The following is a 202,586-nucleotide window of genomic DNA, read 5'->3' on the forward strand; positions in this document are numbered from 1 at the left end:
ATTCACGTCCTGACTAACCGGGGGTGGTGGCTTTTGACTACTTTGCGTTGCTTGTTTGTCAGGTACTGGATCTTGAGCACGCTGATCGTTAGATTGATTATTCAGAGAACCATCTTCCATTTCCACTTCAACTTCATTATCAACTGTTAACTGCGAATCTGTATACTATTCACCACAGCGAGCTACAGAATGTGGATTTACGACTTTATAATCGTTGTCCTTGGTTTGGGCCAAAGAGGTTTAGTCCATTCTCTTTGGTTTAATCAAGATGGTCGCCGAGCGTTAACTGTAGCTAAGCGCAGCTGCATGGCTCGTATTTTGGAAATGAGTTCCGAAGTGCGCAATACGAGTAAAAATATGGCAGCTGGTTATACTGATTTAAGGCAAAAGTTGCAGTTTAAACAAAAAAATGTTAAACCTCATCAGAAGGAAAAGAAGTTAGTGATTGTCTTAAATGAGTTGATTCCTGGTTTGAAATAAATAATTGTTATTTTGATAGTACGACATCATTTAATATTGTCTTGAGTGAACAAGTTTGAAAAACAATTTCTCCACACTTTTCCTCATGGTGTCAAAAATTTGAAGATTATTGAGTGTGATGTGATTTTTGAAGGAGTTGTGGGTTTTTCCCTAAGATATCTTTAATTTCTGCAACTAGTTAAATGTTTTACAAGTATAGCTTTGCATTGTACACAGCTCGTGAGTAACCTAACTTAGAAGATCAATTGGGGTGGTGGTTATTTGAGTTCAATAAAGTGATCAGTTGATAAGCAGTTTGTATGAACGATGAGCCGTAAAGCTGTTTAGCCCGAAGTGAATGAAAAAAAGAACAGTTTCAAATGCAGTAAGAAAGTGGTTACTCCATTTAAGTTTGTTTGGAACGAATTCAAAACTCACGTGTGAAGCGTTTATTGCTTTGTGAAGTGTTTGTTTACCCCTTTATTGTGACCCCTGCCTCCCTAATGGCTCTAACTTCGATCTTGTAATTTTATCAAAACGATAATTATCACGCCTGTTATTATTTACAGGTACTCCAATTCAACACATCAGTTTTCACCTCACCAGAGTGTGGATGATAATTTAGTCATATTGAAACAAATTCACACTGGAATTCAACAGCGCAGATTGTTTGACAGTGAACAGTGTAATGCCATTGAACAGAAAATAGATGAAGTTGTAGAATTAGCTGATAAAGGCAAATACAAGCCATGCACAGTAGACCGAGCTCCACTTAGGAACAAGTGAGTATTAGGTTCATTATATGTAATTGCTCATTTTGAGAATAGCCTAATTTACAGTATTGGTTGAAAGTTTTGCAGTGGTATTATGACCAACTTGTTTACTTATAAAGGCAGACTGTGCTTATTATGAAGGACTTGTGAAGTGTAAATTAAGTAGTGCCATAGCAGATTGGCGTGCTTATTTTGCTATATAGTCGGTATATATTTGTGCAATTTCTTTCTCTTCCCCCTGTTCATAACACCATGTTTACTAAGTAAGGCATTGTACATTGAAAATTAAAATTCATTAAAATGCATTGATGATTACATGTATTCATACATTATTACGTAACAAAATAATAATTTGCTATTTAAGTTATCTTCTTAGTTTGATTTTTTAGATTGTACAGTTGAACCTGACTTATATGTATATCAAGGGGAAGAGAAAAAAACTACTTGTAACTCAGAATTACTTAGAAATCAGACTTATGCAATACGCCACATATTTTCTGAAAAACCAATGAAATAGACGTACATGTGTAAATCCTTGCAAATAATAAGTACATTAAGACAGAAAAAATTATTTTGAACTTGGCCCAGCCTTAAAGAAATCAAATAGTTTGGCTTGTTTCACTTTTCTTGCATAAGAGTATAAACCTCCTTTAGCAAACTTAGTAATGAAACCGAAGCATTTTCACTACAGCTTTTCGCACTGATGTAACACCTACACACTTCGATTGCACTTAACACTTCAATCAGTTCAGGTGTCAAGATGCAGATCGTTATCTCCATCTCCAATGTTACTATCGCTTGTAGCTGGTCCATCACTGCCGCGTTGTTGGCATACATCAGCAATAATCTCTTCATCCGGTAGTTCTCCACATATAGCCAGATTGTCATCGAAATGCTCAAAAGTATCAAATTCTACACCCTCCGGTAGCGCTAGCTCATTGCCAGACAAAACTTTGTCCCCATAATCATCATTAGAGGTAGCCTCTTCTAGTAAGACACCAGCTTTGCGGAAACAGTTGCTGATTGTGGAGGATGACACCTGCTTCCAGGTAGCCGAAATAAAGTCTATGGCTTGTAGAAAATTAATGGAGAGAGGTTAAATTCCTGCATCACTCAGTGTTATTAAATGTTGAACCAGCATTTTTCTATAATGCACTTTGAAATTTGCAATGATGCTCAAATCAAGCGATTGTAGAACACGGGTACAGTTAGGAGGGAAAAATTCCATTTGGACATTCTCCAGAATGATTTGAGGTAGATGTGCTGCACGACGATCCATGTCCAGTTTTTTCAAGCACTATTCCATTAGATTCATATTCCTTAGGATTTTTTTTCGCACCTTGAAAACACCTCGGATTCTTCGATTTTCCTACCACAAGTGGAGGAAGTTTGTCAGATCCATCTGCAGTGGTGGCGAGAAGTACTGTTGCACGAATTTTACTTTTCTTCCCTCCATGGTATAAGTCACCTTTTTCAGCTAATGTTTTATTAGGAAGGAGATTGTAGAATACGCCGGTCTCATCACAGTTGTAGATGTTTGGAGGCTGATAATCGCTTACGATACCCGGCAAAACCTCTTCTTTCCAGTGTTGCACTGTAACGTCGTCTGCAGATTTTGAGTCACCGCAAATTGTTCTCCCTTTGATTCCATGACGATCTTGAAATTCTTGCAACTATCCTGATGAAGCCTTGAAAGCAGCAGTGATACTCATCATTTTAGCTAAATTTATCGCCTTTGCCTTCAGCATGTCTCTACTAATTGGTAGAGCTCCATCCTACTTTTGCTGGAACCGTGTGAAAAGTGCTTTCTCCAAATCTACGTACCTTCCTTCTTGCTGACGGCTGCACTTTGCTGATTTTGAACCCAGTTTTAAGAACTCATCCAAAATACTGATGACTGTACATAGCGTGGTATAAGCAATCCCAAGTCTGAAGCGATATCAGTTTTTGTTTGGTGTGGATTAGCATCCACTTTTCGTATAACTTTTCTTTTTTTTCTGTTCTCCATGGCGAATCAAAAGCAACTGAATGACAAAACTACTGTTCAACAGTAAATACCAGATACCGGCATCGTGGACATTTTACTTCTCCGTTGTTCCCACGAAAGAAATTCTCATATTCAAGCAAATTTAGTGTATTTTCTTTTGTTTCCGCACCGAAACAGCCCACATTGCTTATAATGTATCTTAATCATTGGCGGCATGTCAAAAACGATGAAGGTAGAGGAGGAGCGAAGGGGACTCGCTTTTGTTAAACCGCCAGTAAGTGTCAACAGTATCACTCGCCGAAACTCTGTGTTTTGTTTCAGCACCAAAACCCGATCACTCTACTTCTGCCTACGCCGACAAAGAGGAAACTTCGTAAATACAGTAGTTTCTTTTTAAAAAGCACATTCTCAGTACAATTACACAAAACTCAGTTATATTGCACTGGCACTTTATATGTGTAACAGCGAATTCCATATTAACGGATTACGTATAAATAAGGTTTAATTAACACGCTTTTAAATTATAATTTGCCAGGACCTAAAGGAAATTACGTACAGATACGAATTATGTAAAAAAGAGTTACGTACTCTATGCGCACTTTTTAGTGATAGATTTTTGTACTGGGTTGAGGAGTAAAGAGGGAACACTGCCGGTTCCGGTAATACTGCCAACTGAATGGAAATGAAATCTGAATTGAATCGATAATATGATCGATCGATATGAATTTTCTAAACCTTTATCATCTTGCGCCAACAACTGTCACACACATAATATATAATACTATAGTCCTGACGCTCAAAGCATACCCACGCGGTATCCTCTGATCTCAAAACTTGGCCCACCGTGGTAATAATGAGGGTTGCCATTCTGCCCGCCCTAGTGATAATGAGGGTTGTCAGTCGGTTTCTTTCCTCTGGACACAAGAGGCGCGTGTTGTTTAAAAGGCAAGTGAGCTCTGTCAAAAGCAAGGTTGTCATATTTTGCGTCGATTATTTAAACATGTTAACATTTAATTTATTCTAAAGTCAAAATATAAATATGAACCACAGCACACACCGATATTGCAGAATAATTTGTTTCGTGGTTAACACGTGCGGTGGTCGCAGATGTTGAAAGAAAGAAAGAAAGAAAAATCAGGAAGAAGGAATTGGCAAATAAACTCGACAAAGACTAAACTTAAATTGATACCAAAGTAGGCCTATTAAAATATTATACGTAATTTCATGCTGCTAATATCAGTGTCTCGCTTTCAGTAAAGAAAGGAAAAGTACAACAATTATTTACAATTTGTTTTATGTCGCACCATCACAGATAGGTGTTGTGGTGACGATGGGCTAGGAAAGGCCTAGGAGTGGGAAGGAAGTGCCCGTAGCTTTAATTAAGGTACTTCCCCAGCATTTTCCTGGTGTGAAAATGGGAAACCACGGAGAACCATCTTCAGAACTGCCGACAGTGGGGCTTGAACCCATTATCTCCCTGATGCAAGCTCACAGCGGCGCGCCTCTAACCACACGGCCAACTCGCCCAGCAAAGGAAAAGTAAAATCACGAACTAGGGACTGGGATAATAATAATATTAATTGTCCGCCTCTGTAGTGTAGGGGTTAGTGTGATTAGCTGCCACCCCCGGAGGCCCGCATTCGATTCCCAGCTCTGCCACAAAATTTGAAATTTGAAAAGTGGTATGAGGGCTGGAACGGGGTCCACTCAACCTCGGGAGGTCAACTGAGTAGAGGTGGGTTCGATTCCCACCTCAGCCATCCTGGAAGTGGTTTTCCGTGTTTTTCCCCTTCTCCTCCAGGCAAATGCCGGGATGGTACCTAACTTAGGGCCACGGCCGCTTCCTTCCCTCTTCCCTGCCTATCCCTTCCAATCTTCCAATCCCCCACCAAGGCCCCTGTTCAGCATAGCAGGTGAGGCCGCCTGGGCGAGGTACTGGTCATTCTCCCCGGTTGTATAATTTCCAGGTGTGATTCCCATGGTCTCCACATCACTGCATGAAGTGAAATGAAGAGCAACACACTTCACAAATATTAATTACCGTAACGAAGCAAAGAAATAATCCAAAACTTTCAAACAGCGAACAAAGCAAGTGTGAATTGTCTGAGCTGAAAAAAAGAGACTGACGTCTGTTTAACAAGAGGTGCATTGGCAACAGAGTTGTGAGGATTTCTGAAGGGGAATGCGAACTTCCGTTTTAAAGCCCACTGCCGTCATAAATCACCCCCTAGTAGGCAAGTGAGTGGCCAGGGAGATCAAACGTTTTGCCGAACTCTTTGAATGCCGCTGGGTACGCTTTGCCCGTCTCAGCTATATATAACATTTCTCGTTGCGAAACTTGTTCCTAGCATCAATTCTATCGTTTGGCTTTGCTGTGTAAACAACAACAGTACGAGTATGTAAAGTGTACGCCAGATGTCGCACAGCAATCGTAAGCGTATCTTAGTTTGTGTGTCAAAGGTTGCCAATACGGATCTCGAATATAACCGAAGTTGACCTATTCAGTACTAGGGTGTAAATCTATCGCTAAAAAGTGCGCAGATAATATAAAGCAGGTTGAGCTGTATTACACGTTTCCCAGTTTAAGATGCAGATCAGTTGGGATTTCATTAGGCCTAGGGTATTGGCAGTGAATACCAAAAATTTAAACATCCAGTGCTAGAAACATATTTACATTAAATTACTATATATATATATATATATAGGACTTTATTGCAGCCAATGGCCATATACAGGGTAAGAGGAAAAATAAATAAATAAAATACCAAATAAGAGGGGGGAAAAAAGTGTACAGTTTTTTTAAAGCTATATCATGTAAGGACTGTTTAGCAAGCTGACTCATTGTTTTTCTTTACTGTACTCACTAAGTGACTTGGATCTTTTTTCACATTTATCAAAGTGGTATCTTCCACAAATTTTCAGACACAGGACGCACACGCATTTCTCATTTGGTTGATGGCAGGAGGTATATTTGCAAAATTTATGGTGAAAACCGTGTACTGCTAGGAGTGTTACGGCATTTCGCAGTTTTTGATTTGGTCTCTTCTAGCTTCTGCCCAACATGGCGTCTGTCATGTAATAATCTTCGGAATAATCCATCAATAGAACAACATTTGGACTTCTTCCACTAGAGGCCAAGTTACCAGAGAAATATTCTTCCCTAAGGTTTTCAACCGCCTACAAAGTAACGTGTTGGTGCCAAGCTTTGAAATTACTCAATTTTTGACTGGTCATGGCAAATTTGGTTACTATATTCATCGATTCAGAATTAATCATCCTGATGGCTACATTTGTTGAATGTGCTGCATTTGAATGAAGGCATGACTTGAACTCTCATTTGAATTATTGCAACATTGCATTATCAAAACCCCTGTATCATTTGTTTAAGAAGCCGTGCTGTTACAAATATTTTATTAACTTCATCCACTTCATTTTCCGTCGATTAGATACATGAATTATTTTTCATTGTAAAACTGAATATGTATTTTAACTACAACCCTAGTATACTATGTAAAATAGGGGGGTTCCAAAGTGCTTTAGATATTCAATAATAATAATAATAATCTTTGGAAATTTAGTTCCTTTTCTCTTCTCTCCTCCTCAGGTGTTCTGTCACTTGTGGGTAGAAGGCAGAAGCATAGCAAACCTAACATCTTCAATAAAGAAGGTCTCTTTCGCCAGTTCATAAACCAGTCGATTAAGTGTTACCTTTGAGACACCAAGTGCTACTTTTAAAAATCTGGCTTTTACCGTTTCCAGTGCTGCGAGTTCTGATCCTCTTAGGTGGTCCCAGATCAGTTGTATGCCGTACGTAGCTGTTGGCATTATTATGGCTTGGAACAATTCTATAGCAGTTGCTATTGAAAGCCTGGTGAGTCCCTTTATTTCGTAAATTGCTTTAATCACTGTTGCAATCCTTTCCCTTTTGTGAATCCTGAAGGATGTTCCCGTAATTCCCAGATATCTGAAACTGTTCACCGTCTGTATTTCCTCCCCTTTGAAGGTTATCTTGTCTCCTGAGGCCCTCCTTTCGCCTTTCTTGAATATCATCATTACTGTCTTATTATTTATCTTAAGGTCATTTTCTGTAGCCCATATTTGTAATCTATCCATTGCTTTTTGTAGATCATCTCTTTTCCTTGAACCAATGACCATGGCATCCACATATACTAGTAGTGATACATTTCTTGGGAAATCTTGCTTATGTCTGATATTGCAACGTTGAATAGCGTCGCACTCATTGGATCGCCTTGTAACACGCTGACCGTTTGTGATGTGTGTTTTGAGACACCTATACCCATTCTTGATTATTACTTTGTTTTCCCTTAGTATCTTCCTGATGACTCTTGTCATTTCATTCTCTTCTCCAATCATGTCTTTTAACTTTTGCAGCAATTTCCCTCTGTTCACTGAGTCGAAGGCCTTTTCATAGTCAACAAATACAGCCACGTATTTTCCCTTGTCATTTCTGAGGGCTTCGTTGATATTTTCATTAAATTACTGTGTACTTAAATAAGTTGGAAAGTCATTTGAATCAAGATATTTAGGTAATTAAAAGGAACACTAGCTCATGAGTTGGCCGTGCGGTTAGGAGTGCGCAGCTGTGAGCTTGCATGTGGGAGATAGTGGGTTCGAGCCCCACTGTCGGCAGCCGTGAATATGGTTTTCCGTGGTTTTACATTTTCACAGCAGGCCAGGCAAATGTTGGGGCTGTAAGTTAATTAAGGCCACGGCCAATTCCTTCCCACCTCTAGGCCTTTCCTATCCTATCGCAGCCATAAGACCTATCTGTGTCGGTGCGACGTAAAGCAAGGTGTAAAAAACAACAAAACTCTGATTTATTTCAATCAAACTGAGTGAATTGGCTACCGGTATGTGGTACGGGCTGTGTTGCTGTAAGGTTGCATTCGGGGGATATTGTGGGTTCGGACCCCACCATCTGCAGCTCTGAAGATGGTTTTCTGTGGTTTCCTATTCTTACACCAGGAAAATGCTGGGTCTGTAGTTTAAGTAAGGCCATAGCTGCTACGTTTCTAGTCCTAGGTATTTTCTTACCCATCATTGCTGAAAACCTATCTGAGTTAGTGTAACTTTATATCATATATCATTCAACCTAACCATTTAGGGATTGGGTTAAAGTCGTCATCTTCTTCTTCCACTTTTCCCACATGTGGGGTTGTGGGTGCGAATTGTGTCGCACATGTGGATTTGGTCCTGTTTGATGACCGGATGCCCTTCTTGACGCCAAACCTGTGGAGGGATGTAATCACTATTGCGTGTTTCAGTGGTGGTTGGTAGTGTGTTGCATCATATGAATATGAAGAGAAAAGTGTTGGGACAAACACAAACACCCAGTCCCTGAGCCAGAAGAATTAATCAGATGCGATAAAAATCCCTGACCCGGCTGGGAATCAAATGCAGCACCCTCTGAACCGAAGGCCTCAACGCTAGCCATTCAGCCAATGAGTCAGACGGGTTGGAGTCTGTGTGATGATAATTTACTTACTAGTTTTCACTCATCACACGTCTGTTCATTTACATTTGTTTTAAATTTTGTGTTCACGTGAAAGTTGTCACATCAGTGACCATGCCTCCAAAACAAAACCTAGTCATGGCCACAGCCATCTGATAGTTCATGCATAGGCAGTGTTTAGTACAAAGAACTATAAAATGTAGATTAAAGAATGCCATGGCATATTGCCTTGCTTATATTGCTCCAATACTGCCATCGATTTAAGGAGATAATCATGACATATTGTCTATAAAGCACTATGAAACCATAATTTTAACTGGACCAAGCAAGTTGGCAGCACGGTTTTAGTCGCGTAGCTCTGAGTTTACATTTGGGAGTTATTGTGTTCTGACGCCTGTCTGTTGCACTGTAGATGTTTTTCTGTAGTTATCCATTTTCATACCAAGCAAATGCTGGGGCTTTGTCTTAATTAAGGCCAAGGCCACGTCTTTCCTAGTCCTGGATTTCCTAGTCCTACCGAGCTCGATAGTTGCAGTCGCTTAATATCCAGTATCCAGTAATCGGGAGATAGTGGGTTCGAATCCCACTGTCGGCAGCCCTGAAGATGGTTTTCCATGGTTTCCCATTTTCACACCAGGCAAATGCTGAGGCTGTACCTTAACTAAGGCCACGGCCGCTTCCTTCCCATTCCTAGGCCTTTCCTATCCCATCGTCGCCATAAGACCTATTTGTATCGGTGCGACGTAAAGCAAAAAAAAAAAATTCGTAGTCCTATCCCATTGTTGCCATAAGACCCATACTGGTGTAATGTAAAACAAATAGAAAAAAATTCAACTGGTAGATACAAAATATCTTTAGCTCTGTTAGCAACCTTTACCTTCTCCATGTCAGGCATAATACCTGCCCAGATTTCAGCCTAGATATCGTATTTATAGGACCGGTTGATGATGTATCATCAGTGAATTTATTATTTGAACAATTAAGGTTTATTTTTGGTCTGTATTGACCTTTATCTAATAATCACAATACTGAAAAATCACTGGTAATGTTACCATGCACCTTGTCAGTACTAATACAAAACTATTTAATCAATATTAATTAATCTGTCGTATGTGTTTCGAGAACCACATTCATTCTCTTCATAGCGACCAAAAGGTTACTGAATAATCTGTTAACTTGGTACAGTTACATACTAACATTAAATATGTTATAAATAAAATACAAGAATTGTCAATAAAATCTTTGAAATTATATTTTTTTAAATCTCTTCTTCTTAAAATATTCTGTCTCTGTAAGTTATGTCTCTAAGAAGCATGTACCGGGCGAGTTGACCATGTGGTTAGGGGCGCGCAGCTGTGAGCTTGCATTTGGGAGATAATGGGTTCGAGCCCCAATGTCGGCAGCCCTGAAGATGGTTTTCGTGGTTTCCCATTTTTACACCAGGCAAATGCTGGGGCTGTACTTTAATTAAGGCCACTGCCGCTTCCTTCCCCCTCCTAGGCCTTTCCAAATGCAGTAGAGCCAATACGCGACACTCTGCGAGATATCAACGGACAGCGATTAGAACTCTATCTTGCGGAGTGACCTGACAGTTAAGGATTCTGTTATAAGAGCACGTGTATTTGTTTGTGAAGTTTTTGGGGTTATTTATGCATTTGCATTAAGTTGACATAAGTAAATAGTAGTGTGTGTCATTCCTTTATATCTCCTGTCAATATGAGTGGAAAGATATGTGCTGCGTTTGGCTGCAATAACTGTGAAGTGCAGAAGGATTCGCGGTCTTTCTTCCGTTTCCCTCGTGACAAGAAAATGTAAGTAAATACTGTGTTTGCATATATATATTCTTCCAGGTACAAAGATAATTTTATAGAAGGCCTACTTCCTAAACTTCTTACCTACGTGACCCATATTTTAACTGGCTTAAAATATAATAAGCTTATTTTATTGTATTAGAAGTGTGGTTGTAGGTGTGATCTGTGGGTTTTGATTTAATTCATGAAAATGTATATGCATACGTGTGTGGCTGGTAGTGTTCCAAGTTTCCCCATTTGGAATGCCGTAATCCATTGTCGAGCACTGAAGAAAATATGGGTGATTTAAGAAATGTGATCATGATGCAAATTTGCTTTACCCTAATCTAATGGCAAGTATTGCTTATAGGGAAATTTTGAATTTTTTTGCGGCTAAATTTATAGATTTTCTTTTTGTTAGTAGGCTTCAAGTTAAAAGGAAAATTGTCCAGCTCTTTAATGTAAATTCATTGAATCATGTGTGTAAGGAATGTTTTCATTTATTTTTATTGACAAGTGTGCTAATGTGATGTACAATGCTATTAAATGAGAAAAAAAAAGACAAATCTAGCCGTGAAAGTTCAGGCAGGTATGCTAAAGCTAAAAAAGGAATGCATAAATGCCCTTTCACAGCAGTCCATTCCACATCTTGATTATATGTCTAATTTCAGTCTTTAAATAATAACCTGTTAAATAATTCATTCATGTATCCAGAATTGCTTTAGCAACTTTGAAGTTAATATTTTAGCAACACTTTCTTTCTAGATGTAATTTATTTATCCATCTGCGTATATACATTGCCATTGATATTTGAATTTAGCGCAAATTTTCAGGTCACGCCACTAGGAGCGCCACTTGCGAATTGTCTCCCATTTTAACAAGGCTAAATCCGGAAGTGTCGCGTATTGTCTCTACTGTATTTCGCCTTTCCTATCCCATCACCACCATAAGACCTAGCTGCGTCGGTGCGACATAAAACAAATTGTAAAAAGACAAATATGTATGCATTGAAAAATTAAAATTTATATTACAGCTCTTTCTGTATTCCTTGACTGTTGAAATACTCCCAAAATAGTAGAATTCAGAGTAAATGCCAGAACAGTTAAAAATTAATAAAGGCCCAGTAAACTCATAAAAATAGTTTTTGTTTTTAATTCACTTAGATTTTGTGTAGAAAAGTGGAATTAGAAATTGGAACTTTAAAAAATATACACTAGCTAGCGAGATATGAAGATCCTAATTTTTAGGTAGGGGTCAGCATGACGTCACTGTTGCCTTATGACAAGATATCGCGAGCTACTTCCGTCTGTCTGCGAGTGTTCCTCAGTATCAGCGCATTGTTTGGAATTAATCAGATCCAGAAAAGTTAAGCCTTATCAGTTTGAACCAACATGCACAATGTCTCAACTAGAAAATGAACCACTGGCATCTGTTATTTTGGAAAGACAGGAAAACACCGACTAATGTAAGTATGAACATTGTGAAGCGATGTCCACTGCTGCTGAAAGTTTCTGCTGTAAAGAGAGTGAAACAATAAATGAAGTGCGACGAAGTGTAACATGTATTGTTTGGCACGAGGACTGTTCAAATATTGTGTTAAATAACAGGCATTGTCTTCATATGGGTAAAATGAATATCCCCTATGTGAGGGAAAGACTGGCTTTAAAAACTGATGCTAACTAGGGGTCTGTAGCCTTTCACCAGCTGGGCAACAACCGGGATACTTCTATTAATAAATTTCAAAATATATTTAGAATATTTCAAATTACTTCATAATATATGTAGATGCATGCTTTGAAACAGGAACAGATTTCATTCCCTCATATTTAGCGTGGGCACATAACTTTTTTGAACACGTTTTCTGTTTTTTCTCAGGAGTTCGACTGTATATTTATTCAATAGTTCATAGTCCTGCTCTGAAATGTGTAGAGCATACAAAACTTTTTGGGTTTGTGAGAAATGAGTGCAACTAATTTTTATAGGCAAGGTATCTCTCTGGAGATTTCTCTCGATTGGGGAAGTTGCGAAAACCTACACATTCTTCCTTCAATGTTTTTGAAATGGTTGTATGGTTGCAACCATGCAGGACACAGAAAACCATGTTTACATTCATGTATTGTTTACAGCAGTTAAATATGCAGAACCAACAGTTGCACTGTCCAATTCTGCTACACCTACTAATAGCGTGCAGGAGGCGGGTTGTCAACAGTGATGTCACTCGCTCAGGTGCTGTGGCCGTTTTTCACATCTCCTGAAATTTATAAAATAATTCTATAGGGTTTTCAGCACGTTGATTGAAATGTAATTTTGCATTCAATGAGTTCGCAGATGACCCCTTGTGGATGGGGGCGGTACAATATCACCCACGGCAACCCCTGCGTGTTGTAAGAGGTGAGTAAAAGGGGCCCCGAGGGTTCTCGACTTGTGAGCGTGGGTTGCAACCACGGGGCCTTTTTGCTGAGTCGTGGCATTGCTTCCACTTACGTGTGCCAGGGTCCTCACGTTCATCTATCCTATCCGATCTCCCGCGGTCAACTCTTGTTCTTTTCCGATCCCGATGCTATTAGAACATTCGAGAGCTAGGGTGTCTTTCATTTCCACACCCTTGTGTTTCTTTGGCCGATATCTTCATTTTTCAAAGTGTTGGATCCCTTCCATTGTTTCTCTCTGAGTAGTGTTATATAGATGATGGTTGCCTATAGTAAGGCCCACGAGAGTTGAAGTCTGACAGGTGAGCGGCGAAAGCTGTAACTACGAAGTACGCTGCGTTGTCATAGTTACCTCAATTCGCGGTCTACCACCTTTCAGACAGGCTGAGTGTTTAATAAAACATGTAGGCCTAGGCCTAATGCAATTCATTTACCCTTGACCGGTTCCTAAGCTCGTGTTAATAATTCCAGCATTTAAGACAGAACACATTATCGATATATATAAGAAATTTCATAATCACTAACAAAAACATCAGTTTCTGACAATAACCTCAACAAATGTACATGTTAATTACAGTATACAACAACACTACCCACATTGATAGTTTTTATTATTTAACGCCGATTGTTAACGGTACCTGTACAATTCGGGAATAAACTACGGTATAATAAACACATTAGGAAGACGGTAATTCATCGAGAAAAGAAATCAGTCAGAATATGAATGACAATGATGGAATTAAGGAGACATTTGGACTTTCCCCCGTAATTGCTCAGAAAATAGCAATAAAATGTACAGACATGCAATGTACACAAAGCACTGAACCGAGATATTTGTAAAAAATAAAAAGTACTCACTGCTCTGCCGACAGCAATCAGTCATCTAGAAGGGGCTCTATCCCATCCATATCATCTCCTGTACTATCCTGCTCGTTGTCACTGACACAATCATTTCTCTTCCCTGGCTTCGAACAGTCACACCTCGGCCAGTTGTATTTTTTGGCGTTTCTTTTGACTTGGAAGTCATTGTTAAACACTCAAAAGAACCGATCAAATAAAACTACACGGATTCTTAACGAATAATGGAGTACTTCACACTAACACTATAGTCACACTACAAGATCGCTAACATCTACAGACGAACAAAACTAGGAACAACTAGCCACCGATAAACTTAAAGAAATAAACTAACACCTAACATAATATTCTGAAAACATACACATTAAGCAGCAACGACTAGCACAGCTAACGCAGTACCATTCGGAATACTATCACAAAAGCGACTGAGAGCAAGCCAACCCACGTGGTGATAGTGTCCTAAAATGTTGCAACTCTGTTATCGTTGCCATAGCAACAGGCCATTTTCGAACAGCGTTAGTCAACTTTTTCTCGCCGGTGGCGCTAAACGTCAGACTTCAACTCTCGTGGGCCCTACTGTAGTTGTACTTCCTCTTAAAACAATGATCACCACCATCATTCGCAGATGATCTCGTGATCCTGTCTAGTAACACTGACACAGCTACAAAGCTGATACATATACTAAATCAGGGAGCAGCTAAAGCATGACTTCAAATTTCATTTGAAAAAAAAATTATTAACATCAATACAGCCCCCAATCACTTGAAGACAGAGCGTGGTAAGATATAAAGAGTTGACAGCTTCAAGTACCTTGGGGAAATTGTACAGCAGAAAATTAGCGAGAGAACTACACCAGGCGAGAGAAGAAGGCTGCTGCTTTTTGCAGGACACATGCTTTATACAAGAGAAAGGCCATCTCGAGGCTGCTAAATTAAGACACTACAACGCAGTGATTAAAATAGTGTGTCTGTATGCTAGTGAATGCTTCTGAATGACAGGAATGTCGGAAATAAGCGAAGCCGAGAGATTTGAGAGAAAGATCCTCCAAAAGATAATGGGTACAGAAATTTTGGATGGCTGGTATAGGTTATGAGGACGGGGAGAACTGTACCAGAAAAGTGAAAGAATGATTGAGCCAGTGAGAAAAAGACTTAAATTTTATGGTTTTATGGACATTGTTTAGAATGGGTGAGAAGAGGCTGACAAAACAGTTTTTTTAAAAACACTTGACAGTAGACCTAAAGTTTCCAACAATTGTTCTGGGAGGTAAGAAAGGACCTTGAGCAGTCTGTATTAAATCTGGAAGACATCCTAAACTGAACCAAGTGTAGATTAGTCATCGAAAACTTCAGAGGCATCCATGACGAACAGAAACTGAATAAGGGATCGATACAGGAAAGAAAACAGGCCATCAGAGAAAGAATGCTAAGATTTTGGGCTGCAAAGATGATTTCCAGTAATGTGTCATTATTGCTTAACGTGATCTCAAATGGCTGTAAATGAATATAATATAACAATTAACCCATTAGTTAGCCCGGATACTCCCTCAAATCAAATGTCTGGTCATTTTTATCAACAAAAATTCCATGTCATGGTTTTAATGAGATGCTGTCCTTAATATAGCATATTACCAATGAAGTTAACACCCCTGTTTACTAATATTGTGCTGGTATCATGCAAATACTTCAGCAACATTACATGTTGTTTGAATCATCAATCCACAGACTCCATGCCACCCTATCCTTTGCCAACCTTTTCATTTCTATATAACTGCTGCGTCCGACTTCATTCCTGTTGGTGTGTTTTGGTTATTTTAAAAGACTGCCTTTAAGTGTCTGAGGCGTTCTTTCACAATCAAGAAGCAACTAAGAAGCAGCCTAAATTGTACTCTTCACAATACATTGTCAGCACATACGACAAGAAACCAAGACGCTTATATTTTTATTTCACAACAAAACTTAATGAAGTTTTAAACAGTCTTATCCAGTCTATATCAAAAAACAATCGGTTTCAAAACCTTCATTTGTGATAGACAACACATTCAATGTCGGTTCGTCAAACGATATATGTGGGTCAAATAACTCCTTAGGATAAATATACTATTTACCCAAGACCATTGTCATCCTAATGGTCCTCAGATGAGATGGAGATCCATTTTAGTTTTGGACATTTTTTAAGAAGTCAGATAAAATAGAACTGACAAGTTTTAATTGTGTTAAAATACCATAAATTTTATATTACTCACATTTATGTATTGTTCACACTAAAAAAAGAGATATCATTGTGGCATGTTAATTTTTAAGGGATTACTGTGTAACATTAATGTTCATAATTTATATTACATAAGGGTTAAATAAGGTCCCAGACCTTGACCTTAAAGTTGTCTACAGGCTGAAGATGCCCAAAGTAGGGTGAAACATATACCTGGTAAATCCATATACATTCACGTAGATCCAAACTACATTAAATGTGGTATGTATTGAACAGATGGTTTTATTAAATTATCCTGGAGATATTTATGCATAACATCATTTTCAATATCGAACAAGAATGAGAATTGTAACTTGTTGCCTCTTTTCGAAAGTCCTCGATCCTTATCACTGCAGACTGATTTTTATACAGATTGTAGATCATTCTTCATTCTTGGTACCTGATTCCGATCACCTTCAGAATCTCAAACAGCTTGGTCCAATCAACATTATCAAATGCCTTTTCAAGATCTACGAACGCCATGTAGGTTGTCTTGTTCTTCTTAATTCAATCCTCTAAGATCAGACGTAAAGTCAGAATTGCTTCACGTGTTTCAACATTTCTTCTGAAGCTAAATTGATCTCCCAACTCAGTTTCAACTTGTCTTTCCATTCTTCTGTAAATAATGTGTTAAAATTTTGCAGGCATGAGATACTAAACTAAAGATGCGGTAGTTTTCCCACTTGTTAGCACCGGCTTTCTTGGGAATAGCATAACATCTGCCGAAAATCTGATGGCACTTCTCCTGTCACATACATCGTACACACTAGATGGAATAACCTCGTCATGCTCTATTCTCCTAATGCAGTCAGTAATTCAGAGGGAATGTCATCAATTTCAGGTGCCTTGTTCCTATTTAGGTCTATCAAAGCTCTTGTCAAATTCTGACCTCAACACTTGGTTCCCATTTCATCAGCATCAACGGCCTCTTCTTGTTTTTACTTTGATGCCACTGTTGGAATAAGTTCCTGCCATCTTTCTGCCTTGTCTTCTTTCCCTAGAAGTGGTTTTCCCTCTGAGCTCTTAATATTCATACACCTAGTTTTCCTTTCTCCAAAGGTTTCCTTGATTTTCCTGTATGCAGCATCTACCTTTCCAAGGACCATACAACCTTCGACATCCTTGCACTTTTCCTTCAGCCATTCTTCTTTAGCTGTCCTGCACTTTCTGTCAACATTCTTTATTCGCCTGTATTCCTTTATGGCCTCTTCATTTTTGTGCATTCTTGTACATTCGTCGTTCATCAATCAGGTCCAGTATCTCCTGAGTTATCCATTGATTCTTAGGTGATCTTTCCTTTCTTCCTAACATTTCTTCAGCAGCTCTAGAGACCTCATTCTTCACGACTATCCATTCTTCCTCTATTGTGTTTCCTTCAGCCTTTTCGATTTAGTCCTTGTGCAATATGTTCCTTGAAAATGTCCCTCACACTCTTTTCTTTCAACTTGTCTAGATCCCATCTCATTGTATTCCTTCCTTTCTTCAAGTTTTTCAACTTCAGACGGCATTTCATGACCAAGTTGTGGCCAGAGTCCACGTCTGCTCCTTTGCAATTCTTCTCTTACATTCTCTTCCTTGGCCTACCACTGCTTTCCAATCTCCCATCACAATTAAATTCTCGTCTCCTTTTACATATTGTATTAAATCTTTTATCTTTTCATATATTCTTTCGATTTCATCATCATCTGCTGAACGAGTAGGCATATAGACCTCCACTATTGTGGTGGGCATTGGTTTGGTGTCAATCTTGACAACAATAATCCTTTCACTATTCTGGTCGTAGTAGCTTTCCTGCTGCCATATTTTCTTATTTATTATTAAACCAACTCGTGCATTTCCCCTGTTTGATTTTGTCTTGATAATTCTGTAGTCGCCTGGCCAAAAATCCTGCTCTTCCTCCCAACGTACTTCACTTATATCAGCTACATCTAACGTTAGTCTATCCATCTCCCTTTTCAGATTCTTTAACCTACCACGATTCAAACTTCTAGCATTTCATTCTCCGATTCGCAGAATGTCGGTATCCATCTTCCTGATGATTGGCCCCTCTTGTGTAGTTCCCACCCAGAGATCCGAATGGGGGACTATTTTACCTCCAAAATATTTTCTCCGTAGGAAGCCATCAGTATATCATTCATACAGAGAGAGCTGCATGTCCTCGGGAGTTAGTTAAGGCTGAGGTTTTCCGGTGCTTTCAGCCGCGTAGCAGTATCAACACAGCTAAGCCATGTTGAGTATTATTACAAGGCCATATCAGTCAGTCAGCCAGACAGCCGCCATTGCAACTTCCGGAGGGCTGCTGCTCCCGTTTCGATGAACCATTTGTTAGTCTGGTCTCTCGACAGATACCAATCCGATATGGTTGCAACTGCGGCTTGGCTATCTGCTTCATTGGGACACGTAAGCCTCCCCATTATGGCAAGGTCTCATGGTTTGCAGGGGACGCGATATTACATAGCTTCAATATACCAACATGGGCAGTGCTTACTTTCTGGGCTCCATGCATGGTGGCTAGGGTAACCATACATAATTTTTTCCCTGGACATGTACTCTTATAACTGGCAAAAGAGAAAGTTTGGTATTTAGTACACTAATGTAATAATATGATATGTGTCCTGAAAATAGATATCCATCACATATGGATTGAAGGGTAAATTTGTAATGCGTACCTTGGATACACTGGCTCTGATTGCTGTCCTTTCACTTTCCTCTCAGGTTCATCTGACGGTGTTATGCCAAGCCTTGTTTGAGTATGATTTGTTGAAAATGGCTGCACTGACCCAGAATCCGCCAAATGATAAGCTCCATCATACTTTTTTTTAAACTAGAGTAACTTGAACAACCAGTGGAAATTCATTGGTGGATTGTGGGTGCTTATGGTAACATTATGAATAGACAAAGTGGCATCAAGAATTCCCAGGAAGCAGGACTGATATTCTTGATGAACGCATGAGAAGTAGGCTGACAATGATATGTTACAAGAATAAGTCAAGACATGATTGGTGAAGGGGCAGGGGGTAGACTTTTTTGACTGGGATACAGAAGCTTACTAAATAAATGTTTGTGTTACAGCGACGACAAAGTTAGAAAGTCTTGTATTTAGCCTACCTTAAATTGTGCACAATGGAAGTTTTATCGATGAAATGTTATATGAATTCATATTGGCCTTTGTATCTTTACTTGACGAGCTGAGTTGCTCAGGCAGTTAAGGCGCTGGCCTTCTGACCCTAACTGGCAGGTTCAATCCTTAAAATAATAACTTATGTTGTAATGGTCCACCTTTTTAGTAATATATTATGCAATGTTTAGGTTAAATTTTTAATCTAGGAACGTACCTGCCAACTTTCCTGATTTAGGCGGGAGACTCCCGATTTTCGACAGTTTTTCCCGCCTCCCAATTATTCTATTATTTCTCCTGATTTTAGCTTATTTTTTGATGAACTTCAAACATTTGTTTTCAGATCTTGCTATTTCAGCTTTGTACGCTAGTGACCGGAAGTCCTTCGATCATTAGCCACTTTCATATGAAATATCGACGTTAATTATACGAGAAATGCGCGCGAATGTGTGATGTTTATTGAAACCTGTACATTGCGATGTGCATATCGATTGTCAATCTGTCATTCTCGGTGCTATGTTCATGTTCGTTCACATGCAGTCTATTGTATTCTACAGACTAGTTGCTAGTTTGGAGTCTTATTTTAGTAATTTAGTGACAGAATTTCAAAGATAGCGACTAGTGACTTTTCTAGAGATTTTAGGAGCCGGTTGGAGACAATTCTGGCAAATTTTAATTTATTACTTGTTAAAAAAGGCATTGCACTTCACATAAGTGTGCGGGCGCATGATGCAACATATTAATATATGCATTTGCTAAGTAATGGCATCTAATTGCTTGAATATGCATTTGCTAAGTAATGGCATCTAATTGCTGGACTGATTCACACATGTGGAGCATGAGTTTTCCGAAGGCTTATCAGAGGCCGATCATCTCACTCACTTACTTCCCGTGTGGGAATAGAGATATGTAATTTTTAGCCTTGTAGCCTCATATAGCAAAGGTTGGGTTTTGAGACAATAAGCAGTTTTGACCAATTTGATTTATCCTGATTTTTCCTGATTTTCATATAAAAATTTCCTGATATTTGGTTTTGTAAAGTTGGCAGGTATGTAGGAACTAGTTTTGGCTGTGGCAGGCCATCATCATCCTTAATGCAAAACTGTACAAACACATCCAATAACCAAAACAAATTTATAAACATACACAAATGACATTAAAAGGTGTTGAAAGCATCTGGGATGAACTATGTGCACAACACGTAAAATATGATGAAATTAAAATCAAGCTCTAAAATTCCTAGATGCATTGCATTATGTTAAAATGTTCTATTAGTGCTTCTTGTTAAAATATCATAAAAATGCTGAAAAGTTTCTCTGTTAGAAATTGTCAGTGGTTGAATCAAGGACGGCACACGCAGATAGCTGGCACGTTCTTAGATTGCAGCTGGTAGAAATTTACAATTCATTGTGGTTTCCATTAATTTAATCTGAATAAATTATGGTCAAAAGTTAATAAACTAAAAGGAGAGAGAGTGCTAATCAAATGGCACAGGTTATATGAGACTTACCTTTCGTTGCACCATGTGGTGCATGGCCTAATATTGTGTGCCTCATACTAACGGAGAGGAGTTGAGATTGTGAGATTCAAAGAAAAGGGGAGGGCGGAGAACAGAAAGGGGAGGGAGAGGAAGGGGGATTAAGGCGGGGCCGAAGGATGTGAGAAAACAGATGGCTGCTGAGGAAAGGTGCTGTGAATAGTATGAAAAATTGAATTACGACTTTTTGGTTTGACGTTTCTAAAAATGAGAATTAGAAGATCAAACAGGATATTTGGCTTTTCTGAAATGTCGTTAAGATTATAATTTGGGTTAAAATATTGATCTATATATATGAAGCAGCTTTCTATAATGTTAAGGAGGGGTCCTTTGTTGATGATTTTGAGAATTTCCATATTTTGTTTGGTGCCTATGAATTTGTGATTATAGTCATGCATATGCTGTCCCACAGCCAAAAATTTATAGTACTTCAGGGCATTAACGTGTTCCGAGTACCTTATATTAAAGTTCTTCCCAGTCTGTCCAACGTAAGAATTTTTGAGGTCTCTTTTTGACACTGGAACATTGAAGGCTTGGTACACCATGCTGTTGTACGCTGCTCGTTGCAAATAATCCTGTACACTCCTGCTTTTGAAAAACTATTGAACTTGTGTATGCATGTGGCATTATGTAAGATTTCTGCATTCCTATTATTGGTTTTGAAAACTACTTTTACATCGTGCTTTTTAAAGATGTAGGTGACTTTGTAAATTTGTTCGTCGAACGTAAAGGTAGAAAAAGAGTTGTTTTGTTTATCTTTTTTCAAAGTGGTTGAGGGGTGATATTTATATTTATTGATTATTCTTTCAATAAAGAAACGGTTGTATCCATTAGATTTAGCACTATTACGAATAGTGTTCAACTCATTTTTGAGGTCGCTTTTTGACATTGGAACATTGAAGGCTCAGTACACCATGCTGTTGTACGCTGCTCGTTTGTGAATTTGAGAGTGTGAAGAATCTTGACGGATTGTAGTGACTGTTTTGGATAGGATTTCTGAAAATCTTAAAGGAGCCTGGGTGCCTGATAATAGTAAAGTCTAAAAAATTAATTGTCTGTCCAGTTTCTGATTAATGCGGATCAATGTTATTTAAATGAGAGTGGTAGCAGTGTCTGTTATGATTTCATTCATAATTACTATGGTGTCATCTACGTGTCTTGTCCAGAAAAGGATGTCAAAGTTATTATTATTATCAATTTTGGTGTGTTCCAAAAAACCCAAGTAAATTTCGGCCAAGATACCAGAGGCCGGCGATCCCATAGCCAGTCCTTCTTGTTGATAAATAACGTTACCAAAAGTGAAATAATTTATTGTTTATAACTAATTTCTAATATACTTAGGCCGCTGTATTTCCTTAAATTGTTTTGAATGGTGGGGTATACAGACTTGCTCCCACCTAGTGGAATCAAATCAAACCTGTCCTTGCAGACAAAATTGATTTTAAATAATAAGAGGCATACCGAAAGAGATGGGGTTTAAGTGGAAACGAAGAAGAAAATTATTGCTGGAAAGGAATTCATAATAGTAAACCAGCAGGGTTCCTATCCTCAGGAAGAAAAAAAAATTAAGCAGGAATGTAAATCAATATTTTATTTGACAAGAGCTGGGGAGGTGGTATTCTTATAATGATTCCTCAGGCGTCTTAATAAATGTACTGTAAATTTATTATTAATAAGAAAAGCGCATAAACGTGCAGAGAATTAAGGTTCATTGTTCTTAGGCTATATTCCATTAGTGATTTAGTGCGTTTTTGGCACTCGCTGAAGTGGTAGCGCTTACAGGCCTTCCCGCAGAGGCTGCATACACACTCTGGTGAGGGTTCGTGGAAACTGTTTCTTGTGCATAGCTTGTGGTGGAAACTGCACCGCGAGCCTAGTTACGGCGCTTCGTAAATTCATGTTTGGTCCCGTCCAGTTCCGATCTAGCATCGCATCTGTTGCGTAGAATTCGGGTCAGACGTCCGCTCTCGTGTTTCGTCTGTCTCGAAGTAGGTCCGACTCTTGTTTCGTCGCTGGCAGTGTTGTCTGAACCTCAAGTCTTCTATGAGGAAGCACGTTTTTGGGAGTTCGTAGGCCAGTCTCGAGGGGGCGTATTTTGATATTCCCAAAGTTCTCTTTAGGTATTTTGATTTCACACACTCAAGGGTTGAGAGGTCTCTAGTTGTCAGGTTGTTCCATAAGAGCTCAATGCCATAGGTCAGAATAGGCATTATCTTTGCATCGAAAAGTGTTAATGCGGTGTCTAGTGCTAGTCTTGTCAGATTTTTAATATCATAAATGGCTTTTATGGCGGCGGTTGCCCTCTCCCGTATGTGAATTTTGTAGGATGATCCCGATGGTTGTAGGGTGATTCCTAGGTACTTGAAGGAGTTTACAATCTTTAACTCTTCTGCTTCGTAGTATATTTTGTCTTGTGCAGAGATTCTTCCTCCCCTCCTGAAGATCATTTGCACGGTCTTGTTGGTATTCAGCTGGAGTCGGTTGTTTTCGACCCATTCCTGGAGCCGGTCTTACAGTGTCTTGCAGGGCCTCCCTGTCGTGCCAGCCTAATACGATGTCATCTGTGTAGAGGTACATTTTCACTGAGTCCTTTTGTAGGATGTCTGTGACTTCTGAAATGACGATGTTGAATAGGATTGGGCTAATCGGGTCTCCTTGTAAAACGCCGTTGGTCTGTACTATGTTTTCTGAGGTCGTCACGCCATCTTTGATTATGATTTTGTTGTAGGTGAGCAGGGTGTTGATAGCAGCTGTTGTTGGGTTATCCTTTCCTGTCATACTTTCAAGTTTCTTCATGAGTATTTGTCTGTTCAGCAGGTCAAAGGCTTTTGTGAAATCTACGAAGACTGTGTAGAATTTCTTCGACGGGGTCTTAGTGCGTCATGTATATCTTCCAGGAGGTTAGCAACTCCGTGAAGGGTTCCTCTTCCCTCCCCGAATCCGAACTGTTTCCGGCATTAAGGCGTCTGTTAGGGAGTAGAGTCTGTTCGTCAGGATTTTGGAGAATATCTCGAAGATGTTGTTCTCAAGTACAATTCCTCTGTATGCGTCGAGGTCCTCTATGCCTTTGCCCTTGTATAACAAGATGATGTTCGACTTCCTCCAATCTTCTGGTTATTTTTCCTGATGTGAGGCATTTGTTAAACATCATCATCCACAACTGGGCGAGTTGTTCAAGAGTTTCTATGAGGTTTTTGTTGAACACTTCGTCTGGTCCTGCTGCTTTTCCTTTTTTAGATTCTAGGATGGCTTGTCTTACTTCGTCCTCGGTTATTGGTTCAGATTCTACGGTGTATGTCTCTTCCGTTTCGTATGCTTGTTCTAAGTTCTTGTTGTAAAGCTGAATGAAGTGCTGTTCCCAAACATTCATCAGGATTCCTGCCACTCCTGCTCTGCTTTTCTTCTTGATCGCTATAAAGGGGTCCTTTAGGGCTTCTTCTGCTTGTCTTTGTGTATATGCTTTTGTGTGATTTGCTATTTTGAGCAGGTTTAGCTTCTTGTATTCTTTTCTCTTTTGTGCATATGCTTTCAGGTTGTCTGATGTATTTGTGTGTTTCGCTCTGTGGAGGAGGTGTAGGGCTTCTTTTCTGGTGTGGTAGCATTCTGCGTCAAACCAGGGCTGTGCTATTCTTGTTTTCTTCAGCAATGGAGTCCAGTGCAGATTGGAGCAGTCCTTCTTCTATTAGGCTTGGAACATTTTGTAGGAGTTCCTTTCTCTTTTCTAATGCGTCATTGTTCAGTTTCCTTGAGATCTTCTGTGTATGGGAGGTTTTCGTCAATACAGACGCTCCTGATATGGCAAATATGGTGCAGACTGGTAGGTGTTTTTTCAGTGGGGCGACTGTTGATCGTTCCAGCACTTCTTGTGATTTTATTTTAATGTGTTTTCCTCTGTAGAAAACCAGGTCTACTGTACTGGATCCATTAGGCGCAAGGTATGTCTTTTCTTCCTTTTTATTGACCAGTGTGAACGCTTCTTCCTGTAGTAATTCCAAAACCAGAGCTGTTGTTTGGTCAGACTTGTCCAGTCTGCAGTTTAGGTCTCCTCCCAGAATCACATTTTCTTCTTCCCTTGTCATTGAGATTGCATTAATTATCTGTTCTACTGTATCGTCGACTGTTTGCGCTGGACTTGTGTAGAGTCCTATGATAGTTAGTCTGTCAGCTTTCATGATGACTGTGTTTTGCTTTGAGTTTTCCTATGGTGGTGTTATACATGACGGTTACGCCTCCTTCTGGTCTACCGGGTTCTTTTGTTTTTGCCAGTGCATGTGTACTGTAGAAGAGGGGTTCGTCGATGTGCTCTGAGAGGAAAGTTTCAGTGGCTATTACTGCGTCGAAATTGTTCCAAAAGTAGGTAGGGGTTGCTGCTTTTAGATTCTTTAGGCCTTCTACGTTCCATAGGAGTAGTTTTGTGTGTTTTTGTCTTCTTGGTTCGTTTGGGTTGGGGGTCTTTCTAGTCAAGTCTTCCTCCTGTGGACCGACGAAAACGTCTGACCATAACTCCTCTTCGCCAGAAGTTTGCGTCGGTCGCCTTTTCTAGATCTTCTATTGGTATTCCTACGCGAAAGGCCTTTAGAAGGCCAACTGTTGACAGCTCCACGCACTCTTTCATTTCGGTAACGCCTTGTTTTTGTAATTTTTTCTTTTGAGACTTCATGGTGTAGTTTCCCAATGTACAGCCATGCATATCGAGGGCCTGCTTGAAGTTCTCCTTCTATTGGTTCCTGTATTCCTACTGTTTTGTGGGGTTCTCTAGGTTTTTGTGGCCTTCTGGCTGCGCCTGGGTATGTCCCGTTTCTGCTTTCCGGCTCGGGTTCTTGCTCTGGGCGAGATTCTGGTATTTCGTTGTCACCTATTTCTTGTGATTCTTCCTGTTGTGATGTTTCAGAGGTTTACGTCTGTTGGGGTACTGTAAATGTAAATGCCTCCAATAAAATTGTACACCTTGAGGGTGAGCCTGTAGGGTTCATTCAAGGCTTCCAGCTTATTTATAAGGCGGCAACGGCTATTTGTAGTATGGACAGATGATAATGAATATTACTGAGACCGACAGATGACAGGAGAAATGATTGGGTGCATTCCTTGACTGACAAGTGTGTCTCAGTTACTGTTTTCTTGTACTGTGCAATTATGGCTGCTTAATAAATAAACTGTGGATATTGCCTGTAAGAGACAAGGATAATATTGTGCGTGAGTTGAATGAAGAAACTTGGGCATTCGTGTACAGCATTATCTCTGTCTCAGTCTATAATAATATCCCCCACTGTCGGCAGCACTGAAGATGGTTTTCCGTGGTTTCCCATTTTCACGCCAGGCAAATACTGGGGCTGTACCGTAATTAAGGCCACGGCCACGTCCTTCCCATTCCTAGGCCTTTCCTGTCCCATCGTTGCCATAAGACCTATCTGTGTGGGTGCGACATAAAGCAACTAGCAAAAAAAATCAGTCTATAATACACCCCACTACACCTCCCTTCCCTGAAGAACAGTAGTGGGCAGCAATTTGTGCTCTGTCATAGCAAATACGGAAAATTCATCAATTTGAATTGCGCACCCGGAAGTAACAAAGTACTGTAACCCCATTTTCTCGAAAAGAAAAATTTTCTTCGCCAATCCGATTACGCTATTGCTCTTTATATACCACAAAGAGCATCTCTCATTTTTTGTTGGCATAATTTAGATACATCCTGTATAGTAACGAGCATGGTCTTGCTGCTTTTAAATGACTACAAAAAATGCTCTTGAGGGTTGGCTTGATGTTGTTTCAGGTATTTCTTTGGTGAAGGCTACACATATGGATCACAACTCTCCAAGAGAGGGCCTGGGATGGAACGGCTTTATCCACCTGGTGAAGTGGATCCCATTCCGGACTGGGTTCATAAACTAGTAATTAAGCCTCTGGTGAAGGCAGGCATGGTTCCTGAAGGATTTATTAACTCTGCCGTGATCAACGACTATCAGCCTGGTGGATGTATTGTCTCTCACATCGACCCAATACATATATTTGACAGGTAGGAAGTTACTATAGTGATTATTAAATACGTGATATAACTTTACTTTTTTTTATGAAGATGTGCTTGTTTGAATAATGTATATTCCAATAAGAATGTCAACTTGCTTCATTATGCTATATAATATTGAATATCATGATATATAATTGGTATGCATGTAACAGCCCATAATTCCTGGGATTTTTAAATTTAGTTTTGTCTTGATTTCTTTCCAGTTAGTTGGGTAGAATGTCTTTAAAAGTTGTGCCTCTATTTGTTTTTGCTTTGGTATATTCAATTTCTTTTCATAACACTCACTGACCATACTCTTAAACGAAAGCACACATTGCTCAGATTTTGTCTTTATTTGCTTGTTCTGTTGAATATTTTGGTGTTGCAGGCCCATCATCTCGGCATCATTTATGAGTGATAGTGCTCTTAGCTTCGGTTGCAAGTTCACTTTTAAGCCAATCCGTGTCTCGAAGCCCATCCTGTGCCTACCTCTTTCAAGGGGCTGCGTGACTGTGCTCAGGTGAGTTGGCTATTGTGAACAGAAATCAGGTTAATAAAAAATAAGTGTTTGACACGTCAAATGATAGTTTTAGTGAGTAAGTACTTGTGAATTGGTAAGATTCCATTAGAGGGTCGTTACCTAGGGCATAGTATTGCTCCACAGACAGCTGTTTGGCATATATGAGCATGAGCTGTCCTTGATCAATTGATTAACTGATCTGCAGAGAAATAGGAGCAAGAAAAGGAACACGTAGTAGGACAAACATAATGGCAGGTCAGTTTGGGAAGAGGGAGTGACAGAAAATGGACACAAGGACAAACAGAAAACACAAAAGGACAAGTACAATCTCCACATCTTCATGCACTGCCGTCTTGAAATAGATCCAACTCTCCTCAGTCCCCAACAAACTTGTTTCTGCTTCCCAGCTTCATTAGGAGGGTGGGCACCAACACCCAAGGGGCCACCAACACCCAAGGGGCCATCTTGACAGATTTTCATCCTTGATGTGGAAATGTAGGATAAGAAGAAAAGCTGGATAAGTACAGGAAAAGGGAAGAAACATGAATAAGATAAATACAGGTGGTAAAAGATTAGGAACATACGACAAACACAAAGGAGTAATGGATCCCAATGGGATAATACTAGTATTGGAAAGGAACGTGCTTGTTTGTTCCTTTTGTGGTATTAATCTGGAGAGGAGAGAGAGATGCATGTGGGCAGAGACAGTTTTTAACTCTGAAGTAAATGCTTCTATATCTGTGGTTGTAAATTACATACAGTTTTATAGGAATAAATTCGTATGGTCATTTGAATCTCCAATAATTAATGTTTGCTAGTGATCTGATCATTCTTTACCTTACAAATTAACCCAGGAAATTGGTGTTGAATCAGTACTGGCATTAGATATTACTAATCTAACTTCTCATTTTTCATGAACTCTATTCATTATTTTTCAGATCCCACAGTTAAACAATTACATTTTCATGACGGCATTATACTCTTAAGGGGAAAAAAAAAGACTTTTGTGAAATAATGTCTATTGGTTATGGTACTCTTTGTCCTTGTGGCAACCTGCAAATGATGTAGGAAGGTATCGTCACTGCCGAGACAAAACCTCCTATGTGAAATATTTTAGCTTAGAACTGTAGCCGGTAAGGTTCTGTCATCTAAGGTGCAATATTGTGTGAATATTGTCAAGGCATTCTCGCTCTTCATAATGTATGTGCTGCGGGCCAGTATATCTCCAGAAATATTATCATATAGGAGGTTTTATCCCGGCAACGACGATACCCAGTATAGTATAGTATTCATAGTATTTGGTCGTGTTTGGTACTCGTAGAGCTTATCGAAGAGATGTAAAGTACAGAACAAAAATGGCTGATAAGAAGAACTTCCAATGCAAATTCGGAAGGTAAATTCAGGGGTATTTTTGTTCTGCACTAAATATCTTTCTAATATGTACTGTATGCATTGAACATGACCTTATACATTCAAAGTTTATTTCAAAAGAAGTTAACCCTGGAATAAAATGTATTCAGTTCTCTACTACAGAAACTGACCCTCAGTAACTTTGCTGTAAGATAGACTGTAGTTAAACAAATGTATTACTCCACACATAAGGATGGTTTCTCAGGAGGAGGACTGACCTTATTGCTGTCTTAGGAATAGTTGGTTGGAAGCTCTCCTGTAATTGAAATTTCCTCCCAATATCATTCATCAATGTTGATGCATTTTGATATGTTCATGTTTGATTTGATGTACATTTGCAATATTACTTGATTTTTAATAGACCTTCACCAATTTTTTTTACTATCAAGTCCTTTTAATTGAAGCAGTGAATTGGCTGGCCAATTGGCCTTTCTGTTGTGCCTGGTGATTTATGAAACTTCAAGATTGCTTCTTCTTCTTATCTGGATGCTGTCTCCCTTCGAAGAAAAATCTGTCTTAGAAATATAGATATTAATAGAATCCTATTGGTATAATTAGAATCGGATTGATTGCAGTTTAGAATTGTAGCTTAACTATTCTTATTCTTTCTGTTTGCAAATAGTAATATAATAATAATAATAATAATAATAATAATAATTTATTTACCGGTTACCTCCATTGGGCGCATCTCATTGGAATTGAGGAATCTCGCTGGCTCTGCCGCCAGCAGAGTCAGAGGATAGTAGGGAAATAAAATACCACCGTGAAAAAAAAAACTGGTCCCTTGCCAGGGTTACGGCGAAGACTGGTAAATGACCAGAAGCCAGAAAACATCTTGAGGCAACCTCTAGGGCTAACAACCCTAGTTGTAAAAGGATGGGTACCCGTCCAAAGCAAAGTCAAGTCAAAAAGCATGATGGCACAACATTTCAAGAAACATACCCCAGGGGTTAAATCTTCGGATAAATCCCTCGTCGTGAATGCCACGGCGCATGAGTCTCATTTGGATTCTGGGGGAGACTCGATATCATGCAAGAGACGAGTCGGAGCATCTCGGTGTACCCCGAAGAGTCAAAAACTCAGGCCAAAATCTAAAACCTTTCTAGCAACTTTCAACATAAATTCACTTACACAAACTGGCAAGCTGAAAACCCTCACCAAAGCTCTTCACGAAAATCAGATATCCATAATGGCCCTACAGGAAACAAGGTACCCAGATGAAGAGATTTTTGAATCCGAAGGCTACCGATTTTTCAAGAGCAAAGCGCAAAGAGGAATCCTCAATGGAGCTGTGATGCTTGGAACCGCGTTTGCTGTTAGAACCAAGATCCTTAAATCGGTTGCAAATTTCGAACCTGTGAATGACAGATTGTCTATACTCACAATTAAATGCGCGAACAAAACATACGCCCTAGTTAACGCACATGCTCCTACAAACGATAAGAACAAGTCTGATCCAGACGAAGTTGATAATTTCTGGGACCTACTGGATTAAAAAATTAAATAAAATCCCCAAACACCATGTCAAGCTTCTTTTGGGTGACTTCAATGCCCAACTAGGTCATGAACAGAAGTACAAGAAAGTTATAGGAAATTACCCTGCTCACAAAAGAACCAATCCCAACGGCAAAAGACTAGTGTCCATTTGCGAAAATCACAACCGGCAGGTCATGTCGACCCACTTTCGCCATCTACCCAGAAAGCAAATGACTTGGCGTTCTCCCGTCCAAGCTCTTGGAGAGTTCCAAATTGATCACGTTGCAATCTCCAGGAGAAACAGCCCTGAGATTATGAATGTGAAGGTAAAGAAAGGCATCAATGTGGCCTCAGATCATTATATGTCTCTTATCAAATTCAAACCAATTCCCGCAAACACAAGGAAGACAACTAAACAGATCACACGCTTCGACAATGATAAACTTCGGCAAGGGGTCGAGGAGTTCCAGGAGAAGGCTAGACCAAATGACTGTGACTTTAATAACGTCAAAAGTCTCCTTGTTGAGGTCGCCAAAGACGTTGCAGAAATCAAGAGAAGCAAAAACCATGCCTGGTGGAATAGTACCTACTAATCAGTCCTCCAAGAAAGACTCAATTCGTGGAAACAGTACTACTCTACGAAATCAGAAAATGATTGGGAAACCTACAAAACCCAATGTGCCCAAGCAGCTAGGGTGTTCAGAACTGAGAAATGTAAATACAAAAAATCTCTCATTGAAAAAATAGAACAAAACTTTAGGAAGAATTAAAGCAGAGAGTACTATAGAGCCTTCAAACGCAAACTCACTGGCTATAAACCACCATCTCTATGCTTTGAGCAAAAGGACGGCACACTGGCGACATCAAATGAAGAAAATTGCAGCATTCTGGCAGATTACTTCAAGAATTTACTTAATTGCTCTAAACTGCTAAGCGCCATTGAGACCAAGGAACCCTTACTCAGGTACCCAGATTCCAGACCACCCGACAGAGATGAAATCAAGCACCACATTGCCCGTCTCAAAAATAACAAAGCGCCGGGGGAAGACTCAGTAGTAGCAGAACTATGGAAGTATGAGCCAGAGGGATCACTTGATATCTTGCAAAAGCAAATAGAAGAAATTTGGAACAAGGAGACCGTACCCGAAGATTGGAAAATAGCTTTGATCCATCCATTACACAAAAAAGGCAGCATGAAGAACATCGACAACTACAGAGGAATATCTTTGCTACCCGTGACTTACAAAATTCTATCACTTGCCATCCTGGAGCGTTTGGAAGCACAAGTCGAACATCAAATAGGTGAATACCAAGGAGGGTTCAGAAAAGGTCGCTCAACAGCTGAACAGATCCAAAATCTGAAAACGATCATCAGATATTGTACACTAAGGTCCAAGCAGTATGTGTCTGTCTTTGTGGACTTCAAGAAAGCGTACGACTCCATTGACCGGGAAGTCCTGCTAAACATCTTAAATGAATTTGGAGTTGATTTGAAACTGCTGGCATTAATTAGAGCCACCCTGACCGATACAAAATCCAAGGTGATGTTCCACAGATGTCTCTCGCATTCCTTTGACATCAAAACAGGAGTCCGACAAGGTGATGGGCTATCCCCGATACTCTTCAACTGTGTTCTTGAAAAGATCACCAGAACCTGGCGGGTGAGATTACAGGAAACCAACTACAGTCCATTGAGAATAGGAACGAAATCCAAGGGGATCGCAACAGACTGCTTAGCATTTGCCGATGATATTGCTGTTCTCTCAAACGACATACAAACCGCTAGAGCTCAAGTTGAAATTTTAAAGGAAATTGCCGAACAAACTGGTTTGCAGATATTGTTTGAGAAAACAGAAGTAATGACTAACATCAAAGAGGCTCCACCAAAACTCCATACAAAATACGGGGACATCGCCCGAGTAGACAAATTCAAATTCCTGGGTGAGATCATCATGAAAAATGGACTGGACAAAGAAGCACTTCAGGAGTGAGTACGCAAATTGGAAATAGCCTACCAAACATCCCGCACAATCTACAACAAAAAATGCCTTTCCCAAAACACCAAGATACGTCACTATGAAACAGTTCTGAAGCCAGTAGTTCTATATGCAGCCAAAACCCTGTCTCTAAATGCGAACAAAGGACTCCTTGAAGAACTGGAGAAAAGAGAACACGAAATTGTGGGATCAAAGTACAGAAATAGAATCCATCAAAAGAGATCCAACAAGGAAGTCTACAGCAAAATAGAGAAAATTACCGACACAATCAGAAAAAGACGGGCACGATTTTACGGTCATCTGAGAAGAATGGACGGAAGAAAGTTTACTAGAGAAATCTTTCACTTTTTTTATTCAAACCCCAAAACCACAATTCCCTGGTTTAGAAATACCAAAGAAGACCTGAAAATTCTACATATCTCAGCTGAAGACGCCCTTAACAGAGATCTCTTCCGCAAGAAAATATTGACGAACGGGCTAAACCAAGACGAGCAACCGAAGAGAAGACACGGTGCCCCTTGGACAGAGGAGCGTAAGCAGGCCCACTCACAAAGAATGAGGGAAATTTGGGCTCTACAGAAGACCAAGTTCAGTGTCAAATGCAACAAGACTTAACGTGGTCCTTGATGGCCCCAGCGAATTATATATAATAATAATAATAATAATAATAATAATAATAATAATAATAATAGTCATCATCATCATGATCATCTGTCTATACTTACACATATATAGTGTAGCTACACATTTCTATAGTTGGCCTTTTATTCCAAGTATTTTATAATTAGGATGTGTAAGTAGAATAATTCTAGTGTAGTTACTTTATCAGCTGGTTTCTTATTTGCATTACACATTATTTCCTTCATCTGAGATACAGTATATACTTTTGTTCATAGAATAAGCTGTTTTAGTTCTGTTGATATTTACATATTATTTCACATTTCTTTGATTACATAAAAGAATGTCTGAGGGATGAAGGTGTAAGGACTGTGGGTGTGAGTGGGAACTAAGTGAGATGAGGGAAGAGATAGTGAGTTTGAGGAAGATAATTAGACTTGTAATGCAGGACAGGAATGAAGATAGTTCTTCCTCAATCAATGTACAGGACATTGTAGGTAGGCAGGAGAGAGGGGAAGGAAGGAGAGAAATAATGGTAGACAGGTGGTGATGCAAGTGTGCAATAGACTAGTATAACAGTTCTCTAAACCCATGGGTAAATAGTGAAAATATCAAGCTTGATTAGTAGGTGTTGTTGTTGTTGTTGTTATTATTATTATTATTATTATTATTATTATTATTATTATTATTATTATTATTATTATTATTATTATTATTCAGGTCTTAAAACGTGTTGCGTATACATTTAGCACATTGAACACATTAAACACATTAAAATACATGGAACATAGTATAATACACTTGATAAGTTTAAACATAGTACATAGTATTATGTAAATTTCACCCACATAGCACGTGGCTTGTATTGAATAGGTGGTACAATAGAATAAATTATTTTGTGATAATTTGCTTATAGTCTGCTTCAATATGAACCAACCATGAAAATTGTCTCTTGCAATGTGAGTTTATATCACAATACTTCTGCTGTATATTTATTAAAACAAATTTATTTAATGTAAGAGCACATAATTAGTAGTATATAATTTATAATTACCTGTAAATCATCATCATAATCTGAAGTTTCCAGCTGTTGGCTGGGTCTGCTTAATTACCTGTAAATATAATGTATAAATACGATTTAATGTTGTGCAACACAGGGTAATAGTCTAGAACAACGCACCTTTGTCACTCGAGTTTTACAGAATGTTCTATTCACTTGTACATAGGTTATTGGAGACTCGAGAAGATACGAGAAAGCATGTTGTGTCATTCTTTTCTGGAAGCCTGGCCAAGCAAGGTATATAAAAAGACGGTCTTGGGTAGTTGAGTTGTTAGTGAGAGACGTTGGTCGAGTTAAGTGTGTGAACTCATGTTGTGGTTTTGCTGTTCAAGTGGTTATGTTGTGTTGGTACAACATTTGATGTCTTGTCAAGTGTTCCATAGTTGGTTGACATACTAATGTGGCAGTCGATTAGTTCAAGATGGTGGTTCATTAATGTGTGTATATAATTTGTAAATAAAACAGTACACAGTTGACAGCATCTTGTGTGTGCGTCTTTGTGAATATGATAGTGGGCAGGCCAAGGAAAATGAAGGATGCTGGTTTTCCTCTGGAAGTGGACCTAGGAGAGGTATTGGTGAGGAATCGGTATGATTCACTGCAGGTAGATTAGCAGTGGGAAGATGGAGATCAGGGAAGTGTTACAGAGGAGGTGCGAGGCAAGAGGAAAGGGAAACAAACTGTAGAGGATAGGAAGAGGGAGGTGGATCAGGGTAGTGAGAGGGAGAAAAGGGAGGAAATAGGTTCTCTGGGAGCCTTGGAAGTTCGGGAGACCAGGAGTGGAGGCGATCTAATAAGGTGAGTGGGATTGAGACTGTGGTCGTGGATTATCCAATTCTTAGGCTTGTGGAGAACGTGTGTGGAGGAAAGGGATCCAGGGTAGAGTGTTATCCAGGAATTTGGTTAAGGGAAATGTTGGGGAAAATAGAAGGAATGGAGGAGGGTAAGGAGAAGGTGGTAATTTTTTTCCACATTGTATCAACAACTCAAGGCAAGCAGTAGTAGTACTAACATTGTTGGGGATGTGTGGGTCCTGGTTATGGCAGCACAGAACAAGTTTAAGGAAGCAGAGATTGTTATCAGTGGTATATTGGATGATTGGGGACTTAAATGACTGTGGAATGGATACCTGGGAAATTGGGAGTGAGATTTGTAGATCCTTATGGGTGGGTAGGATGTATGAATCTACATTCAGATGGCCTGCACTTGTACTGCAATGGTGCATATAAGTTAAGGGGTTTGTTTAGAAGAGTTATAGAGACATACATTCGGGGAAACAGGATGGACTAGGGAGTGGTGGTGATAGTATAGGAAGCTGGAGGTCAAGTAAGGATGACATAAAATTGTCAGTGTTAATCTGCAGAAATATCATACAATAGAAGGAAATGTGATTGATCCACCTTTTTTCAATACATAATATGTTGTTAATATGATCACAACATTTTTATTCAGTACCGGTTTCGGCGTCTATGGACACCATCAGCAGCTTTAATAGGTCGTATGAACAAAGATACACAAGTATGTAGAACATATAATAGACCCTTAGTAAATGGCATTAATAGGATGAAGTAAAAATACAATGCTTAAAAGAATATAAACAAGTTATGTGCTTGCTGGTCAATGTATGAAATGAAAGTGAAGATATTAACAAATGTTTGAAGATATGATCACTTTGAAATAGTTAAAAAGTCTCAAGCGTAGCACTGCTAAACACTAGCTTAAAATAAAACATGGACATCCAAAAACTGTCGTAGTATGCAGTCTTTCCACAGAGTATTGAATATAAAGTAACATAAGTAAGTTTGATGGTGGCTTGTAACACTAACTCATAAAAAGAAGCTGTCTTTTATGAGGTACTCAAAGAAGTGGATCATATAGCAGGCAAAGAGAAAGTAGATATATGGCCAGAAAGTTCTCACATATTAAAAATAACCTTAACCACACATCTTGTAGTGCGAAAATATTCGTCTTGAATGATTCCTGAATACAAAACACACGTGCACACATTTCTGAAGAGCCAGCAGGCAGGAAAAAGTAAAGTGAAACCTTAAGAGTTCTTCTGAGAAGAGTTCATCATTTTTTCTATGTTCTGACTAACTAATGAAGTCTCCCTTGAGTTCCTGATAACCATACACAACAGGAAATTCTCCTTCACTCTCAACAATAGCTATAAAGACCAACGGTAAATTTCATTTTTAATATTGTGCAGAGACGTGAAAGCATGATCTTGAATATAATATAACTCCTTCATATAACCCGATTTTTTACACAAGGTGTTACATTAAACAATACACATCTTACGAGGAGATAAAAACAGGGACGAATGTAGAAACAAATGCATCGTTGAGAAAGCAAAAATTATACATATTAAAAATAAGCTTAATCACACAACTTGCAGTGCGAAAATATTTGCCTTGAGAGATTCCTGAATACAAGATGCACGCGCACACATTTCTAAAGAGCCAGCAGGCAGGAAAAAGTAAGGTGAAACCTTAGGAGTTCTTCTTAGAAGAGTTCATCATTCTTTCTATGTTCCGACTAACTAGTGAAGTCTCCCTTGAGTTCCTGATAAACGTACACAACAGGAAATTCTCCTTAACTCTCAACAATAGCTATAAAAGACCAACGGTAAATTGTATTTTAAATACTGTGCAGAGATGTGAAAGTATGATCTTGAACATGATATAACTTCTTCATTTAACCACCTTTGAAAGTCTCTCTCTCTATATTACATAGCTTCATTAACACACCATTCTGTAGATGCACAAAATAATCTTGTAATCTTCAAAGGTCCGGTATTCAGCTCGACAAGAATATAAAATACCGTATTTACTCGCGTATTAGACCCCTTTTTTTCCCACTTTTCCAGTCAAAAAATGCGAAGGGGGGTCCAATATGCGATAACGTCAAATTTCGTGCAGTGAACACATGACTTCTAGGCTATAAATTGTACACGTAAACATTCTACACTATTCTTTAATAAACTTATGAATGTATTCTGCGTTTTACTGGCTATTTTCGTTCGAAAATTTATAAATTTAAAAAGACAATGGTGAACATGACTTTTAGGCCTACATATATTTTAAATATAATCAATCACTTTTATTTACCGTATTAAGCAATATTAACACAAAATAATGAAAAAGAACTTAATGGCCAGTCATTTGTCACTGTCAGTTGTATTTGATAGTTCGGGAAACACGGGAGCATCGTCGTACCTACGTTACCAACGCTCAGCTGATGCAATACGACCGCGGCGCACAGCCCGCATAAAATGTAATACTGTACTCCAAAAGATAATTATTCATGAGGTAAAATAAATTCACAAAATATACACTTACTAACAACATCCGGCACTAAAATGAGAATACAAGAATAAAAGAGAGTGAGGAAATAACAAATTACGGTACTTACAGTTAAGGGAGGTTATGGTGTACAAAAGAAACACTCCACTGATCCGAGACTCGAGTAACTTTCTTGCCACGTGTATTTCCCGGAATAAACGAGACATGGTACACACAGAACTAGATACACTAACCAACACACAAATATCAATAAAACTACAGCTACAATAAACTATTAAACGCATAAAAAACTACGTTATTGCACTAATGCTGTGAACTACGCTATCCTAGAGAGATGAAGACTAGAAGTAATATAACAATTTAAAAAACACAAATTACTGATGAAAATGTTCAAGATCGCAAACCGTATCGGCAGCTAATAGTGCTAAAGCTACGGAAATAGACATCTCTTAACTATAAGACAGACGTATCACACGATTTTGGTGTGAGCTTGAATCGGGCGGGTCGGACGGACGAACCTTGAGCTCTCTCAGTGTAGAAAGCTGCGGTGAGTGGAGAGTTTCACTTCCGCCTCTCTTCCTGCAGGGAGGCCAACCAGCCGGCAATGGAACCAACAGTAACAAAGTTCGTCATATTGACATATATAAGGTTAAGAATTCAAAGCATATTTTCATAAACCGCCATTATCGTCACAAGTACTGATTATATCAGCTTTTACGGGACATTTTAAGTCTCAATTCATTCACTGATGGCCGATTGCAAGTCTACGGAGGAATACTCGCCACCGTATTTTCTGACATGTTGGCAATTTTCCAAGACACAGACACACGTACTGTGATAGTCTGTAGTTGGAAAGTCGAGAATAAAAAAGTAGTAGGCCTATTTCTCCGTTTACGCTAATCCACCTACGAACTCGGACAGTATTCTGTGATGCTTGTACCGTACTGCTGTAGTGGCTGTCGCAGATAAAGCTGTCAGCTCCGATTGTGCCGATCTGGCAAAAGGCAGCTGAGGGCTCAAGAAAATGTGCGCAAACTTGTACACACATTTGTACGACGTCATCAGAGCTGCAGTACAGCTTGTAGTACCCGCTACGAAGTGGAATCGTTTATTGGTCTCAGCCGAATTTCGTTACGGGGTCTAATATGCGAGATTTATTTTTTTCCATTCTCTTGGTCTCAAAAAGCCGGGGGGGTCTAATAGGCGAGGGGGTCTAATACACGAGTAAATACGGTAGGTAGTAAGGAATACGTTGTTGAGAGTTTGGAGGATGACTGTGCCAGTATTTGTGGTGTATTGTTGCAGCGTTACGTGTGGGGTGGGGGCAGGTTTCTATGATGTTTATTGCGGGACATGAGGCGGTAAAGCTATGGCGCGAGATGAAGAGGAACAGAGCGTGTTGGATAGTTTAGGTCTGGGGAGCGGCCGTTGTTGGATTAGGAGAGGGGAGGAGGAGTGGAAGGAGGGGAAGTATGGAGGGTGATGTGGTGAAAGTGTGTGGCGTGACAAAGTATTATGCATAATCTGAAAGACAGATCTGTTTTTCGGGATATTCATGTTTTTGAAAAATTCAATGAGAAAGTCGAATAGGATCTTTGGTTTCTCTGAGATATCATTTAAGTTTAGGTTGGGATTGAAATATTGGTCTAAATGAATATAGAGGTTTTCAGTGACGTCTAGGAAAGAACCTTTGTTTAGAATATCTAATAACTCAAGATCTTGATTTATTTCAGTAAAGTTGTGCTTAAATTCTTTTATATGTAGGCCGACCGCGGAAAAACGGTTGTGTTTTATGGCATTGACATGTTCTGCATATCTGATTTTAAAGCTGCGTCCTGTTTGCCCTAGGTAAGAACTTTTGCAGTCTTGGCAAGAAAACCTATATACACCTGTTTTAGAAAAAGGACTACTTTTATTTATTGATGAAGAGTTGTGTAGGATCTCTGTGCTTCTATTGTTAGTACAAAAGGCTATTTGAACGTTGTGACTCAAGGTGAGTCACATATTACATATTTTTTTTATAATTTTTTTTTCCATTACCATTTCACTAATTTGGCTTTTATTACTTTTTACAACTTCATTCATTTAATTTATTTCCGCATTGAACTGCGAATCTTCTCCACCATTTTTAAAGATTTAAATTTTTTTTAAACTTTCAAGGGCTACTTTCAGTTTTTTAAGGACTTCAACCTCTTTCAATGACTTCTATTTACCATCTTTTTACATTGTTCTCTGCGTGTGCATGGATTGTTTTCTCAGCACTACTACTACTACTACTGTTGATGATTTGCAGCTTTTAGAACTCCGTATCATGTAGTATGTAATTCTCAAGAATCTTCGTTATCCTTCAACGACAACTATATGCATTGATGTATGCATTTTTAAACATAATCTGAAACTTTGATCACCAATGAGACATTACCTGCAATACGTCCAACACATCGCAGCGCAACTATCAGAACTTCATAAGGAGTGATATATACAAACCTCAAGAATCTTCAATGCCCAAATTATTCTTCTTAAATTCTTCCTTCAACAGCTAAGTGCATTAATTTATGCATTTTATGCATTATCCAAAACTTTACAGCAATTTTGATTTTTTCGCATATATAGTGTCAAACCACTGTTTTCATGAATTTTTACAATTTCTACGAACTATCAGATACATTGTGCAACTCTCAACTTGGCTGATGGTGACCTTAAAAAATAGGCTGAAACTAGTTCCAATAAATGCTTCTTCTGAAATGTATTGAAAAGGTGGAAATAGTTTACAATTTTTATTTCAATTGATTTAATTTAAATTATAAGATGGGTTCTTAAATTGATCTATATCGATGTGGATGCTCTTGAGAATGTTGAGCAAGATGCAGGATTCTTCAGATCTTGATCAATTGTTGTGTATTTGTGACTAGATTCTTTATGATGCTCACTCATATCTGAAAAACGATTATATTTAAGAGCATTGCGATGTTCAGCGTACCTTATTACGTAGTTGCGGCCTGTTTGACTGATATAGCTGGGACTACAAGATTGGCATTCTAATTTGTAAACTCCGGAATTCAAGTATCTGATTATTATTATTATTATTATTATTATTATTATTATTATTATTATTATTATTATTATTATTATTCTTTCGAATGGGCCACCAGAGGACCACGTGCCAATTTCAATTCCTTCTTCTTTATTATTATTATTATTATTTATAGTGTGCAAATTGAAAATTAGTCTGGAGTTGTTATGGGAGGTTCTAAACGCTATTTTAATATTATGCTTTTTAAAAAAATTAGAAATTTGGTAAATGCTATTACTGTTGAAAGTGAAAGTAGAGAACTTCTCTTTCGGAGCAAATCTTTTGCTAGGGTGGTCTTAGGTCTGCTCTTGTATCTATTGATGATCTTGTTGACAAAGGTTCTACTGAAGCTGTTGTATTCTGCGATATTTTCAATGGTTTGTAATTTTTGCGAGATAAAGGAATAGTCGATGCTCTTGAGTACCATACTATTGTAAGCTGCTTTCTTATATATGTCTGGGTGCAGAGAAGTTTGTTGAATGGTATTTATGGTGTGGGTGAGTTTTCTGTATATATTAAAGGACAGAGTGTTACTGTAGTTGTGCATAATGGTTAAATCCAGGTAATTAAGGGCATTATTGTTTTCTGACTCTATGGTGAATTTTATATGTGGATCAGTGGAGTTGAGAAGTTCAAGTACTGTGTTGCTGTTGGTAATACGAGAGTCTAAAATAGCAAATGTGTCATTCACATAGCGTGTCCAATGTTGAATGCTGTTAATCTCCCCAGTAATGTGAGAATGTTCTAAATGATCGATGTAAATATCCGCAAGGATCCCTGAAGCCGGTGATCCCATGGGAAGACCTATTTGTTGATAAATGACGTTATTGAAAGTGAAGAAATTGGTATTCAATGTAAATTTCAGAATCTGAATAAATTCTTCTATTTCACCTATGCTTAATTTGCTGAACTTGGAAAGATTGTTCTTAATTAATTGTATGGTGTTGTTAACGGGCACATTTGCATACATATTAATAATATCAAACGAATGAAGTGTGTGGTGTTTAGATAAATTAATATCCTTAATTTTATTGCAAGTTCTGTGGAATTTTTCACTTACGTATTGGCTTGAAAATGGCAGTGTGATTTAAGGAATTTGTGAATGAACTGAGATAGTTTATAGGTCGGGCTATTTCTCAGATTTATAATGGGTCTTATGGGGATGTCGGCTTTGTGGATCTTGGGTAACGCTTTCGCTGTGGAAAGCTTCGGATTCATGACGATCATTTTGGATTTTTCAAGGTCATTAAGCAAAACCAAGATGTTCTTTATAATGGTTTTCAGGTCTCTTTGTATTTTATTTGTAGGATCTTTTTGGGTGTCGTGAAGTTATTTTTTGGAAAAAAAACACTTGTGCTTTGTTGATGTAGTCACTTTTATTCATGATTATGGTAGCGCTCCCTTTATCGGCTTTTGTTATAAGTAAGTCATTGTTTTTGACTTTTTTATTTAGTTTATGGACATTAGCTATGTGTTCAGTGTTGGGTTATTATTATTATTATTATTATTATTATTATTATTATTATTATTATTATTATTGAATGTACAAAGCAGTTTGGAACCCTATTTAACGTAGTGTAATAATATAATGCTATTTGCTTTATGTCCCACTAACTACTCTTTCACGGTTTTCGAAGACACCAAGGTGCCGGAATTTAGTCCTGCAGGAGTTCTTTCATGTGCCAAAAAATCTACTGACATGAGGCTGACGTATTTGAGCACCTTCAAATACCACCGGACTGAGCCAGGATCGAAACTGCCACGTTGGGATCAGAAGGCCAGCTCCTCAACCGTCTGAGCCACTTAGCCCGGCAAACATAGTATACTAGGGTTATAGTTAAAATACATATTCAGTTTTACAATGAAAATTAATTCATGTATCTAATTGGTGGAAAATGAAGTGGATGAAGTTAATAAAATATTTGTAACAGCATGGCTTCTGAAACAAATGATACAGGGGTTTTGATAATGCAATGTTGCAATAATTCAAGTGAGAGTTCAAGTCATGCCTTCTTCTTTCAAATGCAGCTCATTCAAACAGTAGGTGTTCCATTGTTTGTGAGGACCCACAGACATACATGTGGCCATCAGGACGATTGATTCCAAATCGATGAAAATAATAATCAAATTTGCCATGACCAGTCAAAAATTGAGTAATTTTAAAGCTTGGCACCAACACGTTACTTTGCATGCGGTTGAAAACCTCAGGGAAGAATATTTCTCTGGTGACTTGGCCTCTAGTGGAAGAAGTCCAAATGTTGTTCCATTGATGGATTACATGCTTCTTTATGATTTTTTTTAGCGTAGTTAGGTGACATTTTGTCATAAGAAATTTCCAAATTAGATGTAGCCGCTGCTTTTGCCAGAAAATCAGTTTTGTTAGTTCCAGATATTCCACAATGACCGTGAATCTAGTCAAAACAGATGTGCGAACTTTGTTGAGCTGTGGTTCTAATAGCTACAGCTATTGGATTCAGATTATATTTATTATTTATCGCATTCAACGCAGCTTGCGAATCACTTAATAACCAAGATTTCTTATTGTTATTGTGTTTGATGATTTGTTGTTGATTAAGGATAGAAGATAGTTTGCGTTTGACTTCATATTGGACTTCTTCTTGTATGTTTATGGGTAACTTATTAATGGCTAATTCTGATTCAGCTATGGTGAAGATTAAATTGTCATGGTTAGATGGATTACCCCAATTATGTTTGGGTCCCTTGCTCAGCACTGATTTTAATTATGTTCACAACCGGTTGGTGAAAATAATTTGGTTTTATGCTATTTGAGATATGTTTACTATGGGTTGTTTTTGAAAGAAAATTCCATTTTTTGTCAAGTGTGTTTTGTTTCTGTGACCAAATATTATCAAGTTTGTTAGTGACATGTAATTGAAAGGGTGTCCATTCGAGGGGGCAAAGAAGGGTAGAAACTTCTAAACGAGTTTCATATAGTTTGTAGTTCAAAAGGGATTTCTTTTTATGGAGGAATTTGATTTAGTCTTTTATTCTAATCTTATTGGTTTATAGTTGAATTGCACGAGTTTTTCCCGTATTCCTATGAGGCTTTGTAGTTAATTTTAGAAATTTGGGAGTTAAATTATAGATCAAGTATTTTTTCAAAAACTTAGTCTTTCCCTAATTAAAAACCTTTATTTTTAAGTTGCAATAAAGGTTAGCTTTCTTACCTGCCTGGATGGCATTTCCATTACAAGATATTAACATGTTTGATTAAAATTACTCCAGCTAAAGATGGATATATGTATTGAATAGGACGCAATAAATGCTTTCCTTAGTAAAGTGAAAACCGCTAATATGGAACGATTTTAATATCTGTTCCGGTATTGTGTACCCGTCATTTTGCCCTCTATGACGATGAGTGGCGCCCGACACCCATAGATAATGATAAAAATGTTGATTCCCATAGGTAACCTGAAATATTTGTTCCGAATGAGTAAATTTGTAATATCAATATAGTTGGTCCATTGTTGGACATTATAAATTTTCCAGCTAACTCGTTCCTGGTTGCCGTCATTTCGCCCCAGTGTGCTAAGTTGGGCTCATCAGTTGGTACATAGCACACCCACCAAGACGTATGGCTAGTGCATACCATAGAGGCCACTGCATAGGCTACTTGGAACCACCGGCAGTGCCAATGCACTATGAGAGACTTTGTCTTATTTTCAAAAATTTATGTCTGCCTGGCCATCAAATGATAAAGATGTTGATTCCCATAGGGAACCTGAAATATTTGTTCCGAATGAGTAAATTTATACTACCAGTGTAGTTGGTCCGTTATGGGACATTAGAAATTTTCCAGCTAACTCATTCCTGGTTGCGAGTACAGTTCTCTGCGAAACGTAAAGAATTTCACCTTATTTTCTTGACACGGCATAATCCCAAATGTCTATACAGTATCATGTCTGTAATGTAGTGCATTTTTGTTGGTTGTAGTGTTTCTTGCAGTGGCTGTGTGCGATGGGATTAATTAATAACCCATTTCATAGATTGGCACTTATGATACACAAAGTTCTTAAAGCCATTGTAAGTGTTTGTGCAAAATATGTTTCAAGTTGATGATTCCAGAGTATGATAAACAAGCTTGAGCGTCATTCTTATGTACCAAGTCCCACTAAATTAAATGCAGGGAAAACGGGAATATCCTAGAGAAAAAGAGAGAGAAAAAAACAAAAACAGCAAAGACAGATTTAGGATACTAGCGAGAACACTGAACAGTGAATTATTATGGGAAGGACAGCTGAATCAGTAAATGATGGAATCAACTACAGGGAAAAGTATTCTAGATGTGGTGCTGATGAAACCAGGTGGCCCCTATAGAAAAACTGAAGTGATAGATGGTATAAGTGATCATGAAGCTGTTTTAGTCTTAATTGAAAATAAATGTTAAAAAAAGGAATGTTGTAAAAGTAGAAATGTGGGTGGCTAAATTTCTAGAAAATAGAACTCTGAGAAGTGAAGTGTTATCTGACCCTGTAATGATCAAGAGGGGCGTCCCACAGGGCAGTATTATTGGACATTTGTGTTTTTTAAATATATTTAAGTGATATGAGTGAAGAACTGGAATCACAGATTAGGCTATTTGCAGATAATATTATACTGTGTTTGTTTGTCCAACCCTTGTCCCATTTCCCTATGGGGTCGGGTATGAGGTGAGATGAATCTGTCATGGCGGGTTTTTATGACCGGTTGCCCTTCCTGACGTCAACCTCATCAGAGGGGTTAATGAGATGAAATGAATGATGTGATATATGATACTAGGGAGAGGGTGAAACCCGGTGCTGGCACATAGCCTACTCCTGTCGAATAGCACCAAGGGGTCTGCTCAAGGCTTATCATCCCCATCTGACAGACGAATCACCATCAACAGCGTCATATGGCCTCACTCCATATGAGCACTGCGGAGAGGTTTGGAATTTAATCCAGGCTTTTGGCATACAATGTAATGATTAGAAATTGTATACCACCACCTCCCCTACGCTGCCGACCAACATTCTGATGGTAATTTTTTTTCGACCAACGGGACTGGAACCGGCTGTGTCAGACCATTTTAGACTTTTGCTCCTTAACGATCCTGGCCACCAGGCGGGCTTAGATGATATTATACTGTATAGAGTAGTAAATAAGTTACAGGTTTGTGGGTGACTACAAAAAAGATCTAGGTAGTGTTATGAGATGGACAGCAGACATTGGTATGATTATGAATGGGATGAAAAGTCAGGTTGTAAGTTTCACCAAGAGGAAAAGTCCTCTCATTTTTAATTACTGTTTTGATGTAGTGTCAGTACTTCATGGAGATCACTGTAAGTTTCTAGGTCGTAATATAAGGAATGATCTTCATGGGGGGTAATCACATTAACGGTGTAGTAAAGAAAGGTTACAGATCACTTCACATATTTTTGAGGGTATTTAGGGGTTGTATTAACCCGGGAATGCCTGTGTTTTCAGTTTTCAATTTTTTAAATTTTTATTTAATATTTCCACTATTTACATATTAGAGAACATTTAAAAGTCATTTTTCTTAAAATGGGATGGTTGGTTTCTAAATGGGGGCCTGGTACCGTACGGCGCTTGAGATAGCTTTTGAGTGAAACATACAAATTTGTACGTCATTAGAATACCATGGATTTTAATGCTTAATATTGTTACAGAATTCACTTACAAATTACTTAGCAATAAACAAAACAACAAACATAGGTTCATTTGTGACATCCCTTTAAGAATTCTAAAAAATAACATTAGCTCAGATGTGATATATTTTCAGGAATTAGGAATGATACTACTGTACTGTACTCCTCTACGAACCATGTGACCTTGCCGCGGTGGGGAGGCTTGCGTGTCCCAATGATGCAAATAGCCGAGCCGCAGGTGCAACCATATCGGATGGGTATCTGTTGAGAGACCAGACTAACGAATGGTTCATCGAAAGGGGGGTAGCAGCCTTTCGGTAGTTGCAAGGGCGGCAGTCTAGATGATTGACTGATACGGCCTTGTAATAATACTCAACATGGCTTAGCTGTGTTGATACTGCTACACGGCTGAAAGCAACGGGAAACTACAGCCGTAACCACCTCCCGAGGACATGCAGCTCTCTCTGTATGAATGATGTACTGATGATGGCTTCCTCCCGGGTAAAATATTCCGGAGGTAAACTAGTCCCCCATTCGGATCTCCGGGTGGGGACTACACGAGAGGGGGCGATCATCAGGAAGATGGATACTGACATTCTGCGAGTCGGAGCGTGGAATGTTAGAAGTTTGAATCGTTGTGGTAGGTTAGAGAATCTGAAAAGGGAGATGGATAGGCTAAAGTTAGATGTAGTTGGTATAAGTGAAGTACGTTGGCAGGAAGAACAGGATTTTTGGTCAGGCGACTACCGAATTATCAACACGAAATCAAACAGGGGTAATGCAGGAGTTGGTTTAATAATGAATAAGAAAATAGGGCAGCGGATAAGCTACTACGACCAGCATAGTGAAAGAATTATTGTCGCCAAGATAGACACCAAACCAATGCCCACCACAATAGTGCAGGGCTATATGCCTACTAGTTCAGCGGATGATGAAGAAATTGAAAGAATATATGAGGAGATAGAAGATTTAATACAATATGTCAAAGGTGACGAGAATCTAATTGTGATGGGAGACTGGAACGCAGTGGTAGGCCAAGGAAGAGAAGGTAGCACAGTAGGAGAATTTGGATTGGGACAAAGGAACGAAAGAGGAAGTCGGCTGGTTGAATTCTGCACTGACCATAATTTAGTCCTCGCCAATACTTGGTTCAAACACCACAAACGACGGCTGTATACGTGGACGAGACCTGGAGACACTGGAAGGTATCAAATAGACTTCATTATGATTAGGCAGAGATTCAGAAACCAGGTGTTGGATTGCAAAACTTTCCCAGGAGCAGACGTGGACTCTGACCACAACTTGTTGGTCATGAAATGCCATCTGAAGTTGAAGAAACTGAAGAAAGGAAAGAATGCAAAAAGATGGGATCTAGACAAGTTGAAAGAAAAGAGTGTGATGGATTGTTTCAAGGAACATGTTGCACAAGGACTAAATGAAAAGGCCGAAGGAAACACAGTAGAGGAAGAGTGGAGAGTCATGAAAAATGAAGTCAGTAGGGTTGCTGAAGAAATGTTAGGAAGGAAGAAAAGATCAACTAAGAATCAGTGGATAACTCAGGAGATACTAGACCTGATTGATGAACGACGAAAATACAAGAATGCTAGAAATGAAGAGGGCAGAAAAGAATACAGGCGATTAAAGAATGAAGTGGATAGAAAGTGCAAGGTAGCTAAGGAAGAATGGCTGAAGGAGAAGTGCAAGGATGTCGAAGGCTGTATGGTCCTGGGAAAGGTAGATGCTGCATACAGGAAAATCAAGGAAACCTTTGGAGAAAGGAAATCTAGGTGCATGAATATTAAGAGCTCAGATGGAAAGCCACTTCTAGGGAAAGAAGACAAAGCAGAAAGATGGCAGGAGCATATCCAACAGTTGTATCAAGGTAACGATGTAGATAATTTCGTTCTGGAACATGAAGGGGCTGTTGATGCTGATGAAATGGGAGACCGAATTTTGAGGTCAGAGTTTGACAGAGCTGTGAGTGACCTAAATAGGAACAAGGCACCTGGAATTGATGATATTCCCTCTGAATTACTGACTGCCTTAGGAGAAACCAGCATGGTAAGGTTATTTCATTTAGTGTGCAAGATGTATGAGACAGGAGAAGTCCCATCCGATTTTCGTCAGAATGTTGTTATACCTATTCCCAAGAAAGCCGGTGCTGACAGGTGTGAAAAGTACCGCACTATTAGTTTAGTATCTCATGCCTGCAAAATTTTAACACGTATTATTTACAGAAGAATGGAAAAACAAGTTGAAGCTGAGTTGGGGGAAGATCAATTTGGCTTCAGAAGAAATGTAGGAACACGTGAAGCAATCCTGACTTTACGTCTGATCTTAGAGGATCGAATCAAGAAGGACAAGCCCACGTACATGGCATTCGTAGATCTAGAAAAGGCATTCGATAATGTTGATTGGACCAGGCTATTTATGATTCTGAAGATGATAGGGATCAGATACCGAGAACGAAGAATTATCTACAACCTGTATAAAAATCAGTCTGCAGTGATAAGAATCGAGGGCTTTGAAAAAGAAGCAGCAATCCAGAAAGGAGTGAGGCAAGGCTGCAGTTTGTCCCCTCTCCTTTTCATTGTTTACATAGAACAGGCAGTAAAGGAAATCAAAGAGAAATTTGGAAAGGGAATCACAGTCCAAGGAGAGGAAATCAAAACCTTGAGATTTGCCGATGATATTGTTATTTTATCTGAGACTGCTGAAGATCTCGAGAAGTTGCTGAATGGTATGGATGAAGTCTTAGGTAAGGAGTACAAGATGAAAATAAATAAGTCCAAAACAAAAGTAATGGAGTGCAGTCGAACGAAGGCAGGTGATGTAGGAAATATTAGATTAGGAAACGAAGTCTTAAAGGAAGTAGATGAATATTGTTACTTGGGTAGTAAAATAACCGATGGCAGAAGTAAGGAGGACATAAAATGCAGACTAGCACAAGTAAGGAAGAGCTTTCTTAAGAAAAGAAATTTACTCACTTCGAACATTGATATCGGAATTAGAAAGATGTTTTTGAAGACTTTTGTGTGGAGCGTGGCATTGTATGGAAGTGAAACATGGACGATAACTAGCTCAGAAAGAAAGAGAATAGAAGCTTTTGAAATGTGGTGTTACAGAAGAATGCTGAAGGTGAGATGGATAGATCGAATCACGAATGAAGAGATACTGAATCAAATTGGTGAGAGGAGATCGATTTGGCTAAATTTGACGAGAAGAAGAGATAGAATGATAGGACACATCTTAAGACACCCAGGACTTGTTCAGTTGGTTTTTGAAGGAAGTGTAGGTGGCAAGAATGGTAGGGGTAGACCAAGGTATGAATATGACAAACAGATTAGAGCAGATGTAGGATGCAATAGTTACGTAGAAATGAAAAGGTTAGCACAGGATAGGTTGGCATGGAGAGCTGCATCAAACCAGTCTATGGACTGATGACTCAAACAACAACAACTACTGTAGACTTCAGTTTTTTATTTAGTCACCTATTTCCACTTTTCACCAGTTTGGAATGGCAAAAGGTAGTTTACACTAACGCCCATACTACTCTTGGTGCACTGCGGCGGTGTTGAAGCGATGTAGTGATGTAATTTAATTGACAAAGTTTTAATCCACCTACTCAATACTATACAATAATTGTAATGCCTATGTATACATTACAGTGTATTAGGGGACTAGTTTCGACCCTATGTGGGTCATCATCAGCCTAAATACGGTACACTTTTTATATGTTGATATCCAGGAACAATATTTTGTTGTAAATTGATAAAATTAATCAAATGATCAAAATGTGTAATGTGATAACTAGAGACGGGAATTTGCCTATTTGCCTACTTTATTCCTGTGTTCAGAAACGTAGGCTTTTGAGATATTAATCCATTTTACGGTCTTTTTAGCTATATTTTGTTGCTTTTATTGTGCCTATAAATGCCTATTTCAGGGGTTTGTTCCTATTTGGAGTATAATTGCCTATTTGATGCCTTTTTTTCTGCATTTTAAAAAGCCGATTTTCTTTCAGTGCGTTATATTGTAGCCAGTATGCTCGACAGAATTATCTTCTCTTTTCTCAATATCTGTTTACCCCATGAACAAAAAAGGGAATTCTGAGAAGTCACGAGAAATAGTTATGCGTAAATTTCCATTTGGAGAAACAAGGAACAATTTGACCTAGAAGCCTTCAACCCCTCCAACCTCCTAAGACATGTGCGAGAACCAGTCAACATCGAACTATGTTGCACAACCCATATGCCCTGTACCTCCCTTTCGATGTGAAGTGTTGTACGCGTATGCTTTATGTTCAGAACGGGTTGTGATTTATTGTGAAGTGGAAGAAGAAGTGTATTTGCAGCAAAGCCCAAAGAAAAAACGTCGAAGTCCTACTGGTTGAAGCAGTGGATCACAGGGGATCCCAATTTCACTACGGATGGAAGGGTAGTCTGTCAAGCTTGCTGTAAGGACGTAAGTTCGTTTGTTCTTTTTATCTTTTTTGTGATTGAGAGCTATGATCGCATTTCATTGTAGCATATATAGGCCTGTTCATTTATGTATTGCAGCAAATTGTTTTGTTGCAAGGCTGTATTAGTCGTAAACTTTCAACAATTTATATTACTAAAATGTAGGCTAAATAATAATTAAATTACTGAACAAGGAGTTAGAATGTCGGTGGTCTCTTGCCACAGAATGGATGAAAATTAAATCGGTATTTTGAACTGTGATTCATTTCCTGTGAAAATAGAGATTTACAACTGAAATGCAATTTTTAAAACTCCCTTCAAAAAATCGTGAATTCTAATACACTTCTGCTAAGCCTTCGCGAAACACAGGTTGCAGATCCAATGTAGCCCGGCTAGGATGATGCCACAGCGTGTTTTACAAGGTTGCCAAGACTATCTTTTCAAGACCAGGCCAGCGAAAAGACCGTTGGTCTGGATTGGTGAGGTCCGGTTAGTAACCGTTGTGCTGGGGGGGGTCGGTGGGGGTGGGGGGTGGAGCAAGAAGCAAAGCGAATCTGAGGGGCATAAGCTCCCAGCTTAACAAGTCTCTAGCATCCCCTCTAGAGTCATGCTAAATTGTGACAAAAATATGGTTTATTTTTTGCTAGTGGCTAAACAAAAAAAAATGTTCACAAATCTGAGATTTATAGTTTTCATTCTTCTCTATAAGTAATAATACTACTAGGACCAGCTTGGCAAGCATAAAGAACAGATCTCTCGTCTACGCTACTCCGGTATTGTTTCACGTCTTTTTTATTATATTTTTCACCTGGTGAACTCGACACGATACTGCCAAATTATAACTGAAAATCCTTGAGGACATATTTCCATATAAATTACTAATTCATTTGTTCCTACTTAAAGTTTTGTACTTCTAGAAACATAATCTCTAATAGTCTTTTTTTTTTTTTTTTTAATGAAACAAATGCATGATATTTACTAAGCATTATTGCCAATTAGCCCAACTGTAGAAATTTAATTTATGTCAATTTTATTATTTTTCAGATCAAATGTGAGAAAAATACCACATAGATCAACTTAGAAATACTGCGATGCATCTGATACGAATACAGAAATTGTATCAACGCAGCCTTTCTACCAGTCCACTTTGGGCAGCGACCAACAACCATTTTATTCAGACCTTTGCACTGCAATGTTGGGAGCTAATATGCCCCTGCATAAACCGGAGCATCTTCAAATTTCAACAAGCTGCCGGAAGCAATCACGAAGTTGGAGAAGAAGAGTAGCATGCCCCTGGTGGAGTCATTTAGGATTGTGGAAGAAGTCAGGGGAAGTTTTTACCGAACCTCTGGGAAGGCAGCCGTTGTCAGCGAAATAAAACCAGATGAAGTGACTTCATTGATGTTTTGTCCAATCACTTCATGTGATGTTAAGATATCTTCCTCTCAGTACAAAAGCATTATGCATGAGAGGAGAACAAGATTGTTAGCGGAAAACATTGAAACGTTGCTTGTAAATTCCTTTTATAGTAATTGAGTGTGTTATTAAATTATAAGTAATTTTTTTGTGCCTATTTTGTTGCCTATTTTACACGTTAGGGCCTATTTAAATGCCTATTTTGGCTAATTTAAGAGCCTATATGCCTGCCTATTTTAACTGTTTTTAGTGCGTATAATTCTCGTCTCTAGTGATAACGTATATAAAAGGGTGAAATGCATGAAATGTTATGTGAGATAAAATTATATCGTGGTAATGATCAATAGATAGTGAAATGTTTAAGTTTACATATTGCAGTGAGACTATAGATATAGTACCACATCGATTATTTACAATAATAGTTGAAATATTGCACTTTATATATACATTAAAATTGCCTAGTGAGAAGGTATAAAATGCTGATCTGAATATAAAGTCCAGATGCTTCTAGTGAATACTATCGTTCCATTACGTCTTCTGTCAAATATTGAATATATGTTATGTACAACATTGGTGCAGAGAGTATCTATCTTGCTTAATCCATGAACGCCTAGCGTTGCATATGTGCAACGCGTGCCGGTGCTCTTTTCTTTCAATGTATGAAGTTGTTCTCCAGTAAAAGAATGAAAATTGCACGCGTATTCGGTAAAGGGAAGTGTTGTGCTATGTTACGAGTCGGTTAATCAATAGTCACCGCTTGATTGTTGACGAGGTGTATGTCTGAAGTTCGCTGTGTGTTCCAGCTATCACAATGGCATACCGTAAGAGGTAAGATTCGCCATATAATTTTATGATTTAGAAATAATTAACCTCTTTTACGAAATCCAGGAAGTAAATTCATCAGAGTTTGAATGTAGCACTATTCCTTTTACAATTAATAACTCATGGGCGAGTGAGATCCACATATTCCCGGCGTTGCATATTCGCAGCGCTAGGCGGATCCGTTGTCAAATCACTTCCTTATGTACCAATTTGGTATTGAAGGGTTTGTTATTGACGTAACAACCCTTCGTTGCTGTGCATGCAATTCAAACTCATATACCAGTTTTGTGATGCATATTATTAGGCTATTATTGTTATTGTTATTATTATTGTTGTTGTTGTTGTTGTTATTATTATTATTATTATTATTATTATTATTAAATCATAGTTGAATAGCGCCATTTATTTGATTCCCATTTATTTCAGGGGCTTGACATTAGCAGAAATTCTCGAGGAGGTAGAGAAGCGAGATGAAGGAGTAGAGACTCTTTATATAGAATGTCCAGAGCCTACACCCCTTTCGGATGAAGACTCGGCAGATGAGGACGAGGGAGGACTTATTGACAACCTGAGTCATAGGCAGCTTGCTGCGCGAGCTGAAGTTGTTCTTTCCAACCAAGAAAGACTGGAGGAAGATTGCAATGATGAGTGTGATATTCTCCCGCTTAATGGTGGCGATTAGGAGCAAAAAATGGTGGTGGGCAATTTTTTCCTTGATTTTAGACGTCAGCCTGCAAAATGCTTGGTACCTCAGCAACATGTCACGGCCTAAAATGACGCAGCTCCAGTTCAAGTGGGAAGTGGCGTAATACTATGTCATGGAGCCCAGGGGAGCGGGGCGCCCATCGCTCTCATGCGCGGGGGAAGTTTGCATACATGAAGTTGTACGGTACGATGGGCAAGACCACATTGTGATGTATATCCCAGACAATAAAAGAAGATGGTCTGCATATGAGAAATACTCTAGCATAGTCCGTACAGCGTGTGTAAAGTGTGACGTTGGGCTCTGCATAAGTTGCTTCATTGCGTTCCACACAAACGGACATACAGATCACTGAGTCTTCAGAGAAACTCACAGCAAATGATCACACCAGTAAACTGAAGAACTCTTAATACCCTGTCAGTTTTCAATATAATTTTCCAATAAATATATTTATTTTGATTACCGTATATTATATATATATAAAATGGGTACTGTAAAATAATGTCTTATTGTATATAAACTATTTTATTTTGTCTCTTAGTAAATAATCAATTCAACAATAACTTATATCTTCCTTCTCCATGCTCCTTGTCCTCTTATTTTCATTATTTTCTCGAAGAAAACAACATATGTGTTGGTACCTTGCAGACTACTACTTAAGCGCCTAGCGTTGCGTATATGCAATACCCTATATTTCTAAAACTAAACATGTTTGCTTCAAAATAATGGATCTCCCTTGAATAATACCCTATCCTAAAAATGTTTATTAAGAAAAATTGAACATTTCAACAAATAACAAATTCGGACGTTCAAGGGTTAAAGTCCAGTACCGTATTTACTCGTGTATTAGACTCCCTCACATGAGACCCCCCCCTGGCTTTTCGAGACGAAGAAAATGAAAATAATAAATTTCGCCTATAAGACCCCCCAACGTAATTCGTCAGAGAACGACGACGATTCCGCTTCGACGCGGGTACAAGTCTTATTGCAGCTCTGATGACATCGCACAAATTTGTGAATAGTTTCGTCCGTATGACCTATGCAATGATAACGTGTCAAATCCATGCAGTACATCTGTGTTTCGTAGTTAAGAAATGTCCGCCTCTGTAGCATAGGTCTACTGCAGCTCTGATGACGTCGCACAAATAGATGAATAGGCCTAGCTTCGTGTCCAACTCGCGCATTGCAAGCATGCATCAGTCATGCTATATGTCTGTGTTTTGTAGTTAATAATGTCTGCCAGCGTTATGGTTAGCACAATTAGTTGCTGTTTTTGGGGGTCTGACTTCAATTCCCGGTACCGTACTGCCAGAGATTTACGAATGGCCGGAAGGTTGATATGCAGTAAAAGTGGTACATGTACCTCTCCTCCACTGGGGGTGTGTCTAAAAAGAGCTGTACCACCTCGGGATGAGGAAACGAGTTTACTTTAGTTGAGAAATATTCGCGGTTGTTCCTATTTATACAGCAGGCCAATATAGGTATATATATTTCGAGAGAAGTAAGTTTAAAATGTACCGAGCTCGATAGCTGCAGTCGCTTAAATGCAGCCAGTATCCAGTATTCGGGAGATAGTAGGTTCGAACTCCACTGTCGGCAGCCCTGAAAATGGTTTTCCGTGGTTTCCCATTTTCACACCAGGCAAATGCTGGGGCTGTACCTTAATTAAGGCCATGGCCGCTTCCTTCCACTTCCTAGGCCCTTCCTATCCTATCGTCGCCATAAGACCTACTGTGTCCATGCGACGTAAAACAAATAGCAAAAAAGTTTAAAATGTGATAAAAGCTATCCAATTAAAACGATTGTTTTACTCTCCAACGTGCCTAACAAATAATAATAATAATTTTATGTCCCCACGTACTTTTAAACGATTTTCAGAGAAGTCCAAACAAAACATACTAGGGTATGTGTTAATAAAAAGAGACAACGAACGTACGAAATTAAACATTATGATAATAAAACGCATTACCGCCACACCTGTAGATATCCATAAATGAGGTATAATTTCCTGTTATTTATTTTTATTTTTTCTGTCGAACTTTTGGCACTAACAGGGCGATGATATACCTAACATAAACAATGTGGTCTGCCTTATCTCATGGACAGATGTTTATGCAAATCCTGATGTGATAAATGTAGAGAACAAGCATGAAATGTTTCCAGTTACTATGTATTACATTCGGAAGTACAACTTGTAACATACGCTAGTTATCAGCTGATGGTTTGGCATGCCTTCTACAGCACGGCGTTATGCGGAAGGAGTGGCTTCTGCTACATATACACCAACTGGGAATATCAGAGACCATCTGGGAATAGATTTACACTGTTTAGACTCTATAGTCGGGAACAAAATTATTTTTAAAAGGTTCAAAACGACGGGACCTCGTATGCTCTTGATTGCAGTGCGTGGCTCAAAGAGAACGAAGCGTGGCTGACATGACTGGCGAGAGATAGCAGTGAAGATGACGTCACTTAGTATGCCGGCACACCCGTAGCAAGGCGATAATTCAAATGAATGCATTAGTCAGGTTTACTGTGTGCTAGGCCTACTGCTGAACTGACAGAAACAAATGACTGGCCATTAAGTTCTTATGTATCAATATTTAATTATATGTTAACACGATACCCTTATCCCTTTCTTCTACGGGATCGAGTATGAAGTGAGTTGAATCTTCGTAGCAAGTTTTTACGGCTGTATGCCCTTCCTGACTTCAGTCTCACCAGAGGAATTAAAGAGATGTAACAAATGACGTGATATGAGTATCTAAAACGGACTTTTATATTTACCGTAGGCCTTAAAGTCATGTTCACCATTTATTGTCTTTTTACGTTTAGAAATACTGCCTTCCGACGAAAATAGCCAGTATAATTCAAATACATTCTAAGTTCGTTAAATAATAGTACTATAGAATGTTTACACGTACAATTTAAAGCTCTTTATAACCTAGAAGTCATGTGTTCGCTGCACAAAATTTTGAGGTTATCGCATATTGGACCCCCCTTTACTATTTTTTGCTACAAAAGTGGGGGGAAAAAAAGGGGTCTAATACGCGAGTAAATACGGTATTTATGATTCAGAAAATGTATGCAGGCTGAATATAAGCAACTTCTTATCATACAAAGAGTTCTGCATATGGTGAGAGATGGTATTCCCAATCCAAGATGGAACCAGTGGAACCTGATGATGAGAATAGAAAATTAAACTTCCTTAAGAAAGGGAGGAAAACGAAGAAAAGGAAAAAGAGTACTCACCTTACGCGGCAATGTGATCGACCTGACCGGTAATATGCAACTGGGTGAAGACTGTGTTGAGAATGGCAAGGAAAGCAGGAGAGGAAGAGGTTGACAAGGGGAGGAGCTACTAGCCGGAGCAGGTAGTGTGGGGTAAGGTGTAAATGGAGAAACGGGGAGTAGGGGAGGAACTTAAGGCGGGGCCGAGGGATGCAGGAGTGATGGTAATTGTCTCGATGAAAGACCTTTAATTAACTTTAAGAATGAGTTCTGATCGGCTAAATTGTTTTTTTCCTGAGAAAAGTAATAAATAAATCAAATAAAATATTGGATTTTTCCGTGATTTCATTAAGGTTGTAGTTAGCATTGAAATACTGGTCCAGATGTATGTAGAATTTCAAGATTATATTAAGAAGAGGACCCTTGTTAGCTATTTCCAGAATGTCCATGTCTTGTTCGATATTTGTAAAATTGGATTGTAGTCGACCATGTGTTGGCCAATAGTCGAATATTTATTGTATTTAACTGCATTGATGTGTTTAGAATATCTTATATTAAAACTTCTCCCGGTTTGCTCTACATAAGAAATATTAGTACACGAGTTACATCTGAGCCTGTAAACACCTAATTTTGGGTAATTATTGATCTTGTTGATGTGTGACGTGTCATGTAGAATGTGCATACTGTTACTATTGGTTTTGATTGCTATTTTTACACCTTTCTTCTTAAAAATATCAGTAATCTTATGAATTTCATTGTTGACTTTTTTACAGATAGCTCCTTTCTTTCTGCTTACTGAACAAGAAAAAAAGTATGAACCCAGGTCTTCCCACTGCCAGAGCTCTCCCTAAAATACATAAAAGCGGTGTTCCCATTCGCCCAATCATTAATTACAGACCAAGTCCATTGTACAAAACATCACAATTTATCCAAAGGTTGTTAGGAATAGCTATCAATTTTTATCTAAGAAGTCCATTAAAAACACATACGAGCTAATAGATAAACTACATAAGTTTAGTATGCAACCCGATTATTCTATCCACTCTTTTGATATTGTAAACATGTACCCCAGAGTTAATTCCTATACTTGAAAGTAATTTGAATAAAAGCAGTCATTTAAGTTAATTAGAGATTTAAGACATCACTTTACTAAAATTAGTCATAAACAACAGTTTTTCATATTCAATGGTATCATCTACCAACAGAATGGTCTGGCAATGGGTTCACCGGCCTCAGGTATTTTAGCGAAAATATACCTCGATTTCCGTGAGCACACTAAAATTGACAACAAATTTGATAATATTCACTTCTGGGCCAGGTATGTTGATGATGTCTTCGCAATCATATGTGAAAAGTCAGTTGACGCTCCCACCACCCTTCTTGGGCTCAATAGTATCGATTCCCATATCAAATTTACGTTAGAATCAGAAATAGATCAAGAGATCAACTTCCTAGATCTAACCATCACAAGACATTCAGAAGCTTTAACTTATAAAATTTTTAGAAAACCCACCCAATTCGGTACTACTATTCGTCAAGATTCAACCCACCCCCAGTCCCATTAGTGAGCGACATATAATAGCTTAGTTCATCGAGTGTTCAACATACCTATGGCCAAGAAGGATCTCTCTATTGGACTGAATACTATCCACAGTATTGCAAAATTCAACGGCTTCGATAGTCTCTTCATAAAAAGTATGATCGATAAATATAAATTTCGTCCTAAAACAGCCCTCAAGAAAGAATTACCTAAGTATGAATCTTTCTCCACCTTCACTTTCTACAATGAAATTCATAAGATCACTGATATTTTTAAGAAGAAAGGTGTAAAAATAGCATTCAAAACCAATAATAACAGTATGCACATTCTACACAACACGTCACACATCAACAAGATCAATAATTACCCAAAATCAGGTGTTTACAGGCTCAGATGTAACTCGTGTACTAATATTTCTTATGTAGAGCAAACCGGGAGAAGTTTTAATATAAGATATTCTAAACACATCAATGCAGTTAAATACAATAAATATTCGGCTATTGGCCAACACATGGTCGACTACAATCCAATTTTACAAATATCGAACAAGACATGGACATTCTGGAAATAGCTAACAAGGGTCCTCTTCTTAATATAATCTTGAAATTCTACATACATCTGGACCAGTATTTCAATGCTAACTACAACCTTAATGAAATCACGGAAAAATCCAATATTTTATTTGATTTATTTATTACTTTTCTCAGGAAAAAAAACAATTTAGCCGATCAGAACTCATTCTTAAAGTTAATTAAAGGTCTTTCATCGAGACAATTACCATCACTCCTGCATCCCTCGGCCCCGCCTTAAGTTCCTCCCCTACTCCCCGTTCCTCCATTTACACCTTACCCCACGCTACCTGCTCCGCCTAGTAGCTCCTCCCCTTGTCAACCTCTTCCTCTCCTGCTTTCCTTGCCATTCTCAACACAGTCTTCACCCAGTTGCATATTACCGGTCAGGTCGATCACATTGCCGCGTAAGGTGAGTACTCTTTTTCCTTTTCTTCGTTTTCCTCCCTTTCTTAAGGAAGTTTAATTTTCTATTCTCATCATCAGGTTCCATTGGCTCCATCTTGGATTGGGAATACCACCTCCCATCATATGCAGAACTCTTTGTATGATAAGACGTTGCTTATATTCAGCCTGCATACATTTTCTGAATCATAAATACCGGACTTGAAGCAAGATAAATACCCTCTGCGCCAATATTGTACATAACTTATATTCAATATTTGACAGAAGACGTATTGGAACGATAGAATTCACTAGAAGCATCTGGACTTTATATTCAGACCGGCATTTTATACCTTCTCACTAGGCAGTTTTAATGTATACATAAAGTGCAATATTTCAACCATTGTTGTAAGTAATCGATGTGGTACTATGTCTGTAGTCTCACTGCAATATGAAATCTTGAACATTTCACTATCTGTTGATCATTACCACGATATAATTTTATCTCGCATAACATTTCATGCATTTCACTATTCTATATACATGTTATCACATTACACATTTTGCTCATTTGATTAATTTTATCAATTTACGTCAAAATATTGATCCTGTATATCAACATATAAAAAATGTACCTTATTTACGCCGATGATGACCTACACAGGGTCGAAACTAGTCCCCTAATTCACTGTAATGTATACATAGGCATTACAATTATTGTATAGTAGGGTAGGTGGATTAAAACTTTGTCAGTTAAATTATATGTATTCTTAATTCAATACGGAACCAATAATGAAATTCATAACCTTGTATAGTGATGTAAGCCATTGAATCTCAAGGTGTTGGGTACTCTAAAAGAAGGAAATAAGTGAGCACAACTTTATTTATTTCTCTTTAAAATATCATCCAAATACGTGTGTATATATCGTAATATTTTACACCTACCTTATTCTGTTGATGGCACTTGCACGTAGCCACTTAGAAGTAAAATGGTGACGAATATTCTCATTTCTTTGGAATTACTTTAGGACTTCAGTGAACTGCTGTGGATCATCTGCCACCCAGATAGCTGATAGGCGATGTGATGGTTTCGCTCTCTTCGCAGGCCGTGAATCATTATCGGACATGGATTCTCTACTCCTATGCATAATTTGATGTTTCAGCACTACTTCAGCTGGTGCTCGGAGTTGATGTCCCATAAGGTTATCTGCGAGACCCCCCTTCATCTTCATCTGATGATACATTAGATTCTGGTGGTTCAAAGTATATGGCTATATGGCTTCAGTATCAGTATCCTATTCTTCAGTAACATGTAGAACCTCTTCAACCATCAGTCCACTCAAGTGAAGTTCATATATCATTAGGCACAGTACATTGTACTCTCCGTGTGTGTTATAACATTTTTTTTTTTTTTTTAATAGTAAAATCTACAATTATACAATTGTATGACACACATAATTCATCATTTTCGACTACAGTATGAATTGTTTCTTTAGAATCACCGGGTTAAGGATGTAAAGGTGGGGGCGCATACTGTGTCTCTGGTAAGAGCCCAATTAATTTATGGTTCCGGTGTTTGGAAAGCACACCAGTACTACTTGATACGAGAACTGGAAAAGTTCCAAAGGAAAGCAGCACTATTTTTTGTTGGTTATTTTTGACACAGGAGTAGTGTTGTGAAAATGTAGCAAACTTTGCGCTGGAGAGGCTTGGGAGTAAGGAGACGAGATGCTCGACTAAGTTGTATGTTCTGAGCTATCAGCGGAGAGATGGCGTGGAATTACATTAGTAGACAAATAAGCTTGAGCTGAGCTTTAAAAGTAGGAAAGATCATGTTACGAAAATAAGGTAGGATTTCAAGAGGACAAATGGGTGCAAATATTCGTTTATAAGATGAGGAGTATCGTTGCCATAAGACGTATCTGACGTAAAGCCAAAAAAAAAAAAAGATGAGGAGTAAGAGATTGGAATGATTTATTAAGGAAAATATTTGATGAATTTCCAAGTTCTTTGAAAATATTTACAAAAAGGCTAGGTAAACAGTTGATAGGGAATCTGCTACATGGTGGAGAGCCCTGAATGCAGATCATAGATTGATTGATCGAATTGATTATGATTACTCACTCAAAACAGCAGCTCGAAAGATTTTAAAAGAAGTTTATCCACACCACTGGCGCTAATCTTTAAGCCAACAATTTCTCCATCACACCACAGATTGTTGTCCGTCAATTTTCCCTCGATGATGAGTTGGAGAAGTTCATATCGTTCACCTCTCATGATGTAGCCGATGTACCTGAACTTTCTCTCCTTGACACTTGTTTGAAGTATTTTTTTCTTATTTAATAAATCTTGGTCTTTCTTTCTACCCAAGATATTCGAAAATATTTTGGAAACCTCAATCAGCCTCTCCAGGAAAGGGCTCCAGCCTTCGAAACTGTACAGAAGGACTGACAAAACATTGCATCGCAACACCCAAACTCGGAGCTGAAGGTTAAGTTTTCTACTGGTGAATAGTGCCCTGATACTGTTGAACACATTCTTTGGCTTGCCCGATCCTGGATAAGATTTTACTCTTGGGATCAAAATGCTCATTCACTGTAGTCCCAGGATATTACAAGGATGACATTTGTTGAACAATTGTGTTGTTGATGTGCAGGGAGGCATATTTTGGTGTTTTTGAAAATATAATCAGCTTGGTCTTGCCAGTATTCATGAACAGACCAAATGCTTCACTGATCCTTACAATGTTATTTGGTAACTGATTTTCTTCTTTTCCTTAATGTTTTAAATTTCTTCCTTATACAAGTCAGTGAGGCTTCTGTTAACACAACCATAATCATTAGCAAAGCAGATGTTAATGACATAGTCATTGATCTTGATACCTAGGTTAACATCCTCATCATCTTTTCTGAACACAGCCCTTACAGGAGATATTATAAAGGAGAGGGGACAGGACACAGCTCTGTCACATGTGTCCCTGTATAGCTATGTCCTCAGTTGTGTATCCCTCTATTTTGACTTCTGCTGTTTGGTTCTTGTAGACCTGTGTGATGGTATGTATATCACCAGCATCAATACCAGTGAGGTTTTAAAATCTAAGCAAGTTTTTCATGAGCTACGCAATCAAAACTTTTCGATAGTCGATGAAGCTTGTGTACAGAGTACACATCGACATTCATATCCAGGAATCTGAGTTGAAACTTTCGAAGAGAAAGGAGCCTTGCAATTTCCAGCCTGTTTCAATTTGGCGTTAACATTTCACATAGATACGAGTGTGGATGATGCGTAGGAATATCTTTAAGTCGTGGGACATTAGGCTGATCATGCAATAATCATCACAGTGTGATACAGTGGATTTTTGTATTTATGGTAACAAAAGTTGATTTTAACCAGTCATGGAATTCTCTCAGCCTTACAGTATATACTGGGTTGAATAGTGCAGTTGGAAGGTCTATGTCTCTACCGTTGCCTTCATCGATGAGTTTGAGTGTTTCTGCGTGTATCTTGCCTGGACCCAAAGATTTACCTTTTTTCTGGAGATTGATTGTGTACAATACTTCATCTTTTGTTACATCGGGACTTGCTTCATTGTATTCATAAATATGGTGGTTTATCTGGCTGCACATTGTTAAATAGATTCTCAACATACTTCTTACAGCGCTTTAGATTTTCTTCAGCTCTTACCAAGGTAATGCTATTGGCATCCCTCAATGTACCATTTAAGTTGATTTCTTGATTGTCTTAGCCACGAGGCCCAGTAGGGCAGTGCGGCGGCATCTTATTGTTATTGCTCTATTAGCACCACCCAGAGGACAGTGTAGGGTATTTTAAGCTTTGGACGTTGTTAATGTGGATTTTATATATATAATTCGCTGGGGCCATCAAGGACCACGTTAAGTCTTGTTGCATTTGACACTGAACTTGGCCTTCTTTAGAGCCCAAATATCCCTTTCTTTGTGAGTGGGCCTGTTTACGCTCCTCTGTCCGAGGGGCACCGTGTCTTCTCTTCGGTTGCTCGTCTCGGTTTAGCCCGTTCGTCAATATTTTCTTGCGGAAGAGATCTCTGTTAGAGGCGTCTTCAGCTGAGATATGTAGCATTTGCAGGTCTTCTTTGGTATTTCTAAACCAGGGAATTGTGGTTTTGGGGTTTGAATCAAAAAAGTGAAAGATTTCTTTAGTTAACTTTCTTCCATCCATTCTTTTCAGATGACCGTAAAATCATGCCCGTCTTTTTCTGATTGTGTCGGTAATTTTCTCTATTTTGCTGTAGACTTCCTTGTTTATCTCTTTTGATGGATTCCATTTCTGTACTTTGATCCCAAGATTCCTCTCACAATTTTTCGTTCTCTTTTCTCCAGTTCTTCAAGGAGTCCTTTGTTGGCATTTAGAGACAGGGTTTCGGCTGCATATAGAACTACTGGCTTCAGAACTGTTTCATAGTGACGTATCTTGGTGTTTTGGGAAAGGCATTTTTTGTTGTAGATTGTGCGGGATGTTTGGTAGGCTATTTCCAGTTTGCGTACTCGCTCCTGAAGTGCTTCTTTGTCCAGTCCATTTTTCATGATGATCTCACCCAGGTATTTGAATTTGTCTACTCGGGTGATGTCCCCGTATTTTGTATGGAGTTTTGGTGGAGCCTCTTTGATGTTAGTCATTACTTCTGTTTTCTCAAACGATATCTGCAAACCAGTTTGTTCGGCAATTTCCTTTAAATTTCAACTTGAGCTCTAGCGGTTTCTATGACGGTTGAGAGAACAGCAATATCATCGGCAAATGCTAAGCAGTCTGTTGCGATCCCCTTGGATTTCGTTCCTATTCTCAATGGACTGTAGTTGGTTTGCTGTAATCTCACCCGCCAGGTTCTGATGATCTTTTCAAGAACACAGTTGAAGAGTATCGGGGATAGCCCATCACCTTGTCGGACTCCTGTTTTGATGTCAAAGGAATGCGAGAGACATCCGTGGAACTTCACCTTGGAATTTGTATCGGTCAGGGTGGCTCTAATTAATGCCAGCAGTTTCAAATCAACTCCAAATTCATTTAAGATGTTTAGCAGGACTTCCCGGTCAATGGAGTCATACGCTTTCTTAAAGTCCACAAAGACAGACACATACTGCTTGGACCTTAGTGTACAATATCTGATGATCGTTTTCAGATTTTGGATCTGTTCAGCTGTTGAGTGACCTTTCCTGAACCCTCCTTGGTATTCACCTATTTGATGTTCGACTTGTGCTTCCAAACGCTCCAGGATGGCAAGTGATAGAATTTTGTAAGTCACGGGTAGCAAAGATATTCCTCTGTAGTTGTTGATGTTCTTCATGCTGCCTTTTTTGTGTAATAGATGGATCAAAGCTATTTTCCAATCTTCGGGTACGGTCTCCTTGTTCCAAATTTCTTCTATTTGCTTTTGCAAGATATCAAGTGATTCCTCTGGGGCATACTTCCATAGTTCTGCTACTACTGAGTCTTCCCCCGGCGCTTTGTTATTTTTGAGACGGGCAATGTGGCGCTTGATTTCATCTCTGTCGGGTGGTCTGGAATCTGGGTACCTGAGTAAGGGTTCCTTGGTCTCAATGGGGCTTTGCGGTTTAGAGCAATTAAGTAAATTGCTGAAGTAATCTGCCAGAATGCTGCAATTTTCTTCATTGACGTCGCCAGTGTGCCGTCCTTTCGCTCAAAGCATAGAGATGGTGGTTTATAGCCAGTGAGTTTGCGTTTGAAGGCTCTGTAGTACTCTCTGCTTTCATTCCTCCTAAAGTTTTGTTCTATCTTTTCAATGAGAGATTTTTCGTATTTATGTTTCTCAGTTCTGAACACCCTAGCTGCTTGGGCACGTTGGGTTTTGTATGTTTCCCAATCATTTTCTGATTTCGTAGAGTAGTACTGTTTCCACGCATTGAGTCTTTCTTGGAGGACTGATTCGCAGGTGCTATTCCACCAGGCATGCTTTTTGCTTCTCTTGATTTCTGCAACGTCTTTGGCGGCCTCAACAAGGAGACTTTTGGCGTTGTTAAAGTCACAGTCATTTGGTCTAGCCTTCTCCTGGAACTCCTCGACCCTTTGCCGAAGTTTATCATTGTCGAAGCGTGTGATCTGTTTGGTTGTCTTCCTTGTGTTTGCGGGAATTGGTTTGAATTTGATAAGAGACATATAATGATCTGAGGCCACATTGATGCCTTTCTTTACCTTCACATTCATAGTCTCAGGGCTGTTTCTCCTGGAGATCGCAACATGATCAATTTGGAACTCTCCAAGAGCTTGGACGGGAGAACGCCAAGTCATTTGCTTTCTGGGTAGATGGCGAAAGTGGGTCGACATGACCTGCAGGTTGTGATTTTCGCAAATGGTCACCAGTGTTTTGCCGTTGGGATTGGTTCTTTTGTGAGCAGGGTAATTTCGTATAACTTTCTTGTACTTCTGCTCACGACCTAGTTGGGCATTGAAGTCACCCAAATGAAGCTTGACATGGTGTTTGGGGATTTTGTTCAATTTTTCATCCATTGGGTCCCAGAAATTATCAACTTCGTCTGGATGAGATTTGTTCTTATCGTTTGTAGGAGCATGTGCGTTAACTAGGGCATATGATTTGTTCGCGCATAATTGTGAGTATAGGCAATCTGTCATTCACAGGTTCGAAATTCGCAATACCTTGTTTCCTGTAGGGCCACTATGGATATCTGATTTTCGTGAAGAGCTTTGGTGAGGGTTTTCAGCTTGCCAGTTTGTGTAAGTGAATTTATGTTGAAAGTTGCTAGAAAGGTTTTAGATTTTGGCCTGAGTTTTTGACTCTTCGGGGTACACCGAGACGCTCCGACTCGTCTCTTGCACGATGTCGAGTCTCCCCCAGAATCCGAACGAGACTCGTGCGCTGTGGCGTTCACGACGAGGGATTTATCCAAAGATTCACCCCCTGGGGTATGTTTCTTGAAATGTTGTGCCATCATGCTTTTTGACTTGACTTTGCTTTGGACGGGTACCCATCCTTTTACAACTAGGGTTGTTAGCCCTAGAGGTTGCCTCAAGATGTTTTCTGGCTTCTGGTCATTTACCAGTCTTCGCCGTAACCCTGGCAAGGGACCCTCTGACTCTGCTGGCGGCAGAGCCAGCGAGCTTCCCCAATTCCAATGGACGCGCCCGATGGAGGTAACCGGTAAATTCCCACACGGGATATATGTATATATTTTTTTAAGGTGTATGTAGAGTAGATTGTATATCTTTTTTGTGTGTGTCAAGAACTGCAGCATCATACTTAAATAGGATGTACCATTAAACAGCTTGCAATATTTCCTCCTAGAAGTCATGTTTCTCCTGGAGATATTTCTTTGCATCTTTCCACCAGCCAAAGTTCTTTTGACTCCCTGCAGTTTCTCTGCACTGCCCTCTTCAACACCTTACTGATCTTTATCCCTGTGCTTCAGTTTCTGTTTCTCTTCCATAAGTTTATTATTTTATCTGTCATCATTTAGGAGGCTTTTCTGTGGAAGGAACTCCTTGATATCTGCGTTCTTTGATCTCAAAAATGTTTACTTGGCTACTTAGCAGTATGGGGTTTTCTCCACCCTTCACAGTTGGGGATTCTGGGGAAATATTCTGATGACTTTTATTGAGAACTTAACGTCTTTCTGGCTCTTTCTGGTCCAAGGAGGGACGGCATCTTCTCAATATTACATTTATGAAAATGAAGTATCACAGGGATCTGTATTGAGTGTCACACTGTTCATGAGGACTTTGAGCGGCATAGTTGATGCTGTATAGTTGTCAGTTGAAGGTTGCTGGCATGAAGAGGCTTAACATACTTAAGTTTCTCAGTGGCACTCCGTGGGGGCTGACTGTGTAGTGCTGCTATGTATTTACATAGCTACAGCTCTTTTCATATTGACTATGGTAGTGCGGTGTATGGTTCAGCAACAAGAAGTGCGCTGAGCCATTTTATACACCAAAGTGGAAATAGGCTTGTAACAGAAGTTTTCCATAGTGGCCCACAGTGAATCCATGAGTTCCACCTTTACAAAAAAAGACGACAGCAGATACTCCTCATGTAAGCTGTCCAAATTCATGAAATGTTGTAACATAGAAGCTATCAATGGGTTTTTAATGCTTAATACCACCAGACGTATAAAAACCTGCCAAATGCCTCACAGGCAGTTGGGATTTGCATTGATAGCTAGTATCAAGAATTGAGTGTGGCTGTTATCGGTAGTCTTGAGCAACCCATAGCAAAGTATATCTACGTGGCTAGTTCCGTGATTGGATATCAGGCTAGATATACTCCTTGGACCTAAGATGAACATTCTCATGTGCACGACTTGTTAAATTGTCTGGGGTCCATTGGTTCGTGTAACCCGCAACACCTGCTGGTTCAGCAGATTGCCGACAGCAAACTGGTGGATCAAGCTGTGAAAGAAGCGGTACTTTTAGCACCCAGGTGTAGGAACATATCGCCCAAGGATATTAGTTCTAAGCTATGCCGAACCATCTTGGTGTCTTGGGAGTTGGAATGGCTAGCTGTCAGAACTCCCAACAAGCTGAGGGTAATTAAGAACACAGTTGCTGTGTGAGGCCCCTCATTTTGGTCTTCATGGAGAGAGGCTGTAGTTTTGCATGGGCTGAGAATAGGTCATGAATGATACACACACTCTTATCTCCTACTAGGAGACGCACACACAGCCCCCCTGTGTGTTCTTGTGCAAATTCAGCGTTGCCTACATCTGCCTGAGTTTGATGATCTCTCTGGCCTAAGACAGAACCTTGGCCTGCAGGAACCACTGAAACTCATACTGCACTAGCAGATGTCGAGAATATTGCCGATCTCATCATTCGTTTTATGTGTAAGAGTGGATTAGTCAGGAACATATACATATATAGCGTTTTCTTACTCTGGGACCTTCCGCTCATCTTTGATGAGTTTGTGTCCATTTCGGTTTAGTAAATAATTTTTGTTTTATTTTTTACTTCATTTTCAAATTGGTTTTGTTGAATATATCGTTCATGATTTTTTCTTATTTTTGTTCAATGAGTTTGTTAAAAGAGGATAGTAGTCAAGTTGTGCTTCTTCTTAAGCAGTAATCACCACCATCGCCTTGGCTGAATGGTCAGCATAGAGGCCTTTGATTCAGAGGGCCGTGGATTTGATCCTGGTCTGGTCAGGAATATTGACTTTGTCTGGTTAATTCCTCTAGCTTAGGGACTGGGTGTTTGTGTATGTCTTGTTGTTGTTGTTGTTGTTGTTTGAGTCATCAGTCCATAGATTGGTTTGATGCAGCCCTCCATGCCACCCTATCCTATGCTAACCTTTTCATTTCTACGTAACTATTGCATCTTACATCTGCTCTAATCTGCTTGTCATATTCATACCTTGGTCTACCCCTACCGTTCTTACCACCTACACTTCCTTCAAAAACCAACTGAACAAGTCTTGGGTGTCTTCAGATATGTCCTATCATTCTATCTCTTCTTCTCGTCAAATTTAGCCAAATCGATCTCCTCTCACCAATTCGATTCAGTATCTCTTCATTCGTGATTTGATCTATCCATCTCACCTTCAGCATTCTTCTGTAACACAACATTTCAAAAGCTTCTATTCTCTTTCTTTCTGAGCTGGTTATCGTCCATGTTTCACTTCCATACAATGCCACGCTCCACACGAAAGTCTTCAAAAACATCTTTCTAATTCCGATATCAATGTTTGAAGTGAGCAAATTTCTTTTCTTAAGAAAGCTCTTCCTTGCTTGTGCTAGTCTGCATTTTATGTCCTCCTTACTTCTGCCATCGTTAGTTATTTTACTACCCAAGTAACAATATTCATCTACTTCCTTTAAGACTTCATTTCCTATTCTAATATTTTCTACATCACCTGCCTTCGTTCGACTGCACTCCATTACTTTTGTTTTGGACTTATTTATTTTCATCTTGTACTCCTTACCCAAGACTTCATCCATACCATTCAGCAGCTTCTCGAGATCTTCTGCAGTCTCAGATAAAATAACAATATCATCGGCAAATCTCAAGGTTTTGATTTCCTCTCCTTGGACTGTGATTCCCTTTCCAAATTTCTCTTTGATTTCCTGTACTGCCTGTTCTATGTAAACATTGAAAAGGAGGGGGGATAAACTGCAGCCTTGCCTCACTCCTTTCTGGATTGCTGCTTCTTTTTCAAAGCCCTCGATTCTTATCACTGCAGACTGATTTTTATACAGATTGTAGATAATTCTTCGTTCTCGGTATCTGATCCCTATCATCTTCAGAATCATAAATAGCTTGGTCCAATCAACATTATCGAATGCCTTTTCTAGATCTACGAATGCCATGTACCTGGGCTTGCCCTTCTTGATTCGATCCTCTAAGATCAGACGTAAAGTCAGGATTGCTTCACGTGTTCCTACATTTCTTCTGAAGCCAAATTGATCTTCTCCCAACTCAGCTTCAACTTGTTTTTCCATTCTTCTGTAAATAATACGTGTTCAAATTTTGCAGGCATGAGATACTAAACTAATGGTGTGGTAGTTTTCACACCTGTCAGTACCGGTTTTCTTGGGAATAGGTATAACAACTTTCTTCCGAAAATCGGATGGGACTTCTCCTGTCTCATACACCTTGCACACTAAATGGAATAACCTTGCCATGCTGGTTTCTTCTAAGGCAGCAGTCAGTAATTCAGAGGGAATGTCATCAATTCCAGGTGCCTTGTTCCTATTGAGGTCACTCACAGCTCTGTCAAACTCTGACCTCAAAATTGGGTCTCCCATTTCGTCAGCATCAACAGCCTCTTCATGTTCCAGAACCAAATTATCTATATCTTTACCTTGATACAACTGTTGGATATGCTCCTGCCATCTTTCTGCTTTGCCTTCTTTCCCTAGAAGTGACTTTCCATCTGAGCTCTTAATATTTATACACATAGATTTCCTTTCTCCAAAGGTTTCCTTGATTTTCCTGTATGCATCATCTACCTTTCCCAGGACCATACAGTCTTCGACATCCTTGCACTTTTCCTTCAGCCATTCTTCCTTAGCTACCTTGCACTTTCTATCCACTTGATTCTTTAATCGCCTGTATTCTTTTCTGCCCTCTTCATTTCTAGCATTCTTGTATTTTCGTCGTTCATCAATCAGGTCTAGTATCTCCTGAGTTATCCACTGATTCTTAGTTGATCTTTTCTTCCTTCCTAGGTAACATTTCTTCCTTCCTAACATTTCTTCAGCAGCCCTACTGACTTCATTTTTCATGACACTCCACTCTTCCTGTATAGTGTTTCCTTCCGCCTTTTCATTTAGTCCTTGTGCATTATGTTCCTTGAAACAATCCCTCACACTCTTTTCTTTTAACTTGTCTAGATCCCATCTTTTTGCATTCTTTCCTTTCTTCAATTTCTTCAACTTCAGATGGCATTTCATGACCAACAAGTTGTGGTCAGAGTCCACGTCTGCTCCTGGGAAAGTTTTGCAATTCAACACCTGGTTTGTGAATCTCTGCCTAATCATAATGAAGTCTATTTGTTTTGGACTTATTTATTTTCATCTTGTACTCCTTACCCAAGACTTCATCCATACCATTCAGCAGCTTCTCGAGATCTTCTGCAGTCTCAGATAAAATAACAATATCATCGGCAAATCTCAAGGTTTTGATTTCCTCTCCTTGGACTGTGATTCCCTTTCCAAATTTCTCTTTGATTTCCTGTACTGCCTGTTCTATGTAAACATTGAAAAGGAGGGGGGATAAACTGCAGCCTTGCCTCACTCCTTTCTGGATTGCTGCTTCTTTTTCAAAGCCCTCGATTCTTATCACTGCAGACTGATTTTTATACAGATTGTAGATAATTCTTCGTTCTCGGTATCTGATCCCTATCATCTTCAGAATCATAAATAGCTTGGTCCAATCAACATTATCGAATGCCTTTTCTAGATCTACGAATGCCATGTACCTGGGCTTGCCCTTCTTGATTCGATCCTCTAAGATCAGACGTAAAGTCAGGATTGCTTCACGTGTTCCTACATTTCTTCTGAAGCCAAATTGATCTTCTCCCAACTCAGCTTCAACTTGTTTTTCCATTCTTCTGTAAATAATACGTGTTCAAATTTTGCAGGCATGAGATACTAAACTAATGGTGTGGTAGTTTTCACACCTGTCAGTACCGGTTTTCTTGGGAATAGGTATAACAACTTTCTTCCGAAAATCGGATGGGACTTCTCCTGTCTCATACACCTTGCACACTAAATGGAATAACCTTGCCATGCTGGTTTCTTCTAAGGCAGCAGTCAGTAATTCAGAGGGAATGTCATCAATTCCAGGTGCCTTGTTCCTATTGAGGTCACTCACAGCTCTGTCAAACTCTGACCTCAAAATTGGGTCTCCCATTTCGTCAGCATCAACAGCCTCTTCATGTTCCAGAACCAAATTATCTATATCTTTACCTTGATACAACTGTTGGATATGCTCCTGCCATCTTTCTGCTTTGCCTTCTTTCCCTAGAAGTGACTTTCCATCTGAGCTCTTAATATTTATACACATAGATTTCCTTTCTCCAAAGGTTTCCTTGATTTTCCTGTATGCATCATCTACCTTTCCCAGGACCATACAGTCTTCGACATCCTTGCACTTTTCCTTCAGCCATTCTTCCTTAGCTACCTTGCACTTTCTATCCACTTGATTCTTTAATCGCCTGTATTCTTTTCTGCCCTCTTCATTTCTAGCATTCTTGTATTTTCGTCGTTCATCAATCAGGTCTAGTATCTCCTGAGTTATCCACTGATTCTTAGTTGATCTTTTCTTCCTTCCTAGGTAACATTTCTTCCTTCCTAACATTTCTTCAGCAGCCCTACTGACTTCATTTTTCATGACACTCCACTCTTCCTGTATAGTGTTTCCTTCCGCCTTTTCATTTAGTCCTTGTGCATTATGTTCCTTGAAACAATCCCTCACACTCTTTTCTTTTAACTTGTCTAGATCCCATCTTTTTGCATTCTTTCCTTTCTTCAATTTCTTCAACTTCAGATGGCATTTCATGACCAACAAGTTGTGGTCAGAGTCCACGTCTGCTCCTGGGAAAGTTTTGCAATTCAACACCTGGTTTGTGAATCTCTGCCTAATCATAATGAAGTCTATTTGATACCTTCCAGTGTCTGCAGGTCTCGTCCGCGTATACAGCCGTCGTTTGTGGTGTTTGAACCAAGTATTGGCAAGGACTAAATTATGATCAGTGCAAAATTCAGCCAGCCGACTTCCTCTTTCGTTCCTTTGTCCCAATCCAAATTCTCCTACTGTACTACCTTTTCTTCCTTGGCCTACCACTGCCTTCCAGTCTCCCATCACAATTAGATTCTCGTCACCTTTTACATATTGTATTAAATCTTCTATCTCCTCGTATATTCTTTCGATTTCTTCATAATCCCCTAAACTAGTAGGCATATAGAACTGCACTATTGTGGTGGGCATTCGTTTGGTGTCTATCTTGACGACAATAATTCTTTCACTATGCTGGTTGTAGTAGCTTACCCGCTGCCCTATTTTCTTATTCATTGTTAAACCAACTCCTGCATTTCCCCTGTTTGATTTTGTGTTGATAATTCGGTAGTCGCCTGACCAAAAATCTTGTTCTTCCTGCCAACGTACTTCACTTATACCAACTACATCTAACTTTAGCCTATCCATCTCCCTTTTCAGATTCTCTAAGCTACCACGATGATTCAAACTTCTAACATTCCACGCTCCGACTCGCAGAATGTCAGTATCCATCTTCCTGATGATCGCCCCCTCTCGTGTAGTCCCCACCCGGAGATCCGAATGGGGACCCCACAGAAATGCACCGTGGTGAATACATCCCTCCACATAGGGTTGACATCAGGAAGGGCATCTGGCCATAATACTAGGCCTACTGAGCAAGTTGGCTACATGGTTTTGGTCACGTAGTTGTGAGCTTGCACTCGGGAGATAGCGAGTTTGAACCTCACTTTCATCAATCCTGAGGCTGGTTTTCCATGGTTTCCCATTTTCACACCAGGCAAATGCTGCGTACGTTAATTAAAACCATGGTCACTTGCCCCATCGTTGACATAAGACTTCTGTGTCCATGCAACAAAAAAAGTGGCTAAATCCACCACAATGTGCCAACCCCGAGTGATTGGGGAAATGCCTGGAAGAAGATTTGACCTTACCATCATATGAGTAATTTTGACACTGACTGTTTGATAGTGCAACCTAACTGAGTATTGAAGCACTGTCACTAGCAGTGCTTTTTGGTAAACCACAATCTAGTCATGTGAATGATTTGTAGAGTCCCTCAGTACCTGTATTACTATTTCTTCTATTTCACAGAATAGTAGGAAGGTCGATGTCTGACTAGGGAGGGTGTTTCTTGTTTCGAATAGCAGGCCTCTGACAATCCACCGATCGATAGGTATTTTATACTTTGTTGACAGGTAAGGCATGCTCTTACATTACCAAACCAAACCCCATGGCATAAGAGTTTCGAAGGGCCTTGTCCTACTAAGCGACTGCTGCTCAGCCTGAAGCCCTGCATATTATGAGGTGTTGTGTGGTCAGCATGACGAATCCTGTTATTCTTGGCTCTCTAGACTGGGGCAGCTATCTCACTGTCAGATAGCTCTCAGTTGTAATCACTTAGGCTGAGTGGACCTCGAACCAGCCCTCAGATATAGGTAAAAATTCCGAACCTGGGGCCTCCAGTTACGAGGCAGGCATGCTATCCCTACACTGTGGGGCCAGCCCTTACATTATCAAATCATGAAAATACTTCTCCCATCTGTGAATTATTTCTGTTGATGTTGCCATTATTGCTCCAGCATTACATTTTCACATTGTCTTATGCAGTGTCTTATAATAGAATCTTCTCACTGTTTGTCATCCTCTGTTTCCTGGGTAAACATCTCCAAGCTTTTGTTCTGCTGCAACTTTCTTACATAACATTTTCCTTTTAGTGTATATCCTCCTTTCATCAGTGTTTTCTAATTTCTCCACAATCTTTCTTTTAATTCTCTTTCACTTGGTCATTCCACCATTGATGTCTTATTTGAATTTATATTCCCTGATGTTCTATTACAAAACCCTTTCGTGCTGCTCGTAAATGCACACATTCCTTCCTTTTAAACATACTTGGTATCAATTGTTTTAGTTCTCTTGCTAAATCTTTCTGTACCTGTTTATCTTTCAATTTTGACATTCCATTCATTTCTACTTTCCTTTCTTTCCTGCAAGTGTGTAATTGCTATACTGTACCTGTTCTGTGTTTACCACATAATGCTTCCTAACATATGGCAATAATATCCATTAGTTATTTACAATTTGCCTTTTCTGACAATATGTAGTCAGTTAGCATTTTTCTCCATTTTCTTATCGATACCTCATAATCTCTTTTCTACCTGAACCATGTTTTTCTCATTGTCAACTGGTTTCTCTAGGAAAATCACACAGCATATTCCCTGTTTGATTGTTACTGCTATAGCCAATTTCTAGAAAGATATCTTTTAATCTTCTTTTCTCTATCTATTTGTACATTCCTATCCCAGTGTTATTACAGTAACATTTATTTTGTATGTTTGTATGTTTCACATTTACATTTCATGGTTCCAGCAAAATACTTTTATTAATTTCTTTGGTAAATACAATTTATATATATATATAATCAAGAATCATATTTAAAAGTTGCTGGACATGCAACATATCAAATATCTTTAAATGTTGATTTTCATCTCAAAAATTTTCTATGCTCATTTATCCCAATACAGTGCACTCGTGATAATTCGCATGTGGATAATTCACTTTGCGGTTAATTCGCGGGTCTCGGAGAGTTATTTTAAAAAAGTATTAATTCTTACACCCACTAATCATCACGCCGAGTAAAATTATCTCTGCCTAGTTTAAAAGAATTTTAATGCGATGCATGGAGACAAAATCATTGATATTTGAGAAGACTGGACTTCGTTTCTCTATGATGTAGCAGAAGGCCTATATGCATATTGCTGCCAGAATGCTGCAAACTTGGAAACATTCGAGCATGTTGCTGCGCTTGGCACAGCACAGATTACCGTAATCTTGGAAGCAGAGACAATGAAAGAGGAATGCACTCAGAATTTACCCTCCCTTTCCCCACAGCCCAAGGTCGCTGAACTCTAAGCCAAGTGAAGTGTAGGTGTGCCGGCAGCTCCGAAAGTTTCCCACAGCCAAGTTAGTGTCTCTATAGACACACTTATCTCTTACATAGTAAATAGAGATGAATTTTCATTTTCAGATACTGTATTGTTTTCTTGAGAAATGTACGATCCAAAATTAGAAAAAATGAACAATCGTCTAAGAAACAAAAAGTGATGACCATTTTATCCTTTAGATACAAATGTTGGCATAATCCACATGGCATTTTGTAATTTCTCTCTAGTGTGCCTTGCAATACAATGTGAAGTGTTATAATTATTTTCTGCCTGTTCATAAAATACATTTCATTATTTTAACCTATGGTTTTGCTTTTACCAGGCTTAAAAGTGACTGCGGATAATTCGCGGTTTTCGATAATTTGCGGAAGTATTGCAAGCTTTTCACTTCATGGCCGTATCGATGAGTATAATCAAATTAATTTAAAAAGCCACCTAATCGATACTTTATTTTTTGCCCTAGGCAAAATTAAAAATATATTACACACAGAACATGTTTCGACCACTTAGTGGTCATCTTCAGCTGTATATAAATATCTTAGATGAAAACAGTTGTACAGTAATCACATTAAACCTTAAAACAAACTCTGTCCCATGGAATCCTAAAAACTATTGCTCTAGGTGCTTTTAATGGAAGGATGGGGGAAGGTTGGGGGCAAGGCAATATGTGTGAATGATACTTAAATTACAATTTGCGTCTACATTTGTGTTTAAAAAACTTATATACTAAAATACATATTTAAATTTTTTAAAAGCGTCTATAGTGAAACACTTTTGTAATAACACTAGGTGGCTTGAATAAAAAGTCAGTGTTTGTAACAATCTTCAGGCATTTGTGAGAAGTATACTTAATTAAAATTCGCATCTACAATGATGTTAAAAAAGCCTTGTTTACTAATAAACATATTTGAAAATATATCTTAAAGCGTCTATGGTGAGGCACTTTTTTTTTAAGAAACACTTGTACTTGAATAAGTCTATAATCAGTGTATACCAGTCTTCAGGTATTTGTTGTTTATAATTTGTGTTGAATATCTTCCTTAATTGTTGCTCTTTTGGTTATGGTAAAAGGCCGTGTTGACTATTTGACTTCCAAAAATTGTTCTTTAGATTGTGATAAAAGGATGTGTTGACCGTTTGACTTGCTAAAATCCTATGGTAGCTTCTTTGTTATATAAAATGGCGGTCTTCTGATTGGGGTAGCTTGCCTCACGATCTTATCTGGGAAAATGCGTGTAGACTACAAAGACGGATCTCCAAGGCAGCGCAGAATAAACATTTTCCCAGATAAGATCGTGAGGCAAGCTACCCCAATCAGAAGACCACCATTTTATATAACAAAGAAGCTACCATAGGATTTTAGCAAGTCAAACGGTCAACACATCCTTTTATCACAATCTAAAGAACAATTTTTGGAAATCAAACAGTCAACACGGCCTTTTACCATAACCAAAAGAGCAACAATTAGGGAAGATATTCAACACAAATTATAAACAACAAATACCTGAAGACTGGTATACACTGTATATAGACTTATTCAAGTACAAGTGTTTCTTAAAAAAAATGCCTCACCATAGACGCTTTAAGATATATTTTCAAATATGTTTATTAGTAAACAAGGCTTTTTTAACATCATTGTAGATGCGAATTTTAATTAAGTATACTTCTCACAAATGCCTGAAGATTGTTACAAACACTGACTTTTTATTCATGCCACCTAGTGTTGTTACAAAAGTGTTTCACTATAGACGCTTTTGAAAAATTTAAATAAGTATTTTAGTATATAAGTTTTTTAAACACAAATGTAGACGCAAATTGTAATTTAAGTATCATTCACACATATTGCCTTGCTCCCAACCTTCCCCCATCCCCCCTTCCCCCTCCCCCTTCCCCTCCCCCATCCTTCCATTAAAAGCACCTAGAGCAATAGTTTTTAGGATTCCATGGGACAGAGTTTGTTTTAAGGTTTAATGTGATTACTGTACAACTGTTTTCATCTAAGATATTTATATACAGCTGAAGATGACCACTAAGTGGTCAAAACATGTTCTGTGTGTAATGTATTTTTAATTTTGCCTAAGGCAAAAAATAAAGTATCGATTAGGTGGCTTTTTAAATTAATTTGAATTCGCGGAAGTGCGTGCATTAATTACCGCAAATTATCGGGAGTACACTGTAGAATTTCTTTCTTCAAAATTGCCTGTCAACAGCTAGCTAGAAGCTATTAAAGGCCGTGAAACATTTGTATGGTATTATTTGTTTTTTTGCTCTTTAAGCTTAGTAATTTACAGTTTCTGGTTATGGTAACATAAGAAGTGAACGTGAGGAAGAGTGTCTACTAAGGATATTAATTTTCTGTTGTGTAATACTGATATTCCAGAATCGTGCATGGAGTAATGAGTTATAAAGTAATGTGGAACTCCTTTTTTTGGTTTTCATGGACTTTAATGGTAACCTTAGATCATGGGGGCATTCTCCAATTGTTGTTCTTTTTGGACCATTGACCTCTTTCATCCTCTCCTTGTTCTGGTCCACTTTGATGCTTCACTTCATCATCATCATCGTCATTATCAATGTCACACTCCAGTCACCTGGGTATAGGCTATTATTATAATGGGCTTACCACACCCAAAGGCATTTTATACCAGACTGCCAGGTTTCAATGAGGTTGACCCTAACCTGGAGAGCAGAAGTTGCTTGCTGGATTCCAGTTGCATTTCCTCCACTCGGGGACCAGCATTCACCTAAAGGAGCTCCTCCTCTCGGATTGGTTGACCAATTTAGAGAGTCGATGTATTTACCTCCGCCCAGCACGTGGCATTGTTTTGCTGGCTGTACAGTGTATTCCATCCTGTAGCAAGTAAGCCTGACCAGACTAATTTGCAGATTCATTTAGTCTAAATAGAAGAAATAGAAAACCTAGTGAGTTGGCTACACAGTTTGGGTCGGTAGCTGTGAGCTTCCATTTGGGAGCTAGTGGGTTCAAACCCCACTATCAGCAACCCTGAAGATAGTTTTCCATGGTTTTCTATTTTCACACCAGAAAAATGTTGGGACTGTGTCTTTAACCCCACCATTGTTTCCTTCTCAGTCCTATCTCATCATTGCTGTAATTGGTCCAAAAACAGACCGATGTAAAGATAGTTTTGTCCAGGAGCTGACTTCTTTCCTACAGAATACTGTTGATCCCGATTGCGAGCTTACTGCATTAGCTTTACTGCACCTTGATTCAATCTCACTTACTATACTACCATCCTGGGAGAAAAAGCATCCTCCAGGCTGAGTGGCTCAGATGGTTGAGGTGCTAGCCTTCTGACCCCAACTTTGCAGGTTCGATCCTGGCTCAGTCCGGTGGTATTTGAAGGTGCTCAAATACGTCAGCCTCGTGTCGGGTAGATTTACTGGGATGCAAAAGAAACTCATGTGGGACTAAATTCCGGCACCTCGGTGTCTCCGAAAATTGTAGAAGTAGTTGGTGGGACGTAAAACAAATATTATTATTATTATTATTATTATTATTATTATTATTATTATTATTATTATTATTATTATTATTATTATTATTATAAAAAACATCCTAAATCCTTGAAATTATCTACCTGTTCCAGCTTTGTATTTCCAATCTGACATTCAATTCTCTTAGATTTCTTACCTACTGACCAGTTTAGTGTCAGAAAGGCTAATTTTTCATATGGTACTCATTGTACCTATTTTCAAGTCCCAAGATATTTGACTGCAGGCTTTCGGCACAGTCTGCCATTAAGACCCAGTCGTCAGCATAGGCCAGACTGCTTACTACATTTCCACCTAACTGAATGCCTCCCTGCCACTTAATTCTTTTCAGCAGATGATCCATGAAAATTATGAACAACAAAGGTGAAAGATTACAGCCTTGTCTAACCCCTGTAATTACCTTGAACTGAGGAATCATTCTGCTGTAAATTGTCAACATAAATGCCTTTGATTGATTTTAATAATATACTCTTAATCCCATAGTTACCCAGTACGGCGAACGTCTTTTCTCTCGGTACTCTGTCATATGCCTTCTCTAAATCTACAAAATATAAACATAACTGTCTATTCCTCTCGTAGCATTTTTCAATTACCTGTTGCATATTGAAAATTAATCCTGACAGCCCCTCTGTGGTCTGAAACCACACTGATTTTCATCCAACTTCTTCTCAAGCACTGAATGCACCCTCCCTTCCAAGATGCCAGTGAACACTTTGCCTGGTGTACAGGTTAATGAGATACCTCCATAGTTGTTGCAATCCTTCCTATTCCCTTGCTTATAGATAGGTGCAGTTACTACTTTTGTCCAATCTGAAGGTACCTTAACTAACACTCCATGCTAATCTTATTACTCTGTGAAGCCATTTTATCCCTGCCTTCCCTCTACACTTCCCATTTCAGGTCTAATTTCATCTATTGCTGCTGCTTTATGAGAAGGGAGTTTATTTACCATCCTTTCCTCTTCATCAAATGTGACTTCATAAACATCATTGTCCTCCTCCCCATGAGCTCGGTTGTTTGCTATATCACAAGGAAGATTCCATTTTAGAGAATATTTTCAAAATATCCTTTCACCTCTCCAGTGATTCCTTTGGGTCTATTATGAGTTCACCTGATTTACGCAAAACACCATTTCCTTTTACCCTCCCTTCCTAAAATTCTTTATTACTGTCCAGAAGGGTTTCCCTTCTCTTGATCTAGCCTTTCCAAGTTATTACCAAAATCTTTCCACGACTTCTTGGATTCAACAACTATTTGTTTCACCCCGTTTCTTTCCTCTACTTACAATTCCCTGTCTGCATTACTCCTTTTTTGGAACCATTTCTGATACACCATCTTTTTTACGTTTGCAAGCTGCTCTCACTTTATCATTCCATCAAGATGTTTGCCTTTTCCCATCCTTACACACAGTTTTTCCTAGACATTGCCTTGCTGTTTCTACTACAGCAGCCCTGTATGCCACCCATTCTCTTTCTATATGCTGAAGCTGCTTACTGTCCACTGTTTGGAACTTTTCACTGATCATGTCCATGTACTTCTGTCTTATTTGCTCATTCTGGATATCACATACATACTGCATATCAGATAGTGGTCTGTATCATCAAAATATCCCTGGAATACCCTCACATTCTTGACAGATTTCTTGAATTCAAAGTCGGTTATGATATAGTCTATTATGGATCTGGTGACCCTACCCTCCCATCTGTAGCGGTGGATAGCCTTATGCTTGAAGAATGTGTTTGTAACTCCTAATCCCATACCAGCACAGAAGTCCAGCAAACACCTCTCATTCCTATTAGCTTTCATATCTTCCCCAATCATCTTTTCGTATCCTTGAGTTTGATTTTCAACTCTTGCATTGAAATTGCTCATTAGCACTATTCTATCCTTGCTGTTGACCCTGACTACGATGTCATTCAGTGCTTCATAAAACTTGTCAACTTCATCCTCATCTGCATCCTCACAGGGAGAATTCACTGAAACAATTCTCGTTCTAATTCCTCCAACTGCCAAATCTACCCACATCATCTGCTCATTTACGTGCCTAATAGAAACTATCTTGTGTGCAGTAGTGTTCCTGATGAACAGTCCTACCCCCACACTCTCTGCCCTTCCCTTTTTAACACCCGTCAAGTACACTTTATAATCTCCTATATCTTCCTTGTTATCTCCCCTTACCTGAATATCAGTAACTCCTAACACATCCAGACACATCCTCTTTGCTGACTCAGCCAGTTCTACTTTCTTTCTTCCATAAGCTCTATTAATATTGATAGCTCCCCATCAAATACCATTTTGTTTGCCAAGTTGTTTCCAAGGAGTCCGTTGTCAGTCAAATGGGAGTGGGACTATAATAATAATAATAATAATAATAATAATAATAATAATAATAATAATAATAATAATAATAATCTTCTTATGGCTTCAGCTACCATATAAAGGGCATTCTAATTTTTTGGCATCTGGCTGCCTGCTCGTCTGTTTCGACATTCTATTTTACTGTGGGCTACTAGATGGTAGAGTAAACTGAAACTCTCTTGGACATATATGGTCGAGTATTTAAAGAATTTTGTTAGGTGAACACTAAATATTTCACCAGAGATCTTTAGAGATCTCTTACATCCCAACATCATAGAACATGGAGTGTCAAATGGACTTATTCCTACTCTTCAAAACTCTGACTGCCTCTGCCGGTTTAACCTGCTGTCTGGGGATCCAGGGGCAGACACACTGCGACAGATCCATAGAGGGAGCTATTGACAAATTGACCTTGACTGAAAGAAACAAGAGTAGGATTTGAGTAGTAGAAATGAAGTTCCTAAGAAGCATGTAAGGAAAGACTGGATGAGGCAATACAAGACAAGGATATACAGAAAAGAGTAGATGTATGCAAATTGCAATTTCCTCTACTTAAGAAGTGGTAATTTCTCTATGACTCAAATAATTCTGATCTGCCTGAAATGCTTAATTTCATAGTTATTGTTGATAAGAGTATTGCCAAACTTGTCGTTTACTTTCACTTTCCTCCATAAAATGACATCGCCATTTCTCTTTATGAGGAATTGTAGGATGATCCTTAATTTCTTAATTAATGAGGGTTTCTAACTTGGAGAGTGAGTAAAGTGTGTGTATTTTTTCCCCGTTTGTTATGGTTTTATCTGTAAAATAAGTTTGCCCCCACAGTTTGATGTAGCCTGATGTGTTTCATTGCTTTTTCCCCTTGTTTTTATAGTGGTTTTGCTGCTGATGAAATAACTCACTGTGTCCGGCCGGAAGATACTGTAGCACGCCGGGCTGTTATAGTACTGCGCAGGTAGGTTATGAATGATATCACTAAATTTGTTATTAAGTACTGAGATGGAAACCCATTTGCTAGCAACAACTGTTGTATATTGTTACATGTTTCAGGGTTTTTCCAGATGCCCCTCGACTCTCAGCACATGAGCTTTCTCCCACACCTAGGTATCACAGTATTAATGGTCTCTCTAGGTAAGTTGTTGTTATGTTAATTGGCTGATTCCCCATCCGCCTTCCTTTGCTATATTTCAAAGCAATTCAGAACTTTAATTTGTTTCATGTAGCATTCTTTTTTCTGCTTAGAGGTCTTTACTTTTAATTGTTAATACTTGTAGCAAAACGATTTGATACAGTTCAGAACCTTTCATATTCTGTGTGACGAATCTTGTACATTTTCCATCATAATGCACCTGGTTTGAAAATCATACTAGCTGAGAATCGTGTAGGTAAGGATGTTGTGGTTGGTAGTATAGAGTAATAAATACTGTACTTACTCGCGTATTGGACCTCCCCTTTTTTAATCACATTTACAGCCAAAAAAATGTAACGCGGAGTTCAATATGCGATAACCTCAAATATTGTGCAGTGAACACATGACTTCTAGGCTATAAAGAACTATAAATTATTGTATATGTGTATGTAAACATTCGATACTATTTTTTAACAAACATATGAATCTGTTCTGAGTTTTACTGACTGTTTTTGTTATAAAGCAGTTTTTTAAATTTGAAAAGAATAAATGGTGAACACATGACTTTTAGCTCTACATATAAAGTAAATATAGTTTGTTTTACTTATGGTACTCTTATATCACGTCATTAGTTTCATCTCATTAACTCCTCTCATGAGGTTGGCATTAGGAAGGGCATCAGTCGTAAAAAGTTGCTACGAAGATTCGTCCCACTTCATACTCGACACCCTAGAGAAAAGGGATAAGAGTATCGTATTATACAATATTAATACAAAAGAACGTAATGGCAGTCAGTTGTGTCTGTCAGTTAAGTAGTAGGCCTACCACACAGTAAACCTGACCACCGCTTTAATTTGAATTATAGTCATCTTATGCCTCCAGCTTCCCTGCTACCAGTGTGTCGTCATTCCAAATGATGTCATCTTCACGGCAATCGAGAGTATTAAAGATCCCGTCTTTTTGAAACTTAAAAAATAGTTCCGTTCCAAACAGTGAGAATGTATTCACAAATTGTTTCTGGAGATGGTCCCTGTTATTTCCAGTTGGTGTATATCAGAAGCTACCCCTTTTGAATAAAGCTGTGCTGTAAAAAACATACCAACCCATCAGCTGATAACTAGCGTATGTTATTGATTGTGCTTCCGAATGTAATACATAGTGATTGGAAGCATTCTTTGGATAACTGTGGCTATTGAAAGCCAGACGTTTACTTTTAAGTATATTTCATGCTTGTTATCTACATTTACCACTTCAGGAATTACCTAAACAGCTTCAGTTGAGGTAAGAGAGACCGCACTGTTTAGGTAAGGTATGGTACTAAGTACCCGGATAGTGTTGAAGTTCCATGACGGAAAGAATAAAAATAAACAACAGGAAAGCTGTCACATATATGGATATCTACAGGTGTGGCAGTAATGCGTATTATTATTATCAAAATATTTAATTTTGCACGTTCGTTGTCTCCATATTGCTTTTATTAATGCATAGTATGTTCTGTTTGGCATCTCCGAAAACCATAAAAATAGTTAGTGGGGACGTAAAATCAATATTATTATTATTACTATTATTATTATTATTATTATTATTATTATTATTTAGGTACGTTGGTGAATAAAACAGTCGTTATGATTGGATTGTTTTGATCGCGTTTCAAACCTACTTCCCTTAAAAAATTACCTAGACTATACTGGACCGAGATACGAGATATTAAACGATAATTTCGTTAATGATCTCGCCTGCCATATTAATAGCAACAATCGTGAATTAACTAAAGTAAACTTGTTTCCTCATTCCGAGGTGGTGTAGCCCCCAAAGGAGGGGAGTTGCATGTACCATTTTTAACTGCATACCAACCTTCCTACCATTCTTAAATCTCTGGCAGTATGGTACTGGGAATTGAACTCAAGCCCCCGAGAATGGCAGCTGATTATCGTAACCATTACGCTGGCAAGCATTCTTAACTACAAAAATCAGACATATAACATGACTGATGCGTGCTTTAATTGCGCAGATAGGACACGAAACTATTCATCTATTTGTATGGCGTCATCAGAGCTCCAGTAGGCCTACACTACGGAGGCGACATTTCTTAACAACAAAACACATGTATTGCATGACTTCGATGCGTTTTTTCATTGCGCGGGCTGTACGGACAAAAGTATTCACAAATTTGTTTGATGTCATCGAAGCGGAATCGTTGTTCTTCTGTGGTGAATTACTTTGGGGTTTCTTATATACAAGATTTATTTTTTCATTTTCCTTGCCTCAAAAAGACAGGAGGGGTGGGGTTCTGATACACAAGGGTGTCTAATACACAAGTAAATACGGTAAGTTACAAGATTGTGAGCAGCTGCAAAATGACCTCGATAATGTTGTGAGATGGACAGCAGGCAATGGTATGATGATAAACGGGGTTAAAAACCAGGTTGAGAGTTTCACTAATAGGAAAAGTCCTCGATTTTAATTACTGCGTTGATGGGGTGAAAGGTTGTTGTGTGGGTTATTTTAAGTACCTAGGTGTTAATATAAGGAAAGATCTTCATTGGGGTAATCACATAAATGGGATTGTAAATAAAGGGTACAGATCTCTGCACATGGTTATGAGGGTTTTTAGGGGTTGTAGTAAGGATGTAACGGAGAGGGCATATAAGTCTCTGGTAAGACCCCAACTACAGTATGGTTCCAGTGTATGGGACCCTCACCAGGATTACCTGATTCAAGAATTGGAAAAAATCCAAAGAAAAGCAGCTCAATTTGTTCTGGGTGATTTCCAACAAAAGAGTAGTGTTACAAAAAATGTTGCAAAGTTTGAGCTAGGAAGACTTGGGAGAAAGGAGACGAGCTGCTCGACTAAGTGGCATGTAAGTAAGTAAGTAAGTAAGTAAGTAAGTAAACACTTTCAAGATTAAAATTATTGTGTCCACATCCTTAAAAGTAGGAAAGATCACAATATGAAGATAAAGTTGGAATTCAAGAGGTCAAATTGGGGCAAATATTTGTTTTTAGGAATGGGAGTTAGGGATTGGAATAACTTACCAAAGGAGATGCTCAATAAATTTCCAATTTCTTTGCAATCATTTAAGAAACAGCTAGGAAAACAACTAATAGGGAATCTGCCACCTGGGCGACTGCCCTAAATGCAGATCAGTATTGATTGATTGATTGATTGATTGATTGATTGATTGATTGACTGGAGAAAAATATCAGACTGATTCATAACTGCCAGTAGCATGTCAGTACACAGCACTGTGGACAACGTTTCTTATTCCCTCCTCACACTCTTCTTCTTCTTCTTCATCTTTCTCTTATGTTTCTGCTTATGCAGGTCATTCATAGAGCCTGTTCCAATCTCTTTTTCCTCACATTCTATCGTTCATCACTGTCTGCCACTGTAGTCCTCTCTGATTTACGTTCATCCTGCACCTGATCCCTCCATCTTGTTCGTAGTCTTCCAGTTGTTCATCTTCCAGATTCTGTCCATTCCTGAGCTCTTCTTGGTAATCTTTCTTGTCCCATTCTTTTGACGTTGCCGAACCATTTCAGCCTATTTCTCTCCAAAGTTTCTTTTAGAGAGTTGCTCTGTAGCGTGTTTCGTATGGTTTCATTTCTTATCTTGCCCCTTCTTGTTTTACCCAAGATCCCTCGGGGACATTAAAATATAATGTACTTGCTTTCTTGTTTCTCTCTCTCTATATATATGCCATACGATAAATAAATAAATTAGAAACGGTCGTTCACAAGCAGATAACAAATTACCTTAACAAACACAATTTTCTCGACAAATACCAGTCGGGATTTAGACCTAACCACAGCACAACCATAGCACTACTAAAAAATGACATTCAAGCAGGCATGGACAACGGACAAATGACTATCCTTGTACTTTTAGACCTAAGTAAAGCATTTTACTGTGTGGGCAGGGAAATATTATTAGCTAAGCTACAAGCACAAAAATTTTCTTCAAGTGCACTGACGTGGCTGCACTCTTATTTAATTGGGCAGCAGCAGTGCATGTCAGCAGGTACAATAGTATCACACTGGCAAGAAACTGAAGTTGGCATTGTTCAGGGCAGTGTTCTAGCGCCACTGCTATTTTCACTACTTAAATGACCTACCAGAACATATAAAAACATGTAAATACCATTTCTACGCAGATGTCATTCAACTTTATATGCATACAAACCCGAAAAACATCCGACTAGACATTAACAAACTAAACGATGACCTGGAAAATATAAAAGACTGGACTATAAATAATTCTCTTAAAGTCAATCCATTCAAATTGCAAGCAATCATAATAGGATCCAAAAATAATCATACCAAACTGAAATGTGTTAAAATTCCCCCAATCCTATTCCACACAACACCAATACAAATAAACGAAACTGTAAAAAATCTTGGCCTCATTTATGATAAATACAGTACTTAAATGGGACAGAACACACGACAAAAATATGCCAACGAGTATTCTTTCCTTTGCACTCTCTTAAACGTTTACGGGATCTCCTTCCACTAAATACGAGAAAGTTACTTGGTCAAAGCTTGATTCTACCCATCTTCAATTATGGTGATGTAATATATAACAACCTAAACACCACACTTAACGTTGAACTTCAGCGGGCTTATAATACATGCATCCGTTTCATATTAAATATGCCCAGGTATTGTCATATATCACCTTGTCTTGAACAGCTGTCTTGGTTATATTTGGCAGAGAGAAGAAACCTTCACTCTGTTTCGCTTGTTCACAACATTCTCCGTACAGACACACCAAGTTATCTGAGAATGGATCTTAAATACTTGTCATCTCCAAACAGTATACCTACAAGGTCAGAAACCTCTTCCCTGCTGACCTTCCCAATTTACCGCACGACCGGTTACAGCAACTCATTCATACCTGCAACCATACGCTCTTGGAATTCCCTTCCAGCTGTAATTAGAGACATACATAGTAGAAATGTATTTAAAAAAATATGTTATAAATGGTACATAGACTTAAGAAATTAGTATTTAATGTTTTTTAATAGTGACTCTAATAAATTTACCTTTTGTTTATAACTATTATTTAAGTTTAATTTTGTAATTAATTATATGTAATTAGACATCTTAATACTCTGTAGTTTGTACAACGTAGCAGATATAAGATGGTTTGGCATAACAGCAGGCTTCATAGCCTGAGCCACGCCATGTATTACCCAGCCAGCGAATTGTTGCCAGTGGCGGAAATCGGAACTAATGCGCTCCGCCCAGCCACACGCCTGCGATAGAAGTGCAGTTGTTGCCAGCAAAACTTCATCGCATGTCGTGTGAGTGAATGATTCGTGCTGGGTTGTGCGTTGTAGATTAGTGAACCCGTGTACGTAAGTAAGTACGTACGTAAGTGAAAACAGTTAATAGACTATATTGTTCGTTGAGCAGTGGAGTAGATGTACTTTAACATAATAATAGTACATAATAATAATAATAATAATAATAATAATAATAATAATAATAATAATAATAATAATAATAATAATAATGGAAACGTCGAAACAGGAAAAGGGGGAAATGGACTCATTCCGCGGAGAAGAAAACTATGTACAATGTCGAGCAGTTTTGTAAGCAAGAGAAAAAAAGTAATTATACTCTTCAGAAAGCAATTTTAAGGGCGGCACATATGGTTGGTAGGTCCGGAAAAACTGTAAGAAATATTTTGAAAGACATTGAAAAGGCAGAGTAAACTGGCGAAAACGTTACACCACGAAAAAAAAAAAACCCACGGTCTGAAAGAAAAATGATTTCTATTGATGACTGATAAATGTCGTATTCGTAGAAAATTTCTAGAGTATTATGAACAAAAGAAATAAATTCCTACACTGTGGAAACTGCTTGTATTTGCGAAACATGAAACACAGTTTAAGGGAGGAAAGGAAACATTCCAGAAAACTGTAAAGGAAATGGGGTTTTATTTCCGGAAGTGTAAAAATATGTTGGCAACATGAAGATGTTGTAGGGGTTATGACGAATCACAGTCCAGGACAACGAGCTATTGTCGTCCATGCGGGAGGGAGCAGATTTAATTTATGACTCAAAATCCAAATCACAAGATTACCATAATGAAATGAATAGCTGCAATAATTATCAGAAATGGGTAGAAGATAAACTTATTCCAAATATTCCACCCGAGAACATAGTTGTTATCGATAATACGCCCTATCATACTGCGCAAGTCAATAAAGCCCCCACTAATGCATCTCGTAAGGCTGAAATGGTAGACTGGCTTACTCAGCATAACATATATTGTGATCCCACTTGGAGACGAGATGAACTTTTGAAACTTATAACACGTAAGAAGCCAAAACCGGCATATAGAGTGGATACAATGTTAGAACAAAAGGGTTTTACTGTCTTAAGGCTCCCTCCATACCATTGTGACCTTAATCCAATTGAACTTATTTGGAATTTGTTAAAACAAAAGATTGCTGCTAAAAATGTCTCTGCTATTAGCTTAAAAACCCTAAAGGAACTGACGAACACTTCTTTACATGAAATCACTCAACAGGACTGGGCAGAAGCTTGCGAAAAAGTACGAACAGTTGAGGAAAGTTATTGGTACAGGGATGGGTTAATGGAGGAAACCATAGAAAATTTCATCATGAATGTTGGCCTTGACAGTGACGATAGTGATGATGAAAATACAAATGAAAATGAGTGTCGTGACAACACTGAACAAAGTGATATGGATACTGATACTGAAAGTGAACCTGGTATGGACAATAGTGAGAATAGTGAGACCGACACAGCTGATGAAGAACCTGGTATCTATCCTTTGTGTGCAGGACCATCATCGTCTAGTACAATGTAACTTCAAGCAGGTTAGTGGTACTGTTCTCATTGTATGCCTGTACATGCGTTCCCCCTCTTGCCTCTCTCCCGTCTGCGGCAGCCATACCGTGGCGAGCTCACGTAATGTAAACACAACAGCAGCGCTCCATGTCTAGCAGTAACAATTTCCAGGTGGAGTAGTAAAACAAGTCAATAAATAAAATAAAATAAAAATAAATACTCAGATCTTTTTTTGTCAAACTCCAACATTCTGCTCCATAGGTCACTATTGGTAAATACAATTTATATATCGTGATTTTTGCTTTATATATAGATTTATTAAACACACTGTGTATTTTTAACAAAGAATGGTTAAGGCCTATAAGGTCCTTTGAAAGTTTTTATCGTTTGCATAGAAATTCAGGGAATTTATCCTCTCCTTACAATCAATCAAGTGGTACTGTGGACAATACAAGCCGCAGAGTGTACAACGAACACTGGGTTGAAGAATGATGGTAACCTCGTTTGTGACAAATTCTGTGGTGAAAGCCATGCGCTGCAGTCCGCGTGAAGGCATCTCGAAGTTCGAAGTTGGGCGCTTTCCATTCGTTTGTGTTCATTGCAGGAGTTTCGTAGAAGTCTGGATCTATTGCTGCAAGCTTTTGCTGTCTTTGTTCAATGTGGGCCTCATATGCTGGGGTGGATTCTAGATTATTACTTATCAGTATCTCCCTGATGAAAAAGTCCGTGTCTGCCAGTTTGTACACTAACTGTGTCCGAACTGTTCTGTGAAGCAGTAATGCTCTTTTCAAGTAGGTGGCTTTCACAGCTTCCAGTCTCCTCAGGTTGGTCATAGTGGAGGTGCGTCCATATTTTGCTGATAGCATAGCAGGCTATTGGTGCTATCTTAATGTTAAAGAGAATGAGGGCAGTTCTTAATGATAGTTTCTCAATGCTCTTTATTTCAAATATGGATTTGATCGCTGCAGTGCATCGTTCCTCTACTTGCAAGGTTAAACCTAAATAACGATACGAGTTTACCAGCTGTAGTTTGTTATTGCCGCACTCAAAGACATCTTCTGTGGAGATATTTCCTCCTTGCCTAAATTTCATAACTTTTGTTTTGCTGGTATTTATCTCTAGATCATTTCTCAGAGACCATTCGTTTAGCTTATTGAGTTCTTGCTGCAGGGATTTTCTTTTTTTGTGATAGCAATATCATGTCATCAGCATACAGGAACATTGCAATATCTTCCGGGGCCACCTCACTGATGACATTGTGAGTCAACAGATTAAAAAGCATTGGGCTGAGAGGGTCCCCTTGGAGTACGCCATTAATCTGGGTTATAAGTCCAGACCGGCCTACTTTATCACTAACCGTAAACCGGTTAGAACTTAGTATATCTTCCAATAATTGCAATAGTGGATTCCCTGGTCCTAAGATAAAAGAGTTTCCTAAATAGAATTTTTCTGTTAACTGCATCAAAAGCTTTAGTGTAATCCTTGAAGATAGCATAAATGAAGCCTCCAGTTATGCTTTTAACATCCCATATGATGCTAAGTATCTTCTCAATTGCTTGGATTGTTGATCTACCGGCTGTAAATCCATATTGTTGTTCTGGTATGTACATCATGGCTTGTGGTAGAATGCGATCTAATATTAACTTGGTAAATACTTTAAAAGGAGCACATTCGAGGGCTATCCCACGATAAGAATCTGGTGAGTCCTTTGGCCCTTTTCCTTTATATAGCACCTGGATAGCAGACTCCCTCCACCTCCTAGGGATTTTCCTTTGTACGATGCATTCATTGAATATTGCTGTCCATATAATTACAGTTAGAGAAATTGATTCTTTTAGAAGCTCGTTTGTGAGGTTGTTCGGACCTGGTGCTTTTCCTTGTTTACGTCTTTGAAATGCATTCCATACTTCTTCCACTGTGAATGGCACGATTGGATCCTGATGCGTGGTTCGAGTCTGTATGTCAGCCATTTGGGTCCTTTGATAAATACTTGAAAAATGCACCTCCCATATTTTCATCGGTATAGTGGGATTTACTTTCGTTCTGTGGGGTTCAAGTATTCTATACGGTTTTTGATTCTGCGACTGCTATTGTCTCCAGCTCTTGCTGTACAATGAAGTCTTGTCGCTTCTTTCTGATCAATTCCTTCTTTGGTAGGTACTTACCAATTATGTCTGATACACAGTAATAAAATTTTGAGCAATTTCCTATCCTCTCCGAAATTTCTTCCGTCATGTTTCCTTTCCCAGTTAGCTTACTTCCTAGATACTAGAAAGCATCTACTTCTTTAAGAATTTTTCCATTACACCTAATATTCTTCATTTTTTTTGTTTTCTCTACTGATTTCAATTACCTCACTTCCTCCTCCTACGGATGAAGTTTATACAGTGAAACTTGATCAGTGTAGAATTACAACGCATCAAAATATTTTTACATTACCACATTATACGAACATATATGAATTTTAAAAAAACGAGAACTCCCCTGTGTCGTGATAGTCAATCGGCTATTTCTGGAGGCTCTCCTATGTAAGTAATGCATTGGTTTCTAAAATTAATTTATTGCTGATTACATAAGTAATCTTTTTTACATTTAAAACACTAGGCTGATTTTGTTACTGCGAGTTTGAGAGAATGAATGAACCGATTGACACCGTAAAGCATTCTGACGAAAGCTCTTGGCCTGTAGATTTGCAGTGTCTGTAAAATTTCTTACTGTACATTTTTAAATTATTAAAGAAAAATGTAGCATTCTGATTAGCCAAAGTGCTCGCCAGTACTTCGAGGCTACATGCTGGTCCACTGCTGGTCATGTATGTGACAGGAATTCTAAAGGGCGTACATGCACGTCCACGCATGCGCATCTGTCATGGCGTCTACTCTCTGTAGTCTACATAACTGAATGGTTAATCGTAGAAGCTCCAGTTTCCTGGGTGTGGTGTAAAAGCACTCCCCCTTTCTTTCCGTGAGAGTAGAGTTTATTATTATTATCATCATCATTATTATTTTCTTATTCTTCTTCTTCCTCTTCTATACACACAACTCCTCACACTACTAACCACCACAGAAGCATGCAAAATACATCCCTCCATATGAGATTACACATGGGAATAGAAAATATATTGAAATATATTAATAATGTGTTATTAATAATTAATATCTGTACCAGTATAATTAAAAAGTTCACTAAAAACAGCTTTGTCCAGTCCATCTGGCTGTTATACTGGATCGGAATTTTCTCTGGGATTTCGCGTCCGTGAATCGTCAGGCGTTGATAGGTTTCTTATTTCAGTCAACTTTGAGTAATCTTATTATTATTATTATTTGTCATCATCCATTCCCTTTTCCAGATTCTATCTGGGTAGGGTAGTGTACCAAAGCCCTCCATCTTACTCGATCTTTCCACCATTCCTCCTCCAATACTTTATTGCTGTCGACTCCTCTATTTGCAATACAGTCCACAACAGAGCTCCTCCATCTCATTCTAGGCCATCCCTAGGCCTCTTTCCAGTCTCTGTATCCATGAATGTTCCTTTTTGGTATTCTCTCTCCAGGCATTTTCATCATGTGTCTAAACCATTTTAGCTTTGCTATTGAAACAGGAACGCCCGTACTTCAGTTTATCGGAGAGCATGAGGAACGACAAGGCGTGTACGGCCCATGCTAAGAGAGTGAGAGAAAGAGAGAAGGGTAGTGAAAAAAAAAAATTCATGATTAAGTGGATCCTTCAGTTTATTCAATAGATATGCAAAGAATTGTCACCTTTTACAGCTGAATTGTGGAGTTGTCCCTGAAGGCGTGAAGAGGACGTCGTCCTGTGGCGGCTGCGTCGTCTTGCGGTCAGCGTCGGCGTTGTCTTCCATCGTTGGTGTTTTCTCTGTATTAGTGTTGATGACTCGAACCTGAGGCAGGAACGGGGAAATGTGGAGCTTCCACATTGGACGTCATGGGACACTGGTGTGACACCTCTCTAAGGCGAAGCACGCCGAAATAGTTCCCACAGTTAATGATGTTGAACGCACTTTAGCAGCAAGGATAAAGTTAGAGTCACAGTTCCACGAGGATAAGATGGAAGGAATTATCGTATTTGGAATAATAAACAAACGAAAACAATCTAGGACCTTCCGAGGTGCAGTGATTAAGCACTTCATAAAGAAAATTAAATTCACCGGGTACAGTCTCTGCACTGTACTCCATGAGCATAATATTCACACACTTGTTGAAATAAACGACAGTCCAAGTTCTGTTACGTCGTAATTTTCAGAAGATTATCACTGGCACCTTAGATCATACGTGATTCTAAACAGGTTATGATGGGAATTGGCATGGTTCCTCGGAAAGAAATCACGATACTGTATTCCACAAGTTAATACTGTCTTTAAGAGGGAATGTTGGCACAGTTTATTACGAACACAGTTCAACGGATAGACACAGTCTTTAAATGAAATGAAGGTCGGCACAGTTTTATTACGAACACAGTTCTGAAAATGGATAAACACAGTCTTTAAATGAAATGCAGGCTGGCACAGTCTATGCTAGAAACACAGTCTTTAAATGAAGTCAAGGCTGGCACAGTTCATGCTAGAAACACAGTCTTTAAATGAAGTCAAGGCTGGCACAGTTTATGCGAGAAACACAGTCTTTAAATGAAATCAAGGCTGGCACAGTTTATGCTAGAAACACAGTCTTTAAATGAAATCAAGGTTGGCTAGAAACACTATCGCTGTTTTCACACAGTCTTTAAATGAAATCAAGGCTACGGAGAAAGCTTTTAACACTAACGTTTCTGAACTCAAGTATACAGCCGGACCGAGTGACGAATTATGTCGCGACGTGCTTACTTGCACACACACACTGAACTCACGGCTTATTGCCGACTCCCCTCACTCTCTGCCTACGGCACACTGCAGCTGCATACCGCACACTCTCTGCTTTACCCCAGGCTGGCGACTCGCTTATATTGCCGAAGGTTGGTGGGCATGGCTACACATGTGGGCCCCAAGAAAATTTTATATCTTGGCCATCTTTACACCGATTGACACGAAATTTCGGCTAGCAGCGTTCATTATTCCTGCCTGCAAGGTGATGTTATTGAAATATTGATATTACATTTCGTTCATGCAGCAATGCTATGGAACACGAAGGAACCTTCTGCGTGACGTCGCTTGTCCTTGGCCGGTGTTCTAGAACATCGCGAGCTTGCTTGCAGTTCCCACTATGCCTGTGCGCTCGGCGCAAGTTTTAAATGCTTACGGCCGGGTGTTAGCGAGCTCCTCTTAATAAGAGAATGATACGTGAATGCTCGTAGGGCGTTCCCGTTTCACTATATCAATCTCTTCTTCCCACACTTCTCCTTATTTCCTCATTTCGTATTCTATCTCGTCTTGTCTTTCCCTGTATGCTGCTCAAGAATCTCATTTCAGCTGCTTGTATCTTATTTTGGTTCCGCTTAGTCAACATCCAGGCTGCTGAAGCATATGTCAGTATAGGTTTATAATTGAACGAGTATAAAACATTCTTGCACTTCATTGGCACATCATTGTTCCATACAATGTCTCTCGCACAATGGTATAAACTTGTAGACTGCTGTATTCTTAAATCAATTTCTCCATCCAAATTTCCATCTTGTGACATTATGCTGCCCAAATATTTAAAATTTTTCACTACTTTTAGAGGTTCATTTCCTATTTTTATCACTCCCTTGGATTTTCTTTTACCTCTCGTCATGATCAGACCCTTGCTTTTCGCAGTGCTAATCTTCATTCCAAAATTTCTTATCTCCTCATTCCATAAATCAACTTGTGTCTGTACTTCCTCTTCATTATCTCCCCAAACTACAATGTCATCAGCAAAGAGTATAGACTTTACTTGCTTGCCCATCATTTTCCGCTTGATATTATGTAGAATTCTATCCACGATGATAATGAAGAGTAAGGGAGACAATACACTTCCCTGTCTTAAACCTGTCTCAACTCTAAACCATTGAGTTTGACCCACTTTGGTTCTAACACAGCTTTTGGAAGTTTGATACAATACTATTACCATCTGCATTGTTTCATTCCTCATCTGTGCCTCTGTCAATGTTTTCCATACCAAATTCCTTGGGACAATGTCATATGCCTTTTCAATATCTAGAAATGTTACTACCATGCCCTTTCCATATTCCCAATATCTTTCCATCATTTGACACAATGTAAATATTAGGTCAAATGTGGACCTGCCTCTTCTGAATCCATACTGGTGTTCTGCCAATTTTCCCTCTACTCTGTCTCTTATTCGTTTATCCAAGATTCTTTCAAGGATATTAGCTGTATAAGGTGTCGCTCGTCTGTAATTTTCACATTGCTTCTTGTCTTCTTTCTTGAAAATTGGTATAATGATCCTTTTTGTCCACTCTTTTGGAACAGTCTTTTCTCCCTATATCACTCTAAAGAGTCTATACAACCACTGTAGAACAATTGCTCCTGCTGCTATTACCATTTCTATGGTGACCTCGTCGCTTCCAGCTTCCTTGCCTCGTTTCATTCTTTTAGTGGCCCACTCAAGCTCTGCCATGGAGACCTTTTTTTCCTTATCTTCCATCTGCACTAAATCTGGTTCTTCAATTTCTCCTTGTACCGAGGTATTTTGCACGTTGTAATGCTGTTCAAAGTATTTTCCCCACTTTTGCAATGTATCCTGCTTCTGTGTCATCACTTCCTCCTGTTCATTATTAATGAATTTAGCACCTTCATCTGGATTTTTCTTCTTTTTTACCCACTGGAATAAGATCTTTTTGCTTCCGGTTGTATCTTCTTTACAGAGATTCAGTGCATTTTTGCCAGCATTTCTTTTTTTCTTCTTGAACCACCTTGGAGCACTCCTTGCAGTGCCTGTATTCTGTTTTGCAATGTGTTGTTCTGTTTCTCAGCCATCTTTTCCAAGCTTGTTTCTTCCATTTTTACTCTGTCATTCCACCAGGGCATTTCTTGATCTTTCTTCCTTCCTGATACTCTTCCACACATCTTTTCTGCAGACTCCACCATGACTGTTTTAAAGTATGCCCATTCTTCTTCGACCCTTCCGATATCTTCCTTAGGTATACATATTTTAATGTGCATCTAGAACTCTTCATTTACTTCTCCTGCTATTTCCACACCCTTAGCTTTCTCTGCCTAATCTCAGTCATCTTTTGTATCTTTCCCATCCAACTTAGCTATCACAACTCTGTGATCTCCTTTGAAAGATTCAATTGGGATGGCTGTTACATCTATCAACATTTTCCTGTTGCCTTTCTTGACCAAAATGTAATCCATCAGAGTTTTGGTTTTGTTATCTCAACTATATCATGTTATCTTCTGACTGTTTTTCTTTTGAAACCTTGTGTTACTAATGATCAACTCATTTTTTCTACAAAAGTCTACCAAAATATCTCCAGCCTTGTTTCTCTTCCCATATCCAAATGGACCTATAATCTCTTCATTTCCTTTTCTTTCCTGACCTACTTGGGCATTCAGAAGCGAGGTGATGCAGTTGCCCCCCCATTTTGTGGAGAATACATTACGTTTGAAATCCATTTCAGCTGGCTAAAATAATAATTATAGGAATTGTTAAAACAAGCAATTTGTGCAGGCCCTGTTGTCTCATTAGCTAATTATTTCCTTTATTTTCTTTAATCATTAACAAAATTATTAGCAGAAATAAGCAAAAATATGTCGTTCACACTGCTAACCTATTTGTATAGCGCCACAGCAAGTAGTGGGGACTTTGCATGTGCTGTGAGGAAGGGTAGCAGGGGTATATCTTTTGCCAAAATCGTGGACACTGAGGTATGATCAAATGATGATCCTATCCTCTTTGGGCCTGATTCACCCGCTTGCATTCGTTAGTTCTGCAGTCTCTTTAGTGTCCGTTAGTTTCTTTTAGTTTCTATGTATTTAGTCAAATACTAAATGATCTGATGGCCGGGCAGGCATCAATTTTTGGTAATGATACAAAGTCTCTTGTAGTGCATTGGCACTGCCGGTGGCTCCAAATAGCCTATGCGTGGCCTCCATTATATGCACTAGCCATGCTTTTTGGTAGGTGTGCTATTTACCAACTGATGAGCCCAACTTAGCACACTCGGGCAAAATGCTGGCAACCAGGAATGAGTTACCTGGAAAATTTATGATGTCCAGTAACGGACCATTTATATTGGTAAAATACTAATTGATTTTTAATTGGATAATCATGCTGTACTTCTATTTAATTGTAATACGTATGTAATTATTGTTCCTTTGGTGAAAGTTTTATTGTATAGTATTGAATCAAAATCTCAAATATTATCACCGCAGTTAAGTTGGTAGGCTGTCAACCTTTACCTGTCTGTCAAAATTCCATTTTGTAGCTTCTTTCTTTCAGTTTTTATGTGTATACACCACTCCGCTCCCCTATATCTGACAAACCCGGGTACTTTGTTGTCTTTAAATTTTTTTGCCCCACTGCTTCTAATTGCCAATTGCTGCTACTGTGGTCATTCATGTCTCCTATGATTACAGCTTGTTTGCCCTGTATATGGGCTTCCATATATTCAAGGTATTCCTCTAGATCTGTATCTGTATTTCCTGTTTGTGGAGCATACCCTTGAATTATATCTGTAACACCAGTTTCAAGTCTCAGTCATACCTTAATCAACCTGTCATTTACGGTTTCCACCAATTTGAGGTATTCCTTTAGGTCTTTTCTAATTACGAGACCTACACCATACTTGGCTTCTCTTCCTTCACTAGAGTATAAAGTGTATCCTTTCTTTAGTTTCCTCTCACCTTTTCCTTTCCGTTTCGTCTGACTGATTCCCAGCAATACTATATCTTTGTCAACCATAACATCTACAATTTCTTCCACTTTCCCTGTTAGTATCACTACATTGATGGTCGCTATCTTGATGTATTTGTATTTGGTTGCTGGTCGCCCATTTCTCACATTTCTCCCAGCATCCCAAGAATTGCACGTCCACTTGTGGAGAACGCCCTAGCCTTTTGCACATCACTTGTGGGGAACTTTGAGCAATCCAAAAATTAAATCACTAAATGACCACTTCAGTAATTGTTGGCGAAGGATTTCCCTAGCCTGCAATACATTCTGTACTTAGTGGATTCTAAAGGGCGCACATACTTGCGCATCTTCTATGATGTCTCCTTGCTGTTGTCTTTATAACTGAGTGGTCAATCATGGAAGCTCCAGTTTCCTGGGTGTGGTGTAAAAGCCCCTGCCATTTCTCTCTTGTCACAGTAGAGTTGCTGTTCCTCTACCTCTCCTCATTTCACATTTTGGGTATGAAAGTCTCATGCCTCTGGATGGTGAAGACACTGGTGGTGGTTGTTGTTGTTGTTATTATTATTATTATTATTATTATTATTATTATTATTATTATTATTAGATACACGCAACTCATCACACTGCTAACCACCACAGGAGCATGCAAAAGTAAATACATCCCTCCCCATGGGATTAGAAAATACAGTATATAGAAATATTTTAATAATATATTATTGATAGAGCCCATTTTTCCATGCAAATTAATGTTTTTAAATAAGCTGGTTACACTTCTCACCGGGCAAGTTGGTCGTGCGGTTGGAGGCGCAAAGCTGGCCGCTTGCATCCGGGAGATGGGTTCGAACCCCACTGTCAGCAGCCCTGAAGATGGTTTTCCATGGTTTCCCATTTTCACACTAGGCAAATGCTGGGGCTGTACCTTAGTGAAGGTCTCGGCCGCTTCCTTCCCATTCCTAGGCCTTTCCTATCCCACGTCACCATAAGACTTATCTGTGTTGGTGCGACGTAAAAAAAAGAGACACTTCGCAAACTTTGCAGATATTTGTTTTATGACTTAACGATTCCAAAAAAAAAAAATTCTTTTTCCATAAATGTTTGCATGTTTTGTCCTTTTCAGGAGAAAATTCATTCATAATGATCATTTTGAAGATGATGGATTTAATATCAAATATTTGGACATTTATATTGTATAATGTGACTTCTCTTCTGACTTTATAATTTTAAAGTTGCATGATAGTGTCTTTTATGAATGTTAGTTTGCAGAATTTGGGACTGTTTTTCCACATTATATGTTTATTATTGAGAGATGGAGAGAGAATGTATTCCTGACATCTTACCTGACAACTAAAGTTAGTACATATGGTATAGTGATGGGATATTCAATCACCTTACTGAATCGATTGATTCCATTCACGTTATCGAATTGATAGTGATCCGATACACAGCACATTGCAGTCATCATTCTTATCACATCTGTGTGCACTGATGGGTTACAGCAACAGCAACAGCATTTCATGTCCACTGCTCCCATCTGGTCTTCATTCTATGGATCGCTATCCTATACATGTTGTCCAACCTTCAGCTTTCTGCTGCAGCCACCTCATCGCATTAAGTTTTGATGTTACAAAGCCTTTGCCCCTCAGTGACAACTGCATTAGGTAAAGAATTTGATGTAAAAATATCTGTCTGCACAACTTATCACTTAATTGAATTATTTTTTCCGGTTTTAGGTCATAAATGGTTGTTTAGTATATGACAATGCTTGCATTAAAGATGTGCAAGTGGAATTCAGCAAAAAGAATATGCAGAAAGACTTAATTGATATAAAATCAAATTTTGGCAACTTGCCTGCTACGATACCAAAATTGGAAGCTACAGGTCTACCCCTTGTCAAATCATTAGCAGTTATTGAACACATTCAAATGTGTGTGCAATCATCGCACAGAAAGTAGCTGTGACAGCTAGAGATAAGCTGTACAAAATGATCCGTTCAAATCATGAGTTGCAATTCATCGAGCATAAAAAAGACGTATTGTGTGGTGAAAATGCAAAAGACGTACCATTTGATCACAAGAATTGCACGTCGCTTGTGGGGAACGCCCTAGCATTTTGCAAGTCGCTTGTGGGGAACTTTGAGTAATCCGAAAATCACTTCTTGTGATGTAGAAAGATAATTTTCTGTGTTTAGAATGTGCTGACAATCAACACAATTTAGAGAACTTTGTTGTGCAATGTTTCAAAAGAAGCTGAAAATGTAACTATGTTGAACTGAATTTTGATAGTGCGTATTTTCCAGTTTATTGTGCATGTTTTGCCTTTTGTTAGTGCATGAATGCATGCGTAATTTGAGATTTGATAGTGCATGGAAATCTGGACTCTAGTGATTAATAATTATTATCTGTACCAGTATTGTTTTTACATTATTTACTCCCCCATTGGAGCACCTTAATCAGTTGTATACATTAAAGCCCAGTAGTATTAAATAAGAGTCAGCTTTCCAGCTTCTTCCGCTCCCAAAGCTTCTTTGTCCTGTCTGACCTGGCTGCCCTTTGGTTGTTAGTAATGGTGTACTTCCTTCGTTCAAATGTTATGAGGTTGAATCGTAAGTGTTTATTCCTTATAGGTGGGCCGGCACTAGGTTGCACTTGACAGTTGTAAGTCATGTTGGCACCACTACAAAAATAAAATGAAGAATGTCACTCGTCAATCAGAATCACAATCTGCTACTTTTTATGTCAGATAGAGTTATGCATTTTATTCATGTTAATTCGTATTTAATTCCGTATAGTGCTTATAATCTTTTATTTGCTTACACAAATATGAGTGTTTAAAAAAATGTTATAAGGTTTAAGGGAGCCACAAAATAAGTACGAACTATTTTCAGTTGATTGTTATTGGCAATATGAGTAGTATGGTGGTGGCATCTATAACTAGCTTGACTACGGTATAGAAGTGTTGCCGTTTTGTCTGTCGTCGGTAGCATGTGGTCAGGTGTGATTCGCGCGTTTATGAAAGTTTTGTTTTCATTGTGAGATAATAAAATTGTGAAATTTTATTTTAACGAATGCGGTGCGATGTCTCAGAAATGGCAACATAGTCATGAAGCGTGAAGTGAGAATTCTTTGCGCCGCAGAGTGTCCCTTGATAGTCAGGCATTAGAATTAGTGTGGAGAAATCGCGAGTTTTACGGGAGAGAGAGGAAATTCGTACGCTTGTATAGCAGTCTCTCTGTTCCTGCAGATCATGTTGTGGAACGCATTATGTCAAACATTTGGGCTTTCAAAGCGTACTGTTATTCAAAGAGGTGTTCGCTTCCAAGAACAGAAGTAAAAAGGGACTGGGTACATAGCAGTAGCGGAAATGGGGCTGATAGTAGGGACTTGTTTCACAGCACTCCGGGAAAGAAACGAATGAAGCTATCTCCTGTAACAGGAATTGTTTCCAGGCTGATGCAATACAAAGACACGAGTACGATTATTACAGTTATTATAGACAATGCACCTACCACTCCATAATAATGGACAAGACCCCTATTTCGAGCGCCATGTTTTTAAAAACTCACGTGTTGTGCAGTCAGCTGTTTTTGCGGCGGCAACATCGCTTCCTGCACCATTGCAGTGTGACCAACATTGTGCTCAGCTGTCATGTGCAACCTTACGCCAGCCCACCTATAGAATCCTCTTCTCTTCTTTCTCTGCCTTCAATTTGGAGCATTGATAAATTTAATTCTTCTAAATCATTCATGATCCCTGTGAACCAAGTGTTATTTGTTTTATTTTTCCAGAAGTAACTAAATAACTGTTTCACTAGTCGGGTTTCCGGCAGTCTGAATACATGACGACGAAAAACAGGCAGTTCTCCTTTTCTGCATTGTATCTATTATTGATTCGCTTTCACGATATACCACTTCATTAGGTAATAATCTCCATTGGCCATCAACTTGGTGTTTCTTATTGATGATTGTCCTGATGACTCTTCTATCTACTTTCTGCAATTTATCGGTTGTTGATTTAGTGTTCAACTTGAAGAGTGTTTCACTAGCATACAGTAAGTTGCTTCGGGTTTTACAACTGTATTGTAATGACGAAATTTAGCATTCATGGAGAGAGATTTTTTAAATAAGTTGGACAGGTGATACGCTGTGCTGTTTTCAGTTTAGATGTTCTGTTGTCTATCGATGTTTTCTTTTTTGTGTTCCAGGTTATAATTTCCCCAAGATATTTGAACTTATTCACAATCTTCATTTGTTTGCCGTTGTCACGGTGAATGGCTGGTGTTTCAATTCTGAAGGTCGGCATCATTTCAATCTTTTCAGACGAGATGTCCGATCTTTGCTGAAATTTTCTCAAGTTCTTCAATTTGAAGCTTCCTCCACACTGATGATGATGATGTCATCCGTTCAGTCGAATCCGACCATCGGCGATTCTATGAATTAGCGCTCTCCAAGTTGTCCTGTTCCACACTGCCTCCTTTAGTTGTTCCAGGGTGAGGGTTGTGTCTGTTTTAATGGTGTCTAACCAACGAGTCCTCCGGCGACCTTGTCTTCTTGTACCACTGATCATTCCTAGCATGATTGTTTTTATAATATAATTTATTAGCTTCATAGTCCTTCTTGATAGTTCAAGCACACAAGTATGAAGGGTGAGTTCTCCATCTAATCAATACTTTATTTTACGTAAATAATATGGACACTGTTCTTTTCTGTAAATAATATTGACACTGTGTAAAATAAAGTATTGATTAGGTGGAAAACTCATCCTTCATACTTGTATGATTGTTTTTTCCATTGCACGTAATTGCATAACGTGGCCAAAGTAAGCTAGTCTCAGCTTCATAATTTTACCAACCAATGACATACAGGGCTTGATGCGCTCTAAAACTGCCTTATTATTGATTTTTGCAGTCCACGGTATTCGTAAGATTCTTCGCCAACACCAGAGCTCAAAAGCGTCGATCTTCCTATAGTCTGCCCGTTTCAGCATCCAGCTCTCACATCCATACATGAACAGTGGGAATATAGTTTTATTGAATAATATGTACTTGGTAGCCAAGCTGATATCTCTGCTCTTCCAGATCGGGGACATAGTCGTCACAGGGATACGTCCAAGCAAAATCCGTCTTTTGATATCAGGACGGCAATCTCCACTTTGACTGATTTTGACTCCTAAGAAGATGAAATCCTGCACACTCTCTATCTCTTCCCCCATTTAGCTTTAGACAAACTGTACCATGCTCATCCGTAGTCATAACTTTGGTCTTTTTAATATTGAGATAGAGGCGTATTTTTTCACTTTCATCATTGAGGCAGGAAATTAAAAGCTTTAGATTTTCTTCTGTTTCTGCCAGCAAGGTTGTATGATTAGCATATCTCAAATTGTTTATAGTTCTTCCTCCAATCTTCACACCAATGTCGAGTTCCTCTAAATTTAACTTCCGCATAATTATTTCTGCATACAGATTGAAAAGGAATGGTGAAAGAATGCAGCCCTGACGGACACCTCTTTCAATTTTAAACCATTCAGTGTCATCATATGGTGTGCGAACTGCTGCCTCTTGTTCTGTATAAAGCGAACATATTGAGTCAGATGTAAGGGTACCCTTGACTCCAGCATGGCTTCCCATAGTCTGTCATCCTCGACACAGTCAAAGGCTTTTCTGTAGTCAATAAAACATATGTAGACTGTTTTCTGGTATTCACGTGCTTTCTCCATGATCCACCACAGATTAGCAATATGATCGTCGGTGGTACGACCTCGACAGAAACCAGGTTGAACATCAGGTAACTGAGCTTCAAGGATGGGTGCAAGACGTTTCTGTATGATTTTTAGAAGAACTTTGCTGGCGTGTGTAATCAAAGTTACAGTATGATAATTAGAGCAGTCACTGACATCTCCTTTCTTAGGCAATGGGATAAAGATTGATCTTTTCCATCCCCTAGGCCAGGTGGTAGTTTGCCAGATCTTCTAGCACAAAGCAGTGATAGCTGCCAAAGGGACAGGATTTAAGCAGTTCTGCTGGGATACAATTGAAACCAGGACCTTTATTATCTGGTAACTGTTTCAGCGCCCATTCCACTTCTTCCTGTAGGATATCTGGTCCTAATTCATATGGTTCAACGCTACATTGTGGAACAGCTTTACCATTGTGGGAATATAGCTGTTCAGTATACTCACGCCATCTGTTCTTAATACTTTGTTGTGCAGTCAAGATCTTCCCATCCTTGCATCTTATTGCTCCTTTACAAGCACTAAAAGGAGTTTGAACTTTCTTTACCTACATGAAAAGGTTCCAGGTGTGACCCTTCTTGGAGTCCTCTTCTAATTGGTGGCACTGCTGACTCCAGTGTATTTCCTTGTCTTTCCTTGCAGCTCGTTGAAAATCTGCATTCAGCTGTCTAATGAGGTCTCTATTACCATTAGCCTTGGCTGATCTCCTTTGGTCTGTGATCTGTATGGTATGTGCAGAGAGCCATTTTTGATGCTTCTCTGGTTTCTTGTACGGTACGTGTTCTTGTGCTGTTGAAGTACTGATGGACTCGGTGTTGAGTCGCTGGCTGTACGGTCTACTTACCGTAGCAGGATGTCCTGGTCAGACACTATCCTCCACACTACTTGCTAGTAATGCAAGATCGTCTGCGAATGCTAGGATATTAAGTTCAATATTTCTGCTTATCTTGATGTTTGAGTGATATTTCTTTACCAATTCTCGCATGACTTTCTCCAGCGCACAGTAAAACAGTTATGACAAGAGTCCATCTTCCTGTCGAAGTCCAGTCCGTAGTTCGTCAATATGGATATGAAGATTATAGATTATGATTACGTCCAGTGTGGATTTCAGATCGCTCAGAGAATTCACCTCTAAACTTAACATTCAACTTAATATTCCTAAGAGTGAATCCAATAAGATTGATGAGTGTTTGGTGTAAACCAAATTGTTTAAGGACTTCCAGTAGTGAATCACGATGAATACTGTCAAACTTTTTTGCAATCAACAAAAGTGATGATTAATCTCTTGTTCCGAACTCCATGGTGTTTCATAATTCACTTAGGACTGATGATTTGATTGGGACAGCTTCGTCCTGGTCGAAATCCTCCCTGATATTCTCCCAGTTCCTGGTCAAGTTGTTCCTGAATTCTTGTATATATAATTTTAGACAAAATCTTATTAACATCAAGCAGATATACCCCGATATTTACTGGGATCCGATCTATCACCGTTTTTGTGCAGTGGCTGGATTATTGCTGTAGTCCATTCCTCAGGCATTTCTTCAGTATTCCAGATGTCTATGATATTTATGTAAATTTTGAAGTGTTTGTTTATTTGCATTCTTCTATTGTTCTGCTACCAATTGATTCTCTCCTGCTGCTTTGTAGTTTTTGGGGGAATTTATTGCTTTGATCACTTCATCATAAGTTGGTGGTATAACCTTTTCCAGTGGAGTTTTATGTTTCGGGGGAAGGATCAAAATCAGATTGTTCTTTTGGATCTTCACAGTTAAGCAATTCTCTAAAGTAGTTGGCCATAATTTTAGCATTATTCCTATTATTATGTGCCATTTCCCTCTTTTTATTTTTCATCGTAAGTGTATGTGGAGTGTACTTTGATATTGTTGGAATGTTTTGTAATAGTCTCTCTTGTTTTATTGTTGACTAAATGTTTCTTCTATGGTTTTCAGTGTTATGTTTGATAATTTCTTTTAATTCTTCTCATTTCTTGGCTGTTTGTCTTCTGGCATTGATGAGTTCTTCACAGTATTTTTCGGTTTTCCATTGTTGGCCAGATAACCATGCTTTATGCCTTTCTTGAATTGCACTCATTGCAATTCATCATTCCACCAGACATGTTTTTTTCTCCTTTTAATGGGAGCAATTTCCTCAGGTACAGTTTTCAGTTTGTTAATTATTGTCCCCAATTTGTCACTGAGGGGTGTTTTAGATCTCTCCGTATATATTCTATTATTTATTAAACAACGGATCATAATTTCTTCACCTAGTGGATATATTAAAAAAAGTTTACTGAAACAGCTTTGTCCATTCCATCCGGCTGTTACACTGGATCGGTATTCTTTCTGGAATATCTCGTCTGTGAATCATCAGGCATTGATAGGTTTCTTATTTCAGTCAACTTTGAGTAATCTGAAAATTAAATCACTAAATGACCACTCCAGTAATTACTGGCAAAGGATTGCCCTAGCCTGCAATACATTCTGTACTTAGTGAGTTTCACAGAGTTGAGGAGTAACATCTTTACATACAGATATCGGTGAAGCTAAACAATTAAAAACCGGGCGAGTTGGCCGTGTGCGTAGAGGCGCACGGCTGTGAGCTTGCATCCGGGAGATAGTAGGTTCGAATCCCACTGTCGGCAGCCCTGAAGATGGTTTTCTGTGGTTTCCCATTTTCACACCAGGCAAATGCTGGGGCTGTACCTTAATTAAGGCCACGGCCGCTTCCTTCCAACTCCTAGGCCTTTCCTATCCCATCGTCGCCATAAGACCTATCTGTGTCGGTGCGACGTAAAGCCCCTAGCAAAAAAAAAAAAAAAAACCACAATTAAAAATACAGTAAAACCTTGATGCGTCATTTTTAAAGAGGGAGGGGGAAAATGATGATGGATGCAAGAAAACTATAAATGCGAGTAACATAAAATAGGGGGAAAGTAAAAATAATAAAATATGGGCACTATATTTTTGCACTATTCGTCATGTAAATAATAATAATAATAATAATAATAATAATAAAAATGATGGCGTGTGGCCTCAGAAGACGGGTGCAGATCTTTTGAGTTGTTGCATGATACGCAGTTCACGCGCTTATGAAAATGCAGTTCTATCTAAGGTGAATCCTAATATATAAGTTGGCGCATACACACGGCCCCTAAACTGTCGGAATTAACCAACGAAAGTTAAAATCCGCAACCCGATCGTGACCTCTTGAACTGAAGGCCAACACATGCTAACCACTTGGCCATGGAGTCAGACATGCTCATAATATACGTAACGGTATCAAACTATTGCAATCATGATATACGCGATGAAAATAAAAAGCACGACTTTTATGCTGTTTGTTTCACTTTTGCTTACATCTCGTAATAATTGGAAAACCTTCAGGGTCGGTTCTCATATTTCACATTGATGATATACGTGGATATTCCGGCGATAACCTGTATTTTAGTAAAGATTCTCTACACCCTTCACGAACGATAGGTTAGAGATCCCACATGGTGCGGCTCGGACGATGTCACAGAGGTTAGAAATTCGACATGACGCGCCTCGGACGATGTCACAGTAGGCTAAGCAATGCTGCCAACTTAGGAATTAGTTACAAGACCAGGCTAGTGAAAAGATTATTCGTCTGCCTTGGTTAGGTCTGGCTTGTAACAAGACAACTGGGCAGAGGGCAACAAAGTTATCAACAGGCCTCTAGCATACCATACACATCACAGGGTATGATGCGATTAATAACCCTGTGACTACTAAAACGTACCCGACGCACGCCGTGACTATTCTAAACTGCGCTGTTTTTTAATGCATGGAACAATTTCATATCAAAACACGTTATTTCACCTATTCATAATAGCAGCACAGAAAATGGTGGCAAATTTGAATTTTACAGTGCCTCCTTTTTAATTCTTGTAAATAAGAATACTTCTAGGGGTTGGTTAATGGTTCGAGGAGAAGCGTTGGCGCCAGGAGGCTCGGAGTGAGGTTACGCGTGAACAACCTGCGGACAGCACTCCAGCCTACGAGATCCTTGCTCAAGACTAGCAACTTGTAATCGCTCGTACATTCTCGCGTAACAGGTTGCCGCTATTATATGCCAGAGTATTCAGCTGTCTCTTTAAATTAAAAAAACTTCTGCGTATTTTTTCTTACATGCGATCGATCCACGCAGGAAAACTGTGGCCGAGGAGAAATATTATGCGATAAAACGATAGTTCGAGGAAAGATAGATATGGGGAAACTTAACATTGGTTTATATGGAACATTTTTGGGACTGAATAAATTGAACAATGGATACGGGATAATGTCTGTTCCGGGAACGATGCATTGAGGTTCTACTGTTTAGGTAAACCTACAATTTCATCCAAACTTGGGACAGATATGACTTACTATCTAGAGAAAAATACTGTGGAGGTAAGACATCCCTAGCACGCCTATGATTGGGGGTTGGGAAGGAGTGTCTGGTAAAAATCATTGAAAAAATATTAGTATCGGGTCCCTACTTTTTAGGGGTTGTTGAGATGAATTGTGACACTCTGGATGCCATGTAAGTCCAAGTTCAGCCTCCATCAGCATGGGAGTCAGAAGGGTTGAAAAAGAAAATGTAAAAAATGACAGAGGTTAGTGTTCAATCCGTGCTTCTTGAGTTCGCTACACCATATCTATAGCGCAATGCGTAAGTACATACACTTACCACTTATTTTTATTAATTGTTTGAAGGGACTGGCTACTTCCCAGACTATATGGTCTTCAACAAGGACAAATTCCACGTGAAACAAAATAATCCAAAACTAAAATTTTTCATTAAACACACAATAATAATTCGGTAAAACGACAAAATAGTTTGTAAAATAACAAACAACATCACAATAAAGAAATGTACAAAATTTCACTTGAGACAAAATAACAGGTAATATAAATTCTAGAAATAAACATTCAAGAAAGTACCTGGGCAATGCATGGAGCAATTTCATATCAAAACATGTTATTTCACCTATTCATAATGAATTCTGCAGAGCAGCATGGGTCCTATAGTAGTAATAGTAGTTGTTGTTGCTGCTGCTGAGCATCAAGTCAGATCTCTGCAGGAAATAATAGCACAGAACATTGTTGTTTGAGTCATTAGTCCGTAGACTGGTTTGATGCAGCTCTCCACGCCACCCTATCCTGTGCTAACCTTTTCATTTCTACGTAACTATTGCATCCTACATCTGCTCTAATCTGCTTGTCATATTCATACCTTGGTCTACCCCTACCATTCTTACCACCTACACTTCCTTCAAAAACCAACTGAACAAGTCCTGGGTGTCTTAAGATGTGTCCTATCATTCTGTCTCTCGTTCTCGTCAAATTTAGCCAAATCGATCTCCTCACCAATTCGATTCAGTTTCTCTTCATTTGTGATTCGATCTATCCATCTCACCTTCAACATTCTTCTGTAACACCACATTACAAAAGCTTCTATTCTCTTTCTTTCTGAGCTAGTTATCATCCGTGTTTCACTTCCATACAATGCCACGCTCCATACGAAAGTCTTCAAAAACATCTTTCTATTTCCTATATCAATGTTTGAAGTGAGCAAATTTCTTTTCTTAAGTAAGCTATTCCTTGCTTGTGCTAGTCTGCATTTTATGTCCTCCTTACTTCTGCCATCGTTAGTTATTTTACTACCCAAGTAACAATATTCATCTACTTCCTTTAAGACTTCATTTCCTAATTTAATATTTCCTGCATGACCTGCCTTCGTTTGACTGCACTTCATTACTCCATTACTTTTGTTTTGGACTTACTTATTTTCATCTTGTACTCCTTACCCAAGACTTCATCCATACCATTCAGCAGCTTCTCGAGATCTTCTGCAGTCTCAGATAAAATAACAATATCATCGGCAAATCTCAAGGTTTTGATTTCCTCTCCTTGGACTGTGATTCCCTTTCCAAATTTCTCTTTGATTTCCTTTACTGCCTGTTCTATGTAAACACTGAAAAGAAGGGGGGACAAGCTGCAGCCTTGCCTCACTCCTTTCTGGATTGCTGCTTCTTTTTCAAAGCCCTCGATTCTTATCACTGCAGACTGATTCTTATACAGATTGTAGATAATTCTTCGTTCTCGGTATCTGATCCCAATCATCTTCAGAATCTTAAATAGCTTGGTCCAATCAGCATTATCGAATGCTTTTTCTAGATCTACGAATGCCATGTACGTGGGTTTGTCCTTCTTGATTCGATCCTCTAAAATCAGACGTAAAGTCAGGATTGCTTCACATGTTCCTACATTCCTTCTGAAGCCAAATTGATCTTCTCCCAACTCAGCTTCAACTTGTTTTTCCATTCTTCTGTAAATAATATGTGTTAAAATTTTGCAGGCAAGGGATATTAAACTAATGGTGCGGTAGTTTTCACACTTGTCAGCACCAGCTTTCTGCCGAAAATCAGATGGGACTTCTCCTGTCTCATACATCTTACACACTAAATGGAATAACCTTGCCATGCTGGTTTCTCCTAAGGCAGCAGTCAGTAATTCAGAGGGAATGTCATCAATTCCATGTGCCTTGTTCCTATCTAGGTCACTCACAGCTCTGTCAAATTCTGACCTCAAAATTAGGTCCCCCATTTCATCAGCATCACCAGCATCTTTATGTTCCAGAACCAAATTATATACACCTTTACCTTGATACAACTGTTGGATATGCTCCTGCCATCTTTCTGCTTTGTCTTTCCCTAGAAGTGGCTTTCCATCTGAGCTCTTAATATTCATAAAGGATAGTAAATAAACTCCATTGTCATAAGACAGCAGGAATAGATGAAATAAGACCTGAAATGGTAAAGTATAGTGGGAAGGCAGAGATGAAATGGCTTCATAGAGTAGTAAAATTAGCGTGGAGTGTTGGTAAGGTACCTTCAGATTGGACAAAAGCAGTAATTGCACCTATCTATAAGCAAGGGAACAGGAAGGATTGCAACAACTATCTAGGTATCTCATTGATTAGTATACCAGGCAAAGTATTCACTGGCATCTTGGAAGGGAGGGTGCGATCAATCGTTGAGAGGAAGTTGGATGAAAACCAGTGTGGTTTCAGACCACAGAGAGGCTGTCAGGATCAGATTTTCAGTATGCGGCAGGTAATTGAAAAATGCTACGAGAGGAATAGGCAGTTGTGTTTATGTTTCGTAGATCTAGAGATAGCATATGACAGGGTACCGAGGGAAAAGATGTTCGCCATACTGGGGGACTATGGAATTAAAGGTAGATAATTAAAATCAATCAAAGGCATTTATGTTGACAATTGGGCTTCAGTGAGAATTGATGGTAGAATGAGTTCTTGGTTCAGGGTACTTACAGGAGTTAGACAAGGCTGTAATCTTTCACCTTTGCTGTTCGTAGTTTACATGGATCATCTGCTGAAAGGTATAAAATGGCAGGGAGGGATTCAGTTAGGTGGAAATGTAGTAAGCAGTTTGGCCTATGCTGACGACTTGGTCTTAATGGCAGACTGTGCCGAAAGCCTGCAGTGTAATATCTTGGAACTTGAAAATAGGTGCAATGAGTATGGTATGAAAATTACACTCGAAGACTAAATTGATGTCAGTAGGTAAGAAATTCAACAGAATTGAATGTCAGATTGGTGATACAAAGCTAGAACAGGTCGATAATTTCAAATATTTAGGTTGTGTGTTCTCCCAGGATGGTAATATAGTAAGTGAGATTGAATCAAGGTGTAGTAAAGCTAATGCAGTGAGCTCGTAGTTGCGATCAGCAGTATTCTGTAAGAAGGAAGTCAGCTCCCAGACTAAACTATCTTTACATCTGTCTGTTTTCAGACCAACTTTGCTTTACGGGAGCGAAAGCTGGGTGGACTCAGGATATCTTATTAATAAATTAGAAGTAACAGACATGAAAGTAGCGAGAATGATTGCTGGTACAAACAGGTGGGAACAATGGCAGGAGGGTACTTGGAATGAGGAGATAAAGGCTAATTTAGGAATGAACTCGATGGATGAAGCTGTACGCATAAACCGGCTTCGGTGGTGGGGTCATGTGAGGCGAATGGAGGAGGATAGGTTACCTAGGAGAATAATGGACTCTGTTATGGAGGGTAAGAGAAGTAGAGGGAGACCAAGACGACGATGGTTAGACTCGGTTTCTAACGATTTAAAGATAAGAGGTATAGAACTAAATGAGGCCACAACACTAGTTGCAAATCGAGGATTGTGGCGACGTTCAGTAAATTTTCAGAGGCTTGCAGACTGAATGCTGAAAGGCATAGCAGTCTGTAATGATAATGTATGTATGTATGTATGTATGTATGTATGTATGTATGTATGTATGTATGTATGTATGTATGTATGCTAGATTTCCTTTCTCCAAAGGTTTCCTTGATTTTCCTGTATGCAGCATCTACCTTTCCCAGGACCGCACTACCTTCGACATCCTTGCACTTCTCCTTCGGCCATTCTTAGCTGCCTTGCACTTTCTACCCACTTGATTCTTTAATCGCCTGTATTCTTTTCTGCCCTCTTCATTTCTAGCATTCTTGTATTTTCATCGTTCATCAATCAGGTCTAATATCTCCTGAGTTATCCACTGATTCTTTGTTGATCTTTTCTTCCTAACATTTCTTCAGCAGCCCTACTGACTTCATTTTTCATGGCTATCCACTCTTCCTCTATTGTGTTTCCTTCAGCCTTTTCATTTAGCCCTTGTGCAACATGTTCCTTGAAACAATCCCTCACACTCTTTTCTTTTAACTTGTCTAGATCCCATCTTTTTGCATTCTTCTCTTCTTCAATTTGTTCAACTTCAGATGGCATTTCATGAGACCAACAAGTTGTGGTCAGAGTCCACGTCTGCTCCTAGGAAAATTTTGCAGTCCAACACCTGGTTTGTGAATCTCTGCCTAATCATAATGAAGTCTATTTGATACCTCCCATTGTCTCCAGGTATCATCCACGTTTACATCCGTCGTTTTTGGTGTTTGAACCACTTATTGGCAAGGACTAAATTATGATCAGTGCAGAATTCAACCTGTCGACTTCCTGTATCGTTCTTTTGTCCCAATCCAAATTCTCCTACTATATTACCTTCTCTTCCTTGGCCTACTACTGTATTCCAGTCTCCCATCACAATTAGATTCTCGTCACCTTTTTATTTTGTGTTAAATCTTCTATCTCTTCATATATTCTTTCCATTTCCTTATCATCCGCTGAACTAGTAGGCATATAGACCTGCACTATTGTGGTGGGCATTGTTTGGTGTCTGTCTTGACAACAATAATTCTTTCACTACGCTGGTCATTGTAGCTTACCCGCTGCCCTATTTTCTTATTCGTTATTAAACCAACTCCTGCATCTCCCCTGTTTGATTTTGTATTGATAATTCGGTAGTCGCCTGACCAAAAATCCTGTTCTTCCTGCCAACGTACTTCACTTATACCAACTACATCTAAATTTAGTCTATCCATCTCCCTTTTCAGATTCTCTAACCTACCACAACGATTCAAACTTCTAACATTCCACGCTCCAACTCGCAGAATGTCAGTATCCGTCTTCCTGATGATCGCCCCCTCTTTTGTAGTCACCACCCGGAGATCCGAATGGGAGACTAGTTTACCTCTGGAATATTTTACCCGGGAGGAAGCCATCATCAGTACATCATTCATACAGAGAGAGCTGCATGTCCTTGGGAGTTAGTTACGGCTGTAGTTTCCCGTTGTTTTCAGCCGTGTAGCAGTATCAACATAGCTAAGCCATCTTGAGTATTATTACAAGGCCGTACCAGTCAATCATCTAGACTGCCGCCCTTGAAACTACCAAAAGGCTGCTACCCACCTTTCGATGAACCACTCCTTAGTCTGGTGTCTCAATAGATACCCATCCAATATGGTTGCACCTGCGGCTCAGCTATCTGCTTCATTGGGACACGCAAGCCTCCCTACCGCGGCAAGGTCACACGGTTTGCGGGGGGGGGCACAGAACATAGGTCTTAGAATTTCTTTTGAAACAACTGAAATCATGTTAACTGATCCACCACTCGAAAATAAAATTAATATCGATGAACATGAAATCAAAATTGTTGATAAATTTAAGTACAGTATAGTGAATCCTCATTAGTGTGTTCCTCATTAACACGTTTTCCTGTGTAGCACGTCGTAAATTTGAAGTCCTGATTCTCATCTTATTAAATCTATATAAAATATACCTTACTTATCATGTCATGAATTTTCGCTATTACCGCTTAGTATGATCACATTTTTCCTAGACCTGAAAATGTCACTGTATTTTTCATCCCTTCTGAAAAAATCATGATTTCCAACTGAGGTAAGAGCCGTCGCCACTTATGCCTGATTACGAGAAAAGGCCTTCCTGAACTTCCCTGGATAAGTTGCACTTTCGGGGAGCAAGCCGTTAGCCTCAGGAATGTTCAGAGTTGCTCGTCAGTTATCAGCGAGATTCCTGAGTAGCAGAGTGAGCCTGTTTGTGCTTGTATTTCGCATTCCATTCAGAAGGTAGAAATGCATTTTGTGTTGAGTGGTACATTAATAATAATAATAATAATAATAATAATAATAATAATAATAATTCATTGAAGTGTGGCTAATATTTGGCGAGTGCTACAGTAACTTATATCTGGATTAGGAGTACAATCATGTCAAATTGACTAGCGTAGTGCTTATTTGTCGTGTAATAGCCTAGTTGTGGACACGGAAAATGTTGTAAAATTCCTATATAATGAAGTTAAAATTAAAACCTGTCAGAAAATAGACTGGCATAAGCGTGCAGAGGTCACGAATGTTGAAACTCGCAACTTCAAATTTTGACTCGATCACTCAAGTTGGTGTTGGTTGGTCGAAGTTTTGTTCAGTTATAAATGGCCGGTTCGGGAGATGAACTAGAGGATGATCCGGACGATGAAGAAAGTCTTATTAAAAATTGTTCATCGTCAACATCGTCCTATAATTCGTCTGTTTTCCACAAATCTCTTTAATTTTTCTTTACTTTGTTCACGTAATTTGCCCAATTGCCCACCGTAATGTTCTTATACGCAGCGGCTATTAAATTTTCCGTATCATTTTTCTTGAATGATACGTTATGATACCGGATCTAGTTTTTCACTTGGGACCACACCATCTCAGTAGGGTTTAACTCGCAGTGATAAGCCGGGAGACGTAGGATCTGCCGACCTGCCGCTTTTGCTATTTCATCCATTCTCTGCTAATCATACAGGGCCCTATGCTGAGAAACGATGTGCAACAATTCTTGCTTGAGCATCCCATCCTCAAAAGATATTTGTGTTTTATGTAACCACTGTACGATGTCATCTTTTCGCCAAGCCACCGGCAAAAGTTCCAACTTACAGGAATTATAAGAGGCATTATCCTTCGGGAGTGTTCGGCAACATTTGTTCCGAAAACCACTTCTCATAAATTTCACCTGTCATTTCCTCGTGGGCGTCCACCTTGTTTTTATGGGATTAAAATGTTAGTTCAGCATTTGGAACAAAACCATGTTCCTTACCCGCGTGGACCAAGGCGAATCGCGGTCCTCGGCTTTTCAGTGGCCCAAATCCCGAACTCCTTCCTTCAATGGCGGCCTGCCGTGCACTTTTCACTGTCGTATCCTTCCATTATTTTGTCACTGTCTGCCCAATATTTACCCACAATTCATCTGTGAAAATTATAGCTTTATTTTGTGCCCTCAAACTTATCTCCCTGAGATATCTGTGCCTCCAATTAATAATTTCATCGGTTTCAATGAAAGCTGCTTTATTACCCCGTCTTAATGGAAGCGATACAACGTAGTTTTGAAAAATCGTGACAAAGAATCTTCTCCATTTATCCGACTCAAAATCACATTCAATGTCGGTGGTATGTTAGCAAAAAAAAGAGTGAACCACCCGATGCACTTCACTTTGCACAATATCATCATATTTAATTTTGCTTGCATTTTCTGCCGTCCTTCTCTTTTTTGCTTTTTTTGGCGGGAGTTCGCAAAGGACCATGTGTGTGTTCCTTCCTTATAGCATAGATCAGGCATCGTCAATAGAGAGCGAAATGCCTTCGGAGCCAGTTTGCTCCCCGCTCTCGAGGAACGAGAGCAGCTTAGTGAACAAGCAGGGGAAGTGCATGACGTAGTACTGTATGTGCTGAAGGTCAGTGGCGCAAGTACAGTACGGCCACGTTATGCAACCCGCCTGACTGCTGCTCTCTTGTCATGTGACAAACACCCGTCCTGTGTGGAGCAAGTAACACCGGCTCCCTAGAGCAACTACGTGATGACGCCTGGCATAGATTGTTCTTTCAGAACAACCTGTAGCTTTAGCTGTTTCACTGACTGCGCTACTCACATTCATAGTCTTTAAAAAATAATCCAGGACACTCATTATAATATTGCGTTCTTTTCTCCTGAGTTTACCTACGGAACGTTTCTTTTTAATTTGATGATCCTTTGTACATCCTTCTGAACTTTTTCTTTGAACTAAGAACCCCCGCGCACGAGCACGAACTCACAACTACACAGACTACACAAACACAATGCACGAGACGTTCTCCCTGTCATAAATTATGAGATAAGCGAGATTAGAACTTGGGGTATAATTTAAAAATAACTTCCATATCCGAAGACCGTTTGCTTCGCTTTAACCACGCCGTGCCAAGTCAATAGCAAAGACAGTGGCCTGCGACTGATTTTTTCGTCTACGACGAACTCACGAACCACACAAACGAAATACACTTGCCCTCAAGAATTGTACATATATTACTGATATGTATTTAATCACTATTATACATACTACTGACAAAATGAGCACTGCACTGCATGCGACTGTCTGGAAATGTTAAAAACGTATGTTTGGGAGATCACTATTGGTACTTCAGCCAGCCAGTCAGCCAGCTGAGTCACACGCGAAACCGAAATTCAAGGAGACATTCTTCCTGTCACAAATTAAGAACTAAGCAATATAAGAACTTCGGGATTGTTTTAAAAATAATTTCCATATCTGAAGTCAGTTTGCCTCACTTTGATCCCCCCATGCAAATTCAATAGGAAAGACGCTGGCCAGCGATTTACTTTTTCATGCCTGCACATAAAAATCCCTGAACATGACTGAAAATAAACGCGTATATTGCATTTTGTTATCATTTAAATTTAAAAATAAACTTACCTACATCAAGCTGAAATGTTTCTTTACCAGCAGTGAAAAATGAGGAAAATAATGAGTATAAAATAGGAGTTATGACATGATAAGTTCTATGCAATGAAGATTTTGCATTTGGTGTAACTTTCCATTATATTACCATTTTCACACTAAATTATTTTTTTTTACATTTTTTGTTAATGGCATCAAATGCGCCTTGAAGTTCTGTACATAACACTTTATTCACCCATTTTAACCGGTAATATTCTGTTTTACGGATATTTGGCAAACCCGCAGCATTAAAGTAGGACAGCGCTACCCGTAAAACATGGGAGAAGGAAAGAGACGGAATTATCACATTACTGCTGTACTGTATTTTAAGGTTGGAACGCTCGGTTTTTTTTTTTTTTGTAAATAACAGTACTTCTAGGGGTCGGTAAGTGGGTCGAGGAGAAGCGTTGGCACCAGGAGGCTCGTAGTGAGGTTGCACGTGAATAACCTGCGCAGAACACTCCAGCCTACAAGATCCTTGTTCAAGACTAGCAACTCCGAATCGCTCGTACATTCTGGCGTAACAGGTTGCCACTATTATATGCTAAGACTATTGAGCAGTCCCTCTAAATTCAAAAAAATGTTGCCTTTGTTTTTCTTATGTACCTACGATCGATTAATGTGGAAAAATTGTGACCGAGTACAAATAATATTTTGACGATCGATGCGATAAAATAATAGTTCGAGAAACGATAGGTGCGGGGAAATTTAACATTGGTTTATATGGAACATTTTTTGGATCGAATAAATTCAACGATGAATACGGGAAAACAGCAGTTCCGGTAATGATGCATCGGGTTTCAACTGTATTTGACTTGTATTAGTATTGTTTATAATTCCCCCCCCCCCCCCCCTCCTTTCCATCCTGTTTCATTATGTCTCAAGACTGTTACGCATGCACGTGTTGTTAAACATTTTCCGCTTAAGGGTCTTCCAGATTTTTCTTTTCGAAAGTTGGCAGGTATGGTACAGAATATGCTGCTGCTGCTTATAGTTATTTCATTCTTCCTGTTTGGGAGCGGGCCACCAGTCCAACTAGGGACTCTATGGCTGATGATTTCGGTAGTTTTTATGTACTCTAGTTATTTATTGTAAGTGTGCTATGACACACGTATTGTTATGTTGTCATGGATATTGGCGTGTGGATTTTCACAAGGCATCCTCCAGTGCGAGTCCCGCACCGCACCCACCCGGCTTTTACTCCGCTATCCCCTGTTTATTGAAACTTTTGAATTAAAATTTTTACAATATGTATATGATATGTTGTATTCATTTCTTCTTCTTTTAGAGTTTTTGCTCATTATTCATTGATCAATATTTATATAATAATTTCACATTTGACTTAATTTCACTGCACTTTCCACTGTAAGTTCTTTCTTGATGTTATTTTTACATTTTTCAATCTTTGTTTTGTGTATTTGTTACATTTTTAAGGGGTGTAATGTGTTGTATCGTAACATATATATTATAATCACATTCGCTGTAATATTATTACTTCATTTTTCAGTTTTTTTTAGTTCTTTTGCTTGCTGTTTTGGTAATTTACAAATATTACAATTGTGTTTTGTCTATTTGTTACGTTTTGAAGGGGTGTAATGTGTTGTATCATGTGTAACATATTTATTCCAATCAGATTCACTGTATAATTGTAACTTCATTTTCAGTTTTTGAGTAATTTTGATTTCTGTTTTGATAATTTACAATTATTGTAGTTGTGATTTTTGTTGATGTTACATGTTATATTCGTGTAGTGTGTTGTTTTGTGTGTTACAGATATAATTTAAACATTTTTGTGTGTTGTATGTCTGGGTGTCTGGAATAATTGGTGCATTTGTACTTTAATTGATGGCGGTGTTTTCACCTTAAAGTCAGTACTATGTGTTGGCAATGGTAGAATTATTTGTGGGGCTTTTGCCTTACTTTTGCGCCATCTGCAGTGGTTTATTGTAATTTTCTTATCATTGGTTATTTTTGGGCAGTGGCTGGGGTTGGGAATAGGTAGGTGGTAGCGGGTGTTGGCTGTTAGTTTAGGATGGATTGAACTTGCGGGGTTAGGTTGATGGCTTCGATAGGTTGTGGGAGGTTGCGGGAACTAACATTTTTAAGGTATTGCAATCTAAGAGAATGAAGGTAGGAGCGGATTGTAGGGAATGTGTATAAATCATTAATTGTCTCTATTCTAGTTTTAGGTCCGAGTCTGTACGCGAGTCGAATGGCGTGTTGGTCTAATTTTAAGATGTCTAAATAGTGGTCAGGATGGACTGAAATCCAGCTTAATGAGGCGTAGGTAATAATAGGTCGAACAAAGACGTTAGATGTGTTAATTATTTGAGTGGCTCTTAGTCCCCAGGTTTGTCATTTTAACCAGCATAAGACCTGTTGTATGCCTTTTTATAAATATTGTTAAAGTGTACAAAGTGTACATTCCATTTTAGGTTATTTTGATTGCATCCGGGAGATAGTGGGTTCGAATCCCACTGTTGGCAGCCCTGAATATGGTTTTCCGTGGTTTCTCATTTTCACACCAGGCAAATGCTGGGGCTCTACCTTAATTAAGGCCATGGCCGCTTCCTTCCAACTCCTAGGCCTTTCCTACCCCATCGTCGCCATAAGACCTATCTGTGTTGGTGCAGCGTAAAGCCCCTAGGAAAAAAAATGGTTATTTTGAAACGTGATACCAAGGTAGGTAAGGGTTGAGGTTTCTGTAAGCGGTTGATTATTGAGTGTGAGGTGGATTTTGTTAGTGGGTCGGTATCTATGGTTACTGTTTCTAAAGACTATAAATTGGGTTTTGTTTACGTTAATTTTGATTTGCCAAAGTTTTAGCCATTGTTTGAGTTGGTGGAGGTAGGGTTGTATGCGTGATTGGAGGGAGCAGTTGTTAGTTCCAAGGGTGAAGATTGCCGTGTCTGCAAATTGATATAGTTTGAGTGGGGGTGAGGGTTGGGGGATATCTATACAATATAGGACGTATAATATGGGGTTCAGGGGGCTGCCTTGTGGTACTCCAGTTAATAAGGGAAATTTATATGATAAGGTATTGTGGATGGTTATTTGAGCACTATGTTGGTTGAGGAAGGAAACGGGTGATTGTGATAGGTAGTGGTAAATGTCGCAGTTTTAAAACGAGTCCTGAGATCCATACTTTGTTGAATGCTTTTTCTGCGTCTAAATTGCTTAAAGCGGCTCATTTCTTGGGTGTAAATAAGTTGTAAATAAAACAGTGTACACAATTGACAGCTTTTTGTGTGCGTCTTTGTGGATACATCAAGTTTCTTTCTTGACACAGAAGATATTGCTGTTATTTTTTTGCTTGCCTCGTTCATTCAATCATCTGCACCATAATTTTCTCCAAATTCTGCTTCTTGAAACTCTTTGTTATGCATAGTTTCTGCTTTTATTTGTTTTATAGCCAACCCAGTCTAGTTAACTTAATCTAGAATTGACACAGATCCTACCAGTGCAAAAGCACTACCAGCAGTTTACATACGCATGATCAAAGATTGCATAAAACAGTGTCTGCAACTTCGAAAACCTTACAAGTAGTTAGTGGGACATAAAGCAAATAACATGATTGTCATCATCATCATAATAAACAGTGGCTATAGTGTGGCTTAAATTTAAAAATAACATCCATTAGTCAGAAACCACTTGTTGCATTAGGTAGGAACTAGGCCAGTTTCATATTTGAGAGCGCAGTCTTTGGGTGGCAGGTGTCATTGTCAGGGAAAAGAATAACATGTCGATTTTCCTATTTCATTTTTGTATTGAACCCTTTTAATCACTTCTTCATTAAAACAGTAGTCATCCAAGCATTTTTATTGTTTCACTACGCCACGGGAAGATTATCAATTTTCAGGTTCTTGAAGCGTCTCTGTTTTGCAGCCTTCCCGATCGCAAGAGGCTTCTTCATTTCTCCCACCTTGTATCCATGCAAGTCTTCCCTTAGACATTTCTGGATGTCAGAGGTAAACTATTGTAAATGACATTTCACTAACTTTACCGAAGACCACCGGGTGAGTTGGCCGTGTAGTTAGCGACGCGCAGCTGTAAGCTTGCATCTGGGAGGTATTGAGTTCAAACCCCATTCTCGGCAGCCCTGAGGATGGATTTACGTGGTTTCCTATTTTCACACTTCCTACCATAGTAAACTGTCACAAGAGCCAATATGATAAGGAGTGAGACAGACAACCTAAAGCTGAATGGTTGTATGATGATTTACATTGTTAATCACTGGGTTTTCCTTGCACATACGATAGTATCACATAGCTTATCTTCATTTCTGCTAAATATACAATAGTGTGCCCATCAATTAGGCACAACCAAAACATGTCACTCAAGAAGAAGTTTCATCAACATTGAAAATGTCTTTATGTTCATAGTCGGAAATCAAAGCAAGCAGTTTGGATCTTCACTTGTCCACTACTCTTTCATCCCACAAACTTCTTTCCATACAGTGTTGTCTCTCTTCTTGAAACTTATGAGCCATGTTATAGACTTCTTGAGTAGATTTTTTCCAAGAAATGTAGCTACTGTGAGAGGTTTGTTGTGGATCATTCGACCGGATATGAACATGTTTTTTAATCTTGCATTGCAGAACCACTCCTGCTCTACCTCCTGAATTTCCTTGATACTGATTAACTTATTTGTGCCTTCCTTTACATGGGTTAGGAATAGTAAATGATATCTTTTGGATTCATAGAAGCACAATGGAATGTTGCATCTCCCTTGGTGCTGACCAGAATGCATTCAATTTCTTAATATTGTACCTCACGAATCGTCGTCAGTGTGTCTCAGTAAACGATGTTACGTCCAAATTGGCTATCAGTTATCTGGCGTGCCTCAAGGATTTGTGCTGGGACCTTTATTATTCAGCCTGCATATCGATATTTCATCCCCACTTGTCCACTGTAAATACCATCTATATGCTGATGACTTACAGGTATATTACCATACTAGTATAGATAGTATATGCAAAGCGATCCAACATATGAATACAGACCTACGACGACTCACAACGTATGCCAGAAACAATGCCTTACTCATCAACCCACAAAAGATCCAAAGCATAATAATTGGACACAAAAAATTACTATGTGCTCTAAATAACAATCACAATCCTCTAATTACCATTGATGATACTGAAGTGCCATACTCCAAGATAGTTACAAACCTTGGGGTCACCTTAAATGAGACTCTGACCTGGAATGAGCATATAACTTATATGTACAGAAACGTACATGCATCCCTTTATCCTTTAAGGTGTCATAAAAATGTTCTCCCACTGGACCTTAAATTAAAACTCTTACAAACAATTCTATTTCCAATCTTTGACTACAAAATTATGAATCTGATGTGGCAGCACAACAATGGCCATTGCCTTATTTTGGAGCTCACTTACTTAACTTTTATTTTGAATTTAAAGTGAGACCAAACAGATAAGATATTGTGACATGATTTCAATATTGATAGCTATTGCTGGTAGCACTGTCTCATTCCTAGTTTTAAAGTTTGCAGCAGAATTATGGGAGAATTGAAATTCAAATGTTCTGAGAGTAATGGACCCTTGTTATGTTAGTAGTATCATCATCTCGTTAGTAATCACTTTAATTGATAAAACAGGTTAGTTTTACACCACACATTAGTGTAGATGTGTGTGCACTTATGTTCTCATTGATCTGTTATTTCTTTCTAGGCCAGAGAATGGTGAAAGTAATCCTCGGAAACGAGTGGTGGTAGTGAGTAGCTCGCTTCATCCACGACGCAACTCAGAAGATAGTGATCCTGAAGAGCGAAGCAATCACAAACGGCGGAGGTTCCATAAGGAGACTAGTCCCACCAGCTCTAGCACAAGTAGCAACAGTGAACGCTAGCATCGGCTGCACCTTCTTTTACGAGGTGAGGCAGTAGTTTTAATTGCAACATTTTATGGACACATACAAGAAAAGTTCTTTATAGGCCTTTTGTAATACTCTTCGGCTTTCTTCATTGTCAGTGATGTTTCAGGAATGGTTAATTACTGAACTATTGCAGCTGTTAATACTAATAATAGTAATAATAATAATAATAATAATAATAATAATAATAATAATAATAATAATAATAATAATATTATTATTCTTCTAGCTTATTCTGTTTCTTACAGGGTTGCTTTTTTTAATGAGCCTCTTCTATGTCTCTCCATTTTTTGCCATTTCATCCTCTAGATCGTAGAGCTTTCTCCTTGAAGTCTTCTTGAATTATCTCCGTCTTTTCTTAGACTGTTCTCTCTTCCCTACAGACAATGTGGCTATACCATCTGAGCCTGGCTTCTTGGATCTTCTCTGCCACATGTGTGACTCACTGTTCTTCGAATGTGCTAACTCCAGATTCTGTTCATCCTGGTCCCTCTACACCTCACCTGCATCTGTTGATCAGTGGCAGAGTGTTCTACTCACTATTCCAAATTCGTGTTTTCAATTTCAGCTGAGGTAGTCTATTTTTGAAGGATGTTGGCACTCCTTTTGCTGTTTTCACACTGGTTGTGAACTCAGTGTTAACTAGCAGAATTAAATTAAGTCGGTCATAGAATGGGTGTTGGGGCATAAGTCATGGCAACTATTTTTTTCCCCTCACATTTGCGCATTGCTACTATAAATGGTCATATGTCCTGGAAAGCATGACTCTTAGTTCATGGATACAACGCGAGATGATGGTGCGTTGGGCAGGTACCATGCACAGGGCGATGGTACTGCGGTAGTGAGAGTCGGGCTCTGTGAAAAATGGATGTGATGATGCAAGAACAGCGTGTGTACATCAAATCGGTGGTTTGCTGGAGTCACATTGCCAAAGAATGCCATAGAGAGCTGTGGAAGCTGTGGGGAATACTGTCCTTCAATGCTAAACTGTTGCGAGATGTGTAGCAACACTTTGGAATGGACATGAAACAAGCAGTGATGTGCAACCGTCTGGAAGACCTGTTGGTATCTGGACTTACGTATCACGTGCAGTAATTACCCAGTGCATGTACATGGATAGAAGATGGACACTATTAAAGTTACAAGCCAATACAATTTCATCCTTCTCCATAACAGCAAGAGACCACATACAGCGGAGGTTGTACGGAGGGAACCTCTGTACTGGGATTGGGAAGTATTGGAACACCTGTCATACTCACCGGACCTTTCTCCGTGCGATTTTAATGTCATCCCCAAAGTAAAAGAACCATTGACTGAAAGACGGTTTGGGACACAAATGGACACTGCCAACTCGGTGAAACAGGAAATAGCAAAATTCATGGTGAAGTGACTGGTATCCAATGTCTCCTGCATTGCTGGCAATGTGTTCGGGATAATCTAGGGGAATAATTTGAGAATTCACTGTAAATGTTGCTGTATTCTCTGAGAATAAACATTGTGTAGCATGTAGCAGTTTTTTGAGCGCACAAATAACAATGATAAAAGAAATAAAATTTAGAATTGTTATTAAAACTATACCATAAAATCAAAACTAAACAAGGTAAAAAACATGACAACTACAGGCAGGATGTGGACTGCGGAAGGATCCCTATGAGGTTATGGATCAAAGGAATTTTTGTGGCCAAAACTTCAACCAAAGAATAATTTAGTTAATACTTATTTATTATAAAAACATTAAAGAAAAGGAAATAAGGAACACTACCGGTAAAATAAACACAAAATGGAAATACAAACCCTGATGAAATGAATGCTGAATGAATGCCGATGCTAACCTTCATGGAAAATACTTTTAAAGTATAGATGTGAAGGAAAATGGGTCCACTGTGCAGAGTGGGTTGATATTCAAAGAAAATTTCAAGTTGAAAATGTGAAGTGACCAGCTTCACCAAAAAAATAAAATTCAGATCATAGGACAATAATTTCAAATGAAGCAGATTTATGGTCAACCTTAGTGGGAAATTTACTTTAAGTTACAAACCTGTTAGAAAAAGCTTGCCTCGTGCCAACGTGAAGATGGATGTAAAACGTCTCTACACCATCATAAATTACAATTGATTTCTGAGAGAAAGATTGACAGGTAAACTCCTGCAACAAATTAAAACTTGAAATAAAATAAAATTAAGTTACATTAGGAAATTTAAGATTTGCTTACCCCATGGAGCACACAGCTCCCAGACAACACATCCTCTCTACATGATCCCGAAGGCAGAGAATGAAGCTCCCCTGCGACACGCTTTCTAAAGGTAGCCCTTGGTGGGTGATGGAACAGGAAATGGCGCAGCAAAATTAATGACCAGTGAGTGCACAGGAGTTATCTTTGTATTAATTTAAACCACTCAAATTTAAATTTTTAATTTGACGTTTGTTGTCTTGTCCTTGGAAAGTTCTTGAAATTTGTATCCTGTGCAAGTCCCAGAAAAATCGCACATGTGGTACAAGGGGTCTCACAAATTTTGATGATAAACAATTTTAAATGATCCAAAATTTACTTGAAGGCCAAATATATATAAATTCTCGCAGCACACGTCACACCCTCGCCCTTTTAAAATTGAGCATGAACTGGGTAAAGAAGACTTTAAATTTTGGGGAGGAAGAAACACAAAACAACTCTGACATCTTGATGCCGTTCTCAGCTGGAAATTCCATTACGTGTTGAAGTATTCTTTTTCAAAAAGTACAGTATTCCTCGTTGACCTCTGGTTTTGCTGATACATTTGTAGGGCCATTGACACCGGCCACTGCCAACACTGCCTAGCACTGCCTTACAGTCCAACCATGGCAGTCTAGTAACTTTCAGCCCTGTTCATCCATCTAGTAAACTGACTGGAAACGGAGACAGTGAGGCATCACCCATGGATGATACATGAACTGTGAAAGCTGGAACACAACACACAGCCAGCAGAAGAAAATCTCTACATAAGGCTAGACCAGTGCCCAAAAAAAGGTATGGAAGACGAAGAAGCAACGTTTTGAATAATGAGACTTGAAAAGAGATCATTTGAATTCTTTCTACTGAAATATAACTGTAGTGTTCTTAAAAACTTAAAATTTATACTTGAAATAACTAGTTTTATACATGTCCAAGACAACAAACTTTATTGACATCTAGCTCGTCTAGCTCCCCAGAGCTACTGTGCCCTTTCTCACTGAAGGATCCAGCAATCTCTGGGGTAAGCAAAATTTAGGGGGAAAAAAATACTGTATTTACGTGAATATATATATTTTTTAATTCGAAGCACGAAATTGGGGTGCGGGTTTTATTTGCGTCAAGGTTGCCAACACGCTCCTGGCTCACTTAGTTTTCGATGCTGAGTGTACAGTTATGCTTTGTGCAACCATAGATGGAAGAAAACTGTCCCCATATTTAAATAGTACCGTATTTTACAGAGTAATTTAAATTCAAAATTTCTCCACGTCACGATAGAACGCGTCTTCCGGAACGTGCACTATAGTGTGTTTCACAGTTGAAGATAAAGTGAAATCGTAATTCTTTTGTATTCGGCGTTTTAAGGAAAGCCACAATATCACGTAGCAGGCAGTGCGCGGAAAAGCAGAATCCGCGAAAACTGGTGAGGGTTGGCATTTCTGAATTACAAGATGGCTGTTAATTCGAAATAGCATAATTGGAAGTCCAATTTCAGTATTTCAAAGACTTCGAATTAACGAGATTTTACTGTATCGCAAAACTAACATCAGATTTTGCCGGTGTGTCTATTTCAAGTGTTTACATTGCACGAAAAGAATTATTCTCCATCGGTCGTGTTACTGTCCAGTAAAAAGAGACCACGTGTGAGAAGTGTTTTAAGCCCGTATTCACCAACGTTGGTAACTTTTGCTGTTATCTTAGATTTTCAAAACTCAGATATGTCATTTCGGATAACGCTCACTTCTGTATTCACCACAGAATTTATTATCTTGGTTTACCAAAACTAAGTTTTCGTTTCAATCTCAGTTTGAACTGCATTTTTTCATACTGACGTACAGAAAACAATTGTAAACAAGTTTTTGATTCCATTCGGGGTTTGCAAATAATTTGCATAAATTATGTCCGCTATTGAGCAGAAATGGAGAAAGAACCCTAATATGACTTTCCAAGAGAGTGAATTGTTATTGAACTTGGTGGCAGAAAGCATTAACAAAGGGAATAAGAAAAACCAATTATAGCCTACACATTGTACGTCACTCAAAAAATAAGTCGGTATTCCTTCATTCTTCATTAAAAGTCACCAATCGTGTACCGTACAAGTTATTAGCTATAATCGAGAATTCATTTTAGGCCTACCTATGTGTTGGGAATTTCAGGTTATGTTCGGAAGCTTTAGATAACCTAAAATGTGTCTGAAAATCAGAGTAGTCGTAGTCCTGGAAATATGTCACACGTTCTTTTATCCATCTAGGACGTTTATTAATTGCATAATCTTGATCATGTTACTCGTCGCTGTGATTTTATCTTTCAATTAGATATTCCAGCCGCCTACGGGCGTTAGACATGGAGTGTGACGAACTTGTAAGTAATTTAGGAGAGGATTCTAGTGATGCAAGAGACAATGAAACTTCCCATCTACAGGGAATCGAGCCTATTGCAAGTTCAGATTAATGAAATACCTGTCACGTAAGTAGATCTACTTGCCCATTTTCATGGAAAATATATTTCATAGCAGTGATATTTGCGTAAAGACCACGTGGACCTCGCGGAGTGATACGAAATATTTGTTTATGCCTAAGTTACTCTTCCGATGAAAGGAATTTTAGTTCATTTAATTTTTTTCAAAATGAGCCTTTCTAAAATGAGGGTGCGGGCATTATTCGACGGCGGAGATTATTTGGGTAAATACGGTAAAAGACAAAATTTAAGAAATGAAATTCAAGAGTTTATCCTTTGACCTCTATTACAGTTTTATAATACCCACCTTAACACGTTCAGTACTGGTTTCTGAGCGGGACACTTAAATGCCTGGACCGGCCATTTTCATGCCCGGCCCTCTTGACGTGCATCACTTAATAAAATTTACAATTACTCCTAAACTATAAATGTTAGAAAAATGATACTTTGTGCTTACCACTAGCAAATATTTAGGGTGTGATATCTGGTGTCACAGGTTTCAAAATACGTCTAATTTTATACAGCCTATCTGTACTTTAGGCATAATGATTACTGTCACCGAAGTGAAGAAATGAAAGAATATGAAGGAAGCGTATTCGGAACATTGTATTAGAAAATATCGGAGTATGAAAAACAGGGTCTTCGGTCCAGTACATTTTTATATCAGGATTTTGGACTAATCGGTTTCCATGATTGCATGATCGAAATCTTTGTGAAAGGCCGCTTCGCCGCACTTATCACTTGACTCGCGTATAGATTGGTCTGCTCACACACATACTGATAAAATTCGTCATTCATGAAAATACTCACGTAACTCAAAATATCCTGCTTATATTTTATTTGAACGTTTATACCTGAATTCTCTGTAAATGGTGGAACGGGTGGACAATAACTAGGATGATATGTATCAGGCACTTCACTTTTCTCTATAGGCCTATCGGATTCGGGAATCGGAATTTTCTCGTCACTCTCACTTTCACTATCTGAGTCTATTTCAGGACTAAGTTCAGCACCAGAATAATCATTGTGAACAATACTTAATACTTTTTCTTCCGTAAGAAACTTTGTTTTATAAGCCATTATACTACACTCGGTAAGAACGACATGCACTGCATTGAAATCTCAAGTACCGTCTTGACGCGCGAGGAAGTGCTGAAATATTCCCGCTAAAACAGCTGAGATAAACATAAGCCCATTCAACGCGACAGTTATCTCAAAAAGGTCAACCAACTTCCTGCTAAAACCAGTAACGCTGGCTAAGGTGTAAGAATGCATAGATGACGAATATAAACAGCATTGCTTCGCGCGGAACATTAAACGTCTTACGCCGTCCACGGCCCGCAGCATAGGAGCAAGCTTAAACGTCTTACGCCGTCCACGGTCCGCAATGAGTTAAAATGAATATATTTTAAAGAAAATAATAGCATACTTTGCACAAACTATAATTTAAGGAAAGTAATCCATTTACCAAGAAACATATGCCCATGGTGATATCGTACAAACACATTACGATTCACAAAAGTATCTTACACACAGTTTACTTCCAATAATTTGAGCATGGCAGGTGACAGGTCAACACAAAAGAGAAAATATCGTACAGATAAATCAAATTGCCCAAACTAGACCTTTGTTACCAACTGAGTATTGCACACATGAAAACTTACAATTTTAGGGAAAATTATTAAACTGGATCTTCTTCTTCCTCCATTCCCTTTTCCAGATTCTCTCTGGGTAGGGTAGTGTACCAAAGTCCTCCATCTTACTCGATCTTTGTGGCATCATACACAACCATTAACTCGGCTCAAGGGAGATAGTCATCTTCCCTATTCTTCACTTGAGTAATTCTTGTCTGGCACATCCACGTTGTGGGGGTGGGTATCCTCCACATCAGTAGACGGGTGTGAAGGAGTGCTAAGTTCAGGCAGGGACCCAGTCTCACGGGTTATAACGTGGAACCCATGCCCAGGGTTACAGGTGAAGACCGTAACAACATCTTTGGCAAAGAAGGAGACCTTCGAAATGGTGAAGACAGTGGATGAGGCAACCCATCCTCTGGGGAAAATTAGAAGGGGAAACCACTGCCTTGTGGAGAAGAGGGATCTTCAAAGGCTAAGAGAATAAACCCTGAAAGAAAATTCTCAGATGCGTTAGGCTTAGCAGGTCAGCAGGTGAGTAAATTTGTACTTGCTTTCAACTATAATAAAAGCCTCGGATGGAAGTTTAACAATGGAAATGGAATTGACAAGTCTCTGGCTACAGTTGCACAGTGTGATGGTAATCCTGATGTTCGTGGAAGTGTTAGATGAGAGAACAAAACCCGATTTGGAACAAGAAATATTTTAACAATGAATGGGAAGGAAAATTAATTGATTGACCTAATGGAGAGACGAAAACTGGACATCCTGGGATTAAGTGAATTAAAATGGAAAGGGAATGGAATGAAGAAACTAAGAAAAGGGTACACGTGTACTGGATGGGTAACAGTAAAGATAAAAGAAATGGAGTGGGATTTGTAGTGAGTCAGAATGTTGAACCAATAGTTGAAGTTGAGTATGTAAATGAAAGAATTGTAATAATGCACATACATGTAAACAAGGAACTACTGAAGATAGTACAGGTGAATGCTCCACAGACAGGATGTGGCGTGGAAGAAAAAGAAGAGTTCCTCAATGAATTGGAAACACATATTGTTGGAGATAGGATCATGATAAAGGGAGATCTGAATGCTCATGTGGGAACTGATAGAATGGGATATGAGGATATTCTGGGCCCACATGGGTATGGCGATAGAAATGAAGATGGAGAGAAACTGTTGGACTTTAGTATCAGAAATAACCTGATAATAAAGAACACATGCTTTGTAAAGAGGAATAGCCATAAGATCAGCCGATATAGTTGAGATGGACAGTATGGAACACTCATCGATTTTATAATAACAGACCGAGAATGGGGAAGATATGTCATGAATACGAAGATAATCCCCAGTGAAAGTATGGAGGGTGATCATAGATTATTAATTGTGGAATTAAAACAAGTAAAAATCCCAAAAATTGTATTGAAGAAGAAACCAAAGATCAGGATTTGAGAATTGGAGGAGGAGGATAAAAGAATGGCATTCCAAGATTGTGTAAAAAGGAGGTTGCCTAACATGGAAATACGAAGTGGAGAAGAATGGTGGGACAATTTTAAGACAGACATTTGTGAAAGCAGCAATTGAGGTATTTGGAAAAACTAAAGCAAAGGTTAAGGGAAAGGAGACGATGGTGGGCATACAAATTTAAAAAAAGAAATAAAAGAAAGGAACAAGGTAAAGAAAGGAATGGATAAGGAAAAAGCAAAAAAACTAATCAGAGGGATGAGAATAAGATAGAAAGGTTACATGTGGGATACAAAAGATTGAAACTACAAGTAAAGAGGAGTATCAAGGAAGAAAAAGAGAAATGTTGGGGACAGTTTACCAACAAAATTGAGCAAGATAGTCGAGGAAATCAGAAACTATTATACCGAGATAAAATCGAAAAGAATAAATCAAGGAAAAATCAAGGCATTAGAGAGAGAAGATGGATCAATAGTAGGGTACATGACGAAAAGGGTCTTCAGAAGGTGATGGCAAAGTATTTTGAAAAACTTTTTAATGAGGATGACTGTTCGGAGGAGGAAGAAGGAAATAAGAAAATGGAAACAATCGATGGAGAAAAAGAAGAGAACCCGATAACATGGTTGGAACATGAAAGGGCAGTGAAAGCAATGACCAAAGGTAAAGTAAGTGGAAAAGACGAATTCAATGCTGATAATATGATTAGGAAGCAGGAAGTATTGGACTACAATGGCTATGCCTAGCCCTCAATGCCATATGGAAGGATGAAAGGATACCTGAAGATTAGCAACAAGGAAGCATTGTACCACTGTTCAAAAAAAGGAAATAGGAAGAAATGTGAAAATTATTGAGGCATAACCGTATTATCACATGGGCTAAAAATAATAGACAAAGTCATAGACAAAAACTGAGGGATATAATAGAAACACAGTTAGAGGGAGAACAATATGGCTTTAGACCGAATAGATCAACAGTAGACTTGATATTTACAGTGCGAACGATAATGGAGAAACATCTAGAAAGGAACAAAGAAATCATCTTCGTATTTTGGGATTTGGAAAAAGCTTATGATACAGTTAAGAGAAAACATGTATGGGAATGCCTACTGAAAAGGAGTGTATCAAAATCATTAATTAACAAGATAAAAATGTTGTATCATGAGAGTAAAAGCAGTGTACAAGTGGGGAGTGGTGACTGAAACATTTTATACAAATAAGGTCTCAAGCAAGGAAGTACACTGTCACCATTATTGTTTATTATATTGATGCATGAAATCACAAAACGTGTAAAACAGAGTATCAGTAGTGATGAAGTGAATGCTTTGGTATTTGCAGATGATTTGTTGATTTGGGGAAAGAGTGAAAAGGAAGTACAAAGGAGAGTGGATGTTTGGAATGAAAATCTGAAGGATTTTGGAATGGTAATTAATGAAAAGAAAACTGAAGTCGTGCACTGTGGAAAAGAGAAGTCAAGTGAACATAGGCGGAGAACGGTGAGAGAATGTAGAACAGATTTTATATCTGGGTAGCATTATTAATGAAAGTAATTAAATCAACCCTGAAATTAATAACAGACTAAGTAAAGGTACAACATTTTATCATCAGGTCAGAGAGTTTTTATGGGATGACGAAGTACCCAAGAGAATGAACATTATATAAACAGTATTTCATGCCAATTGTAACATACGGACTAGAAACACTGGTAACTAATAAGAGACAAGATAGTAAGATGCATGCAGTAGAAATGAAATTTTTAATAACATTGGTTAATAAGACAAGAAGAGATAGAATTCAAAATATTAAAATCAGAGAAGAGCTAAATATAGAACCGTTAGTACAGAACATACAGAAAGCAAGACTGAGATAGTTTGGACATGTAAAAAGAATGGGAAAGGAACGGGTAGCAAGAAGAGAATTGGAAAGAGAAATTAAGGGAAAGAGACCAGTTGGAAGACCGAGAAGAAGTTGGATGGATCAGATTTGGAAGGACATTAGAGAAGCTGGATTGGATGTGGCGGAAGTAGTGGAACAGGAAAAGTAGAAGGACAGAAAGGAGTGGAGGAGGCTGGTTAACCACACCCGGGTGACTGGAGTGGGACATTGATGATGATGATGATGATGATGAAGTGTAAAGGAGACAATACACTTCCCTGTCTTAAGCCTGTCTCAACTCTGAACCATTCAGTTTGACCCACTTTGGTTCTAACACAGCTTTTGCAATTTTGTTACAATGTTATTACCCTCTGCATTGTTTCATTCCCAGTCTGTGCCTCTGTCAATGTTTTCCATACCCAATTCCTTGGGACACTATCATATTCCCTTTCAGTATCTAGAAACGTTACTACCAAGTCCTTTCCATGTTCCCAATACCTTTCCATTATTTGACGCAATGTAAATATTGGGTCAAATGTGGACCTGGCTCTTCTGAATCCATACTGGTTTTCTGCCAATTTTCCTTCTACTCTGTCTCTTATTCGTTTATCCAAGATTCTTTCAAGGATATTAGCTGTATGAGGTCTTACTCCTCTGTAATTTTCACATTGCTTCCTGTCTCCTTTCTGGAAAATTAATATAATGACCTCTTCCGTCCACTGTTTTGGAACAGTCTTTTCTCTATATATCACCCTGAAGAGTCTATACAACCACTGAAGACCAACTGCTCTTGCTGCTATTATCATTTCTATGGTGACCTCGTCACTTCCAGCTGCCTTGCCTTGTTTCATTCCTTCAGTGGCCCACTCAAGCTCTGCCATGACACCTCGTTTTCCTTATCTTCCATCTGCACTAAATCTGGTTCTTCGATTTCTCCTTGTCCCAAGGTATTTTGCACGTTGTAATGCTGTTCAAAGTATTTTCCCCACCTCTGCAAAGTATCCTGCTTCTGTGTCATCACTTCCTCCTGTTCATTTTTAATGAAGTTAGCACCTTTACCTGGGTTTTTCTTCTTTTTTTACCCGCTGGAATAAGATCTTTTTGATTCCGGTTATATCTTCCTGCAGAGATTCAGTGAATTTAAGCCAGCATTTTTTTTTCTCTTCTTGAACCACCTTGGAGCACTCCTTCTTGCAGTGCCAGTATTCTGTTTTGCATTGTGTTGTTCTGTTTCTCAGCCATTTTTTCCAAGCTTATTTCTTCTATTCAACTATATCTTTTACCCTGTCGTTCCCCCAGGGTGTTTCTTGATCTTTCCTCCTTCCTGATACTCTTCCACAGGTCTTTTCTGCAGACTTCACCATGACCGTTTTAAAATACGCCCGTTCTTCTTCAACCCTTCCGATGTCTTCCTTAGGTATACTTGTTTTAATGTATATCTGGAAGTCTTCATTTATTTCCTTCTCCTGCAGTTTCCACACCCTTAGCTTTCTCTTCCTAATCTGTCATCTTTTGACATAAGAATTCGTTCAAACTCCGTGGGCGGATACACGCATCTCTCTGCAGTAGATAGGAGCTTACGAAATGACAATCTGTTGATTCATTCATGAGTTATTGAGATAATTACAACACTCTGCTTTACGAGCTGCTCTGTGGTATGCCCGGCGTGCAAGCTAGCAGTGAGGCCCGCATCAGGGATGAGTTAACTACAGTATGTCGACTGCCAGTAAAGCGTGCGATCTTATCGAATCCAAGGTTGTAAGAGTGCTATCCACATTAGAATCGGAAGATGAATATTCTGATTTTAGTGATTTTGAGAAAATGATGATAGTGATGACACCGATTATAATGAAAGTACAGAAATAGTCCAACCAGCCGTGGACAAACCGCTTAGACTGACAGAGAGACATTTTCCTTCCCCTGTACCACCCACCCGGAAGAAGAGATTTCCTGCCAGGTACTGCCATGTGTGTTCAAACACCATGCTTGATGAGGAAAAAAATCAAAGAAAGTAGATATATGTGTGAAAAATGCGACGTTGGACTCTGTGTACACCCCTGCTTCGGAAACTACCATACCCTAGTAAGGTACTGAAGGAGATGAACTTGTTTTGTGCGAATGAACACTTCCAAAGAAGACATGCGATTTGAAAAAAATGCAGGCTACCCACAGTTTTGGAATTACCAGTTTTGTACAACCCTTGATTAACTGGTCTGGACCATTTTTTATTTTGATATCAAACCAAGATGTATAGGAATTTTTAATGCATTCTCAGTGTTTTATCTTGAATAATATTTTACTGTAAAATTTAGATACATTTCTACTCATTTTAGACACCCCTGAATTTATTGTCTTCAGTTTAGTTATATATCGGTGCTTGGAAGTGGACAGCTAGGATCCCCTGTAGCCACTGAAGCATGTAAGTTGAGCTTTTTACTGTTATTTTAAATTATTAGTTCGATTTTTGTTCAATTGTTGGCCTTTTATGTGGACAACCTTGAATTTCCTGCGCAACATACAGCTAATTTTGTGTTAGAAAAATCAGCTTAGGACCTTCCATATTTAGTATAAAAATATATGACAAGCAGGCAAGAACCCTCTGGTTTATCCCATCTTATTTCCGACTTTTATGTATTGAATTATTAAAAATAATTCAGCACAGGGCTTTTACAAAAGAGAATTTATCTCAGCAATGAAAAGGTTAACTTAGCTATTGCAACTCTGTGATCTCCTTCGAAAGATTCACTTGGGAGGGCTGTTACATCTACCAACATTTTCCTGTTACTTTTCTCGACCAAAATGTAATCTATCAGAGTTTTGGTTTTGTTATCCCAACCATATCTTGTTATCTTCAGACTGTTTTTCTTTTGAAATCATGTATTACCAATGATCAGCTCATTTCTTCTACAAAAGTCTACTCTCTTCATCTCCATTTCTTTCCTGACCTACTTGGGCATTCATGTCTCCTATGATCACAACTTGTTTGTCTCGTATATGGCCTTCCAGATATTCAGGGTATTCCTCTAGATCCGTATGTATATCCTGTTTGTGGAGCATACCCTTGAATTTTATTTGTAACACCAGTTTCAAGTCTCAATCTGACCGTAATCAACCTGTCATTGATGTTTTCCACCAATTTTAGGTATTCCTTTAGGTCTTTTCTAATTATGAGACCTACACCATTTTTGGCTTGTCTTCCTTCACTATATTATAAGGTGTATCCTTTCTTTAGTTTCCTCTCACCTTTTCCTTTCCATTTGGTATGACTGATTCCCAGCAATGCTATATTTTTGTCAATCATAAAATCTACAATTTCATCCACTTTCCCTGTTGGTGTCTCAACATTGATGGTGTCCAACTCGTTGGCTGAACGGTCAGCGTACTGGCCTTCGGTTCAGAGGGTCCTGGGTTCGATTCCTGGCCGGGTTGGGGATTTTAACCTTCATTGGTTAATTCCAATGGCTCGGGGGTGGGTGCTTGTGCTGTCCTCAACATCCCTGCAACTCACACACCACGCATAACACTATCCTTCACCACAATAACACACAGTTACCTACACATGGCAGATGCCGCCCACCCTCATCGGAGGGTCTGCCTTACAAGGGCTGCACTCGGCTAGAAATAGCCACACGAAATTATTAACATTGATGGTCGCTATCTTGATGTATTTTTATTTGTTTGCTGGTCGTCCATTTCTCACATTTCTCCGAGCATCACAAAAACTGCACGTCGCTTGTGGGGAACGCCGTTGCATTTTCTGGATCGTATCCCAATTAAACATTAGAGATTAACTTAAATTTCCAATCTTAGGTGCATTCTTAATTTCCAGAAGAAAAAAAAAAAATTAATGTTGAAAGGAAATCTGAACTAGGGTTACAATTACACTTTATTACATTAGCTTGCAATGGTGTTCGCAGGATCAGTCAAAGGGCAAGTCACAGAATGGAGGTTAATGAGTCACTATCCATGTCATCATGTACTGTACATTACCTTAAAAATTTAGCTCTGATTTTGCTGGCAAGATGTAGTGTTTACAGTGCACTATGTCTTCTGGTATGGGCTAAAATAAATTTGTTACTTTCATTGATTTGTCTCAGTCTCATCCTTGGCATTGACAATATGAAAGTGACCGAGGTATGTGTGATGCTAGCAATATCATTCCTTATGTAGCCAGTCCTTGTTATGAATGGTGTGAATATATAGTATTGACTAGGCGGATCTTTTACCTATATATTTGTTGTGATCAAGTCAATACAGATCCAATACAGACCGCTATGGTCAAGATTATTAATAGTGGTGTGGAAATCTCACTCATAGAGTCGGTTGGTGCATGCATTTCAGTGGGCTTGGCAGACTAATACTTAATAGCAAACTTCTGGCTCAGTGAGAAAAGCAACGGGAAACTAACTTACTCCTCATTTCCCTAGTATGCCTCTTCAGAGACACCTAGGCTATTCTGTGACAGCTGTTGGTAGAACTGTGTAGGATCAAACTGCCCTTCGGGCTGAATACCCAACATACATACAAAAGTCACATTATGTAGCACAGGTTATCACACCAGACAAGAAAATACAATTTAAGCCTGAATACTGAACAGATCACATTAAATTATCCGTCAAGTGGCGTATCCAAATGAAAATGAAATAGTACAAAAGTGCACATACTAAAATCTGACTCACTGATACAGAAAATAAAAAGGCACAAATAACACCTTCATACCAGGAAATATCAGATCATAGCATGACCCATCATGATCACCATGCCTGTCTATCCTCCAACAAACAATAATACAAGGGCACAATAAATTCACACAAACACTCCAGTGAGACGACCATAAATCAAGAAATACCGACAAAGGAAAAAGGCAAAACATATGGTAACCTTCAATACTACTCGACTTCAATCAATCAATCAATCAATCAATCAATACTGATCTGCATTTAGGGCAGTCGCCCAGGTGGCAGATTCCCTATCTGTTGTTTTCCTAGCCTTTTCCTAAATGATTTCAAAGAAATTGGAAATTTATTGAACATCTCCCTTGGTAAGTTATTTCAATCCCTAACTCCCCTTCCTATAAATGAATATTTGCCCCAGTTTGTCTTCTTGAATTCCAACTTTATCTTCATATTGTGATCTTTCCTACTTGTATAAATGCCACTCAAATTTATCACGCTACTTGAGATTACACCAGTGGCAAGGCTTTTAGTTAATGAATTGGGTAGGCAGGAAATCTACCTTAAAGTTTCTTGTAGAGTAGTTCCGAACGTTGAGTTTTCTTGGCTGCAAAATGGTCACTTGCATGGTCCTTCAATAATTGCACTCATAAATTCCTTTACAAGCTTTTTCCGGATAGAAATGGTACTAAGACTACTGAGTCTTTCATTGTTCATTGTATTACACAAGTATGTTTTAATGCTCTTCAGGGTACTCGTACTCCGTTTAGAAGAAGCCGTGGTCACAGGAAATGTTAATATTAAGAGAATCAGTTTTGACACTTCCGCTTCCACTGTTTCAAAGTCATTGAGGACAATATAATGTAAAAGTTTTTAGGGGATAATGTTTTCCTGCATCGAAATAAATGTTTATCAGGTCGTACCAATCTTTTTCTATTAAAAAATGGGTAAATATCTGTAAGACTATTTAGTTTAATAGCAGGGAAGCTCTCTGTAAACTATGAAGTGAGTTGGATCCAACAACTCAACAAACTGGATGCTTTCAAAGTTGACAAACCGTATTTCCATTTGCGTAATTAAGGTGTCAAGAACTTCATAGGGTATGTTAAAATTTTGAGCGTTTGGAATGTCCTGTCATCTACATTTATCTTGCTGTTTGTTTTGCAACATTTTTCAATGCAAGAGGATACCGTGTTTTCTAATTGTGTGTCCTTGAGGAAGCCATTGGTTTTTCTTATTTCAATATTGCACAGAATTATATCAGATGTTGCAGTAGAGCAAGGAGATGTCTCTATAGAGACAGAGCAAATAAATGAATTGGGTCTTCTTAAGGATGTTAAGCAACCCAACAGTAGAACTGTACGACTCACTATCCCAACCCTCATCATTCTTAGCAATTTCTTCAAAAACCTGTCAGATCATCATAGCGTGGAAATATTGTCATAATTTATAACTTTCATTTCCGTGTTGACGTTTGACTTATATAATAGGAATCAGTCGAGGGATGTTCCACCATTCAACACTTTATATAAATGTAACATCTATTAAATTAATACCTGTTTCGATTCACTTGGAATCTTCATCAGTTTGAAGAAAATAAATACCGTATGATCTTGAATATCACCCGCCACCGAATAAGACCCTCACACTTATTTTGAAAGAACAAAATTTTAAAAAAAGTGAAGTCAAAATTATTTACAATCTTTACTAACACACATCAAATGATTAGAAAATACAAATAAAAGTAAACAAACATTTCCAAAACGATATCAAACGAGTTCATTCATCATCATCATCATCATCATCATCATCATCATTACCAACTTTGGAATTTCCATCACCTTCCCACAAAATGTCATCATCGCCGCCATCCTTAGCATTAGAAATGCTACATTTCCTGAAGCTCTTCTGTATGAGGTCCCCAGGGATACAATTCTATGCCATCAAAATCCACTAACACAGCAGCTGAACTTCCGGGCGCTGAATGCGACCAGTTGGCATCAGTGTGTGTTTATCAGCCACCATCCATTCTGTATAGAGCTATTTCAAGGCTGCTTTAAATGGACGGTTCACACAGACATCCAGCGGCTGTAGCATAGACATCCTGCCCGGAATGACTGCTAGGTCGGTTTTCCCATCGTTGATAGGTTTCTTCACAGCGTCTTTTGTGTGGCCGCGGTAACTCTCGAGAACAAGCAAGCTCTTTTGTCCCAATAATGCACCAGGGCAACGTTGCCAGACACACTTTACCCAGTCTTCCACAAGTGAACTGTCCATCCAGCCGGAGTTCTGAGATCTGACGATAATACCAGCGGGTAGATTTTTAGGAAGCGTCTTTCGCTTGAGAACAATGTAGGCGGCAATTTGGTTCCATCGGCGAGAATACACAACATTACTGTACACCATTGTTTTTCATTACCACCTGTTCTAATGGTAACACTTTGTGCACCCTTAACATTCACAGTCCTGTCCACTGGCATTTCAAAGTAGACTGGTGTCTGATATGCATTGCCAATTTGGGAAAGCAAATATGCATTTTCCTTCCGCAACCGAATTACGTGACGCTGAAACGGCAATAACTTTTCATCGTAGGCACCAGGAAGACACGGTGAAATTGAGGTACGCCTTCGTATGCTCAATCCATTTCTTTTATAAAAATTACAAACCCATCCTCGGCTTGCCTTAAACCCTTGCAATGAAAGTTTAGCTGACACATTTCGTTTGACACACCATATCCCACTTCCCGCCTTTCTGTCACATATTTATAAAGGTTTTTTTTTCAATTTCGGGAAACTGTACACTCAGTCCAAAAGCTCTACGATCTACTGACGCCAAGCACGGAAGTAGCGTATATTGAGAGCGGAGAGAGCATTGTTTGATACAGGTGTTGATTCCCATAAGGGAATCTGAAATATTTGTTCCGAATGAATGTCCAGTGAGCATTGTTGCCAAGCCGTGCCAGCAGTGATGCCCAATTTACGCGCATTCGGAAAGATAAATTTCCCAAAATTTTAAATAAGACCCGCACCCAATTTTGGAAGCGATATTTTCGAAAAAACAGTGCGAATGGTATTCAAGATTATACGGTAAATCAAAAGGGTATCTGAATTAACACACATTTAACATAAAATTTGCCTTAAAATACTCTTAAAGTGGTTGATATGAGTTATGTGTCATAAAAAAAAAACGTTACATTTAAAGAACTTCCTTGGGTTTAAGTCACAAATAATTGGAGCATGTATGTAGAATGTTGAGGAGAGTTTTAAACTCGTGTGTAAAAACTTGTAGTTGAGGATGTTATGAAGTTCCTTTAATTTAATTTAATTAATTAATTAATTTATTTATTTATCTCCACTTGTATCAGGCTCCTCGTTTTAATCTTTCCTATCCTAACTTCCTTGGTCTACTCCGATTCTTTTCCAATTTCACAGTATTAGATTTGTGAAAGGGAGTCTTTCATTTTCACACCCTTCGTGGCTCTTCCCTTTCTTTTGCCAATATGTTCATTCTTCGAAGTGTTGGACCTCTTCCATTTTTCTCTGATTAGTGTTGAGAGAAAATGGTTGCCCAGCTGTACTTCCTCTTTAAACAGTAACCACTTTTAATCTCAGCAACTTTCATCCTGTTAAGAGGCAATGTTGCTTTATGTAAGCATTGGTCTCACTACTATCTTATAAACTTACCCCTTCAATCTCACAGATATCCTTCATCCACCTGTTACCTGGTAAATCTACTTCCAGTTTTTTCAGCCAACCTGGATCTACTGTATTTAGTTCTTTCTCTGTCTTTTCCACTTTCTTCAACAATCTATTCTAGGTATCTGAAACGGTCTGCCATTTGGATGTTGTTTCCATCTAATCTCGGGTCATTTCCACCCTCTCTAATTTCATGACAAAGATTCTTCAGCTTACCTTTAGTCCTCTTTCCTCCAGAACAGTTTTCTGTTGTTTTAGTTTCTCTGCTGCAATGATCTAGATTTTGTACATAGTGCAGTATCGTCAGTATATACGTCATGCCTAGAGGAACCTGTTTGTATTGAAAATGTTTGCCTAATTTTGTCCTTTTTTAACAGTTATTTTGGTATATTTTTAGCTACTTTTATTTTATTTCATCAATAATTTCGCTAAATTGAAATAAAATTTCACTTTTCAGCTATAAAAGGTAAACCAATAACTTAGTTGATTGCATATTTGCATAAGCATATAAATATATGAGTTAACACTTCTGCTTAAAACACGTAGAGTATTACACATTATATCAAAACATGGAAGTTTGAAAAAATTGTATCAGCCATCACTAACAAGTATGGCCTAGCCTAAGTATATAATTTACACATCAGTCTGAAAAAGACCGAGATACCATGAGTTCCATATTACTGGTAGTCAGAGCTGTTCTACTGTCAGACATTGCAATACATTGAGAATGCCCTCTCACTATCAGCATTACTGACAGGGATCCATAAAGCCTTCACTGCAGCTTCCACAAAATGCTCATATTCTGGTTTCAGGGAAAGAAGAATGGCAATCACATCAATATCTCTACCTGCTCTACATGAACTAGTAACTAGATCCCTAAACACAGTGTATGGTTCAAGGTATTCTGACCGAGCTCGATAGCTGCAGTCGTTTAAGTGCGGCCAGTATCCAGTATTTGGGAGATACTAGGTTCGAATCCCACTGTCGGCAGCCCTGAAAATGGTTTTCCATTGTTTCCCATTTTCACACCAGGCAAATGCTGGGGCTGTACCTTAATTAAGGCCACGGCCGCTTCCTTCCCACTCCTAGCCCTTTCCTGTCCCATCGTCGCCGTAAGACCTATCTGTGTCGGTGCGGCGTAAAACAACTAGCAAAAAAAAAAAAAAAAAAAGGTATTCTGACATTGAAAGTTCTCGTAAGATGGGAATTTGCTTTATTAGACGAGAGAGTTCATCATTTTCTAAATCCCCTTCCATTATGCTTCTTGGATCAAACAGTTTACCAAGAGAAGAAATGATAAACTTTCCTGTGTTAAACTCTATTAATTGGTTGAGCTTTTTCAGGCTTGCTCTACCTACAGATTGAAACAAAGATGTTAGTGGTGCCTGCATTGGTTTTGGTAGTTTGAAAAGTTTATCCGAGGTTGTCTAAAAAAAAAAACAAAAAAAAAAAACCATCCTCTAGTAATTTAAAGCCCTTTGAAAGGTCGCTAAGCTTAGATTTAAGTACATGAATTAACAGCATGTTGGAACGCTCTAATGTGAGCAGCAAGTTACAACATTTTGAGCAATGCTCAACAAGAAAAACAGCTAGGTAATGAATTTTTGTGACTTCATTTGGGGTCAAGGCTTTGAAATAGTTCACAGCAACACTCTCGGCTTCAGTAGTTTCAATAAAGTCTGCTAGATCATGAAGATAGTCTCCAAGGTACTCAAGAGTTTTAAACCACGAGTGTTCCACCTGGTGATCACAGGAATAGGGAAGAGTTTAGCTTTAGTGGGTTCATTTTCATATTTCTGCTTCAGGGATTGAGTATATGCATGCTTTCTCTTTCGTGTATTAAGGAAGATGTGTTTTGCCTGTACAACACATTTGTTCAAAGCACTAAGTTCCATGGCCCACACACTGCCCACCAAATTCAGTTTATGAGCCCAACACTGCGTGTGTACCAACCCTTCTGAAACTAGAACCCTAATTGCAGTTATACACTTGCCCATGTAACGTGCTGAATCTGAAGTTATAGAAACTACATTCTGGTACCGAATTTCAAGTTTGTGAATTACACTCGTAATTGCTTGTGAACATTCTGTAGCATTAGCATTTGTTGCAATAACTTTCACTCCCCCCTACAAATAATTTCTGAACTGTACTATCGGCACAACTAAGCACTTTTATCAGAACAATAAATACACATTGCCCTTTTTTATCAGTAGTTTCATCACAAAGAATTGAAACTCTCTCATCTTTCACAGCTCCTTTTAATCCTTTCTCCTCCTCCTCTTTGATGATTCAAGGTACAGAACCTTCCCTCAGTCTTCCAGCTGTGGGCAAGTCTCCAGTACCTTAAAAAAAATCAATAGGCCTAATATTAGAGGGCTATTTGACATCATTTGAATTAATTAAATGATTTATAATTGTAAGTAAATGAGGGATCTAACATTATCTAGGCCTAAGTATCATTAAACAAGAATATACTATAATAACCGTACAAAGTTATCAGAGAAACATAACCTCACATCTCTTCCTCAGAAAAAATTTATAGTATTGCACAAACCTGGTATATATTTCTCCATCCACTCTCGGGTTGTGGGTATTATTTATGCTAAAGTTCAGTAGAGGGCTTCTGACAAATAGAAGTCTGGAAGCTCGTATTTTCCCGCCCACTTTGTTGGCAAATCTGTTCCTGCCCGAAGCGAGAAGCATGCTGTGTTCATATCGTTTCATTTGTGTGGCATCAGTTTAAGTATTACCACATGTTAGGATGCCTGGTGTCAGTTCTCATTATAGGTTGTTCACGGCCAAAGAAAAGCTCCATATTATTGAATCGGCAGAGCAAATTGGTAAATATGCTGTGGGAAGGAAGTATGATGTAGATGAGAGTTCCATACATGATGCGAGGGGAAAAAGTGTCTCTTGAACAAATAGTAAACCCCGGGTATCTCCTGGACAAAAAACAAAGTTTCCAGGAAAAGAAAAACAAAAGCAAGTTACATGAATAGGTCAGTTGACAGCCAGTGTTCTCCCCCAGGACCTTTTTAATGGGTGAACCGCCTAGCTGTTTTTACAGACCGCCTGGTTAACATAACCTAGATGTGTGCTAGTTACATAATATGAACACATAGTTGAGGAGTCATTGGTTGTTTCGAATCAAAATATATATACTGTGAAACTGTTTATTTAAATGATTAAAATTCATTGTTGTCAGCATAATTACATTGGAGTTTAGGTGTTTTGCTTCATTATCACATAGCGTTTTGCGTGAGCAGCTCTTGGATCACCGTGGAATAGCATGCGAGCACTCGTCTCGATTCCGTATGACGTCACAAACCCGCATGGCACTCCACAGCAACGGAGTGGCCAAGCACGATGATAAGCGATTATGAAAGAGTGGTAGAACACTAGAAGTTCAAAATTCTCTGTTATTACTTGAATTAATAACGATTATAACAAATTCCATTCAATACAAATGGAAGAAATACACTGTATAATATTGGCCAGGATCATTAGAGACCATTATAAGAACGAGATAGTGATTGTAATATATTAGTAGTGTTCTAAAACGCAAAATTCTAACTACATTCTCTCAATATAGAAATACATTTACGAATCATTTGGAGAGGATTGTCTGTTGCAGCAGCATTATTAAAGTCATGCATCCCAATATGATGCTTGGTATCAGCATCCTCCCAGTCACCTTGGTGAAGTCATTAACAGTGTTATTCTGATAATAATAATGTTGTCTTTACGTACCAGTAACTACTTTGGACGGTTTTCGGAGACGCCTAGGTGCCGGAATTGTGTCCCTAGGAGTTCTTTTACGTGCCAGTAAATCTACCGAGGCTGACATTTTTAAGCACGTTCAAATACTACCGGACTGAGCCAGGATCGAACCTGCCAAGTTGGGGTCAGAAGGCCAGCTCCTAAATAGTCTGAGCCGCTCGGCCGGGCAACAATATCACTAGCACCTACAGAGAAATTACTGACATTCAGTCCTTCAATACTTATTTCATTTAGTGTTAAGGCGAATACTACACTAATATTTGAGATTATCATAAGTTAAGATTTAACCGAGTTTGGGGTTTTGTTCATGATTTTATTCTTGATTTGAAATGTATGTACTTCGCATATATCGAACCATATCATTGTCTTGGAATAATTGTTATTTTAAATACACTTCCTTCGATATATCACGATTTGATTTCCGCTAGTTTCGTTGTTACAAGTAATTTAACCAAATACAGTACAGACAATATGCGACACTTCCGGATTTAGCCTTGTTAAAATGGGAGACAAGTCACAAGTGGCGCTCCTAGTGGCTTGACCTGAAAATTCGCGCTAAATTCAAATATCAATGGAAATGTATATACGGAAATGGATAAATAAGTTACGTCTAGGAAGAAAATGTTACTAAGATATTAACTTCAAAGTTGCTAAAGCAATTCTGGATAAATAAATGAATGAATTATTTAACAGGTTATTATTTAAAGACTGAAATTAGGCATATAATCAAGATGTGAAATGCATTACTTTTTAGCTTTAGAATTCCTGCCTGAACATTCATGGTTAGATTTTTCTTTTTTCTCATTTAAAAGCATTTGTATCATATCAAAACACTTGTCAACAAAAATATCAGCACATTCCTGACACACATGATTCAGTGAATTTACATTTAAGAGCTGGACAATTTTCCTTTTAACTTGAAGCCTACTAACAGAAAGAAAATCTATAAATTTAGCCTCAAAACATTCAAACTTTCCCTATAAGCAATACTTGCATAATGCCATTACATGAGGGTAAAGCAAATTTGCATCATCATATTGTTTCAACAAAATATGTACATATCTAAAATCACCCATATTTTCTTCGGTGCTTGACAACGCATTACGGCATTCCAAATGGGGTAACTTGAAACACAACCAGCCACACTCATATGCATATGTATTTTCCTGAATTAAATCAAACCCACAGATCACACCTACAACAACACATCGGTATTGAAGGTTAACTGCTGCACTATACAATAAAATATGCATATTGTATTTTAAGCCAGTTAAAATATGGATCAAGCAGGTCAGAAGATTATGAAGTACTATAAAAATCTCTTTGTCACTGGAAGAATATATATGCAAACACAATATTACTTACATTTTCTTGTCACGAGGGAAATGGAAGAAAGACCGCGCATTCTTCTCTACTTCATAGTTACTGCAGCCAAACACAGCACATACCTTTCCCCCTCATGTTGAGAGGAGATATCAAGGAATGACGCACGCTACTATTTAATTATGTCAACTCACTGAAAATGCATAAATAACATCAAAAACTTCACACACAAATACACGTGCTCTTATGACAGAATCAGTACTTCTCAGGTTAATCCGCTAGAGAGAGCTGTAATAGCTGTCCCTCGATATGTCGCTGAGTGTCGCATATTGTCTCTACTGTATTTGATTTTTACGAATGGTCAGAAATACCGACGCGTATTCCCATGGACTCAATTCTGGGGTAGTGTCCATTTCCAGGCATAGAACTCAATTCGAGACGGACTTTCTCGACTCCACTCCATCGCTAGCTCATCATAACGGTTTACTGAATACTTCAATACAATATTTGGTATTGCGCATTTGCTACCGCAGCCATTTTGACGGAAAATATCAATCTACGAAACACACAAATCGATAGAGTATGTGTTAGTGTTCAGTGTCACCAACTTAGTTGTTTTCGAAGCAAATCTTTTTGTTCGGTGTTCTTTTGGTTTCTTTAATATTTACTACTACTAACAATGGACTTCAGTTGATTTATGGTTCCGATTTAATTACATTTTAACTATTGTTAATGTCAGTGTTTTCCATTTGTGCTTTACTTTCTAATTAGCTGCCTCTGTGGATCCGTGGTAGAGTGTCGGCCTCCGAATCCCAAGATAGCGGGTTCAAACCCGGCAGAGGTAGTCGGATTTTTGAAGGGCGGAAAAAAGTCCATTCGACACTCCATGTCGTACGATGTTGGCATGTAAAAGATCTCTGGTGATACATTTGGTATTTACCCGACAAAATTAATTAAATCTCAGCCATAGACGCCCAAGAGAGATCCGGTTTACTCTGTCTGCCATCTAGCGGACCTAGAGTAAAACGGAACGTCGAAATTGACGAGCAGACAGCCAGATGGCGTCAAATCGAAATGTCTGCACACGGTAGCTGAGGCCACACGATTATTATTATTATTATTATTATTATTATTATTATTATTATTATTATTATTATTATTTCTAATTCACGAATATTGGTATTATTTTCAATCTCTTTGGCGGGAATTACCTAAATGAACTGCCCGTTTCATTTCTTTGTGTTTTTGATGCCAAATTTTGTGTTCTCAAAATTAGCAAGAAATTAGTCAAACATCTACTCTTCTAAGTTTCTTTAAGAAAGAACCTAGTAAAAGTAATAATTTAACACCAGGAGAGATTTCCAAAAAAGACATTGCTGAGGCCGGCTCATCTGGTAAAGTGGAAAGTATACAAAATGAAAAACCACAAGTGAAACATTCTTCTAAACACCCGCTTGTCGGGCATCAGCAATGACTGGTTTAAGCAATTCACGTGGTTAGTTGTGAAAGAAAATGGTATGTTACGTTCCTCATGTATAAAATGTTCATTGAAGAAACCAACAAAGAAAGAAGTGACTTGGTTGACTATACCGTGTGCAAGACTTCAAAAGGAGAATTTAGCTGACCATGAACAAAGCAAGCTGCATACCGATTCTTGTTCAAACTTAAGTGAAAGACGTGCATTGGAAGAAGCTGGATTTGGGCAAATAGAAAAATCAGTTTCTATTTTAAACAATTTACAGAGAGATGCTTTTCTCCGAGCCCTATGATCAATGTATTGGTTGGCAATAAATGAGCTACCACACACTACATTATACGGAAAATTGCTCAAACACTGTGAGACTGTGGGTTGTACATATCTAAAGCATCTTAATATTAGTGATAATGCTTAGTTATACTTCAGAAAGAATAATGCAGGAGATACTTGATGTTATAGCTTCAGAAATTAGATGTGAAATATTAAAGAACATACAGTCAGCAGATTATTTCAGTGTTCTGCGTGATGAAACTACAGATATTTCTGTACTGAAGCAACTTATTGTGTACATAAAATATGTCAACCAACTTGAAAAAGAGGTTAATGTTAATTTTGTGTCAACCTGCAACATCATTGATGGTAAAGCTGAGACCATAACAAATAAACTAACTGAAATCGTTGAAAATTTAGGGTTAAAAACTAGTAATTTGGTAGGTCTAGGATCTGATGGGGCAGCTGTCATGATTGGTAAGCAAAAGGGAGTAGCAACACTGCTAAGAGAGAAAACAAATGGTCTCATAGAAAACTGCCACTGCATTAACCACAGATTGGCACTTGCTAGTGCCCAGGCAGTAGCTGAAGTGCCTTATTTAGTGAAGTTTAATGACATTTTAAGACAACTCTTTTTCTTTTTTCAAAATTCCTCAGTCAGGATGGCTGGTTTAACTGAAACCCAGAATATCATGGACAGCCCTCAAATTAAACTAAAAATGGCCAGTGATACTAGATGGTTTTCTCATGATCCTGCTGTACAGTCTCTAAGATCTATGATGAGTGTTGTTGCTACACTTGAAAGAGAGGCCACTGAAAGGAATGATATTACAGCTGAAGGCTTAAGCAAGTGCATGAAGACATACAATTTCTTAGCTGCAATTATGATGCTTTCAGATATCTTACCTCTTCTGTGCACATTGTCTAGAGCTTGGCTAACGCAAGATATTGACTTGACAGAAATTGAGCCAATCTTAGAAGCCACAAAACTCAGCATCTTACAATTGAGAGATACTCCAGGAAAACATTTTCAGAGTCTCAATCACTTGCTGGTGAATGGTCAGACTTCCCATAACTTATTCAGATTTCGATGTTGTGACCTTCAAGACAACAATTTGTAACAAGTACATAGATACTGTTATCCAACATCCAGAACACTGATTTCCAGATATACCCAGCATTTCCTGCTTTTCAATAGAGGTTAATGCAAAAAGTCAAGATCAGAATGAAGCTTCTGAGTTGCTTCTTGATTTCTACTCTAAAATGGGAAGCCCTCCAGTCATAAATTACAATAGCACTAAACTGAAATGGTTTGTTGCATCAAAAATGTTCCAAGGAGAGTCCTACATTGGATTAAGACCTAAACAAATAATGATGAAGTTTGCAACAACATGCGAGCTTAAGGAATCTTTTCCAAATTTAGCAAGACTAGCTGCTATTGGACTGTCCATACCTGTGAGCACAGCTGAATGTGAAATCGGATTTTCGGCTTTGAAGAGAGTTAAAACCTGTTTGAGGAATCGTATGAAGCAGAGCACACTCAACAATTTGATGCTGATTTCACCAGAGGGACCAGACTCAACAGAATTCAATTATGTAAGAGCTGCAGACAACTGGGCCTCAAAGAAGAAGAGAAGAATCAACATATAAAACGTCATGCTAAAAGTAAATTTCAATTTTTTTAATGGTAGAAAAAGATTATCTTATTTTGTCTTGTTCATGTTAAGAGTGAAAATCAGTTTTTCAGTTTATGTTTAGCTCTATGACATTATTGTTAATCCAAGCATGTGCTCTGCCTATATCAACCAGAGGGGAATAAACAATTTATTTATTGAAATATTATCATTCATTTTTGAAGTAGTATTCCCCCACTCGGCTACTTATTTCTGCCACCTGGCTGACAAAAAATTCTCAGGAGAACACTGAAAGCTATAGCAAAAGTAAAGGACTTTAAAAAGAAAGAAAGAAAAATAACACACACCTAGAGAGTTAGCCATGCTGTTAGGAGCGCGCGGCTGTGAGCTTGCATCTGGGAGATAGTGGATTCGAATCCCACTGTCAGCAGCCCTAAAGATGGTTTTCCGTGGTTTCCCATTTTCACACCAGGCAAATGCTGGGGCTGTACCTTAATTTTTTTTAAGTTGTTTTACGTCGCACCGACACAGATAGGTCTTACGGCGTCGACGGGACAGGAAAGGGCTAGGAGCGAGAAGGAAGCAGCCGTGGCCTTAATTAAGGTACAGCCCCAGCATTTGCCTGGTGTGAAAATGGGAAACCACGGAAAACCATTTTCAGGGCTGCCAACAGTGGGGTTCGATCCTACTATCTCCCGAATACTGGATACTAGCCGCACTTAAGCGACTGCAGCTATCGAGCTCGGTGTACCTTAATTAAGGCCACGGTCGCTTCCTTCCAACTTCTAGGCATTTCCTATCCCATCATCGCCATAAGACCTATCTGTGTCGGTGCAACGTAAAGCCATTAGCAAAAAAAAAGGTTTTAAGGCTAGTCGTGGATGACTTGCATGAGTTTTGTAATAAAATTACTTTAATTTACTGACTGAGTGGCCGCGTGGTTTGGGTCATGTAGCTATCACCTTGCGTATGACATTTGGGTCTTGTTGGTTTTCTTACCTGAGCCATAATGAGGTTTTAGAAGACTTCAGGGATCTTTTTATTCCTGTGCATAGACTACCTGTTCTGAAAGAATGAAGTCCAGTGCTGTTAGTTTGCATGATGTAGCTAGCTGTCAGTTGACCAGCTTGCATAACTATTTTTTTCTTTCTTACAAGTTGTTTTACGTCACGCCAACACAGATAGGTCTTACGGCAACAATGGAATAGGAATGGGCTAGGAGTGGGAAGGAAGCGGCCATGGCCTTAATGAAGGTACGGCCCCATTTGCCTGGTGTGAAAATGGGAATCCACGGAAAACCATCTTCATAACTGCCGACAATGGGGTTTGAACCACTATCTCCCGAATGCAAGCTCACAGCTGCGCAACCCTATCTGCATGGCGAACTTGCTCAATAGATGTGTAGCATTTGAGCGATTGCAGTCATTTGATGACTCGTGCAGTAGAGCTCTGTTGTGTTGGATCCACATGGTTACTGCCTTTCTTGTACCACATCATTTTGCAACATCGTTCATTGTACTTTTTTTTTTTGGTCCTGAAAATCATGGTTTCCAAAAGAGCATCACATATGTTGTTTGCATAATTATGATGCAACTCTATATTTGTTGGTTGTTTTCTGGCTCTGAAGTGCTTTTTCACAATAGCAGTGTGGAAAGAAGCAGGAACTGACCTTTCACTCTGTCCTCATATGTCTTCCTATCTGAAGTCCTCTCTTTCTTTATATGTCTTCATCACATGGTGGTTTTTTTTTTTTTCCCCTCTCCTTTTCATTACATTATGTATGAATTTCATGTGTTTTTTTTAGGAATTTCCTGGGATACAGTTTAAAAGATGATTGGTTGAGTGACTTTGTAGAAACTGCTGTATCATGTAAAAAAAAATATTCCTACCCTTCGATGATCTCATGATTTGTATGTTACATAATATGTTTGTGTGATGTTGAACAAGATTATATTGATGAAAGGATATGAGTGGTTAGAGTCAACTTGATACCACAATATTTTGGATGATGTAGTATGCCTTTTCTTGATAATATACTAAGTCTTTGATTGAATGTTCCAGGGAACTTTGTTGTTCGTATGCACATGGCCTAAAGTGCAGAGGTTGTGCCCAGCACAATACCGTGCCTACGAGTCCGGTTGGCAAGATCAAGAGACTAAAAAGTAAAGCAAAGCAATCACATTTCTTAGATTATATCAGCGTTTTTAAAAATTTATTTTAGTTAGCAAGCATTTGTTTTTGTTATTTTGTACAAGAATCTTGTACGCAAGTCTGTGATGATGCAAATTTCAGCCAAAAGACTTACTCCATGTTATTTGTTTGTGAGTATTAATACAGCACGGTATTGTAATACACTAGGAAGCAGACAATACACTTTTGGAGAAGTATGATGTCTTGAAGAAGTATGTTCATTTGTATATGATGTGTGTAATTATTAACCAGTTTTGTACAAAAGTTCTATTTATGACAACTGTAAATAATGTTGTACAGATGTGTATTATGCATTTGCTCTTTATTACAATTCTGTGTTCTACTTACGTTTTTGTGATAAAATGAAATTCAGTACCCTTCACATGATTGTAAAATAAAGATTGTTTTTAGTCACAAATGTTCTCATGCTATGACAAGTGACGTGTAAATTGAAGTCCCGAAGATATCGCACTGTGTATTCAATCAGTGCTCATGCTGTGACAAGTGACATGTGTAAATTGAAGTTCTGAAGATATCACACTTCGTATTCAATCAGTTCTCATGCTAGGACAAGTGACATGTGTAAATTGAAGTCCCGAGGATATCACACTTTGTATTCAATCAGTAATGAGGCAGTGCCTCAATGTATTCAGTTACCTTCCGTAAAAACTTGTCAAATAAATGGAGGCACTTCAAAATTTTTCCTGATCCTTCATACTATAATAACTGAGGAAAATAGTAAAAATTAACTTCTTAAATGAGCTTTCCATAAGAAATTTCTTATTCATTTCATATTCCTCTAATGACCCTTCCTTTCTTTCCTGTTGTTGTGGGATCTATTCCCATTTCCTGTGCTGCATCCTGTTCATAATCTCTTGATTGTAACCTGTGAACAGCAACCAAGTCTGCTTATTATTAATAAACCTTTTTCTTATGAGGTAACATTTCAACAGCTATTATTTTCTGTTACCATATAACCTCCATATTCTGGCTCTTCTATGTATACTCATGTACTTGGGACATGGATACGTGGTCCTTCTTCAATGCATATGAAATTATCAGAATAACAAATCATATCTTAGTACAGATTTAGTGTAAAACTGTAGCTTATGGCTTAAGATTAACAATTGTTTGAAACTTAAGATGTGCTTGGTTTTTTCATGCTCCGGTATGTAAACACACATTCTGTTTTATAGTTCTTACTGTTCAGCTCTTCTTTCTGACCTCTTTTTCCAGTTAACTGGTGTCAGCACTAATGTGGATTAAGCCTAGTTTTATGCACTTCCTAACACCAACCCTGTGTGGAAGGATGCATTCACCGTTATATGTTTCTATGGTAATTGGTTTGTAGTGTGATATGTTGTATGCAAATGAAGATGTGCAGCCATGAAGCTAGAGGAATTAACCAGATGTGTCTAAAATCCCCAGTTTGACCAGGAATTGAACCCATGGGTGAATGAGCCAAAGGCCTGTACGCTGACCATTCACCTAAAGAACTGGACATAGTTGCTATTAACATTCAAACCCAGCAGCAGGTGCAAAGGGGAAATTTTTTATGATGATGATGATGATGATGATGATGATGATGATGATACCGAAACAAGAAGACAATAAAAGATGCAGAAATTTGTTTAAAGTATAGTGTCCAGATGTTTGAGGTATTCTTCAAATTCTTAGTAGTAAGATAAAGCTCTGTGAATTGTCCTTAAGAGTCTGATAGAACAGCCAAAGATTTGCTGAGTGTTCTGTTGAGTTGCTCTACAAATCACATGATGGTGAATTTGCCTTCCACTTTCTGTACATTAACTATATCTTTCTTCAGTTGTCATTGCTAGGCTGATGACCTAACAGATAGATTTTTATACAGTTGTCTTTTGATTCCTCTGATATTTTGTAGAATGCTGCATGTGAAAAGTTTTCCTTATCAGAAAAGTTCTGTAGTAAAACATTTATGATGAAAATGTGGTTGAAGATGTTACTTTACCTTTAAGTGCATCAAATCATCTTTGAACTGTGCAGTCTTCAATACTAGTGTAGGCCTACTAGTGTAAATTGTGTCATCATACTAGGTGTTTTCATTGTGCTAGTGGAATCTCATTTCAGTTTTCTGAGGATAACAATTAAGTAGGATCAGAAGAAAAGCCGATAAATCCAAAAAGCATTTGTTAAAGAATTAAAAAAATGCTCATAAAGTTGTGGCTGTCGGCTTGCATTCAGGAGATAGTGGGTTCGAACGCCACTGTTGGCAGCCCTGAATATGGTTTTCCTTGGTTTCCCATTCTCACGCCTGGCAAATGCTGGGGCTGTACCTTAATCAAGGCCATGGTCGATTCCTTCCCACTCCTAGCCCTTTCCTGTCCCATCATTGCCATAATACCTATCTGTGTTGGTGTGCTGTAAAACATATAATAAATTTTAAATTAAGTTGTGGTTCAAGTTATGAAAGAGAAAAACTACACCAAATATAAGAATGAGAATATTCCAAGACTTAAATCAAATGTGAAATATCCATTTTCATTACCCAGGTATTAAACTCAAAAAACTGGTAATACCTGGTTTTGATCAGACTTCAGGTATTTAGTCAAATTAGATAAGCATTTACTCTTGAGTACATCATTTAGTTTGTTACAAACAAATGCAGTTTTATTATATTAAAGATGAAATGTCATATTCAAAACAATCACACTGTTCATCTTATTATTACTCATTTGTCATCTTCATTGTTTTTATTATCCTAAAGCACCCCCCTATGGGTGGGGGACGCAGATGAAGAATACACCCACGGTATCCCCTGCCTGTCGTAAGAGGCGACTAAAAGGTGCAACGAAGGGATGATCAAATTAGGACCATGAGACTACTTGCAATTAGTACCACCACGCAGGGAACACCATAGGTCGCTTTTACTTGCGCGTAGTAGCACTATGTTAGGTACACAATAGGTTTGTGATTAGTAGCGACAGTGTGTGTTCAGGATGCATTTTACAGTACCTGTGTTTTGTACTACTATATGAGTGACACCATGGTTCTGCTTTGCCTAGGATTAGTACCCACTATGTGAGGAATGCCACGGGATAGTGCGAGTCCCTGTAGTTAGTAAACTTGTGTGAAGAATGCCTGTAAATAGCGACACAATGTGCGAAACACTATAGGTATGTGTTACATGTGCGCGTTACATTACCTGTGAGTAGTACCATAATGTGTGGAATACCGCAAGTCTATGCTACTTTTGATTAGTACTGCAACATGACAAATACCATGGTTCTACTTTCCTAGCGATAAGTACTGTTATGAGGGGCCGATGACTTGCATTTTGGACCCGTTTAGACTACAAGCGTCATCGATTCAGTATTGTGCTTTAGAAGCAGTCCCTTGGTCAGTAATACTATTGTTTAATGCTAATTTGAGCGAATGTGGCGCATTGTGGGTCAGATCCACTGATTGTTTTAACTTCATATCCATCCATTCATTCTTTGTCCTCACGTTTTTAATTCCGGTCAGTGGAGGATTATGGATTTTTAATTGTCCTTACATTTCGTCTCATTTTATGTCATTATGGGCCGATGATCTAGATGTTAGGCCCTTTTAAACAACAAGCATCATCATCATATTATCCTAAAGCAGCTTCCTGTACCAAAAAAACATCATTATTCATATAATCCTTTCCTAATTTATTGACCATCAAACCCAATCTCATTCTATTTATTTTGAGTTATTAAATTATTTAATGTCTTCAAAGATTATGGATGATTTCCTCCTCTCTTTAAAAAACAAAACCACTTCTTTTCCTAAATAGACTCATTCCTATGAAGTATTTTATTTCAGTAATGTTTTTTTTTTGTCTTCTCTATCCCTTTTGTTGAAGTATTCTTAATGTATTTAAATTATGTAGTTTGATGTTGATTATTCCATACACATTTTTGTATGCCATTCTGGGAGATTAAATGTTTGATAATACATAATCCTTTCCTAAAGTTAGCCCAAATGCCATGTTCTTTATATTTTTTCACATTCTTCCTTTTTTATAATAACTGACTTTCTTCAGTAAATACTTTGCTGGATTTATTGAGCTTTGTTTAGTTATGTCTGTGGAATTGTGTGTGTTTAACCCAAAACTCCTCCCTGAAACAGAAAAACATGAGTGCTTCAAAAGTGAATTTATCAGGTGTTGTTCTGACACTCCTCAGTTAATTACACAAGATTTGCAATGGCTTTTTTTGCTATTTGCTTTACGTCGCACCGACACAGATAGGCCTTATGGCGACGATGGGATAGGAAAGGCCTAGGAAGTGGAAGGAAGCGGCCGTGGCCTTAATTAAGGTACAGCCCAGGCATTTGCCTGGTGTGAAAATGGGAAACCACGGAAAACCGTCTTCAGGGCTGCCGACAGTGGGGCTCGAACCCACTATCTCCCGATTACTGGATACTGGCCGCACTTAAGCGACTGCAGCTATCGAGCTCGGTGCAATGGCTTTAAGTCGGCTTACGCACGATGATGCTTTGCTGTGAATATTACGTTATTCCATGGTTTGCGATGTACAGATAAATGCAAGAAAGTAGCACAGGTATTGTTTATGATTATGGCCCTTTCTCCACTTCCTGACGAATTTTGGATTACTCTTAAGCGTGGCACCAACAAAGAGTAAGTTGTGTTTCCATAGTAAAATCCACACTTTGTGACTTCCATACGAGAGTAAATTACGTTTGTGGTATTTTATTTATTTCAGCTATTCCCATACTAAATTACTACAAGAGTAAAATGTTGAACAGCACTGTGTTATACTACATTCATCGTTAGCTGGAAACTATATCCAAGTATTCGTATTCTTCAGCTGTTTACATTTTCACACCTGCAGTGCTTTGTCAGTATGTTTCATATGACTTAGTAGCCCAATCTTGGCATGAAACACACAACACATGGAATGGCTGGGGGAGGGCGGGGCTGAGCTTGACGGAGTTCCCGTACGTGTTCCTTAGCCTCGTCGTGTTTACACCATTCCTCTTCAAACACAGTAACTAATGTAAAAACAGTCTGGCGCTAAAGTGTATGATTCTCAGCAATTGTATCCCAGGTTTGAGTGTTGGATTTCAGCTGTCTTCATAATGCGCTTTAGCTGGTCCTTGGAATGCATCAAAGGGGCTCAGTGCAGTCTTGTGCCGGAGCACCAACTGTTTGCTGATGTAATCAACAGACGTGTCAGCTCTCCCGATTTAAGCGGGAGACTCCCGATTTTTCATCGTTCTTCCCAATCGCTGGGACCAATGCCCCGTTGGTCTATAATACAGTTAAACACTCAAATAGCATAATAATAGGAAGTGAAAGTTGCAAGCGAATAACCTAACCTCAGAAGCAGCATGCCAAAGACATCTATCCGGGGCAGGACCTGCGTAAGTGCTAGTGTTACGTCACATGGTAATGCTTCTTGGTTGTATGTCTTAATATTTGTCTTGGCCAAAATGTCAAAAAAGAAATATGATGCAGTCTTTAATAGTGCTTATAGGGAAGAGTTTCCGTGTTTCAGTGAATCCAGAAAGTGACCAGCGTTCACATTCTGTACTATATGTAAGGTGTGATTTTTCAGTTGGGCATGGTGGGAAGTGCGATATACTCAAACATGTGCAAACAAAAAAGCACGAGGAGGGTGTCCAGTGTGTAGAAAGAAACCAAAAACTGGGCTTTTCATGTAAAAATCAAGATGTAAATCCTGTGACGAATGCCGAGGCTTTACTTACGTCATTTATCGTAGAACCTAACCTGCCTGTAAATTGTGCTGACCACATGGGGGCTTTGTTTCACAAAATGTTTCCTGATTTGGAAATCGCTAAATGATATGGGTGTGCTAGAATTTAAACAGCGGTTATCATTACAGATATGTGCAAGAAAGAAAGGGCAAAAATTGTAACACATTTACAGGTGAATGCATTTTCTGTTGCTACTGACGGTAGCTAACATTGCCAACCTTTTGCTCTCAACTTTTCAGGAATTCCGCATTCCATTAAAAACTGCCTAGCTCTTGGTGCTGATAATGCTCCAGTAATGGTAGGATTAAAGAATGGTGTGGCAGAATGTTTGAAGCAGGAAAATAGTAACATAACCATTGTAGGCTGCTCTTGTCACCTTGCGGCGTGCTTGCCTGTAAATGTAGATGAAAGTATAATTGATATATTTTATTATCTGGAAAGGAGTGCAAAGAGGAAAGAGAAGTTCAGAGAATTTCAGACTTTACACAACACAGAGATCAGGAAAATTCTGAAGCATGTGCCTACTAGGGCTCAGGTGTTGATGTCATAAAAAAGTTTTTAAAATGCACTCAAAATTTTCTAAAATGACTTTAATAAGATGGAGAAAATGATCATGTAATAATAAACTCACCAATATTTAAAAAATGACATCTTAAGCTCAAACTGAAAAGTCAATGAAAATAGATTTCTAGCACTTAACAAAAGGTTTATGTTCACTTTAGTCTGAGTTGCACTGCACTACAAATGTCATTCTGACGTCAAATGTAAATGATCTGCGGTTATCAGCCAACAAGTTTTTATATCTTGAAAAGCTGCGTTCAACATCAACTGATGTCATCACAGTGAACTTGAAGTGAGGAAAGTCGTTTGCTGCTAAATCCTCCTCAATCCCATCCATGCAGTAGTTTTCACCAGAAAGAATGTCTGGGATTTTGCATAATGTTTTATACCCAGTGTTTTTGTCCAGCACTTTTTCAGTTTTGATGCAATACCCACAGCAATTTCGCTACGATTGTTGCTAAGACTAGTTTCCACCCGGTTGATTAAGGAAATGGAATCGTCCATTTCTTTGCCCGTTTTCTCCAACTATTTGATTGTTGCTGTCAATAAGGTGAAATTTGATTTCATGAATTCCAGACTACCTTCATTGTTTTGTCTTGGGCAATTTTTATTCCTACAGCTTCTTCTCTGTCAAAACTCTGCACTATTTCCTTAACTAAATTGAAGTTGTCGCAATAATGCATACGCGTTTAACCACGTGCCCCAGCGTGTTATGATAGGTTGTGGAGGTAATGTAATGTCTGCAGCTTCAGCTCTGAAATGTGTGACTCGCAAGGGTGCTTTTAAGAAAACTTTCTTAACGTTCGCTATAAGCCTGTCTACATTGGGATAAAGAGCCCTTACTTCTTCACAAACTCTGTGCAGTCCATGGGCAAGACTTGTAACATGGACCATTTTAGAAGAGAGTACCTTCAATGAATTAGCTGCTCGTATCACATAAGGTGCAGGATCAGTTAAAAATAAGTGTACATCGTCATGTTTGATGCCCTCAGGCCACAGGAGAAACATACCACTATCAAACAGTTTTGATATGGTGGAATAATTGGTCTTTTCTAACACTTTGGTAGTCATTAAAAAATATTTCACCTGGTGTATGCACTTCTTAAGTTCTGATCACAACGTTGGCTACATAACGCCCCATACCATCTGAAGTTTTGTCGATTGATACCCATATCTTCTTCCCGCGAGTTTCAGATCTTATCTTGTTTAATGTGTCTTCGTAACATTATGGCAAGTAATTCTTACCTAAAGTTGATTCGTCTGGTATTTCTTGATTCGCATGTTTTCCAAAAATCCACGTAATTTCGGACTGTTGTGTTTATACAACGGAATGTTTGCAGATACAAATACATTACACAATTCTTTACTGAACTGTGAGGACTTGCCAGAAGTCGAAGCAACTGAAGGCAGTAAACACTGAGTTGCAGGTTTATTTGAAACACGCTGAAAAGCATGAATGTGTTTATCGCGACCAATAATGTTGCTATTTAGCATTAAGAATTTCATTCTTCAGGTTCCGTATTGAATCCAGATTCACTATAGAGAAATGGGAAAGTTAATATCCACCTTTTCAATACACTTAATCCAAAATGCTCTATCCACTAATATGATATAAACATACAAAATTAGAGTACAAAAAAAAAATTATACATAGAATCTACCAACGGACATCCTATATGCCAACATCAACGTGCAGTGACATCCAATCTATTAAGTCCAAGCTCAAGCCACATTCGAATACTTTCTAGATTTTACTGTACATACTTTTATGTAAAAACACTCATAACTAAGCATGTGTCTACTTCTTTTATGTTAAACATAGCTACAGCCTTTATAAACATAACCCTACTGTTCAACAGACAAATATGTCACTAAAAGCTGATTATTATACTTCACTTTCAATACTTTCTTCTTTTTTAACTAAAATACTAAGGTGTACACCTTATAAAAACAATCTTTTATCGCACTGACTGTCAGCTTATATATGTATATACTTTTAATTATATTCATGTTTATATTCAATACTATTAATGTAATATTACTGTAGGAGTCACGATTAATGTAATATATCTTTGTATAGTTGTCCTGGCTGATGATGACATCAAACATTGTTGAAACCGGTACCAAATGTAAATAAACGTGATGTTTTAAATGTAAACCTTCACGTAATGTATTGTACTGAAAAGGTGGATATTAACTTTCCCATTTCTCTATTGTGATAATGTTGCATTACAGTAAATCTTCTTTCAGCAGCTACTTTAGTTCCACACAGTTTGCAAAATAATATGCTTCCATCGGTAGAAAACACATTGTCACCAAATTCAGATGCTAGTTGTTTTAAATGCACTGACACACTCGGTTCTGTTTTAGGCATTTTGAAAGCGGCAATGAACTAATGTCTCTCACCGTGAACTATGCGGAACTGAGACAAGAATATCCACCCCGTCCCCTTTGTACCCCGCCACAGTTGATCTTGGTAAACAGAGCAGGTAACATTCCATTCCGCTAATAACTGGTTTGCGACGAAAACATGAGCATCTGTATACTTACCCCCATAACCTTCTGCGTCCAAGATATAGTTATTACTACCAATAGCAATACTGAAATATTATATTTCAATATTTTAAATTATCTTGTAACAGCTACTAGCTTGTTCTTAACTCTGAGAGACGTAACTTCTTCGTAATTTCTCTCAAATATGACCAGAAAACAACCAGAATTGTTTAAAAAATGCTCTTAAAATGGAAAAATAGCAAAAAAATGCAAAATGATGCAAAATAAAAATGACATATTTGAAGACGGTGTGGCCCGGCTGTAGTTTCTATATACTTCAGCATTGTTTTAGACAGCTCAGTAAAAAGATGACAGGTCATCAACATCCGGGCCGTAGGTGTTTAGATAGGCTTTTGCTGCAGTGGGATCCTTTGGTTACTTTAATCAGGAGCGAAATTATGAGTAAGGATTTTCAGATGGGAACTTTGGAGACTTACAAAATTCTTAGGCACGGTCTAAGTGCAGATGTGTCTCGTTTGTCTGAAAAGGTGAAGTATTGTCATAATATTTCATCACACTCCTCAGTTAAAAGGGAAATCCAGTCATCAGTTTCACAAAAGAATGAAACTACTAATGACACTAAGGGTCATGCTTTGTAACGTGAGGAACGACTGTTCATGTTCCTTTCATCAAATTTACATAAATTGCTTTGCCTTTCTCTCTCAAGTTTTATGGATATCTTTGAATATCCAAACATAGCTCTTCAGTCAAGTCAAGTATGCCGCACATCCACTTATTGAAGTCAATTTTGGAGGAACTATTGAAGAATGTGATGGCAAGGTTTGTGAAACCACACATTAAGCTCCTCCTCTCTCCTTCATATAGATTATCATACTCCAGCAAATCAAAAGGGTGATTGTGATGATAGACAAGTCAGTTACGGGTGTGTTGAACAACAATTAGTCGTAATGTGTTCAGCATGTTGAAGGATGAGAAGTCACTTGTTCCTAAAGTTCAGGTATGTGCAGTATTTAGTATTCACATATAAATAATGAAAAATACAAATATATGTAGGCCAAATAGAATTATTAATGTATTGAATTATAATGAATTGGTACATTCTCCAAGAACCTACTACGCTGGCATAGCAGGGGGAGAGGTGATACTGCCAGGTGTTGGATAGGGGGGTCCTAACCAGCTTGCCGGCGGACTTGAGGGAAGTAAAATACCTCTCGTGGACCAAACACACAACCCCCTGTGGGTAGGGGATGCGGACGAAGAATACACCCACAATATCCCCTGCCTGTCGTAAAGGGCGACCAAAGGTTGATCAAATTAGAACCATGAGACTACTTGTAATTAGTACCATCACGCAGGAAACACCATGGGCGCAAAGTACCACTATGTTAGGTACAAAATAGGTTTGTGATTAGTAGCGACAGTGTGTGGCTCAGGATGCATTTTACAGTACCTGTGATTCGTACCCCTATGTGAGCAACACCATGGGATGAGCGACACCATGGTTCTGCCTTGCCTATGCTTAGTACCCACTATGTGAGGAACACCACGGGATAGTGCGGGTCCCTGTGGTTAGTCCATTTCTGTGAAGAACACCATAGGTTGCTTGTATAGGTTTGTGTTGCCTGTACATAGCGTCGCATTGTGCGAAACACCATAGATCTGGGTTACATGTGCGCATTATCATTACATTACCTGTGAGTAGTACCATAATGTTTGGAATACCGCGAGTCTACGCTACTTTTGATTAGTACCGCAGCATGACAAATAGCATGGTTCTATTTTTCTAACGATAAGTCCCATTATGAGGGGCCGATGACCTGGATTTTGGACCCGTTTCGACTACAAGCATCATCGATTCAGTATTTTGCTCTAGAAGCTGTCCCTTAGTCAGTAATACTATTGTTTAACGCTAGTTTCTGGGAATGTGGGGCATTGCGGATCGGATCCACTGATTGTTTTAACTTCATATCCATCCATTCATTCTTCATCCTCACATTTTCGAATTCTGGTCTGTGGAGGTTTATGGATTTTTAAATTGTCATAACATTTCATCTCATTTCGTACCATTAGGGGCCAAAGACCTAGATATTAGGCCCCTTTAAACAACAAGCATCATCATCATCAGTACATGTTCTGCCATCAGTGATGTGTCATAATACATTACGATTCACTGCCAAATTTCTCCTGATCTTTTACTTTTGAAAGTTAACGTGTCTGAATCAAGTCATTTTCTAAGGAGGGGACATATCCTATGGCGATCACCTTACAGGAGTTGACGAGAAAGCCTGACGGATGTGCCCTGTCCATCTGAGATGATGGCCAATGCTTATAACGTGCTTTCTCAAGAACCGCATGTGTGGTGACACGGTCCTACCATTTGATGATCAAGCTGGATTTTGGAGATTAAAGCACCCTAGCTTTTTGATCTTGGCAGTAGAGGGTTCAAATTTCACAACCGTAAAGCACTGTCGGTATGACAATAGCATGACAAAACAATGATCTTAGTATGCCCTGTAAGGTCCGTATTTATGAAGACACAGCAGGATAAATGTCCAAATGCTGAGTGGGCAGCACCAATTCTGCTACCCACAGTTCGTGAGCAGTTAGCTTTTGTTGAGAGGATACTTCCTAGATATAAATATTCATTGATCTGCTCCAGTGTGCTCCAGTATCCTCAGTGGAGATATTGAAAACTGGGAGGTTTAACATAGGTGCAGGCTGTGCAAGTACTTTGGTTTTCTGAACATTAATGGAGAGACCAAAACGATTTACCGTGTAAAGAAAATAAGTAAATAAAGCACAAATATAGGTTAGAATTTACTCTCACGTTGTGCATGGAGTTGTTCTATTGACTGAAATACAATACCATGTAGTAAACGAGAGGCAGACATTTGAAGGTTTTTATGGGCTACTTAGATTACATTCATAGGATATAAACTTCATGGTATTTGATCCGCATTGAATTGTGATCACAATAATATCTGACTCGTTGGCTGAACGGTCAGCGTACTGGCCTTCGGTTCAGAGGGTCCGGAGTTAGATTCCCGGCCGGGTCGGGGATTTTAACCTTAAATGGTTAATTCGTACGGCACAGGGGCTGGTGTATGTGTTGTCTTCATCATCATTTCATCCTCATCACGACGCGCAGGTCATCTACGGGAGTCAAATAGAAAGACCTGCACCTGGCGAGCCGACCCTGTCCTGGGATATCCCAGCACTAAAAGCCATGCGACATTTCATTTCATTACAATAATAATTAAACTTAAGTTTTTATGGTCCACCTTTTTAATACTAGTTTCGGCCTTGACTAGGCCATCATCAGCCATAACATAAAATTGTACAAATACATCAAATGACTAAAAACAAATGACATTAAAAGGTTATAAATGAACTATGTGCACAACACGTAAAATGAAATTAAAGTAAGACTCTTAAAGTCCTTGGATGCGTTACATCACATTAAAATGTTAGTGCTTCTAGTTAAAATATTCTTGAAAATGCTGATGGAGGTTGTCGAAAACGGCACACGAAGATATTATGATTAATTGACAGTTCATAGAATGCATACATACATTACATACATTGTCATTATAGACTGTTATGCCTTTCAGCGTTCAGTCTGCAAGCCTCTGAGAATTTACTAATTTACTAAACGTCGCAGTTGGTAGAAATTCGCAATTCAATGCGGTGTCCATGAAGTTGACCTGAATAAATAAAAGTCAAAATTAATGAACTAAAGGGAGAGAGAGTACTAATGAAACGGCATAAGTTATATGTGACTTACCTTACGCTACAACAAGTGGTGCATGGCCTGCTGTGTGCCTTACTAATGGAGAGAAGTTGAGATTGGATCATGAGGTTCAAATTGATGAGTAAGCGAAATTATGGAGATAACAAAAAATTTAAAATGAAGGGAAGTTACATCCAGTCTCCAGGTTTTACAGAAAATCAGTAGTGCATGAGAAAATATCAAATAACTTGATCTCACTATAAACCCCCAGTCTGTTCTGCGATGTCTAAATCATATGCATATTCACACTAGAACAGTGGAAGGGGTCAAAATGACACCCACCTTCAATTTTTCTTTAATAACGTGCACTCTCTTGTATCATTTCTCTTCAAATATCTTGACTTTTCATCGTTTTATTTCCCATTCATGGTGATGTATCGCACCCAGCAAAATATTTACATTTTCATTGATATCTGATATGGCATACCCTGGACAGCGGGATGGGTCATTTTGACGTACAATATTCCTTATTACAGCAGTTTGCACTGTCAGACAACAGCGTGTATCCGGCCATAATTATTAGTATTGTTGAGCTCTTACTGTTACATGAGCCAGGCTGAGTGGCTCAGACAGTTCAGGCATTGACCTTCTGACCCCAACTTGGCAGGTTAGATCCTGGCTCAGTCTGGTGGTATTTGAAGGTGCTCAAATACTTCAGCCTCGTGTGTGTAGATTTACTGGCCCGTAAAAAGGACTCATGCGGGACAAAATTCCGGCACCTCTGCGTCCAAAACCGTAAAATAGTAGTTGGTGGGACGTAAAGCAAATAACATTATTACTGTCAGATGAGTGTTCCTGTTAGTGGGATTGTTGTATTCATCTCATCATTTAGAAAGTGTTCTTCTTACAGTCATCTTCGATCGTATTTCTGCTGACGAGTTGACTCGTATGCTAGAAAATTCAGACATTGAGTCTGAAGGCGAACTATCCAATTCAGATGGTGATTTTTTGCTTGAGACAAGCTAAGTGAGGACGAAAATCAGTACAAGACAGAGGATGAATTATCCGCAGGAGAAGTTGAAAATGCTCATCTATCCCTGAAATCGCCCCAAATGTCTCTGTCTCAGTTAGGTGTTTCATCAGTGAAGATGGTTGCCCGAGACGGAACGGAGTGGGAGGTCTTGGATTCGAACTCTTCATCTGGAAGGCGGGCTTCAGTGAACGTCTTGAGGGAGCACCTACCACAGAGTTTACAACTCTGCCATTTGTGCCTTTCGTCTCCTCTTTGATGAATCGATGCTTCGTCTAATGAAATGACACACGGAGTCAAACGCTCGGAAAGAACTTTGCAGACTGGACCGTGTCGCTCGAGGAGTTGGAGGCTATGATTGCCATCATGTATACCCCCGGTGTCCTGTGTTCGAAAGGTGTGTCTGTGGGTGAATTATGGTCGCGTTCTTGTGGACAGCAATTCATGAAGTACACAATTTCAAGAGCTTCTCAGATTCCTTCGTTTTGACGAGAAATTAATCTGAGCTGAGTGCCTGCCAGCTAACAGGTTCGCTCTTGTCTCTGAAATCTGGGACAAATTCATGGAAAATTGCCTTCACTGTTACCGCCCAAGTGAAAATATTACAGTCGATAAACAATTACTTCGCAGCAAAACCAGGTGCAATTTTACCCAATTTATGACAAACAAGCCCGAGTGGTCGACCAAATGTCCCATAAGTTTACCAGCAAGGGTGCATGCAGGAGGTGGCCAATGCATGTCTTTTACAATATCCTAGACCTAAGAACTATCAATGCTTGGGTCATTTTACAAGCAAGTAACGGGTAGGAATATAAAGCAGAAGTAGTTCATTCTCCAGCTGGCAAGTGAACTAACAAGGCGGGATGAGCAAGAGCAACAACAACAAGAAGAGGAGGCTGTGGAACCGTATCCATCTAAAAAGCGGAAGAAGTGCGAAGTTGGTCTGTGTAAAGGCAACAAGTCTAGCAATGCCTGCAGCAAATGCTTCAAAGCAGTGTGCAGAAAATGTGCACAAAAAATAGAAGTTGTGTGTGTGCAAAATATATTTAGCATGTTTTTAATTTGCCTAAAGAATTACTGAAAATGTATAATTGTTGCAATGTGGATGACTGACTAAGAAAAGGTGTTCAATTGGTTAATTTTGTGAAAACTCCTTAGAGAAACAGAGACATGGTACAGCTGTTTGTGATTATTCATGTGTCCATCAGTATTATAAAAGGTTCATACACTAATGTCATGTCCTCATGTGTAAAACAAAGTTGTGGAAACCCCGCAGAAGAAAATACATGTTTTATTGTGTTCTATTTTGAATGATTCCAAGCATTTCCTATGATGGGTCAAAATGACCCATTACCGCTTAGGAATGTCAGATTCAAATAAATAAAGTTTAATTATTCCACCTATTCAATACATAAAAAGAGATATTAATAAAGAATTAAATCTGTAAATAAAACTATAGGGACATGTTTCGCTCTTTAATTAAGGGCATCTTCCACCTAATCTCAATCTGAAAATTAGTTAATCAGGTACCTGATTGTAATTAAAATACATATGAATATGAAGATGATGTTGGAAATGTGTTTCAAATGGTGAACGAAATGGTTGACAATAGTTTTCATATTCTTAAAATGAAACCTTAATAAAGTCTAATATACAAATAGTCGTAAATTTATGAATGTCCTTGTTTAAAAATTGGCAACATTAATAACGTAAATTTTGTAAAGAGACGTTTCTGTTGCTCACTTCAAGTGAGATTTGACATAAATTGTTACGTTGAAACAAATAAAGCGGGGCCTTTTGATGGATGAGAGTGTTAGAGAAAATTTATCTGGTATTAAACAGTTCAAACGTCAGCATAAAAATTGTTAGACTGTTGAAACTCTCATGTGAAGAGATGAAACTGCAGTTTTCTAGAAGCACGAGTGAAGAAGTAGCTGTGTTAAATATGAAGTCTGTAACAATAGGAGAATTTAGATGTTAATGAATGAAATTGAACGAAAGGAGAGTTTAAAGGGAAATCGAAGTGTGTAAAAACACTTACCTCTTTATTAATGTTGAAATTGGTTGATGTAAAGAAGAGTTGGAGAGAAAAACGTTGTGTGTAATTTCATTTATTTTCAATAGTAATAGTGTTAAATAGTTGCTGTGGTAGCATTGAAATGACTGATATTTAAGTTACTAGTGTTACAGATGATGTGAGATTAATGGAGGAGAGGCTTAGAAGTGGTGTGCCAGGTATATATGCTATTGGCCGTGGCGGGTAGCGGGAAATGAGTTCAATTCTTAGAACAATATAAAGAGAAACGATATCATCAGTATCAAGTGGATTTCAAGTAAAAGTTAGGACCAGTCTATAGTCAATCTTTTGTGAGGAGATAAATTAGTCTTCCTCTCGAATTATGATGCGGAAGCGAGGGAAAGAGTGAGAGTAAACATCCATAATTATAAATTTCTATAAGAACTCAGTTAATTTCGTTAAAAGGTGTCCTGTAAAGGGTTTAAGGAATCAAATTATAGCATTAATAGACTGGCAAAGCTAAGAATTTTTTTTTTTTTGAAAAATCTGTAGTAGAGGAAGAGTGTTGTGGGAACAGTTAATACTGCTAAAAGGCATTCAGCAAAGGATTGAAAGTATAGAAAATCAAATTAAATCTGAAACGGCTTGAAATTAGTATAAAGCTGAGAGAATTGTGTGTGTGTGTGAGAGAGAAAAATGGTAAGTTTAGTCCTTTTGAAGCCTGTAAGAGCGAGGAAGGGTGTTCGATGGTAAGTAGCTGTGGGTTCTTTGTTTTTTTTAAAAGAGATTTTGGTTTGAAGTTTGTATTAAGAAGGAAAATAAAGTATTAAAAGTATGAGATTATAGAGTTAATCAGTAGTTTGATACTTGTTACTTGTGCTTCTGGTATTATAACGGTGTGAGAGTATGGGATGTGGTGGAGGTGGGGTGTTGAGATTATGTGTTGTTGATAGTGGTGGGATTGTGGGTACGGGCAGAGCAGGAGGTGTGTTTTTTTTTGAGATTAATGGGGACTTGGAAGTTAATAATTTAATATTATTTAGAATTTTTGTTGATTTATATTTAGTGATTGCAGTAATTTTGGTAAAATTTTGTATAATGGGTTTTTTACTTCAACTATATCATTGAGGTTTAGATTTTTGTTATAGTATTGGTCTAAAAATATATAGATGTTTTCTAATTCATTCATTAATTTTCCTTTACCTACCTTTTAAATAATTGTAAGGTCTTGATCTATAGTGGTGAAATGATGTCCTGTTTCTTTCATATGAGAACTCATAGCTGAGAATTTGTTGTGTTTGATTGCATTAAAATGTTCCAAGTACCTAGTTTGAAAGCATCGGCCTGTTTGACCAATGTAAGAGGCGCCACATTTTGTGCATGCGAGTCTGTATATGTCTGAACCTGTGTAAAAGTTGTTGTCTGAATTGATTGTGTTGTGATTGAAGAATAATTGTTGGTTAGTGTTGGAAGTTCTAAAGGTTATGCAAGTGTTTTGGTTTTTTATGGGGTTTGAAATTTGGTAAATGTCTGGATTGTTGTATGTAAAAGTAATAAACTTGTTCTTTTTGGGTTTGTCAGGGATGAGTTTTGTTGTTAATTTGAGTTTGATTTTGTTAATTAAATTGTGAATTGTTTCTAGTTTATACCCATTATTTTTTGCTGAGTTTTTTTTATATAATTGAGTTCTGTTTTTAGGTGAAGAGGGATTTTAAAGGCTCTGTAAATTAAGCTGTGAAAAGTAGCTAGTTTATGAAATTTTGGATGTTATGAAGTATTTTTCATTGTTGTTGAGGTGTGAGTAGGTATCCTATAAATTTGGAAGTCAAAGTTATCATTATTACGTGTTACTGTGATGTCTAAGAAATTTAAGGATCCGTTGATTTCGTCTTCTTTAGTAAGTTTTATATTTTGGTCCAAATTGTTTAAAAAAAATTAAAATATCAGTACTGCTATTGAGTTCTTTATCAATAATTACGAATGTGTCATCTACATATCGAAGCCACAAGTTAAGGCCTTTTATATTAGTAGAGATTTTATTATGTTCTAAAGAATCTAGATAGATGTCAGCTAAGATGCCGGGTAATTGATCTCCCATGGCTAGGCCATCTTGATGGTAAATTTTACCATTAAATGTAACATAGTTGCTTTTAGAACAAAATATAGGAGTCTTAAGAATTCTTCTAATTCGAGTTTGCTAAGTTTACTGTATTTAGTGAGGTTGTTTTTGATAATATTTACAGTTTCGTTGACTGGTACGTTAGAATACATGTTAGTAATATCGAAAGAGCGCATAGTGTGGTTAGGTAATAAGGTGAATTTCTTTCAAAATATTACAAAAATCAACAGAATTTTATATTGGGGATTTATTGTTAAAATGTAATGTTTTTGAGAAAGTTGTGGATATATTTTGAGGTTTATATGTTGGACTATTTCTGCAATTGATGATTGGACGTATAGGTATATCTTTCTTATGTAATTTTGGTAAAGCTCTTGCTGTGGAAGTATTAGGGTTCATAAGGATTAGTTTTTGCTGTTCTTGTTCACTTAGTAAAAATGAAGAGTTATTCAATAAAGTTTTTAAATTTCGTTGGATTCTTATTGTGGGATCTCTATTAACTATTGTGTAAGTTTCGTTTGTGAAAAATCTTCAGTTTTTAATGCTTTTTTATTTTATAAAACAGTAGTTTCTCCCTTGTCAGCTTTAGTAATTATTATATTGTTATCTTTTATTTTGTTTTTTATGTCTTTAATTATTTTAGTATGGTTAAGATTAGCATTATTATTTAATCCCTCAGTTAATGTTGGTAGTTTCTTTTTTTATTTCGTGTCTAGTATCATTTTGTAATTCCAAAGATAGTTTTTAGATATTCGTCTCAATTTCTGCTATGGTAGTGATGATATAGTTTTCTGTATGTATATTAGGCTAATTATGTTTTAATCCTTTCTTTAAGAATTCCAATTCTTTATCTGAAAACATCGTATTTGTTAAGTCAATAACGGCAGGTGTGTTGTTGAAAGAAGGCGTCTTCTTGTTTCTATCTTCTAGTCTTTTACGTGACTGTAGTTGATTTTCTTTTAAAAAGGCGAGTTTTTTATCTAACGTTAATTGTTTCTTATTTAGGATTATATTTAATTTGTAATCTACATGGAATTGAAATGAGTTCCATTCTATAGGGGCTAGAAATTGAGATACTGATAAGTGTAGTCTGTACAGTTGTAAGTTTAAAAAGGACTTATTTCTGTAGAAAGTTTTAATTTCGTTTGTAAGCCAAATTTCATTGGTTTGTTTTGGGTTTTGATTAAATAAGGATAAGATAAGTTATTCCTTTGGACATGCCTCAAAAATCTTGGTACCAATTTTAGTCTAAGACATTCTTTTAAAAAGGCTATGTCTTTAATTAAACTGCTGATCTTAACTTTCAGGTAGAGAAATTTGTTTAACATATGGTTTGCCTGGTTGGCTTTTCATCACATGTTATAATTCTCATATTTTGATCCGTATTGAAGTATATAATGAAGTAAAATAAATAATAAAGTTTAATTATTCCACCTATTCAATACATAAAAAGAGATGTTAATAAAGAATTAAATCTGTAAATAAAACTATAAGGACATGTTTCGCCCTTTAATTAAGGGCATCTTCAGCCTAATCTCAATCTGAAAGTTAATTAATCAGGTACCTGATTATAATTAAAATACATATGAATATGAAGATGATGGTGGAAATGTGTTTCAAATAGTGAGCGAAATGGTTGACTATAGTTTTGATATTTTTAAAATGAAACCTTAATAAAGTCTAATATACAAATAGTCGTAAATTTATGAATGTCCTTGTTTAAAAATTGGTAGCAAATTGTTTACTGGTATTTTTTAAGAACGTAAATTTTGTAAACAGGCGTTTCCGTTGCTCACTTCAAGTGAGGTTTGAAATAAATTGTTACGTTGAAACAAGTAAAGCGGGGCCTTTTGATGGTTGAGGGTGTTAGAGAGAAAATTTATCTGGTATTAAACAGTTCAAATGTCAGCATAAAAATTGTTGGACTGTTGAAACTCTCATGTGAAGAGATGAAACTGCAGTCTTCTAGAAGCACGAGTGAAGAAGAGTGCTTGATGGTACGTAGCTGTGTTAAATATGAAGTCTGTAACAATAGGAGAAATTACGCGTTAATAAATGAAAGGAGAGTTTAAAGGGAAATGGAAGTGTGTAAAAACACTTACCTCTTTATTAATATTGAAATTGGTTGACGTAAAGAAGAGTTGGAGAGAAAACATTTGTGTGTAATTTCATTTATTTTCAATATTAATAGTGTTAAATAGTTGCTATGGTAGCGTATAAACCTGGCACACAGCTTCGAGCCTCTCCTCCATTAATCTCACATCATCTGTAACACTAGTAACTTAAATATCAGTAATTTCAACGCTACCATAGCAACTATTTAACACTATTACTATTGAAAATAAATGAAATTACACACAAAGTTTTTCTCTCCAACTCTTCTTTACGTCAACCAATTTCAACATTAATAAAGAGGTAAGTGTTTTTACACATTTCGATTTCCCTTTAAACTCTCCTTTCATTCAATTTCATTCATTAACACGTAAGTTCTCCTATTGTTACAGGCTTCATATTTAACACAGCTACTTACTATCAAGCACTCTTCTTCACTCGTGCTTCTAGAAGACTGCAGTTTCATCTCTTCACATGAGAGTTTCAACAGTCTAACAATGTTTATGCTGACGTTTGAACTGTTTAATACCAGATAAATTTTCTCTAACACCCTCAACTATCAAAAAAGGCCCCGCTTTACTTGTTTAAATGTAACAATTTATTTCAAACCTCACTTCAAGTGAGCAACGGGAACGTCTCTTCACAAAATTTACGTTCTTAAAAAGCTACCAGTATACAATTTGTTACCAATTTTTAAACAAGGACATTCATAAATATATGACTATTTGTATATTAGACTTTATTAAGGTTTCATTTTTAAAATATCAAAACTATTGTCAACCATTTCGCTCACCATTTGAAACACATTTCCAACATCATCTTCATATTCATATGTATTTTAATTACAATCAGGTACCGTACCTGATTAACTTTCAGATTGAGATTAGGCTGAAGATGCCCTTAATTAAAGGGCGAAACATGTCCCTATAGTTTTATTTACAGATTTAATTCTTTATTAACATCTATTTTTATGTGTTGAATAGGTGGAATAATTAAACTTTATTATTTATTTGACTTCATTGTACATTTCAATACGGACCAAAATATGAGAATTATAACATGTAATCTCATATTCTCCGCTGTTCTAGTGTTAAAAACATCTCCTGGATGAGTATACTCTAAATATGAAGTTTGGTCGAGATCTCTCCAGCCATTTTGCCGTGATGGTGGAACGGATAACCAGCCAGACCGACAGACATGAAAGCTAAAAACCACTGATATAGTCTTGAGTTGACCTAAAACGGACAAACGTCTAAAAATTGGCAAAATAAACGTAATTACAGGTCTCATTTTTGCGGATGACATCCTTCTGCTCACATTGACTCCCGGATGCATGCAGAGAAGTATAAACAAAGCGGAAAATTACTGTAAAGTGTGGAATTAAAAATTAATGTACAGAAAACCAAAAAAGGATATAAATTGACAAAGAATGAAAAATGATGGATGGGCGAGACGAGATTAGGAGGTGTCAGGAAAGTAGAGTATTTGGGAATGATATTAAGTGGAAAATAATGGAAATGGTCAAAACAAATGAAAAAAGCTAAAATAAGGGGTATGAGTTCACTGACAGTTCTGAATACTCGGGTAAAATTGCCGAAAACTGATTACAGAGTGTATGAAATGTTTTAATGCATTAGTTAAATCTAGGGTGCTGTGCGGAACAGATTTGGTGAGTTGAATCGAAAGTTTATACACTTGATTCAATTAGGAGTAGATTTGCTAAAATAATTATGGGACTACCCAGTTGTACAGCTAACTGCGGGATGAGAATGATTTGCAGTGATGTAAGTCTGCATGCATATATTGTTAAAAAGATAACTGGCTGGGACCGAAGTTGGGATCGGGTGGCGAAGTGTTACAGCTAACCTATCAATACCAAATTAAATATCAGAACCAAGGATTCTGGGTGGATGGGCTACGGAATATTTTGATGAAATAAGAATGGGATACTAACGGGAAAGGGATTGCATAGATCAGCTAAGAATATGTAAAAAAAGTAGTTCTAAGAGTTATTGAAACGCACCAAGAGCTTCACAGTGTAAAATTAAGAGGTCGCTAGAGGAATTTTGTAATGTAATTGGGAGAATGAGGATAAATATAGATAATATAACAAGTAACGAAATGAGGGGCATAATATGGTGCTTGATGAGGGTACACAAAAAGTAAAGCATAAAGACAAAATAGAGATGAAAATAAATGTTTAATATGTTCGAAAGAAATGGGATGGGCACCTTATAAAAGATTGTTTAGAGACGAGGGAAATAAGAAATTTATAGATGAGGAAAACATGAGAAAATTGGTAACGCAAATCAGCTGTATTCCATCCAGGAAGAACTGCAAAATTATTCGTCATTATTAAGGAAATATGAAATAATAAATTGACGGAAGGAAAAGAAGTGATACATGCTAGTTAGTAACAGAATTGTGCCTAAGGCAACCTCGAAAATATAACTCCATTTATGTCTAGAACGGTTAGTTACGTAGATTAAAGTTGTAGCATATACCCTAATTAATGTATCGTTGTAGTTCTATTAGTCTGCATCACAAGTTCGATAGTCAATATGAATGTTCTTTTCAGGAGTCAGACATGATATGGAGGGACTGAAGATAACCACTGTGGTGACCTCTTTGGCGGGTCATTTTTTCAGGGTATCTGATGATCATCGATATCATGTCCGAGAAGTTTCATTTCTTACAATAACGTTTCTAACACACTTTTCAGGCCATTCGTTCTCTGTTCAATTTCTAAATCACTTACAAATGTTAAATTTTAATTCATGATTTTTCTGGACATCTTATTCTTTGTGTTTTTACTGAATGTGTTCAGTTATGCTATATTCAGTTTTGTACACTGCATGTATCGAAAATGAAGATTAATATAATCGATACCGTCTCCCGGATCTATGGTTTCCGAGATCATGGGAATGGGTATTATCCTAAATCTCCCCGAACTATGTGGTTGTGACTTTTTCTATAACCCATCAGGTACGGGTAGTACAGATAGTGTAAATATACGTATTTAGCCTTCTGTATCTGATTGAATTTTGTATTCATTCTGACACCTATACATGTTTGCCAAAGGACACAACAGCTCACAGGTTCTTTGAAAAAATTGAATTGTTGGTTTCGTAAAATACTGTGTTTTACACACAAATTATTCCGCATTATTACCACTGAGAATTTTATAATTGTGGTAACAATTTTGTCTTGAATATTTCTCTTCAGTCTGTACGATTGCCGCCATTCGACAAAATTTCTGGGGATGGCCCTTTAGCACCCAGAAGCAGTCCTCGTACTCGTATGTTCCTGATGCTGTACTCTCTCTGGAATTAGGTTATTGTTGGTGCATATATATCCTGTTTTTCTTTATCTACATCTGCAGTTAAGAACAGTGATGATGTATTTTATTTAGCGAATAAAATAATAATAATAATAATAATAATAATAATAATAATAATAATAATAATAATAATGTTATTTGTTTTACGTCCCACTAACTACTTTTTAAGGTCTTCGGAGACGCCGAGGTGCCGGAATTTAGTCCCGCAGGAGTTCTTTTTACGTGCCAGTAAATCTACCGACACGGGGCTGTCGTATTTGAGCACCTTCAAATACCACCGGACTGAACCAGGATCGAACCTGCCAAGTTGGGGTTAGAAGGCCAGCGCCTTAACCGTCTGAGCCACTCAGCCCGGCAAGCGAATATCATAGGGATAGAGAAAATTATCCATAAGTGATTTTATGACATCCATTGATACCAAAATTTACAATTGAAGCTCTTCACAGGAACTTAACATGCATCATTTTGTCGATTCACCACACGTTTTTTCTCTCTTGTCAGATAGTGTGTAGAACTAGGCCCATCTATAGAGCGTTCCAACCTTAAATTGCAGTACAGCGTAGATGGCGCGCGCTGTTGGAAATCGACTCGTGAAGATCACGCTCGAGTGTGACTTAAACAGGGCTTCACAGTTCCACATTTTTCGTTTGTAATTTTGTAATTGTAAGTTCATTCATAAATTAATATTTGTAGGATGGTAACATAAATACAACATACCTTTATCACTTGCGTTGCTCTCAGACATTGGACGTACACCTCCAATCATTTCTGCAAGGCGTCATGTTACTGCTTTGGATGAACCGAGTTCAGGAGATGAACTTAATGATGATCCGGACGATGAAGAAAGTCGTATTAAAAACTGTTCATCGTCGACATCGTCCTGTAATTCGTCTGCTTTCCACAAATCTTTCATTTTTCTTTACTTCGTTCACGTAATTTGCCCAATAATTGTCTTATGTTTTATGGCATAAAAATGTTAGTTCAGCATTTGGAACAAAACCATGTTCATTACCCGCGTGGACTAAGGCAAATCACGGTCCTCGGCTTTTTGGTGGCCTAGGTCTCGAACTCACCCCTTCAATGACGGCCTGCCGTGCACTTTTCACTGTCATATCCTTCCATTCTTTTGTCACTGTCTGCCCAATATTTACCCACGATTCATCTGTGTAAATTATATCTTTATTTTGTGCCCTCAAAAGTTCAATCTCCCTGAGATAACTGTGCCTCCAATTAATAATTTCATCGGTTTCAATGAAAGCTGCTTTATTACCCCGTCTTAAATACGGAAGCCTATATCATGTAAGAAGTGATACAATGTAGTTTTGGAAAATCGTGGCAAAGAATCTTCTCCATTTACCCGACTCAAAATCACGTTCAATGTCGGTGGTATGTTAGCAAATAAAAGAGAGTGAACCACCCGAAGCACTCCACTTCGCAAAATTTCATCATATTTAATTGTCCTTGCATTTTTCTGCCGTCCTTCTCTTTTTTGCTTTTTTTGCGGGAGTTCGCAATGGACCATGTGTGTGTGCTCCTTCCTTATAGCATAGATTGTTCTTTCGGAACAACCTGTAGCTTTAGCTGTTTCACTGAGTGCGCTGCTCATATTCATAGTCTTTAAAAAATAATCCAGGACACTCATAATATTGCGTTCTTTTCCCCTGAGTTTAGCTACGGAACGTTTCTTTTTAATTTGACGATTCATTGTACATCCTTCCGCACTTTTTCTTCGAACTAAAAACCCCAGCACGATGACGAACTGACAACTACACAGACTACACAAACATAACAAACTCAATCCACTTGTCCTCAAGAACTATACATTTATCACTGATCTTGTCCGGCTCCATGGCTAAATGGTTAGCGTGTTGGCCTTTGGTCCAGAGGGCCCCGAGTTCGTGTCCCGGTCGGGTTGGGGATTTTAACCTTCATTGGTTAATTCCAATGGTTCGGGGGCTGGGTGTGTGTGCCGTCTTCAGCATTAGCATTCATCACAGGTAGGGCCCCATTCTTACAGACGCGCAGTTCACCTATGCGGCGTCAACTCGAAAGACCTGCACTCGGCCTCTTCAGGGGCCACACGCTATTAAATATTATATATATATCACTGATATTTATTTAATCAATCTTATAGCACCGATTAAATGAACACCACTGCATACGGCTGTCAGTACATTTAAAAGCTCAGCCAGCCGAGTCACTCGTGAAACGTAAACAAACGAGACGTTCTCCCTGTCATAAATTAAGAGATAACGATATAAGGACTTGAAGTATGATTTAAAAATAACTTCCATATCCGAAGACCTTTGCTTTGCTTTAACCACGCCATGATCCTCCTGCACTTTTTCTTCGAAATTAGATCACCACGCACGAGCACGAACTCACGAACCACACACACGAATTGTACATATGTCACTGATATGTATTTAATCACTATTATACATACTACTGACGAAATGAGCACTGCACTGCATGCGACTGTCTGGAAATGTTAAAAGCGCATGTTTGGGAGATCACCACCGGTACTTCAGCCAGCCGAGTCACGCGTGAAACCAAAATTCAAGGAGATATTCTTCCTGTCACAATTTAAGAATTAAGCAAGATAAGAACTTCGGGATTGTTTTAAAAATAACTTCCATATCTGAAGACCATTTGCCTCGCGTCGACCCCCCATGCAAATTCAATAGGAATGACGCTGGCCAGCGCCTGACTTTTTCGTGCCTACACATAAAATTCCACGAACATGGCTGAAAATAAACGCATATACTGCATTTTGTTATCATTTAAATTTAAAAATGAACTGATATACATCGAGCTGAAATGTTTCTTTACCAGCAGTGAAAAAAATTAGGAAAATAATGAATATAAAATAAGAGTTATGCCATGATAAGTTCTATGCTATGAAGTTTTTGCATTTGGCGAAACTTTCCATTATATTACCATTTACACACTAAATTAATTTTTTACATTATTTTTGTCAACGGCATCAAATGCGCCTTGAAATTCTGTATATAACACGATATTCACCCATTTTAACCGATAAAATTCTGATTTACGGATATTTGGCAAACCCGCTGCATTAGAGTAGGACAGCGCTACCCGCAAAATATGGGAGAAGGAAAGAGACGGAATTATCCCATTACTGCTGTGCTGCAATTTAAGGTTGGAACGCTCTATAGCATATCCGTAGTATGTAATAATCCACGAAGAGCTTCAGCAGCAACAACTAGAGCAGAGAAAATCATTGAAGAAACATTTACACAACACCTTTCAGCAGATCTACCTGGTAGCTATCAAAGAAAATTTCTCTGATATCTGTCTTCATTGTGAAGGTGGTCCACGCCCTTACTAGTGGAGATGATCAAGACATTCAAAGCTGCTTTTTGTTTGCGAACGCCAGTTTGGAAGTTAGGTGGAAGCTGGAAGACACCAGCAGTCTCGCAACCAAAGGAAGTAGGTCATGAGGACATAACCAATCAATCAAGGAGAATTCGTTCAGTCTTGACCTAATTGACTAATGCAGCAAGTTGCAATGGTGGCTACCATTCAGGAGAATGGGGGGGGGTGCACTTTGTCTCCTTTCGGACGCACACTGTACCCGGCACTTACTTGGTGATGCCTTCGAGGCTTCAGTCGTCCCCGTGACTCCGTCGCAGACTGAGCCTCAAAACAGATCAATAGCCCTTGACCTCATATAAAGTTCGGCTGTCACCCCAAGGACACCGCCAAATACGATGAGGATGTCTTGCTTCCTTGATCTAACGTAGAAAGCTTTCGTGGAGATGATGGCCCCTCCCCGCCATCACCCGTGGCGACCATCCAGTAAGGCGACGCACTTTGTCGCCCCCGTAATCCTTTAGGACGCGCACCTCATCCCGGATATTTGCTAATATCCTCGAAGTTTCAGTCGTTCCCGATACTCGGGACTGAATCCCCAAACAGAGAAAAACCCTGTTCTAGGGAGCAGTCACCTCGTGTCGAGTTCGGCTGTAACCCTGACGATATTAACAAGTACAGTTGGGGAGTACCATCTGTGATCGCAGCAGGCTTCCCTGTAGTGATAGACCCTCACCGCCATCAACCGTGGCAACCATCCAGAGAGTCAGCACACTTGATCGACCCCGTAATCCTTACGGACGCGTTCTGGCTGAACGACGAATAGCGAAAACCTTTCTTCCCCTTCTTATATTTAATTGAATGCGGACTGCACAATAAGCGACCTGTTCAACAATAATATGTTTCTGTCGTGTCTTGGTTTTGACTGTGCACCGAATGTGTTGTGACTATAGAGCAGAATTAAGGTTTCTCCCAACCCCGTTATTTCCTACCAGTTCTTAAAATTATGTTACACCAAGGAATAAGATCGTAAAGAAAAACAGCAGAGTTTCTCTCTATATTATATTTTTTCCTACCGAAGGATTGTTGAATTGGGCTCTAAACCTCCAGTTCTCGCATTCCATTCTGGACACATATTCCTTTATGGATATCAGACACTGTAGTAGTGTTACTAATTCAGTCCTGTATATGGTGCATCGTGCTCAATGGACAGTGATTACTACGCATCGCACGTATTACAGGCTGCCATTTCGTCATAAATGAATACGTGTTTGTGGCAATAATAAGTGTGTACGTTTCCTTAGAAACAAGGCCGACATATCAAGCTTCCAAAAACTGAACCGTAGTATTATTTTTAGTTATTCAGAGTACTTCCTTCGTGATATACCGGCCGTATCGAGGCATTCACCGACCCGAGAGTCCACATGCATTTGTCCCCTAGAACCTGAATACTTCCTCAATCAATCACTACTGATCTGCATTTAGGGCAGTTGCCCAGGTGGCAGATTCCCTATGTGTTGTTTTCCTAGCCTTTTCTTAAATGACTGCAAAGAAATTGGAAATTTATTGAACATCTCCCTTGATAAGTTATTCCAATCTCTAACTTCCCTTCTTATAAACGAATATTTGTCCCAATTTCTCCTCTTCAATTCCAACATTATCTTCATATTGAACCCTTTACGGTCCTTTTCAGGATACCTACCTTCGTTACCTATTAGCAAATCGGCATGAGATCTTTCTCCTAGGTCGTCTAGAATTCTTTGTCACTTGCTTAGGTAAGAGGCGGGTTTTAGTAACTTAAACGATCTACTAAATGAGAGGAATCGAGTCAAAGAAAATGGTGTTTATTTGAATAATTTAAATAATGAGGTCGAAGAGAAACATGGCATTTTAACAACGAACTCAGTCTTGTCCGTAATAAACAATAACAACAGTCATAACGCTGATCTAAGATACTGGCTTTGGAGACTTTAATTCTACTGCCTGAAGGGCATCCTTACTATAAACCACCGTCTTATGTTAAGATTGAAATAAAGAAAGTCTGGAGATCCCTAAGATTGGCATCCATGTGAGACTGCATGCAACATCATAATGATTCGTGATGATCTAGCCCCCGTAGCATGAGCTCTGGACTCTTGGTATAATTAAGGCAGTCCAAATCTGTATGTGTCACACAGTGGTTGTATGGCATGGACCCTTAATTGAATCGATGTGACCTGCGACTATGTCATGGACCGAAATCTAATTTTGTAATTTACGTTAAAGTCATTGTGGATGTTGACCGCAAGAAAAATGATGCTATAGTGGCAGATGGCCCTTGTCTAAGTCTGAGGTTGATGACACCATGACCCTCCAAATTTCAAAGCTGAAGGCTGAAGACAATTAAGTAACAGTAGTTGATGACCAAGGTTTCCACATTAATAAATCCCCAGCACATTTGGTGCTCAACAAATCAAAATAAAAAATGATAACAACAACAAACGCTCACAACACTTGTGGCAGTAAAGTCCCTTGCCATCGGACATCGTTACGTTAATAAGTTGAGATTTCCCAGCAAAATAAACTAAGATTTCCAGAATAATTTTCCAAGTTAGTCACTTAGTTTTATGTTAATTCTCAAAATACGACTTCACTGAATTTAATAATTTAATAAATTGAAATAATCTCATAAGCTTAATTAACAAACCTTATCTACCCCGGACGAATGGTTTCTTTAAAAATTCCTAATTATTTCAATTACATGATCGTCTTGTTTTATTGCTCACTTTATTCACTGCTGTTGGAAATGGAATACATTGTTATGATTCCCAATACTATTTACTTATTTCATGACGTCACTCAACAAGCTTACGTTACCACTAACAATTATTAAGAAATTCGCTTGGATAATCTTAACATTAAATCCTACAATTTACGTATATAAATTAGCACAACGCAAAATAACCAAATCCCTGTTACATCGCTTCGTGACATTTAAAATAAGACTTTGCACAACTCTCGAATAATGTCATTTACCGATTCTCAAGATTGACATCCCTGAAAATGGTTAACTCAAACATCATCGTCTCATTTCCGTCGCTTCAAAAAAGTGAATACAAATCTCTATTAAACGAGTCCTTCTAAATAATGAAATCTGATTCCAAACATTTTACCACGCATGACCAATTTTTCAGTTACAGATAGTTCCTAGTAGCGAGCTAAATCGATTAACTGCCGACTTGAGTAACGGGATACGAGATCTCCCCTTCGTTATCTTGAAACGAAACACATGTGTGCTAGTGGTGTTTTTAACTGGCATTAAATGAAACAATAAAACTCGGTCTTGCTGGCAGTTCACATAAAATGTAATTCTTGACCCACATAGATTATGCGAAGAGGTTTAATTTAAGGTGTCACTCAAATATTCTTATCCATCACGGACCTACGATTTCACGTAGAATCCTAATTATGAACTGACCCTACTTCTATCTCAATAAATCACACAAAATAACTTCTCTGGTTTCCTACATTGAACATCCCGGCATCAACACTACAGAATTTCAGCAACCTGATTCACAATCCTTCAATACCTCCAATTTCGCAAGACTTGAAACACTCGCTGAACTCGACACGATAATAATATAGAATATATCTCTTGGGCGACCCACAATGCTGTTACAAATACATAAATACATACATACATATCTTTATTTCCCACCATAGTATACATCATCGGTTTGCAGGTAGTAAAGACGGAAAGAAAATAGCCACTACACCTCTCTCAAAACTAAACTAATTAACTGCCTCTACATCTACTCAGTCTGGCCCCTTGGTGTAGAGGTAGCGTGCCTGCCTCTTACTCGGAGGCCCCGGGTTCGATTCCCGGCCAGGTCATGATACCCTTCCCGCTACTGCTCAGGGTGAATAACCATTCCTCTGAGCAAGATGCATTCCCTCATTCGCCACACAGCTTACAACCTCTTTTGTTTATCTGAACAACCCATTTTGTTCCCTCAATTCCTTTAAGAGATCTTGCTCTAACCACATTTCAGAATTTCGATATATTTGCTACTTTCTCCCACTCTCTACATAACCAAGATATCATATTATAACTTTCCCTAACTTCTCCACCTCCTTCTTACTCAGTGTTTTATTTGTTATCTCTTCCAAAGCTCGGCGTTGATGGAATACATGCAAGTACGAACTACCACTCTCCACATAACACACATCTATCCTTATTTTCTCTTCCTACCCATCCCCTATTACTCGGAACTCCTAATATTCACCAATACAAACCTCTCTTATCTCTTCTGCCCTCGAACTCAGTTTTCGGGTTTTTTACTTCCGCTAATTTATTTAATACTGATAGACTATCTCTCTACATTTCCTTATTAAACTCTGATTTTCTGTATTTGGTAGTCTTCCCTTTACCCTTTCCCATACACATTTATTCCTTTCTCCCCCCAAACATCCCCATATTCCCCCAAGCCAATATTTTGTAACCTTTTTTACACTTATTCAGCCAATAACCCTCGTTCACCATACTTTTCTGAAATCTAAACGCCTCTTGTAATAATACCCCACCCTTCACTTCCTCCAATCTAATCCAATACTTGATCACCCTCTTAGCTATTTCAACCTCCATATATTCTTTACACACTAATCTAGCATCCGCATTGGCTGTGCAGTTTAGAAAGACCATCATGATCTTGCTAAATTTTGCCACTACCTGGTTTAGTTCTACCCTGCCTTCCTCCAAACCCCATACTTCCACCCCAAATAACATTTTGCCCTTTAACAGTGATTTAAACATCATTTCTGGATTTTGTGTTTAACACCTGGGAATTTATTTTCTAATACACCCACTGCTGCAAACGCTCCTCTTCCATTTAATTTAGCCCTTCTGCACTGTTCTTTCTTAGAGCCATTTTTACTCATTATTTCCAATATATCTACGTTCGATTGCACTAAACTGTTTATGATAAAACCAGTTTTTCTTATCTGGGTGAGCTCTTATTATAAACTATGTTGCTGTTTTTAAAAAAATAAACATGATGAGAAACGCCAAAAATCACACATAATGGTTGAAAAACGAAGTCTACTGGTAACAAAACGTCGTGTAGATCGGCGTAAATTAGCCCTTATGGGATTCCTTGCGCTGTAATTTCAGCCATTGTTTTGTGAAATAATGTGTTGATTGTTCTCCTAACGGAGAAATATTGATCTAGTATGTGAAATTAAATCGGATGTATCCTGTAAAAGAAGAAAAAAATAGAGACTTAACTTTGACTAGAAATAAAGATAAGTTCATTTACCAAATTTACAGGAAACCATCTGCCGCCCCAACGATTTTTAAGAACATTAATTACCATATACTATTTTTAACATTTAAGCCATCCATTCCGTTTTACACTATACAATTTGAATGAACAATTTTTGTTTTAATAGACATAAATAATCTTATTGATTATTTTTAAAGTATTAAATTCATACATTTTACCAATGTATTTTAGACATTCTTTTGTGATATACACCAGGATCAGGGCCCTGACCTACCAATGTTTTAGGTTTTCTATTGCTGATGATGCTCACTAAGATTGAGCGAAACATGTCCAATTTGTGATTTAACGGTTTCATCCTAAACATAAGGATTTTGTGTATTGGAAAGGTGGTTCTTCAAATATATTATAAATATAATAATTTATTAAACCACTTGCTGTCAATGCCAAAATCAATAGATCATCCGCGAACAGCAACCTCGGAACCTCCATCCTCCCTCTCCAAGGACATTGCCACCTCTTCCCCCATGACTCTAAAATATTATTTATAAACAATATAAATAATATCGGGGTAGCTTACATCCTTGTTTCACGCCACTCTTCGATTCAAAACACTTACTCATCCTTCCACCCTGCAATTTAATCGTCACACACACTTTCTCATATGTTGATTATATTGCCCCCCTCATTTTCTTCGACATCCCAACCTCCCCTAATGTAAAAAAAAATATCGCCTCCCTACTCACCGGATCAAAGGCATTTTGTAAGTCGATCGCTACTACATATAATTTACGTCCTGCTATCCTCACATACTTTGTAATCAAGGTGTCCAGAATCCATACATTATCAACTGTGTTCCTTCCTTTCCTAAATCCAGTTTGAAACTCAGATATCCTCCCATACTGCTCCGCCCATTTTATCCTATTCGCCAAAACCCCTGTATACACCTTCGGCAGAGCGTCTAGGAGTATGATTCCTCTATAATTGCTTGGATCGCTTCTACTACGTTTTGCTACTTGCTTTACATCGCACCGACACAGGTCTTATGGCGACGATGGGGCAGGAAAGGCCTAGGAATGGGAAGGAAGTGGCCGTGGCCTTAATTAGGTACAGCCCCAGCATTTGCCTTCCAAACTGCACGGCCAACTCGCCCAGTAGGATCGCTTCTAGCCCCTTTATTTTTATAAATTGGGCATAATACCCCCTTCTTCACTCCCTCGGAAATTTCCCCTTTTCCAGTAACCTATTAAATTTGTTTCCATCCCCCACAACATCGGTTCATTTGCCCCAACCTCCTTCCACACACTGTTTGTAATACCGTTCACACCTCCTGCTGCCTTGGGTCTTGCATTATTTAATACCCTCATTACTTCCTGCCTTTGTATCTCCTCATCCAGTATCTGAATTCCTCCTTCCAATTCTCCTCCTATATATGTCTTTTTCATCTCTCTCTCCGAGTTCCCCACTCCTTCTAAAAGCCTTTTTAAATGGTTAACCCACTCGTTTTCTCCTATTTCCCCCTTCCCCGCCGGTTTCGTTCTTCTAATCTTGTTTATAGACATCTTCTCAAATTTGTTCTCTCTACAATATCTATTTTTTCACCTTCCGCCTCCTTCCATCTTCTTTTCTTCTCATTCAATACCTCCTTGTGTTCTCTTCTTAATTTACAATATTCCTCCCTCCTCTCTTGTTCCCCTTCCTTCTTCAACTCTGCTAGGGCTCTCATTACAACCCTCGTTTCCTCCTACAGTCTTCATCAAACCACCCATTCACTCTGTTTTCATTCTTTCTTCCCTTCTCCTCACTTTCTTCCCCACCCTCCATACTGGGAGTTCTATTAATTGTAGCAACCTATCCATGTCATTTGTTTCCAGCGCTCTTTCAATTCCTACCCGTAATATTTCTCCTCCCTCTCTCAGCTCCAGTCTCAGTTTCCCTCTCGTAGTATCATTCCAGACATACTTCCAGTCTCCATTCATGTACTTCTCCCTACTTTCATCCAATTTACCCTTCTCATCAGCTTCATCACTTCACAATTTTATTTTGATAGGCATATGTTCTGTTAACCCACATTCCAACACCTCAAATTTATTATTCTCCTTAACGCTATCTCTGAGCATATTCCTATATCCACTACACTCCCTCAATTCGTTGTAATGTACGTCAAATCTCCCATACCACCCCCCTTCATCCACCCATTTAAAACAAATGCTATCATACAAAATACTCGATCAAATGAAAAACCGCACATTTTCTCACTTTAACGAACAATACTACGGTTGTGATGTAACAGTCCAAATTTCAGTGCTTGAATGACCAGGCCGCAGACAGCCGTGAACACTCCTCTGTCATTATTCCGTTAAATATGCAAACTGCACATTCCAATCAGTGCATCAGAGTGGGGATTGAATACCTGGAATGCTGCGATGAACCAGCGTGTTACGTACCAATAACATCAGAAAATGTATGAACCAGGGGAATGGCATGCTAAAGAAGAAAGTTATCCAACTCCTCATCTACATCCCGCCAATATTTAGGCAGGCTGTTATACTCGGCACGACCAGCCAGTTGGCCGTGTGGTTGGGTGCGCGCTGCTTTGAGCGTGCATCCGGGATGTAGTGGGTTCGAACCCCACTGTCAACAGCCCTGAAGATGGTTTTAAGTGATCTCCCATTTTCACACCAGGAAAATGCTGGGGCTGTACCGTAATTAAGTCCAGGGCCGCTCCCTTTCCACTCCTAGCCCTTATCCTATCCCATCGTCGCTGTAAGACCTATCTGTGTCGGTGCGACGTAAAGCAAATATTTAAAAAAATCGGTATACAGCAGTAATCCCATCTATCGGAGATGAGGTGCAACAGGGACACAAAGCACACCCCAACAAACAATGGTCAGTGTATTGTTGCTGTTGATCAATGTTGTGAGCTTTCTGTATTGTAGGCCTCCACATTCAGTTTTCTTTCGACTCTGTGATGTTAGGGCGTCTTACAAAATTATTTATAGTGTAGACTGTAGTTCCTTCTTCCCTGACTTTGCATACCGATTTTCATTAAATTCTGTTTACCCATTTTCTCGTGACTCGGCGCTGATGTGGACTTAAGAACAAAAATCTAAATTCATGAATATTTCTGTTATCAAAGCCGGTACGGGCAAAATGTATAAGACATAAATGATCGGAAATTTAATACTATATCATTTTAAATCTGTAGTATTTGTTGATATGACCACTAATAACGACAAATATTGGAGAATTCAATTTTAGGTCTTCCCCCAGACTACCATTTCACTCAGCGTGAATAAAAGTATTTATGGCCTAGATTATAGCAACTTATTCCCCGACTTTTCATACCGATTTTCATTAACATAGGACCACTGATAACATACATATTTGAGAACTAAATTTTAGATCTTTCCCTAAACTACCATTTCTCTCGGCGTGAATAATATTATTTATGACCTAGAATACAGTAACTTATTCCTCGACTTTGCATACCGATTTTCATTAAGATACGACCACTAGTAGCATAAATATTATGGAATTAAATTTTAGACCTTCCTTAACTACCACTTCTCTCAGCGTGAATAATATTATTTATAGTCTTATTGTAGCGACTTATTCCCGGACTTTACATGCTGATTTTAATTAAGATAGGACCACTAATGATATAAATATTTGAGAATTTAATTGTAGGTCTTCCCCTAAACTACCATTTCACTCAGCGTGAGTAAAATGATTTCTAGCCTAGATTGTAGTGGATCATCCCACGACTTGACATACCGATTTTCATTAAATTATCTTAAGCCGTTTTCTCGTGATGCGTGTACATACATACAGACAGCAGACAGAAATTACGGAAAAGTAAAAAGTGCATTTCCTTGTTACTATGGACATGGCCGATACAGAAATACCATTATTTTCAAATTCTGAGCAATGTGTAGACAAAACTCTTATTTTATATTATTTATTTTATATATATAAATATGTGTGTAGTACCGGTACAGTAGAGGTATCCGTAGAAACTCTCTTACTAAAATTCTGGTGTTGTAATTAGGATAGGCTTAATTGCAGTTTAGAATTGTGTAATTCTTGTGTATTCCTTTCAGTATTCAGTAATTAACAGCAGTTTTTATCCTGTTGGGGTGTTGTAGGATAAATGTAGATTTCGACTAAGTAGTATTTTTATATTAATTACCTTATTGTCGTGTGATCTTTGAGTACTGTCCCAGACAATATATCCTTCCGTACATTTTTGCACGTAAGGTATTTTATTTTTCCTTTTATTTTCATGTTTTCAGTAAAGAATGGCTAAGGAGTGCAAGTGTAGGAACTGTGAGTGTGGCGAGGCAATGAGGGGTATGAGGGAGGAGTTGGAGAGTTTGACGGAGATAATTAGGATTCTCACAGAAGACAGGAAGGAAGATAGGCCTCCCTCAAACAATGTACAGGTTACAGTAGGTATACATGACGGAGAGGAAAGAAGGGGGTGAGTTGTAGTAGACAGGTGGTTTAATGTTCTAAGGGGAAGGAGACTGCAGGCTAAGGGCTCTATTCAGGATCAGAATTCAGGACAGGTGTCTGTGCTAAATCGGTAGAATCACTCCAGGTAGACCAGAGGGAAGATGAGGGACAGGGAAATGTTGCTGAGATGTGCGGAAGTAGGAGGAAGGGAAAAGGTAGGAAAGGGAAATTAAAAGCAGAGGATAGGAATAGACAGATGGAACAGGGTCATGGGAAGGAGAAAAGGAAGGAGGAAATAGCTTCTGCAGCTATCAGGAAAGTTAGGGCTGACCAGGAGGGGAGGGGATCCACTGACCTGGGTAGGGTTTAGGCTCTGATCATGGGGGATTCCATCGTTAGACATGTGGGGAAAGTGTGTGGAGGAAAGGTAACCAGGGTAGAGTGTTATCAAGGAATTAGGTTGAGGCAGATGTTGAGGAAAGTAGAAGAGAGGGAGGGAGAGGAAGGAGAAAGTGGTAGTGTTTCAAGTTGGTACCAACAACGTAAGGCAAGCTGATATAACTACCATCATAGTTGGGGATGTGTGGGATCTGGTAAATGCAGCACAGGTGAAGTTCAAGGAAGCGGAGATTGTTATCAGTGGAATACTGTGTAGGATGGATACTGTCTGGAGGGTGATTGGGGATATAAATGAGACTATGGAGTGGGTATGTGGGAAACTGTGAGTGAAATTTCTAGAGCCTAATGGGAGATTAGGAGATAGGGATTTGCGCTCAGATGGCCTTCACTTAAACCGCAGTTGTACGTATAAATTAGGAAATTTGTTTGGAAGGGTAATAGGGAGGCACATTTAGGGAAACGGTGTTGTATAGGGAGCGGTGATAAGGGTACAGAGATCTGATCTGGAAGTCAAGTACGGATGACATAAAATGTTAGTGTTGAACTATAGAAGTATTGTAAGGAAAGGAATAGAATTAATTAATTTGATAGATATATATTTACCAGATATTGTAATAGGAGTTGAATCGTGGCTGAGAAATGATATAATGGATGCAGAAATTTTCTCACGGAACTGGAGAGGGTATCGTAGAGATAGGATAGGAATGGTGTGATGGGGAGTATTCATTCTGGTGAAAGAAGAATTTGTAAGCTACGAAAAAGCTCAAGATGAAGAACATGAAATTCTAGGTGTAAGGCTCATTTCTAAAGATAATAGGCAACTTGATGTCTTTGGAGTGTACAGACGGGGAAAGGGTAGGGCTGACATGGATTCCGAATGATTTGATAAGCTATGTGGGAAACGACATGGAAAGAAATGTGATTGTAGCGGGAGATCTGAATTTACCACATGTCAATTGAGAAGGAAATGCGAACGACAGGAAGCATGATCAACAAATTGAAAATAAGCTAATATGGGAGGGACAGCTGATTCCGAAAGTGATGGAACCAACTAGAGGGAAAAATATCCTGGATGTGGTGCTGGTAAAACCAGATGAGCTGTATAGAGAAACCGAAGTAATGGATAGAATTAGTGATCATGAAGCTGTTTTTGTCGTAGTTAAAAATAAATGTGATAGAAAGGAAGGTCTTGAAAGTAGGACTATTAGGCAGTACCATATGACTGACAAAGTAGGCATGAGGCAGTTTCCAAAAAGTAACTATGATCGGTGGAAAACGGTAAATGACGCTGGGATGGGTTTAAGGCAATTGTTGAGGAATGTGAAAACAGGTTTGTACCTTTAAAGGTGGTAAGGATTGGTAAAGACCCACCTTATTATAATAGAGAAATAAAGAGGCTATAAAGGAGGTGCAGATTGGAAAGAAATAGAGTTAGAAATTGCTGTGGAAGTAAGGAGAAATTGAAGGAACATACTAGGAAATTGAATCTAGCAAAGAAGGCAGCTAAGGATAACATGATGGCAAGCATAATTGGCAGTCATACAAATATTAGTGAAAAATGAAAAGGTATGTATAAGTATTTTAAGGCAGAAACAGGTTTCAAGAAGGACATTCCAGGAATAATTAATGAACAAGGGGAGTGTGTATGTGAGGACTTCAAAAAGCAGAAATATTCAATCACCAGTATGTAAAGATTGTTGGTTACAAGGATAACGTCCAGATAGATGAAGAGACTAATGCTAAAGAAGTATTAAAATTTACATATGATAACAATGACATTTACAATAAGATTCAAATGTTGAAAGCTAGGAAAGCGGCTGGAATTGATAAGATTTCTGGGAATATACTAAAGACAATGGGTTGGGATATAGTATCAAATCTGAAGTACTTATTTTATTATTGTTTGGTTGAAGGAGCTATATCAAATGAATGGAGAATTGCTATAGTAGCCCCTGTGTATAAAGGAATGGGTGATATACATAACGCCGAAAATAACAGGCAAGTATGTTTGACATGCGTTGCATGTAAGCATTGGTAAGGCATTCTTTCTGATTATATTAGACATGTTTGCAAAATTAATAACTGGTCCGATAGAAGACATTTCGGTTTTAGGAAAGGTTATTCCACTGAAGCTCAACTTGGAAGCATGAGCAACAAATTGCAAATAAGTTAATATGGGAAGGGCGCCTGATTCTGAAAGTGATGGAATCAACTAGAGGGAAGAATATTCTGGATGTGGTGCTGGTAAACCGAAGTAATAGATGGTCTTAGTGATGACGAAGCTGTTTTTATGGTAATTAAAAACAAATATGAAAGAAAGGAAGATATTACAATTAGGACTATTAGGCAGTACCATATGGCTGATAAAACCGGCATGAGGGAGTTTTTAATAACTATGATCGGTGGAAAACGGTAAATAACAATATAAATAGACTCTGGAATGGGTTTAAAGCAACTGTTGAGGAATGTGAAAATAGGTTCGTACGTTTGAAGGTGGTAAGGAATAGTAAATATCCACTATATTACAACAGAGAGAGGTGCAGGTTGGAAAGAAATAGAAATGGCTGTGGAAGTAAGGAGAAATTGAAGGAACTTACTAGGATATTGAATCTAGCAAAGAAGGCAGCTAAGGATAAAATTATGGCAAGCATAATTGGCGGCCATACAAATTTTAGTGAAAATGGAAGGGTATGTATAGATACTTTAAGGTAGAAACAGGTTCCAAGAAATACATTCCAAGAATCATTAATGGACAGAGTGTGTAGGCGAGGATCTTCAAAAGGCAGAAGTATTCAGTCAGCAGTATGTAAAGATTGTTGGTTACAAGGATAATGTCCAGGTAGAGGAGGTGACTAATACTAAAGAAGTATTAAACTTTACCTATGACAGCAATGACATTTACAGTAAGATACAAAGGTTGAAAACTAGAAAAGCAGCTGGAATTGATGAGGTTTGGGTTGGGATATAGTACCATATGTGAAGGACTTGTTTGATTATTGTTTGCATGAAGAAACTTTACCAAGTGAATACAGAGTTGTTATAGTAGCCCCTGTATATACAGGAAAGGGTGATAGACATAAAGCTGAAAATTACAGGCCAGTCAGTTTGACATGCATTGCATGTAAGCTTTGGGAAAGCATTGTTTCTGATTATATCCATATAAGTAAAGTTGTAGGGGGTCCGATGTCTGTATTTTCGTTTGTTTTGACAAACTTTCAAATATTTATCCTTTTTAGGTCAACTCAAGACCGAATCGGTGGTTTTTATTTTTCGTGTCTGTTTGTCCGTTTGTCTGTTTCACCAATACGGTGAAACAGCTGGATGGATCTCGACCAAACATCATATTTAGTGTATACTCATCGCGGGGAAGGTTTTGATATGCATATCATTTTGAAATCTTTGAATAAACGAGAACGGTTTTCGCCCATTTTCTCTTAAACTATTGATTTTCTGTAAACTCCGTGAACTGTATGTGAAACAACTCTTCATTATAAACAACTTTTGTTATGTTCATAATTTACCTTTCAAATGACGGAGTAAATTACTGCTTTCTGAGGGTATTGAGGGTATTGAGTGACCGACAGACCGACAACGAAACTACAGGTTACCATGGCAACGTCTCTGACTGCTTGCCAGCAGGGAAGTAACATTTTGCGATTTTCGTCATCATTCCTGTAAATTCGTGGTTGTTCCTTGGGTAGAAAGCAAGAGAGACGTCAATCGGCCATTGTGTGGGATACTGGCGGAATATCGTTGGAGGTTATAACCCTCCTCGAATAGCTTAAGTAATAACACCATTACTCATCTTCTTATCTGTTTACCTAAGAATCCCCGCGCCTAAATTTCTCCTCTGTTACCGGATTCTTATATCCGTAACTTATGCCATCATAGTTTATTGAGGGACATTTGATTTTCCAATACTTCCACTTGGTATTTACATATTTGTCCTATCCGCCTGACCTCAGTTATAATCCTATTTTCTATTAATTTCTTCTCAACTATATTACTTTCCACCTAAATTACTCCGTATGTATGCGAGTGCTAATCCCGAAACCTGGACACACTTTTCTTTGACGAAATATTCCAAGCTATGCAAATGTGTAACTTTTGGCCCCGGAAAATATCGGAATATCGATGCAATTTTAACGACGGCGCAGACCTTCGTTTCGGAATAATTGGTGGCTAAACGGTAAGTCGTATCACAAAAGAGAAAGCACAAACGCTTTCGACTTGGAGTGATCTACAACTTTGGTCCTGTGACATTTTGTCGTATCTCTGTCCCTTATACGTTAAATAGAACTGCATTTCTCGAGATCGAGTTAATTTGTACTTTTTACATGTATATATTATCGTTTGACACACTTATAGGAAAGATGCAATCATGACATAGAGCACAGACATTGACATGACCCTTTGCCAAATGTTCTCCAAATTTTATGATTCGAGTGTCACATGAGTGTCAGAAAAATAAAGTAGTATGTAAAAACTGTACCAAATTTCACCCCGTGTAATGACTAACTGAATTTAACCCACAAATATAGGAGATACGAGAAAATATCATAGAACCAATCATGTAGAACACTGAATGTGGCGTCTGATGGTGAAATCCGTTTGTAGATACAATTTAATATAATCTTACTCACTGCCTTTACAGTAATTTGCAGATAAATCCGTATACAATGTAGAACACCGTAGCGAAGCACGGGTACATTTGCTAGTAAGACATATTTGCGAAATTAATAACTGGCTTGATAGAAGGCAGTTTGGGTTTAAGAAAGGTTATTCCACTGAACCCCAACTTGTAGGATTCCATCAAGGTATAAGAGATATCCTGGATTCAGGAGGTCTATTCGAATGTATCGCGATTGACCTGTCTAAGGGATTTGATAGGGTAAATCATGGGAGACTACTGGCAAAAATGAGTGCAATTGGACTTGAGAAAAGAGTGACTGAATGGGTGGCTCTCTTTCTAGAAACTAGAACTCAGAGAATTAGAGTAGGCGAAGCTTTATCTGTCCCTGTAATAACTGAGAGTGGAATTCTTCAAGGCAGTATTATTGGACCTTAATGTTTTCTTATATATATCAATGATATGTGTAAAGAAGTGGAATCAGAGATAAGGCTTTTTGCCGATGATGTTATTCTGTATAGAGTAGTAAATAAGTTACAAGATTGTGAGTAACTGCAAAATGACCTCAATAATGTTGTAAGATAGGCAGTAGGTAATCGCATGATGATAAACGGGGATAAAAGTCAGGTTGTGAGTTTCACAAATAGGAAAAGTCCTCTCAGTTTTAATTACTGCGCTGATGGGGTGAAAGTTCCCTTTGGGGATCATTGTAAATACCTAGGTATTAATATAAGGAAAGATCTTCATTGGGGTAATCACATAAACAAGATTGTAAATAACTGGTACAGATCTCTGTACATGGTTATGAGGGTATTTTAGGGGTTGTAGTAAAGATGTAAAGGAGAGAGCATATTTGTCTCTGGTGAAACTGCAACTAAAGTATGGTTCCAGTGTATGGGACCCTCAACAGGAATACTTGATTCAGGAACTGGAAACAATCCAAAGAAAAGCAGCTCGATTTGTTCTGGGCGATTTCCGACGAAGGAGTAGCGTCACAAAAATGTTGCAAAGTTTGGGCTGGGAAGACTTGGGAGAAAGGAGACGAGCTGCTCGACTAAGTGTCAGCTGTCAGTGTAGAGATGGCGTGGGAGGACATCAGTAGACGAAAGTAGGAAAGTAGGAAAGATCACAATATGAAGATACAGTTGGAATTCAAGAGGACAAATTGGGGCAAATATTCGTTTATTGGAATGGGTGTTACGGATTGGAATAACTTACCAAGGGAGATGTTCAGTAAATTTCCAATTTCTTTGCAATCATTTGAGAAAAATCTAGGAAAACAACAGATAGGTAATCTGCCACCTGGGCGACTGCCCTAAATGCAGATTAGTTGTGACTGAAATTAGAAAATTGAAAAAAAAATGAACTTGTAGGATTCCAGCAAGATATAGCAGATATCTTGGATTAAGGAGGTCAAATGGACTGTATCGCGATTGACCTGTCTAAAGCATTTGCTAGGGTGGATCATGGGGGACCACTGGCAAAAATGAGTGCAATTGGGCTAGACCAAAGAGTACCTGATTGGGTTGCTATATTTCTAGAAAATAGATCTCAGAGAATTAGAGTAGGCGAAGCTTCATCTGACCCTGTAATAATTAAGAGGGGAATTCCTCAAGGCAGTATCATTGGACCTTTTATATATATATAAAAATATGAGTAAAGGAGTGGAATCAGTGGTTAGGCTTTTTATGGATGATGTTATTCTGCATAGTGTAGTAAATAAGTTACATGATTGTGAGCAACTGCAACTTGACTTCGATAATGTTTTGTGATGGACAGCAGGAAATTGTATGTTGATAAACGGTGTTAAAAGTCAGGTTGTGAGTTTCACAAATAGGAGACGTCCTCTCAGTTTTAATTACTGTGATGATGGGGTGAAAATTTCTTTTGGGGATCATTGTAAGTGACTGGGTGTTAATTTAAGGAAAGATCTTCATTGGGGTAATCACATAAATGGGATTGTAAATAAAGGATACAAATCTCTCCACATGGTTATGAGGGTGTTTAGGAGTTGCAGTAAGGATGCAAAGTAGAGGGCATATAAATCTCTGGTAAGACCCCAACTAGAGTATGGTTCCAGTGTATCGGACCCTCACCAGTATTACCTGATTCAAGAACTGGCAACAATCCAAAGAAAAGCAGCTCGATTTGTTCTGGGCGATTTCCGACAAAGGAGTAGCGTCACAAAAAATGTTGCAAAGTTTTTGCTGGGAAGACTTGGGAGAAATTAAACGAGCTGCTCGACTAAGTGTCAGCTGTCAGTGTAGAGATGGCGTGGGAGGACATCAGTAGACGAAAGTAGGAAAGTAGGAAAGATCACAATATGAAGATAAAGTTGGAATTCAAGAGGACAAATTGGGGCAAATTTTCATATATAGGAAGGTGAGTTAGGTATTGTAATAACTTACCAAGGGAGATGTTCAATAAATTTCCATTTTTTTAAAATCGTTTAAGAAAAGGCTAAGAAAACAACAGATACGGAATCTGCCACCTGGGTGACTACCCCAAATGCAGATCAGTATTGATTGAAAAAATTGAATCCAATCGTTGATTTTTAACATTTTCAATGCAGATTGAAAATATTAAATGCTAGGGTAACATTCTGCCTCTCTATAGAAGATGGATATAGGGCTTTCCTGCATAAATTTGGTGCCAGCTTCAATAACATACTTTTTCAGAATGAAAGGTAAATCCTTTACATCGGAAAGGCTGCAACAGTGGTGTATTCACAGTTAACTGCATTATTAGTAATACTTGACTTGCCAGCAATTCCATCAAATATTTCCTGAGCATTGGGGATGTTAAAAGTCTCATTAGGTCCATTTAACCAATTATTACTAATACACTTTAGTAAATGTACATTATCAAACAAGATTCCGACTCGTTGGCTGAATGGTTATCATACTGGTCTTCGTTCAGAGGGTCCCGGGTTCGATTCCCGGCTGAGTCGGGTATTTTAACCTTCATTGGTTAATTCCTATGGCTCGGGGACTGGGTGTTTGTGCTGTCCCCAACATTCCTGCAACTTACAAACCACACATAGCACTATCTTTCACCACAATAACACGCAGTTACCTACACATGGCAGATGCCACCCACCCTCATCGAAGTGTCTGCCTTACAAGGGCTGCACTCGGCTAGAAATAGCCACATGAAATTAATTAATTAATCAAACAAGAGAAATATGTACTTTGATGAATCGTGCCGGTTAGGTATACACGGCTTTAGGGAACCATCACATAAAAGTTCAAACATTTTCCTGTTGGTCCTATGATCGTTACATATTAAGCAAACCACATCAGGTTCTACTTCATGCATCACTTTTATAACTTCATTAGATAGATTTAAAAGGTTGTCAGCATTCATGTTCTTCACAGGGAAAAACATATCACATCCTTTATGACAGAAGATAAGGAAGAGTACATGCTGGGTCTACTTGCTAACAGTTTTCCGCCACTGCATAAAGCATACCTACTTTGTACGAGAACTTAGAATTTACATCAATCTCATCCAACATCACTGTTACTACTTTTTCATGTTCCTTAAGGTTTTAATTTTTCTTGCAAAAATGCCTGGACAGTTCGGACCTATTTCAGTCAAAAATTTCCTCAAGTACACAGGGTGAGGCAAAGTCATCACTCATCACATTTGTAAACCCGAGGAAATGATATGCACCAGGGAATGAAAATGAAATATTTTCAGCCCATACAAATAATTCTGCAGAATAACGCACCTGATTTGTTTGACATAATTCCAGTTGCTCTATTGCAAATGTTATTTTATTAACTGTCAGTTCGTTGGAGTCACTGCCCACATTGAGAGCATCTTTTACAAACTGTATTAACACATTGCGGACCGGTCCCGGGAAAATTCGTGTTTGCCTAGCCGAGCGTTGCGGACCGGTCCCGAGTTATCTCGTGTTAGCAGCAGACCCAGCAGACTGAACTTTAGTGCTATCTTTTGAGATATACGGGAACTATTTGGAGGTCAAGGGTGATAGAACTCTGTTACGTATGGTTCTACACAATCGATAGTCGCATTTGTTTTCGAGTATTCTTCATATCGTAGATTTTCTTTGCATTTCTTGACAACATATTTACAAAGTTCGAAGAGCCATGCAAGATGGCAGAGCCTAGCGATCACACGTGTTTACACAAAGATGAAATTATTCGCGAATTATGTGCTGATACAGGCTCCGAATATTAAGTGATGCTGAGTATTTAGAGTTCGACGATGAAATATCTTCTAACGGAAATGTTTCAAGTGATGACGAGGCAAGGTGTGGAACTCACGTAGCGCAGAACGAGTCGTAAGTTATATTTGTGTTACGGGTGTAAATATTCTAAATATTGTAAATAATGCAGTGTTTTATGACGACTGGGTTATGGACAACAGTGAACCTAGGTTAGAGGATTTTGAAAGTGCTCCTGGTATAAAGGTATAGCCTAATGAATCTGGAAACATAGGACAAGTGGCAGGACTTATGTTTGGTGAGGAATTTTTTCAGTATGAAGCTGAAAAGACAAACTTACACTATGAGCAGAAATCACATTCTCATAACTTATCCCCTAAAACACTAAAGTGGACTAATGTCACTAGCAGGGAAATTAAAATATTAATCCTCTGTGTATATTGATACGTCAGGTGAAGAAATCATGTCTGAAAGATTACTGGCCAACCGATCCCCTAATAAAAAGACCAATATTTCCGAAAACTATGAGCCGAAATAGATTTCAAGAAATACCCTGCATTTCAACCAATTATTCAGGAAGGCCAATAGAAAAATACACAATAGTCCTTCAAAAGCTATTGAAGTTCTGACAGTTTATTTGTATGCATGCACTCCAGCTTAGAGGTAGTTAGAAAGTGGCCGGGAACAGGGCTGTGCATGGGGCGAACGGCACCCGGTCCGCAACATGATTATTCTCTTATTAGCTGTAACACTAGAATCTGAAAAATGCCCAATGTGACTTAAGAATGAATCAAACATGCTCCATCTATTGCATTTCAAGCCTTCCTGCCCTTCACTCTCCAAAATCCATCTGAACTGTTGAGTAGGTATAGTGATGTTTCTATGCTACACTTGAACATCTAAAGAACTAGTCACCTTAAAACTCACCGGAATTGATGGCACATCATCATCTTGTAATTTATACAACAGAATATAATCCTCATTTTCACTTACAAGAAATGGGGTTAGCTTTCGTTTACGCACCTCAGTTATAAAACACTGGAAATGATTGATTATATCATTCTTGCACCACTGTTGAAAATTATTTTCATCTTTCAATCGTACCTCTTGCTTACGAATTTCGGGATCTTACCGGGACTGACTAACTTTTGTAGTTAAGTACGTTGGCTGATTGGGGAAAATGCTAAGATAGGCATCCGTAGTTAACTTTGTAACTTTGCGAGGTACTCGAACTGGATCACCACCTTCTATGGGTATAATGTCTTCCCTAACAATACACTTAGGATCAAAATGATTACTGCATACAATACTACTACCATTTGGTTAGAAGTTTTCCCTGTGAATGCACCTAACCCACTTTGCCTTAATAATGGGTCTTTAGGAAACCGGAACGCTGAAACTTGTACACTACCCCTAAAATTGGATTTACATCCAGACACACAGCACATAAGACTCATCGTATTAAACTATACACATACCGCACAGTTAACTGAAAATATAACGAAAACAATTTTAGTGAAGAACACTAGAACAGTAACCCAATCACCACCGAAATTGCTCAAATAAATAAGCTTTTTAAGAATAAACAACTTCTTACGGCACTGAAAGAGGCTCCATAGCTTTTAAGGCTACAAATATATAAAATTTACGATTAATTATATTCAAATTCCACGTAATTATTTAGCAACAACACGACTTCCACAATCGAAACAAATACATGCTAGCATAGTGATATCCGCCATATTGGACAGTTTCGATAGGTCGGTTAAGGTGTGATGTATTGCAGTTGGCCTTGACAAGACCGACTACACATAGAACACCAATATATAACGCGACTACATTATCTCAGACCACAGCCGACTTGATGCGTCGCTCTAGCTAGCTCCTTACCGGCCTTGACAATCGGGTTCAGGCTCTGTAATTAGAGTAGTTATACAGCTCGACACGGGGTTCTGGCGACCTACCTATTTGCGGTAGAAATGCAAACTTCTTTATGTAAACGATACTGACTTTGATTGCCGTAAAAGGGTTATGGAGAATGTTACATCGGTTAATACTGTTAAAATGATTAATCCTAAAGGTTGATTTCGTTGATATTTGCCAAAGTAATGTCGTGAAATGAAACTGCGGAGGGATGGAGTAGTCCAGCTCACGTTCTGATAATTGACTCTGATTGCCGATGTATCTTAATTTAGGGAATAAATGAGTATGTTTCATTGACTAAAATATTGTTAAAATCATTAATCCTAAAGGCTACTCTCATTGATATGTGCCAAAATAACATCGTGAAATGAAACTGCGGAGGATGGAGTAGTCCAGCTGACGTTCCTTAACTGTGAGGAATAATAGTAATTGCTTTTATTATCATGGCATTTAGGTACATAGAAGAACTTATCACAATACTTTTGTCTTCTGATGTTAATCTTGAGATTAAGAGTCATTGTTCAATTAGATTTTAAAATTATTCAGGCGCTGCTCTCAGGACGGGGACTTGACAAAACATAAAAGTATTTCTTTTTCCATATTCGTTGTATGAAATATTTTGACTCAAACACGTTTAAATTTTAATTTCATTATATATATTCAGATTACATTTCATTCATACCTTTCACTAGAATATTAAATAGGCCTACCGGGCAAGTTGGCCGTGCTGAATTCAGACAATAAATTTAACTTGAAATGCAGTAGGACGGAATAAGTTGTCCGCGTGGCTAGAGGCGTGCAGTGTGAACTGTGAGCTTGCATCCGGGAGATAGCGGGTTCGAACCCCACTGTCGGCAGCCCTGAAGATGGTTTTCCGTGCTTTCCCATTTTCACATCAGGCTGTACCTTAATTAAGGCCATGGGCGGTTCCTTCCCACTCCTAGCCCTTTCCTATTCCACCGGCGTCATAAGACCTATTTGTGTCGGTGCAACGTAAAACAAATAGCGAAAAAAGAAGAAGACAAATTTGAAATAAAAATTCAGTGATAGAAAAGGATATTGAGTAAATACATTGTAAACTGTTCATTGCTCATGTAACAACACTTCATACATTGGCCTTACCGCCATAACAGTAGTGGTTCTTACTTATCAGTGTTTCAATATTAAAGTTCAGATTATCTTGGATAAAAACGTGTTGTGTTGCTGTCATATGGCAAATATGTCACCGCCCAAAGGATTATTCTATGAAAGAAAATTCATGGGTAAAAATACCCGATTAGCGTGACTAGCTGCCACTGCCGCAGGCCCGGGTTCGATTCCTGACCCTGCCACGAAATTTCAAAAGTGGTACGAGGGCTGGAACGGGGTTCATTTAACCTTGGGTCAACTGAGTAGAGGGGGGATCCTCAGACATCCTCGAAGTGGTTTTCCATGATTTCCCACTTCACCTCCAAGCAAATGCCGGGGTGGTAACTAACTTAAGGCCACGGCCGCTTCCTTCCCTCTTCCTTGTCTATGCCTTCCATTCTTCCCCAACACAAGGCCTCTGTTCAGTATAGCAATTGCGGCCGCCTGGGCGAGGTACTGGTCATCCTTCCCAGTTGTATCCCCGACCCGCAGTCTCACGCTCCAGGACACTAACCTTGAGGTGGTAGAGGTGGGATCCCTCACTGAGTCCGAGGGAAAAGCCAACCCTGGAGGGGTCAACAGCGTAAGAAAGAAAGAAAGAAAGAAAGAAAGAAAGAAAGAAAGAAAGAAAGAAAGAAAGAAAAGATAAATACTCGAAATAGAAACGGAAAACTAAGATGAAAAATGTTAACTGCTTTTAGCCACTCCGTAGTTTTGTTCTGGTCTGCAAAGAATTCGTGAAATGATAGTGTCCTTTTGCTCTTTTTTCCCCGTTCGGAATACCAAAAAAGGCACACAGCAATACATATTCGAATATTTCGAAACACGGTTAAAGAAAAGCAAATCACCACACCATTAGAAAAAAAGGAATTAGCGCATGGATCGAAATTCTTGTTTAGGACGATGTTACAGCGAGAAATCACTTTGTTCGTGTTTGCAGAAAATTTCCGCTCGAAGTACGAAAAGGTGCACAATAATGTCACAATTTCCAAGTTTGGTAAACACAATTTAAAAAATATAATCACCACACTACACAATAAAAAATTAACTCACTAGCGCATAACTATCAGCTCTCAATATCAAGCCAACAAGCACCTCATTGCAAATACATTGCCAACATTTACGACAGCAAAACTATATAAATAAAACTGGAAATGTGGCAATTTGCGGTGTACAGCTTCGTGTCAGTAAGTAGGAGGCCAGCGCTCCAGCGGCATTACGGTGAAACTTTCCAATTGCAGCTTTATGCTGGGCTTCACAAGCGATTATCAAGACCGGTATTAGGAGCGCCGCGAGGGATCTAGTCGTCCGTGCTCAGACCTTAAAGCTACTATCGATTGGTGGGAAAATGGTGGAATTCCTGGTGGTCGTAAGGGATGTGTGATTCGCACATGGTTATGTTTGTTTATATTGTGTCTAGAGGAAAAGAAGAATTATTTCAACCGCATTATTGAAATATAGATTATAGGCCTATACGCAGTCTTTAACGAGTAGTTCATATTGGGCAGTTGTTAAGAGGTGTAAATAATTGTGCATAATAGAGTCTATTGTTGTGCTGTAGGGCCTAATGGCTGTAGTATTTTCAAAAATGTGTCATTGGTGCTGCGTAGACGTTGTAGATTAAATTATACTGTTGCAGATTCTTCATTTTTTTAATGACTTGAATATAAAGCTTCAAAGGAGAAATATATAAGGAATATACACCGGGAAAATTAAGTCAAAGGCCAAACTGTTTAACGTATCGAACCAAGATTTGTGATTAGGGATATCTCTTTCCAACACAAAGTGACGAGTATTCTAGGAAGAGGAATTGATTTTTTCCAAGTGCTGCGAACAAAATTTGATCTACTTTTGATGACCTCAGAACAAAATCCTGGTTCCACTTAACGTAATAATGATAGATGATGGTGGTCTTCTTATTAAGGTACACGATGATTGTAGATTTGACGATATCCATCAAGAAATGCCTGCTTCGAAGTATCGAGCACCTTGAATGTGAAGGTGCTTTATAAGAAATGAGCTATGTGCCAACCGAGACCTCCTGTATAACAGCTGGGATAAGCTGTACAATTTGGTGAGTCAGTTTACAATCACGACATCTTTCCACCTCCAATAGGTGATAGTGAATATTTTAGAAGATGCCTTAATTAGTGACATAGTTATAGGTAGATGTAGGAAAATAACATTTGGTTTGGTGTGATATTGGAATTATTAGTTTCAGCTTAAGGTACAGTATCCGCCAGATCGTCTAATAGGGGCTGCTACAATTTCTAACATGTATCCCAGGAACTTTTCAGTTAATACAACTAACACCATGACTAGCTCATCATATATATATTTGATAGAATAGGTTCGTAAGAATACCATTAAAGCTTGCTCTAAATTTGACCAGGAACTCTTATCCCACACCTATCAAGTGACTGAATGTTGCTGTAGCTATGAGCATTTATTATAACATTATTGTGGCATAAGAGATTTTACATTATGAGTATACTGTTATTTCTGAATGTAATATCTAAAGAGAGGATCAGCAGGGATGTGCCAAGCATATATGCTCACATTAACTTACTTTGAATTTTCTACCGTAGCAATTCTGTCTTAATATATCTGCAACTGCTCAGTTAGATTTGCATTAATGGATATCGTCAGATGTACCACCATCGTGTACCTTAATAAAAAGAACGCTATCATCCTTTATTACTAATTATGTTAAGTGGAACCAGCTGGTTGTTAGGAAAAAAATTCTCTATTGCATGTCGTATTTATTTACTTGCATGTTTTGTTATATCAGTGTTGTGTTATTCATATTTTAAAATGCATTCGTTCCTAATCTTTTTCTTCTAGATTATGCATCGTTTGATTTATTGTCTACTGCGTACATATTTTTACATTAAGCTTGGAGTTCCTGGAAGAAAGCAATTTAATATGCAAAGCTT

General features: G+C 38.5%; 1 protein-coding gene across 2 annotated transcripts; it reads left to right on the forward strand.

Annotated features, from left to right (window-relative positions):
- Positions 1 to 277: 277 nt before the first annotated feature.
- Positions 278 to 152,087, forward strand: LOC136876384 (RNA demethylase ALKBH5). Of its 2 annotated transcripts, XM_067150285.2 has the most exons (8): positions 278 to 437; positions 1,029 to 1,241; positions 26,445 to 26,687; positions 27,067 to 27,198; positions 81,816 to 81,896; positions 81,992 to 82,072; positions 122,290 to 122,492; positions 151,036 to 152,087. In XM_067150285.2, the coding sequence occupies exons 1-7, from the start codon at positions 307 to 309 to the stop codon at positions 122,465 to 122,467; spliced, it is 1,059 nt and encodes a 352-aa protein (XP_067006386.1). In that variant the 5' UTR covers positions 278 to 306; the 3' UTR covers positions 122,468 to 122,492; positions 151,036 to 152,087. The 2 variants fall into 2 exon arrangements, with proteins under 2 accessions (XP_067006386.1, XP_067006387.1); XM_067150286.2 differs by lacking the exons at positions 81,816 to 81,896; positions 81,992 to 82,072; positions 122,290 to 122,492; positions 151,036 to 152,087 and adding an exon at positions 52,910 to 53,676.
- Positions 152,088 to 202,586: the final 50,499 nt, after the last annotated feature.

Source organism: Anabrus simplex, chromosome 6, assembly GCF_040414725.1.
Source record: "Anabrus simplex isolate iqAnaSimp1 chromosome 6, ASM4041472v1, whole genome shotgun sequence".
Taxonomy (NCBI): domain Eukaryota; kingdom Metazoa; phylum Arthropoda; class Insecta; order Orthoptera; family Tettigoniidae; genus Anabrus; species Anabrus simplex.

Bases quoted from the DNA above. Each gene is read 5' to 3' on its own strand.
- LOC136876384 (XM_067150285.2), top strand. From the start codon at position 307: ATGGCTCGTATTTTGGAAATGAGTTCCGAAGTGCGCAATACGAGTAAA. The intron at 1,242-26,444 runs GTGAGTATTAGG...ATGTTGTTTCAG, and splicing joins CGAGCTCCACTTAGGAACAA to GTATTTCTTTGGTGAAGGCT. The intron at 26,688-27,066 runs GTAGGAAGTTAC...TTGGTGTTGCAG, and splicing joins CCAATACATATATTTGACAG to GCCCATCATCTCGGCATCAT.